At 41.4% G+C, this 251,885-nt stretch overlaps 22 protein-coding genes, 1 long non-coding RNA gene and 1 pseudogene across 46 annotated transcripts in view; 9 read left to right on the top strand and 15 right to left on the bottom strand.

Annotated features, from left to right (window-relative positions):
* rorc (RAR-related orphan receptor C) overlaps positions 1-13,288 on the top strand; it is a 20,673-nt gene extending 7,385 nt beyond the window's left edge. The window contains exons 1-11 of one of the 2 annotated variants that reach the window (XM_071470119.1): positions 1-47; positions 7,917-8,002; positions 8,731-8,872; positions 8,961-9,326; positions 9,418-9,519; positions 9,601-9,722; positions 10,199-10,331; positions 10,429-10,536; positions 10,661-10,771; positions 11,205-11,314; positions 11,454-11,764. The exon at positions 1-47 is cut by the window's left edge and continues 102 nt beyond it. In XM_071470119.1, the coding sequence (XP_071326220.1) occupies positions 35-47; positions 7,917-8,002; positions 8,731-8,872; positions 8,961-9,326; positions 9,418-9,519; positions 9,601-9,722; positions 10,199-10,331; positions 10,429-10,536; positions 10,661-10,771; positions 11,205-11,314; positions 11,454-11,618 (1,458 nt within the window). In that variant the 5' untranslated portion in view covers positions 1-34 and the 3' untranslated portion in view covers positions 11,619-11,764. Of the gene's footprint in view, positions 48-7,916; positions 8,003-8,730; positions 8,873-8,960; positions 9,327-9,417; positions 9,520-9,600; positions 9,723-10,198; positions 10,332-10,428; positions 10,537-10,660; positions 10,772-11,204; positions 11,315-11,453 lie in introns of both variants that reach the window. The other variant, XM_071470118.1, reaches the window with a different exon arrangement.
* A 2,438-nt stretch (positions 13,289-15,726) lies between these two features.
* ecm1b (extracellular matrix protein 1b) lies at positions 15,727-22,246 on the top strand. The gene is made up of 11 exons (XM_071469900.1): positions 15,727-15,958; positions 16,676-16,726; positions 17,559-17,627; positions 17,796-17,858; positions 18,027-18,062; positions 18,169-18,449; positions 19,352-19,569; positions 20,573-20,861; positions 20,973-21,172; positions 21,393-21,480; positions 21,612-22,246. Exons 1-11 carry the CDS (start codon positions 15,889-15,891, stop codon positions 21,792-21,794), a joined length of 1,548 nt encoding a protein of 515 aa, XP_071326001.1. The 5' UTR covers positions 15,727-15,888; the 3' UTR covers positions 21,795-22,246.
* Positions 22,247-23,105: 859 nt separating this feature from the next.
* On the top strand, positions 23,106-35,263 carry LOC139613654 (phosphatidylinositol 4-phosphate 5-kinase type-1 alpha-like). 2 transcript variants are annotated; one of them, XM_071470461.1, is made up of 16 exons: positions 23,106-23,231; positions 26,516-26,550; positions 27,097-27,189; positions 27,618-27,748; positions 27,857-27,974; positions 28,382-28,534; positions 28,692-28,991; positions 30,192-30,427; positions 30,557-30,640; positions 30,753-30,801; positions 30,934-31,018; positions 31,147-31,317; positions 31,430-31,562; positions 31,648-31,710; positions 31,814-31,913; positions 32,036-35,263. In XM_071470461.1, the coding sequence occupies exons 1-16, from the start codon at positions 23,186-23,188 to the stop codon at positions 32,036-32,038; spliced, it is 1,800 nt and encodes a 599-aa protein (XP_071326562.1). In that variant the 5' UTR covers positions 23,106-23,185; the 3' UTR covers positions 32,039-35,263. The 2 variants fall into 2 exon arrangements, with proteins under 2 accessions (XP_071326562.1, XP_071326561.1); XM_071470460.1 differs by having other exon boundaries at positions 31,814-35,263.
* A 132-nt stretch (positions 35,264-35,395) lies between these two features.
* LOC139612924 (serum amyloid P-component-like) lies at positions 35,396-36,353 on the bottom strand (annotated as a pseudogene).
* A 427-nt stretch (positions 36,354-36,780) lies between these two features.
* Positions 36,781-42,002, top strand: LOC139613656 (26S proteasome non-ATPase regulatory subunit 4-like). The gene is made up of 10 exons (XM_071470464.1): positions 36,781-36,874; positions 38,186-38,326; positions 38,407-38,521; positions 38,739-38,825; positions 39,329-39,397; positions 39,529-39,744; positions 40,128-40,236; positions 40,351-40,488; positions 41,375-41,430; positions 41,525-42,002. The coding sequence occupies exons 1-10, from the start codon at positions 36,849-36,851 to the stop codon at positions 41,693-41,695; spliced, it is 1,128 nt and encodes a 375-aa protein (XP_071326565.1). The 5' UTR covers positions 36,781-36,848; the 3' UTR covers positions 41,696-42,002.
* A 640-nt stretch (positions 42,003-42,642) lies between these two features.
* On the top strand, positions 42,643-52,379 carry znf687a (zinc finger protein 687a). 2 transcript variants are annotated; one of them, XM_071470458.1, is made up of 12 exons: positions 42,643-42,737; positions 43,213-45,186; positions 45,914-46,169; positions 46,273-46,457; positions 46,577-46,761; positions 46,877-47,053; positions 47,160-47,322; positions 47,433-47,672; positions 47,760-47,872; positions 48,266-48,368; positions 48,478-49,141; positions 49,630-52,379. In XM_071470458.1, exons 2-11 carry the CDS (start codon positions 43,234-43,236, stop codon positions 49,108-49,110), a joined length of 4,008 nt encoding a protein of 1,335 aa, XP_071326559.1. In that variant the 5' UTR covers positions 42,643-42,737; positions 43,213-43,233; the 3' UTR covers positions 49,111-49,141; positions 49,630-52,379. The 2 variants fall into 2 exon arrangements, with proteins under 2 accessions (XP_071326559.1, XP_071326558.1); XM_071470457.1 differs by having other exon boundaries at positions 48,478-52,379.
* Positions 52,380-52,408: 29 nt separating this feature from the next.
* otoa (otoancorin) lies at positions 52,409-66,075 on the bottom strand. The gene is made up of 29 exons (XM_071470459.1): positions 65,035-66,075; positions 63,981-64,057; positions 63,837-63,889; positions 62,957-62,978; positions 62,678-62,726; positions 62,230-62,371; positions 61,945-62,007; positions 61,647-61,840; positions 61,428-61,561; positions 60,885-61,003; positions 60,640-60,782; positions 60,229-60,337; positions 59,906-60,121; positions 59,654-59,824; positions 59,318-59,458; positions 59,046-59,095; positions 58,467-58,587; positions 58,263-58,381; positions 58,018-58,159; positions 57,509-57,702; positions 57,321-57,411; positions 56,988-57,117; positions 56,648-56,850; positions 55,787-55,936; positions 55,539-55,681; positions 54,869-55,005; positions 54,629-54,726; positions 53,792-53,945; positions 52,409-53,291 (listed from the first exon to the last, which is right to left on the bottom strand). Exons 2-29 carry the CDS (start codon positions 64,036-64,038, stop codon positions 53,209-53,211), a joined length of 3,429 nt encoding a protein of 1,142 aa, XP_071326560.1. The 5' UTR covers positions 64,039-64,057; positions 65,035-66,075; the 3' UTR covers positions 52,409-53,208.
* A 152-nt stretch (positions 66,076-66,227) lies between these two features.
* LOC139613658 (RIIa domain-containing protein 1) lies at positions 66,228-68,089 on the bottom strand. Its single transcript, XM_071470465.1, has 4 exons — positions 67,853-68,089; positions 67,654-67,730; positions 67,137-67,183; positions 66,228-66,788 (listed from the first exon to the last, which is right to left on the bottom strand). The coding sequence occupies exons 1-4, from the start codon at positions 67,934-67,936 to the stop codon at positions 66,718-66,720; spliced, it is 279 nt and encodes a 92-aa protein (XP_071326566.1). The 5' UTR covers positions 67,937-68,089; the 3' UTR covers positions 66,228-66,717.
* A 65-nt stretch (positions 68,090-68,154) lies between these two features.
* On the bottom strand, positions 68,155-77,853 carry il6r (interleukin 6 receptor). 2 transcript variants are annotated; one of them, XM_071470462.1, is made up of 10 exons: positions 77,405-77,853; positions 75,516-76,169; positions 72,857-72,980; positions 71,860-72,038; positions 71,601-71,770; positions 71,239-71,383; positions 69,967-70,001; positions 69,787-69,841; positions 69,331-69,442; positions 68,155-69,153 (listed from the first exon to the last, which is right to left on the bottom strand). In XM_071470462.1, exons 1-10 carry the CDS (start codon positions 77,484-77,486, stop codon positions 68,892-68,894), a joined length of 1,818 nt encoding a protein of 605 aa, XP_071326563.1. In that variant the 5' UTR covers positions 77,487-77,853; the 3' UTR covers positions 68,155-68,891. The 2 variants fall into 2 exon arrangements, with proteins under 2 accessions (XP_071326563.1, XP_071326564.1); XM_071470463.1 differs by having other exon boundaries at positions 75,516-76,142; positions 77,405-77,851.
* A 585-nt stretch (positions 77,854-78,438) lies between these two features.
* atp8b2 (ATPase phospholipid transporting 8B2) lies at positions 78,439-106,013 on the bottom strand. Of its 5 annotated transcripts, XM_071469886.1 has the most exons (31): positions 105,513-106,013; positions 102,927-102,994; positions 99,581-99,958; positions 96,107-96,165; positions 95,901-96,014; positions 94,589-94,687; positions 94,326-94,387; positions 94,082-94,154; positions 93,613-93,683; positions 93,436-93,515; positions 92,759-92,917; positions 92,586-92,674; positions 92,188-92,384; positions 91,479-91,599; positions 90,997-91,084; positions 90,589-90,623; positions 90,310-90,469; positions 89,999-90,187; positions 89,016-89,131; positions 88,590-88,754; positions 88,108-88,219; positions 86,797-86,902; positions 85,620-85,860; positions 85,169-85,352; positions 83,669-83,892; positions 83,489-83,572; positions 82,400-82,645; positions 82,130-82,268; positions 81,473-81,603; positions 80,096-80,707; positions 78,439-79,992 (listed from the first exon to the last, which is right to left on the bottom strand). In XM_071469886.1, exons 3-31 carry the CDS (start codon positions 99,687-99,689, stop codon positions 79,804-79,806), a joined length of 4,254 nt encoding a protein of 1,417 aa, XP_071325987.1. In that variant the 5' UTR covers positions 99,690-99,958; positions 102,927-102,994; positions 105,513-106,013; the 3' UTR covers positions 78,439-79,803. The 5 variants fall into 5 exon arrangements, with proteins under 5 accessions (XP_071325987.1, XP_071325988.1, XP_071325989.1 ...); XM_071469887.1 differs by lacking the exon at positions 99,581-99,958 and having other exon boundaries at positions 105,513-106,012; XM_071469888.1 differs by lacking the exon at positions 105,513-106,013 and having other exon boundaries at positions 78,439-79,996.
* Positions 106,014-107,323: 1,310 nt separating this feature from the next.
* Positions 107,324-111,556, bottom strand: aqp10a (aquaporin 10a). Its single transcript, XM_071470531.1, has 6 exons — positions 111,284-111,556; positions 109,919-110,045; positions 109,403-109,540; positions 109,173-109,291; positions 108,866-109,083; positions 107,324-107,949 (listed from the first exon to the last, which is right to left on the bottom strand). The coding sequence occupies exons 1-6, from the start codon at positions 111,365-111,367 to the stop codon at positions 107,739-107,741; spliced, it is 897 nt and encodes a 298-aa protein (XP_071326632.1). The 5' UTR covers positions 111,368-111,556; the 3' UTR covers positions 107,324-107,738.
* Positions 111,557-112,986: 1,430 nt separating this feature from the next.
* LOC139612814 (serine-rich adhesin for platelets) lies at positions 112,987-120,300 on the bottom strand. Its single transcript, XM_071468837.1, has 7 exons — positions 120,167-120,300; positions 116,039-119,176; positions 115,738-115,930; positions 114,801-114,899; positions 114,459-114,708; positions 114,244-114,360; positions 112,987-113,603 (listed from the first exon to the last, which is right to left on the bottom strand). The coding sequence occupies exons 2-7, from the start codon at positions 118,603-118,605 to the stop codon at positions 113,440-113,442; spliced, it is 3,390 nt and encodes a 1,129-aa protein (XP_071324938.1). The 5' UTR covers positions 118,606-119,176; positions 120,167-120,300; the 3' UTR covers positions 112,987-113,439.
* Positions 120,301-121,948: 1,648 nt separating this feature from the next.
* Positions 121,949-125,589, top strand: cunh1orf43 (chromosome unknown C1orf43 homolog). Its single transcript, XM_071468841.1, has 7 exons — positions 121,949-122,237; positions 123,184-123,285; positions 123,381-123,489; positions 123,587-123,640; positions 123,728-123,894; positions 124,304-124,362; positions 124,478-125,589. Exons 1-7 carry the CDS (start codon positions 122,175-122,177, stop codon positions 124,695-124,697), a joined length of 774 nt encoding a protein of 257 aa, XP_071324942.1. The 5' UTR covers positions 121,949-122,174; the 3' UTR covers positions 124,698-125,589.
* Positions 125,590-125,714: 125 nt separating this feature from the next.
* tuft1a (tuftelin 1a) lies at positions 125,715-136,651 on the bottom strand. Of its 2 annotated transcripts, none has more exons than XM_071468838.1 (12): positions 136,428-136,651; positions 130,931-131,008; positions 129,736-129,837; positions 129,545-129,631; positions 129,207-129,257; positions 128,981-129,067; positions 128,102-128,212; positions 127,758-127,981; positions 127,541-127,646; positions 127,352-127,435; positions 127,024-127,118; positions 125,715-126,851 (listed from the first exon to the last, which is right to left on the bottom strand). In XM_071468838.1, the coding sequence occupies exons 1-12, from the start codon at positions 136,485-136,487 to the stop codon at positions 126,779-126,781; spliced, it is 1,158 nt and encodes a 385-aa protein (XP_071324939.1). In that variant the 5' UTR covers positions 136,488-136,651; the 3' UTR covers positions 125,715-126,778. The 2 variants fall into 2 exon arrangements, with proteins under 2 accessions (XP_071324939.1, XP_071324940.1); XM_071468839.1 differs by lacking the exon at positions 136,428-136,651 and adding an exon at positions 131,143-131,166.
* Positions 136,652-143,529: 6,878 nt separating this feature from the next.
* On the bottom strand, positions 143,530-159,557 carry LOC139612827 (cingulin). 4 transcript variants are annotated; one of them, XM_071468873.1, is made up of 20 exons: positions 159,404-159,557; positions 152,983-153,904; positions 152,776-152,873; positions 152,577-152,646; positions 152,349-152,444; positions 151,353-151,474; positions 150,978-151,089; positions 150,522-150,734; positions 149,619-149,767; positions 148,700-148,820; positions 148,394-148,606; positions 148,051-148,272; positions 147,695-147,943; positions 147,380-147,550; positions 146,967-147,128; positions 145,751-145,924; positions 145,449-145,567; positions 144,943-145,051; positions 144,656-144,819; positions 143,530-144,085 (listed from the first exon to the last, which is right to left on the bottom strand). In XM_071468873.1, exons 2-20 carry the CDS (start codon positions 153,901-153,903, stop codon positions 143,950-143,952), a joined length of 3,621 nt encoding a protein of 1,206 aa, XP_071324974.1. In that variant the 5' UTR covers position 153,904; positions 159,404-159,557; the 3' UTR covers positions 143,530-143,949. The 4 variants fall into 4 exon arrangements, with proteins under 4 accessions (XP_071324974.1, XP_071324977.1, XP_071324976.1 ...); XM_071468876.1 differs by having other exon boundaries at positions 152,776-152,846; positions 159,404-159,555; XM_071468875.1 differs by lacking the exon at positions 159,404-159,557 and adding an exon at positions 154,560-154,681.
* Positions 159,558-160,488: 931 nt separating this feature from the next.
* she (Src homology 2 domain containing E) lies at positions 160,489-168,494 on the top strand. The gene is made up of 6 exons (XM_071468877.1): positions 160,489-161,399; positions 161,913-162,039; positions 163,623-163,877; positions 164,111-164,492; positions 166,342-166,461; positions 167,288-168,494. Exons 1-6 carry the CDS (start codon positions 160,959-160,961, stop codon positions 167,478-167,480), a joined length of 1,518 nt encoding a protein of 505 aa, XP_071324978.1. The 5' UTR covers positions 160,489-160,958; the 3' UTR covers positions 167,481-168,494.
* A 3,604-nt stretch (positions 168,495-172,098) lies between these two features.
* chrnb2 (cholinergic receptor, nicotinic, beta 2) lies at positions 172,099-190,783 on the top strand. Its single transcript, XM_071470340.1, has 6 exons — positions 172,099-172,423; positions 181,893-182,038; positions 184,007-184,051; positions 185,789-185,898; positions 187,921-189,049; positions 190,557-190,783. Exons 1-6 carry the CDS (start codon positions 172,366-172,368, stop codon positions 190,707-190,709), a joined length of 1,641 nt encoding a protein of 546 aa, XP_071326441.1. The 5' UTR covers positions 172,099-172,365; the 3' UTR covers positions 190,710-190,783.
* Positions 190,784-193,883: 3,100 nt separating this feature from the next.
* Positions 193,884-195,854, bottom strand: s100t (S100 calcium binding protein T). The gene is made up of 3 exons (XM_071470603.1): positions 195,724-195,854; positions 194,548-194,710; positions 193,884-194,441 (listed from the first exon to the last, which is right to left on the bottom strand). Exons 2-3 carry the CDS (start codon positions 194,707-194,709, stop codon positions 194,277-194,279), a joined length of 327 nt encoding a protein of 108 aa, XP_071326704.1. The 5' UTR covers position 194,710; positions 195,724-195,854; the 3' UTR covers positions 193,884-194,276.
* A 1,553-nt stretch (positions 195,855-197,407) lies between these two features.
* On the bottom strand, positions 197,408-203,177 carry LOC139613380 (protein S100-A13). The gene is made up of 3 exons (XM_071469984.1): positions 203,018-203,177; positions 198,068-198,189; positions 197,408-197,895 (listed from the first exon to the last, which is right to left on the bottom strand). Exons 2-3 carry the CDS (start codon positions 198,185-198,187, stop codon positions 197,740-197,742), a joined length of 276 nt encoding a protein of 91 aa, XP_071326085.1. The 5' UTR covers positions 198,188-198,189; positions 203,018-203,177; the 3' UTR covers positions 197,408-197,739.
* Positions 203,178-204,083: 906 nt separating this feature from the next.
* On the bottom strand, positions 204,084-205,805 carry LOC139613377 (protein S100-A11-like). Of its 3 annotated transcripts, none has more exons than XM_071469983.1 (3): positions 205,735-205,805; positions 205,478-205,612; positions 204,084-204,290 (listed from the first exon to the last, which is right to left on the bottom strand). In XM_071469983.1, exons 2-3 carry the CDS (start codon positions 205,604-205,606, stop codon positions 204,156-204,158), a joined length of 264 nt encoding a protein of 87 aa, XP_071326084.1. In that variant the 5' UTR covers positions 205,607-205,612; positions 205,735-205,805; the 3' UTR covers positions 204,084-204,155. The 3 variants fall into 3 exon arrangements, with proteins under 3 accessions (XP_071326084.1, XP_071326082.1, XP_071326083.1); XM_071469981.1 differs by having other exon boundaries at positions 205,478-205,657; positions 205,735-205,774; XM_071469982.1 differs by lacking the exon at positions 205,735-205,805 and having other exon boundaries at positions 205,478-205,703.
* A 1,870-nt stretch (positions 205,806-207,675) lies between these two features.
* pbxip1b (pre-B-cell leukemia homeobox interacting protein 1b) lies at positions 207,676-218,409 on the bottom strand. Of its 7 annotated transcripts, none has more exons than XM_071469969.1 (11): positions 218,275-218,409; positions 216,268-216,344; positions 215,831-215,906; positions 215,426-215,493; positions 214,183-214,594; positions 212,936-213,181; positions 212,746-212,769; positions 212,107-212,159; positions 211,669-211,782; positions 210,938-211,172; positions 207,676-210,766 (listed from the first exon to the last, which is right to left on the bottom strand). In XM_071469969.1, exons 2-11 carry the CDS (start codon positions 216,316-216,318, stop codon positions 209,004-209,006), a joined length of 3,042 nt encoding a protein of 1,013 aa, XP_071326070.1. In that variant the 5' UTR covers positions 216,319-216,344; positions 218,275-218,409; the 3' UTR covers positions 207,676-209,003. The 7 variants fall into 7 exon arrangements, with proteins under 7 accessions (XP_071326070.1, XP_071326071.1, XP_071326075.1 ...); XM_071469970.1 differs by having other exon boundaries at positions 207,676-210,763; XM_071469974.1 differs by having other exon boundaries at positions 211,082-211,172.
* A 482-nt stretch (positions 218,410-218,891) lies between these two features.
* Positions 218,892-219,426, bottom strand: LOC139613379 (uncharacterized). Of its 2 annotated transcripts, none has more exons than XR_011686737.1 (2): positions 219,285-219,426; positions 218,892-219,076 (listed from the first exon to the last, which is right to left on the bottom strand). It is a non-coding gene; the product is annotated as an uncharacterized lncRNA (long non-coding RNA). The 2 variants fall into 2 exon arrangements; XR_011686738.1 differs by having other exon boundaries at positions 219,281-219,422.
* Positions 219,427-220,220: 794 nt separating this feature from the next.
* Positions 220,221-241,304, bottom strand: shc1 (SHC (Src homology 2 domain containing) transforming protein 1). 3 transcript variants are annotated; one of them, XM_071469978.1, is made up of 14 exons: positions 241,091-241,304; positions 237,147-237,191; positions 229,783-229,947; positions 229,481-229,551; positions 228,894-228,957; positions 227,732-227,851; positions 226,662-226,715; positions 226,258-226,309; positions 225,446-225,572; positions 225,186-225,333; positions 224,812-224,869; positions 224,190-224,306; positions 223,332-223,588; positions 220,221-223,173 (listed from the first exon to the last, which is right to left on the bottom strand). In XM_071469978.1, exons 2-14 carry the CDS (start codon positions 237,156-237,158, stop codon positions 223,045-223,047), a joined length of 1,374 nt encoding a protein of 457 aa, XP_071326079.1. In that variant the 5' UTR covers positions 237,159-237,191; positions 241,091-241,304; the 3' UTR covers positions 220,221-223,044. The 3 variants fall into 3 exon arrangements, with proteins under 3 accessions (XP_071326079.1, XP_071326080.1, XP_071326078.1); XM_071469979.1 differs by lacking the exon at positions 237,147-237,191; XM_071469977.1 differs by lacking the exons at positions 237,147-237,191; positions 241,091-241,304 and having other exon boundaries at positions 222,857-223,173; positions 229,783-230,512.
* Positions 241,305-242,861: 1,557 nt separating this feature from the next.
* Positions 242,862-250,644, top strand: flad1 (flavin adenine dinucleotide synthetase 1). Its single transcript, XM_071469980.1, has 11 exons — positions 242,862-243,239; positions 244,421-244,516; positions 244,761-244,929; positions 245,421-245,798; positions 246,696-246,809; positions 246,904-247,171; positions 247,524-247,671; positions 248,049-248,147; positions 248,374-248,563; positions 250,025-250,098; positions 250,219-250,644. The coding sequence occupies exons 2-11, from the start codon at positions 244,509-244,511 to the stop codon at positions 250,352-250,354; spliced, it is 1,584 nt and encodes a 527-aa protein (XP_071326081.1). The 5' UTR covers positions 242,862-243,239; positions 244,421-244,508; the 3' UTR covers positions 250,355-250,644.
* Positions 250,645-251,885: the final 1,241 nt, after the last annotated feature.

Below are 251,885 nucleotides of genomic sequence, written 5' to 3'. Positions count from 1 at the left end.
AGTGGGACAAACGTCTGAGACAAGTGGAGGAGTGATGATGATGCGAGGTAGGGATGAAGTTCTTTAGTATGTCTGTGTGTGTGTGTGTGTGTGTGTGTGTGTGTGTGTGTGTGTGTGTGTGTGTGTGTTGTTTGTGTGTGGACAGCACGGTTAAGGATATTTTATCAATTTGATCAAGTACATGCTCTGTGGTCATAGTTTTTCTCCTTTACAGCCTGATTTTATATTTAACGATCATTGTAATAACATGTATTAATGACATGTTTAGGTTTTAAATAGCTCCTTTTCAAAATTTTCTTTTTCTCAAATTTCTAAAATAACTGAATTCATGCAGATGTAGGCATCACTGGCTTCAAACAACTTTTTTCAACTTTATCACATTATGTGGTTAAGCGCTTAAGGATCCCACTTTTCTTTTTTGGTGTATCATCAGGTTGAACAGTGACGGTTCAAAGTGGCTCTGAATTCACAAATTTTTGCTTATTTAAAAAAATATTTCATAATTTTATATGCTTTATTTAATGTTTACACTTAAATCTGTGACAGATCCCTTATAATACACACACATGCGTTCATGTACGTACTGTTAAAGTACACCGTATGAGCACCGATGATCTTTGTTTTGAAACGTACTTGTGTCTCTTCAAAGTTCTCGATTGGCTGACTGTGGGGTACATTCACATCGATATATGTGTTTCAGTTTTATGGTTTGGCAACATGACTCAATTCTGAGCTCCCTTTGAGGGATAAAGATTTGAATCATGTCTCAGATATTTCTACCCTCTCCCACTCCCACAGATACAGTGCACCTCAGGTAAGAAACTGAGCTGATTTTTAAAGGGCGAGAATCGTAGTGCATCAAGTTGTATAAAAAGTTACGCTCTTCCGAACAAATTTCACGTTTTGAGTTGATTTGCACATAAACTTGTTTAGTGTCATCATATTTCTATAGTAAGTAATCATAATTAACAAATGAAACCGCTGAATACCCAGGGAGAAGGTCATAATATGACATTTGATATGTTGCAAACCCTACTGCAAACACTTCTACCGAATTCTAACCAACTTAAAAACGAAAGAGACAGGAAAACAGGAGGCTTCACGACTGCAGTGCATCAGTTTGAATGGACTGACTCGACACACGTACAGTAGACGCTAATTATATTGCGAAAATACGATTCTAAAAATTTTAATGAATTTTCTCTTAAACACAAATATTCAAAATGAATAGAATAAAAGCAAGCAGATCGGGAGAAGAGGCAAATAACGACTGTCCTTTATGCAAGCTGCTTACACACTGTCTCTCCTGCAACATGCAAACACACACACACACACACACGAATATATGCACACCTAGATCCGCAGCTGCTTGTTTGACGATGGCGCCTAGATGTAACACATCTGCAGCTGTGTGTGGAAGCTGCAGAGAGAGAAGGAGCCTTCATTTGCCGAAAGTATAACGTAATATTTTGTTTCTTCACCTCAGCTGTTTAACAATTAATTGTCTCATTTTACAGTGTTACACACTCACAGTGAGATTAGTACAGTCACAGTCTACGCACATACACACACATTTCATAAGGCTTTGTTGTTGTGTTCGGGGGATTCCTGTGTAGATTCTTATAGAGTTTCTTTATCAGAAAGGATTTCCTTGTTCCTCTGGCTGCAGAAACCTGTACAGCACTTCCAAAACAGCTAAAACAGTTGGCTTCAGATCAAAGCGAACATCAAACTCGCAGGTGACACATTCCCTCCCAAAATATGGTAAATGAAATACAACAGTTGAGCTGATTCATACCCTTTGCTACTGTCAAAACATTACCTCTTTCAAACACCTCCAAATTCAGTCTGCTCTTCAAAGATGCTAATTGGTATTCAGGGCTGCTTTGATAATTTGTCTTTTTCTCAGATAATGTGCCGTGGGTAATTTTTTTCTCATTTCATATTTCTCAAGTTATTGTCACATATTGAATGAAAATCGGCAGAGTTCTCACACTCATGGAACAATCATCACAGTCTGATTCACAAACATAAAGACACGTCACACCGGCATGCCTTTAGTCAGCCTTCAAATACATCTAACCAGACATGTTTACTCACAAAATATTAAGTACAGAAAAATGGTGTGAAATACTTCTTATTAAAATACCTCAATGTGTTATTATTGGCAATGACGTTGTTTTGCTTGATTAGAAATCCTATTTGTTGTGTTTGCTTTGCTTCTTTGTTTCCTTTTTCTGGTTTTGTCAAAGATCTTTAAATACAGGTTACAGTTATTTGTAGGGATTTCAGTCCTCAACTGTGGCATCTCGTAAAGGAAATCTTTCTGACACAGAGATTTAAATATTATTTTAGTAAGTCATTTTTAGAGCTGTTATAGATTATGTTCAGTAATGTGCGACAAGACCACTGAATCTGAAGTTGGATTTGGTTTCATACATTGTATAATAGTTACCTTTTATTTACTCTATTTTCAAATGCAAATACATGAGAAAAAACATTTGATTTATTATTATTATGTGTATACTGTTGAATTTTGATACAATAGAAAATATAGCGTGGTTAACAACCAAGTGATTCATGATCATTTAAATAAAAAAACATTCAAAATATTTTAAACTTCTTGCCTCACCAACATAGTAAATTAAAATTAAAGTATAATTTTAACAAATTACAGCAGATTGCGACATGAATAAAAAAGCTTTTCTTGAATATTGATTATGATGAGAAACATTATTATTTGAATTTATAAAAATCACGTAACATAAGTTCTGAAAACCTTTCAAGCTAGTGGTGTTGTAGATAAATAAAATGATCATGAACTGTGTGTTTCTGCTATTGTGGGTTTAATAACGTGTTATACGTAAAACTTGTGATTGATTAACAGTCTATTTCTTGAGAGATGAGGTGTTTTTTTTGGTCTGTTTGTGTGTGCGTGTGTGTATACAAACTTTTTTTGTTTGCACTCTTGCTTGCGTAAGCTTCCGTCGGAGGAAAGTTGAGGTTTTTTGTCCGTTTACAGTGCAAAGAACAGACTGCTGACAAGGCAGAGACTGATGAGTTGAGAATGCCAGTCTTTTTAATCCGACCCCCCATATGCCCCACATAGACGCACACACGCACACACACACATACACACACTCAATAAGTTTTCTGCAAATGTGGTGAACGTACTGAAATAAACTCTATCTAGGTTGAAATCCTAGATAGAGTTAACCCTTTTTTTTTTCTTGTTTCTTATAATTTCCTTAGTGTTTGGTATTTTGCAGTTTGTTTTTTGTCTTCCCTCTCCAAATGTTTCAGTTTTTATCTGTATATTTAAGGCATTTTCAATTTGATTTATCATATTTGGAAGCTTAGAGGTCATCCGGACTGAGAATAACACAAAATTCGAGAACTCAAAGTCGTTTGACTTATGACAAACCTGTAAATGTTTCATGATTTCTATAATTCTACATTATTTCTACATACACAGAGGCTACTGTTGTTTGTTCGACGACACTGACAAATGTGCTTTTTAAGTGGGAATGTGTAAGTCATTCATAACTTTGAATACTGATTGAAAGACGTAAATCACACCATCTTTGAGTAGCAACATCTTGGTAGACTTTGTATGCGGAAGCGTGGGAGGTGCAACTCTTTTATTTTGACTGACACGCCAGAATATTTCCATCACTGCACATACTATACTCAAACCTGTTGCCTTTTTAACATCAAGCAGCACATAATATGTTCATTTTAGAATGAAAAATTTAAATTGAACGAATTGGTTGTTTTTCTTAGGTAATCTCATTTCAGTATAAGTAGGTTAGTACAGCATTGGGTGGTGCATTTATGGTTAGTTTCATACCATACGGTGTTCTTGGAGTGCAGTGGAAAATGTAGATGGTTTGTTAAGTGAACTCACTTTATTTGCATGGCACATTTCACACACAGGTAAACTCAATGTGCTTTACAGTAAACACTGAAACGTTTAACAAATGAAGTAGAAAACATATATATTAATACTCCAAGTACAACATACGTAGAATAACCTTTGAGCCACACAGTACACACGCACGCGCGCAAACACACACACACACACTACCAGAAACACAAGCAATGTTTTAAGACAGCTTTTAAAAGAAGATCTCGGGGCATCAGTTTGTTCCAGAGAACAGCAACATGACTAAATGCACCTTCATCTGTTTTTATTCTAAGTACATTCAGAAGGCACATACTTGATGATCAGATGGATCTGTTTGGAGCCATATCATTTAAGGCCCTGTAAACAAGCAGTAATAGTTAATACTACTTTCCTAACTTGGGAAGTCCTGCAAAATGTGCTTTTTGAAAGTCAGTCTTGTTCAGGAAGCTCTTAAATCTGGAAATGATTTTTAAATGGTAGACAGCTGTCTTCGTAATGGTGGTGATGTGATGCTGATTAATAATAACACTCGGGCTTCTCACAGTCACTGTTCACTGTGCTTTATAGAAAAAGACGATAACATGGACTCAATCTACATCCACCTAATCAGTCAAAATTTCAGTTTTTTCTTTGTTAAGTTGTAGAAAGTTTTAAGACATCCAGTGGTTGATGCCATCAATACATCTGACAAGCTCATTTTTAGGAGTGAGGTTATCTGAGGAAGGTGAGACATATAGCGGTGTATCATCGGCGTATGGTGAGAGGATACATTGTGATTCTGTATGATGGTACAAAGAGGGAGCATGTATAGATTGAATAACAGTGGACCAAGAACTGACCCTTGTGGAAGCCCTCAGAAAATATTGACCTCTTCAGATGTGAAGTTGCCAATAGATATGGAGAAAGTCCTTCATTTTGCCGAACCATTGAAGAACAGGTCCAGATAAGCCAATAAAGTTTTCAAGTCTATGTAGTAGAATGCCATGATCAATAGTGTTGAAATCGTTCAGGTCTAACGATACTACAATAATAAAGTTTGTTTGCGTGGTTGTTGATTGTAATGGATTAAGTTGACAAGAGCTGTTTCAGTGCTAGGATTCACTCTAAAATCTGACTGGTCCAAATCATACAGGTTGTGGAGGGCTAGGTAGCTGTGCAGTTGTTTGTAAATGACCTTTTCAAGGATTTTTACTTAATAGTAGCCAGGTTGTTGCTAGTAATGGATAGGTCCAGATTACTCTTTTTCAGTAATGGAGTGACAACAGCACACTTTAGAGAAGTGGGAAAAAATACCTGTAGGGAATCGTTAGTAATATGCAGAAGACATTTTAACAGTTTTGTGGAAATTGGGTTGAGAGACCAGGTGGAAGTGTTAAGAGAAATTGCAAATCATGGCATATTGCAACTGAAGTAAATAGTGTTGCTTGGAAAGCAAAATACATTTTTGTTTTGCTCTTTGTTACTGAGCATCATGCGCTTAAGCAGATGATAACAACAATATTAATAATAAAACATATTTATAAAGCGCCTTTCATATAAAAGATGTAGCTCAAAGTGCTTTACAATAAAACTAAAAATGAAATAGTGCATTGCAGATACAGATCTACAGTTAAAAAAAAAACAAAAAAACTTTGAACCACAAAAACCTCATTAATTCGGTCATGCTGAGCTGTGGAGCAAGTCTGCTGTATGAGACCAATACAAGCTTCAATATTTAGGCATTTACTGGTAGAAAATTGAAACTTTAAATTCAACGCGCGTGTTTGTTATGTAAAACAAGAGCCGGTTTTCAGTCAAATTGTGTACAAGATCCAATAACCCCTCTAAAGTTACTGAGGAACACACTATAGGCAGTTTAGTTATTTTCAAGTTTTTTCGTCCCTCAATATCTCTCACACACACATGCAAACACACAAGAAGATGCTGGGTTTGATTGGTCTAGGCCTGTGGCCGGAGATAAGACAGAGACAAAAAAGGTGAATTTAGATTCCTCAGTGTTTAACCAGTGTTCAGTTAATTTCTTTTTAAAGCTCCTGGTGTCTAGATACTCATTGATCATCAAAGGTAGATGGACTTGGTTTAGTTTGGCAACAAAACAAGAAGTCATGATTTAACTTGATTCTGCATCAGAAAACATGCTTTGTGGTTTGTGTATCACTTAAATTCAGTTGAGAATTACCAGACCTATGATTGCGTGGGAAGTTGATGGAGGAGCAGCGCTTGTGATTGCTGTGTGTTTTTGTGTGTGTGAGTGCGTGTGTGAACAGTGAAAGGTTGTGGGTCACAGTGGATTTCCTGTTGTTTGAGGTTGACAATCAGAACTGAAATAGCGAAAAAATAGAGACCACTGATGTTCTCTCTGCCTCTCCTCCAGTAGCACAACCATATTCACAGCTCAGTAGCGTTTAAAAATAAATGATATTTAGCTTGCAGAAAAATATTTTCAATGAGCATCTTATTTTAACCGTATCATCTGGTTGTCTTTTAAAATCTGTGAAATCCTCTTATCGTGGTCAGTCATGAGGTTAATCAGTCACCTCTATTAGCAGCAGCTACAATCATATCAGCTATGCTGTGATTATTCCTGCTTTATCATACGTGCTTATGCTTGTTTACCTCCGACCAGCCGACCTCCTCCGGCCTTCATGTGATCCCTGTGGCACTAGATAAAGAGGGCACACACTGACACACTAACACACACTCGTGAATAAATCTGACACAGTTATGCACGGAAACGCAAATACTACTGTATATAAGCATCAACACAAGCTTGTCTTGCAGACAGTCACACTGTCAGTGCATTTGTGGAAGGAAGAGAGAAGATGACAGGAATAGATAAAAGGAGATTATTTAGGGTTAGAAAAAAAGAAAGACAATACTGCATGCTGTGCTTCCTGGATGTGTGTCATCATTCAGTGTTACTATAACTATGTCGTGTAATATAAATTTTACAGCACAGTCCTCCCTTTTTTTGTTAGAAAAGATAAGACTTTGAGGATATAGTATGAAACTTTTCACACCTGTCACCAAGCCAGTGTTTTTCTATATTTGTGGTAGTTAAATGAATCAAATGACTTCTGATTCTGACAAAAATCGCCACCAGGCAAAAGCATGAGAGGTGTGAGAGTTTACAGAGATTAGGGGCATGGGGGGAGGTGAGAGGGGGATGGCCATTACTGGCAGTGATGAAAGAGAGAGTGCATTACTGGCAGCTCTGTCCTTTATGAGCGAGACAGAGAAGGATTCACAAAGAAAGAAATGACATGAAAGAGGGAGATTCAGAGTGAAAGAGAAGCCAGTCAACCACTTAAAAGGACTCTGAGGTTGACACCTTCATATTCTCCGCTCTTCTCCATTTGCAAATATTCCACGTCCTCTGAAGAGTCTGTCCTCGTCGTATTTGATGTTGTTTTGTTCATTTTTATTAAGACAGGAAGTGTTTGAGAGGAAAATACCTTTGGTTTACTCTGGTCACACAACAATTGATAGCTGTTTAAGGGGAAGTACAGCAGAAGACATTAGTTCTCACAGTGGGAATTGCTTTACAGTTTACCTCTTTGGGTAAAAATATGCAGTGTCATTGCTAGTTGGCATATTTTATGTCCACACTGACAACATGTATGCTATAGAGGTTCAGACTGATGTTTTATTTGGTGTTAAAAAGATTCACAATGATGTCAACGCATTTGATTTTTTATTATGTTTTTGTTTTTTTTTAAAAAACATTCATTACCCTGTCAGTTGACTTGCATTATGTGTTTTTGACATTTTGGCCTTGTTCAGCTGCTTTATGGTGAATAGTTGTGATACTAAGGATCGTTTGAATTGATTGACAACTTGTTTGCTTGCATGCTTTGCCCGTTTGCTTCCCGCTCTTGGCTCAGTTGTTCTTTGTCCCTTTTCATCTATAAGCTGAGTGACTGTAAATCAGCACCTGGGTGAAGAAAAACAGAAGACGGCTGAATTTGAAAATGTTAACATAACTGCTTTTGATTCTGTGTTTGTTCAGCCCAGATTGAAGTTATCCCATGCAAGATCTGTGGAGATAAGTCCTCTGGAGTGCATTATGGAGTCATCACTTGCGAGGGCTGCAAGGTGAAATGCAACAGCAGTAGATACTGCACACACACACATATGATTTTATAAGGTTGACACCACTCTCATGTCCGTCCGCCCAATATGAAGCTTCAGCCAATCAGCTTAGCTCAGCCTAAAGACGGGAAACCAGGGGAAACAGCTAGCCTGGCTTTGTCTAGATAAATAATATTCGGCCATCTAAAGCTAACACATTGTATCTAATTGGAGTCTAAACTGAGCGGTTTAATGGAGGGTAATGTGTTGGACTTCTTTGCTGGGTGCAAATATTTCTTGGAGCCTTCACTGGTTGCCAGAGCCAGGCTAGCTAGCTAAGATGGTAAGCCAGGCTATCTGCTGGCTCCAGCCTCATGTTGAACAGAGAGAGAATGGTATCTATCTTTCATCTAACTCTCAGCAAGAAAGCAAATTTCTTTAACCATTAGAGCTAGACCAATATCAACAGATTTTATCAGCAGACATTTCTGTTTTGGTATCTCATAAGTAACGAGACGTGACAGAAACAGAGTTGTCAAAGATATGTCTGCTGTAACTTATAAACAGTGTTGCAACAGTTTGTTCATTAGAGAGCGCTGGCAGGTTTCGACTGCAAAATGTCCTGCTCACTACATATCTTGATCACAAGAAACTGACATACCATTATAGACTTTTGTAACTCAAATATCCACATATCTGCCTCAAAACCCTGTTTCTGTTGTACTGTTAACCATGTGTTATCCACCCCTCAGGGATTTTTCCGGCGCAGCCAGCTGCCCACTGTGTCATACTCCTGCTCCAGGCAGAGTAACTGTCAGATTGACCGGGCCAGCCGCAACCGCTGCCAACACTGCCGTCTGAAGAAGTGCTTGGCACAGGGCATGAGCAGAGACGGTGAGGCACAAACACACCCACACTGATGCAAAGACAGACCCACTCTATTCCGGATTCACAACATGTTCTTATTTTTGATCTTCCTCAGCTGTGAAGTTTGGACGGATGTCCAAACGTCAACGGGATTCTCTGATTGCTGAAGTAGAGAGGCACAGACAGCAGCAGCAACAACAGCAGCAGCAGCAGCAGCTTCAGGGAGATGGTCAGTCTGTGTTGTCTTACCCCACCAAAGCCCGACAAGACCGCTCCCCCCAACTCCTTCAGCCCATGGCCCCAGCCTACTCCTTCACTAGTGAGGCTGAGCTGCTGTCCTACACCACTGATGTTCATCCTTACCTTGTGTGCTCCCCGAATGAGTCGCAGGTGTCGGGAATGATCTACCGAGGCTCTGGTGTCTCTCCCACATTGAGATCCCAGGGGAAGGGGGACAACAGCGGACACCCTGACATTAGAGGTTAGGCACTCATGAATGACACACTTCACTGTGTGTAGTTTCCTTTATCCTTCTCTCTCTGTTCCTAATTTGTCTCTATCCTTCATGCCAGGATTTGACTCCAGACAGCCATCTCATGACCTGATGGCAATTCACCCCTACAGCCCTCTGGAGGACCCTTACAGCATCTATCCTCACTCTTTGCGAAACATAGGTGGGCAAACAGCACAGTGGGCTAACATGTACATAAATGTGATGTGTTCTCAATATTCATGAGTGCTTCTACTTTTTTCAGATGAGCTGTGTGCCAGCATTGTGCGCTCCCACCGAGAGACCAGCCAGTACAGAGTGGAAGAGCTGCAGGCTCTCAGATGGAAACTGGTCAGCAGGGAGGAGGTCCAAGCCTACCAGAGCAAAGTATATCAACTATACTGTTTCCTCCTTTCATCTTGGGTTCTCAGACATTGCCTTGCATTTGTGTGACCTTATTCAGACAGTCTCAAAACAAAACATGCCATTTCAGAAGCTACTTTTCTGTTTGATGAATCAAACAGAAAACTGAGAGAATGTGTTTCATCATTTCCCCCTCCTCTGCTTTCTCTTTGATCACACAGAAAGTTTACGTTCAGTCTGAAGTTCATGATATTATAGCACATTATATTATAATATGTGCCATATATCTTATAATATTTGATTACAGTAAATGAAAAGAACAAAATTATAGACACAGAGCAGACTGAATGGTTGGGAGTGAGGGGGGAATTTGTGTAGGATCAAAGATAGACCATCTTTTTGGTTGATTGAAATGTTATGTTGTTAAAGTTTCTCTGAGAAATTAACTCATATTGCTACCATCCTTCTCCCTTCCATTTTTTTCTGTATCCCACTCTCAGTCAGTGGATGAGATGTGGCAGCACTGTGCCATTCGACTGACTGATGCCGTGCAGTACGTGGTGGAGTTCGCAAAACACATCCCAGGTTTCCGTATGCTCAGCCAGAACGACCAGATTGCGCTTCTCAAGACAGGTGAGACTACCTGTCACTTATAAGAACAAACCAACAGGTGTCATCACAATCTAAAATACTTACTCTCTCCTCTTCCCTATTTCCCTTTGTCACACAGGCTCCATGGAGGTAGTTCTGGTCAGGATGAGTCGCTTCTTCAACACAGAGAACAACACTGTCTTCTTTGATGGGAAATTTGCGGGAGCTGAAGTCTTCAAGTCTTTGGGTGAGGATTTCTCTACACATTGATCCTACCTGACGCACAAATGCAGACCTGAAACCACTCATGCAATGAGCACACTATATGAATGTGGTGGTTTATCATTGGTCTTTGGTGTCTTTTCCTGCAGTGTGTGGTGATTTGATCACAGCAGTGTTTGACTTTGCTCATGACATGTGTGCTCTAAAGCTCACTGAGCAGCAGGTCGCTCTCTTCAGTGCCCTGGTGCTGATCAATGCAGGTAAGCACCTGCCTCTCACTCATATTACATTTTATTCTGTACTTTTCAAGCATAAAAAGTTGGAAAACACTTTTATCTTTTGGTTTTTAAAAAAAAATATTGTCTAGTCTTAATTTGCCTATTTAGGGTGCATTTATTCATGCATGTGTTCCTACCTAGCACCCACACTTAACTGATGATATTATTTGCAGAAAGTCTTATTATTATATTGTTATTATTAACTAAAATAAGTTGTCTTTTCAACATTGTTTCAGTCACTTTGTTGATGGTTTCATTCCTTCCCACACAATCAGCCTCACTGCCCCCCCCCCAGTGGCTGTCAAAAGGCATGATAATATTTACAAATTGCACAGTGGACCATGACAAGTGCATCTTCGACAGTATGGCCTTGTTAAAAATCCTCATTTGCTTTTGTTTCTCTCTTCCTGTACAGACCGTCCATGTCTGGAGGATAGAGGCAGGGTTCAGCGGGTGCAAAGAAGCGTGGAGTTAGGACTCACACACATTCTACACCGAGACAACCAAGACAGTTTAATGCACAAGGTACATGTCTCAGTATAGAGCGCATACTTTCTGATTAAAAGGCAAGAATATTCATTCTTTCATCTACAGGAATGTGTACATGCTTAACTTTCCATGGTAGAAAGTGGACATCTAAAATGTGTCTGTGTCCTCCCTGAAGCTGTACCAGAGGATGGCAGTGTTGCGTTCGCTGTGCAGTCTTCACATGGAGAAGCTGCGCTGGTTCAGTCAGCGTTACCCGCTCACCGCACACTCTCTGTTCCCTCCACTCTACAAGGAGCTGTTCGCCTCTGAGGTGGACCTGCTGCCGGGGACCACTCACTGAAGATTTACTAGAATATGCAAAGACATATACGCTCACACACATAGACACACATTGTTTTATCACTTTCTGACAGAATCTATTTTTCTAATAATGAATATAAATGAGAAAAGCACAGTAATCGTAGTGGGTTAAGTATTATATGTCTTCCAGCAAAGCTCTTCATTGGTAGCTTAAGTTAAACATAAATTCCAATATTTTGATAGCTTCAAACTATTTTGATTATTCAGGGGAGACTTGCGTTTTGTTGTTCTTTGATGCTGCATTTTCAGTGGGGTACAGGATTCATTTTCTCTCAGGATGTGCAGGGATTCTGTCTAGGTACAGATGCTGTGTGTCACAGTGCTTTCAGACAGAGAGATTCAAAGAGGCAGGACAGTGGCAGCATTTTTAGTTGAAACTTAAAGTTGACCCGACCAAAATCTACCTTTAGAGAATAAAACACTTACCTTATTCCTGTTTGGACGTCATCAGTTGTAGTCAGCTTGGAGTCACAGCAGTTGCAATTTCAAGTTTAGAAACAAAAGATAAAATGGCAGGTAAAAACACAAAGAAGGAATAATACAGGAACAAGAAATGTGCTGGCTGAGCCAAAAAGCCAGGAAATGTACTATAGTTTTGCAATACAAATATGTATGTCGACCCAGTTTCACAACAGCTTTACACAATCCCCTCTGCTGTCAATTCATGTGCTCAATGTGTCATAAAAGTTCATATTCACGCCTAAATCTGGGTAAATTACGATACTGCATCTTTACTGCTCATGCACAGTCCTGTTACAGCTTGTTAGTAACCACCCTACGTTAGTTTGTGCAAAATAGATCCACCTGCCCATACTCAGTGTTTAAGCCTCAGGAGATTTAGGCTGCAGCATTGCTGTAATACAAACGTGGGAACCTTGTGGTAGAGTCTCAGGGAAGCGACAGTACAGGGGGGTAGGGGGTTAACTGAGAAAGTTTTCAAAATCATACTGTGAAACTACTTTCAGGAGCCTTGAGAGTTTGACTGGAATCAGTTCAGCATCATTGCTGCATTATAGTATTTCAGTAATGTCGGATATTTTAAGGTAAATATACCGTAAAACAAGTATTCCCCACAAAACGTGAAGAATTAGAAGAGATCAGATGTGCCACTTTTCTCTCCCTCACTCAGAAAACAACTGTCAAGTTATATCTGAATGTGTCAATGACATACTCATTGTTAAAATGCACCCAAAAAGCAATCAATAACTTGCCTCTTTGTATCTTTATGTCTTTAGAGAAGTGTTTCTCCTCAGGTTGATGTTGTCACAGTTTGACTAATAAGTCCTACAAAGCAGCAGTACCTCTATAACTTTTATCCTCTGTGTTTGAATAAATCCTTACAGCCTTTTATATATTTCAAGCTTTGAAAAGATGTTGCATTAAATGTAGAAAAAAATATTGAATTAAAAATGTGGAGATAATGTAGATGTCTCTTCCTCTGTGTGCAAACGTTTCCTTTTTTTTCAGATTAACTTGCATATATGTTTTGTTTTCTCTACATATCTTTGAATAAAGAAAAAGTAAAGAGAAGTTTCAGCATTAAGTACTGTATGTCCGGATGTAGTCCTGTCTGTTCCCAGAGCAGCTGAGATTATAATGAAGATAAGCCCATGTAAATCTTCTAATAAACTGCTGAGGCTGCGACACCAAGCAGAAGTGGTAACTTTATTTGTCTCTTTTTGAAAATGCAGCGTAATATAAACATTGTGTAAGATGGGAAGAAACAAAATGTATTTGGTTTTCGATGATTTGATAAGTTTATTCATAGTAGACTGAAGTGATAAGCATGATTTATCATTCTCAGTAGCATAAGGTCGTGCAGCCACACAAGTATAAGCACCATAATGTAGAGCTGCGACTGCAGAATTTACACAAAGGAAATATTAGTCATTGTGGATGACCATAGAGCAGACTCATTAGCTTGTGTTGTGATCATGTTGTCATAGACAAAAACTGTTGCTAACCAAGTTAAGAGGATTGAGAGGAAATTAAAAGACTATGAGTCAGTTTGATGAGGTAAATGTGACTTTCTCCTGCAGAAAGCCACAGAGCATGTAAGCTACCTCCACTCCCTCATGCTGCAAAGCTAGCTGTCTTTTTCTGTGTGTGGCTTTCTGGCTTGAGACAGAACTTTCTAAGCAACTTTCATGTACAGTGATGATTTACTTTCATATGTCAATTTAGTTTGGAAAGACATCAGGTAAACAATTCTTATAGTGATGTTCTTATTTATATTTATTTAACTGCCCATTATCCCACTGGTCAAAACTATTGTACCCACATTACTCCAATCTCCAATTCTCCTCCTTTTTGTTTCTTCTTTTCTTTCTTAAGCACTACAGTACTTTGGTTGCACAGAATCTCTAAAATCCACTTAAATGTGATTGTACAAATACACTAAATACACAATAAACTACTTTTTACTCCTAAAATTGGCAGTCTGCACAGTCAACCAGCCTTAAAGTAAGAAACAAGTGTTGCAGTCAATTGCCTCAATACTTTTATGACAAACTGCAAATGTCTTTTTCCTGTATGAGTATGACAGGGAGTCATTTCAGTCCTGTTTTGGTTTGTTTGTTAGTCTTTGCTGTCTGACCTCTCAGGGGAATTTTTACCCGAGAAAAATACTTCTGTACAGTTTCCAGACCCCCATCTCTCAACAACACTACAACCAAAGACAATAACTGAAAACTTTGATTAAAATGGGAAATAGCTGTGGGCAGAACACCAAAAGCAGGATTATCCTTCCACTTTAAGCAAACTACACAGTCTTGTGATGCACAGGGAGTGCGAGTGATTGTGTAAGCATCATAGCCAGTTTTCCAGATAACTCTGGACTCAAACTCAGTGTGAGATAACAAGGAATTTAAGGCTATTAATCTCATGTGAACAAACAACAAGTCACAAACATGGTGAGAGCAATGGACAAAATCAAAACTGAGGTAAAAAAATTTGATATAATACAGGTAAAAACACATTTCACTATTTTTTCAGTGTTTTATTAGAACAAAATCCCAGCAATCAAAAATATGTTCTCAGGTATTTAAAGGAGCACTCCACTGATTTTACCTATCACAGACAGCACTATGCAGCCTTTTTAAGGTGTGAAAAAAACCTAGTCTGGGTTAAAGACTACAATTTTTTAGCACAAAGCCTGCGCTACAAACACAGAGTTGGAAAGAAATGGGCATTGAGCAAGCAGGAAGTGCAGGAAGAAAATATGCAATGAAGTTAGCTTGTGGGAATTGTAGGACCCTGTCTTTTCTTGACCTCTATTGGGACAGGATATCTCTGGCTCTGCCACTTAAGTCTGTTTACAGTCCACCAGCCTCACAATAAAAAGACCTACACACTGTGACACAGTTTGGTAAGATCTACCTGTAACGATTATCTGTGTAGACAGGGAAATTGTGAAATCTGTTATGTTTTTCACGTATAAAAAACAATAATGAATTATATTGGTTTGAAGGCAAAGTAAATATCAAATTCTTGGTAAAGGGTGGACTTTTGATGGGTTTGACCCTGGAAAAAAGTTGCACAGAGTTCTCTACAACCTTGATAGGAAGGCAACATAAAATGACAGAAATTTTATTTTTTTAAGGGCAATTCCTCTGTTTGAATTATAAGGTTAAACAGTTTTACTGTTTTCAGATTTGAAAATGTAATGAATACTTGGCAGATGACAACTTTATAACAAATATTTTTCCTTACAAAATAATGACAGTAATTAGCCAATCATAATCTTGTGGCACCGACCCCGAAGCGTTTCAGCGAGAACAGCTGATTGGCTCAGCTCAGCCAACAGGTGATGATTAGCTGCTTGGTCTGATGGGATGGTGGAGAGATGAGTGACGAGTTCACTGTTTAGATGTAACATCCAGCATGAATTTAAAAAAAAAAAAAAAAAAAAAAGAGAATCATAAACAAGTTCAGGATTGTCGAGCTTTTACGGAAGAGATCAGGATTTGAACGGATCACATATGAGTCATGTTAAAAGACTTCCCTCCCTCCCTCTCTTTTTTCTCTCACTCCGCCCCCCCCCCCCACAACAACCATAAAATGTTGTGGGCTCCAGCTCACATAGACGGACAGCACCGCGGCCTCTGTTGGACCAATTAACGGGCCCGTCTGCGCGCTGCCCCGCTGAGCGTGTTTTCCTGGGCGGCCTCTGCTCTGCTCTGCTCCCTGTGCCCGGACAGACAGTCAGCAGGACCACGAACACCACGGGACAGACACGACTAAGTTTTGCAATGGGCTCGTCTTGGGCTTTAGTCTGCTCCACCGTGTTGGTGTTGGTTTTACTCAGCTCAGCATCTAGAGGTTGGTGCTTTACTTTTTCTCCCTGTCGTTGTTGATATCGTGCCAGGATTTGTTGTGTTTGCTGCTGGGCCATCAGGCCGGGCTCCATTTTTGTTCGTCTGAACTCCTCTTTATGCGTTCATCTCGCCTGTAAACACATTGTCATCAGTCCTGTAGCAAACAGACTCTGAAGTACTTTTAAGAACGAGTCTGTCCAGATGTCTGCAGTGGTGGAAAGTTACAAAGTGCAATTACACAAGTAGGATGCAGTATTCAGGTACTTGTACTTGACTTGAATACGACTACTTGAGCTTCATTACATTTCAGGGCTAAATATTTATTGCTACATTTATTTGATATCTAGGCTGTAACTACTTTGCAGATAAAGATTTTACTTATGAGGTCATAAAATATGATTGATAATTTTTAGAGTACACTAACAAATATGCAAGATTATAGGACTATAAATCCCTGTGTAGACATGGAAATTGTGAAATCTGTGATCTTTTTCATATATAAAACTTAAACCTGTACAACATTAAGATAAGTATATCTTATGTGTAATATTTGATAACGAAACACTGATAGGATCCTGGAGTATTTTGACTACTCCTTTAAGTAAGCAATCTGAATTCTTCTTCCATCACCGGCTGACGCTCAGTATATTTTGTACTTTATACTGAAAACACATTGGAGATTTACATAACTTTGTCTGGCTTTCTGTCTCTCTCTTTCCAGATGAGCACTTCATGGAGCAGCGTGAGGTCACTTTTGACCTTAACAATAAAGGTGTGTGTATTCACATACTAGTGCAGTATCTTTGCAAGGACCAGTTTGAATCTCAGACTTTCAGAGTGGCATTTGGTCAGCTCTCATTGCTTCAAGAGGCTATGTTAGGGTTAGGACTTGAGTTTGAGACTGAGGTTTAAGGACCACTCTGCTAATGACGTTCAATTTGCTTGTCCCAAGTAGAATTACTTAACCTCTAAAATCAGTTGTATAATGTCTTCTGTGGCTCTAAAGGGAGCTTTCCAGTTTGAAAAAATAACCCTGATGATACTGATTCAATAGAACCCCTTTGAGTTTGAAGTTGGGTAAAAGTTTTTTCTAGGTAATGCATAGAGTGTTTATTGGCAAACCTGTAGATGTACAATATATACATGGAGATGGGTGAGAAATTAAAGGAAAAACCAAGATAAAGTGTCTTAGTAAAGTGTTGGGCCACCATGTGCTGCCAACACAGCTTCAATGCTCTTTGGCACTGATTCTCCAAATCTCTGTACTCTGCTGGAGGCATGAGGACCATTCTTCCAAAAGATATTCCCTCATTTGGTGGCGCTATCTAACATGTCAGTCCAAATTCTCCCATAGGTGTTGAATTGGGTTGAGATCTGGTGACTGAAGGCCACAGCATATGATTCACATCATTTACATACTCACCAAACTGCTCAGTGGCCCCTTCTGCACTATAGATGGGGGCATTGTTATCCTGTTTGTCCACTCATTTTTTATACTTGTCACCCACCTGTATTTTTCTTTATGTCTGGTGCCTTAGGATATGCAGACAGTAGCATATCCTCCCTGTGAAGAATTGTTTTAAAAATCAACATGTATCTTTCAGAGATGGATGTGCCAGAGTCACTCATGTTGCAGAGAGAGGTGGACTGGACAGAGCTCTTCGATCCCCAGGGTACTGTTTGTCTTTGTAATCTTCTGTTATGACCTTGTTTTGACACATAACAACATAGCAGCGTGTTCCCTTGAAACATTTGACTCTTACTCATCTTGCTTGGCTCAGCTTTTTTTAGTAGCTTTTGTTGTTATATACATTTGTTTCTTGTTGTCTTTGTTTTCATAGAGTTCCCCATAGAACAGGTAATTGTGTCTCCACCGGAACAGTTTGATGCCCTGAGTGAGAGAGGTAAGCTGCTATCTATCTATCTATCTATCTATCTATCTATCTATCTATCTATCTATCTATCCATCCCTCCATCCCTTTCCTGTCTTATTCCACCAAACCTTGTCAATAAAGCCTCATTATATAAAGAAAACACTTGAGTGTTGAATAATACAACCTTTATTCCACCAGGGGGCTCCAGACCAGGAGTTTTGACACCAAGAGGACGTATGTATTTATTTTCCTGTCTTTCTTTGGAGTTTCCATTTACTCTGTACCACCTACTTCTTTAAAAGTATCAATTCATATTATGATTCCTGATCTTTCCTCTAAGATCCCCCAGGTATTGGGCCCCGTTCTTTTGGTGGCCTTCTCGTACCGAACTTCCCCGTTCAGTTTCCTCTCAGCCGTCCGACCGCTGACAATCTCCAGGCCATCTGCCTCTATGGAGACCTTCGTCCTCACTACCCACGCTCTTATTTTCCTGGCTCTGGCTTTGGTCAGCAGAAGCGTAGGGCCAATGCTGTCAATAACGCAGAGTCCTGGTTTAGCACATGCTGCAAAGGGAACCAAACATGGGGGAGAGAAGTGACACTGTGTTGCGCCACGCAGGCGGTAAGTTTTCACAACAGCCCTTGTGGCCAATTCAGCAATTTCTTACTCTGGGTAAACATAAAAATGACAATGTGGTGTCCTGTATCGTCTTGCTCTAATTCTGATTCTCTTGATTTATTTGACTTTGTTGATAATGTTTTTTACTTTCAGCATTTTATAGTCGTGTATTCTCATTAGTCTCTCCTTGCGCTCAAATAGCAATGTGACGTGATGAAAAACACAATATATGATGCTATGCACTGTGGATATAAAATTGGATTTCACACCAATATGATATCATATTAAAAACCAAGATATATTTAATGTAATCCACTATATCCCTTCTGTAGAAGAAGGCTGTTAATAGGTGTCATACTGTTGTCAACTTTTGTAACTTTGTATTCTTATTAACTTAATTCCTGAACCTGTATGTAATGGGCCTAGTGTTAGATATTCTTGCATACTGAACATAATGTCTTTTCTTTGCATGATTTTGTATTACCCCAGATATCTTTTTAAACAAGCATGAAACATTCTTCACATTGCAGAAATGATGGTGCTTACATTTTTTTTTAAACAAAGCTGAAGGCCTTGAGCGCTTCTAGTCGATAAGACTATTATATACAACCCTGCCAGACATAACAGACAGGCCTTGGCATGAGCACCAGTGGAGCTGTCTGAGGGCAAGCAACAAACCTCTCATTAAGCATTGCCTTAATCTTAACACCTTCCTCTTGCTTATTTTTTTTTTTTTTTTTTCATTTTTGGTTAGGTAGGCCTATGTCTTAGCGTACTCCATGTAATTGCGGGTGGTCCATTCATTCACTCAGCCTACGGCCTAAGGCACGCAGACTTTAAGTACGCATTAAAGGATTAATTCATACGCAATGAAAGTCTATGTTGTTTTGCGTTTTCTACTGCAGTGGGAGCTGTCGGTCAAATCCTTCTGTAAGGAGGACTCATCAGTGAAGGATCGTCTGTATGACTGCTGCAGACTAACAGGCACGGACATGCTGAACTGCTTCAACAGAGACGCTCCGAACCCAAACTACGAACCAACAGAGAAGAGCCCTGTGTCCCCGCTCCCCTCTACTGTCCCCTCTACTGCCAACTTCATCTTTGACTCCAGCACTTGCCAGGGGTATGCAAGGAAATAAATAAAATTAACACTCATATTTACGACCTAATTTAAGTAGCATCGCTACGTTGCTATAATATTTAGAATCAATGAAATACAAGAATAATAATGCTGGAGCAGCATTAAATATGCTGCACAGCTGCCAGCCACATCTTAAAGGATAAGCCTTGTGATATTCTATTATTTTTATTATTTTTTTCTTTCAAAACATCTCATAAAAAGACTAAAACCAACAATGAATTGCTTCAACACTACTCACACATGCTGCCTCTGTAGCCAGAGCCTTATATAGTTAAGAGTTAATTCCTCTGTGCTACTGATCTCCATTGTTGTCCAAAAACTGTGAGCCACATCATTACACCAGATTACATTACACCAATGTTCCTTCATTACAGCGAACACTCACAGCTTAGTTTATTTTGAGTTAACTCTACATAGAGTCCTTTTAACTGTTAATGCTCAGTAGAACCCCAAATGTGTAATAATCCACTGTTGAAAGTAATCCCCAACAAATGCGCTATTTACTTCTGTTTGAGTGACATTTGCTAAAATCTTCAGTGGCCTGCACACAAGGCAATCGCAATCCAGACTGTCCTCATCCGTGGATCCCTGATTGTGGAAAAAGCTAACAAATGCTATCGGAGCAGGGGATTCCCTCTCTTTTTTCAAGAATCTCTTGAAGACTCATCACTTCTGAGAGCACCTCCTCTCCTAACTCCTCTAACACCCCAACAGCTCAGCTTTTGTTTTTTTTGTTTTTTATTTTCCACTGCATTGAAACCCCCAATGCGTCAATGGAGTGGTTCCACTGCATTTTTCAAGCAGTGTTAGTCTGAAAGCAACACACATTGTTGGTGCTGGTCTTTTCATGTTATTTGATGACAATATAGCAAAAATACAGTATCACCAGCTTCCCTGAAAGGAAGTGATTTGTTTTAAATGCATCATAGAGGCTGAAGGAGGTCATATTTGGCACTGACCTTCCAGTATGCCTCATACTTTGCAGGACAGTGATGACTCCACATGGTGTCAGAGCAAACAGGGGAAAAAAGGAAAAGAAACCATCCACTTCCCAGCAAATTGAGATCAACTTTCCTCCTGGACGACCTACCGCAGATACCATTGAATCACTGTGTCGCAACCAAAACCAACGCCCCCTCTACAATGTCAAGTGCCTGCCAGATTTAGGCTATCAATGGCTGGCTCGTCAGGCAAAGACCATTAATCGTATTGAGAAGGGATTCAAGCAGTGCTGCAAAAAGAAGAAGAATGTGCTCAACTGTACTGATCGGAAGGTTAAACAAAGAAGAAACATAAATATTCATCCTTATATGTGTAAATTTAGCTTGAATTGAGTTATTTCTTATACCTGCTTATCTCCTTTTGTCATTTTTTTTTTATTTTAGTGGAGTGAGGAGCTTAACAGGTTCTGCTTAGTTAAGAATGCTGGACAGGAGGATTTCCTCTGTTGTTCGAGCGAGGGGGAAAATGAACGCTACAGCTGTTTCCAAAACATGTCTCCTGACCCTCACTATAATATGACTTCTGCCACTGAGGAGCTGTCACTTAACAATATCTGTGACACTCACAAGATCATCAAGAAGAAGTAAGACACTATTTTCTACATTTGTCCATAGATCTGGTTTTCTGTTTCCATCATCACAGATTCTGTTGTCATTTTTTCTATCACAAAGAATATGTGAATCTCAAGCTCCCTGATGTGCTGTAATCTCCAACACTGCTTTTTCTTTAGTAAATTCTGTGTTATGAATATTGTCATAAATCTAAACATATCTGCACATGTTAACGATGTGATTGCCTTTCAGGTTCCCTGTTGGTTTTCCTCTCAAAAGCTTTGTTGAGCAATGCTGCCCCCTGTCGGAACAAGACAAGACCGTTTGTTCTGTGCAGAAGGTGAGTTCAAAAAGCAAAAGTACAAAGTCTAACGTAATATTTTAAATGTAGTTGAAGAGCTTTTAACACACAATTCAGATTTTTGGATGCAATTTCTAATTTCCCTGGGCTTGCTATCTCCATGAAATCAGATTGAGGAAATGTCAGGGACCCTGTGTTCATCAGGGAAGCCTATTCCTCCAGCTGTCCGCCGCTGTTGCCGCCTGCCCTCACAAGAGACTCCGAGGTGTGTCACCAAAATTCTCATGGACGCCATCACCAAAGCGACCAATGTCTTACGTCAGAAGAAGAAGAAAAGGTGCCCTATCTCCTGAACCCCTATGACGTTTTGCTGCTGACCCTACTGGCATTCAGGGCCATCCAGGGAAATGGCAAACTAGCAGCAGATGCCGCCTCTCGTCACTCAACAGGAAAAATTATTGCAGCACTTATAGGTCTGTAAGATGAAAAGTATATACAATATGTGGACCAAATTCTAGCTTCATCTACCACATATTCTTGTCTGAGATCACATGGGAAGCATTGCTATCACAAGAGTACGTTTATGAATAAACAAATGTATTGTTAGATGCACAATTTATAAAACAGACTGGTGTTTTAGTCACTGTACCACTATTTTCGTAGCTGCTTTGTACACATTTGATAATGAATTACATGCATTTTCTTGATTCCTTTGGAGCTGCAAGATCAGCTCTCTTCTTTTTATATGGTTTTGTGGTTGAGATCATATCTACAACACTTCTAATAAAAACATTTTTTAAATGTGCCTTTTGTGTGGTTTACTGTATTCTTTCGTTTAACAGTGTAGTGTTATATTAAAAAAAATTTTCTTAACAACTTAACATAGGTTGATTTTCAAATTAGATTTTTAGGCAGACTTTTAACATTTGACCAGGGACACGATAAAAATTTGCTTTCTTTTGATGAATGAACATTGTCCCAAAAAAAAACCAAAAAAAAAAAAAAAAAAAACTAGCAATCTAAGGTACTTAATTTGATTAGATTTTATTCTGCCATTGACAACACACACAAATAACACAAATCCAACAAAGGACAAAGACATAAAATTAAATAAAAAATGAGCCAACAACAAACAAGTTGTTATGCTTAAACGGAACCATGACATTGAAAAAAAACAAACACTTTTTTGTCTTCACTGCAAAATATTCACATCAAAGAGACATTACAATATCATATCAAGAAATAAATGTAACATAAAACTATGTCTTCAATTCTGAATAAAACAAGACAAACAAAACAAACCCATATTCACATAAATGTCTTGTGCATTTTATAGCTCTTGTATTTTCTGAGGTCTTAACAGAGGTGAGGTACATGTCAGTATCTGTTAGAACACCTTCAGAGGAGGCTTTAGGCATCTCTTTTTATGTTATTTAAAAAAATATATACATTTCCAGAAATTACTCTGTATAATAGTCCACCAGGTAAAATTATTGATAAAGTGATTTTAAAATATCACTATCAATAATAATGTAAGTAATATATTAAAAGCCACTGGAAATAAAAAATGATTACCTATCCTAAGTTATATATTTTCAAACTTGTAAACCATTTTTAGTGTAACTGTAAAACTGAAACTGAAACTGTTCCCCTTCAGGCCGGTGGGGGCGCTGTGGTGCTGCTGCGACATGAGCATCAGAATTCAACTGTCGGCGCTGCCTGTGATGTGAACAGTCAAACCATAATGGCGACTGCTGGGACAGCAGACTCGGGATCAACAGCCCCGACAGGTACCTAGAGGCTAAACCTTCCTTCTTTGTTGTCTTCCAGCGATCAAACAAACAGACCTGTGTGACATTTTGTAGTGACGAAAATGGTGTGATACGTTGACTATGTCTTTATCATGTCCCGGTTAGCCTGTTAGCTAGCTAGCATCGAGGCTTTCAACCTAACAAATGAACCAAGCAGTGGCTAGCTTGTCTAGCTGCCTTGTTAATCACCCTTAGTAGCAGCAGCAGCAGCAGTAGTTGTTGTTGTTGTTGTTGTTAACAATCACACGGAGCTTTAGATGGCGGTCTAGTTGGCAGCACTGATACTGAGGTATCTACTTTAGTTCATAATACGAAATATTTTTGGGTCCACGTTGGCTAAATGGTGTGTTTTGTTATCAAGCCGGTTACATCGTTAACGGTGTTTTTCTGTGCTAATGAGTTTACTGGAAGCATGAGGTTTGGTAAATATCACTATTTTGTCGAGGAAATAAACGGGACATGTTCTGTGGTTGCTTTTTCAAACGGGTCTGTCCATCCAGGAGAAGTTAACGGTGGCCACACCGTTATCCCGTCGCCTTTCTCGCCCATTACACCCCTCCTTCTCCTCCTCCTCCTCCTCCTCCTCCTCCTCCTCTGTCTGTCTGTCTAGGTTTGCGGTAAAGTTAACTAGCAATCTCCATTTGGTATCTTCAACATTTACCCTCTTATCAGTTACTTCCCAAAGTTTCACAGTTGGGGTGATGTATTATCAAAAACAAATGTTAAGTTAATTGATTTCCTACATTCTTTAAACCATTGATACATGCCATTCGTTGTTATCTAGTTAACAACCAGGCTGCTTTCACTCTGCTGTCCTTGTACAGCTGATGAAAGGTTTGTCTAGGATCTCTGATTTCATATCTGGGCATGGTGAATTGCTTATGAACTGGACTTTTTCTGTTTTCAGAGGCTACACAGATAGACAAGGGTGGTGGGCAGCTCAAGTGCTTTCAGGAGTATTTTATTTTCTGAGGACAGAACAGATGATGGAGACGTTTCATCTTGGTAATCCATTTAGTTGTGCGTCACTTATTAGTTTCCCTGTGTATACAGGAGTTGCTCTTCCCTCAGTAGCCACCCAGTCTGAATCAGTGAATAAAAATAGTGACTTCAAAGCTCTCTTGTGGCCTCCAATTGGCTGACAGCCTGAGACTGTACAAATACAAGATACAGCATTCTGTCAAACACACACACACACTCACAGCCACTTGAGTGACAGTAACATAATGTTGTTTCCCGTATTAGTCCTTATCGGCCCTGTTTCCTAATCAGGCCAAGAACCAGTATATTTATGGAGTCTTCTCAGGCAGAAAATGATTTTAAGAGACTCTGCATGTCCCATATTATTTCCCCGTGCAAGCTGCAGGCTACATGGGAACAAGGTTGGCAGGGAGTTGTTTGGTATACAGGGAGGAACAGATGGTTTGCCTATTGTCGTAAGGCCTGTCACTAACAAGCTAAAGTCATTGTTAAGTAATTAGGTTAGTCTGGTTCTAACCCTGAATCTGCTGCACACTGTATGTTACTATCTAGTTCTACATTGACATTTTTCTGTAATGTGATGAAAACTAGGACTGCAACTAGTGATGATTTTCATTATTCATTAATTTTCCAATTATTATAGAAAAACATGGCCGTTATAATTTCCTAGAGTCCAAGGCATCGTCTTTTATTTATTTATTTTTTTAGACTTTCAGTCCAAAAGTCAAAGTCACTGTCTAATAACATGTATAGTAATAGAAAAGCAGCAAATTTAATTTAATCAAACTTATGAAGCCAGAACCAGAAAGTGTTTCAGTTTAGCTGGGGAAAATGACTGCAGCCATTCATCACTTATCAAAATAGTTGCTGATTGATTTTCCTTTTTAACTGCTCAATCGATCAATAGCTTCAGCACTACACTTCTCATACCTACACACAGTAACGTTGCTCGTTTACTAGGTTAAGCCATTTAGGCTGACCATGTCCTGCTCCACAGATATTAGGACTCAGTTCTGGAGGAGAGCATTGCAGCGAGGTACCCGCATGGGTGTGTGCGTGAGTGTTTCTGTGTGTGTGAGCAGAAACTGCATGAGTAGTGATGATGTATAGTGTGTTGTTTTACATAATGAGAGGAAATGTGGGAAGAATGATGCTCACTTTTTCCTGATGGATTGCAGTGTGTCCCTGTTAACTCAGAAGAGATGCATGGCATTTCAGTGATTCTCCTATATTATTAACGCTCCCATCTGTCTTGGGTTGAAATGTCCACTTACTGTGCATCGCCTGGATTGACACTGCTGGGCGTAAATTTTACACACAGCATTGTTACTACAGGTGTATAATCTTCCTAACATCTTTTTGTGTGTATATTGACCTGTGGCACTGCAGCATTGAAGTAGATGTTGCCATTGGTTACAGGCTAGAGGTGCTTGCAGAGTGGGCGAGATAGTAGGTTTAAACAGCAAGTTTATGTAAGGACAGAGGAAATCATGTGAAGTATTTGTTTTATTTCAGTTGTGTGCTTTTCCTACAGAACTGCTGTGTGCTGTTTTTTTGTGCTTATTAAAGAGCAAAGACCATTTGTCTGTGTCATATATTACAATTTTACTTCTTTGGTTATCAAGTCAGTAAATTTTGCACACATCCAGAGTTTGCGTCTGCCTACAAAATAGTACTCCTATGTTCATAAGATGAGCTTTTCAGATTTTCTAATTAAACAAATGTCATGTATTCATAACAATAGCATACTGGAGTTAATCAAGATGACAAAAAACAAAGTTACTATGAGACACAAAGTAGGCTGTGACACAAAAAAAAAAAAAACTAGAAATGTTTTTAAAGGAGTTGGTGACTGCAGACTCACATCCTCGGGGGCCAGATGAATCTGGAACAACCAGCTCAGGGGAGAAGTAGTTCCAGTTTGCAGAGAGCTGGTGGTATCAGGGGCAGAGTTAGTAACTGTGGCCACATTTAGGTCTGGGCTCATCATTGGCCTTATAGTCATCAGCCAGTGCTGGAAATATCCTGGCTAATTAACCAGCAGAGGGGTTCTCATACAGTCATTAACAGATTCTTCCATGCTAAAAGCTGCCAACTCAAAGTCTTAAAAATGATTTTAAGCATCGAGTTTACACTGACAGCATAGGTTGACATGTATATGGGTTTCATAAAGTCAAGTCTGTACCAGGGAAGTCTTCAGTGTTTTTTTTCATTCAGCTTCTTAAGAGTCATTGTCTCTCACATTGTAAAATCACAATTTTACTACGTTTTTCTGTCTTTAGGGACCAGCAGCATCCGAAAAATGGCCCCGTCAGAGGTAAGGATTTTATAAAATGCCTCACGTAATTGACAGAACAGCTCTGCATTATGCATAGCCCCAAGTAATATAAATGTTGATCCAGTCAACTCTGTGCAAGGAAGCAGAACAGGTTTAGAGAGTTCAAGTCTGCATTTAGACAGCCGTCATGAGTGACAACATATCATTATAAATGAAGCTTTGTGGTGTTACAGAGATACCCCGGCCTACAAATTATATCCTCCAGACGTAAGGGCACATTGCTGGTTCGATCCTAGCAAAAATCACATTGTCATCATTTTTATATTTTTTCAAAAATTACCAATCCCTCTAAAATAATGGCTCATTGCAATCAGAATATTTCTCAAAATAATGAAACCTGATTTTTCAGCAGTATCATTAAGCCCCAGTTGTGAGGTAGTTGATGTGTTACCACAGCATAAGATTTTCATGTGTGGTCTAAAGGTTACATACATGTAGCTCTTTGTTTTGTGTTCACAGGCATACACACACACACACACACACCAGGCCATGTTTAAATGTTTTTCTCTCTGTCCCTCTCATTAGATACCTGGCTCCTCAGGCACAACTCAGAGTATGAAGAAGACCATTGGACACCGGGGCGTGGAGACCACCACAGGGGAGACCACCTATAAAAAGGTTAGAACAGGGTGGGGGTCGGTGACACTGGTTTGTTGACACCCACTGCTCTGAGCAGCAGAGATGAAAAGTGGAAAAAAGACCAGTGTGTACACGCACATGTTTGGTGTTTATGTTCTAAAATTAGTCTGGGAATTCCTATTAGCAGACGCCTAAAATAGTGAGTGAAACAGCAGAAGTCAGATGGGGTAAAATGTCTAATGTCTAACTAGCACTTACTGTGCGCTTTTGGTGCACTTCCTTATACAATCTCCTTGCACTTATTAAATAGATGTTGTACTTATATTCTGAACACTTACACCAAGGTCTTCCACTGCACTGAAGCTTTACTGATGTCTTTCACTAAAAAGTGTCTGACAAATGAAAATTTAAGTGTAAAATGGTGTTGGTTCCGACGCTTACTCTCTCTGTTCCTCTCTGACCTCTAGACCACATCATCTGCCCTGAAAGGTGCAATCCAATTGGGCATTGCTCACACAGTTGGCAGCTTAAGCCAAAAGGCGGAGAGGGATGTTCTCATGCAGGACTTTGTGGTGGTCGAAAGCATCTTCTTCCCCAGGTTGGTAGTAGAAATTGCAGTTGAATGAACGTAGTGATTTGTTCTTTTTTTTTTTTTTTTAATTTTTTGTTTCATGGAGTTTAATGTTTCTGTCTCTCGTGTTTCCAGTGAAGGCAGTAACCTGACACCTGCTCATCACTACAGTGACTTTCGCTTTAAGACCTACGCTCCTATTGCCTTTCGTTACTTCAGAGAACTGTTTGGCATTCGACCAGATGACTATTTGGTCAGTACTCGCACTAAACACACACTACCATGTTTACAAAAAGTGTTCTTGTTTTGGCTTTTGTCACTGTCCTCATATTCATATGGGAGAGTGGTTTATTTCAGTGTTCATCTGTAGTTCCTCCCTCTTGAGCATGAAGAGAGTCACTTAAATTGAGGATTCCCTGTTTTGGCAGTCAGTGAGGTTTAATGAACAAGGCATGAGAGGCCTTCTCATTCACATGCTCCTTCCAATTAGAAATGACCCCACATCTATGTTATTGAGTTACTTCAATAAAGTAACTGTAGTCAGAAGTCAATGTCAGGAATCTATGTGTTTTTATCAAGTGGCCCAGAGGGTTCTGGATTTGCCAACATGTTTGCTCTGTTTTGACTGGATACTAATGCAGACTCCTCTTCCTCTTGAAGTATTCTCTGTGTAATGAGCCATTAATCGAGCTGTCTAATCCCGGAGCCAGCGGATCTCTCTTCTATGTCTCCAGTGATGATGAGTTCATCATCAAGACTGTGCAACACAAAGAGGCTGAGTTCCTCCAGAAACTCCTGCCTGGATACTTCATGGTGAGCCTGGATAGAGTGTGTTCAGTATGAGTAATTATTATTGCAAAAACTATACTTATCATGAGAGTAGGAGGCTTAAATGAGTGGGAGCAACAATTTCTTTCCAGTTTAACAGTGTAAAAATATCTAATTATTCCATGTTCCTCCTCCCATCTAGAACATAAACCAAAACAAGCGCACCCTGCTGCCCAAGTTCTATGGACTGTATTGTGTTCAGGCAGGGGGCAAGAATATCCGTATTGTAGTGATGAACAATCTTCTGCCTCGGATCATCCCCATGCACCTCAAATACGACTTGAAGGGCTCCACCTATAAGAGACGAGCCTCCCCTAAGGAGAGAGAAAAGGCTGTTCCCACTCACAAAGACCTGGACTTCATCCAGGACTTGCCTGACGGCCTGCTGCTAGAAGCGGACAACTACAACGCTCTGTGCAAGACTATACAGAGGGACTGCTTGGTGAGTCACAGAGAGATGTTTTTCATTGACTGATTGATTTTTATTCAAGTATCGTGCACTGTTGGTGTCCACATGGAATTACAGGATACATGTATATGCACTGTTACAATATGCAAGTGTATTTAAATCACACAACAAGCTCAGATAGTACACAAGCAGAATACATTATTGTTATAGCCTAACTAGAAAGACATATTTTTGCCAAATAGAGAATTCAACTTTCTGAACATCAAGTCTTTCACTATCATCTTGCAGAACAAATGTGCAGAAACATGAACACCAACACAGTTTTTCTGCTGTTAAACTTGCTGTTTTTACAGAGGTGTCTGTAATATGAGGCAGGTCACAGTTTGTTTGTTGCTTAAAGATGAGCTCCACCATTGCTGGTCGTGTCGTCAACAGGAGTCTAGTGTTAAAGAGATGACTCATGCTCACATGACGCTGCAAGTTAATACTCTGTTTACTTTTAGGGACGATCCCTTTTGAAATTAATGGAATAGACTTTCATTGTTAACACGGGATGTCAATATGTTTTGTTTAATTTTGGATCATTGGTCTTGGCAAAGACACGAAATTTACAGGACAGAGGCTGCATGTTATTTATTGACCAGAGTATCTCTTTCCATCAGAGGCCTTTGTCATCACTGTTGCTTTTCTTGATTATTCTGGTCCTAAATCCACGTATACATTATTGAGTTATCATCCTTTTATGTCTATATATTTTTATATTATCCTCTTTAGTAACTCAACCAGCATAGCCACTCAGTGAACTGATGTGGTGCTATCAATGGTTCCATCGTGCACGCTAATTGTTGTTGTCTGATTGTGTTTCTCATCACACTATCAACATTTTTGAATACATGCATGCACATGTTTTAGAGTTTTACTGTCCTCCACCATAAAATCTGAATTTACTTTAAATTTAAAAAAACATGATTTTGGAAAATATTTTTAAGTAATGGACGCTAGACAAAACACAAAGATTGCACACAAATGAAATGGATTCCAGCATCTCACAGAATATTGCGAATACTATTTTGAGTGCAAAGGTTTTTCTACAGCTGTACCTTTAAGGCAAATTCCTGCAAAAATATGTTGTCTGAGTCTGTGTGTCACGCCCATCAAACTGTATGAATGTTAAGACGAGGGGTTGTTCCTCACTGTGTCAACTGATTGATTGTATTTGTATGTTTTACGTAGCTTTTACAGAGTTTCAAGATCATGGATTACAGTCTGCTGATGGGCATCCACAACATGGACCAGGCCAGTCGAGAGCGGGAGCGTGCAGGGGGCAGTTCGGGGGACAGTGGTGGGTCAGAGGGAGCCGTGACTCCAGATCAGCGCCGGCCACAAGCCCAGAAAAGTCTGTATTGTACAGCCATGGAGTCCATCCAGGGGGAGGCTCGAGGGAAGGGAGCTTTAGATACAGAAGACCAGTGAGTCTTATTGCTTAGCTGACCACAAGCAGAGCTGAATTGGAGCTGGAGTGTTGATTTGTGGTGTGATCTGTGACGGCGACATGGCAATTAAATGATCTTTTCTTGCCTCTGGCCTTGTCCTTTCAGCATGGGTGGGATTCCAGGTCGTAATACTAAAGGAGAGAGGTTGCTGATCTACATTGGCATCATTGACATTCTCCAGTCCTACAGGTTGGTGTTTTACAGCAGCCAAATCAGTTTCTTAATTCATGAACAAGCGTCCATTACCCATTTAGAGAACTTGCAGTAATAGTAGTTTCAATTCTTTTGTCTTCATATTTAGGTTTATTAAGAAGTTGGAGCACTCCTGGAAGGCCTTGGTCCATGATGGGGTAAAAGCCTACACACTAAATGTTCTGTGAAAGATGAAGAAAAAAATGAATAAGCAGAGAAACTGAAGAGAAACTTGAATAAGTTTGTGTCTGTCAGGTTCTAATGGTTCTGTTTCTGTTTGAATACTTTAGGACACAGTTTCGGTTCACAGACCTGGCTTCTATGCAGAGCGTTTCCAGCAGTTCATGTGCAACACAGTGTTTAAGAAAATTCCACGTGAGTCTTCATATATGTTCTCACTGCTGTCAAGATCTTGACGCCTTGACAGCTTAGAGAATACACAATTGAAATGTCTTGGTGCCTGTATTGATCATTTCAACTTCAATGTCCTTTGTCTTCTTCAGTAAAGCCCTCACCATCTAAGAAGAGTCGTGGTGGAGGTCAGGGAGGGCTTAGAAGGGCCCCCACCCTAGGAGGTCCTACCCCGCTCTCCCATGCAACAGGACAGTCAGCTGTCGACTCCAGACTGGTGTACCACAGCCACTTTAAAAGCACAGAGTCAGAGGCTGACAGTGGTAAGAGCAGAGCCATCACAATGTTTATTTGTATCCACACCACAATTAATAGCTGTGCTGAAAGTATAGATATAGATGCTGATGTTGAAATTCGTAATAATGCTGTTCTCAGGCGTGCAGTCGGGCAGACCCGATCTTGTTCCAAGGACCCCTCCGCTGGTAGACAACCCTGCTGACTGTGAGGCCAACCTGTCCACCTCATCACTAGGCAGCACAGGAGTTGCGTCTACCTCTCCTCCCCTGCGGTAAAGATAATAACCTAAATACCTTTACTCTTCCATCTCACTTTCACACAGTTTTAATTTTCTTTGCTCTGACTTTTCTCTGCAGTTCTGTAGGAGTGGAAGTGCACAAATCAGCAAACACTGACCATGACCAGGGTGCTACACACAGGTACAGAAGACAGTGATAGGTCATAAAACAACATCCTCATCAAATTTGAATGAAGATATATTTTTCCCTCACATCTCATTAATTGTCTTTTTCTCTGTTCCAGTTTTGGGGCAGAAGGGGCTGCAGACAATTCAGGCAACCTGTCTGGAAGCGAAGATGTAGTTTCACTATCAGACATCGTCCCCGAGACCAACATCTGTTTTGTAAGTCTAAACAATGAATTTACACATCTCTGATTGAATATTATTTGCAGTTTTATTTGAGAAGCTGCCAGTAGTAGTTTCTTACACCCTTCATAATTCTTGAATTGTTTTGATCTTCACAGTAAAAAAAAAAAACAGACACAGTGCCATCAATGGTTGAGGCATTTCCGGATGATGTGAGGTGGGTGGAAGTAAGAATGAAGAGAGTGAAAGTCTGCACCACGGAATCCCCCCCCCCCCGTCGCACCTAGCTGTTTTCTCACCCTTACACATAGTATATACAGGGATAGCTGGAGGAAACAGCAAGATGCAATGGAGGTTGTGACAATGAGAAAAGCAATGATGGGAAGATCAAGAAGACAGTGTGCTTTAGGCCTTAGACCTTCTCAGCCATCAACAAAGTCACTGTGCACACACATTTTGTCCACACCTGTCCCAAATCCCCGATGTCTTTCATAAACACCTTGGGAAAAAAAGGTGTTGCATGACCCTGAATTGGCAACTCTTTAATAACCCCAGCCACATAACAACCAAATAATTAGTTGTATATTACAAAAAGTCACCAGTGCATGGTGAAGGCAGTCAAACACTTCATGAAGAGTCAGTCCTTGTGCCCACTTTTCACAGCATGAAGAGATGTGAGTGGGCACAGACAGCATCTCAGCAGGAACACACACACACACACACACACACACACACACACACACACACTTAAGAGCACATAAAGGGCATAGCCTGCATTTGTAGGAGTGAATACTTTCCTGTGTGCTCATGCACAGTCTAAGTGGGTTCACATTTGTGTGACTCACGCACTAGTGTTCCTGTTACAACACATCCATTTCCCCTCAGCACTCCTCACGATCAGTGGTCATTGTTCTAAATCAACACTCGCTGCTGACGACTCTGCAATCACGTCTGCATTGTGGATGTACAGTATTTGTTCGAAGTCAGATTTCTAAACGCTGAAGGGATGGGTTGAATCAGACATCTATGGTCGTTTTACTCCATGTTTGGTGACAAGTTATTCTGCTGGAAGCCACGGTGGTGCTGCAAAGGTCCAACTAGATCTTGCCACTGCAGAATGTACATTACAATGTTTTTCTTATGTGTCTTATTAACATGGCAGACCACATTTGTATAACCCGAAAATCTCCCCCTCTGATGTGACCATATGTGCTGAAATTTAAATGAATACAGAGAGAAGAGCTGTCAACAGCATTGCTGGCCAGTAGATGCTGTTCAGTGAAGTCATGGTATGAAGTTAATAGAACAGTAACATTCAAGCTACTGTCTGTCATGTCTGTGCCTTTACATGTTTCACCCACAACGTGACGTATAACTGACATTTTTTTTTTACAGGTTAGTCTTGTTGTCATACAGACAATCACTACCTGCCTTATCACTACAGCTGAAATCGTCAAACTGCCATTTCTATGTCTGGACCAACCAATCAGTTGTCAGGTTTAAAAGGATTTCAGATTTTAATACAAACACTAGTACAATCCCTTTTGGTTACATTCTTGTCAAGTGTGCAGTCACCTTAATTCATCAGCTCAGCTAAACCTTGTAACTCCTCTGACATCAGATGGAACGGTCATCTGTCCATCAGTATTCATTTCTGCTGGTTACAGAAATGATACCCACCCACATCCACTCTTGGACCAATATTACTAAACATGTAAAATAATTTTTTGTAAATTGTTGTTTTTTTTTTTGGTATGTATGTAGTCTTATTAATCTTTTTGCCCGGCGGTTCATGAAAATGAAGCTGTGTTTCCACAAAATATTGTATGTTTATCTTATTGTTTAGGGCACTAAACAAGTCACAGATGTTGCTTGGCTGAAAGTTTTTCCCCCACAAGATATTTCTGATATAGAAATTTAAATCACTACCAGGTTGAAGTGTAGCAGAACTCAATATCCAAGACGTCATCTCATTTATTGAATTACTGTTTATGTTTGTTGAGCACATGTGGTCTGTGCAGCAGAGAGGGAGAAGGGGAAATGTGAGTTATGGATGTAGAAAGAAGGAAGATTACTCATGTTCATCAATGCACAGTTGAGGATTCAGGACTGGGCCTTTTGTATTATATGCCAGTCGCAGCACCAAAGAAAAGAGATGGGAGTTCCTGTGAATGTTCAGGATCCAGTATAGTTGATATTAAAATGAAATGAAACACTCCTGGACACCTGCATGGACTGTTGTATATGGTAATAACACTGGGCTGACCTGTGTTTTAAGAATCTATTATTAAACTGGATGTTTTTTGCTAAATAATTTCATGTCTGATAGGCTGTATCTGACATAAACCTAGTCCCTGTAAAGATTTATTTTTCTTCATCAAACAATTATTTTACTTTGGTCTGGCCTGAGACATTTCAAGGGGTAACTCCACATTCCTGTGAAATCCTGTGAAAAAATTAATTTACTGCAATTGTGGTAGCTCATAGAACCCACTATTTACCACCTTTGTGTAGTTGGAAAAATGTACTTGAAATTGATCACTTCTGATATTATGCTGAAATGTAACATACTGATTATCTCAAACAGATCAGTTTAAAGTTGTATTTATTTTCTTGAGAGTCAAACAGCCACCAAAGAAAAAACACTCCAAGAAAATCAGATTTGAAAAAAATCTAGATTTTTTTTTTATGACCGTTTGATTTGGATGTTTTATGTTGTAACTTTTTTTTTTTTAATGGGTGGTACAAAGTGATTGCTGGATACAAACCAGTTGTGTTGCAGTTGTTATGTACTACACCCATGGCACAAGAAAAACATCATCCTACGGTGCTTAAATGGCGGTGCACTCAGTGTAGACACTACAATACATTTGAAGTAATGCAATATGAACCACAATCTGTCACCTTTCAGCTCTAAGAAGTATATTTATTAATATGATTGTTTGCTGTCGGCTGAAATGATAAAGTTGTATTATGTACCTTAGATGATTGTACGTATACTGTAAACTGACAGAAGGATGTCTGAAAACTTTATAGTGTGTATTGCCTATGAAGGGGGACTATTTGACAATTTCACTTTTTATATTTCATGTTTAGATTGTGATATGATAGATATATTCTCTCCATGATGATTCTGGGTTGTTAAGCTCCCATGCTTTTTCTACATGAATGTTTCACACGGCTTACGAGCCAATGTTGCTGGTTGTCCTATATGCTTCAATTACTATATTTTTACTGTGTATAAAATGTGTATATGTACATAGGAGTCACGGAAATGCCTTCTCATGCAATATGTGCTGCCTGTCCCTCCTGCCATGTTTTCAGTTATGTGGTGGTGATGTTTTCATGTCTGATTTTAAAGGATTAAACATATTTTCTAAATCTTGGTTTTGGTCCCTATCTGCTGTTACTAGTGTGAATTTAAAAAAGAAGTACAACCATCTTTTAAGTATCTGAAGAGCTTTTAATGATCTCGAGAGAACAATATCATTCACGATACAGTGAATGATAGTGAACAAATGTGACTAGTTATTAATTTACTGTTTTACACCCTGTTACACAACTTCTGGTTCCTCATTCACCAGAAATTGCCCTGTGATTTCATATTCCAGGGAATTTCAGATGAACATATTGGCTGGGGTGAAGTGTTTGTCATAGATACAGCGTTTGAGCTGAGTGGCAGAGACCATGTTGTCCCACATGTGGACTTTAGAAATCATAGCAATAAAAGACTGGTTTACACTTAAACCCCCACCATAGGTGCCAATCTCTTGGCCCAGGATTGTGATAGGCATTCTGCCAATGGGTGGCCCAGATTGGATGTATCTCTTGGTGGTTGGCTTGCCATCCACCCACACCATCCACCTGAGCGAACCCATTGTCAGAGCACCAGGTGGTACACATGGAGTGCCAGGTGTTTGAAGGAAATGACAGCGAGAGGAAGTGCGTCCTCTTGTCCTGGGTAAACATCCTAATGACATGCTGTGAATGGATCTTAAAGACTGCAAAGTCATTTCTGTGCTCTGCAGTGGATAAAGAGAAGGGCCCATAGTTTCTCATGAGATCTGTGAAGAATCTGAACAGATGTGGCAGCTGTGAAAAACCGGGGCAAACAGCTCTTCAAACATTACCAGGAAGCAGACGTTTTCTGATTACACTACCTGAGATAGATGATGACACTGTTGAAACTGGATCTGCATGTCTGTCCTTGGGGAAGACAAACACTTTGCCTGACAGATCTGTACAAGTGGAAAATTAAACCAACAGTCTTTCAGAGGAGGACAATGAGTAAGAATACTGACTACAATAACAAAATTGTTATGTTATTGAAATAAACTGAAGAATTCCAGTTACAGTAAATCATTCAAAACCTGCTGTTTGTACTCTGTAAACAAAGCTTGTTGCTTGTTAATAGAATAGAGGATGACATACCTTTGGGTTGGACTCTTTCCCAATTCTAAAATAAATAGGGGGCATACTAAATTCTAACTTGCAGGATTCATTTTTGCCCTAACGTCACAAGGAAGGCACTTTTTTTCTGTCACAGGGAATCTGTATCCTGAGGTGTATGAGGCAGGGCCCCTACAGAAGTACCTGATAAATCTCACTGAACAACATAAACTTCTTAAAATGTCAGCTATTGCCATGATACATGCACAACCCAGAGCCCTTAAAGATGCTCCCTTTTACAGTATTGCCTCTGGCCATTTGAAAGTCTTTGCACACCACTGATGTTCTAGCTGTGAACTTCACAGAGCAAGAAAAGTAGAAGTTAATATTATTGTAGTTGTTTACTTGAGCATAGATTTAACTGTACTTTTGAAACCCAATGTATACCACCATTATTAACAGATGTTAATCATCGTAACATTGTATGAAATTCACAGTGCTTTTCCACATTTTTTTCTCCTTTAATGGAAAACTTCATTACCCACAAACCACCACGATGACGTAGTAACCACAGACGTCAAGATGGTGCTTGAAAGTACTATGGTCTGGTAAGGAATTAGAAATACGCTTAGATTTAAAACTAAGAAGGCTAACTTTACTCAAAGTAAGCTGTTACTTGATAAACTAAGTTTGCATCTTTTGGTGTCGTTTGTCTGGAACATTCGTGGTGGTTTACTTGTTATATTTTGGATGTAAATGCTCGGACTATTCCCTGAGTCACCTAGCTAACGTTAGCCAGAAGCAGCCTCCAATACACAACTAACCACTAGCTTTTTAGTCAAGTAACGGTCATATAACAAGTTATGTCTCTACTAAAGCTACTCAGTGTAGCGTTGCTTCCTAACGTTTGTCGATTTCAACTGTGGGATCCAAACGGAACCTAAAGCTGAATAAAAATGCCGTTTTTTTAAAGCACGTTAGCATTAGCTAGCTAACAAAATCGATTGTCATTGTCAAAACATACAACTGCTTTCCTGTTTCTACTATTGTTGCCTTTAATAGAGCCGCCTAACAAAACAAGCTAATATGTTATCTCGTTGTATCGTTATACTTATCACTGACATGAGCCCTCTTTAAATTGTGGATGCATTCAGAGGCAGTACACAATATGGAGAACATGTTTTGTTAAAAAATATTACGGTTTTTATAAGGTAACACTGTCCTGCAGGGGTATCACATGAGTTTCTATTTTGTTTTTGTGTTCACTGGGGCTGCATCAATTATTTTCAGAATTATTTAAGCCATAGATTATTGCTTTCATTGACTGTGTTTTTCAGTTGAATGACAGGAAATAATTAGAAATGCATACATTTTTCTAAAGCCGAAAGTGATGCCTTACTATTGATTGATTTGTCCAGCCACCAGTCCCAGACTCTAAAATCTAAAATTCACAACAATATTAAACAACCAAAAACTGAAAATCTTTGCTTTTGAGAAACTGAAATCAGGAAATGTTTGGCATTACTGCTTGATAAATTAAGTAGGTGATTAATCATTTAACAAAACTGTTGCCAATTAAATCTCTGTTAACCCCCATTTACATGTTAGACACTATTCTCTTCAGAGGTGTACATGTATATTTAATGTCATGTTGATATTGGTATATCCCAGCATCCAAAGTTTATACAATCTCTGTAATTTACATTTTTTGATAGAACTAGTAATTTAGTGCCTTGAGCAAGGCACCTAAAACCTATCTGCTTCCTGCATGCCACACTGTGGGTGTGTGTGCCTACTGGTCCAAATGTGTGTGTTCACTACTTTTGGATGTGTTACATGTAGAGGTCCTGTGTGCGTGTAAATATATGCTTGGATAATAAAGAATTCTTGTTCTTAACACTGCTGCTGATTTTTCTTAGTGTGGACAACAGTGAGTACATGCGAAATGGAGACTTTCTGCCCACCAGGCTGCAGGCTCAGCAGGATGCAGTTAATATTGTTTGTCACTCTAAGACCCGCAGCAACCCTGAAAACAACGTGGGCCTCATCACCATGGCAAAGTAAGAGGCAAGGTGTTTGAAATCACTTAGTGACATTTAAAATATGATAATCTAACAACAAAAGTGTTATGTCTCTGCAGCAACTGTGAGGTGCTGACCACACTGACTCCAGACACGGGTAGAATACTGTCCAAGCTGCATGCTGTGCAGCCTCGTGGAAACATCAGCTTCTGCACTGGCATCAGGGTGGCACATGTGAGTTTGTGATTTTCACTAGTGGTAAAGTGCAGTGTGTGTTAAGTACAGTAAACCGTTCCAGTGAGCTGGAGTTTGCTCACCTAAATGTAATGCATTCTTCATTAATTTTCTTTTCTTTTTTGTTGCTGATCTTATTATTCTATTATGTTTGACATGTGAATGCATATTGTTAATTCATATGGACTTTTTTTAAAAGCTGTGTTTCTCTCTGTAGTTGGCGCTGAAGCACAGACAGGGCAAAAACCACAAGATGCGCATTATTGCATTTGTTGGTAGCCCAGTGGAGGACAACGAAAAAGAAGTGAGTTAAGTTCTAACATCAGTCAGTGTGTTTTGCATGTTGTTAGTTATCCTGTATTACTGGGGATGAGCCTTTCTACAACATCAGACTATAATGATCCTTTTTGATGTGATGGTAGACAATAATTATGATAGTTACATAATGCACTTTGAACAATGCTTTATGTATACACAAAAGCAGTAAGTCTACTCCCAGGGTTACATAAAGAAATGACAAACTCAGCAGTAAAGGTCAATATCTTTTAAGAAGTTAAACACAATTTACTACTAGTATAATGTTTTTTCTGCAAATTATACCATTGCATTATCAGTGCAGACAGCAGAGGCCTCCCTCACAAAAAAGGATTAAATTAACATAATCAAGGTAACTTTAGTTAATAACATGCTCCCTTAGTAATGCTTATTCATGAAATGAGCACCTGTTCTTCTGCATCTGTCAGATTCCTAATATAAAATGTTTTGTCATGAGTTGGTGCCAGCTTAAGTATTTCTCTTTTCCTGTAGCTGGTCAAAATGGCAAAGCGACTCAAGAAAGAAAAAGTCAATGTGGATGTCATTAACTTTGGAGAGGAGGTATTTTTTCATCAAAGTCCCACACACACGCAGCTTCTTGAATAACTACTGTGCTCTTGTGTATATTTTATCACCTCTCTACATTGTTTTCTGGTCCACGTGCCGACCCTCAGTCTGTTTCTCCTCTGCAGGAGATGAACACAGAGAAGCTGACGGCCTTCATCAACACACTGAATGGCAAAGAGGGTGCAGGCTCCCACCTGGTCACAGTGCCTCCAGGCCCCAGTCTGGCTGATGCCCTGCTGTCCTCACCCATCCTGGCTGGAGAGGGAGGTGCAGTGTTGGGCCTGGGTGCCAGTGACTTTGAGTTTGGAGTGGATCCCAGTGCAGACCCAGAGCTGGCCTTGGTAAGAGAGCAGGGGATATTACATTATGGTTCTTTATAGTAAGTACAGTTCACTAAAATCACAATTATTCTTGTCTTTTGACTCTAAAAATCTCCAGATTTTTCAACAACTACTCTTGAAACCACAGTTTCTTTCTGAATTTTACATCGTATTTATTGTAATATTTTTGTTACAGCATACTCTGTGGTGTCATGCTATGTGCTGTATTGCCAATATTTAGAGTAATGTCTGCCTGTCAGTTGGATTTGATTTGTTTTCTGGGCCATTTTACTGCACAGTTGAAATAAGATCAAATGTTTTTAAGGACAACTTGGAAAGAGCCCATGTTTAGACAATTTAATTCATTTTTGATTGTTTCCTTCCTCTCTCCCTCCTCTCTACAGGCTCTGCGGGTGTCTATGGAGGAGCAGAGACAACGACAGGAGGATGAAGCTCGCAGAGCTGCTGTTGCATCAGCGGCTGAAGCTGGCATTTCCTCCCCTGCCGCAGATGGTGGGAAAATGTCCACCAACTCGATTTGCCCATTTCCCTTCAGTATTGCAGACAGATGGGTTGTAGCTTTCAGCAGGAGTGTGTTCACACGGCATATTTTTCTTTCTGTTTCAGAGTCTGAGGATGCCCTGTTGAAGATGTCTGTTCCACATACGGACTCTGCCACACCTGCTTTACCAGACTTCAGTCGCATGACAGAGGATGAACAGATCGCCTATGCTCTGCAGATGTCCATGCAGGGACCAGGAGCAGGTTAAACATGGATTTTGAGTTTTCTGAATTTCTCTGACCAAGAGAATTAATAGCCTATAATACAAACTGGGATATAAATAGGAACTGCAATTTGTTTAAAGTAAAAGAAAAACGATGATTGAACAATTTATTCGAGTTATGTAATATTTCATTCTGTATTATTATTAAGGCGCTTCCTTATTTACTTTGCTGTTAGAGGAAGCAGACAAACCATTTTTTTTTGGCTTCAACTTAGAAGTGTTTTGTATGTGTTTTACTTGTATCATTGGTATCATGAAATGAAACAACCCTCCACTTAATTATATTGTTGTGTTGTTAAAATGTAAATGGATAAAACTGCCATTTGAGCCTGTCAGTCTACACTCAGTGACCCACAATGGTAAAGTGATATTTTTAGATTTTTGGGGAAATTTATTAAAATCAAAAACTGAAGTCTGAAAGGGTCTAAATACTCTCTTAACCCACTGTATGTACCTTTTATTAGGTGTGATTGATTATAGCAGTATGAATATGGTTTGGTTGAGAATGAAGGTGAAGGATATGGAGCCTGGAAAACTTTTCCACATATCCTATGTTTTAGTCTTTGGTCTATGTTCACTTGGTGTCCTATATCTAACCAATGCAACATGAGAGTGCACTTGTGGTATAAATCTTGTCACTACCTTCTTCTGCAATATTGTAAGTTTTTGGCAATAGCTATTCAGACATTAGATGCAGTCAAAAGGCTGTGTTTTAATCAAGCAGTGGATTTAACTGTTGATTGTGTGTGTTGTTTGCAGCACCACTCTATCTAGGAACATATAGGCCAGGTTCAAAAATTAGCATAATTGTCAGCCAACTCCATTTTTCCTGCTCAAACAACAAATCTGTTCCGTTTTTCCTGCAGATTTTGGTGCTGAGGACATGGACACTGGAGCTGACATGGACTCCAGTGAGGCAAAGGTAAGCACAAGTCTTTACAAGCTCTCATTTGTCATTTTGATAGGACTGAAAGGTGCTTGTTAAAGATGAGTTACAAAATATTATCTTTGTCTAGGATGAAGAGGACTACGATGTTATGCAGGATCCAGAGTTCCTTCAGAGTGTCCTGGAAAACCTTCCTGGAGTTGACCCCAACAATGAGGCCATCCGTAATGCCATGGGCTCTCTGTCTTCCCAGACAGGCTCTAAACCTGATGCCAAGAAGGATGAGGAGAAAAAGAAATAAACATTCAAAGAGGAACTGAATATATGATAAATAAAAAAAGACCTGAGAATTGCACTGCATGTGTTATTCACAGTAACTGTATTACTCTCTTTGATACAGGAAATGTTTTGTTCACCTATGTTTATGTAGCTGTGTAAACTGTAAACAACTTTTGGCTTTTTTTTTCAACTTTAGGTTAAAGGACTATTCTGATTTCAGTTATTTTGTGTTCAACACATATGCTTTCCTTGGACCTTTTTGTAATATAACTACTCAGCAACTTGGGCAGGTTTCAACCCTTAATAAATTTACAGAATACAAGGTGGTACTTCATCTGAGTCTTGAAATTTATTTACAGTCGTGATAACTGCAACTGTTTGATCTCTACCTTCCTACTTTTCCTATGATATTAATGAATGTTGCGTTGAAACTTAAGTACTTTTACTAGTACTACACAGCTAGTGTCATATTCATGACCCAGTTAAAAAGCTAAAATGGCAAGATATTTTGTTTGTATTTATTTATGATCTCTTCCAATGTTTTTTTTATTAAATACCACTAATATAAGAGACAATTAATATAAAAAAAATTAGGTAGATACATATGGACATAACTTTAAACTTTTTCTTATTATGCAAATAGGAGACAATATTAGTGTTTACAGTCATGTAACCTATAAAAGGCAATAGCAAACATGTTTTATGAGAACAGCAAGTTTAGCAGCAAGAATTTTTTTTAAATTACATAAATCTTTCCAGATTGAGTAGATGCCAAATGCCACATACAAAACACACGTCACATTACCAAGTCTCTGTAAATAGAAGATCATCGTAGAAGAAAAGATAGGAAGAAATTATTTTTTTTAATATATAAAAAAAATAAATTGTATTTCAGGGATATAGTTTCAAGTGTAACATCTAATTTAATTAATTCAGTTTTAACAATACTGTAAACTGGAAATGTGAATATATGGGAGGCTCTTGGGAAGTCACTGTCGCATTATTAGGTGACGGAAAAGTTCTGCGTCCGGGAGGCAGGTCAGGAACCAACTGTAAACTAGCAGGTAACTAAAATTAAATACAAGCGTGGGCTAATGTTGAACTTGTGCAAACATAACGCGTATTAAACATAATGTATTAGGGCCACATTAGCTGAGTGTTAGGCTGAGCTAATTATAGTTTTTAACCTGTTGAGGAAAGTTGGCCGGTTGACGTTAGCGAGGCCAGCTAGCAGGTGAATGCTAAATGTAGCTAGCTGTTAGCAGAAGCTCCCACTTGTTGCAGCATGATAGATGAGTTTGGCATGATAAACTGTTTTTTTACACATGCTTGTTTTTCGCCAGTAAAGTTTAGAGCAGAGTAGCATCAAACCACGTACTTTCTTTGCTTTGGCCAAACATGTCGGAGCCTCCTGTGAGAACAGCTGTTCTCGTTTCTCGTTCTAGTTTTAACTTTCGTAGCTCAGCTCTGTCAACGTGTCCTGATTAAATGAATGTTATACCACTTATTCTGATTACATATACTTTTTTACCTCCATAGGTTTTGAGCCTTGTGCTAGCAATGGGGGACATGAAGACCCCAGACTTTGATGATTTGCTGGCGGCTTTTGATATTCCTGACATTGATGCTAAAGAGGCCATTCAGTCAAGTCCAGAGGAGGAACGGGATGAAGTCAGGACTGTTGCAGAAGGGGGAGAGAGTGGGTCTCCTTCATGCTTTCCCTGCTCTCCTACCTCACACAGTGACCGACCTGTGGTCAGTGTAATTGTGAAAAACACAGTGCGGTCTGAATCTTTTGAAGAGGAGGAGAAGTCCATCAGCGATAAAACAGACAATCTGTCAAGTTGTGACCTAGCCCCTCAGGTTCAGGTCAAGTTGGGTGACCTCACCTCACAGCTCGATCCCAAACTGCCTGCTGATGTTGCTGTGGAACCCCAGATTGCTAATGGCTTTGAAGGATCTGTCCCCAGGGAGCAGGGAGCATGCAACACAGAGCCATGGTCCCTGCATTCACCACTGAGTTCCACGCTGAACGATGAAGAGGGTGAAAGTGCTGAGGCTGGATCAATCCAGCATACAACTGATGTCATGAACAGTTTGAAGCCCCTCCTTTTCCCCCATTCTCTGACCAGTGCTGGTCCCAACTCCTCAACTTCTCCCTCTCCCTCTCCACACTCTGTCAGCCCTCACCTTTCTCCACACTCCCCTAAGAAAGAAGAAGCTTTTCTTCTTGGTAACACATCCTCCTCCTCTTTACCACAAAATGGGAGTATTGAAGCTGGAATTAAGCATGTTATGCACTCAGAAGATGAAGACTCAGAACCAGACTTAGGAAGCCCACTGGTCATCCAAGAAAGCCCAGAATCTCTAATGTCCTCTCCTCCCAAATTTAAACTACGGTCTGTGCTGCTTGGGTCTCCTGAAACCACTTCTTTTGATAAGTCTCATCTTCCTCATCTATCCTTTTCTCTGGCATCTGCAAAACCAAAACCCCTTCTTGAGGACGAGGGGCATCCTACCACCCCCAGTTCTCCCTCTGGAGCTCCTCAGTCACAGAGCCCCAAGGGCTGCCTCCCCTCTGTCAGCACAGGCTCTGCATCAGTCCAAGAGGAGAAATACCCAGAGCATGTGATTGATGAGAGGGACTCACCTGAGAGTCCACCACCCAGTGAGACAGGTCTTTTGGTCTGTAACAGAAGCAGCAGCCCGGGTCTTGCAGTGAACCACAAGGAATTTTGTAACCAAGAGGAGCTCATGGAAAGTGAGCCCAGTAAAAAGGACAGGCAAGGTGACACCGAGGAGCTGAGTGAAAAGATGACAGGAGAAGGGGAAAACTTAAACGAGGAGAACAGTGGTTCTGGCACATCATCTGTGGTGCTGGCACACGAGTCTGCCAGTGCTGCAGAGACAGATTCATCTCCATTGCGTCCCCTCAAAGTTAAAATCAAAATGTCTACAGGGAGTATTACAAGAACTGTGACTGGGGTGGCACCTAAAAGAAGTGCAAGAGCAACTTCCAGAGCTGTTATTAGTTCAAAACCTTCACTAGTGCGTCACAACACAAAATCCAAGAAGGAGTTATCACAACAATCCCAGTTGCCTGCAGTAGTGATGCTCCAGGATGCTTGTGCTGCAACACTGGAAGGTGCCAGTACAGTTAAACAGAAAACTGCAGTGAACACCAAACCTAAAGTTTCCCCCACAGCTGTCAGCATCACAAAAACTGCAGCCCTGCCATCTGTCTCTTCCCCCAAAGTCAGCCCAGGAGGGATCAACCTGCGTAGCCTGGGCCAGAAGACTCTCAACAGTGGGACACTTCCCACACTTTCACCTCAAAGTGGCAGCAGACCAGCATCCATAGTCAACAGCACTGGGGCAATTATATCCAAGAGTCAGACCAATCTGGTAGAAGCTTTCAACAAAATCCTCAACAACAAGAACCTTCTGCCCAGTTATAAACCAGACCTGAGTGCACCTCTTCCCGCAGAGTGGGGCATTCCTCTGCCTGCACAGGTAAACTTTCCTTGTGTATAGCACTATATTGATAATCCATAATCATTTCAGTTCTTTTCCAAAAAGGCCAAGCATTAACCGATTCCAGCTGCTCATATGTGAGGATTTGCTGCTTGTGTTTGTCATATATGATACCTAACTGAATATTTTTGGTGTTTGAACTATGAACTGTGTGACAGACAAAACAAGCAATTTAAATACATCACCTTAGGCTCTGGGAAATTTTAGTCGTTTTCATTATTTTTTGACATTTCAAAGACAACAAAACAAATTGATTGTATATTAATTGTGAAGTAAATAACTGTTAGTTGCAGCACTAAATGTGTAAACTGCAACTAGGGACCTCTGCCACAAACCCACTACAGATTATCAGGTTGATCTAGCTGTTTGTTTGCTAGCCTGATAATCACAAGCACTTCAGCTTTATCAAAGATAGAAAATCAGCTTGGTTTTTATTTATGTAAGTAGAAATATGCAGGAAGAGGACGTGTGCTGTACAACTCATCTGATATCACACCCTAAGCACAGAAAGTCTGGGGTCAAAGTTTTCACATGACATGTAATGTTCCTGCTCTGCTGAGTTCCTTCAACAAGAGCATATAACCAGTCATGCATAATTAGTCCTGTTAATCATAATTTCATGACAAGCTCACAACATTGTTTTACATTTCTCTAGTTCATATTAATTCATCAGTGTCTAATAGCATGAATGTTTGATCCTCTGCAGGGTTACCGCTGTTTGGAGTGCGGTGATGCCTTTGCGCTGGAGCAGAGTTTGGCACGACACTATGATCGGCGCTCGCTGAGGATTGAAGTGACATGTAATCACTGTGCCAAACGCTTGGCCTTCTTCAACAAGTGTAGCCTGCTTTTACATGCCAGGGAGCACAAGGAGAGAGGCCTGATCATGCAGTGTTCACACCTGGTCATGAAACCTGTACCCATGGAGCAGATGATTGGCCAGCAGGAACCCAAGGCAATTGGTTAGTGGGAATTATTTTTGTCTCTGATTCATGTGTGTGATTATATTGCTTTTTGTATGGTCCTCATGTGTGCTCTTACTGTCTCTCCTGTCATCCTCTTCAGCACCGTCATTATCCTCTTCAGGGTCAGTCACGCCAAACCCAACAACCCAGTCACATCACGCAGTACCTAAGAAGAAAGTAGAAGTGCAGTACTTCAGTAACAAATGTCCTGAGTGTCTGGCTGAGTTTAGCAGCAAAGAAGAGGTGGCTGAGCACTTTCAAGAAATCAAACCAGCACACACAACTGTAAGTCTTGCGTGTGTGTTTGAGGAGAAAAAAAAGAGCAAGGATTTGAATTTGTTTTCTCATGATATTCAAAATGTGCTCTAACGTAATTCCTACCTTTTATCACTGTTGTCCTGCAGCCCTGCACAGACTGTTCTCCTCCCATGCTCCTGCCCAACAGCTGCAGTGCAGCAGCTCATCAACGCATTCACCAAAGCCTTCCACCACATGTGTGCCCTGAGTGTGGGGGCACGGCCAAGCAGCCACAATTTCAAACACACCTGGACGAGACCTGTTTGCACTTTGCCCGGCGTATTGGATACAGGTGCGACATCTGTCCACACTGTTGTTAAATTAAACTGAAGTATATAGTGCTATTTCTTATGCCCATCACGTTTCTCTTTATCTGTATTTTCACATTTCTCCCTCTCTCTCTGCAGATGTTCCAGTTGCATGGTGGTATTTGGAGGGCTGAACTCTGTGAAGTCTCACATCCAGCAGGCTCATTGTGATATGTTCCACAAATGTCCCAGTTGTCCCATGGCTTTCAAATCTGCCCCCAGCATACAGAGCCACATCACTGCCCAGCATCCAACAGTCACGGAAGGACAAACGATGTATTGATTACACACAAACACACACACAGATTTGAAGCTGTGTCTTTTTACACGAAAATATAACTCTCTCTTATAATTAAGTCACCAAGTTTTTATTCCTTTACAGGTTGATCTATAAATGTGTCATGTGTGACACTGTTTTTACCCACAAGCCCCTGTTGTACGTCCACTTTGACACTCATTTAACCAATCAAAAGGTGCAAGTGTTTAAATGCCCCGAGTGCACCAAGCTGTTTTCTCAAAGGAATTCCCTACTGGACCATTTCAAGGTATAGCTATTTTTATGTACTTGGTCTATATACCTAACTAAATGTTCAGGCAAAGTCAGCCTTACAATTTACTTACTATTTTCTTTTGCCCTGTTCCATCTGTTCCTCAGACCCACAAGACTCCTGCGTTAAAACAAGAGTTGCCTTCACCTCCAGCTGCTTCCTCTCGCTCACGGCCCTCAGTGAAGTTGGAGAACCCAGATGGGGAGGAGTGGATGGATAAAGACAAAGAAGAGAAAGTAAAGACAGAGCGGATAAAGACCCCCTCAGGCTGGAAGTGTGCACCTTGCCATGCACGCTACACAGACCGGGAAGACTACATTACCCATATGGCTGACCAGCATAGCAAGGTAATTTGAATGAATTCATTTTGTTTTCAGATGCATCTGTAAATTATTAGATATATTTATAGACATGTATATGCTTGTGTTGTGTAGATTCTTAAGAAGTTTCCTTGTAACAAGTGTGAGAGCTCCTTCACCACAACTTCCAGCCTGCGACGTCACATCAGAGACAAACACAAAGTCATGAATCGAAGCTTCCGCTGCCAGTGAGTATCCCACACACTGCATGAAACTCCTAGCAAGAGGGTTGTTGTTGTGAACATTCAAACTCTTCAGGAATTGCTCTCTATCTCTCTAAATCTACAGCTAACTCTATGAAGCTTACTGAAGTAAAACTCCTGCAACTAGTGATGTTAATATTCCCTTTATTTCTCCAGTAGAATATCAGAACCCAGTATATCTGTAAATTAGAGTGGTGTGTGCATTCTGTTGAAAGCAGAATGTGATCAAACGTAACAACAGTTCTTTCATTGAGAGTTTCAAGATAGTTTTAAATTTCAAAACAGATTACTTCTTTACCTCCCACATAATTCTACCAGGGGTGCGACACACTTAAATAAGAAATTTAATTGTATGTTTGTGTGTGTGTATTTGTGTAGGTTCTGTGCTGAGGGTAAGAAAACATTCAGTAGCAGAGCGATGTTGGAGAAGCATGTTCAGCTGAGACACAGCATGGAAACTGTGAGCCAGGACACACTGATGGTAACCCTGTCTTGTATTTATTTATTCATTTTGTCAAGAAAACTCAGACTTCAAGAGCTATTTGCTAAGATGTGATTACAGCAGTTGTTTTGATTTCCTCTGGTCACAGGGAGGCGGAGACGAGGCCGATTGTTCCTCAGAACAGGAAAGTGGTTTGGGGGCTCGTCGGAGACGGAGAGGAGCTGTAAAGATGGAGCATGATGATGAGTCCAACGATGGGATGAGTCCTGTGAAGAAGTTGAGGTCGTCCCCCTCTGCATCTGCTCCATACTCGCTCCCTGACTCTGGGTTTCGCTGTGCTCCCTGCGGCTTCACCACAGAGGACCAGACATCATTCCTGGAGCACATCAGCCAGCACAGACGAGGAGGGACAGAGGGTGGTGGTCTGCAGTGTTTACAGTGCGGCGCCTGCTTCACATCAATCTCCTCCCTATCACGCCATCGCTTCATCACACACAAAGTGAGAGATGCATTCACTGACAACCAGCAAGCCATCAGCATGCACGCAGCACCATCCCCTGGTAATGAAAGGAACCATGCTGATAAGATGAGTTCTCTGGATTGTTCTGCACCAGCATCACCCTCCTCTCAACCCTCCATAGCTCACGGGAAGGAAGAGGATGGCACACTGGCCTGTAAGGTATGCGGTAAACATTTTGAAAAGGCAACGGATCTGAACACACACTTCAGAACTCACGGTATGGCTTTTATCAGCGCAAGGAACGCAGGAAAAACTACCTAAGATGGCAGATGCAAGGACAAGATCAGGGTCGGTAGGTGATATAATTTGCAAGTGCCTTTTTTAAGTGTTGGTTAGTACATCTATGCACTAATGTAACCAAAGATTGCTAGAACAGAGTTTTTATGTGAATAGATTGTAAAACAATCAGTTGTGATTCTCACTGGTGGAGACCAGCCTTAACCTTCTGACGTTCAGGATCTAATGCCACATTTCTGTCTTCAGTAATGATACTAACGAGATTAGAGCTACTTCCTGGTCAGTGGGCAGTTAGTCTGACTTGTTCACTGCTGTGACCACATTCACATGATTATGTGCCAGTAGAGAGCTGTGAATGTTGTAACTAAATCCTACTGTGATTGTGACAGCTGTTCAAGTGAATGTTGACAGACAGCGACGGAATGTGTCTGTTTTTTATTTTTTTTAATAATTTCATCCTACTGAAGAGATTGTTGAATGCGAACCCAGGTGTTTTTCTGTAAAGTCATGTCTTTGTTTTTGTTTTTTTTTTCCATACTTTAGGCTGGACCACGACAGCAGGGTGTTTAATGCAGTGTTGCCAACTTAGTGCATTTGTTGCTTGATTTACCAGCTATTCAGACCCATTTAGTGACCTTTTTTTCATAAATGCATCTAGCCACAAATCCGGAAACAAACCATAGCTACTGTCTATAGTAGAGAACCGTCAGTAATGCCCCTCGAGCGAGAGGCAGACCTTGTGGGGCAGAGAGGTGGAGCAGCATTTTGTTACCCAGATAAAGGCTGTACATTGCATTAGAGACGAAATAAGAAATATATTTGGTGGCTTCTAACTTTCTCTCACTCTCTCTCTCTCAGTGATAATTCTACAAGTAAATATTGTCAAAATCACAGTACAGCCATTGTCTTTAACTTATGTGTTTGGTGATTTTGTCAGATCAATGTTGGGGTTAGAAAATCAGGATTCTAGCAGAAGGTGACAGCTGGTTAACATGTAGTCTTGATGGGCCCAGTTTCACTCTCTATTTCATTTTCAGCTATATTAAAATACTGTATATGTGAGAATGAGAAAGTAGAAGAGAGGCAAACAGATAAAGCGCTGAAACCAGCTGACACTGGCAGAATGTAAATTGTCTATGACGCGGTCCAGCCACACATTAGGTTTTGACAGAGTTTTGTTAGAGAATCATTGTGGTGGTTTAGAATATGTTAGCTCACTTACTGTTAAGTGTGAATACTTTTAACTCATTGACAGCCATTTTCTAGAGCACACAACAACATTACATATTGAGTCCCAATTTTAAAGGCAGCCACAGGCTTCCACATGTTTTGATGCGTTTATGAGATATGTGAGATAGGTAATCAAATTACCTCTATATACTAATACAAAGACGGTACTTTGTACTATAAAGACTGTAACTTTGGAAGATAACAACTTAGATAGTCCTACTCAGGCTTCTGAAACTTTTTATTAGCTTCAGCTGAACTTTGGGGAATATTTTTGCACAGAACCAGTAGACTGTAGATTTTGTCCCCATTAACTCTCAGTGAAACCATCTTGAAAAGGGATCTCTTCACTGTCTGTGTGGGCAGAAGGAGTAATTGCAGTGACCAATAACTCTTACAATGCACATTAGATGTACAGTATGTCTGTATTGTTTTTAAGACACATGAAAAAATGTGCAACTATTGCTATTAAATGATTACTGTTATTGATAACCTTTCTTAATGAGGTAAAAGTCCCTGTACGTTGTATATTCATATTGTTCCTCAATCAATGTGGACCAATAACTTTCTGGAAGACAGGAAGTGAATCTAAAAACTTTCACTATGATTTGGAAAATCCTCAGCAACAATCTCACATGTACACACTTTGTAGTTATTGGCCTGCAACTTTCAAAACCATCGGCATTAACATTTAAACCTTTGAAAATGGAATTTACTGTATTTACATGAGATGAACTGATTTATTTCTTCTCTGTGAACAAGAGTTGGAATTCTGTATTATGGCTTCTTGGTATGCAGCATTTATGAGATTACTGTAAACAAAAGATCAGTGTATATGTGATTATGTCTGTTCCTCATGCTTTCCTAAGAGCAGGAGGAGATGTTGAACTTTGCATTTGATGAGAATTTCTTCAGTCTTTGGCACTGCTAAAAAATAAATAAAATAAAAAAAAAAAAAAAAAAAGGACTTAAGCTGTGGTAAAGGAGCTGAATATAATTAGATTTTCCAGCTTTGCTTAGCAGGGATCAGGTTGTGTTATTGATGAACAGGTGTCAACTGAACTGTTTCATGATACAAATGGTCTGAGAGGAGAAAGTGGTGAATTCAGTAGAGATACTGCGTTATGTTGTAGGGCCTTAAAAGAATTTTGAGTGAGATTGTGTTTTCATCTAATTTCTTTTAAACTGTCTTGCTAGCTGCTGGTTCCCTGAAATGTCTCATACCACAGAATCCATTGACTGAGTTTATATCCATGCATCAATGTCACTGAGTTTAAAAACAAACAAAAAATTATTCCTTTAATGTGCTGTAGTCACCCATTATGGAATGCATTCTAGATCAATATTTCATAAATAAATACATAAATGAATAAATGCAGCTATCAAATAAATCCTGAAATAAATAAATTAGGTAATACATGTAGAAATATATAAATAAATGTTAATATAAATATATGAGGGAGTAAACGAACAAATAGCTATACAAATAAATAAATACATAAGTAACGTTTTATTTTAAATATGACCTTTTTATTTATTTCAGGGTACTTTTATTTTATAATGTCCGGTTTATTTATTTCTGGATAATTTTGTTATTTAGTTAGTTAAGAGAATAAAAACATGCCCTAATCACTGAATCATTGTAGTAGATTACTTCAACTAGTTCCATGTTGACAGTAACACAGAAATTTTCGGGGGGGGGTTGTTTCAGTATGTGATTCAGTGCTGTTCTGGTGCTGCTGCTTTGGTCTGAATCTGTGAGATAACCACGTGTATTTACATTTACATTTATCATACATATCTACATTTATTACCTAATTTATTTATTTCAGGATTTATTTTAAAGATGTATTTATTTGTTTATTTAATATTGATTTAGATGGCATTCCATAACCAGTGACCTGTGTGTTTTTGTGTTTATTTTCTCAGGAGATTATCCAATGCTTTAACACACATTGTCCTATTTAACTTTTTCTGTTTTTGCATTGACAAATTTTTAACCAAATGTTTCTTTAAAAAAAAAAAAAAAAAAGGAATTAAAAACTGGCATGTTGTCCTCCTTTTAAGCTGTTTTGTCTCCAACTACCACAGTAACTTAAGTATATTATTAATCTTTATTGATTTGAATTATTTTTCATCCTTCATTTTGTCACTACAGTGTCACCTAGGAGAGCACACTGAGAGCACAGACCTCTGCCTAGGCAAATGTCAAACAGCATACACCAGACCAGAAAAAAAATTCAAATTAATAGTAGATAATAAGCATCTGTCCCAAAATTTTACAGATTCTTCCCTGGCCCTTGGCCCTTGCCCCACGCCTCCACCAAGTTCAGTGCAAAACGGATCATTACTGATTATGTAATCCTGCAGACTAACAAACAAACCAACGAACGGACAAGGGTGAAAACAAAACCTCCTTGGCAGAGGTAAATATGCATATTGGGAGATTTCAAGACATAGGCCTATAGAGGACATCAGACACAAACATGAAATATTCCTCTTCATTCTATTAAAATATACTTTCTCATAAATATATATATCTAGAGAGAATATTTAAAATTGACCTTGATAAAAAAGTACTAGTAGAGAATTCTTACACATCTTACCAGGTCATTTGATTATGCTGTGTTTTGTACACTCCTAGGCTTACATTTAAATTCTCTCAGATGGTCAGTCTATTAGAAACCTGTCTTAATCACAGACAAGATTAATTTGAATAATAAATACATGATGTCACCAGTGCTCTATAATGAAAAATAACATGATGTAACATATATGTTAGTTAGTGTCATGTAACATATAATAGATATAATAAAAATAACAGAAATGAGGATGCACGTATGTGGTTAGCTAAAGCTCCTGTAGGTTTTGCAGTTGGATGTGGTGACTCTGGTCTCACAACAGCAGGAACCCCATGAGGAGAAACAGAAGGGGCTTCACGAAAGCTGAGATCCCCTCGACGCTCAGCGAAGGAGCTCCTGGACAAGAGAGTGACATCAAGACTGAATGCAAAGATTTCTTTTATGAGAACCCTTAAAAAAAATGATGACAATCTTTTTCCTTAATAACTACTGTGAATAATTAGGTCTTACAGTAGCCCAATTTTCTTCCAGGGTTAGAACAGTTTTACATGGAAGATTCATGTGTTTGTCTCTTCCTCTGGGCTCATCTGTGGGTTTATCACTTGGAGTGACCCCTTTTACACCATCATCTGATCCATTGTTAATATAGAAATATTAGTTATAGCTGTATTTTCTGTAACATTAGGTATTGTTTAACACGTTGAACCTCAGAATCCGCTTCATCAGGATTCAGGGTGTGGTTCTCATCAGATTTGATTTAACTATAACTTGAAACTTGATAGTTTTCATGGACTTTAACAAGCCAAGTTTCCACAGCAGCTGTTAAGAATAATAGAAATTAAATTTTAACACTGAAGAATTTGTGAATTTACAGGCGTGTACATGTGTCTTCGAACCTGATTTGTCAGTTTTTGGTGTTTGCTCACGAGACCCAGTCAGAGCCCTTTCAAGAGCGGCCCTTTGCTCGTCGCTGAGCGCAGCTCGCTGTGCATTGGTTACCATGGCAGCGTTGTCAGGACCAAGAACCTCAAGCTGAGCAACAGAGAGTGCCTGGAGGAAAAAACAGTAATTGACACAGAGGTGAGAGCACTGGAGGAAGTATTCAGAGCCTTCACATGAGTAATAAGACAATGTATAAATACTGTATTACAAGTAAATGCTCTGCATTTCAATTCTTTTTTGAGTAAAATTAACACAAGTGTTATCAGTAAAATGTCATTAAACCAACAAAAATAGGTGTACTCATGCCAAAAAATTCCTGTACATCATATGTAGATACATATATGATATAATGTTTATATATTTTCACTGATGCATAATTACTGAATGTGACCAGTATTTTTGTTGTATTATGTCAATGTGGAACTGGTTTGAGCTGTTTCACTTACTGCAGAAATCTGCAAAAACCTTATTTTTTATTGAAGTAACAATATTTCTACCTGTTTTAATTTCAAACCACCAAGGTTTTCTTGAGATGAATGAAACATGCTATTTGTATAGCACATTTTATACACAAGGTCAATACTCCAGTACATTTCAAAGAACAATGTTTCCCTTTTAAATATACTGGAATTTTAGTGTAAAGAAAGATACCTGGAATTGCTTTTGGAAAGTACGAGTACCATAGAGCTGAACTTTATGTAAATGAACTTAGCCATTTTAAACTGCTGGATTTGACTTTCTACTGAAAGATGATGGACAGAAAGATAAAAAGGTTAGAGAAAGGTACTTACAGCAAAGTTGCCTGGTGGTATAAACGGGATGCTGGTGCTGCTGAGAAATGAGAAGAGAGATGGGTCCAAAGAAGCCAGCTCAGTTGCATCCAACCCAGCTGAGGGAGACGGAACAGAAAGTCAGTATTTGGAAGATGCTGCTGAGCAAAGGCACAGCATGAGAAGTAAAGCTGCAGTACTTTTGAGAAATATAAAAGTGGAGTTTGGATTCCTGCAGAGACACACAGGAAGTGATCTCACCAATGATGTTGCCTAAGTCAGACGCTTGTGCTACAGTCCAGGTGCTGGGGTCTCCAAACGCTGACACAGCAAGATTTTTCAACTCCCGTGTAACGTTCAAGGAGCACTGAACACCATCCAGTGAGCCCACAGCATCGCTGTGACACACACACACACACACACATGCACATTATGTAGTTGTAACGCTGCTTCACTGCAGCTGATAACAAAACATTTGATTCTGCTCTGGAGAACTATTCTCTGTGAAAATCTCTCTTGATTGTGAAATTAGATTTGCTACAAAACTATTCAAGCAGAATGATTTATTACCCCTGTATATAAATCGGACTGTGAGACCAGAGATTAAACATAGGGGGGGAAAGGCCCTGGCAATCTTGCATAGAAAGTTGAGGTTAAAGAGACAGACAGAATTTTATTTTTTTTTAAATGCCTGCTGTAATATATGTTGAAACTTGTAGGCAATAAGTTTTTGGCAAACCACTGTTTTTTTTTCTTCCTATCTTGATAGATCAAAAATTACTGGTAGTGCCGGTGCTTTTGTGAGGCTACACCTCCTTTTTTATTAGTTGGCATGACAAGTTAATTGGATATAAAACTAATTTATGAATATACCAAGCAGAGGGAAAGTGATATAAGGAAAACCACAAGTGAGTCTGTATGTTGCACAAACTTGAAAGCTTCCTTGTTGAGCTGTTTGATCTCTCCTGTGTTGAGGCCGCAGATGAACCGATTCAGTGATACCATCTCTGCAGCTCCTAGCTGCTGCGCTGTCAGGTTGTTATATTTGGCAGCACCCTTCCACAGCGGCTCCATCTATTGAGACAGCATGATTGAGACTCATCATGATGAGGGAACATGAGATCATGAGTATAATCAGTATAACAGTCATCAACATGTGAAGCTGTTTCTGTACTTCACCTGTGAGTCATTCCAGCCACAGTGGGCAATTTTCTCCACAGTGTCCAGAGAGAAGGGGAGCCTCTCCAGGTCTGCGTCAGGGAAGCCCTGAGTTATACATCCCATCTGCATCACCACGCTCTCAGTCATCTGTGACACTGGGCCAAAGGCCTGCCAAATCACAAAAAAAAAAAAAAATCATTCAAACAAATCTGACTCCCTTAGAGGCGACTGCTCATAAATTGATTGTGATGAACATAAAATGTAGAATTTCGACATTGATCACCCAGTTACAACCTTAAAAAGATTTGACCTTGGATTTGGATACATGGTAGTCATCAGAATGGTGTATTTCACTTAGGGACTGTACAAAAACAACTCAGGGGAGAGAGGGGGTCTGAACAGGGGGTGGGTTAAACATTCTTTATTTCTGCTGAAGGGAGCGTAGTGGAAAATGTTTGGAAGAGCGTCTTTTAAACTTTTAACACCCCAGAGGTACATTGTCTTTCAGCCCTCTCTCAGTTTCATTCAGTTACTTTAGACAATGTCACTGACTGTTCAGTTTGTGGCTCCTGGTTCAAAATAAAGCAGCTAAAATGTTTGAGATGCATTTTTTTATGTTTGCCAAAATTTTGGATGAGAAATTTATTATGAAAATCATTGTTCTGTTTAAATATTAGCTTTTAAATGGAACTTCATTTTAAATCTTTTGTGCACTTAAATTATGATTAAATGAGTATAACCATTCAACAATGTCATGTTAGTTGTGGAGGGTGGTGCAGTTTTTTTCTCTGTTGATAGGAGGGTTCATTTAAAATTTTAACAAAACAGAAAGGTCTTTCTTTGTTAAACAGTGAAGCGTAAAGTTCAGCTGTGTTTTACCTCAGTTGCTTTTTTACTGAGCACAGCCAGTTGGTCTGCACTGTAGCCAGAGGTGGCACCAAGAATTTCTACAGTAGCGAGGAAGGTCTCATTTGACATCTTTCCCAGCTGGGCGGCTGACCAGTAGACGTTGTCCATTCCCAGCTGTTCAATCATCTCCACAGTGGGTGTTTGATCACTGTTAGTGGCAGTGTTACTGTTAGCTGAGAGAAACCGAAGCAAGGACACACAGAGCACGTGAGAAATAGAGACATACTAGAGAATCATGCATCACCAATTTTTTTTTTTAATGTGGTATCACTACAAAATTAACAGCACACACAAGATGTCTCTTCCTCACCCTCTCTCTTTCTACGTCCTTCATTTGATGTGGTGGTGGTGGTGGTGAGATCGAAGAATTTCTTTCTCAGGGCGCCTGAGACATGGGACAGACGTGGCCTGAGAAAGTAGAGAACGTCCCTCATCCAAGGCTAACAGAGACAGAGAGGGGAAATAAACATGAAGATACCATGAAAAATACATGCAGGAGTCACAGCAACTAAAAGAGTGCTACACTCCCTCTTAATTTCGAGTTACTTATTGATAAATATGTGGAAAGGCAAACAAAGAATATCATGAACCACATCACTGTCCTGGTGACTATTCACATGAAAGAGAAGACAAAGATACACACCTTATTGGGCAGAGCAGAAGTGACATTATCATCCAAAAGGAGAAGAGGACCCAGTGTTTCCATAGTCTCGGCGGACCAATCAGATGGATTCCTGCAAAAGATTAAAACAAAAAAATGCATCAGACTCCTTTCAGCTTTCTCTGCCTTTCTCTGTACTAACTCCAGCGTCCACAGGGAGAACATCCTACCCAAAAGTCCGGTTGACCAGCTGAATTAGATCTGCCCTGTGGCCTTGAGGAATGTGCAGGCAGGAAGCCATGGACTGGAGGGTGGAGTTGATGACATCAGGGGCCATGAGCCGCAGCTGGGAGGCCGACAGCTCGCACAAGAGCTGTCCGAGCGTGGACATGTTCTCAGAGGTCAGTTTGGATAAATCTGTCCCCTGCAAATGTGAAGTAAAAATCTCAGGCTGTTGTTGCATCTGTGCAGCCCAACACTAGCTAGGTATCTAAGTAACACTGGTAGGTATAGAGCTGGTGACAAATTACAGGGAAAACAGTCATAAATATGTAGAGAAACACAAGCAATGCTGATGACTCCATACTTTCCTGACTGGTTTGATGAGTATATTATATGGCTTCACAGTCATAAGATCTTAACCCAAATAAACACCTATAGTAGATTTTGGGCTGAAGTGCTACACCACACTCTCCACCACCATCATCAAAATACTAAGTGTATGTGTCCTTGTGTGTACATTGGCCAGGCAGTGCAGAGCCTTCTTGGTGAGTGCGGGGCGAGATGGAGCACGAAGAGGTAATGAGCTCAGGTTGGCCACTTCCATCTTGTCGAGGAAGACCGGACACACAGAGTCAGGCAAATCCTTCACCTCGGCAGGCCTGGGATGGTATGAATAGATAGATAGAAAGCTGTGACATTTTATTGTGGGAAAACATTAACAAGAACATGATTAAATAAGATATAGAGAGAGTGTTTGCTTACGGCAGGTGGAGAAGTAAGAAGGCAGGAATCTTTTCCAGCTCCTCCCATGTGATGGTTTTGAAATAGTCAGTTTTCTCTTTCCCCAAAGTCGCAAACAGCTTTCGGGCAGCACATCCTGCCTGAAAACATGTATTTGTTATCAATAGGTATACTCTACACGTTTTATTCACAGATAAGCTATTGTATGTGTGAGTAGATATATACCTGCACTTTGGAGAGCCACTGTTGAGTCTCTGTTATGGCCTGAGCCATGTCCTGTGTTTCACTGTCAGCAACTTTGTCGATCATCTTACAGGTAACGCCCTGGAGGACTGAACGCAGCCTCCTGTCTCAGCCAATCGTATTTCCAATGTAAGCAAAGCAACGACAGAAATCCACATACAGTAACAAGAACATGCAGATAATGGAAACAACTCAATTGTCATAATTCCTGTCTTGTTAAAGGCCCTAAAAATGATTTTCTCAAGCATCTTCTGACTGTGATGTGGTCATACATGAACACATTGTTTTCTGCCAAATTTAGAACATTTTCTTTGAGCTTTAACAGTAGTAATAATTTAATATATAATAATCAAAGATGTTTTAGAAGATGAAGGATGCTACTTGCTTACATAGTGACAATTACAGAGATATACATATAATTTGAAACGTTTTCAAGTGCTTTAATAAATCAAAATTAACACAAGAAAAACCGTTTTAGTCTTGTTTTTTTATTGCAAGGTATTTGTATTGTCGTGTTTTGAATAGGGTTTGTGTTATTTTGTTTACTGCTTGATATCTTACCTATACTGAAGCTGCTTTAGGTCTTCCATCTTTTCTGCCAGGTATGCTGCCTGAGGAAGACAACAGAGGGAGACATGATAAAGCTGCTTGTAAATACAGCTCATTATATTATTAAATGAACAGTACTGTAATCCTGATTAATTTATAGTGGGTCATCAAGATCAGCAATTGTTAGCATCAAAACAACAATCTCTGATAATTCAAAGTAGGTTCAAAATGTTTAACACATTAAAATGGGTTGTTGGTAGAGAGGAGGTATTCAGGGGTGTTACCTGTGGCCGACTCCATGTTTTATTCTCCACTTGGTCCAAGGAGGTGATGTTTGCTTTTTTCAGGTTGTTTAGAGAAATGCTGCGAAGCAGAGGGCCAGACAACTTCTGCGCCAGCTCTAAGGGATCTGCATCCCCACGCAGCTGCAGAGAAGCATTTCATTCTTTCTAAAATGATGTTTACAGTGTACAGAAATATAGCTAATTACTTTTTATTTGACATACGATCCATGTGTTGTTCTCTTTGGATTTATTGCATTCTCTCAGTTTTTCCCAAAAGGCAGCAGTCATCAGAGTCATACTTTATCCTCTATTCCCTGCCTCTCTCTCCTTACTCACCCCCTGCAGCATGGCCTTCAGCTGGCCCTTCCTCATCCTCTTGGAGATATTCCTCAGAGCCTCTCTATTGTCCAGGATCACCCGGGCTTTGACGTGCTTGAGCATGCAGCTTGGCAAACCTTCTGCAACGGACTGAAGGGCCACCAGCTCCTCACCTGACACCTCTTTACACTTAAGAAGAGAAGAGTGAGATCAGTAGCAATTCAGAGGGAAGATCATGTGGGAGACAAGCTGCCAACCTTACAGGCTTACCCTCTTATCACCCAGCTGTTTCTTGAGCAGAGCGCGCTGCTGGCCTTGTGTCCACTGAACTGTGGGTCCCAGATTTTTGAGAACCTCTTTGAGATCAGTGCCAGAGAGTGTGGACAGTTGTTTGGGAGACAACAAAGTAACACTACTGCCCAGCTCACGTAGTGCTTGAACAGAGCTTGAGTTTGAGATCAAAGACTGGACAAGGCGCTTCTTCAGCTGGAGTCAAGATAAGACATAACAATAAGAAAGAGATTGATGACGTTTGTTACCTCTGACCTGGCCAAAGGGGGACATGTGAAAAGTCTGGGTAAAGGCAGTGATACCTGTTTGATTCTGGGCTCGTCACAGTCGTCAAGCTGAGAGAGGAGTTTCTTGCTGAGGTCAGGAGTCAAATCTGGAGTGTTATAATAATAACAAGCCAGAGTGCCGAGCCTGAGGAGGTCCAAAAGCATGATTGTATTTTTTTTTTCTCAATGAGTAAGTGTCTGTAATGATGCGCTCTCGCTTTCTCTCTCTCTCATTGGTATATCTTGTTTTTCTCCCAGCAAAACCCAAAAACTGTTGTACTCAACAGCAGAGCAGCGTCAGGGTACACAGTGAGTAGAAACCACTGAGACAACAAGAGTATGTTCAACTGTTTTGTCAGGGCTTGTCCTGGGTGGAAATCAACGATGTTCTGTGATCCAAACAACTTAAATGCAGTGATGTACACACATTCATGCACAACTACATACTTGTCCACATGCGCTGCAAACTCCGTCTGCCCACTGAAGCACTCCTGAACTCTCTGGAGGAACTTCCTGCCCAAGCTGGGGTTCATCCTGGTCGCCCTGCTCAAGGTGGATCTGAACAGAGCTGAGCGGAAAAATTCACACAGCTGGAGGAGAAAGTGAAAAGGAAACAAAACAACAGATTAAAACCTTAGTATTTGCTGCTTCCAGTTTTATTATCCTTCTTTGCACATCCCCCCCTCCCTGACCTTTTCTTTGGGAGAAGAATCGACATCCTGTGGTGCTAAATCGGAGAGGTACGGCCCCATCATGGTCATGGCTTCCAAGTTCATCCACTTCAGTGAAGGTTTGCAGCGCTCCAGATTTCCTACAGGATACAAGATTGTTGTTCTGTGATTGTTGTTTAATGACATGATTTTTCACTTGAATTAGGGGGTTAGGCATTATCTTCATTAGAGAAGCTGCTTTTTACTCATATGGCTCACACTCTTCCTCCAAGTTAATTTCAACCGCTTCAATTATTTTCTTCTTTTGTCTTCTTTTCTGCATCCATGTTTAGTCACTTTTCCTTTAGAGGGAGTTTAGAAGAGTTTTCGTTTCTTCTTTCTCCTCCACCTTATCCTGTCTATCATTTCTAGCCTTTCTGCCCTCCTTTCTTTCCTTTCTTTCTTCTTTCCTATGAATTTATCAGATTTTCTTATAAACAGTTGAAGGTGAATATATCAGAAGGTGTGTCTAGATTTCATTGTTGAAACCGAATCCTGACTTGTTGGATTGAACTAATTTCTTACTTGATCTTGAGTCAGATGGCGGCATCATTGTGCAGTTGAAGTAATTCTGAGTGATCTGGTCTTTTGCCCATTGGACCACCTGAGTTCTTTGATTCTTAGACATGGGATCATACACCTCCTGCAGCATCTTCATCCTGCAACCAACAGCAATTTTACAATTCTGAGAAAAGTTGATGAGAGACAGTGGAGGAATTATGGTAAGTGCATCTAAACACACACATATTTTTCATGTTTTGGCCCTTTGCGTTGGTAGGAAGGTTTATTCTTGAAGAAGGTATGTCCTGCAGTGCAGGTTTGGATGCCCACAGCAGTGTGTCATAATCGTCTGAGTCCATGTTGTTTTCACTCTGCGTGGTCAAAGTTGTCCAGGACACAGGGGCGAAAAATGCTCGCATGTAACATGCGGATGACTCCTGTGGAGAGATGGCAGGTATGATTAGACTACCAGAGAGCAGCAGCAATTCATTCATGGATCATGTTTCTTTTGTTGTTAAGATCGTGGTATTAGTGCACTGACAGAAGAGTTCCTCATCAGCCTGATCATGCGGGTAAGATAGGTGCAGTTCCACATCTTGTTTGTCTAAAAAAAGAGAGAAGAGACAACTGATGTGTACAAGCTGGGCTCAGCACTTGAACAAATATAAATAAGAGAACTGACAATCATCGTTTGACTCCTCCAAATAATCAGCTACCCAGAGTAATACATAAACAAAATGGTTTACAAGTTTGATGTGAACACATCAATAGATATGGTTCAAGTGTATGACAGTGAATGTATATGTGTGTACGTGCATCTTCACACCATTTTGTCTGACTCATCCATGGGAACTCTGCTAATCACTGGATCTTTGTTTGGGCCCACAGTGGCTGAATTCAGGACATCAAGAAAAGTGGAAAGGAGGTTGTTGGATGAGTCAGCGTTTCTGTCCTCTATAGGTAAATTACTGAAATGTGGAGCAGAGACAAGAGCTGGTGAGTAGAGCTGGTTTGAAAAAACACTTGTGGTGTTTTATGTGATTCATGCTATCATTTGATTATCCAGACAAATTCAACCAAGATCATTTGTACTTTTTCAGCAGCACTTTGCTTCAAAGGCTGAGGAAAGCAGAGGAAGGCAAATTTATTTGTATAGCACATTATCATACACAGAGGTCATTTGATGTGCTAAACAGAAATAAAGAAAGGATATAAAAATAGAAGTAAAAAGAAGACAACAATTAACCAAACACACAACAGAGACAAAGAATTACCTATTATTGAAAACAGTGGTCAGCAGCTTCTGCTCAGGCACCTGGTATCCTGTAACAAAGCAACTCTCCAAATTAATAAAACGTGCAACTGCTGTTTATTAGTTGTGACATGTCGTGTTACAGAGGGCATTCATAATGCATGCAAACGTCTCTCTCCTTTTTCTTTCTTTCTTTCTTTCTTTCTTTCTTTCTTTCTTTCTTTCTTTCTTTCTTTCTTTCTTTCTTTCTTTCACACACACAAACTCATTTCACTGAAAAGAGTCTCAAGATTCTTCTCACCCTTATTCCTGCACTTCATCATCTGAAAAACAACAAAAAGCAACAACAAAAAAACAGACACATCATCATCAGAAATATACAAATCAGATATGTTGCTGCGGCATTAGGAGTGTTTTTATATACTATATATACAGCATATGTCCAAGAAAAAAATCTTGACGTGTTTCAGATTACTAAATCTATGGTAACAGTGTCAAACATGATATGGGGCCCAGTCATGACAGCATGGTGTACAGCAGGAAGTAGCTACTGGCATGAAGCTCTGATATTTTCTAAAAACAAAACAGTGCAAAGAACAGAGGATGGGTATGAGCTGAAGATACAAGGTACTATTTTATTCTCAGTGAAAAATGTAAATAAAAGCGTTTTAATCTTATGTTTTTTCTTGAACTTAATGAGTTTTAACATAAAAAGATGGTTTAAACATAAAAAAATCAAATACCATAATTTTCTTTAAGGATCTCATGACATTTTAATAACTTTTATGGCAAAAACCCAACTTAGAAAACCAGGTTGGAACAATGATCCCTCTCTCTCTCCCTGATGATTTTTCTCCAGATCCAAGACATAATTTTTGCACCATTTTCAGACCATCTACCCTCTCTGGACATAAAACAACAAGACGTGATTTCCAGTGCAATTACTGCTAATGAATACAATTTGATTTCTATGAGACTGCCACCACATACTCATCACTCTCCTACATAAAACTGTAATCTTTTCAAAATCTCAGTGTGATGATGGCAAAATATGGTGATTGAAAACTAAACTGTAATGAACTCAGATGTCTTTGAAAACTGTGAACTGTGACTGGGACTTGAAAATCAAAAAGTTGTTTTACATACTACCTCCAGGTGAAAATCTCCTGCTAGTGACATACCAGTTTTTTGGCCATGTCCTTGAAGTCACGTTCTCCAGGCTTGGGGTGCATAGCTGAGCAGGTAGACACAAAACACATAAACAACATGCATGCATATTGTCAATTATGAGCTGACATGATGCACATTATGGCGTTGCTGCTTACCCAAGACTCCACAGGCCACAATGAGCAGAAAGAAAAATGTTCCTCCTTTTGGATCCATGGTGAAAAGAGCTTCCTGCCTGTTTGATGAACATGATGACACAATATCAGAATCAGAATCAGAGGTTCCTCTTGGAGGTTCTTGTAAACTACAGGTTTACACAGTTTTAGTTTCTGCCTGTATGTGGGAATCAGGTGGACCATGACATGGTCAGAGTGGCCCAGTGCAGCCATATGTGCATTAATATCAACACATATTACAAGTAAGATCAACATACATTTTCAGATTTTGCCTTTTTAATTTAGATTTCTTCTTGGATTTTATGCTCCATGACCTGAAAAGTAATAGGATGCGAGGATTTTGTTATCAGGTCTCCAGTTGTCATGGAACCTGTCTCCATGCGAACCACCTCCACTTTTCTGACATACATCCTCCTCAGAGAATTTGTGATCATCCCTCCCTAGTTACCATCCCTGTTACCCATCCTGTGGGAGACTCTGTGGACCTGCAGCATAACATGCTGAGAAAAACAGGTTTGGTGATGTACATGATGTACTGCTGAACAACATTTTGTCTCTCTTTTTTTCCACCATCACTTCAGTACACAGTTTTAAATTCCATGTTTGCATTTGCATGCAGATTTACATGTTGCTAGTTTGCCTTCATTTAAATAGTTTGATTTCCATAAATTTGACTTCTCGTTGAAATATACCTGATGATTATCAGAAATTAAGTAAAAAAATAAGAAATAAAAAAAGGAATAATAATGTAAGAATAATAATGAGACCCTGTATGGTCTCTTATAAGTTTTTACTGCAAAATTATATATTTGCTTGTTATTTAAATCACAAACAATGATATCACAGGGAACCATCACTCATAGAATTATTATTATTATATAATTATTTACATAAAAAATATTCAATAATGTATACTAAATACACATATATCATATCAGTATGTGTTAACAATGTTAATTATGTTTCAACATAAATACATAAAACTGCAACAGAAAACAAAGAACTTGCTGATTTATATACTTTAGTTTTTACTTACAGAATCTTTGTCTGGTCCCTGGTAGAGATAAAAAAAAAAAAAACAATTAAGTTTAAAATTGGTGTACAGACAAACTGAAAATCTACGTGTTCTTCCTCCGCCTTTCTCTCACTTATGATGTGAGCTGGGTGGTTACCTGTCTGACCTAACTTAGTCAAAGCTCGTGGGTGGTATTATAACAATACTGTTTGTGTGCATGTGTGTGTGTGTGTGTGTGTGTGTGAGAGAGAGAGAGAGAGAGAGAGAGAGAGAAAGAAAGGGAGAAAGGGACAGATGTAAGTTGTGAATTATTTGAGATATTCATTTTAATTGATGAATTCTCATGTCAATCATGAAGTTAATTCATTGGTAGACAAAGGTGAGATGATCCTTCAAAAGGTTTTCAAAAGCTCATCATATACATTCAGTGATAAAGGATTATGTGAACCCTCTGGAATGTTTCTGCATTAACTGGTCATATATGTGACCTGATCTTCTTTTAAGTCACAAATGTAGACAAACACTGTTTCCCTACACTAACATTACACAAACAAATATGAGCTTTTTTGTCTTTATTGAACACACCCATTAAACATTCACACTGCTTTAATAACTGGTCAAACCACTAACCTCAAACAAGCTCCTCCACTAGCAGCTGGTCAGACCTGCTCAATGTTCTTTTTTTTAATTTTTTTTATTAAAAGATATTTTTTGGGGCATTTTTTTGCCAGGACAGTAGAGAATGACAGGAAAGCTGCAGAGAGAGGGGGAATGACATGCAGGAAAGAGTCAGGACAGTGGGAGTCGAACTGGCACTCGCCTGCAAATAGCATCTGCGTGGTAGGTGCCCTAACCACTCGGCTATCGGGTTGCCCCCAGAACCTGCACAATGTCTAGGAGGAACTGGACCATTATTCCTTATAGAACCGCTTCAGCTCAACCATATTCTTAGGATGTGTGGTATGAGTGGCTCTATTCAGGTCGGTCCATAGCATCTCGACTGGATTAAGGTCTGGGCTCTGACTGGGCCACTCCAACAGGTGGATTTTCTTAGTTTGGAGTCATTCTGTCATCTGAATTGGCTGATAAAACCCAAGCACAATAATCAAATACAGCACTGCATTGTCCATACAGAATTACATAATAACCAACACACCAACAATCAAAGCAGAATACTAAATGGTAATGACCATGATGAATAAAAAAAAGAGACCTTTTAAAATAGTTTTATCATTTAATAAATGAGTGATGTGAACATTTAATCTGGACTGGTGTGAACCTTTCTGACTCTTCATAAACTGTGTTTTAAATAATCCAAATAGTTGAGGGGACACAGCCCATCAGATGAATGCAGATTACAGTATGTGAACTCAGCTTCGGTACATGGGACACAATTAACTCTTCAATATGTCCCAACATAATCATGTGGGTGATGTGACAAACAGCGTGTAATGCCCACAGGACATCCTGTTCTCATCAACCCTTAATTACACTCATTAGAAACAACTGTTACCATCTTCCTAGTTAGCTGGCTTCCTGCATGTGTATGATAGCAATCTGACAATGAAGCGATCAACTGACCAGTTTTGTAGACAGTCACAAACTAGCATTACTCAGTTGTTACTGAATTTGGTTCCACATATGTGTTGCTCTGTACAGAGGAAGACACCAAGGAGAAGCTTGCAGAGCCATGACTGTTGTATTTCACTCAATGACACTGTTTCCCTCCATTTGTGAGCCAATAGTTGCATGAAGGTTGGGGTTTGTGAAGTGATCTGAAAAAGACCATAGACACTGGTTAATAGGATGCTTGTGTGTGTAAACAGTAATGTTTATATTTATCCCAATCACTTATTGATTCAGTAGCAACTACTCATCATGGGGTCTATTTAAGGGATAAAGCTGACGTTATTCTACATTTTTATAACTGTCAACAAATCACACATAAAAACAAAATCCAAATAAAAACAACAACTTTTACATTTAGACTATATAAAGTTAATAATACATTTAGCACAACAACCAATACAATGGAATAACATCAAAACCCAACATGTGACAGACAATATTAAAATGAAGTGGCCACATACAGTGTGTGTGTATGTGTGTGTGGCACAACTCACCTGCAGCAAATTCACGGATGTCAGCAGGCCTTTTAAGAAGCACATCTCTGTTAGAAGACAGGAAATGTGAAACAGTAACTATGCAACCAGAGGAATAACACAGTCAATTACACAGATTGAGTATTTTAATGTTATCTAAAAGTTCACATTAAAAGGTAATAAACTGCACATATTCCTCAAATGCATTCACTTTCTGAGGCTACAGAGGTTGTTTTTACAAAAAGCCACACATCAGCTTGAAAAGCATTAACAGCTCAGGCCACATAACACAATGTATAGTGAGATGTTTATTCAAAATGTTGTATATAATGAAATAGGTCACATACAGGGCAAAATATGTTTTTAAAAGTTCGGTTAGTAGCTACTAACAAACCATTTAACAGGTTTTCTCACAAATGCAGGCATCGTTTTTTCATCCTTAAAAATAAGTGGTTTGATTTTACTGTATATAAAGTTCACCTGCGGACACAGCGGACGAGATTAGCTTTTCAAAACCAAAGAAGACGAACTAGCTAACCTCAGAAAGTCGCCTATCATTAGCTCCACCTCTGGATGCGACTTCAAATATTTCTCGTTGTCGATTCTCGTCTTGATCTGAAATCGAAGGAAAACGCATTTCACTGACTAGACTTGCAAATAACCAACAAACAAATCAAACTTCAGATAAACGTAACACACTAGCTTCTTAGCGTTGTAAAACTCATTCATGAAGTAACCTTGAACTGTCGCAGTTTCTCCTGCTGCTCAGGGCTTAAAACACCGACGTCCAGTTTCACCAAGCCGCCTTTCCCCGCCATCATTTCTCTACAGATGTTGGTCTAATTCCTTTTTTTCTATAAACTACGACTGAGAAACCTTAGTTTAGTGTAGTTTATATTAAGCACGACACAACACCTGTTACTGACACAGTTGCTAGGTACGCTTGACAACACCTGTTGCTATAGGAACGGTCTCTACAATTAGTCCGCGAGGGGGCAGCATAGGCCAGAATAAAAAGAAACACCAGTACAACTACAACTCCCAGTGCTACTCCTCTCAACTCAGCTTTATTTATACAGGAGCTTTCATACAAACATGTAACCCAAAGTGCTTCACATAGCAGAAATTAAAACAACACACAGAAACAAAACAAAACAAAACAAAACTACAGCTTTTGGACCATTGTGTCATATACAAAAACAGTAAACCGCCTTAAGTAGTTTTATCACTGACTTAATTCATCAACTTTTATATTTAACACACACGTCATAGTCCATATATGAACACAATAATCCCAGTGGACATTTTTCCCCTTTGTGAAGCCACTATTGACAGCAACTTTTGTCACATCTTGCAGGCATTGCAGAAAATAAGTGGGGACTTAGCAGGATGTTAGTGATATATATCTAATAAATCTTAAGAAGAACATGAGGTAGATGCAGGCCTGTACAATGATTGGACCCACATCCAATCTGCAGTTTATCAACATATGTTAAACTGGCACAAACATAGGAGAGAGTAGTTCAATGCTGCTCTTTAGACAAATACAACAACAAAAAAGTATTTTCAGAGGTATCTTAGGCATGAGATAGAGTTAGAGAGATAGCAACTGTTCCTGAGTTTGCTTCCAAAATAAGTTCATAGAAGAACCATTAAGATTTTAGGTCCATTATCCTTTTGTCGTCTGTGACATTAGTCCTGAAGTGAAAACCCAGTTCAGTCGTAGTTAGTATGTTAAAATGTCCCAGCTAGTTTCAGCCCCCTCTTGAATGGCCATCACTCCCTCCGGATAAAGAAATAACTTGTGTTGTTGAAGTGCATGGCTTCTATCCTGTCCTTCACCCTCTGTTCTTCCTTATTTGCTCCTTCCTCTTCTACTCCTTCCTTCGCTGAGGGTTCTTTGAAATGAGGGGGGGTAAAGGTCACCAGGGCCTGTTCCTCTTGGGCTGTTGGGGTGGCGGGTGGAAGTTCAGATGAGTCAAGCGGCTGGATGATGACACTCATACAGTGGAGTTTAGACATTAATCTGTCCTTGTGTCTGAAAAAAGAAGAGAGGTTAAAATGAAGACATGGACTCTGCCGGAATCTGAAATATAAGATGGAAATGTTGTAATCGTAACCATTTTTATTGCATCAACGTACAGCATGTGCAACTGTCATATATTAGAGTAAATTCAAATTTTAGAGATGTACACACACATATACCTCACTATACCTGTATATGTAGGCAGCCACAATGACTGACAAGAGAACAAATGACCCAGCGATCCACAGGACGTGTGACAGCTCCACTGATCCAGGAGAATGACTGTTTCCTAGTTCAGGAACTAGTAGAAAGAGAGTGGGACACTGAGAAATCATCCTGGAGCAGGGATGATGGATCAGAATAAAATCCATGCAAGTATACGTTTGAGTGTGACGATGTGTGTGTGTCTGTTTGTGTGATAGGTGTGTTGAGCCATGTTTCCTGTAGCTTGTTTCGTTGTTAAGCCTCAGTTATTATGATGACATGGTTTCCTGCTAAAACCCAGTGGGGCAGAGGGGGTTTTCAGCATTAACTACATTTAAGAGTTCCTTCTTTCTTGCTCTTTTCCTCCCGTCTCTCACTCTCAAACACAAACCTGATTAACCATAATAACCATAATATTTAACTGTCTGACGGCTCTCATACCATCAGGCGTGTTGTCGTCTCTAGCAGATCCTTCATCCTCTTCGTATACTGGAAACTGTAGATTAAAGATAGTAACATTAGAGACGGTGTGAGTTCCTGCAGGAAAATGAAAGGGAGCTCAAGCATAAATGATTTTCTGATAAATGAATGACACATCTGATTGACACTTCAGACTCTTACCGACGTGGTAATCAGATCATCAATGAGCACAGGAGCTGGGGAGAGAAACGTCCACACAGAAAACATGTTACCAACAACCCTGACAAGAGGGAAGTTTCTAACAGTGTTCATCTAGACACTGACAAGTAAGCACATATTACAGATAGTGAACGATCTTGAGGAAGAAAAGGGGAAACAATCTATTTCTGCTTCACAAAACTATGTTTATGATTGAAGAGCAAGCAGATTTGTACAAAAAATAATCCAGAAACATTATTATACATTTAAAGCAACAATTCCTAATCCAAAATTAAACTAAGGGCCTTTAAATTGTAGGAATATGTTTAACATAAACCAGAGGAGCTAATATAAATTTTCAGAGGTTCGTTTCTGCCTTAATTTTAATAACAGAGAGGAGACTGAAAATCAGAACTTAAATTCTGAGGCCACCAGGAAACTACTTAAAGGAATGGTCTGACATTTTGGGAAACAGTCTTATTTGCCTTCTTGTTGAGTGAAAATCAATACCACTCTCATGTCACAATAATTCTATCAACAATACTTCAAATAATTCACAACCAATGTGAAACGACATGTTATATCTAGTTTATTTAACTATCTTACAAGTCAATTTACAAGTCAAACTATTCCTTTCACTGGAAAACAGTTTCAGTTTTATGTAGAGGCAGAGATATGAAGAATTTCAAGGGAATGTTAAAAAAATGTGCTGTCTTAAAGAGCGCAGAGGGATATTTTAATGTTTTCCTGAAAAAAGGTTTCACTTTCATGTCAAAATTTGCAACAGCTTGATGATGCATTCATTAACCTTTTCTAAATATTCTCCTAACCACTCTAGGAGCATGTATCCAGAATACTGCACGTACACTTAGCACAATAAGTAAACTGATTAAAAACTAATTTAAAAAAAAGTATGTGTAAGAGGATGTTTATATGGACATTGTCTTTGGAAAATCCAATGTCAGGGGAAGGAAACACGAGCCCTGCTTCCTCAGGTTGTTATGACAACTTTTTTCTGTGTCCAGGATGGATTGTGCATTACTTGATTGCTATTTGATTGAGTTCCAGGATTTACAGGTCCTCTTAATTTACGTCACTTCAGTGTCTCTAAAACCAGGTAGGTACATTTTCTGGCTGTTGTCCCGTGTGCAAGAAAAACTACTCATTTGAGTTTTGACATGGACACAACCACTTACTATTATAATTTGAACTTTGAAGCTTGATTTGAAACCTATTTTACTGAATATGTGTATGCATATTTGCATGTGTGTATACCTGTCCAGCTGCTGCCATTGATAGGTGTACTCCAGTCACTCCAAAGGCCGTCATATTCGTCCTTGGCTCTGAGCTGTATCAGGTACTGAACACCAGGTATGGCATCGGTGATAGTGTAGGAGCGTGCGTCCTTAATCATCATTACCTAAATAAACACAGACAGACAGACAAGCAGTTTATCACACTGTCATCAACTGATAACAGCAGCGTGTAATTGTTTCAGGCCTGAAAAGTCAACAGTGCACTGGAGTACTGTGGAGTCCTGGGAAGAGTAAACACACACATCAACAGTGTATGTATGGCACACATGTTCAAAAAACTGACACACCCAACTGTTTGTCTGTTGGTCTGCCAGAACACACCTGATCATTATAAAATGAGGACTTGAGAGGCCGGTATTTGACCTCGTACTTTAGTTCATAATATCTGTCTTGAAGCTTCCAGGACTTCGGGAAATACCAGGTGACCTTTATCCACGTCTCATGTCCCTCGAACTGTATGACTCTCACATCTGATGGAGGGTCTGGCTTTACTGTGGGGACAGGAAGGAATGTAGTGAGTGCTTTCATGAATTTTACATAAGGACAAAAACCACACGCTCACAGGGACACACCCACTTACAAATGTTTAGAGGTGTGAATTGCAGCAGGTTGCTGGTGGCATTGCCTGCGATGCTCGTAACGCACAGGAAGGCCGAATAAAGTGTTCTCTGCTCGTCCTCATCATGCTTCAGAGCACACCAACAGTGGGAGAGCCGAGATGAGTATGAGCACGGCAAATGAATGAATGTCTCCGACGGACTGCGAGAAGGCGGAAGAAAAGACAACAGAAAGAGGAAACTCACTCAATCAGAGATGGTAACAATGTAATGACAAGAGAAATAAACTTCAACTGATGTTTCAAATTCTTTCATCACTTTTATTTTAAGTAATATTTACACTTCAGGTTAAATGTGTCTCAAAATTGTTGTGCACTGTTAGCACCATAAGCATTGTGGTGCTACAGGGACGCCCCAGTCTACAAATCGTGTTCTCTCTATATGTATCTACTGTCACACATCACAAGGTTTCAGAGGAGATCAACCAAAACACAAGACACTTATGATAGTTTGGTTAATTGGCGACTTTATATTGCCCGTAGGTGTGACTGTGAGAGCGCATGTTTGTTTATCGCTATATGTCAGCCCTGTGTTAGACTGGTGGCCTGTGCAGGGTGTACCCCATCTCTCGCCCAATGTCAGCTGGGATTGGCTCCAGTCCCCCGTGACGCTCATCGGATAAGCGGTATAGCTAACGGATGGAATGACATTCACGAGTTTCTAAAAAGAGCAAAAAACTCTTTCAAAGGTAGTAATGTTGCCAAAGGTTTGTAGTATTTCTAAACATCTAAATTCTGATTTGGTGAGAAATATTTTCCATCTGTGACTTGAACTCATTAGTTATTCTGTATTATTTTTAATACACTTCACACAGTCACATGGCCAAAATATAAGTGATTGGGCCTTTCAAACACATCTGCATATGATACAGTGTTATTAAGTACGTTATTTCCTGACCTACTTTCACATCATGTATGAATTACTCATAGGGTGGTGTGTAGTGCCAGAATCTGTCCGTACCTTTTATTCAGTAGGAGGTAACAGTCTGGTGGTCTAGTCACAGGCTTCTGAGGTGCCCACTGACAGCGAATCTTACTGCTGGGTGACTTTTTGTAGCAGGACAGGCTGGGATCCTCAGGAGGATCTAACCGGCAAAGATGGCATGCAAGCATACTGTATATTAATTCAGTTAGTCTGTTATTTGTTGTCTTTCCTACATTAACTACCGACACTGCTGATCGTGTCACATTTACATTCATCACTTTATTCATCAAAAATGTTGTTTAGTATTTTTCTGTCACTAGGCCTTTTTCATTGCAGACATTTTAACATGTTGCTGCTGCTGCTGCTGCTGATTTTATGTAATATAAATAAAAATAAATAAATTTAAAAAAGAAAGAAACCAATTATAACAATGTTCAAAAAGGAGTGGGAAGAAGTATAGCCCACACTTACATATTCCTACCCCTATCTCACTACTAATTCATGTAGAATTTATGAACAACTATCCCAATCTTAAGTCTAACCCAAATATACATTTGACACATATTTTTGAACTGATTTATATTTGGACGTTATTTTAACTTCATCCAGACCGTTCCACAATTCGCCCCTCAGACCGAAATACACAAACAAAATGGTTTTTTTTTTAAACTCTCCTTTTTTTTAAACTCTCCTCTTAAATTACAATCCCCCTCTCTGTTGCACAACATTTTTTGCATATTGCCCTGAGGTAAACTATTTCTTGGTTTAAACATCAGTTGTGCAGTCTTAAATTCTACCAGGTCCATGAGCTTCAAAGTAAGTGATTTTAAAAACAGTGTGTTCCTGTTTCCTACATTATTTACTATGCTAATCCTAATTTAGTTGTAGTATGCATAATGGTTGTAAGTTGCTTTTGTAGGTATTACCCCATACTGCTACACAGTAATTCAGATACAGAGCATCTGGAAAGTATTCACAGCGCTTCACTTTTTCCACATTTGGTTATGTTACAGCCTTATTCCAAAATGGATTCAATTCAATTTTTACCTCAAAATTCTACACACAATACCCCATAATGACAAGGTGAAAAAAAACTGCTTGAAATTTTTGCAAATAGATTAAAAAAAAAAAAAAAAAAATCACATGTACATAAGTATTCACAGCCTTTGCTCAATACTTGGTTGAAGCGCCTTTGGCAGCAATTACAGCCTCAAGTCTTTTTGAGTATGATGCTACAAGCTTGACACACCTATTTTTGGGCAGTTTCTTCTTCTTTGCAGAACCTCTCGAGCTCCATCAGGTTGGATGGGGAGCGTCGGTGCACAGCCATTTCCACATCTCTCCAGAGATATTCAATCAGGTTCAAGTCTGGGCTCTGGCTGGGCCACTCAAGGACATTCACAGAGTTGTCCTGAAGCCACTTCTTTGTTATCTTGGCTGTGTGCTTAGGGTCGTTGTCCTGTTGGAAGATGAACCTTCGCCCCAGTCTGAGGTCCAGAGCACTCTGGAGCTGGTTATTATCAAGGATGTCTCTGTACATTGCTGCATTTCCCTCGACCCTGACTAGTCTCCCAGTTCCTGCTGCCGAAAAACATCCCCACAGCATGATGCTGCCACCACCGTGCTTCACTGTAGGGATGGTATTGGCCAGGTGATGATGGTTTCCTCCAGACATGACGCTTGGCATTCAGGCCAAAGAGTTCAATCTTTGTTTCATCAGACCAGAGTCCTTCAGGTGCCTTTTGGCAAACTCCAGGTGGGCTGTCATGTGCCTTTTACTGAGGAGTGGCTCCGTCTGGCCCCTCTACCATACAGGCCTGATTGGTGGAGTGCTGCAGGAATGGTTGTCCTTCTGGAAGGTTCTCCTCTCTCCACAGAGCAACGCTGGAGCACTGTCAGAGTGACCATGGGGTTCTTGATAACCTCCCTAAGGCCCTTCTGCCCCGATCGCTCAGATTGGCCGGGCGGCCAGCTCTAGGAAGAGTCCTGGTGGTTCCAAACTTCTTCCATTTACGGATGATGGAGGCCACTGTGCTCATTGGGCCTTTCAATGCTGCAGGAATTTTTCTGTACCCTTCCCCAGATCTGTGCCTCGATACAATCCTGTCTCGGAGATCTACAGACAATTCCTTGGACTTCATGGCTTGGTTTGTGCACTGACATGCACTGTCAACTATGGGACCTTATATAGACAGGTGTGTGCCTTTCCAAATCAAGTCCAATCAACTGAATTTACCACAGGTGGACTCCAATCAAGTTGTAGAAACATCTGAAGGATGATCAGTGGAAACAGGAAGCACCTGAGCTCAATTTTGAGTGTGATGGCAAAGGCTGTGAATACTTATGTACATGTGATTTTTTTGTTTTTTATTTTTTATATATTTGCAAAAATTTCAATCAGTTTTTTTTCACCTTGTCATTATGGGGTATTGTGTGTAGAATTTTGAGGTAAAAAATGAATTGAATCCATTTTGGAATAAGGCTGTAACATAACAAAATGTGGAAAAAGTAAAGCGCTGTGAATACTTTCTGGATTCACTGTATAGAGAATATGTAAGTATATAAAACATGTTTTCTAACTGACATGTATTTTTCAGTAAAAACAGGTTACACTGAGCAAGATCCTTTGGCTAAAATTGACTCATCATTTCTAACTTCACTCTTGCTTTATGAATTCATTGCTCTGGTGGCTCACCTGCAACAGTTACTTTTAAGGAGAACCTCTCTCTCCCTCTGTGATGACATGTGTACTTCCCAGAGTCTGTCACTCTCATTGGGGACAGAGACAGTGTGGCCCCTCCCCGCTCAAATGTGACTTCTCCCAAATCTCTCTTTCCACTTCCCACAGTCTTTCCATTCCACATCCATTGAGGCCTTGATTTTATGCCCCTTGTTACCCTGTTCCCTCCCTCCCCCTCCTCCTCATTTTCCTCATAATCATCTTCACTATCCACCTCCTCATCCTCCCAGTCTGATTCCCCTTCAAGAAGTCTGCCAGCACTGGTTGGTTGGACCATATGAGTAGTGGGAGAAGCTGTGTATGCTGTATCCGTATATCTGCGGCTTCTGTTTTCTTTCATCACAGCATTGACTTCTGCCTCAGGGTGAGAGTGGTGTCCCTCATTTTCAGTACTGTCCACAGTATGTTTGCCATTTGTAACGTTTCCAGCGTTTGTGGGCGCAAGTGAAGAACTCCCTCTTCTGTTGGTGTTTGAGCTGATTCTGGCAATGATGACCTTTACTCCGTCCACCGTCACATGACCTCTGCACGTCAGAACCAACTTACTGCCTGGAGATACAACCAACACACCAGGGGGAGGGTCTGCAAACAAACAGCAAACCATGGTTTCTAGAATCAATAAAAAAAACAGTGGCTGTGTTTGTTATCTTGTGTGTGTGTGTGTGTGTGTGTGTGTGTATTCATACAGTATTTTGTAAAAGTGACAAGATCTTTTGCCTTGAATATTGGTTACGTTTGACAAGGCACTGCACAGAAAAGATGCAGCGTTGCATAACCAAAATTACCAACTCCTTATGAACTTCCTCTTTTAATGTGTCTGTCCTCTTCACTGTTTCTTTTTCTGTCCTTTATGTCCATCATGTCCCCTTTATCATTTCCTCATTTATATACATCTCTAATAGTCCCTCTAATAGGTGTCCAGATTGCACTCACAACACACACAGCACATTATGGTTTGAGTCTTAGATTTGTACTTGTAAAGCCTCCTGCTTTGATTTGACATGAGAAGTCCATAGCCCTTGTGGGTTTTTCCCGGTTTCCACCTTGGAATCTATGGAAAATTAAGAGTCAACAGATAAGAGAGGCCAGAACAGCACAGCTTTACTTTTTTTGAATTGAACTCACTCACCTTATAAATAATATGAGTAATTTAAGTGCAGGGTTTTTGACATCAGAGTAGATGGAGGTGTCTCAAAGCCCCAGTTTTAGTCCAGTACAACAAACATGACCAAGGTTAAAATTACAATAGAAGCTGATTGGCAAGAAGAGAGCTGTGGGACCATGTACAAACAGAGTCGCTACTTATCCTGAGTAAGTTATAGAAAAAGTAATGCATGGTCCTGCTGAATTTAACTGAAAACATCAAAAAAAAAAACTTCATGCCAGAACAGAAGAGAAGTTGCAGACATGCTTTATCTGACTAAAACTGTAAATATAGGCTCTAGTTGTTTTTGGGAGTGTTTACAAAACAGCATTTACAGTGTGAAACTACACAAAATGACAATACCGATCATGTGAAATATAATCTGTGAGGAGCTCATTAATGAAATTGAGTTACATTGTGACTGTTAGCTGTGATTTATCTCATCTCAGGTCCAGTCAAAAAAAAAAGAATGTGAATCACTCCTCTGAGTGGGTATAGCCTATTGACCAATAAGCCAACAAAAACACCTTGTAACACACTGTTACTTTTTTTTTTTTAAGTCAAAACCAAAAGTTTAGTAAGACACTGAGTTAATTTACTATACTCAGAAAGATGCATATCTGTTGGCTATGTTTTTGACATAACGTCATATTGTCAATGACCTGGCAGAACAAATGACATTTCCTCTGGGAGCTTTTACCTTGTCTGGGACAGGCTCCGTCGAAAATACAGTGGACCCGAGCGGCGTACAGAACTGACAGCAAAGGGAGAAAAATCCGCATTTTTGCTCATGAATCTCCCTTTAACGAGTCTTCACACCATCGCTTCCACGCAAACAGCATCAAGTGGAGATTGCTGTGACTCCCATCAAACTTTTCCCACCGTCAGAGTTTGTCCAACAACTGACAGTCAACCAGCACAGGCAGGAGTCTCAGCTCTGGTTGTGGCAGTCTGCTGTCCATAAGACCCGTTATTGTGAAATCCCAGCTCTCTTCCCCTTGTTCAGCGCCGTTACACAGAGGAAATCCTCCTCAGCGTCAAAATAAAACCCCCAAAGCTGAATACAGGCCTGAATTATAATATTACTTATTCAAATCTGCCAGACTCAGCAAGTACAGGCTATATATAAACCCCCTCTCACCCCTCCTGAGGTGGTGGGTGTTCCTCAAGCTCGGGTCCTCTACCAGGGGCCTGAGAGAGTTTGAGAGAGAGAGAGAGGGAGAGAGATAATCAAACATGTCATAGACAGATCTATCTATCTATCTATCTATCTATCTATCTATCTATCTATCTATCTATCTATATATATATATATATATATATATTCTCTAGCCTACTCTTATTGTAGTATCCCGATCATTTCCACTTATATAGCCTTGTGTGTAAAGTTGCTTTTTAAATGTTTATATAGTAATAAAATGTTGCATTTTTATTTGTATTTTATTCCAAAGTAAGAAACAATCTCACTGCTTTTTGATATGCACACAACTCAAAATATCTCTTTCTGTTGTCTCTACATTTTTTCACCTCGGCCTATAGAAAGTGGTGGCCAAGATATGGTAGAGGACTAAAGGGTGCTTTTGCCACAAAAAGTTTTTGTGGTTTTAAAAAAAAAAAAAAAAATCTCATGTCAGTTCTCTTTCACTTTACACAATTTCACGCTCCATCAATTCTCGCAGCACAGTCATTTCTACCTTAAACTTTGAATGCTATATGAAATGACATTTGCATGGACACAGTATGTGCTCTCTCTCTCTCATGTGAAAGAGAGACTACATATTTATTGACCACCCTTCAACAGCTCCACATTTCACCCAAGAAATGACCCAAGCTTGAACAATTCATGTGGCCAGACACAGTGCAGTACATTCATTTCCATACATTTTTACCTTATTGTTGCAGAGCATGTCAGCATTGTGGTTTGTCAGCTGCTTTGTTGGTGACTGCAGTACAGGGAGAGATCCGATAGTAGATTTATATTATTCATCTGGTAATCCTACTTAATGATTATCTCATCCCAGTCTGGGTCAAATGGGACGCTATGCTTGACTGATGATCAGGAATCAGAACAGAAAGGCTAGAGGACCAAAAGTTTGGCATTGTTAAGGCATGATTATCCCCAAACACCTTCCCTTCATTCAAATAAAGATTAAAAACAAAAACTTGACACACTTTACTGAGGTGTATGTATACAGTATGAATCCACACTGTTCACACAAAAAATAACAACATGTATGATTCAGACCACTTCTAAATAAAGTAACTGTCTCTTGATTTTCACAGAGTTTCTTCGCACTGTGCCGAGGTCCAACCTAAAAGAAACCAGTGGCACTTTGTCTTTTCGTTCTGTTCTTCAGACTGTGGTGTATATTGGCGAGACATTACATCAGACATACATTCACACGATCTGGGCCTTTGTCAGACCAAAAAAGGCCTAACGTGCAAATAGGAGAAAAAAGCAGTGAGAGCTTGCTTTAAGGTGTAACTCAACTAGGCCATTATAAAACACATCAATATGATGCAAGAAAAGAAAAGAAAACATGTGGAGTCGATGTAAGATGAGTAGGAAAACAAAAAGGAACACCAGTCTTGCAAGAGTCTTGCAATGTTCTGTAACGTAAGGTACCGTTCTCACTGAGAACTATAGTGAACACAGAGACAAAAACACTTTTACAGATAATGTCTGCACCTCACTGGTTGAAAATCATACTGCTCATTCATTCAACTCGCTGTTGAGTTTGAGAAATACTGTGTTACTTGGCTGTGAATGAGGTTAATCTTTGTGAAAGTGGAAACAATCTTTTATATAATCAATTATAAGTTATCCCGAAATTCCCTATCTGGACCTGCTGCTGTCTCTTAGCTACATACTGTAAATCTCACAATGTTCTGTCAGCCATTCGTGAACAGTCACAGTCATTGTATTCTGTGAGAGGAAAGTGAGAAATTCCAATTTATAGTTGGCAAAGTCCACGTCTTCAGGAAGTGCTACTTCCTCCTGCGATTCAGATGTAAATGATTTATTTTGAGACATATCAGCAGGGAAGCAGAGAGGAGAGCACTACATGTTTCTATAACAGTCTATGTGCCCTTGCTATCTCAGTATCTCTCCAGAAAAGCACACCCTGAATTTGTGTGCAAACATCTGATGGACAGTAGCAAACAAGTGACTCCTCCATTTGTTATGAATGTATCACTCAATCTGCCGGGTTTCCTTGGCAACGGAGGGTGGGCCTGGACTGCTGGACGCACTGGTGCGAGCCGTGATACTCTTCCAACCAAACAGAGCTTCCTTTTGGAGAGAGTAAGAATTAATACAGGATGTATGATTTTATATGTGTTGTAACTGTTTTGTTAATAGATACATGGGTAGGAAATAACAGCAGCTTACCTGCACAGTGCCCAGAGTGAGTGTCCACCCTCCAGGTGATTCTCCCCCCTGGCACCTCACTGCCGATGAGCTGAGGGAGCCAGCATTGAGGGCCTGAGCTGGACCCTGAGGTGCAGCTGAATCTGAATCGGGCGCTGACTCTGGCGGGGGCTGTGTGGATGAAGCAGGAACAGCCTGTGTATTTTGGTGTTGGGGTGCTGAGCCAGTTTCCTCCTCGATGGGTGTATCTTGTGAGCCACCCAGAACAGATGAGGAGTTTGAGAGTGGTGGAACTGACCCAGAGACACAACTGGGTGCTGGACTACTCTCTCCCGAGGCGCTGGGGGGAGTGTGAGAGTGAGCGTGTTTCTTTCTGCGGAGCGTGTCGATCCAACTGGAGCTGTGTCTGGAGGCAAAGGTGGCCAGGGCCAGAGAGGAGAGCCTCATGTTCTTCCCTGAGGTGATCAGCTCTCCAAAGCCCTCCTGGTGGGCAAAGGCATAGCCTGACCTCCTAGAGCCACCCCGAGCCCCCAGACGACCCTCTGACATGCTGCCTACGCCACGCCATGCACCCCCCACACTGCGACCTACTGGCTTCCGCTTCTTCTGCCGCACTAACTGAGTGTAGCGCACCTGGAGCACAAACAGAAGAGAGGAAGGGGTACAAAATGTCTATATTTAGTGATATGCCATGGTTAGTTCATCGCAGTCTACTTGATCATTAAAAGCTACATGGAAACACAAAAAACATACAATTCATCTACAGGATGATTCAAATTATCTATAAGCACTTTACAGCCTCATATTTAATCCTAAATTTTTTGAAATACTGGGTCTAATAGTCAAGGTTTCTCAATTATCATATTTTTCATTGACGACTCTCTTGATTGCTCCTCTGCCACTTGTGTGCTGTGCATTTTTTCCATGCTGAACTGTGAACTCCAATAGTTGATCAAACTACCTTTTACACTGACGTTGACATCAAACTCAAAACTTTTTGGACTTTGCACACAAACAAATTAAAAAAGGAACACAACATGATGTCACTGGCTTTGGTTGGATACCCAGCTGGCTCAAGACACAGTGACTGAGAAGGCCACACACTCAGCTTATACACATGTACTAAAATCAGCTTGTATCATTACCACTGTGCACTGTTCAAGTCAATATTTGCAGGGTATTTGAAGTGCATGAGGCCAGTGACGGGAAGCATGAACTTATCAAGCAGCATCACACACGCACACACACTAAGATGAACTGTTTGTATGTGTGCAGTTAATCATTGGCTGAGCCCAGTATCCACCTGACATGATGGAAGACAAGATAGTGACATATGTGGCAATGAAGAAGATGGAGACATCTGTGTTAGAAACATTGTGTTTTTGTGTGTTTTCTCACCGTGTCTGAGAGCTGAGGTTTAAGGTCCAGCTTGAGGAAGCGAAATGCCAAAACTGGAACTATGCATATTGCTGTTGCCAGTGCAATAGTTAACCACACGACTGGTTGCAATAATGTGCTCTGGGCAGTACCTGTAGTTACAAATATACACATGGGCACACAAACATGAATAAATGTGTTTTAGAAATTTATAGAATTTCAAAAACACTGCATACATATGAATATTAGACATCTTTACTTAATGATCTGCCTGCAGGAGTGAAATGATTTCAAGAGGAGACTAGAGTGAACATCAATACCTGATTTAAGTGTGGGTAAATATTACGTATTTACAAATTTGTCCTTATGCTGAGCAGGTGATACAGCCTGAACAATATATTCATATCCTGATATTATCAGTAGACATAGGCTTATGACATGTATAAGATAGGCTTTTTTTTGTGTTATGCATCCGACCTGATTTTTCCTGATTCAGTTTTAATATATTTCCGCTAGATTTGCTTTTAATTTTGCATTATTGTTCATACTTATTATGTGTAATAAAATATATGCTAACGTGTCATTATTTCTGAAATATCTATGTTGACATCTGCCACAAAAATCCAGCACTGATGGATGTGTGTGTGACAGACAAGTAAACAGAACGAGAGGACTGACCTACGAAGTGGAACTGATTGGGAAAGATCCTGAAGAGGGTCTCACTGTGCAGAGCGAACATGATGGTGAAGTAGGAGCCCAGAGAGCCCCACACAAACACATGGTTGATGACTGTCCAGAAGCCTGTGTCAAGAGCGATCTACACACACAGAACCACATGCAAAAAAACAGCTGAGGTGCACAGTTAATACACAACGATGGAACAAACAGTAGTTAAATATAGAGGTTCCCAGATGTAAGGAAAGCTAACACCACTCTGGGCTCAATCACCTGTACGCTGACCACAATGACCAGGGCTGTTGCCGTGGTGACAGCAAAGGTCTGGTAGTCGGCGAGGGGCACTCCGTTGCTCTGAGTGGCATCAGACAGGATAGCGTAAGGGACAAAAAACAGCACCACTGATGTGTAGATGCCCTGGGTGATGCAGATGAAGAACTCTTTCTTGTTGAAGAGGAGGTTGAGCTGCCCAGGCTCGTACAGCTTAGGATACTCCAGACTCCTTTGGTCAGGAACATCCTACAATAGGACAGAAAGTGAGGGACTGATGAAAACAAGCCTAACCTGCTATGTTGCAGTATATAAAAGTAACCAGTATATAAAATAATTACCACTAGTTTACCTCTTAAATACATGACTAAGAGTCTATAGCCGTGCTAGCAACTATGTGAGGTTGAACTCACTGTGAGGTGCTTTGAGCTAAATGCTAATGCTAGCATCCTAACCTGCTTGCAATCACAATATTAATTAATATTATACAGATGTTTAACAGGTATAGTGTTTACCTTAAGCACATTAGCATGCTAACATTTTTGGATTCAATTAGGAGTACACACAGACTACAGCTGCAGCTGTCATTACTTGGTAAGAAACAAAGTACTGGGCAAACAAAAGCTTGATCTGATGATGGCACTGAATGAAAAGTTAAGGGATCATCAAAGTTATTGCAATTTATCTTGAGGGGAACACTAATATTTGCACATAAAGTCAGGGCAGACCAACTAATAGTTGTTGAACAGTCTCATACTAAAATACTAAAGACGTGAACCTCATGATGGCGCTAGAGGGACGGACCAAACTCTTTAGTGAGGTTTATAAGGACCATGAAAGTCTACACTTTCATTGCAATTTATCCAATAGTTGCTGCAGCCAATAGTTGGACCAAAGCTGGTTGATTGACCAACAGAGCTACACTGCTAATATGGCTAAAAATATCTTTACTCTTCCTGTTGTCATGGCTGATAAAGATTAAAACAGGGACAGAGAATACGTCAACATTCATGTGGTTCTTCTGTTTCATGGAAAGAGTACAGCATATGCAGCGTTCATGAAATCTCAATACATAGTAATAGTTTGACAGACCTGGTCAAATATCCCCATGGCCAGCACAGGGAGGGAGGTGTAGACAATGTTGTAGAGCGTGATGAAGTACTGATCATACACAGTCTACATGAGAGAGATTAAACAGACACATAAACACACTGTTAAAATCATGACTGTGATTTGTGATTGTTTTTGTCCCCATGACCTCTACTCCCTGACCTGAGCAGAGAAGCCACAAAAGAAGCCGAACCAGAAGTGCACCATGGTGAAGGCAAAATTCTTGTAGAAGAAGTAGCAGAGGAAACGGCACATGCGCAGGTATGACCAGCGGCCGTGGACCAACAGGAGGCGCTGAAGGAAGCGGAACTGGGAGAAGGAGTAGTCACTGGCCAGCACGGCCTGGATCCCCTCCTGACCTGAGATACCAACTCCTATATGAGCACCTGGAGGAGTGGAGAGACCGACAGAGACAGAGAGAGAAAGAAATGTAGGTCATGTAAAGTTGTCTCTCAGTCTGTAGGGTTTTTGATATGGAACTATCTTCATACATACATCAAAGATAATTGTGGTATGTATACATCATTTTTAAGGTTTTTTTTACAACCCTGCTTCAAGTCTAGAACTGTAAATGTTAATAAGTTGTTAATACATGAATTTCAGTTTATATACACAGCAGCCCTTTTCCACAAGGTAACTGGTTGAAGAGGGTGTTTTTCCTGAAAAATTAAAGAGCTAAAAATGTTTTCACAACCTGGCAGACCAAGGTTGTTCTTTTTAATGACTTGGAAATGATCTCTAAATCACTAGTTAAGCTATTAATCCCAACTATACCCTTTAGTAACTAAGAAAGCCCAATTAAACTGTAGTACAGACACAAATGTCTCAAAGGTTAAGATCACAGATCACAGGATGTGAACCAACCCCACCCAACACTGCTGCACTGACTGCATTTCTGCTTTGTACTTGCATAAATTCATTTGACGAAACATGCACCAATTCGTGTAGACATGATGTACATATACAGATAAACATGGAGGGTGATGCAACACTTACAAAACACAGACTATTACAAACACACTTAGAGAATCAAAACTTGGGGTTGTTGGGTTGACCTTGTCACTTTAACTTACCTCCTTTTAATCCCATTAATCAGCATAAGGTTAGAAAACTTCTTCAACACTGACTGACATTATCATTATCTGCCACACAAGTTAGAAGCTGTATACACTCAGTGAAATATTCAAACTCCATCCCATCAAATGCACTATGCATTACTCTAGATGTCTTCATCATTTTACCCACATTTCCTCAAAGTTCAGCTCAACATATTTGGAAACATTAGGATTTCACAGAGTTCTTTGGGTTTGCAGCCTTCGTCTGCACAGCATGAGTTTGTTATGACTGGCCAATCTGCACGTTAGTAGGGTTTAAAAGGACACGCAAGACACTGAAGATGCTGAGAAACCAGTTCTTGACTTGATGAGGACATTGCACCTACTGCAACACACATTTCCCCACAGCCTCTATCACTACTAGTAACACCATCTATATAAACATCTTGTACTACCAAACTTAGAATTACTGAGAATTTCCCTAGCCAATCACATGGCAAAACCCCACTTCTCTCTTTCCTCTCCCTCTCACCAATAATCCAGTTACACTTCCTCCTTTCCTCTCTGTCATCCTTCATGTATATACGATCCTCCCGCCATAACTCACTTTTTATCATGCTAACGTCATTAGCGCCATCTCCTATAGCCAGGGTGACAGCCTTCTTGTGTTTCTTGATGAGCTCCACCACCTGAGCTTTTTGCAGTGGGGTAACTCTGCAGCAGATCACTGCTTTGCACGCACACGCCGTCGACACAAACTCCGTCTCCATGTCTGCTTCTAGAGCATGGGCCTGTCAGAGAGCAGGAAAGAGAGAGTTGAGAAGTTTAAGGTTAAATGTACAGTAAGGGGTCAGAGTTGTAGCTTTGGAAAAAAATACTAATGGTTTGTCGATAACACATTTCTGGCAGCTAGCAGTTTCCTGACAATTGACAGTTTCTTCACAGCCCTTGCTGGTTTTTCATATATGTATGTAGCAGGAGAGTGTGTGTGTGTGTGCGTGTACGTGTGTGTGTGTGTGTGTGTGTGGGGGGGGGGGGGGGGGGGGTGTTATTCATACCAGACTGTGACCGTTGATTACAAGGGCAAACTCTCCAGAGATGTTCTCCATGAGGTTGGAGGGAGGTGGAGGAGGAGTTGAGCACTGCAGCTGTTTCCCTCCTCCTCCTCCTTCTCCTTCTGCTTCTGGTCCTTCTCTGAGCCCATTACCCATGAAACATGCCTCTCCCCATCCCTCCATCCCTGCCTCCTTCCCTCCATCTCTGGTTCGTGACAGCTCAATCATCCTTTCCCTCGCCCTCCTGCAAAAGAAGACAAGCAATCTCCTCATCAACAGGGCTTGTGCGTGCCACAAAGACAGCACCAAAACACAGCAGGCTATATGAAGGAGATAACAGAAGAGATGAACGAGGGATAGGATAGAAAGAAAACACAGCTGAGTAAGCAAATCAAAGTAGAGATAAAAATAGCAAGGGAGCAAAAAAAAGGGCAGGTGAATGTCAGGAAGGAGACTAACTGTGATGAGTTGTGCCCAGATCCTAATGTTATTGCTGATGTGTCAGTTCCTACTGACCTCCATGTATCAGGTGGTCAGGAGCACCTGAACCATTGCATTAAGATGCATTAAGATAATTATATATGTTCTTTCCTATGAGCTCACCAGGGCAACTTCATAACAACTTTCCTTGTGATGCCAGTAAAGTTAACTGAGCTAAACTCAGTTACAAGTTACAGGAACTGTTGTATGCAATCTTTAGATCATGCAAACTTTTGAGAACTGCACATTAGGGAAACACAGTGTGTGCTCATACGTGACATAAGTATATAGGCAGTCACAGGAGCATCAATTAACACTGTGAGAAATTTAAATATGCTATTGAGTCAATCATATTGTTTCAATGGTTTCTTAAAGAAGACAGGATTGTGGCAATCTATTTATTTTTTTCACTTAAAAAAGCAAAAAAAACAAAAACAAAACAACTTTAGCAGTGAGAAAATTTATAAATTTGTCGTACACTTGTAAGACTGGCTGTGCGTGCAGAAACACATGCAGATACTACTAAGTATCTGCATGTGGTTTTAAGCAGTGGATATTGTTCAGTGACTCATACAGTTGCTGGAACACTGCGCTACCACACCTACTTACTCCAATCATGCATACACTTCTTCATTTCTTTTTGACCATCACTGTACACTACAGTGCACATGCAGCCGTCCACCCAAATAAACAGACTGACCTGAGCTCCTGCCGTACGCTCTGGACAGTGTGCCCGCTGATGATGAACACCTCAGTCATATCATCTGTCAGCATCTTGCAGGAGTAACCTATGTTGACAGCCGTCTCTGTGTGTGTGAGAGAGTGAGAAAGCATTTCATGATTTAAAAAAAAAAAAAAAAAACAGGTGCCAGAAAAATATTTCAGATAGATTAAAAGCTGAGAATCTTTATACCAAATGGAGAAAAGTGATACTTTGTCTTGCAAAGTTACTGACACCACAAGTTTAAAGCAAATTAATATCTTATATATTAAGGTGTCATAGTAGAGTTGAACAAGATTGCGATTGCAATATGATTCATAATTATAGTGGAAAAGATCATGTTCGCATTTCACTTCCTCAAAAATATAAAAATTATGATAATGGGATTTCTGCTTTCAGATTTCTGTTGTACCAAACAAGCATGTTCTCTTACATCTGAGGAATATGATTTGAAGGCTGGAGCATCTCTGTAGCAACACAATGCTTCATTTATAGTATGTTGTGACACATTTTACCTTTATAAAAAAAATAGCAGCTCCTGCGACTTGGCCATAGTGCGATTGTGATAAAATTTTGATTAATTGTTCAGCCCTGTGTCATAAGCACACTGATCAAGACTAGCAAATACTGGCAATCCTTTTTATTTATCCTTGCAGTTTTGTTTCAATCTAGAGTTTTAGCCCATTCACTGCTCATCACATTAGGCTGCTTCATGCTCTTTGTGTCACTCTATATGCCACAAACTTCTATAATTACATTGTGGCTGCTGTAATGCTGACCCAGCACGTCTCTCCAGCGTTGAAACATTACAGCCGTGCTTAGTGCCTGCAGTTCTCTGTTGATGACTGACTCCTGGTCTGTGTGATCTGTGTTTCTCAATTGCTGACATTTTGGAGGTGATTTACGGGAAACCCCTCCAGATGTATGCGGCTGGATAGACTTTTGTAATTTGAATTTTTTTGTGTAGGGAACTGTCATGTTTACCTAGTTTTATGTTAAACCTCCGGATGACTTTCTGGTGCGCTTGCAGTAGATTTGTGTGGCAGAGTGTAATGGCAACAGGGGCGCTGCAGTATGTACACATTAATGGTTAAAGACAGCACACACACAGGCACATAGCAGATGGCCACAGTGATAATACTGACCTCACCAGTACAAAACTCACCACAAAGATGTGTGCAAACTGCTCATAAAAGTTGTTGCAAAAGCGTGTGTGTGTGTGTGTGTGTGTGTGTGTGTGTGTGTGTGTGTGTGTGTGTGTCTGTGTCTGTGTCTGTGTGTGTGTCTCACCCTGCTTGTCTCCAGTGAGAACCCAGATTTTAATGTTGGCCAGAGAGAGGACAGCGATGGTCTCTGGTACACCTTCCTGCAGCTTGTCCTCTATAGCTGTGGCCCCCAGGAGCTGGACATGCAGGCATCATACAAGCATAAAATTTCAGAGGGACAAAAAAGTGATTTTTAAATGAGTTGAATAATGCAGTGGAAAACAAGTTACCACTAATCTTACTTGTTCAATCAACTTTTAATTCAATAATGCCTTGCAACATGATGAGCTGACAATTTTGTCCAGCTACTGTAAAAAAAGGAAATTCCCCTCATTAATTAACTGAGTTCCCTTTTTTATTTAGTTTGCGGAAAGTACGGCATATGTTGTGTGAGACACAAATGGTTTAATGCTTCACATAAAAAAATGAAAGTCACACTGCTACTGACAGAACACCCCCTAAATATAAACCGCACACACATGCAAACTCTCAGTCCGAGTCACCAACCATCATATCTTGCTCAATCTGTTCGTAAGCGGCTGCCAGTCGGTCCTCTCTGTAGTCAGTGGCCTTGTCAGCGCAGCGGTGGCTCTCTGACCATGCCTCCCACTCATCCTCTGACAGGTCCCTGTAGGCCAGGGCCAGGGTCCGCAGCCCATCTGCTGCATACTCCTGACAGACATGTACAAACACAAACATAAACAACATACACACAGTCTGACACGAAGATACACACAGTTGAGTTGATGGTACTTTATTCCTCTAGTATTAGATTTTTAGGGCAAAGCAATGTCTGGGTCTGTCTCATGTCATGGTGATACACATCAGGAAAAAGTCAAAGCAAAGACAGTGCTACAGCTGCCTTGGAGAGAGCAGACACTAGATGGCAGTACACCGCCGTCATCGAGCTGAAGCACTTGTTTGTTCACTCACGTTGAGGTGGTCTGAGGTGATGTTCATCAGTTCCTGGTTACAGGGGTGGAGTCTCTCCAGCAGCACAGTATCAGCTCCTTTACAGTACAGACGGATCCTGCCCTCTGGGTTACGCACTGAAAATGAACAACAGTGTAATGAAGACAAAATACTCCAAGGGATCCATGCAAGTCTTCCATCACCTTCAAATAACCGTAACCAGCTGCTCCTCCTACATCACACAGGCTGTCTATCTTAATATTGTTTAGTGATGATGCACGTGTGTATGCTCAGACCCTTGTGGTCTCACTGCTCTGTTGCTAGACCAAAAGCTGTTGCTAAGGCAAGAGTGATTTATGACCAGTGACTTCTGGGCAGTTTTCCAGCGGCTTACAAGAGGACAAATTGCAGAAACACACGGTGACAATCCATTGAGGGTTAAAATGTAAAAAGCTCTAAAAGCTCAACTCCTGTCAGCTTATAGAAATAAATATTTGTGATTTAAACATGAAAAGCTCACTGGTGCTATACATCCAATCTCATCCAGTCTCTTGTGTATATAGTGTTGAAACTAGAAGAGTGTGAAGACACCAAGAGTCCAACGTGGGACAGACTTTTCCTCCTCCTGAATAAATCTAACTCACAATGGTGCAGGAGCATAAAGACCAAGGCTTATTGATTATGATTTTCACCATAGATAGCAAGTTTAAGCTTAAGCTTATTTTAACTTTTTAGGTTTTTTTGCATGCATGCATCCAAAGTTGGTGTGTTCATAGCTGAATGAAGGTGCTGATTGCTACAGTAAATAAGATAAAATGTGATGAAAACCCAGAGGAATTTTTTTAAACTGCAGGTTTTAAATGCTGCATATAGTATTTTAAAAATCTAATTTCATCCTTATTGTTCTCATAAGGTTTTTCATATGATTTTCACCAACCGTCATATTAAAAATCACTAGAGATACATTTCCAGTTTTTTTTCTTGAAATGATAAAACCTGCGCACCTATAACAGACATCCTTTTGCGTATGTTGTTAAAGTCCAGGATGGCAAGCAGAGTGTAGGTGACAGGTCGTCCCATCTCTGTTGTGGTGATCGTCCCAGGCGTTCGGGAGCGAAACAGAAAGCCGAAGTTTCGAGCAGCGGTCACTAAAGCGCCCTCATCTGGAGACTGAGCCTTATAAACCAGCTCTCCTGGGTGGACAGACAAGATAATAATAAATAATGGACAATAAATAATGGAAAGGTTGTGTGTTGGTGTCAATGTTTGCTGTCTTTAAACCTCCCACATTAACCTCTCCCCTTGTGCTTCTCACCCTCACTCTTCTCCTCACTCATGACAGTGTGACAGAGGGAGAGCAGGCGGAAAAACTCGTGAGTGTGTGAGTCTCCCACTTTCACTGATTCCAGCAGCGTGTCGTCATAGAAACAGAAGTCCGGGTCTGCCAGGGGATTGAAGGGAGTAAAGTCCAGTCTCTGAAGATAAATAGAGAGTCATGAACTCTGATAATATGCCATAGAGCAGTAGAAAAGATGTATACATGTTTATGTAAATGTGTCTTTTAGTAAAGAATAGATTATTCTAGGTTGCTTACCTTTGGCTGAGGTCCAAGTGGATCTGTAACTTCACCTGAAAACAACACAAACACCAGATGTGTAAGACTTTGTTGTGTATATCCAGCTAATTTCCTAAAAAATGACTCAAAATTTCCTAAAAATTAGCTGGGATCTAGCTGTTAATTACGAGGATATTCTAAGTACGTGGAGAATGTGTTTGTTGCTATGGTCATTAAATACCTGCTCATTCTATTTGCTAAGTAAAAAATAGGAAATTAAGCAGTAGATAAAGTAGAAAAGTAGTTCATTAACAGACATCAATATCCATCTCAGTTTCCTATGGGACCTATAAAACACCTGTATGTCTTGTATATGTGTGTGTGCACAGTGATTCAGCACAAGTATATATATGTGTGTTTACTTGCTTACCTAATGTGTGCACTTACCGTAAGTCTGTCCATTGATGGAGCACTTGTTGAAGCTCATGATGTTCTGAGTGAGAGTTCCAGTCTTGTCACTGAAGATGTACTCCACCTAAATATAAATTTAAATGGCAACAGTAAGTCAGAAGTTACAACAAAGTAACTGTCAAATTGATCTAAAACACAAGGTTAGAATAAGGTTTTAAAAACACTGTATTCAGAATTTTGAAAACATCCTTACAACGGGTTTATATTCTGGAATTTATGACAGCTTATACTGACCACTAATTATAGGCTGAGAAAATGAAACAGTTTAACTGTAGAACTCATAGTTTTTTTTTTATTAATAGAAATGGTAAATTAATCAACAAAGCATTAGAAGCATCACAAAAGCAAGAGAAACTAGGATGAATGGGCAGAACATGCATGAAATATCAATATCACACACACACACACACACACACACACACACACACTGTATTTTCTGTCCAAGTGTGGATGCCCACCTGGCCCAGCTCCTCGTTCAGAGTGGTGGTCCTGGCCTCAGCTGCTGTATTACATTGAGAGCAGAACATCTGCTGGTCCCAGTTGATGAAATAGCTATGACCCAGCCTGATCACCTCCACACTGGTACACAAACAGAAGAGAGAGAGACAGGCTAAACCTGGCAGTATTATCAATCATGTACATTTGTTTTTTTCTTATGTAACAAATGCGTAACTTGTATTTATTGTCTGCATGGTACGCGTTGTTTGCAGCTTGTTTATACATTTTGTATTGTGCAGAGGTGCAGGTGTGAGAAGCTGTGGTTTCAGCCTACAGCGTTTTGGTCACTGCTGAGATCTGTTTTGCCATGAATTCATTATTTTCATTTGTACAGATGATACAATCAGTGTGGTCACAAACCACCCCTGACTACCTGCAGCGGTGGTTTGGGCAATCTGTCTTCACTGTATATTTGGTCCATTTACATTTGCATTTTTATGTTGCCAGCCACTGTATAATCTGATCGCCTAATGCCCTGTGAACATGCAGTGATGTGTGAAGCTTTACACGCGACAAAATTGATGTCAACAACCGTCTACTAAGATATCAATATAACATAAGCATTATTAAACCCTCTCTTCGTGGTTTGTGTTTTATATTTGTTCTTCATCACTCTTACATACACCCTTTTTTTCACAATATGTCCCTTAGTCATAAACGTCTCCTCACCTGACATACAGAGAGATAGGCACCACGGTGTTGAGAATGATGACGTAGGACCAGAAGGAGAGGAAAGCGTTAAACAGAAAGTTGTCCACAGGAGGGTTCCAGGGCAGGTAGCTCTGAAACAAGGACCCCACCTCTCTCTCCCACACTGCATTACCAACAGCCAAGATCACACCCATACACACTAGGAAGCCAAAGATCTGACAGAGACACACAGATGGAAAAACAATGAGGGAGAGAGAGTATGAGAGCATGATGTCTAAATCTACAATTAGATATCTTACATTTGGATCTTTGAACTCAAATTGGTATAGAATATATTATTAGGGAGGATATATGAAACTAAATCTTTTCTTGAAACAGTTATGAGCTATGAAAGTGAGAGGTTTGGGGTTTCCTACCCACAGGACCAGGGTGTTCATCAGGCGATCGATGCTTGTACGCTTAAACTTAGTGCGACCGCTGTTCTGCATTAGCTTGGTATCAGGGCCTGTGATAAAAACAGGGAAAGTGAGACCTGATATATGCATCACACACATGCATGCCAAACGCAAATAAACGCAGACACACCAACCTGCGAAGATGACCAGGCCATAGCAGGCTTCAGTGTTACGGAGGACACAACCTCGTAGCAGCATATTCTGGTTGGTTAGGGTGTATTTCTTTTCTCTCCAGTACAGAGTCCCACAGAAACGATCCAGCTTGTTGTTTGGGGGCTCACACACCACCTCACCTTAACACACAGAAGAGTATGGGCATACAACCCAAATACAAACACACAAATGTAAATTAAAAGCTATATCACAGAGGTCCACAAAATCCAATTATGGCACTTTCCTAGCTGTATGATGTAGTGATGAATTAATTATCCTCATGACATCATGACATTGTCACACACACAGAGGTTGACACACACACCTTTTGTAAGCTGATATAAGGCAAAGTGTGGGTAGATTTGCTGCAGTAATGCATTTTTCTGAGCAGGAGAGGAGTGTGTGGGTGCGCTGTGCTGACACGAAACTCTTTCGTTTGGTGCGCTGGTGGGCGGGTGATGCTGGCAGGGGAGGCCAGTGTGTGTGTGTGTGTGTGTGTGTGTGTTGTTTTGTTCATGTGCAAGAGTGTGAGGGTGGATAGCACTTGTGTCAAACATATGAAACAGACTGAAAACCATTGACCTTTATATTACTGAGAAAGGAAGTTGAACCAAACAAGAAGCCAAGAAAAAAAGATGGTATTGTTTTCAAATCTCACCGTTGAATGAGGCTAAGTTGTTTGGGTCTCCAAGTTCAGATGTCACTGACACAGACTGACGTACCTTCATATTGGTCTCTCTGCAAGATGATACAACACACAGCGATTTAGATATAGTGTCCTGTTGCCCATGCAGATTATGAGGTACTATGAGTCAATAGTGAGGTGTTCTCTGACCCGTCCAACTCGGCTGTCTCGATGTAACAGAGCCCGTGAGGTTCACTGCTGGACAACAGGAGCAGGTCAGCCTGAAAATAGATATGTTAGCTGAGGTTAGCATCCACCGCACAGCACAGGAGCATGGATTAGAAAAGCACTGATGCAGTGATGATAGCTTCCATCTACTCCCAAAGCAAAAAATGAGTAATTGCATCTGCAAGCAAGTCAGTAATTAAGTACAGTAATAAGTGTCCTCTAATTAAGCACATCTACTGAAATTCATTGATCATTATGGTCCATAATACAATATAAATAGCCATCATGATCACATGCAGATTAGGGAATACTGAACAGTTCAGTGCTACTGTAGGTTGTAATAAAGCAGTCTTAATTAAAATGGGCCCTGCAGGACTACAGATCACTGTGTCTGTGTGTGTGTGTGTGTGTGTGTGTGTGTGGTGATGAACTCACTGTGTTGGACACTTACTGCCACAAACTGGTTGTTCTCCAGTTTAATGATATCACCCACTCTTACATTCATCCACTTTTCATTCTGAAGACTGCAGCAGCAAAACCAAGAGAAATAGTAAAGAGAAATAAAGTTACAGTAACTGTGGAAATGTTGTCATTCAACCCTGATAAACTGACTTGAATTATGGATTCTATAAATAAAAGATTCAATTTGAAAGTAAAGGGAATATTCTATTAAAAAGACAAAACAGCAAACTCACGAGCCACGGATGAGGACCTGAGACTGACGGTTATTTACTTGGTTGTCGCTCTTGTGACGAAACTGCAAGAAGCAAAGATCACCATGATCTTTTCAGGAGCTGAGTCAAGCTCACTATATTTACCAGAAGCCCCTTGTTTGCACGCTAATTCAAAGTACTGTCTGCTAGAAATCATCAGGAATCGTTGTACTATATTTCACTGTAATGTTATCCTGCCTCATGCAAGACTGCACAAGTGTGTGGTGCGTAAAATAGTTGCTCACATAGTCATCGGTGGCATCCTTTACTGCAGTGATGCTCAACACCAGAGCTAAAGGCACGATGGTAGTGAACCAGGAGAGCGAGGAGATCTGAGGTATCAACTAGACAGAGACAGAGAGGTTGATCTTCAGATTAGTTGGAACAGGGACACAAAGGCTGTGTGTGATACAGAGATAGCTCCATCTGACCATAGCCTCACAGCAGACCACTGAGTTCCCTATGAACCTGTTTGCATCTGTCTGTACCATATGTACTGCGTGCTCAGGTGCTTTTTTTTTTTTAAGTATTTGTTTGCTGATAGATTAATAATTTCCACGGGGTGCAAGAAAGAAAGTAAGTACTACCTTGTAATTTGATGTAGATGTGATGTTTGAAAATGGCTTGATAAGAACTAAGGACTGTACAATTTCCTGTTGTTTTGCAAGAATTTATTCCTAAACCAAAGTAGAGGACAAACTGTAATTTTTACCTGCTGGTGGTGCCACAGAAAAGATCCAGTAGTTGCTAAGTGGTGGACCGACACTGCCAACCCTTGAGTCATGCTGCTAGCCCGGTTAACTAGAATTACTGCCTCAAGCTTGTATGATTCTGCTAACCAGTCAAATTCGGTTTCTGCAGGTATTAAGCATATCAAATTTACTGAATTAAATTACATTGAGTTAAATTATCCTATATTTATATTAAAACAATTAAATATTTTAAATTAAATAAATTTACATTTTAAATTAATTAAATGTACACAATTAAATTAAATTGACTGGAAATTAGTTAAACTGTGTTACAACAAATCATTAAAACTATTTTAGTCAATTAAATTACTCTGAATTAAATAAATGAAATTAAATTTATTTGATTAAATTGAGGGAAATTACTTCAATCACATGAAATTGAACTTACTAAAATTGCATTTAATTAATCAGATCAATCATTCATGAGAATGGGAGGGAAGGACAGATGGACATACAACTTGAAAACATAATGACTATACTTTTTCTATCAGGTCCCTCAAGTGCAGGAAGCTATGGAGATTTTGAATATCTCCATCTCCCTATACGATCAACTATTCCTGTTCCAAGGTGAGGGGTTTTATAATTAATTTGTATTACCTATAAATATTTTTCAAATTTACATTTCTTAAACAATCACTTTCTGAGATATCTTTCTTTTTTCTGACAAGTAAACCAACAACTCTTTACTCTTGTAGACTCCATCTCCACACAAAAACACTTATGCACAGATCTTTCTCTCTCGTTCTGTCATGCTTACAACCCTCTTTTCCATCCCTCCTCCTCCTCCTCCTCCTCCGCTCCTCACCTGCAGTATAAGCAGGAAGAGGAAGTAGGTGTTTGCTACTTCCTGGAACTGCTCAAACAGGTTGACGGGCAGAAAGGTGATGATGTTGTACTTGGATGTCATGATGCAGTTACTCTGGATGATTGGAGAGAATAAAAGAAAATTATTTGAACCCGGATCATGTTTAGATTAATTGTTTCAAAGGAAACAACAGGAGACTCTCTTACCGCATACTGAAACTTTTCATTGTACTCTCTGTCATTGGCTCTGACCCTTCTCTCCTCCTCTGCAGAAACAGAAGACATGAAAAAGTCATAAAGGCTGATACAGTATGAAAACAAAAATATACAGAGAGCACCCAAACCGCTGCATGTGTGTCAAACTGCAAACTTGAAAAATGTCAACATCATTAATAATATCCTCTGGAGACCTGGAGAGAGACAGAGAGTGAAGGAGACAAACACAAAAAAGGATAATCCACGATATTTGTGATGTTTTGTGTAATTTGAAATCAATGAAGCTGGAGTGTTTGCTTGAATTTATTTGACGTTATCAAGGAAGACGGTGTTGGACACAATCATTCTGCCTCATGCGCACAAACAAGCACACTGGCACTTAAACCAACGAGTCACCTCTGATCTGTGATTAACTGCTGCCTCTGTCTCTTAATGACTGGATATGCAATCTGATGTGCACTGTATGAGTGTGTGTGTACATTTGCGTGAGTCAAAAGGAGTGCTGGGACTCATTACAGGTAGTCACAGATGAACACAGATGGAAACCTATTACACAACATTATACTAGACTCTTAAATCTACAGAGATTAAAAGTGAAGCAGTGAAATGTCTTCATCTTTGTCTCAAGCTCTTGTAACTCTCCCCTCCTGACCCTGCTCTTTATCTTATCACAGTTTTTAGGTCTCTGTTTATGCTGATGCAGAGTATATTTGGAGCTCCCCTCCTCCACCACCAGGCCTATCTCCTCTAATATTGATGAGACCGCTTTTTAAATGAAATGACTGGCCTGTTTTGCACGGGGCTGTACACAGCTCACATGCACGCACACATGCACACAGATACAAAATTCCGGGCCACAGCATACATTATGCACAGAAGCTCTGTAGCTCTGAAACCATAAAGTCCTCGACATACTTTTGACTGATGATTGAAAGGCAGTGAGGCGCCACAGGAAGGGACATCACATAACAGAAGCCATTACCCCAGAATCAATCGCGCACACACATAAACAAAGACACTGTGGTTTCCTGTGTTTCTGCACCACTGTGAAGCCCTGTCTCAACTTGTATAGTTCGCACCTTACTTGTTTGTCTCTGCTGTATTCAGCTCCATCAAACAAACACAGGTCACTTACAGAAATCCCATATGAGTTCCCCTTTGTTGTCAGGTTATCAGACAGATTTCATGCGGTAGATAAGCTCTGCTCCGCTATAGACCAGCTGGGCTGTTGTCAGAGTTAATTTAGTCAATTTAGAAAACAAATGATTCCCCATCTCTACCTTCATCATATATTTTAAGTTTGCAGCAGATGCTAAAATCTGGTGAGAGTTACAATTGTAACAAAAGGGGCAACATGGATCAAATCCTGTATCGTAGTGTTTATTACGCTGATATTACGCTGATAATAAATATTGTAATACAGTGCATTTTACTGGATAATCAAGGAATATTTAAGGGAGGCTACCAGGGAAGCTACCATATATACAGTATATATTAGATCTACTGTGTAAATAAAGTTACTTTGAGCTACAGCTCTCAGATTTTTGAGTGTATATAGAAATGCACCATAGAAGAACACAGCTCAGGTTTGATGATATTTGATATGCCCTCGCTTTTAACTCTGGTTGGTATAACAATATCACATTTGTCTGTTCACATAGGTGCAGATCCTCCAAAATCTATTCTGTTTAAACTCTTCCAGATGTCTCTCTGCTCTTCCCTTTTCACTCTGGCACTTCTCCACTCTATCTCAAGGTCGTTGTGTTGCTTTCTCGGGCAGTCGTTCAATGGCGAGATCTTTCTGACAGGCAGTGCCAAGGCTGCATTAACCCTCCATGGAGAGGTAAGCTGGATAAGCACAGAGTCACCAAGGCTGCCTGGCATCTGACGCCAGGGAGCAGGCGACATTTGTCCCAGTCACTCTTGTGCAAGCTGACCAACCCAACCTGAATGGATGAGCATCTTTAGCAAACTGCCCATTAAGTGTTTAATGTCTCTGACAGCTTCAAGGGCATTAGAAGCCCTGACGCAGACTAGCTGCTACACAGCAAGTCTGTATAAATCTATAAAGCTCCATTACTGAGAAACCTTGAGTTGCAGGCTTGCTCTGCTGTGAGCATAAGGTTTCCACAAACAACTGAGACATAAAGCTGTACATAAATATTGATTCAAACTAAAATACTTAATGTCACACTATCTTACACAGAATGACTAACTGTAGTCTAATCCAAAAACCCTCATTTTCTTTTATCCACCCCCTGTCTCTTTAACACTCCCCCCCCCCCCCCCCCCGTGGCTGGACATGTGAGGGCACGTGCCACAGCTCCGAACCTCCTTATGTCTCCCTGAGACACACACGGTCACAACATAGTGAACGCAGAATGAAGTCATAACAATAATGACCGAAGAGCATAGTCGGTCTGAGCTATGGGAAATGTTACTGTCCTTGGCGTGAGTGAACCTAAGTCAGGATCAGACTGTGTGGAGGAGTGATCATCACTCACCGTGGCTGATTTAATTAGATAAAAACAGGAAAGCAGAAGCGTCTGCAGTCATGCGCGTGCACACACATAAGTGCATGCACACACACAGTGATCTAATTTGCTGGAAAATGATGCGAGTGACACAGTCACAGACTGATGGACTGGAGGTCAAATGAAGGTGCACATCCAGTGTGATTTGTGATAGTTAAGCTAAGGAATAAGGATACAGACGAGGCAATGTGGCGACAGCGAAGGCTGGCGCCTGGAAGATTGATCAATGTCTCGGGCAGCTGCGACAAGGACATCCTCCACTTATTTACAAATTCTGATTCAGACAAAATCAGTTTTGTTTACACATGCACATCCCACTCATGTAAACAGAAATTCATAGTCAGCACCAAACGTCAGGGAAACTGTGAACACTGAGCAATGACTTCGAGGCACATTAGAAAGGTTATCAATTACCTGTTGGGACAAAGGACTTAAAACTAAACAAACTTGAAAATAAGGTGAGACACAACTCGTTGGCTGTGAAAAAGTGCAGGACTCACATTAAGCATGAAGTGCAAGTGCAAGTTCCCTTTTATTAGATCTTGAGTATTGATGTTTGAAGATGATGTCTAATGATGATCAGGTTCAGAAAATAATGATTACAGGAAAAGGCATGAAGTGGAACATTACAAAAAAAATATCTGCTATGCAGACATGAAGTTAATATGCTTAATATGTGGGCTGCACACATATGTACACATGCAAACACATAACTAGTTATAAAATGGGGTGAGTGAGATGAAGGAGCAGGAATGAAACTTGGACTCAGTTGGGATGAGAATGAGGAATGATTTATTTGAAAAACAGTGAAATGCAGTTTGTACAACCAACAACCCCTGATGATGCAGACACAGATCAAGAGAAAACTGTAAACACTGAGGACAACATACAAAGCTCGTTTGCAATTTCTCCTCCAAACACAAACGCATACCTGTCCTCTTCTTTTTCGATTTGCCTCCATCGAGTCCTTTCTGTTTCTTTCTTTTCAGGGGGAGAACGACTGGAAACCATTTCTCCGGGATTTCTTTCGGTACTGTCATCTTGGCTTTAACTTTAACAGTCACCGCGTTAATTTTCGGTAAACAGGCGCTGTTTCAAAGACAGGTGACCCCAACATCTGACCGCCACATCTCCGCAAGGACGCGGAGATGAAGCTCTGCTCCCAACTTCAGTGAAGTTGGACTAAACGCGCACTGTCGCATCCCCTGCCTCTCGGTTGCTCTGTCTCGTCTCCCAAAACACGCACACATGCTCTCCCTCCCTCACACACACACACTCGGTCCATCCCTTGCTCTATTTTCTCTCCCTCCTGCCGCAGAAACACTGAGGTCATTCTTCTGATAAGGTCAGTCAACAACCTCACGGTAACCCGTCGCCTGCAGCAGCCTACGACTGCGCAAGGTTTTTTTTTTTAAATAAATATTGCATACGTAGCTTCTAGGTGCATTTGAACAACCTGGTTGTGTGATTATTAATTAATTGACGCAGATCAATCGTTTTCCATCACTTCTGCAACCTCATCAATCGACTGACGCACCCACGTGTAAAGTCTCCTCCACAACATAAACACTGGCCACCGTGGGGCATTACGTCACCACACCGGCTCTGCCTCTGATGCACGTTACCATGGAAACCGCCTCTGCAGGGCTCCCACGGCGGAGCGAGCTGAGCGGGGTGAGGAAGCGGGGCGCCATCTTGGATCTAAACGCATGAGCCGACGGGAGCCCGGCCTGGCTCTTGGAGCCGGAATGGCCGGCGCGGCGGGCCAGTTTCCCGCGGGTTCAGAGGGAGGAAGGTGTGCTGCAGTGGGAGGAGCCTGGCACGTGCCTCTGCACGTGCAGCGCGGCCGGCCTCGTGCCAGCTCGGTACAGGTTTCCACGCTCGCATCGCTCGCGCGCCCTCCTGATGTGGAAGTGGGCAGAAGAAGCTGCTGTAGGGATACAACCTCCAGCCTCCACCACTGCAGCCTCCAGCCTCCACCACTGCAGCTTCCAGCCTCCAGCACTGCAACCTCCAGCCTCCAGCACTGCAGCTTCCAGCCTCCACCACTGCAACCTCCAGCCTCCACCACTGCAGCTTCCAGCCTCCAGCACTGCAGCTTCCAGCCTCCAGCACTGCAGCTTCCAGCCTCCAGCACTGCAGCCTCCAGCCTCCAGCACTGCAGCTTCCAGCCTCCAGCACTGCAGCCTCCAGCCTCCACCACTGCAGCCTCCAGCCTCCAGCACAACAACCTCCAGCCTCCACCACTGCAGCCTCCAGCCTCCAGCACAACAACCTCCAGCCTCCACCACTGCAGCCTCCAGCCTCCAGCACTGCAGCCTCCAGCCTCCACCACTGCAGTTTCCAGCCTCCACCACTGCAGCCTCCAGCCTCCAGCACAACAACCTCCAGCCTCCAGCACAACAACCTCCAGCGTCCACCACTGCAGTTTCCAGCCTCCAGCCTCCACCACTGCAGTTTCCAGCCTCCAGCCTCCACCACTGCAGCTGAACATGTGGCTGACGACATTCACTCAACTCAACTCATGTTCACCCACAGCCTACATTTAAGAATCAAAGTTACAATTGAGTATGTTATATTAAGACATTTTTATCTAATGGTGGAAAGTAACTAAGTACATTTACTCAAGTACTGTACTTAAGGGCAGCTTTGGGGTATTTGTATTTACTCAAGCACTGTATTTGTGTTTTATATGATAATTTCCGTTTAAGCTACTTTATACTTCCACTCCATGACATTTCAGAGGGGAAATATTGTACTTTCTATTCCACTACATTTGTTTGGCAGCATCAGTTAGGCCTACTCTCAAGATGAAGATTGTACGTGATGGATAATATAACAAGCATTTACAATACAACACGTTGTTAAAGATCAAACCAGCGGTTGCCTTGCTTTTTGGCTTCCATCTTCCAAAAAGTAGCATGATTTCAGGGTCACATTTGAGGTGTCTATGAGTAGGTAATATTGCAAACAAATAGTGGTTTTTTTTTGCCTCTAAAAGTCTCACATGGTTTCATTTCAATAAATGTTCAAATGACCCAGTATTTCACCAAAGATCAAAGAGTAGAGATAAAAAAAAAACATATTAATGTATCAGAACGTTGTTTTTTCTTCTTTCCTCTCCCATAATTCATCTCACTTCCCTCAGATTTATCATGTGTCCCTGTAAGTATTTTACACTAGCCCCACCTCCGGCAGCTACAACAGTAACATACTGCTGACACACTGATGCTTCAGTATTAATCATCTCATGATGTCATATATAATATGTCAGTCAGAGAGACCAAAGCAGTAGGCTTATTTTATGAAAATGACTGTGCTATGAAGAAACTTTAGACAGACTAGATCTGAGGCACGCGACAGATGGGTGAGAGTGGACGACGTGCATTATCATTGATAGGATTCTTCTACTGAATTCCATTCTCAGGGGCAAAAAACAAAAACCAGCAAACCTGCGCCATTGCACACTGTTCCTAAATATTATCTATCAGCCAACACACTCAGTCAAGTTTGCAAGTCCTCAACGTGCACGTATGGATGACAGCACAGAATTGAAAGAAAGCGTCTTTACCACCAGCTTAACATTTACTTACATGTCAAAATGCAATTGATGAGGGTGCTTGGATGGATCCCTTCTGCAATTAGCAATAACATGCACTTTGTATCCAGGCTGCATGCAGATACAAGTCAGAATAACTTCACATCTGGCATTAGCATAAGTCTGTCCGCTCTGACGTCTGATTTCACATTTTTATGTAAAGTTCACACAATAACACAAAGAATCACTTATTTACCTAGTGTTAACATTTCGAATGGCACATGAATGTGAGGAATTTGGAAGCTGGTGTGGGAGGTCATACTGCTAATATGTTTCAAACCTGAGCAAAAGGCTGCAGTTACGGTTACAGTAGGATACAGCAGAGAAGAAGGCCACCGGACAATCTACAATATGATACCAACATGTTGTTACTGTATAAAGTTTAAACACCTGACTGCGTTCATGTTTGTCTGCAGTGTGCTCTTAATGCATCTCTGAACACCTTAAGACTTGAATATGATAATCAGATTAGAATCTATACTACATACATCCTGTGTGCATTTATACCTGTGTGGTAATATGCTTAGGTGCTATCCGACTACAAACCAGTCACTGAAGACACTTGACGATGAGACTCTGAAGGTACTTGTGAGCTTTCTCGTTTCACCCTCATCAAGCCACCAGGAACACTGACACTAAGGCAACTAGCTGAACGGGTAGTTTAATGTCAGGTACTAACCTGGAGGAGGCCTCTTTCTGAACATCTCCACTCTGCCTGCTTCCTTTTGCTATGGCCCATGGGACTGTCTGGAAAGGGAGAGAACAGGAGGTGAACGAGACAGGGGAAAAGTAAGCACAGTAATGAAGAGAGGCACAGAGGAGTGAGGGATGGGGAGGACACAGTGGAGAGCTGAGGGGGTGGAGTGCTTGTAAAAGAAGAGGAGGTGAGGTGAGAAGCATACGAGACAACTATTTTCTTCTGATACAAAGCGTGAGAGAGAAATGGCTCATTTTGTTTTAAACCGAACAGTGACCATGCCTGTATTCAGGCGATGGACTCTATTTACTATCATGTCTTTTTTTCAGCTTCAGGTTGTTAAAAACATGTATCTTGTTCACTGAGATACAGTAAAAATCAGTCAGGCATGAAAACCACTCCATAACAGGACACACACACACAAACACACACACACCAGACCATCTCTGGTGTGTTAGAGCCATAATGAGGAAATGACATTCAGCAGAGAGCTGCATCTGTCTCTGTGGCACACTGTGTCTGGGGACTGGTGGCTCGGGCCAGATCCACTATCACTCTCTCCTCCTATAGTGGATGAGAAAGAGTAATGGAGAAGCATTTTCTCTTCTCTTCTCTTCTCTTCTCTTCTCTTCTCTCCATTTATGCTGACCTGTTAATAATACACACCTCACAGCTCTCACTTGCTGTGGTTTCTCTCAGCTAAGTAATGGTCAGGAGAGGCAGACAGATGACAGATGAGGCTGCAGGGTAAGGCATTATACATCTTTGTCTCGTCTTTTGTAGTGCATACTAGAAGGTACAAACAGTATGGCAGACGATGCCTCCAGTGACCAATCAATACTCCTGAGAAAGAGCCGCTCGGCCTCTCTCTATGTGAGTTCATCCGATCTGCTTTCAGATACAGTTTCCAGCATCATCTCTTGCTCTGTCATACACTCTTCTCTTTTATGGCATGCCTTTTACTCACTTTCTACACTATACCCTCCCTATTAATCAATCTAATCAGGCATGGGGAGGGAGAACGAGAGCTGTTTGCCATGTTCTCTCACCTCTTCGTCTCCTGTCTTTCAGTGATCACATCCCTCCCTCTCTCTCCCTCTCCATCTGTGGCTGCCGTCTTGGATAACCCTATGGACCCACAGTGCCCTTATGAAATAAAGCTGCCAGCCCGGGGAGTGAGAAACACCAGGGACACAATGAATATCTGAGCACCTTTCCTGGCCTCTGGGCAGAATTCCTTTCATCTCTCTCACTGGAGTTTGGCTGAAGGTTTTGAGGATTTGGAGCAGCAAAAATCCTTAATAAAAAGTGTGGCTTTGAACTGCAACATCAACATCAGTGCTTCTGTTGCTGACTTCAGTTTATTTTACAGTATTGGTAGTCTCCTCAGATAATGTAGAATAACTCTAAAACAGTTCATTTCTCTGCTCTGAAGGCAGGCTGTGCACGTCTTGAATAGAAAAAATACAGAGGAATATGTTTCTATAATATCTGCATGACATCCAGTTAAAATAAGTGTCGATCGCCGTAGTTACTTTCAGACAGAAGCATAGAACAACAAGCTGAAACAACAGAAGACTCTAACAAAGTTAAACCATTATTTACTTTGCCTGCTCTGAAGTCGGGCTGTGTGCTTCTTGAGGACCAATTCAATTACAGCTTTTAATCTCCTATACTACCATAATAAATTATAATCTATTTTTTGTGATATCTGCTGTTAAAATAAAGTACAAGATTATTGTAGGTCACTACAGGAGTTAATTTCACAAAGATGCAGGGACCAACAAGCTCAAACAACAAAAGTCGAGAATAATTCTTACAAAGATCAGCCATCATGTAAGTGGCTTGATGTGAAGGAAGATTGTGGGCCTATATTTCTTGAGCAGAAATTATATTTATAGATAGACTGTTGTGTGTGGTAATGACCTTAAGGCAGTCTTTTGTTTTGTTAATTAGTCTCGGTGTCCGCTATACATGCATTCAACATATGATCTGTCTGTAAATAATAATTGAGGGGTTTCTGGTATATTAATAAATACTTTTCTGATATCTGCATGAGATACTGTTGAAATAAACTACAAGACTATAGGTCAACTACTTTCGGGAGCACAGAACAACAAAGTGAAACAAGAATAAGGTAGCTGTCACAAAGTTAAGGTTGTGTATTTTTTAAGGAGAAATTAAATTAAGACCATTGCTCCTTTACACACCCATTAGAGTAAATGCAGTTTATGAACTAATGTCTGGGTTCACTGCACAGTGACATAACAAACTTTCACTCTGAGTTTGGGAACATAGGCTCTGACTAATGTCAGACTAACTTCTTTAAGGTGGGCGGCTCAAAATCTCCTGAAGCCAAGAACTGTATCTACTGTATGCACTGAGCAGCTTTAATGCAAGTTGCATTGCGTGGTGCAGTAATGAGAGCTGGACACTTCACAATGAAAACCGAGACACACGTCAATATTTTCCAGCTGACACGGTAAGACCGCATAACAAGCCGGCTGACCATACATGGCGAGAGCAGCAATAACCACCGACTACAACAGCTCAGGAAACACAGCCTACCTTTTCAAGTTGGCGTTATAGACAGGTTTCTGGTGGATGCATCCTCGTTGGTCATGATGAAGTCGGAGGCGCCGCCGGACCGTGATGCTCCGGGGCCACCAAGGTGGGGAGGTGAGGCAGGCACCGGGGGCTCGCCGGGGACACCACGCCGAGGTGAGGGAGGGCTTGGCTTCGGCCAGGGAAGAGGGGCAGGAGAGGAGGGGAGGGGAGGGGCTACACCTCTTTCACCTTCTCCACCTCCATCTGAACCCCTCCCCTCAAGACCCTGAAGTCGCTGAGGATCTGATGTTTCCCCTCAGCAACAGAGGCGTTTAGTTAGGATTAGGAAACACAACTTTACCTAAATCATTTCTATTGAAGCTGCGACGGCATGTTTTTTGCTCTAATCACTTTGTTTTTCTTTTAAATGTACACTTGCTGCTTTAACAGCCTGAAGATACACTTTGACATGTGCTTTATTTGTTTTCCTTTGGTGTCATACCGCCCTCTACCGTCTGGTCAGCATTATCTCATCCAACATCTGTTCACTGGTCAAGGTGGCAACATCTGCATTGTGTCCATCATGCAAAATTAATGTAACACACACAGCTGTGTAATCAACAATTACAGTGTAAGCATATGTAATGTGTCTGAGTGTGTGTAGATTAAAGTTATAAAAAACGAACCTAATATGTATGTGCATGGCCTGGATTCTAAAAAGCCCACATTGCTAAATGGAGTAAGTCATAATGGACCATTAAGGCCTGTCCAATTTCTTATTGCAGCTTTTCAGGGGCCACAGCCATTGTATCAATTGAACATTGCTGTATCCCATAATTATGCATCTGCTGTTCTACCCTGTGCATTGTTTAGCCTATGTATCATGTGAGGCCAATGTGTATCATTTATCATCATGTTAATACAGAGAATAAAATATTTATGGAAAAAGGAAAGAACCAAGAGGAGAACTGGGCATGAAACAAAACATAAGATTGCTTTGTGGCCATATAGGCACATTGAATGAGGAGTGGAATAACCTAATCTGTCTTGTTAGATTGTTGCCTCAGCACTGTAGCTGCCATATTGACATTTCCTGACAATGCACCTCTGTCTACTGTGGGGAATATACAATGGAACAGGGCTAATGTAAAAAAAAAAAAAAAAAAAAGAAAGAAAGAAAGAAAGAAATTCTAGAGAACAATATTTTGAGAAGGAAATAGGCTACCAAAGAACAATGAGATTGTTGTCTCGTTGCATTTGCCCTCTTGCTCAGTGATTGCATGTGAATTGATGTCACATACAGTTTGTGACAATGTCATTGTCACGACACACAATTTAATACGGTCTTGACCTTCGTGAACATGCCTCAAAGGTTCAAACACATCATTGCTCTGTGATCGCCCTATTTCACAAGCTTCTCTTGAGTGCATTCCAGATGAACTCAAGGGACCAAAGCAATCTAAAACAGTGATGAGGGGACAATCACTGTCTAGACCTCCAGACATCACAAAAGACTCGTAACAAAGACATACACTTACTGGCAGGTTGAAACAATGAACTACAATACATATTATTAATCAGTTACTACTGATCCATTGTTTCTAAATTCCCATGCAATGAGTTTTATGATTTTGTGTACTGTAAAATTATGCAAATAATGTTCAAAGCCAAAGCTAATTTGATCTGAGAGGTATTTGGAAGTTTGCTTAATTTTATATTTAGTGTATTATGTGTGATGACTGAATAAGATACTACTACTGCTATTTTTGTGCAAAAATCAACATACTAATACCAGCTGTTGAAATTGAATAAAATAAAGAGTGACAGTGATGTATTGTTTTTCAGAGTAAAGCTTTATTAAACCAATTTCATGCTCAATATTCATTTAAGCATTTCATAAAATGTAAATACAACTCTAACATAATTTACTAGGAATAAATCAGTAGCGTAAAGAATACAGCCATCAGTGTAAACAGTATTATCTCACAATCAGTATCTCGTTCAGCTGCCTCTGCCTCTCCTGGCTGTGTGAAAGAAGCTCTCTAGCTAGATCAAACAAAAAAGATAACCCTGCTATTTCCCCTGACAGAAGATCACAAGATGTGCATATGTCTTAACAGTGGCTAAGCTCTGCTTTCTCGAGGATAATTTACAACCAGATTACTGCCTTTGTCTGTCTGTATTGGTCACAAGTGCTGAAAACCACCTTTGTCACGTGGGACACATTTTTTTTTATTACAGTAACATTTACAGATGTGCAGCTTTAAGCTCTACTCCATTTTCCCATGTGGTGGCTGGCTGCTTGATTTTGTCACTGATGGTGGAGAGAGTGGAGAGGTTCTCAGGAGGGTCTGGGTCAGGTAGGTGCCAGTGGATGAAGATCAAATACATGAAACTACCTAAAACACCTCCAATAAGTGGGGCCACCAGAGGTACCCAGAACCAGTAGTTGTAACACCTGAAGAGCAGACACCCAAATTAATAACAGAGAAGAATTCACAAATATAACAAGACTTAAACTTACTATGGTTCTTTGACTAAGTCTTCTCATTTAGACATGCCTATGTTAACATGCCAATGTTAACACCAAACTTTTTAGCTTCTTAGCAATTTTGTTTTGGTTTTTCAACCTGCACGTCCACTGAATGCTTCAGTACCACTGCTCCTACAACTGCAAAAACAGGACTAGCTGCTGAAGAAAGCTGAACACCTTCCTCAGTTGGCTCAGCGCAAAACTAGAGCTAAAAAGGTCTTGTGAATATTAAACTTAGTGTGTATTTATCAGGTGACCAGAAACACAATTTCAATTGGATGATAACATTACTCTCAGAGTAACATTACTCTTATTATCATGTCAGTTATAACAGCTTTACAAGGTGATATTATGTCAGGGTGGTGTGTCTGTCAACTTGATTTGATGTTTTTCTGCCCCCTGGTGGGCAAGAATCAATGAATGCAGTTTTACAAAGATTAAGTAAACATTTATCATAGAGATTATTATATAGATAGATTAAGTAAGTTTTACCAGCTGTGGAACCACGGCAAAGTCATTTGATCGCAATATCATACAGAGCAACAAGTTGCAGTGGAACCAACAACAGGTCATAATCAGATCAGTTTTATAACAAGCTGACACTTCATGTTCAGCTCTAACACCTGATAACCTCTGACATGCATGATTTTCCGACAACCATAAGGTCAAAGACCTGTAACAGTGGCAAACCATGTCCCTTTTCTAATGTTACTAATTGTTTGAATGCACTGTGTGGCTTCATTAAGCAGGCCCCAGTATTCTTTCTTAAGTTACCTGCCTGGAAAGTTTTAAGTGTTGAGTGCAGTGCACGTACACTGTATATATAAGATAAGATACTCACATGAAGACCTCAGTGCCCCAGCCTGCAGTCAGTGTAAAGAGGCGAGGCCCCAGGTCCCGAGCAGGATTTATTGCAGCGCCACAGTTAGCTGACATTGACATGGAGATCCCCAGGACAATCACTGCCACTATAGCAGGAATCAGCTCTGAGGGAGCAGGGGTGTTCCTCTTTTCATCCAAACACAGGATGCACAGCATCAGCATCCCAGTGCCCACTACCTAATGACATTTATGAACAAATACAACAATAATGAGTACAACAGCTGTTGAAGTACACCATAAAGTTTACACCCAAAGTACCAACTGACCTGGTCAAGAAAACTTCTACCCAAAGTCATGTACTCTGAGGGATATGTGGCAAATATAGATGCTGTCTCATTTGGGCCATATACAGTCAGCACTCCCCCACTAAACGCCATTATAGCATCTGAAATAGAAACAGAGGTAATGAAATGTGATAAACATCAAACAAAGTGTATGCAAATGAGTATGTATATATAATGCCAATATAAGCATTTGAGATGCCAGAGAGACAAACCATAGTACACCAGGTAGACAAGCCCTGATGCCACGTAAGCCCCTAGCAACTGGGAGAGGCAATAGGGCACCAGCCTTCCCCAGGGCACCTGGCCCAACACACAGAAACTCAGAGTTACAGCTGGGTTCAGATGAGCACCTGCGGAGACAGCGAAAGAGAGGGACAGAGGAAGGTGGATGTTAAAAATGAATTACAGTGAGGAAGATTAGAAGGTCATGAAATCTGAGATTATTTGAGGACCTTAGGTACAAATCAGTCAGGGTGAAAACCTTGAAAAGATGAACAAGGTTTCTTTGCCCAGAGTGCCAGTCATTAATGTGATAAATCTACAGTGCACAGATCAGTGAATGTCTGCAGTAATGGAAAAGTCATAACTCAGAGTGGGAGGCAGCAAACAAAATATTGCTCATGTCTTTTGCTGTGTGTTAATCTTTCAGGGATACCAGCTAAGAGTGTGATATTAAATTAAAAGATCATACTATGGGGAATGTTAGTGGCCATTTGAACAGTTTTTACCTGTGATGCCCTTGGTGAGGTACATGGCTGACATGACGCCCACAGAAAAGGCCATGTTGACTGACAGAAACTGGCCTTTGGTCTCCCTGCTGGTCTTCACCTGGGCTGCAGCAGAGCAGCCAAAGAGCTAAGATAAAGGGGATAAAGAGAGAGAAAGTGGAAAGTGGTATGACATTAAAGGTCAACAGATACAGGTAAATACATGTGCACATTAGTTTCTCTCTGTGTCATTGTTTAATTACTCATAGGTCAAACAAAGAACATTCCTGGTTGTTAAAATGCAATTAATTTCATCCCCTTATGAACTTAGACTTTGTGATGAACCTGACTATTTCTTATCTAAATAGCCTTACAACAAACAATATGTCCCCACAGAGGAGAGGATGTTACAAGTACATACACGCAAACACACACACACACACACACACACACACACACACACACACACACACACACACACACACACCAAGTTACACCTCATAAAGACCACACCTTCAGTAAGACTTTTACTGATGAAACATTATGGGCTATGAATCAGTAATCGACATTGTTGTATTAGGCCGACATCTTTATCACGGGCAGATTAAACCGAGTTATGGTGCCATAACCATGGCAATGCCATGAGAGATTTTGGTAACAGTAGCTGGATGAAAGTAGTATCGGTGAAATGATGACACACAGAAGGCCTTCATGCATAATCATGTGAACCAACATGGCTCAGTGACATCATTTTACATATCTTGTGATGCCAACATTTTGTTTTGGTGTTTGTTTTGTTGTTAGCTCATTAATGTTTTAAAATACTGTTAACTGACTATATAGATAAATATCCTCAGCACTCTTCATCATAAGTGAATAATTCTCAGAAAATGGTGTAGTCCCTGTATCACCATGATACTAGGAAGAGGTTTATTGATTTATGTTGTTATGCATTGTTTTGAATTTATCTGCACATGATGAGTCTAAAACTTCACTAGTCTTTATATAGAATCTACATTTCAAACTTTGGAGTGACTTTGCTAATACACTGACAAGTGGAGTTTTCATATGGTGCTGTAATGTTGCCATTGGTGAGTTTCCCAGGATTTTTCTTATTAATAAAATGATCTAAACTTTCTCTAAAGAAAGAATATACAGCATGTGTTACTTGCACGTACTCTGCACGCCAAACAAAGTAAAAACCTAAATTAAAATAATAAATTTTCAAATGAAATGAAAAATGAAAATAAAAGAAAATGCAAAAGAATCATTCTGATTAATTATTAATTATTATGAAAGAAATGTGTTTTATATAAGGCCAGGACTAGAAAAGCAATGGAAAGGTGTGTGGATCTTGTTCAGTTCTGAGGTCTGAGTGTCACTTACCAGCAAGATGAAAGTTCCCAAGAATTCAGCCATACACTCTCGGACCAGGGCATTTCTCACTCTGAGCAAACGTAACTTCAACATGGCTGGAGTGAAATCAAATCCTTCTTCTCATCTCACGCTGAGCTCTGTCTCTATTGTCAGACAGACCAGCTGTCTGTGTGTGTGTGTGTGTGTCTGTCTGTCTGTCCAGGAGATGATGATTTTAGATGCGGAGACGACAGTGCTGAACTTCTACCTGAGACCCTCTGCATGGTAACCCACCTCTCCACTTCTCTTCCTCTACAGCTGGCTAAACACTATTACTCATTTATTGGTTTGTGACACCTCCGGATTGGCTGTAATGTGTCTCAGCTGTTAGAGGTTGCTTATATGAACAGAGGCCATAAACAGTCAGATTATGTGTTGACAGCACTGATAGAGGGCAATAAGCCGCAGAGTATATATACAGCAGAAATCTGCAGACCTCTCTCATGAAACAGTAATAGGTGTTTATGATACATAAACATTTATGCTCATTTTTTTTGGGCAGTCATCCTATCAAGCAGAGCCAGAGACACACTGACTCCCCTCATCACATTATATGCAAAGCAAATTATTGGTGCATTTTTGGCTATGTGCATACAATCTTTTGTTACATGTTTATGTTTATTCTGAAAGAACCAGTATAGGCCTGCATCAATAAAACTTCATGTGTTTCAACAAGAACTGCATTTGGTTTTAACAATATTAAAATTAAATTGTAAAATTAAAATATGGCATTGTGCAAGAATACACCTTATTCAGAAATATTGTGGAAACATGTCCCCTTGTTTGTATCCAGCTTGAGCTCATATCAGTTTGTGTTTACAACTCAGAAAACTATGCAGAGAAATACCTAAAAGTTATCCATGGAGAAATTCCTGTTAATATCAGAATTTAGTCTTAAATTGATTATCACTGTGTGTTTATCTGTATTGGATTGCTGTAAATCTAAATACACGTTTCTTTAAGTCAATCAGTCTCAGTCTCATGATATTCTCCGGCAGGCTGTTGCACGAATGGAGAGTGGAAATTGAGTTCGTCAAAACCAGTCAACAATCTCTCTGGAATTCAAGTTGAAAAGGCTTCAGATAGTAAATGAATGTAGTATAATAAATGATATTATAACTGGTGTGGTGAAACATTTCTTGGTGAATGTTAGGTAAGGTGGTTGATAGGGAAGCCCCTCTTATCCTTGAGAAGCTCGATGTCACCATAACCCCTCTCTCTGAACTCTGGACTTTAATGGGTTATGCAAGACAAATAATTGCTGTGTAGGAGTAAAGAGCCATGTTATCGCTGATAATTTTTAGAGAGGCACAAAACAAGTTGACATCAAGTTCCTGTAGTCCTGAATCTGCACTGCTATGCTTTGTTTAGTTTTTTACTGCTGTTTCATCTGAAACTGCTCAGCTACATTACGAGTTTGGGGAAATAAGTCAAAGCAAGGTGATGATTACCTCTTCACAACATAAACCTTGACATGCTATGTGGAGACTGTAAAGCTTCATGGTTATCTTATCACATCTGCTTTTTAAAGGTATAACTGTTTGGTGATGTGTAAAAACAACAGATACCTTTACCCTGCAGTTTTGTCCCCAGTTTTTTTTTTCTGGGAACTGATAGAAAAGATAAAATGCTGACACTCTACCTCCCTCTGCTGGACATAAGAATAACAAGCATTAATTTGTTAGGCTTTATTAAAAAGAAAAATAAACTCTAAAAGCAGTTGACATGTATTCACAATATATTACAACATGTGCTTTCATTTACCATCTGCCACATTATTAGTTTTAACTGAGCAAACCATTTGCTAAAGTTGGTTTATTTGATAAATGTATGAGCCATCAGTGCATTTTTATTATTTTCCAGAAATATCTCAGGTCATGAGGTAGATGTAATCCTGTAAAAGAGAGGAGTGAGACAAATACACGCTTTTGGGAGATTATGTTTCCTTTAGGGTTTTGTTATAATGACTTTGTGTAAACTTTTGTGTAACTGTTGCAAAATATCACAGTTAATTCATGTCATGTTCTTTGTCACTGCAGGCAATGCTGTCTCTCACAAATGGCTTTTAATTCCTCGTTCATCATCATTCCCTGAACTTTACTGTCTGCAAAGCACTTCGATAATCTTCATGTTTCCAGATGTTTTAGAGGGCGACGTAGCACCACATCCACAGGCCCGGGGGGGAGTTTTCTGATCAAAGTCCAGGCTTCCAGGCGCCTCATCCCCACCATGCTCACACCTTCAATCTCTAGGACCTCATCACCAGGGCACACCTTGTCAACTGGACCTCCTGAAAGGACAACACAGAAAGGGAGCATTCAATAAATAGCTGCAATGTAAAAAAGCTGTATACAAAGATAGTTTATGTCGAAACTGTTAAAATTAAAAGGCAATGCTTGCGTATAATTTCAGTCTTAATTCTAACAAATGTAAATTCTTATATTAACAAAACTGGTGTACTCTTCTCCTCTGTTCATCTATAGAGAATCTTTCACCACAGCCAAGTTCAAAAATTTCTTAGTGCCATTGTTTTTCTGAAATTTACAACAGACATTTTTCTTTCTAAAATATTTCATAAATATTGTTTATGATGTAAAAAATTAGGCAACATTTGCATCAACCATCAGAGATCATGGTAGATTTATTTCAGGTATTTCATTTGTTGGATTAGCCAAAAACCAACAGTCTCGTCTAGCAATTTTTCTCTGAAGTGATGTAAATGTACAAGGAATTGTCCTATATCACCATATAAATTATTATTGTGATTTTAAAAAACCTAAATTGTACTGTAGATTGAGAATTTCATCTATACTGCACATTGATATGAGCTATTCCTCGTCCATCTCTTTGAAGGGAGGGAGCAGCCATAATGATGCTCAAATTTTTCCATTTCTCTGTGGAGATCTGAAATACTGAGTTTCAGTTCTCACCTTGGAAGATCTTCTGTACAGTGAGTGGTCTGTTCCCCAGACTGGAGCCTACACCTCCCTCCAGACTGAAGCCTAGATCCCTGCTATTCTTCTCCAGACTCACGCATACATGCTGACCTGAGGAGTGGAAAAACACAGATACAGTATCTCAAACTGAGCTGCTCAGATGTAGCACTAATGTATTTTCAGAGCTCTGGAAAAGTTAGACTTCTCACCTGTCTCAGTGAACTCAGTCTGTGTTGGTTCCTGGTTATTTGCCTGCACTCTACTCTGAGAGGCGCTATTAACATCTCCTCTCCTCAGGACCACCACTCCCATCTCACGAGTCTTCGCCCTTCTTAGCACCCTCAGAGCTTCCCAGTGGGCATAGCCATGCAATGCTGTGCCATTGATTGACAAGACCTGGTCCCCTTCCCTTATGGAGCCTTGCTGAGCTGCCACACCTGAGTGAAAAACCTTATGGACCTGAGGAAAAGACACCAGGAGACTAATGAAGAGACTGAGGACAAAGTTTTTAAATATTTTCAGGAGAGGGAAGAAAGGGGGTTCTTTCTTACAGTGACTGGTTTGTTCTGGTCTACGCCTCCTGCCAAACTGAAGCCCAGTCCCACTCCCAAATCTTTGTGGAGAACCACCACCTGCACCTCATCATAGTCCTGCAAGAGAGATGGTGGGCAAAATAAGAAAATACACAACAGAGAGCAGCAAAGAGGAAAAGAGAGGCAAGATGGAGATGACATGCAACAAAGGTTAGGTCAGTTTGAACCTTGGACCTTGGCCACCAGGATGGCCTCAGTATATTTTTTTAGATATTGAAGGACCCATTTTCAATTCTATGCATTTGTATTTATTTGTATTTACATCTCCGACCATCAGGCAGGTTATCGCTGCTTTGAGATCAGTTAATGTAGCTGAGGAGGTGAGTAATCGGATTCACGTGTAGCTGCTTTTAGTTTGAGAAGCATACAATTTTTTCATGATGCTCATGACATGCTATGCCCCAGACTTTGTGGTGTGTATGCCTGATTTTGCAGTTTGTACTTCTCATGGAACATATTGGTTTATATTTGATTTATCTCAATCATATGAAAAGGGAACTATGGACAATACTGGAAAAGCAGCCAATGATCTATGAAGAGTTGTATTATAAAACATGCATTATTGGTAAATCTAAAGCAGTAGCAATGTCACTGTAAAAATGTTTAATTTTTAAAGGTAGCAAATAATCACTATGGGCCCAAAACCTAATCAGTAGCCATATCAATACCAGATGCAATGTATTCCTGTGAATTCATATCTAATAACAGGTTAATACCAGACAAAGAAGGCCACTAAAATGACAACAGCAAGAAAGAGAGAGAGAGATAATATAACATGGGAAAAGTGACCTAAATCATGGTAATGATACATGTAACTTGGGTCCATATCACATTTTACATGCTTTTCAACAGCAGAAAAGCATGTAAAATGTTATTAATGTCCAGCTGTTTGTACCTGCGGGGTGTCCCCCAGGCTCCTGACATCGTCCAGCAGCCTGTCAAGCTCCTCAGTGGGCATCACAGACACGTAGGAAAGGGCAGACACGTCTGAGCTCAGAGAGGCAGACCGCCCACCTGTTGATTGCCACTCATCACTGTCATTCTCTGACTCGTAGTCAACCCCAGCAAAATTACACAGGTCTGAAAAACTATAGGGAATAAGAGGAAGAGTATTGAGAGAAAACTGATCAATTAAATTAATTATTAAATGATTACCTCAGTAAAACCAGATATCTGATCATTTCTGGAGAACCCACCTGATAGAGAAGCTCCTACGATCTGAATGGCTCATGTTACTGGTGATGGTCACCGAGGACTCTCCAGAGTCTGAATCATAGTTTGAATCCTCATCCTTCTGCGTACTTTCATCATCATCCTCATCATCATCTTCATCATCATTCCAGACTTTAATCTCTGGGTTCAAGCCAGCTACCCAAGCATCCAGGTCCAACACCTGTTTCTTCCCTTTCTGGTAGGCTGTCTTGACATCTGAAGAGATGAGACCAGGGAGATTGCTGTGGGAGGAGGTGGCAAGGGGACGAGGGAGAAGTGGAGAGTCTAGATCGGGAGTTTTGCCTGCTTGTGTGGAGACAGAACCGCTGTCATATCTGTCTGCAATAGGAGGGGCATTTTCCATTTGTGCGGTAGGTGAATGAAAGGGCGAGTTGTCAGGGGTGTTTGTTGGAGTCTTGTCATCATCGCTAACAGGTGATGTAATCCCAGAAGGTGTCATTTTCTGCACACTAGCGGAGGGGCCACTAGAATTAGGGACTAGCATGGATGGTGTATTGTTGGCTGTCATATCTTTCTCACTTGCTTCCTCAGGGCTTGAGAGTTTGGAGAAATCTGTCTCATCTATGTAAAAGTCTCCATGGCGTCTTTGAGCTCCTCCAGTTAGAGGGATTTCTAGTGTACCCTTGAGTCGGGAATATTTACCAAAATCTTCAGCACAGTTGTTACCGCTATCCATTTCCTTCTTTTCATTCTCAGCCAAATCATTCCCTTCTATCTCTTTCCTCCTTGATCTCAGTCCAACCTCATCCACTGATAAAGACCTTTCTGACACAACCTTCTTTCCTGCTGCTGTCAGTTTGTCTTCTGATTTATCACCTACCTCCCCTCCTTCTTTCATTCCCTCCCACTTGTCCCTCAATCCACTTATTGTTTTTGCTGACCCACTCTTCTTCACTCCATCATGACCCCTGCTGAGTTGTGTTGGCACAGAAAAGGTTCTTCTGGGCATCAGGACCTCCCCTGTTGCCAAACCCTGAGCTCTCTGTGACAGAGCCTCAAACTGACTGATCTTATTTCTCACACTGGCTGCAGAGGGGACCAACAACATTTCTGAGAACTTCTTCCTCTCTGTCGTTTTCAGTGTAATTTTCTTTGGATTCGACTCAAACACATCTTCATCAGTGCTACCACTCCTCAGTTCATCTTTTTCTTTTGCACCATCATCTGTTTCTTTTGTCCTATTTATTCCATTGGTCTCAGCCTTTTCCTCTTGATGGTTCGCCCTGCCCTGATCCTTACTTTCATTTGTTCTTCTCTCTCTGAATTCAGATGAATCTTTGAGAGAAACTGATGTCTCATATGCTTGGAAAGCTTTTGCCTCTGAAGGTGCAGTAATCCCTCCTGCAGCCCTGGCAGATCTAATCTGAGCTGCTACAGTGTTCCTACTTCTTGCTCTATCCAGAGACCTTGTGCCTACTTCTGTGAACCCTTTCCCCCAGTTAACTCCACCTTCCTCTAAATACCTGCCCTGGATCTTTCCCTGCCAGTCTTCTCCTGACAGTCTCCTGATTCTTCCTGGAGAAGGTGAACTGTCAGAACCTGAGGTAACTTTCTGAGGTGTCCAGATGATTGATTTCCCGCTCTGCACTGGACCGAGGCTATTTTTCTCTCCTGGTGAGAAATGCCGGGGGAAGGTTGGCCCTGCTGACCTCTTAAAGGAGTCTGTGGTTGTTACAGGGGTAGAGAAGTCCCTAATTTTGTTGTAGTTCTCATCTTTACCAAAACCAGCAGACCCATAGAGTTTCTCTATCCTCTCCAGTATGGTCTGACCTCCTATGGGCTCAGACGTACCTGTCTCTGCGCTTGGACCAGACTTTGACCTCAACCTGAAGGGGAGAGATTGACCCCTGCTGGCCTTGTCAAAAGTCTGGCTAAGGTGACTCGCCGGACTCCTCTCTCTGACAACATTACTTGTACCCGCAGCGTTATAGGCATGTATCGAAGACCTCACCCTGCCCCTCACAACTTCACTTCCTGTTTTTCTTTCATCCAAGCCTCCAGCCTGGTTATTGAAGTCCCCTCCTCTTTTGTCAGCCCTGGTGCCCCAATAAGGACTTCTTGCCCCGGTTCTCCAATCTAAACTCTTACTTCTACTTTGCCAGTTGTATCTCCTCCCCTCTGCCCTGTCCTGGCTTTCAAATGCAGGGTTTTCACTTCTGTCAGTGCCTGTGATCATTTTATCTCCTGTGCCATTCTGGTTCAGCTTGGGGGACATGTCATGTCCTGGTGTTTCCTTCTCCCCACACTGATCTTTGACATTGCTTTGATGCCCTGTCCTGGCTTGATGTCCTGCAACTCTGTCCTCCTCCTTATTCGTACCATTTGTGCCAGTGCTTGTCCCATATCTCTCTCTTTCCCCAACTTCTTCAGTAACCTCCCTCTCCTCCTTAGAAACACTTCTGGATCCCCTAACACCTGGCCTGCGAGTGAGACTGTATGAGGGAGAGTTAGCCGAGCGGACAGTGAAGCGTGCTCCTGTCCTCTCCTTGTTGCACTCACTTACTGGAGTAGGAAGCAAGGACAAGTCCATTGTCTGAGAGTAAACAAAGTTAATGACCTCCTGTCAAGTGCCAAATCCCAAAAAGAGAGTGGAAGAGTGAACTTGATATTTAAGCGATTCCAAGCAACTGTCTTTTAGAGAGCACTCTGGAAGCAGTTCATCCCAAAGCTGCAGTTTTGAGAGTGTAAAAGACAGTAAAACAGTGGCACAATTGCAGTCCTCTAATTAGTTTCTTACACAGAAACTAAAAATGCATTAAAAAGTTTGATATTTCAGTGATGCTCTTGATAATTCTCTGTCTTGTGGTCTCCGAGTCATAACTGCTCTTGGCTCCTCTTTTTGGTTTCTTGTTGTGTTTGTCCTTAGGAATCTTCAGTTCCCCAGCACGACCTCAGTGAACAGCTCCCATCGCCTGCCAAGCATAAAAATGTACAAATTTCCATCCTGAGAACAGATCACTCTGGAATGTTGTGATATGTGGATTGTGGTCGCTCTGGCTGCTCAAAGTGGTCAAGCAGAATCACAGAGTGGTGGAGGACAATAAACAAAATATGCTACAGTGAAGCATGAAGTTGACAGTGAATGGAGTAGACATGAAAATCTAAAGGGGATAAAGGGGATAAGAAAAAAAAAATAGAGCAAAAGATTAGGCATGGGACCAAAATAATCAAAAACACAACAGTATGCTCACTCCAAAACCTGTCAGTTATGTCACTCTGCCTTCCCAACACTCCCCTCACACCGACTCAATAAGTCCATTCACAGAACAGCTGGACTCAGATAGTTGTCTCTGTTGTACACGCATATATCATAACGGCTGTTTACACAAGCAACATACTCATGACTCCCTGTCAGCGTCAGCTCAGCCTGAACCAAAAACTGGAAAAACTCACCTAACAGCAATCCACTTAACAAAAACAATGCATTAAAGTGACACAATCAGTCTCTGTGCAGTGTGTGTCAGTCACATAGGGTCAAAGAAAGGCAGCAATTGACTGAAACCTTGTAACAGTGAATTCATGTGTAATGATCAGATAAGATGGACAAAGATGAGGACCACGTTACTTTCATTTACATACAGCCTAGTGAGAGAAAGGAAATCTTACTGATGGACAATGGCTCATCAGGGTTATCTGACTACACAGCCACACACAGTGAAACTGTCTTTGATCATTCATCAAGTCAGAATTAGGATCCAATCATCTCTATTGACAGTAAACATGAATACTGTAAGATGCTGACTTACTATACAAATACAATAGGACAAGGGATTTACATAAGAACTGACCACATAACGCCATGAAGCTACATTTTTTATGAAATCTAGGTTACAATTTGTAACTTTGGGAGACCAGTGCTGCGGTGCTTTCCAATACAGGTGAGTCTGAGTGTCAGTTTACAGAAACACCTGTTCTGCTAGGTCACAGAGCTTCCCATCTGGGTAACCTGGGCAACATGGTCCCGTTTACGTTAAACTCCCACTGAACAGCAAGAAAGACACAAATGCACCCAGGCTTCAGGGAACATTACACACATTCATTACAAATTAGCTCCTCAATCCATCCACACATTCACAACACATGCAGCTTACCTTCTCTATGAGTGATCTCTGTCCTAGACCACTGTGCTGTCACGGGTTCATAATGAAGGCAGCACTCTGTAATGACATCAGCTCCTAACTCCTCTCTCTCCGTCTTTTTCTCTCTCCATCAGCTTTGCATGATGGACTGTGTACAGTGACGCAAACCTGCCACACTGGTTTATCCTCTTGTCCTCTCTCTCTCTCTCCCTCTCTCTCCCTCTCTCTCTCTGTGTGTCTCTCTCCTCCCCCTCCCATTGTTGTTTTCTCCCTCTTTTCGTCTTCTCACAGGGTAGCATTCCTGACTACAGTTCAATGTGTCACCAACTAAACGTCTCAACAGGGAGTGCGCACACACGCACGCGCACAAGCACACACACACACACACACACACACACACACACACACAAACACACACACACACACACACACACACACACACACAAACACACACACATGCTTATATACACGCTCCACAGACATTTCAAACTCCATCTCTAAGCATTTAATATGTGACATCAGCATTTCATAGCTCAGGGGAGAAGAGACACAGTTTAGATAAGTGTGTGACATTTCCTAACACAGACTTGTAATACCGCCCCACCTCAGGCAAACCTTAGTCTAATCATCTGGGCTGAGCAGGTATCAAAATACATAATAACAGAGCACCTTTAATTGGGACCAGAGACCACAAAGAGCTCATGTACATTCAGAAATACCAGCAGGGATAAATGTTGTTAAAAGTACACCTCTCGTATGACATATGTTCAACAAAACAGAGCTCCAGCGCAGACGCATTTGTTGAGAGTCTGAGGGAGTGTTATGACAACTGAGGGGGAAAGGTATCAGAGATTGCTGATAGGTTTCATCCCCACAATTAAAGAAGAAAAGTATTATTTGTGGGGAAACTGAATTCTGCAGGGCGGGAAGGTGAACAAACAGCCATTGAATCACATGCGTTCAAGGAGAAAGCAGACTAGAAAGCAGACATAGATATATGAAACAAATATTAAAAAAAAAACAACAACAGCACTTACAGTTTTTTAGTCGTCATGTAGAGGCTCATCTTCATACTGCTGCTATTTCACATGCACCTGCTGCTGTCTTCTGTTGAGACAGAGGAAATTGTGGTTACCACATCAGCAGTCTGCAGTGCTAAATACTTTCTCTGTGCTTGTCGAAAGTCAGAAAAGACTGAGACAGAAACACTGATCCTAGACCAAGTCTGAGAGTCCTAAGAGTCCAATCAATGTTTAGCCGTACAGACAGAGGACTAGTAGGTTGCAGGGTCTTGTCAGAACAGAGATAAGTGTGTGAGTAGGGGTAAATAGCTCCAGCACGGCTCCGCAGACACCCACCCTTGTTCCTGACAGAAGAATGGCACTCAGTGTCTCTGCAGGATGTATGCAAATCACTGTCTTGCTCACACAGACACACTGGTGATAAATTTATTCTTTAGGGTGTAGGATTTAGAACAAACCAAGTCATATGGTTTTTAATCAGTAGGTCACAGTGGATATAAATAGTGTACAGGCAATTCACTGTCAAGCTAAACAAAAATGGACCGCAAGACTAGAAAAATTAGATGACTGGACAATTTGTTGGTTTGTATCTTTTTTGTTAGAGTGGAAATTACAGGATTCATTGGCTTTGTTTTCTGTTAGTGAACCGTTTCCTTATCATTAGTGTTTGGTGTTTTGTTTGTTAGTCTTGTGAGGGCACTTCCAGCAGCAGAGGGCAGAACAGGCCAGAGAAACGTCAGACCTAACGTCACCCTGCCCGTACCGGTCATGTGACTACCGCGGAAGTCAACAAACCAGGGAGTGACATGTAACAACAGAAATCACTTTACTCAACTTCCCTTTCTTCTGTCTTTCCCTCAACGTTGGCTTCATGTGTTTTGAAACCGACTACTTCAATGTGACCGTGTGTTTTAGGAAAGTCAGCTGTCGGACGGACTCTGAGCTGTCGTGTAGCAGGCGTCTTCGTTAGTTAGCTGGTGGAAAGGCTCAGGTTCAAAATGCGGAATGACTCTCTGCTGTCGAGCATCAATGTGGTGCTTGTTATGGCCTACGGTAGTTTGGTGAGTCTGTTTCACTTTGTCATCAATGATTTTTGTTCCAACTGTGTAATGGCTAAATCCAGCTGAAGTTCAAACTCAAAATAACAAGAAATCCAAATGTGAGTCACCTTACACACAAAGTGCGAAACACACAAACACCTCACGATCAGCACAAATTTAAACACTGACACATCGCCACATCAGTGCAACATGTGTTCACATGCACTTCTCCTAAAATTGCTGATTATTTCACCACCATTGCAACACATTTCTTTCCTTTTGTTTACCACCAAACCTTGCAATGTGTAGAGTTTTTTTCTCTTTAGGGTACATCATAGTTTACTGTTCTATTTCTTATTGCTTATTATTGATTATTGCTGTTAACTTATAAGTGATTGAAATATTTAACGTTTGTTGTGACAGAAACAGTTAAATGTGAAGTACAGACACCATCATCATTTTGCCTCATGAGTGCAGGAATTTCTGTAGAGTTCAGTCATTCTCCACACTACACATATACAGTATTTTCTGCAAATAAAATGCAAGTTTCCAAAGGAACCTCTTAAAATACAGTGTTTCAAACACTGTAATTTGCTAATTTTTGTCACACAATACTCCACCATCCTTAATAAAGATGTTTAAAAGTGATTTTGATGTTACTTAATGTGTTGTCTTGGGGTTTCATATCTATGCCAGGAGCAAATCTAAGCTCAACTGTCACTAACCTGATCATTATTTTGGCATAATTTAATGTTATAATAGCAAATATGTCGATCCAGTTAGTTAATGTTTTTAAAAAGAAAATAAATTTTTGCCTGCAGTAATACTAGGGCAATTCAACATTGATTATCCTACCTATTTATTTATCTATTTAGTTTGTTTGTGTATTTTACATCCTGTCTTCTATACCAAAATAAAGTTAATAAAGTATATAAAGAGTGTTATCTAACTTTTGACTCTCCTCTAGGTGTTCGTTTTACTGTTCCTTTTTGTCAAAAGACAAATCATGCGGTTTGCCATGAAGTCTCGGAGAGGACCACATGTTCCCCTCGGTCACAATGCACCTAAAGTAAGACACACAGCATAATGTCATAACTATTTTCATTGACTTTGATAGCTTGGTTTTTCTTTTGTGTTTACTGAGGTATGGTGTCTGTGCTGTAGGAGTTGAAACATGAAATTGAAGCCAAACTGTGCCAGGTCCAGAAAATCCACTTTGAGCCTCGTCTGCTGTCCCCAGATGATGACCGGCTAAAGCGGAGAGAACAGACTGGTTAGAAGAGCACAGAAACACATACACTCGTCCTGAAACTATCCACATGAGTTGTTTTAAGCTAGTGTACAGAGTTGTTTGTGTGTGTGTGTTGCAGATTCCTATGACTACCTGTACAGGATGAGAGCACTGGATGCCATCAGAGACACTGGTAAACTTTGCTGACACTGTTTGCTTTTTTTTTGCCACTTGAATCCCTTTCCACTGTTACAGCCCCACCTGTACTTTCTGTCAAAAGATCTCCCTTTCCGTGAACTGGGTGGGACATCCACTGCTGTGACGGGGAAAAGATTTCGGACCTGGCTTCTGCAGCTACGAAATTCCCACTGCATGTTCCGAGAAAGCCAAAGCTCCCTTGTTGACACAGTGTTGGATGGGTACAATAAAGCACGCCATGGGGCAGAGGTCAGTAGTTCTGTGTGTGTTTGTGAACCACAGACACTCAGTAATTCAATATTTCCATTTATCATCTCGCGCATTAGGACAGTATTGTGATATTGTGCTATTAATTTGTGTTATTGCATAGTTCCATGGAGTACAATGCCATTAACATCCATGACTTTAAGTATGTGTGCTGCATTGAGGCCTACTCCTAATGTTAATGTTTATATAGTATCCTCGTGATTAGAATGACTGTGCTTTTTACTATACAGTCCAACCTGGTGTGTGTAATATATTTTGGTTGACAGATGGGAGGATGCATAGAAATGTACATTGTCATCCTCCCTTTTGAAGGGTAGATGTGGTATTATGTTCAGGAGTTGGTAAAACAAATCATAACTGATCTTTCTTTCATACTGGTCTTTCTCTGTAGGCTTTTGGTGAAGCAGAGTTTATAAAATACCAGGAAGCTCTAACTCAACTGGCCTCTGTGTGAGTAAACGCAAAGCAAACACAAGCTGCCAGTGCTCTTTCCTTTAAAGCTAATCCCAAAGTGGAATGTTAATTATACACTGGGGACAATCTGTTTCTCCCTCCAATGTTTCAGTGTGAAGTCTCACAGCAGTAGCAGCAGCACTCCGAGCCAGCACCACCAGTCTGCAGCCAAAGACCTGACCAGTACCACAGATCCTGCAAGCTCCTGCTCCTCCCCCACCCAAACCACCTACCTCATATCCACAATGCAGCAGCGCAGCAAGAGGCCCAGAAACTTCCTGGAGCTGAAGAACTTCAAAGACAACTACAACACTCTGGACAGCACGCTCTGAAAAATCTTATGACGTCCGTCCAAAGAAAAGGTCAAGAACAAGGTAGCGCTGCCAGTGATTAAAGTGCCTGTGGACAGCGACAGGGTTTCTGTCGCCAGACAGTCTTAGAGTGAAGTGACAAAAACACTGCCTTTATACACTAACACACGTTGCCTGTTTACAGTATATTGCATATCAGACTACTGGCACAGTGCTCTTTACCTAAGTGTAGCTTAAGCATATATCCTGTATTACTGCATGTATGAGTGCTATATGTTGGTAGAAAAATGACTATGGTAAATAACTATAGTAAGAATGGTTGATTTGACCAAAACAAAACCAGAGCTATGAGGCTATGCAATAGCATCAGACAATCAGTATTTATTAAACTATGTAAAGGCCTATGCACACTCGTTGAAATTATCCCACTATATGTAAACATCCTGATAGTTAGTGATAGTGTTAATGGTTACTTCACACTGAGAAAAACACTGTTTATTTTACTTCTGTTTACATCTATGTGTGTCTCTACTGTTCATGTTACTGTGAATCCAACTGCCTTTTTTTAAGCCTTAAATGCCTCTTTTACAGAAGCCATTGATGAATCATTTTGATTTGAAGCCATACTTGATTTGATTAATTTTAATAATTAAGTTCTCTTTTAACTTAATAATTTCTCTCAGTGCAATGCAATTTAACAGTATAAAAGTATTACGTTAATGTATTCTGAATGAGAGGGATTGCATCTGGGGTAGACTCTTGCTTTTCCCCATGTTAGAGGTGGACTGCCGCAGGCTGGGTCTGTTTCATTTGGTATTCAGGGTTCCAAGGAAGGCATTCTAATGCCTGAGTAATTTTATTTTCTGTGGTGCTTACTGTACAATTTGCCATCCAAATAAAACGGTGACATACAGTCAAATTGCTGTGCAGTGTTTTTTACATGTGGTCCCCACATTATAGTAATTTGTTGTGTGTCCAGCAGAGGGTGCCACTAATCCACTAGTTTGATTCCAATAAGAAGTTCAATGAAACACTCTATTTATTTCAGTAATTTATTCTGAAAACCACAAGCACAGATAACAATTAGAACATACTTTATACAAAATCTCCTCTATCAAACTATCTTGTCTAGAGGCTTTTATTTAATATAAATAAATACAAAGAAGAAGGTCGTTAGGCAGAAATTAGAACATCAAATCACATTCACTAATATTATGTACAAAACAAGGTGACTGTATACACAATGGAAGGGAACTGAAATGCTTAGTAAGAAATATTGATGAAACTTCCACGAAGCAGCAATGCTGCCGAACATCTTCATTTTTCCTTCTGCTTCCTCAGTTTCATTAAGTGCCATATTGTTATTTAAACAGCTATTTGATGACCTTATACAGGCTACAATCAATATTTACACATTAAAAGCATCATACCATTCACGCAGTAAAGTGAACAGAGTCATGTATGAGTACAAAGACACAGGATTCAGATCATCAGGTTAATGATTTTTACAAGAAACTGATCTGTCATGACAGCTTAGTTAGCTACAGTATATTGGTGCTACATTACTGTATATGGACTTTATAATATCATTATCCACTTCAGAAAAATGGCTGCCATCCTGCCCTTTGCACAACAGTTGTGTTTTGATACAAAAATGTAGATGCCATAAACTCAAAGGTCAAACGTGATCAAAACAGGGCAGGACTGGGTAACACTTGCATACAGTAAGCTGTATTATATGTAAAACTTCATGTGACATCACATCAGGTGCATCAGTACACTTTATCTTACACTTTCATCTACATTAAAGCTGATATACACACACTCATCCATAACACATACACAGACATACAACTGACCCCAGTGTATGTGTGTGTGTGTGTGTGTGGGCGTGCTGCCAAACACCACACAGTTTCCTTCAGGAGTTTTAGTGGTTAGTGGAAGTGTTGATGTAGTTGCAGTCCAGAAAGCTCAGCTCTCACATCCCAAACATTCACACTATCAGATGTGTTAGTAGAGCTGCTGTTTGGTTTCAGTCTGAAAAGGTTTGGTGGTTCTGAGCCCTTCACTCGAGAACTGTGTCTTTCCTCAGCACAGTCGCTTCATGACTTGATCTCGATGACTTTGATGAAAGGGAGTGGTTTGTTTGATGAGGTGGACGGCTTGATTGGTTTACTGTAGCGACAAGAGAGAAAAATCAGTTGCATGCAAGCTAAGCTTTGCAACGTGAAATAATTTTCTCTTGTGTTAAGTTTGCCTCACTAATCAAAACAAATGTTATACTTGCATCCATGAGCACTAGAACATTTTGCAACATTTGCTGGGGATAATAAGCAAAATAAGTTACCTATAGACAATCTGGGGGTTACGCTCTGATGAAAGGTAAGAATTTGACCTTTGTCCTCCCAGGAAGTAGTCCATCTGGTCTTGCATCTCTCGGTTCTACAAACACAGGAGTGGTCAGGGGTCAGTTCACATAACACCAGTGAGAGTAAAATTAATTTGGAAACTAAACAGACAGTGGTTGCATTTCCTTCCTTTTAAGATCTCTCTTCCTCTGCAGAGATCAAACAGAGAAGGATCTATTTCCTTTCTCCTGTCCTGTTAACCCTGACACTTCATTCCAAAATCCACTGGAATGGAATAAAAAAATCAAGATAATAAGCCGTCCTCACCTCAGCCTCCAAGAATGCTACTTTCTCCTCCAGCTCTTTGATCACGCGGTCTCTCTCCTGGATCACCATGCGAGAGTTCTGGAGCTAAAGACGAGCAAACACACAGTCAAACAGTGAGTAAATCCTGCACAAATATCAACACGGAGAGAAAGTGTTTGCTTTACTGAGCCTCACACATGTGCGTCTCACCTGTTCAATCATGTGTCTGACTTTCCTCTGTTGGCTTTTCAGCATGTCATCCAGATGGTGGATCTTTTCTTTGAGAATAGCCACCTCCTTCTCCAGCTGTTCAGCCCTAAAACAAATCCACACGGACATTCACTATATAGCACACTAGTGGCAGCTTGATTGCCAATCATTTTATAAAGGTAATTGTTTTTAAGTGTGTGTGTGTGTGTCAGCTGACCTCTGGTCCCCTTTCTGGCCCTCCTCTCTGATCTTGCGCAGCTCGCGGAGCTCCTCCTCGCGGCTGCGGATTGCCTCCCGCAGGGTGGCGCTCTCCTGCTCCATCCCTCCCAGAAACCTCTGGAGCTCTTCGATGCGCTTGTCTTTCCTCTCGCTGGCTTCTTCTGTGGCCTTCAACTTCTCCTCCTGGTCGCGCAGACACTCCCTCAGCCTGCTGCCTTCAGCCTAGAGGAGACAGGGAGTTTAGTTTGTTTTAAAATACGGCTTCGGCACAACCGAAATGCAGTGTATATTAAATGTAATGATGCATAATGAATGTAAATATATGCTGAGTGTGTATCTTACCTGCAGCCTCTCCCTCTCCTCCTGGTGTTTCTTCTCAGTTTCCTGCAGCTGTGCATATAAGCGCTTACTGACTTCCCTCAGCTTGGTTCTCTCTGCTTCATCATCTGCTTCCTAATAGAGAAAGAATGACGTGTTAAGCAAAAATGATATATAAATAGCTAGAGAGAAACTCTTATGATGATGTAAATATACATTTAATTTGTTCAAGCTCAGTGCGTTTGGCCGTCATAAGAAAAACAGGTGTGTCAGTGTGCGTCACTGGAGCAGTTGGATTATGACTCGTGTTTTCCCTCCTATTTCTGCAACACTTCTGTCAGTAAGCCATGGCATGAGTCACAGATAAGTGTTATAAATGGCGCAAAAACAATTCAACCAATTATAGTACTGTCGGCATTGTTGTGCTCGTACAAATCATTGCTGACATGCAAACAGTTGTGGTCTCTAAAAGTGCGCGCCTTGAAGACAGCAACAAAACTATTAAAGGATGAAACATCTGTGGAATGCTGGGAACAATGAGGAGGGCCTGAGCACAATAACACACGCAGGCAAAGGAACAGTGTGTGCTGGAACAGCTCTCTCGCACATTTTTTATACACCCCAGAGGTGCTATAAGCACATCAATCTCTTGCTGTCATTTTACCCTATATCATATCACTGCTCGTCTTTCAGTTTAACTTTACACCTCCTTCTACCTCTGTGTGCCTCTGGGAGGTGATTGAGTTACAGGAAACACACAAAACACAAAGAAAAAAAACACACGCACTGGACTGCGGCTACGATACATGAGATTTGATACATGCATCGCTCTGATATACTGACTCACACATATATATATATATTTACACAGAATAGAGGTGGTTCACGTGAGAGACAGCTCACCTGTCCGTCAGCTTTAGCTCCTCCCTTGGGGGCAGATGAGACGTTCTTTCTGAAGGGAACACCGACTTTCCACCCGTTTGTGTGAGGCTGGAGACAGAAAAGAAGGAAGTGAGCGAGGAAGGAGTGAAAGACGGAGATGGGAGAGGTGGAGGAAATGCCATCAAGCACACAGGATGTAAGGTTAACAATGGTTAAGCCACCACAAAACAGCTCTAAATAGACGTACCTTGTTTTTGGCCGCCATCTGCTCCCTCAGTGTCTTCAGGCAATACCTCACCTGAGTGAAATGCACACATAATAGTGAGTTACTGAGATATTATCATATGTTTTTTTTTTTAGAAAGTCAGGCTCCTACAAATAATCAACAGACTGAAATCGTCAACAGAGAGAAAATAAGAACAGAAGACACACAGACAGGTCCATGAGAGCGAGGAAGAATTTGCATGATACTGTAAAATTTGCGTAAACACGCAAATTCTTACATAATCCAGGAGACAGAGTTGACAGACTGTGTGTCTGTGCGTTAGTGAGACAGTCAGAGTTAGACGCTGTCCAGAGACTGACCTCCTGTATCTGTGAAACTTCGTCTGACAGCATCTTCAGGCTCTGCTGGTGTTTCTCCTGCTCTTGTCTGCGGGCCTCGAGATACACCTGGAACAAGGAGAGACACGGATGTTTAACTCCAACATATCCATGAAAAGCAAACCTGGTAATTCACCATTTATATAACATAACAGCCAGTCTGTCCAACTCACCTTGATAACTTCGACCTGCTCCCCTGTAGATTTGACCGGTTCTGAGGTCAGAACTGTTCTGTCGTAGGACGGCTGCACCAGTGCAAACGCTCGTCCGACCGGCTGGAGATCGGAGAACAGAGAGTTAACAACATGGCGTGGGCTGTGTTGTGTGAGCATGGGTAGATGGGTGTGATACATTTCCAAACATCCTATGCAAATCTGAACATGAGCGATGTCAGTGTGCTTTGCCAACACTAGGACCGGATCATGTTTTTTGTCAATATTGCAACATGGGGTTTGCCAGGAGTACATCCGTTTCACAAGCATTATGAAATTCCTGTTGGGAACAAGTGATGCAATTAAACTAATAACTTGGAAAATTTCATTATTTCCGAATGAACTGCTTCTTTCAGTCATGTCCTCAGTAAATTATTCCTGCGTATGACTGACTGTGAGTCTCTATAATCAGGGGGCAGAAACATTCAGCCATAATCACCGTGGAGACTAACCCATAAACATCTGGTGCTGCTTTGGGAGTCGTAAACAGACTTGGTCAAAACCAGAAGCAGAGAGAGTGAGGGCGGGACACTCAGAAGAAGGTGGGGAGATGTTATGTAACTCCGCTGCTCTGGTGGTCGCTTTTTTTTAATGTTCCTTTGGTGCTGGTTTTGGTAGCACAATGGTTGTCTTGAGACGTTTTGAGTTTGTGGGAACGACTAAATGAAAAGCTGATGGCAGCTATGGCCTGTTTACAATCAGTTGGCGTCTGCACAGTTTGCATGTAGGAATGCGGCGTGAATGATGTGTGAATGTATGGTAGCTCTGCGCTAATTTGTCAGGGTAACTGACAAGATTAATTGCCTGAACTTTCAGATTCAGAGCCTGAACGACAGCACCTTTACCTCTCAAGAAAATAGTGCTACATTTTTTTTCCCCATCAAATAAAGAGAAGCTTGTTTCCCCGCATGTCTTTAAACATACAACACAGCATATCCATTCAAGATGAAAAATCAATTTAAATATAACAGCACATTATCTAAACCACATACTTTGCCCAAAAGTATCCAAGTCATGTATTTAAACTACACTGATAAATCTTATTCCATAGAACCTTCCAGTACTTCTCTCCTCTATGTCCTCATGTCCAGGTCTATTCTTTACTCTGCTGTTCCAGTCCTGAGCGCAAACAAAGTTATCAGGTGCAAGTTCTTACCTTGTCTCTGTGCTGCTCTGTGCTCTGAGCTGCCTGGCTCTGGTCGTGCAGTGTGAGCCGCAGTCGCCTGCACCCCTCCTGAAAAAGGCAACCAAGAGAGGAGAAGATGAAGAGAATCCACAAAGAGACCGTTATGTGATGGAGAGACTGATTGAGGACTATTTTGAGGAGGAGAGTGGAAAAAAGAGGAGGAGAGACTGAGTCATACTCACTGACTGAAACGGAGAAGGAGGGAGAGAGGGGGCAGCAGCCAGTAAGAGAGAGGGGTACAAGCGTCAGAGAGAAAGCAAAAGTTTTTCACAGCTGCACAGAGACAGATTGTTTGATTTAAATTGTGTGCTATGGACGTCACTGGGACTTAGGCGGAAACCCTCCAGACGCTCTTAGCCAATTGGAGGCAGAGGCTGGATTTCTGGGAAAGTGGGCAGAAAATGTAATGTCAAGAAAGACAGAACATTTCCATGGCAACAAAACCTCACAGCAGCCATAAACTATCTGGCGTGTTCACAATATAATAGGGAGGGGTAAGTCTGAGACAGAACAATGCGCAGATGCAACACTTGGCGAAGAGTTTTGCTCTTGCTCAAAGCACAGAAACCTTCAAACTTTTTCTTGTAGCCACTTTAACAGGAAAAGTCTTGAGTGGGATGTGACTGGGTGTGTGTCTTCCAGCACAGGGAAGCCCCTCTTGAGTGATACCCAGTGAGTGTGTGTGCAAGGACAAGCATGCGGATATGAGGGAGGAGGTCAAAAGCATTATATAATTCATTCCAGCCAACTCAAATTGCTCTGTTTATTTTCCTGTGTATTCACTTAGTCAATGTCATCTCTCAAACATGAATCAGCCAAAGAAGAAATGGTCGCAATGTTCTCCTGTGGTTAAATACTGTAAACACAAACAAATGCACACATGCAACCAATTACAGAAGAGTGCACACACACACACACACACACACACATGCACACGCGCACGCACACACACACACACACACACACACACACACACACACACACACACACACACACACTTGTACTTCTATCTTTGTGAGGACACTCATTGACATAATGCATTCCCTAGCCCCTTACTCTAACCTTAACCATCACAACTGAGTGCCTAACCCTAACCCTGACCCAAACCTTAACCTAAACCTAATTCTAACCATAACTCTAAAACCAAGTCTTAACCCTCAAAATGTGATTTGAAGGTGTCTCAAAAAGTGAGGACCAGCCAAAATGTCCTCACTCTGTTAGTAAAATACTTTTTTTGGTCCTTACTGTGTAGCAAGTACAAGTACATACACACAAACCCACACACACACATGCACGCGCGCGCACACACACACACACACAGACACACACACACACACCAGATTAATTGGTGATAAATTATACTGGCCTATCTTGTTAATATGTAATCAGTCTGGTAGAGGATAACAGAGTAATGTGTGGAATTTCACTTATTTTGCTGGTGATCTTGATCACAGTATGTGCGTGCTTGCATTTCTCTAAAAGACTATGATGAGTGTTTGAGTGAGTGAGTGAGTGAGTAAGTGTCATCATTTGTTTGCCCTCCGTTAAGCCTTTTGTACAGTTACAGTTTTATTTCTTTTGGTAAATAACCTGCAGCACAAAGGCCCCAGGTACTTTATGTTATCTTGCATCTTATGTTTAGATTGACAAAAAGATTGTTTTAGCGTCTCACCTCAATGTCTCTGTTCTGGAATTATCATGGACTTATAGATGTTAAATTTATGAATTTTCTTCCTGAATATTTTGAGCAATAAAGACAACTTTTAAGCCAACATGGGTAAGAAGTCCTTAAACAAAAAAAAAGAAACATCCATGAACAAGTGAAAATGTTTTATCAAGTGCTAATTCCATAAATCAAGAATGTACTTTTAAACTCCATTGTTTGTTCCATTCAAAGTGAATAAAGGCAGTTCTACTGGAGAAAGAAACAAAAGCTGGTATCTGACTGCTCTGGCCTTCATGTGAGCCAGACAGAGGAAATGAATGGGTTGTGTTGTGTAATGCCATGATAAAGAGGTTATAAAGGAAGAACCATGTACTCTATAGAGGACAGAAAGCTTATATGATTGGCTGGTTATCTATTCAGGAAGTACAGTAATGGAAGAGAAAGCAGTGAGGGACAGATGGGACTGAAACACACAGCAGAGATAAGGGACAGAAAGTGACCAGGCAGTACGGACAATGTTAAATACACAGGAAATTGCCTAATATTTGGGGTGGGCGTCCAACTAGGACAAAGAGAAGTCAGAGAAATGAAAGTAAAAAAATTCCCCTCTTGTTCAACTTGCTTTCCTCTCAGATTACAGACACCTGAAAGCTCTAACAGGGCACAGCCATTAGGGGAGGAAAAGAGAGGAGGGGGAGAGAGAAGGGGAACAGTGGGGGGTTTGTTAAGAAGGAATCCGTCATTATACAACTTCTCTGGCCCTTCATAGTCAAACAAAGACTCTGCTAATCCTCGCTCAGCCACCGACTATTTACATGCTAGTCTCCCTGTCTGTTTTCTCTTTTATATCCACACACACAAAAATGCCGTCTGTACCACCTTCAAAGCCAACCTGTAATACTAGACCTGCTGGGAACAAGCACAAAGGGAGCACACGTACACAGCCTCTCACACGCGGGAAAACAACACACACATGCACACAGTAACTCAAAGTACACACTACCTTTATAACTGGGCAGAAACCTGAAACTAAGCACACACACACACACACACACACACACACACACACACACTGCGTCCACACTGCTAGGTGCACCGACAATGGGCACAAAAGATCACGGGGTCCGGCCCGGCTGAGAGGCTTAAAGGGTATGAAGACGCTTTTGTTTTGGACTTTGGCATCAGGAGGCCTGTAAATCATCTGCATTAAATTAGCTGAGGGGTGAGAATGCTACTGATAAACAACCAGAGCTGCTGAATCTGGGACAAAAAAAAGTCCCTCAGAGCTATGCAACCTGATATAAAATCTCTCAGACTTCAGGAAGCAGCAGGTAGCACGGCCATAAATAGTAGAACATCCTGCTGTGCCTCCAAGTGTAGTCCCTGCTTGAATTCCACCAAAAAATTCCTCAGAAGAGGGAGTGTGTGCACTTCACTATCCATTAAATCACTCCGTCACTCTCATACACTGCTTTCCCATACCTGCCGCACAGATGTCGCTTTTGTATTTGGTTCACCTGCATTATGAACCTCGGCCTGTGAGGCCCTGAGCCGAAAGGGTGTGAGCCGACGACACAGGTGTTAGGTCTGAAGGTATCGTTTCAAATGTTTCGATAACAACAATAATTAGATGCAGCCCTAGTTTTAATAATGCTCTCTTTTGGGTTCAAATCCTCTAGCATGTAGTGATTCCTTTATTTCCCAGGTTAGTGAATAGTATTATCGAAGGACTGACTGCGGCCCCAGACCTCCAGTCAGTCAACAGTCTGTACAAACTAAAGGGTTAAGTTAAAGGTTATGTAAACTTTAAAGGGACGAAATGAGCGGAGGTGTGAAGGGATGGGTGGTTTGCGTGCATATTACCATCATGTGAGAACATGAATAGGTGAACCATGGAACATTGTTGTGAGTCATAATGTGAGAGCTGCCTCCAGTTATAATTCCTGCAATCATCTTACTATCGATAATAATGTCTTTGGTTTTTTTCCCCGCTCTCTGCGGAGTGTTAACCAGGTACGCTCAAGCCTGCTCCTGCCGTTCCTCAGTGATGCATATGTCATGTCTGGCCAATTCCCAGCCACTGATGTCAGACACGCCTGACTGAGATGGTGATGAGGAAAGACAGAGGGAATGTGCTGAGTCCCTAAATGCATGGAAACTAAACGTCTGGAGGGATAACTGTGGCATTATTTAAAAAGTGCCTGAACAGAAAAAACTGGGAGGAGAGACTGTGTCACAAGTTTCAAAAAATATTTTAACTAATAGCTACAACACTAGCTATGGCAATAATGAAACATTTTGTGTCAGAGCTGGAGCTGGTTGTTCTTCCTGTTAATTTCAGAACATCACAGATCCAGTAAATGCATTTATCAACACAACACAACTACAAAATAACCACTGAAGGCCCCTCTGCTACATCCGGCTCAGTCCCTCTCCACATTTATCCTTAAAGACCTGATAAACAGTAAGGGTGTTGTTTTTATGAATAACCCTAAGTCCTGCACAACCATTATGGTATGTTACATACTGTATAAAGGTGAAGTACCTGCTTTATTTAGACTTACCTGAATAACCTTATCAGATATGTAAATACTGTAGGTGGGTGACTATTTGACTACAGGATTTGACTTTGATACAGATGAATATGTGTTCTGTTTGAAGTTGATGCAAATGTACTATCAGTCGCATGTTAAAATGTCGTGTATGATAGATTAAATAGAAGCTGAACAAATATGAAATTTCATATATTGCTTCACAACACATTCCTCAACACAATCAGTTTATTAGGGGTGTGCCCTTTGTACCCTCTGACCTTTATGTCAGTTGTACAGTTACACAGCAGAAAGTGATATTTAAGTCTAGACCACTGACACAACTGAATAATCTGCTCTACTCACTCAGATAGTATTTAACATAATGGTGGCTGAAAGTGTCCCCTGCAGAACCCTTCATTAAAAGGACATCATCTGATATGAGTTCAGTGGACTGGTTTGCTGCTGGCAGCTACTGAGCTCAGCAGGAGGCTGCTGATAAGGTGAAAGTGTCATGTTGCTCTGCAACCTCATAAACCACAGTGCAGGTTAACAGTTTGCCTTTTCAGGTTAGGTCAATGATTAAACCATCACTGCCACAGATAGAGGATGAAGCCCCTGTTATACGTGACATTGGCAGCTGAGCTGCTGGGCACTCATTTCTAAGTATCCAACAGGGAGGCACACACTGTAAACCAGGCAAGTGTGCAGTTTAATCCTGTTTAACAAAACTTTACATGCACAGGTGGTGCACATACTGCACAGGCAAAGCTTTTACTGTAACTGTCTGTCAATACTGCAACTGTAAGCCTGTAAATGATGTGGGCAGAAGGCGCCTGTGACAGGCACAGATGTTATTAGGACTAATTCTGAGCTGCTGTCTTTATGTGTGTGTTGGGACTTTGGGTGGTGGGGTGTTAATACTTTAATTACTACAAGGACAGAGACTTAACAGTAAATACACCACTTAAAGAGCAGATGAGGAATCTCAGCTTTAGAATCAGTGACAGAATCACAATATCACACAGGGCCTTTAAGTCCAGTCAACAATCCTGAGCAGGCATGGAATGAAATACATTTAAAAAGAAAGAAAGAAAGAAAGAAAGAAAGAAAGAAAGAAAGAAAGAAAGAACAAAAAAAACCCAAAAACTTGCCCATCCTGACTGAATAACGTCTTTACCTCTTCTGGTTGAGAGCATGATTCATGTTGTCACACAAATAAACATAAAACCAGCTTTACAGACAAAAGTAAGAAGTTTGAGTAACTTACTCCACCGTCATGATTTCTGATGTCCTCAAATGTGCACAGACTTCTCGTCAACCCGTTCATCTTTGATGGGAATATATTAAACACCTCACGCACAAACGAATAAATAGAAATAAATACAAAGCGATCTGTGGCGAGCGTCCCCCCCCCGGTTGAACCTCCCCGCGTCGGTCTGCTCCGCGTCCTGTTGTCGGTCTCCGGCTCGGCGGACGCAGCCGGTGTATGTATTCCTGATAACTCGTCTCATCACGTCACTGTGGGAGTGCACAACAAAACCCAGCGACCCGCCCACAGCGACCGAAACAGCCAAATAGGGAACTAGGGGAATAGCTGTGAGGGGAGGGTCAGGTCAGGAGGCTGCCGGAGACACCTGATGCGCACGACGGGGACAAAAAGCTGCAGAAAGTTTACATCGGGATTATCACATCACAGTGGTATGCGGTACGTGAGGAAGGAAAATGAGGTCATCCTGAGTTGGATTATGGAGGGTCAACTGCAGCTAAATGTTGCCCAGTGAGCGCAGTGCTCAGTTTACCAATAAATTATGAATTGAAAAAGGTTAAACTCCTGACTCAGCACGTTTCAGAGGTGTCTCCATTACAGGACAATGGAAAGCCAGGTATTAAATTCAGTGATTTAAGGCTCTCTTTCTGCTGTCAGAAAGACTAGTTAGTTTTCTCATGATATGTATTATTGAATCATTCATATGTTTATTTACATGTTTTGCATCCTATTGACAGATCACACATAAGCTACATTACTGCTCATCATTTCCTAAAGCACGCTGTGTTGTTTCTGAATATGTTTTTTTCTGAAAGTTGCAAGTTTGTGTCGGTCTTTGTTCATTTCAAACAGTGTTTAAATTCCCTTGCAGGAGATAAGTAATCCACCACAGTGAACAGACATCATGCTAGTCTTGGTTTTTGTCAAAGCTGCCATATTTGTGTTGTGGTTAATACAGCACAGTTCAGTCTGTACTTAACAGATATGTTACCACAAAAGGACAGTGTGACTTTGACAAAAATAAATAAATAAATAAATAAATGCAGAATTCCAGAGTCAAGGGTCAAGTCAAATTTATTTACATAATTGAAAAATCACAAATTTGTATACCATATGAAAATGAAGGCAGCCGGTAGTATATTGAGGGAAACACATTCAGGAAAATAAAACTTTGTTGTGTGCTTGGTAAATTGTTAACTGCCACGAAAAAGTATGTTGTAAACATACAAAATCAACCACTGATAGGGATATTTCTTCTGAATTTTCCTCACATCAATGCTACACAAAATGAACAAGGTCAGGTCACAGAGTTCAGACAAAAGGAAAGAAAATGACAAGTAACAGAGTCAGTGTTCCTCTGCTGGCATTTGGCAGCAGCGGCTGATCCAGAGCGGCACAGACCTCTAACTGGATAAAGGCTTTAATGGCATTAATGGCTGTTGAGGAGCAAACAACAGCTCACAGTGGCACACAAGGGATGACACTAAGTGAATTTGAAAAATACAAGCCGCAAAGAAACAAACACCGACACAGGAGGAAAAACTGTTGCCTTCTTATGATCATCAGGCCTGCATAAAGGTCGTGAATGTCAGTGTTAAATGTTTCCAGGCAACTCTACACTGTAATGAATTCCTCACTACGATTGTTTGTACCTTCTATATCAGTGGGTGTTATGTTTTTTTAATGGTTGACTTATCATTGGGAATTAAGCTCTCCCACATGCACCAAACACTAACAAACACACCTAAACCTTATCACAGTGTGTCATCATATGTACTAATCCATAATATGAGCCATAATTATGTGTTTACATCATGCACACTCAGACATACTGATCCAGAGATCAGACTGTTATGAGAGGTCTGCGCGTTTACATACATCCACGTCTGAGACTATGGAGTGAGTCACTCACACTCTGCCTCCTTTTTATCTGTCTGGTAGAGCTCATTTTGAGCTGTGATATCTTGTCGACACTTTACCCTCACTGGGCCATCTCTAGGACCCCATCAAAGTGTACTAGGGCCAAAGACATCCACAGGGTGCCCGTCACTGGACCACAAGAATCTGAAAAGTGTCCCTATCATAAGTGAATAGGAAATACTTAATTTTCTAGTGTTGTTTGTAGAATACCACTGTAAATGGAAATTTCAATCAGTTGCCAGAAGATCATGATCAACACTGTGTGGGCAGTTAAAAGCCCAAAGGGAAGTAAGAAAAAAAAAAAAAAAGAAAAATCTAAAACTTCAGTTTCTTTTTTGACTGAGGAGGGCCATCGATTGCTGCTCCAATCAGATAATGTGAAGCTCATCAAACTGACCCAGAAACAGGAAAAGGCAGACAAAGGTCACATATTGGTTGCGTGGGAACAAATGGTCAAGGGTTAAAAGTGCACTTGTGTGACACAGAGTCAGTGTGTGGTGACATAATGACTATGCTTTCAGGAAAACAATGATGACACTATAACTGTAGTCACATACACGAGTTTAGCTAAGTGAATGGTCATTTTTCCCATCCTCTCCTCTCCTTTATCGTGGTCACAGCCCTACCTACCACTGAGGCCGTGTCCTTGGATTTCTTTTTTTAGAGGTTGCAGCAGCTTGAAGGGAGTTTTCACATTCTGTAGTGTGTAAGTCAAATGTGATTTAATGTGTCTCCACCAGAACATCATAGAACAGACAGAAAACTGTAACGGTTGATTTTACAGGTTTGTCATCATCTCATAATTTCCCTGTGAGTTTCCAGGAAAGAACAATGTAATATGGTACTAATTTTATCAAAACATAAAGAGACTTTTCTGAGACGCTTTTTTCACAGTTAGTTGAGTTTAGGTGCAGTTGCTGATAGTTGTGTAAGAATTGCTTAATTTAAGTAAGATTTGCACAAAATATAACTGAACACTAAACAGCTAAATAAATAGTGCATGAAACGTCCAAAGCATTTAACAATTTCTTCGTGGTATCCTGACTTCAGTATTTCTAAAATCATGTGCTGTTGAACACAAGTATTTAACACTGACGTATTAAAACTATGACAGTGTGTGCTCCACTCCTCATATTTCCATTTGTTGAATCTAAATTGCAAAACTAAAATAAAACACATTCTTTCATCACATCTAGCCTATTGTCTTCCATCCTAGGAGGCTTGTATTTCCACATGTGAAACACCTGGAGGCACACGGAAATATTTTTACGCCTGCAGTGGAGCCACATACTTTCTGAACCACAGAAACTTTATGTAATAGCAAACACATCATGATTTAAAAACACAACACACCCAGCGACTGGCAAATCAGCATTCAGGTTTAAGCTGTGCCTGAAAAACTGGAGTTATAGGGAAACCCAATCCCACCCATGGAAAATATGTTGCCTAACAATTTATAGTCTAGCAAAACAGGTACTGTATGTGTTGGTACTACACAGGTTTGGGTACACTGGATGGGAGGCGTAGTATCATGGACACTACATGGGGTTCTACCGAAAACATTGAAGGTGTGACATCATGCCAACAAAATATGTTCCAAGGTAAGAGTTTAAAGTTTAAAGGAAAATAGTTTTTTTTCGGGTCTTTTGTAGATCAATCACACAATAGCACTGTGGGAGATAAAGTGAGTTCGTCAAAATCAGCAAGAGACCTGTTCACTTCTGAGGCATAGACGCAACTGTGGAGTCTCAAAATAGTCAAACACAGTGTTACTGTGAGTGCCAAACTGCCAAAAAGGATGTAAACACATAAATAACTGAAAGAGTTGGGGAAGTGTCCCTACGGGGGGTGCTGAATCTTCTAGGTGCGGGAATAACAAATGCCTGAAGTCATAAAAATGTTTTGGTATGACACATAAAGGCATGGATTCATTCCCATTACTGTAAAGAGATTAAGAGATGAGTTGGATCAACAGTTGTCAGTGTTGTAAGTGGGATTATCTTCAAATATCAGATTTTGTTTCATAAACATCTTGCAGTTCTGTAGAAGTTCCCCCGAACCTGTTTTTTTTTTAAACACAGATGTCAGCGAACATTCTTGACGTGCCTCACTCTGTGGTGCTCCTGGCAGCAACACACCATCTATCACTGCCCACAGCACCAACTACGAGGCCTCTCCTGCCTGCATCTCACGGCATAATCCTGATCACACAGTTGCAGCTTCAACAAACAGGTGTGGCTTTGTGTATTCCTGCCTCCCTTACAACGCTAAACTGTTTCTGACCTCAATGTTGTATTTAGAAAGTAGCCTGAGTTATTCATCTAGGTGTGTGTGTGTGAAGATCTTGTGAATATGTGCACAAACAGGTTACTGACCTTGCAGAAGCTCAACTCGTTTCTGCAGATTTAATATTAATAATAATATGAGTGAATTGAGACAATAAAGAAGATGATAAAATACATAAGTGGCAATAAAAAAAGGAACCAGAGAGAATAATAAAATATGAGAGGATTAATTAAAAGCCACAGAGTTTGAAGTTCACAGAGCCCACATCTCATCTTTCTCTTTCAAACACTTGTGGTCATTAACACATATATCCAGGTTTATGTGAACACAGCAATCATACCATTGTGCCCATAAACAGGACTGTTGTCCTCTTGTATCAACACATCAGCCGAGGTGATTCCTGCTCTGCGTGATGCTTATCGCATCAAAAACAATTCTGCAACAAGAGATAAGAGAGCAAAACAGAAACACTGGCGCAGAGCCACGGCTGCTGCAGGTTCAGCAAATGATATGTTAACGTGTGCTGCTTCTGTAATGGAACAGCTGATGCAAACATCAGCGGTCCAATTCCCTATGGTAGCTATTGTGTCTCCGATCTACGCACTAAGGATGATGTGCAGTTACGAAGATTTTATACTTGTATGCAGTAGAGCAAATAAAGTATAAACTAGCAATATATAGACCCTTTTCACTCGTCTATAATTTTGACATAGCAGAAAGAATAGTTGTAATTAATAATATTTAAGTACCCTAAGAAGACATGCCACTGAGTCAGTATGAACACTTTCAAGAGTTTGGTAAACCCAAAAGGGAGGAAGCTATTATTGATGTTATCAGTTAATCCTGGGTTTCTTTTCTGCTATGACAAGTCAAGCTGTAATCAGACTGGTAATGTGGATTAAACTTGGCCGCTGGACACACACAGGCCTTGTGATCAGTTCTGACTGCACAGTGATAATAACCATCATGTGCTTAACCAGCTCCTAACTCATTCAGGTTCACACCTGCATAAACCTAAGGCTTATATAACAAACATTAACTCTAATTCCAGAGAAGCACAGCCCTGCAGCCAAAACAATGAGTTGACCCATCTGTGGCGTCTTGTTCTTTTGTTCTTCTTTAAGCAGCACAGCAGTCACATGTGCCACTCAAACACATGGTGCTATATGCAGTATTTAAATATGAATGTGTTTCTGGATTACACAAGTTGTTCATATAAGTTAAATTTTTTCTGTTTTACTGTGTTTCTACTCAGTGTTGGGGGATAATGTATCCATGCATTTCCCCATGACTACAGACAAATTACTATTACATGTTTTCTGCTTAATTGATGTTATCAAGGTAAAACTTTAAAACAAAAATAGGTTTATTATACTTAAAAGATCAGGACACTAGTCTTGTGTCAATTGTGAATACTTCAAATACGTTTTACTAGTGTAGAACTGGGATGTGCATTATTGCAAACTATTATATGCATAAAAGATTTCTTCACTTCCTCCACCTGTTTTCCTCTGAAGCACCAACCTTCCAAGGAAAGTGTTGGCAGGTAACCTTTATTCTTAACTAATGGGAAAAAAGCCAATTGTGTTTGACTCCATCGGTTAAAGGCTAGTGTATGATAACAATGAGGAAATTGTGTATCCTGAAATGTGCCAAAAACAAACAAAAATATGTGGTAAAATGGATGATAAACATCCTGTAATTATGACTAAAACAATACATGAAGATCTGTTATAACTTGAGTTTTATTGTTTCTAAATTGAAATGCAATAGAAAAAAAAAGATACATTTTGTGAGGTACAGTCACAGTGTGAAAATTTTCCCGTCAGCAATTACAGTATACAAAAGCATCTTTAATTCAACAATTTCAACAATTATACTCAACTGTCTAACAAATCACATGTAGCATTTTCCAGTTTTGCTGGAACGAAAAGGAGAAACATAACATTAAAGCAAAATGTAATATAATTATAACTTCAACTGATTGTTCTGAGTGTTTACAAAGTCAACTTAAGACCGGAAAAAAAATCTACAAATGTTAAATACAAACACTTTACAAAAGATAATTCTGATAAGAATAAGAAGTCAAATACAAATTATTTTTTAGAAATTTTAAGGCATCGTAATGAAATGACAAGACGTACATACGTTTCATTGACTTAAGATAAGGGAATGCATAGAAATTGTGCAGCTTAGTGAATAAACTTGTTAAGTTTCTACCACACAGGGACGATATTTGGCAACTGTTTTGCTTTAAAACCACTTTTAGACTTCTTCATCTGACAAAGGAAAGTTCAGAGACCTCTCTGCCCTCAAAGTTATTAAGAACAAAAGCAAAAGTCCAAGGTCTGTTGTACCAGGAAACTGCTACAGAAAAATGTTTTACCAGGTGGAGCAACAATTAAATTAATCTCAACCATTTGAGACACTATCAGTGTCACGTCTTATAATTCAGAATCCCTACACTGTGGACCGTGTGACATTTAAAACTGGAAAGTGGTGTAAACTCTTGTCCCAAAACATCTTCAGGCACAGGACAAACATATTCCATAGATAAAAAATATACACAAAAATATATATTTTGTTTTCAGTAAACTAAATCCAGATTTCATTCAGAAAGAATCATTTTTAGAACTTAAACCATTAGATCTGGTTACTCATTAATTTTCAGAAAAAACAATATAAGCATTGTGTTGTTGTATTGCTTGCAGTTTTCAATCACTTGTGGCTATAATAATGTACTCAGTGTCAGCATTCAGTCCATGTTTGTCAGTAGCTCTAGCTAAGTTTTGTGCATGGCCCAGAATTTGTGTGTTCAGTCAATTGACGGCTGTGCTACAGAGAAAACTCCAACAAGTCCAACATGTAAACTGTGGACACCAGGAAATGATGAAAGTTTTGTTTTTTTTTTTGTTTTTTTTTTTATTCAGTCAAACCCTGACATAGTACCATAAGTGCTTGACCCAAGAATCTCGACCTTAAATTGGTTTGAGATGTATTGGTTGTGTGCTATGTGCATGAAATGGAGTCATTTCAACTGTAGACTGAACTGAATTCCCTGAAATGAAGAGGATGTTTTGTTTCCTTCCATTCACTAGTGTGGAAAACCATTCCCCTACTAACTTCTACTATATGCAAATTTACCTCAGAGGCCCTTGTATCCCTCTTTCATTGTCTGTAGTGCATACCGTTCTGCCTTTTGGCCTCACTCCCATTCTACAAAGCAGATAACCTACACCTTCTCCTTTTTTTTTTTTTTTTTTAAACTCTGCAGTGCGCCGTTTCCCCACCCTCGTCCTGCCCCCAAAGTTCTGCTTCAACAGGAGCTGGTCTGGAGGTTGCTCTCAGTGAGGATGGAGGTGATAGTGGATGGGTCATATAGGTTGTCGTCATCATCTGAACTGAGGGCTGATGAATCCAAAGCTGGCCGCATTGCTGCCTGAGTCTTCCTCCTGTGACACATCATTATCAGATCATCATCATTATAATGATCAGTTTCTTTAGCTGTAAGTACTTGTGCTGGCAGGTGATCATAGCGCTCCCTCTGCTGGTAGTATAAAGGAACAACATGCATCTCCTTGCTACTAGCGGGAGCATGTCTAGAATTTAAGCTCCCCTGAGGTGCATGAGTAATGTGCCGTTTTAGGTTAATGAAATACCTTTCCACGTTTGCCTGTTTGCTCATATGTTTTACACACATCACATTGTGAAATACTGCACCTCAGGGAGGCTGGGTCTATCTGCACCTGGTGTCTGTAATTGTGTGTAACAGCTGAAGAATCTGAGTTCACAAGTAATTGAGTCATTCGCATTTCAGATTGATTCTTTTCAGTGACAAAAGGAGGAGGAGATGGTGTCTTTTACACACACACACACACACACACACACGCGCACGCACACACACACACTGCTGTGATAATCAGGCTGCCAGGAAGTGTCTTGCACAATCATTACCAAAAGCTCACAGTAAGTAACAAATTGGATGAGAAGCAAAAACGTCAGAGACAAAGAAAAATGCTTACTTGAGCTCAGCTTCCAGAGCGGTGACTCTGGTCTGCAAGGCCTCTTTGAGCTCCATCTGGTCCTCCATGTCTCTCTGAGCTTTTCTCCTGAGTCCATCTATTCTTTCCAGCTCAGTCTCTCCTTCATCCACCTGCCTCTTCAGAGACTTCACTCTCAGAGCAAGCTGCGGCATAGGATAGGGTTAAAGTGTAGTTTTACTGATTGTGCGTTTTTTGTTCAAAGCAGACTTTGTTTCATTTGACTAAATTCAACATACTGACATACAGTAGACGGTGAACGTGTATACCTGGTCTCTCTGTTCAGTGTGTGTCTGTCTCTCCTCATCCAGTGTCATATTGAGCTCTTTCAGTTTCCTCTCCAGACGACGTTGAGACGCCAACACAGAGTTCTTCTCCCTTTTCATATACAAGAGCGTTAACATGTTTATGAGTAACACTCCCCAACTCAACGGCTACCATGATGCCCTGAAGGAAAACATTTGCCATCTCATTGCTCCCATTAAGCTGCTTGTTAGCAACATGTGGAAGTCTGGTTTTGTATATACATAATTGTATTAAAATGAAGCAGAATATCTTAGGCAAGCCCTCTCTTGTTTGATAAGCACAAAACCTAAAAGGTTTTGGGCAGACAGGCTTTAGATTTTGAAAATAACCTTTTTCAAAATCGAATGTAAATAATGATGTTAACAAAATATAATCAAATATTCCTGAGTCCGTCCAGCAAACTTTATGGGAGTCTGTTCAAAAACATTTATAAAGATCATTTAATCTGTTTCTGTCTGTTGCACTGTACCTTTCTTCAGCTCGTAGATTTTCTTCAAGCTCTTGGATCTTGTTCTCCAGCTGGGAGACTCCTGCCGAGGAGCGAGACTGGCCCTCCATGTCAGCCACACGACTCCTCAGCTCCTTCAGCTGCCGGGACAGACACAGTGAAGAGTCAGGGGAGGGTGAGTTCTGCCTTTCACCTTAATGTTTTATTTATACCGAGGTGAAGATATACGAGTTCAGGGAGTGAAAAGTATATTTTGACTGACTAATTCAGTTACTGCTGTTCACAAATGTCAGCAAACGCAGATGTGATGTATGTGCACATACATGTCTCTCCATGGCGTTCTTGTCCAGCTCCAGGTCCTGTTTGGAGGACCTCTCCTGCATGAGCTCAGAGCGGAGCTGATCGATCTGGTCTCTGCTCCTGGCCACGCGGTCTGTCAGCATCTCCACACTGCTTTTCTCCTCCTCCAGCTCCAGCTCCATGCGCTTTAGCTTGTCCTGACAGATGAGACAAGATCAACTTCACTAGGTGCTTAGAAGACATGCACTACATGAATATAATATTAATCATCACAATTTTCATTATTATATATTATCACCTTTTTGTATTATTAGTATTGTCATCATACATTATTATCTATCTGTATATATGTGCGTAGACCTAAATTTGTGACTATACTACCATATTATAATTATTATCAACAGCATTGTTATCATCATTATCAATAAAATTGTTATTATTATTACTATTATTATGATATACAATTAACTCCTGCCATGCACACACATGCACACACAGAGAGAGACACACACACACACACACAAATATCACTTTATATACACTTTGTCTATGTTTTATGGTCTCAATTTCTTCCGTGTCACTTTCTGTTGTGCTAAGAAGAAAGGCTAGATGGTGCTGAGTTTGGACTTTTGAGCTACTGCATTTTGCACATAAGCAAATGCAAGTCCATATACATTGATTACATAAACAGGTCACACAACTCATCTTTAACACAGTTTACTTGGATGTTTTTCCTCCAAACATACTGCCTTTATAAAAGTTGTGTGACCTGTTTATCATCTTGACCATGACGCTTTGTGCTACTTCCACATGCCTCTGAGGCACAAACACAACTGCTGATCCAAATGGAGACAACAAATATTGTTTAAATATGCACATATTTGAAATTAATTATCATCATAGGAATATAAATTGGAGAGTATTATCTAAATCTTGACTCTCCAACAAATTATGATTTCCAGACTTTTGATACAGACTTTTATCAAACTGATGGAACATATGTGCAGGACACAAGTCTACATGCTAATCTATCAACCTTATATTTTTGATTTACAGATGGACGTAAGAAAATAGCGTAAATGTGTCCACAAACATGTACAGAACGTCATACTAACATGCAGAGCATGTTGCAGTATGCAGAGCAGAACTATTAGCAGCTGGGATGTCTGTAGTCATGGGTAATTTTCCCAAATGGTTTGTTCTCCCAAACCAGGAGGCGAGCAGATGCACGTATCTTACCTCCAGGATGCGAATCTCCCGGGCTTTCTCACTGTGGTTGTTTTTGCTGGCCTCTATCTCTGTCTCAAGGTGGCGCAGTCTGTTGGTGAGAAGCTCTTTATCCAGCTGGTGGTTGTCTCTCTCCTCACATACAAGCAGGAGCTCCTTCTTCTGCCGTGACATCTAGTTAGATTTATCATAATATTAGAAACAGTCATGCCAGACTTAATGTTCATCATGTGAAAAATATGTGGGCAGCTTTGCATGAATCAGTTTTGCATGAATACAATCAGTCAAGCATGAATACCATGAATATTAAGTGTCAAAACTATTCGACACATTCAGACCAGACATGATTTTCATAATAAAAACAAAAAACCAGGCCAAACCGGAGAGTAAACATGCACACAAACACTTAAAACACAAACACACACTTCTTCCTCCAGTCTTCTTAGATTTATGTGGCTTCTCTCCAGCTCGGTCTGAGCGTCGTTTCCGTGACGTTGCACCTCCTGCATTTCCTTGCGTGCTCTCTCTCTCTGCTCCTCCAGCTGAACCCTGAGAGCCTGTGCCTCCTCTCTTGAGGACATGGTCAGAGACTCATGCTGACAGGGAGGGCGAGGGGACAAAACACAAAACAAAAAGGATGAATAGTTTGTGCTGTGTCCTCTAATGAGCATTCGGATGCTCCAGGCTGCACAGGCTTTTCATCATTTGGAAAGGTGTAAGGGGGATCTCTCTTTTTTTACCTCTTTGTTGAGTTTCTCTAGAGCTCTCTCCTGCTGTCGTTTGGTCTCTTCCAGCTGGTTGACGGTCTGTTTGAGTGCCTCCTTGTCTTTCTCTGTATCCTCCAGGCGCAGGCTGAGTTCACGGTGCTCTTGACTCAGTCTGGAGGCTTTTCTCTTGGCCTCATCTAGCTCAGATCTCAGGCCTCTCACCTCAGCGTGCAGGGCGAGCTCTGCCTCTGAGCTCTCTGTGGCGTTAGTCTGCAGCTGAGTCTGAGGAAACCACAGAGGATGTCCAATTATGCTTAAATATGTCTACTGCTTTCAGGGTACCTAACACACTGAGCTGAAGAGTGTCGTTTGTGAGGATGCAACGTTACCTCCAACCGTGAGAGTTTCTCTTTGAGACGTGTGTTGGCCCCTTGCTGCTCCTGCTGGGAATCTTGGAGCGATTTCATGTCCATCTGAGCTTTACTGAGATGTGTTTTACTGGCCTCCAGTTCCTCTTCAGCCAATGAGAGTTTCTCTTTGAGCTGACTAGCTTCACTACGTGCCTCGCCAAGCTTCTGCTCCAGCTCTGAGATGGTGGCTGGATCTGGGAGCTATAGGCAGAAAGACAAAGAAAGGATTTAAAAATACAAGAATGATGACTCTTTGCAACTAGTCATGCAAATCTGTCTAGTACATTCACATCACCACTCTGAGAGATTGAGATGAACTAACCTGTTTGTTTTTCTCCTGAGCCTTGGCAAAGTCTTCTTTGGCCCTCTGTAACTGGTCCTTCAGCCTGTCAATCTCATACTTCATTTCTGCCTCTTGGTTCTGGTGAGATTTTTTTATGGAGATGACCTCCATGACCTTCCTGTCCAAGTCTGTCCTGTGCTTCTCCACCTCTGACTTTGCCTTTTGCAGATCAGCATTGCATCGCTGGAGCTCCTGAAACAGAAACATGAACAATTTCAGGGTGAGATTTTTGTTCTTCACCTGTGCATCAGTGATCATGTAACACAGTGAGTGTGTTTACTGCACCTGGTTGAGAGTCTGCGTGTGGCTGGGATCTGGTATCTGTTGTTTCATGGTGCTCACTTTCTCCTGGAGCTCCTTCAGCTCCTCCTCAAACTCCTCTTTTTCCAGACGAGCTTGCAGGAGTCTGAAATATGTGAACATACGATTGATGTAAACCAACTTGTACCAATCAAGTATCACTGCTTCATTAGCTGATCAGTAGCAGTTGCGTTGTGTAGGTGAATCATCCCGAGTAAGCTAGTTCATTTCGATGTAGTCAATTAACAAAGTAAGTCATTATTTAATCTTCAGACAACAGGAAATAAATCACACACACTCACAAGAAACAAGTCTACAATACACTTTTTGCTAAACACACACAAATATATAAGACCATCCACACCTCTCCCTGTAGCTTTATTGTTCCTGCTTATACACAGCATTCACAGTAACTGAATCCTCTGTAGGGACAAATATGGTCCATATTCCCATTGGGACTCATGTATTGGGGAGTACATGGTCTATATTTGAACTTAGATCACATAAACACTGTAAACAGTCCTGAATTAGGGCTGCAAGTGTGGATGGCCTTGACACTACAGTGGGACAAGTGTTAGCACAGACAGCCACATCTACAGCTCTGCATATCTAAACATAAAGAAATGCTGTTCCATTAGTGACTCTCACAGTGTTTCAGGGCTGCTGGGTGGCTCTCTGACAGAGAGAGGGAGAAACATTGACCAGGTAGAATGGAAGAGAAGAGATGGACACACATTAGTAGCACAGCAGGTGCAAAATGAAATGATGTAAAGAGGTTGACAAAATCCATGTCCCATGTCCCATATCCCATGTCCATGTAAACACTGGAAATCCCAAACGCCGGTAAATTATGATGAATACTCTTTTTGATCAGTATGTTGTATTTAAATGTCTGTAGACTCACTCTTGTTTAGTTGTTCGAAGTTCATCTCTGGTGGCATGAAACTGCTCCATCCAGTGGCTGCTCTCGTCTCTACAGTCCTCCAGCTGCTGCTGCAGCGAGCGCACTGATGCATTGACCCGCAACCGCTCTGCTTCAATCCCTGCATGAGACTAAAACAGGAGACAGAAGGATTGGGAGCATGATGCATTACATCCCTACCATTTTATAAACAGCACTCTCATGGTAGACAGACCATTCTATTGAGAAGTAATTTGCATTATCTAAATTGAGGAGGTCAAGTTTAAAATTATGTTTCTTTCCAATATTCAAGAAAAATTTTGTGGTGGGAAGTACAGCGTGATAGTCCTCCTAAACTGAGCATGCAGCTTCTCCTTTGCAGACACTCCTGTGTTCCTGTCCTTAGGCTTTCACCACAGTACTCAGAAAGCAGAGAGGTTATCCACATGGAATCATGAATTCACTTTATATCTCTAGGTACACAACAGGTTACTAACAGTGGGGGTGTTACAAAAATAACTGGAATGGAAACTACTTGACTATTAAAACAATAAAGTACAAGCACATCCAGATTCCAAAGCACAGAGCGGCATGGAATTATATTATAATGGTAAAAAACATTTTAGAAACTAAAATGGAGTAATTTCAGTGGAGAATCAAAAATATCGATAGGTAAGACTCTGATCTCAACAGGACCCATGTATCTTGTTGAAAAAGCCTCAAGCGAGACATGGATGGTCTACAAGCTGACTCTTGTAAATCTCTGTCAATAAGAAAATCTATTGAAAGCACATAGAATAGTTTTTTTCTGTTGAAGTACAGAGGATCTGTTGTCGAAGGTCTGGTTTGCCCAATTTGTCTCAGACTTAAAAACACTTTCCTTTCAAATGAAAGTGATGTACACACCTGGGACACCTGCTCCATGCTGCTGCGGAGCTTCTCCATGTCAGCTCTGTACTGCTCTCTGAGTGCTTCTATCTCTTTGTCATGCGTGGCCACCTCTTCCTTCAGTGCTCCTTTCAGAGCTGTTAGCTCCCTCTCTCTCTGTCTCAACGTCTCCTCCAGCTTGTGTTTCAGCTGGCCGACCTCCATCAGCTGTGCCTGACAAGACATCAGGTCCTGCAGACACAGGGAATATATAGTATTAACTTGACACCTTTGAGCTCTCAGCATAGCGCTGTTTAGTAAAAGTTAATCTTTTTTTCAACTATTCAACCTGTAAATATGGTGCTACACGGTGAAAATGCAGTATTGAGAAGCATATTTGGTCTCAAGTCATTTTTTTTTATCCAGCAGTGAGATGAGATAGTTTCTCTCTGTATGTCTGTGTGGGTGTTTTGTGAGATCATATTTCCGTGGTACCGTCTTGTTGCCGTTTTCTCTTCTCAGTTCATCCTGAAGCTCAGCCAGCTGGTCCTCCATCTCTCTGACCCGTGCCTCAGCGTTCTCCCTATCCATACGCAGCTGAGTCAGCCTGTGAGGGAAAGAGGGCATACACATTACTCAATGATTCTTTGAATTCAAATTACTATGACTTATTTGTTTAGCCTCGTGAATAAGATACAGTAACTGCTTGTTCATGAAACTGTGAGGAATGTGTGCTTGAAAACAAAGTGGGGCTGTCATTCCCCCTCTTACTCCTGACCACAAAGACTCAAATAAACAATGGTGCTGTGCCCCTTCCCGCTATCCTCTTTGTGTGTGTTTGAGTGTGTGTGTGCGCTGCTGTGCTCTCACTCTGATTGTGTTTCATTTAATTCTGTCTTCTTCCGGTCCAGCATCTCCCGGAGTTGCAGATTTTCATCCAGACAGGACTCCAGCTCAGCTTTCAGGGCAGGATCAGAATTGCTAACAGAGTCCTACATATGAGCAGACATGATGAATAAATGAGAGCGGTGAAACTTAAGACATCAGGTAGCTCTGCTGGCATAAACAATGGGCTTTTAGGAAATGCTAAGGCGGTCTTGCATTTGCCCACTGATCAATATGCATAAGGGATTAAGTACTTAGGAGCTATTAGAGATTAAGACCTGCCCAACTTCCTTAAGCCAACATACGATGAGTCATTATTGAAGTTAGATTATTGTGCGAGTGCACCTCTGACCAGGCCGGAGAGCTTTAGGGATTAATCAGAGGATTAATCTCGAGCACACTCCAAGGACCCCCCAGCCCTCCAGGTTAGTTAAGACGACATAAAAACTCAGAGAACACTCTGAGGAACTATTTCCTTTTACTTGATAGATGGTGCTCTCATTTTGAGGAGACTTGGATGAGTGTTTATGTGTGGCGTCCCATGTAATCAGAGCTGAGTGGCAAGTCCCTCTCTGAGTGTTAACATCCTCTGGTGGCAGCCAGTCCCAATCGGCCAGCTGAATTTAGGGAGGCTTGGTGGGTCATTCAAGCCACCAAAACACTACATTAACAACCCAAAACATAAGCACACATTCTCTACATGTCTTTCCCACACCTACTTTAAACTTGCCTTTGTAAAATGACATAAGCCTAATAACTAATATGGATTTTGAAGCTTCAACAGGAGGAAGAAAGGAGGAAAAAGTTTTTTCTATGTTCTGGGCACACATTGAACATTCATTGCATTTAAAGCAAAGTGCAGTGCACATGATTCATTCTATTTAAAAATAAAACTGCACCATATCTACTAAAGAAAAGTATAGAGAAGGAAACATTAGAAGTTAGTTCGTAGTGGAACTGTTTTATTCCTGCTTTTGTTACCCTTCTTTGCTCCTGCAGGGCAATTTGTAGTTCAGCCATCTTTCTCTCAAGCTCCTTCTTTTCCCTCATCCACTCCTCCCTTGGGCCTTCTCTGGACTGAAAAATAGTTGTAAGGGGTCACATATACTGTATGTAAGTAATTTGTCCATACCATTAGTTTATTAGACACATGAACCAGTGCAAAAACAAGCCCTCCACAGAACTAGACATGTTTAAAAAGGGACAAACCTTTATATTCTGAATCTTCTGGAAGATGATCTTGACTTTGTGCTTAGTGACAACATCACTCTCGTTAGTTCTGAGGGGAGGTGAAAAAGATAACTGTGTAACATTAATGTAGTAATTTATTAGTATTTCATTGTGATACCTAATTTTAAAAAGTGCTAATCCAGTAACAGGAGCATAACGATAACAAGGAAATCCATACCCTTGTCTCAGGATGTTGTATATAGTCTGCATGGCCTGCTCCTCCTCACTGCTCATCTCTGCACTCTGACCCTGGTCCAGCAAAAGGTCAGGGGTCACCTTAAGACATAGATCAGAAAACTACTCTTGCAATTTTGCATGCTGTGTGGTGTTTGGAGGGCTCTGAAATTCAGCTTTAATGCCCTAACAGAAAAGACTGCATTCTTACTTGTGCCTCGGTCAGACCGGCCTGCGGTGTCGCCACAGCAGTATATCTCCCTGGTGAAGACCACTGATTAACGGAGTGCCTGGGAAATGGGTCGACAGCATCCTGGCTGCGTCCCAAGCTGCTGTGAGTTGAGGATGGAGGTGAGGTGTAGGGGTTGGAGGTGAGAGGGGATGTAGCTCTGGGATCTTGTTGTGGTGGAGGGAAGCCTCTCTGCTGGCTCCCAGTGTTCCCACCATCAAACCTGTTTACTAGTCTGTTGACAGAAGTCTGTCTCTGATTAGAGTGAAACTCATTTGTTTGTTGAGGAGGGACAGGGTAGGACTGAGTGCCCTGCACTGATCCAAGTGACCCATTGAGCCCTGCCTGATAAGAACCATCCCACATATTCCTTTCCATGTCTCCCTCTCTTCTACTGACACGCTGAGGCAGCTCTCTCTCCCCTCTGACTCCTAATCCTCCATCCAGGTTCCCATAACTGCCAGACTTCCCATCCCCTGGTGGTCGAGACAGTTGAAAATCCTCATTGCCTGCATCCCTGTCCAGTAGTGACCCATGGGACTGAGCCCGGCGTAGTGCCCCACCCTGCCCTCCTCCGTTTCCTCCTCCTACATCTGCCTCCTGTGGTCCCGGCTCTGCCCTCTCTCTCCTCCGGGGAAGGCTACTGTAGCCGGAGGGGTATTGGGACCTGAGCTGGACTCCATACGAGTCTCCTTTCTCTCCGTCCTTGAGGACCACATACGGCTGGCCAGCAATACCCTGCACTCTGACCGCCACACCGTATTTGGAGGTGGTCTGAGTCTTGGTCTTGGTCTTGGGCTGGGGCCCAGGCTGCCCACCACTGGTGTCACAGAGGTCATTGATGAAGCGGATCTGGACACCGTAGTCCACGGGGGTCTTCCGACCTGAGGATGGTGTGCCCATGCTGGTAACACAGAAGAGATCAGAGTAAAGAGTAGAGAAAGAAGGCAAGCACAGGCTGAGAGCATACTGCACCGGACTACCAGGATACATGTCAGCTTGAGTCTAGTATTATCATATCAAAAATGTAAACCTCATGTGCTTTGTCTTGTTACTTTGTATTTTATCCATTTGACAGATGCTTCTGTTCACAGCAACTTATGTTTTTTTTTCCCCTCACAAGTGTCTTACACAGTGATGAAATATGGACCACCAACCCCACAATAATGGACATCCTGCTCCACCACCTTAAATGGGTCATTTTAAACCACAAACAAACAATATGAGATATTGAGTATTTGTGTATATGTCAGCTCATAACTAACAAGAAACTGCAGTATAGAAATGTCAATTGGTTTGAAGTAATTCAATTTTGTTAAGCACTGTCAGTATCTTGGTCACAATTCTTGAATTTAAAACAAGTCTAAGAGGTCTGTATCGAGATAAATTGTTCATCTTATGTGTTTATGTTTAAAAATTGCTGTTGGCCATCATATTGTAAATGAATTCTTTGCACTCACAGATATCAATATCGGTACCGGCCTCAAAAATCCAGATTCAGGGATGCCAAGTTAACAAAGAAAAAGGCTCTTCCCTCAAGGAAATCAAACAGAGAATACCTTGACACTCATGACCACGAAACTCTGAAACGTCAGAACCTTGATAGACAAAGACACAGCCTTGCTTTGAACAAATACAGCGACACAGATTTATAAGCAGTGACACTTAGTGTCTGGCTTTTGGCTGCTCATGTGGACTTTGTACTCAGTGCACTTCATTAGTCATTAACCTGAGAGCACACACCCACATATCACTCTCCCCTTGTAAGGACCAACTAAGCTTTTCCCAACTTTTGGAATCTTTCCAGTCAGATACCAACCCTAATTCCCTCAACGAAACTTTGACAGCTTGAATACAAACACGTACTACAGGAACTAGTCGAGACCTTTTTATTCTTTCACTCTGTAATTTCTCTACTTTTTTGTTTTTCTTAACTCCCTAATCCTCCCTTTTTCTATACTCTATCCTCTGATAGCACTAGATGACTAATTCTTAAACTATTCCTCCTTCACTGCAACTGATCACACCTACGTCAAGGTTTAACCATATGTCACTGCCAGCCTATATGAACACTAGCAGTTCCATAAAGTACTGAACTTTCCTGGTATTTCCTGGTATCACTGACTGACTGATCATGCCTTATGTTAGCTGACACTGTAAGATCCCATCCCCTATGTCATTACAACTTTATGGTTCATTAAGCCCATTTTAAACCTATTACAACACTCCCTCCTGACCTCTCTGCTCTGCACCTTTCACTTCCTCTCAACAGCTTTCCAAGGTGAGAGACAGAAAGTGGGTTGGGAGACAGAAAGGGAGGGTGAGGTGAGAGAGAGAGGAAAAAAACAGCCAGCTTTTCTTCTCTTATCAGTGCCTTATGTGATAAAAGCCAAAGTCAAGCTGTTCCTGTGAACGAGCCTCCCCCTCATATACAGAAAGGACTGACTACAAAAGTAACCATCAAACAGATAACTCCGTTTCGCATCCATACATTATTGAACGCCTACACACACGTTTATATTTCCATACAGATTTTGGAGGCTGTATGGCATGGTCAACAACAGCAAGCCACTCTGAGAAAGAGCAAAATAAGATACAGTCAGCAAAGTGAGCCAAGAAGTACGGCACTGTACAACTTCCTCTCTGGGAAAGTGGATTCTAATATAAAAAAACAACTTCAGGGCAAGAACAGGTGAAGGAAAATGTCTGGGCTGGCAGTGAATGGAGCAACGTCATTTTAGATGTCACAAATGACCTTTTCGAGGCATCTGTGTGCTTGTGGTGCGTAAGCATCGTCCAAAGACAGACCTGCACATCAGACACGCACAGTTAGTTGCTTTTTTTTTTTCACCCTTTGGGAACCACAGAGGAAGCACCATGTCACAAAAGGTTTGTGAAGTTGAGCATGAAGTATGCAGCCCACTGCCTTTACACCAAGGTCAAGCAAACATGTCCTGCACTGATGATTGTGGGACAGACACATGACCATATGAGGGACCTAGAAAACAATGTCCACTGATTTCATGTGAAATGGTCACATGATCTAGGGTGAGCTGTGGAGTGTGAGCTTTAAGTGGATCAAATTAACTTACAGGAAGACAACTGTAAAGTAGGAAAAAAAGCTCTCTCTTCATATCTATTGATCTGTATTTCTTAATCAGTTTAATATCTTATAGGGGAAGAACGCGTTTCCAGCTCCGCAAGGGGCAGGGTTGAGGGGGAACCCATCCTTTTGTCCAGCTGATGTGGGGCGGAAAACGAGGGCAACAATTCTGAGAATGCCAAAACTACTCCCGCCCTCTTTCATTCACTGCCGTGCATTGTCTTTGATTACAACAAGTTTGTTTCGACGCTGACATTTTTGTCTCCACAAACCCCCCTTTTGGGTTTCTAAACAAAGCTTATTTCTTCCCATACCTCTCATAACTGAATGTCTTTGTCTATAGTGAAAGTAGAATATCAAACAGGTCTGTCACTTTTTTAAAAGATGAGAGTGTCTTCATTTAAAACAAACACTGTATGACTCCTACTCTTTAGAGCTAAAATATGGTTGATTACTCAATTTGTCATTCAACAGAAGATTATTTAGCATCTATTTTAAAGACTGATTAATCATTTTAATCACATTTCAAGCACAAAATGCTGAACACTCTTCAAGGTTCAAGTATTTGCTCTCTTCATCTTAGATGATAGTAAACTGATTCTCTTTGGGATGTGGACTGTTGGTCAAACCAAAAAGGTGATATGAAGACATCACCATAGGCTTTATTTTTTTCTATGTCCTCACATTTTATACACCAAACAACTAATCAAGTGAATAACGCAAAGAGAAAAACTTAGTTGGTAGGTTGCAGCTCTGGTACTCTTTGAGCAGGCTCTCATTTGCCCAGCTTAGAGTACATGTGGCGTTACTGGATTCTCTTGCCAGTCATGTTACCCTGCAGTTACGCTGATGGGCCTCCGCCTCTGGCCTCAAATTGAATTCTCGCACAGTAAATTGAATTGGAGCTACTTCCCTGTTAAGATCCAAGATGGAATGGAAAATATAATTAGGAGATTAGCGGGTGTGGAGAGAAATGAAACAACAGCAATGTGTGGAGTCATGAAAGTGCCTCTGCTGACTCACTGAGACATCAAGGTTCATGTGATCCGACCATCTGTGGCCTTACTTAAAACTGATACAGACAGAGACGGCAGCAAAGGCTGAAGTTTATCTGAGCCATAATTTATTCTAAAAGAGCAAAACACCCTGGATGACAACTAAACTAGGCCTCAAAGTGTTGCATGTGCTGTGTTTAATACAATATAACAAATGTGTCCATCCTAGATGCTGACGTGTGCTAAGAGTATATTCAATGTGTACTGTCTTTTTACAATCTACTGACAAGGTGGATGTTGCTAATGTCAAATTGTTTTATTCTGTTATTAACCTGCTAATTGTTTTTTTGTCTATATAATGTCAGAAAATAGTGAAAATTTTCCACTACAATTTCCCATGAGTGCTCGTTTTGTGTCAACCTGCGGTTTTCAAGGTCAATAACGAACTTTCATGTTCATATTCAATTTACAACAGAGCGAAAAACAGCAAATCCTCACATTTGAGAATAATTAGATTTTTGATAGATAAAGTTATTACTAATCGTTTAATAAAACTGCTGTTAATTCATTTTTGTTAACTGTAACGATGCAACAATTAGTCAATTCATTAGTCGATTAATGGAGTTTAAATAGCGATAGTCATTTTTTAAGGGATAAAATGACAAAGATTTAATGTTCCTAGCTCCTCAAATCTGATGATTCTCTGTTAGTGAGACAAAACAAGACACCTAAAGATGTTACCTTGGTCTCTTGGAAATCATTATAGGCATTTTTACTGGCATTTAAAAAACAGTTGGCAGAGTAATTGAGTAATTGATTAATTTAATCCTTAGTTGCAGCCCTAGATGACTGACAAGTCGATAAATCGATTATTTCAGCCATAGTTTACAGTATCCTATAAAGCCAACCTGACCTTTAACCTGTTAGACAGCAGTTTGCCCCCTTTCCTCCAGGTGAATCATTAAGTTTTACGGGCACAGAAAAAAGAAATGTGAGGATGTAGGTAACAGCGATGGACAAAACAGTTGCTCACTACCCCTCTGTCTTTAAAGGACAGGCAGCCACTCACTCAGTCCTCAGGGTATTCTCCCTCTCCATTACATTCTTGACATAAAACCAGGCCCTCATCCTCTCTACAGTCAATCTCACTTTCCAAACTTGCCACTGCTCCTCTTTCACACTCAAACAAACAGCCATTTCATTCCTCTTTTCAGACCCAAAGAAGTTCATTGGCATGACAAAAGAGAGACTTCAGTGTTACCAAATAGTACACAATTGACACCATATTAGGAGCACATAAATACGCCCCTCCCCTCTCTCACATTCCAGACACTTGTTTCTCTCTGTCCTCACTCACTCAGGCCAAGAGTGTGTGAGTGTGTGAGAGAGAGGAAGAGAGGGAGAGAGACTGAATTATGGGATTTTATCTGCACACTTGAGTGTTTGTGCTTGCAAGATCGGACTAACCTTTATCACTGTGAATAGCTACCACCAGACTAGATTTTCCTCTATGTTTACTCTGTCTGAAACCGAAACCATGTCACTGGTGTTGCAGGTTCAACGCTATAATTATTGAAATTCATGACACAATCCAGGAACCTTCAATTATCCACTTCCAGACTATAACCTGCAGTAATTGTCGCCTGTGGCATCAGTTTCATCTGACCTCATCTGACAGAGCAGCTCTTCAAAGTGTCCTTCTAGTGAATGCACACCAAGCTGTTTCATTGTTGTGTTGCAGATTCAAGGCCAAGGATTTGAAACATGGTTACATTCAGAGTCACAGTGTCAGAGGTCTTCAAATTGTTTTTTAGTGCACTGTTTTTTTCCCCAGTGACAAATCCCCTGATAGCACAGGGCAGAGACGCAGCTAAGGCACAGAAATCATACCCGTCTTGTGGACAAACAGCTTTTCAATATGAATTCATGTGGCATTCAAGTGCGTCTTTTGCTAGCATGCATAATGTATAGCCAGCCCGTGAGCACTGATAACTGGAAAGGAAACATTTGCAGACACCTCCTTCACATATTTCACATCACAGAACAAGTGAAGTATCCTGAAGTAAGGTTAGCTGGGAGCACCGGTCCCTGTCTTTCTCTCGACCCATCAAACTAACTAACCAAGCTAAACCGGCAAACAGAGAAACCTCACAGTGACACAATAGTGTGAGAAATTACTACATAACTAACTCAAATAAATAAATAAGCGCCACGGAGCACCAGAAAAGCGAATAACTGAGCGTCTGACAGGTCGTGTCTGTCTGGTTTGCCTGTCTGGCTGTGTGAAGACCAAACGTAAAGTTACCTCTTTCTCTCAAGTTTTCCCTCCTCTGCTCCTCTTTGACACTATTTCGATGGTAACTCAAACGTTTTCACAGACATCCATCAAAGTCCACACAGAAAAGCGGGAGGGGAAAACAAATCCGCCGCAAATTAGCACAGCAACAAGTTCATTATGCGGCGACTGCAACCTGTTACCTTTTGTCGACGACGTAAACGTCCCGCCCAGTCCCGCCGGAGAGAGCTCTGTGATTGGACCGGAGCGCTGACGTGAGCGGAACTACAGATATCGCCTACGTTTGCTATTGGTGAGATCTCTACGTCAGTCAGTCATTGTGCTGGACCAATTTAAAGCGTTTTCTCAGGAAAAAAAGGGGGAGTATCCGTGTTTTTACTGCAGGTGAACAAAAACTACCGGTGTGACACAGACAAACAAAACGTCTTCAGGACTGGTGATGGGCCAAGGTGAATACAGACTGATGCCCCCGTGCATTTGTTTCTCAAATTTACCGGTAGATGGCGCACCTTTCTACTTGCAGGTGGGCCAGCAGCATCAGGACCTTTGTGAAAAAGCCCCAAACCTGCGCCACAGGTGCACGACCTTCATGCAACTTAACATGTAACTCAACTAACTAACTTATTCAGGTAAGTTGGCTTGTTTTTCACGATTTTATAATGAAACCTGATTTAATTCTGATTTTATTTAGTGTTGTCTGTAATCCATTGTTATTGTTGCCTATCCTGACATACAAATCATAAAATTAACTGTATAAACAAATTTGTAAATTTAGCCCGTTGTGATCAGTCACTGCAAATGTCTCCAAGTTGTTACCATGGAGAGGTAGATACAGATATGACTTCAACTGTAGGGGAAAAGCACTGTGTAATAACTTGTCATAGGTATCAGGTTTTGAATCCTACATGTTTTGAATCCTGTCTGTTGGCAATAGGCCAGCTGCTGATAAAGTTTGGAGTTCTTCAGTTGTAGTGTGAGCTATTCATTGAAATTACTACAGTAAAGCTTCTACCCCGCCCCGTCCACACAGCCCCTCCCCAAACCCCAGCGACATCCCACTGTCCGCGCACACTAACTTTCCTCTCCATCTCATCACTTCGCCTGGTCGACAGACTCGACGCACCATATCACGCTCCGGGAATGGGATCTTTACTGGGTTCAAAGAAAAACTTCCAGTTCTTTCGAGTTTACGCTCTGCAGAAGCTACTTTTCAAACTACAGGGATAGTTGTTACTGCAGGTGCAGGGTGACAGCAACAAAGCCACGCTGGCCAATGATCTCCAAGACGCACCAGAAGTTGTCTGATTGTCAAGGAGTTCCAGACGCTAGGAATCAGTGCAGCGCCATAAAGTGGTCTCTCCTCAGTTTGATTACTCAGATATCCCCGCAGATTTATTCCAAAGTTGGTTCAACCCAGGCGTGCGTAAAATATTAGTGCGTAAAGCTGGAGCTGTTACGCACGGTTCAGAGTTAGTTCTAGTGGGGCGGCATATGCAAGAAGGTGTAAAAAACCACTGATTTGTTTAATATTAAATCTGCGAGAAGCGTTAATACCTCGGCAGCCATGGCAAAATGGTTCAGAGATTTCCCCATCAACCTAAAGAACGGAAATGAAAGGGTCCGCTCGGCCTCTGAGTCTGGTCCACAAACTCGACCCAAACCTTCGCGAGATAGTTTGAAAGGAAATCAGCGTAAGGATGGAGGAGTTGGGGGTTTGTTAGCAGGGAGAAATAGGAAAAATTCTGCTACAGAACTGGGTCGTAACAACGCTGGTTCTGGTGGGACAGTCTGGGATAGTCTCACAAATGGAAAAGGTCGCAAGAACTCCAAGATCGAGACTGGGACATCAGATGAGAACCGCCAGGTCAGGACCTCTAGTCTGGCACAAGCGTACATCAGCAGGATGATCAAGGTGGACAAACAGGACAAGACTCCCAAACTCAACGGGATAAGTGAACAGAAGCTGCCCGAGAACGAGAAGGGAAGGTCTGACATTAAGACAGCGGTGAGTAACTTCTAGAGATTGAACCATCCAATATATCACTTTTTGATCTTCCTATTTCATCTGCTGTTTATTTAGAATCAAACCAAGTTAGGCACTGACAGCTACAGGAACATGCAGTTTAAAAGTCATTATACTGTACAGTGAAAAAAATTTTTTATGATGGGCCTGAGGTCAGTGATTTCCTTTGTGTTTTCCCTCCCCACCTCTCTGTTCATAACCCTGTATTCAGTTTCCATCACTCTCAAAAGAATACAATGCAGTTTCACTACATTGTGTCAGATCAAACAGGCAAACACAATGCACTGACCTCTTTGCACAAGTATTTCCGCTTGTCCCTCCATCATTGTCACTCAGTCATGGACACCACACACACACACACACACACACACACACACACATTGTAGTGTATCAGATCCCTCTCCCCCTGCCTGCTCTCTTGTCTACCGGTGAATGTATCATCTCAATAGTTCGCAGCCCAGCCCTGCTTTCTGACTGGTCTTTTCCTTCTCACAGCTAATCATCCTGGAGGACTACGCAGATCCTTTTGATGCAGAGAAAACCAAGGAGCAGAGAGAGGCTGAGAGAGCAGGAATGAATGATGGGTACATGGAGCCCTATGATGCCCAGGTCATCATCACAGGTAAGGTCAGGGTCATCATCTGCCTCAGCGACTACAGTTACAACAGTGTTTTCTCAGACACTGACGACAAACTATATTCAAAGCAAATCTAAACTGCATATTCTAATGATCGTGCCACAAAAGTAAATATGTGCTTTTGCAAAACCAGCTAGACTGGAGTTTGTTTTCTGTGTATCACCTTTGATGGGTGAAGTTAATTACATGCAAGCTAGGGACACTTTACACATCTTAGCTTGGTTTCTCTGCACTCACACCATCTCACATTCCTGTTAAAAGGCTGTTTAAAAGGGACTCCGAGCCAAGTTAGACCCTCAGTCTCTCTGCTGACTTCCCTCCCTGCTGGCGGTTGCTATAGTAACAGTGTTGTGCAGGGACAATGGGTGCAGCTTCCTCTTCCAACTTCCTGTCTCCTGCCTCTGTTTCCTTTGCCCCATTCTCTTGATAGGAAGTTGGCCCCAGTGCCCCCCTCTTCACACACACATACACACACACACACACACACACACACACACACATAGACACACATATACACATAATACTTTACGGTCCCTTACGTGTGAAAAAGAATTGAAAGACCCCCCTCAGCCCTTCCCAAAACCTACAGCCACCCCCCCTCATGCACTGCCCCTCACCCAATCACTTCCCAGCAGTCAGGAAGTGGCCTGGTCAGTCAGCCAATCAGCAGCTGTGTTGACCTTTTCTTCCTGTAACTCCATTGTTTGGTCACACAATAGCGCAGATATACAGGCCACCTTTTGGACAGCAAAGAAACACAACAAGTGAAATTCCTAAAAATGCAGTGACTTCTCATAACAAACACAATGTCCAAAAGAATATACATGTGAACAACTGTTCAGGGTACCATGCTGTATTCATTTATAAAACATACAAATCTCAAATAAGCATGCCACTTAGTTTGAAATGACGGACAACCTCACCAGTCCAAACCATAAAGTAAATAAAATGGGCAATATTAAAACATGTTCTTTAACTTTATTTTACATGAGCCTCAGTTAAGACATTTTTCTTTTTCTGTTTCCAACAGTGATGATTAAGACACATTGAATATCACACATCCCTTTGGATGTGTGACAGACACGTTGTGCAAATTAATGCTCACATTTTACATGTAAAAACAAAAAACAAAAGCAAGTCATCACAGGCCTCACTAGAGTGGAGCTCGGTGATACACTATAAGAGAACGCAGTGATTTTGCAATATATGTATTTTAATTAGTCTGAGGTAGGTTGGTTTTCTGGTAAGTCAAACAGAGGGGGAAATTTGTGTGATACAGAAACAGGCTGATGATTGCTTAGCCCATTATCAGTGTTAAAACACACACACACACACACACACACACACACACAGACTTTGTCAAGTACATGGTTGTTGATAAATAAAAACAGAGGAGCTACTCTGGGCTCAAATCACTATACTTTTCTAGACAAAAGATGAAAAATACCTTAGCAAGTGAAAGTGACAGTGTTGCAAGTTCTTTGGGAGATACAAATCTTTGTCTACTGTTGCATACATTAAGTGAAAATCCAATATTACTAACGAATCACATGACCTTTCTGCTGTAGAGGTTCGTAGACGGGGCTCCAAAGACCTCCTGAAAGTGTGTGTTCTGCTGGACCGAGGCCATAGAGAGGGGAAAGGAGAAGAGGGCAAGCCCACGCCTCCAAATATCTACGACACACCATATGAGGCAGGACCGGAGAGTGATAGTGAGGGGGTGTGGATACCTGTCACCCGGCCAGAGTCTGACGTCCGTCCTGCCGGAGAGTACGAGTTGCCCTGGGAGTGGAGAAAAGAGGACATTGTTAGAGCGCTGTCAGGTAGAGAAAGGGAGAGAGGGATGATGGGAGGGGTGGGGGTTTAGGGTGTGGAGGAAGGATGCAATGAGTTTTATTTGTACAGTAATGCCACAACAATTTTGTGTTTGCTTTAGAGAGGAAACAAAACAATTCTGCTGAATCAATTTCCAGACATGTGTTTACTTTGGTAGCTCTGGTGTCTTTGATATAATTTTATTATGAAAGGTTGACATTGTCTCTCCTGCTTCCTCCAGCTCAGTTTGAGGCACTGGATTGTTATCCCAGTAAAGAGAACGGTTCAACCTCCAGCCGCCAGCAGCAGCAGCAACAGCAGCAGCAGCAGCAGCAACAGCAGCAACAGCAGCAACACACCTTGAGACAGAAGAACTGGAACCATAAGACACTTGTCTCCTCTTCTCCGACCTCTTCCTCTTCTTCCTCCTTTCCCTCTTCTCCTATTCTCAAACTTTCCCCTCTCACACCTCCATCTCCCTCTTTCCCCACCCTCAAACTCTCACCCCTCTCACCCTCCTCCAGCCCTAACAAACTTTCCCCTCCGTCCCCTACCTCTCCTGGTGCCCCACTGGATGGGGATGCAGCCAAAGTGGAGCCCAGTCTGCCCCTGGAGAAGCAGAGGTAAGGAGGGAGCAGACATATTTGTCCTAGAGGAAAGAGGAGTGAAATGTTGCATATGATGTTCTAAAATTTCACTAAGGCAAAAATAAGAAAAAATAAATACTGGATCATAGTTTCGGAATTTTCGTCAGACTGAAGCAGGTAACATTTTGACCCTATGTGGTCTTCATCAGGCAAAATGTGCAACATGACAAAACAAGGTATGCACAGAATTTATTACATCATGCTGACATCATGTTAAAAAAAATAAAACAATACAACTAGATGCAGAAATCACAAATAATGTCATAAAAATATTGGAAATATTGACAATATGACATCATAGTAAAGACTGAATAGACCTCACTGACTTGAAAATAATATGATGATAAAAGAAGGAAATATGGAGTGTTTAAACTTAGAGTAATCATTTCAAATATGAACATATTAATGACCATTTTGCATCAACCTCGACATAAATAACACATCTTTTTGTAGCTTTATGGTAAACAGCCAACAAGTCCTGGCTTCAAACCCAAGGTTGGTTTGCACAGGTGACAGGATCCACTGCTCTTGCTCCAACTGTCCAAAGACATTCAGGTTTGGCAAATTGGAAACTCTAAAGTAAACACAGCAAAGACTTTGCAGTTTTTTTTTTTCTGTTTACCTATTAGTCTGTCAATAGACGTTTGATCTGCTGCTCACCCACTGTTGCATGCTGGGATGAGCTTTAGCACCCACCACAGCCTTGAACAGGATTAGTGGATTGAGGGAATTAAACAAATGAGATGAGGGTCGAGACATTTGGTCGCCTTTATCTCATGTCTGCGTATTATTTGTGCTTATCAACTGTAACAGCACATTTCTCCTAAACTCTGCAGTGCGCTTCTTCTCCTGCTGCTGCTATATGTGTTGCTCTGCTTGTATTTGTTATTACAGTTAAGACTAGGCCTGAGATTTTTTTTTGTTTTGTTTTCAAAAAGTTTTTTTCTTCCCTTGTTCTCTGACTTGAGTATCTGTGTTTGTGAGAAACACTGAGAGAACAGCGCCCTCCTCAGTTTTGGCTACACATCAGTTTCCCTGTGTAAAAGCTATAAACCAATCAAGCAGAATTACCTCAATATCTCATCTGGTGAGTCACAATGTGAAACACAGCACAGAGGCTTCCAGTCCTCTTGGCCAAAATCTCACATATATTTTGCACTTGGCACTTAAGAAATTTTTAAGTGAAATTGGGTATTTATTACTGCGAGCACAAGCCAGCGGCAACCCTTAAGGTGCTGAACACAAGCGCTGAAGGAAGGTGCACCCTTGAGGTGAGGCTTGATTGAATAGACAGGGGAGACTCGTTTTAACTGTAAACCATATTTCCTGATCTTGTGGCCTTTCTCTCCAGATGGAACGTGTGGGGCACACGCTCAGACCATGTTAGCATTTGTTCCTCTCATGTTGAAGCTGAATGCCAGTGTGTTTTGCCTCCAAGCATCAAGGCCACATACAGCTTGTTTATATCTGGCTCTTGCCTGTAGCCACTGTCAGCACTACCTTGTGTCCCAGTGGGCCTCCCCTGACACTCTGCACAGGCACGAACACTTTGTATGACCACTTTATTTATCTCTTTGTCCTCTCAAGTTCACCTTTGACATTGTTAACTCATTCAGTCCACAACATATATCCATGTGTCTGTCTGATTTACGACGACTGTAAATCTTCGTCGCACTGCCTCCTGCCACTCTCTTTCTCTTTTTTCCTCTCTCTCACCATCATCACCTATTATTTACTTGACATCTGACTTATCTCCATATGTCACTGGGCTATATGTCAATGATCTTCTGTCTCTCTCTGCACCCCCCCCCCTTGCCTCTCCAAGCTGGTACCATGGCAGTGTGAGTCGGCAGCAGGCTGAGGCTCAGCTGCAGCGCTGCAGGGAAGCCAGCTTCCTGGTGAGAGACAGCGAATCAGGAACCAGCAAGTACTCCATTGCTCTGAAGTGAGTGTGGGGATGTGTGTACATGTATTTAATTTATGTGTGTGTGTGTTTGTTGAGCACAGTAGACATAATGCAACATGCATGTACATGTCTTTATTTATGGTGCTGTTTAGATGCTCCTTTGTTTTGCTGCATCACAATCAATGTTTTTCTTCGACTACAGTTAAAATATTGACAGTAGGAAACATTTTGCCTGAAAATCAAAATATTTCTTGATTTTTCCTTTTTTATTTCAGCATGTAACACATCTTTCTGTAGGTTATACATTAAAACAGCCTTGTTTAAAAATGGGCAGTTTGTCATACATTGTATTTTAGAGAATGAATATGAATGCAGTTGTTTTCTGTCTGTTATGTTATTCCACACCGATTAAGCCTTTAAGATTTTGTTCAGGCCATTTTGAAGGCGTTACTAAGGAGATACAGTAGCCTGCATTGTAGCAGTAACAGCCTCTGTTACATGATAGTGTGTCATTTGTAGAGTAAACACAATACAGGTTCTCAGGATAAAGGCTGAAATCCTGTGTGCCAATTGTGTGTGTGCGTGTCTGTGTGTCTGTGTGTGTGTGTGTGTGTGTGCGCGCGCATGCGCCTGAGAGCACATTTGTTGTACATTGCTCATTCATTTAAGAGTCCACATCATTAACCCCATTTACATGTCCACTGAACCCGGTAAATGCAAAGCCTCATTTGGGGAGAGACAGATAAGAGAGCACATCTTTTAGTATATTATGTTTCATTCTCCAGCATCCTGTGCAAGTCTGTCTTTACTGGCAATTCTTCTCCTCTTTGAATTTTGTGTCTTTCTCTCTGTCTTGTTCCATCAGGACCAGTCAGAGTTGTGTGCACATCATTGTAGCCCAGACGAAGAGCAGTAAGGGCTTGGGCTACACACTGGATCAGAGTAGTTGTGTCTTCTCCAGTATCCCTGAGCTGGTCCACCACTACTGCACGCACAGACTGCCTTTCACTGGAGCTGAGCACATGACCCTGCAGCATCCTGTGCCCAGGCCACACTGAACATGCGTAAGGGACAAACAAACACACTAGGAAACAAGCACAGGTGCACAGATCAAGTGACATGTATGACACACTTGTGAACGATTGCACACAAACACACACATAAACGTGTTGATTCATGTGTATACATAGATACATACACAAAGATATGCTGCTTTGGATTGCCCAGTGTGCCACATTGACAAGTAAATCTTCCAAGCGCTACCTAGTGGTCAAAATCAGATACTACAGTAACCACTGATCACGTCATAGTGTTGACTGCTTCCAATCTAAAACAAACACACACATACAAGCCACCCTGAATGTATTTATAGTTGCAGGAAAACCATCTCTACCGTAGCCTGCACCATAGTTTTGTCCATTACCTCTACAGACCCTCTCTCCCTCATGCAAACCTCATTGATCTGTGTAATACCTCCAACGATGCACATGAAGCACTGCACTTACTATAGCCAATATGATATTTGAAGTAAGTGGAGAGGCCTATAATCTCCTCCCTTTACACAGAGGTGCTGACATCATCAATTAGTACCCTTCCATCCAGTTAGGTCTTGGTCGGTGGGATCAATACACCTGATTGGAGTATATTTGTTCATCCATCTGACATGTCAATCAGCGTATTGATCTGTCCTGAAAATCAGGCTGATTTTCCAACTACTGTGTCTGTCAAAAGAAAGAGATGTATTGATTAGATGGTTAGAACTAGTGTTGAGGGAGGGGTCTTCCTATCCAGTCAGCCAAATTGTTAAAGTGTGTGTAAGTGTGCAAATGAATACATGAATATCTGGCCCATTTATGTGCCTTCACTGTAATCTAAATATGGAATTTTATAAAAAAAAGATATCTTATTGAGAAAGAAGCCAAACATGTACCTACTGTATGCATAAATGTTGTGTGTATGAAGTAATTGTTTGATATTGCCAGATTTTTTTCCATCAACCACCCAATTATGTGGGCTGTATATTATTGTTGTAAAACATTTATTCAGTAAATAAAATAAAATTCATATTAAGGCGAACAGTATTATTAATAGACGTGCCTGCAGCAGGGTTCAAGGAAAAAGAGATGAGAAGCAAACCAGAGTGAATCTGTGTGTTTTTCTCCTGTAGCTGTAAAATCATTGACCTGAGTGTGAAATCAATTACAGTTACACTCACACATGCACATGCACTCACACATTTGTAGTCAACAAATCCTGACAAACCTGAGCACACATAAGCACACGTGCAAAATGCATACATAAACGGTGTACACACAAACAGCATTTCTTCACAAAACCCAAAAGTGTCTAAATCCTCACTGACACACACATGAAGCGTCTCACAAAATACAGAGAAGCTTTATCCTCCCAATGATGCATGGAAGCGTGTGTTTGTGGTAAGATATGTCTTACCAGTAAACACCAGTGTATTGGTTTGCATGAGTATCTCTCAGAGAGTCTGTGTGCGTGCACGTGTGTGTGTGTGTGTGTGTGTGTGTGTGCAAGCGTGAACATCCCCATGTGTGCATCCATGTGTGCATTTATGTGTGTGTGTGCGTGCAGTCCTGTGGTGTGTGTGTGTGAGAGAGAGATAGAGAGACAGAGACAGAGAGAGAGAGAAAGGGAGTCAGAATTTTTCTGTTCAGGGATTACCAGGTTGCCATGGTGATTAGTTAGAGTGAGGTAGGGCCATCTCTACAGGGAATGAGGAGAGGGAGGAGAGACAGGCTGCAATATAAAAAGAGCTATGAATAACTGTGGCCATAGTAGCAATGTGCTCCCCCACAGAATAACCTGCTTGGTTTGTGAATGGAGAGCAGCAACATGTAACGTTAAATCAAACGCAATTAATTCCTCTTATTGTCGGTTCACAAATCAGTTTCTTGTGGTACTTTATTGGTCGTACGACACCTCAGAGGGTCAAAGTGCAAGGTCAGCTCCAGCAAAAATTAGTTTCTTTGGAAAAGACACTTCAGCAAAGCGGGGGTTTACTTTTGCTCAGGTTTGAATCCAGACTTGGTGGTGGAGGAGACATCTCTAATCTTGGCCTCCCTGCTATCCAGAGTGTCACAAATGGCAATGTTACACAACAATAGACACCACTAACTATCATCCCTCCTTCCATCCGTGTGATCTGTTATGGTTTGTCCTCTGTGTTCTCTTAATTAAATCACAAAGTAGGTCAAAACAAACAACACGCCTGGGGTGTTAGACGCATGATTCTCGATTCTTTCTGTTTTTGGGGGAATGTTGCGTTCAATATCCATCCAGCCCACAATTAGGCCAAACAAACACGATTTTAAATAAATATAAACCAAAAGATTAAGTTTTCCTTCATAGGCTGAGAAAATGACCTTACTTCCAAAGCTGAACGAACCATTTAAAGACCCAGCGGAGCATCTGAAAACTGCACTGCTACACAGCTGAAAACAGGGCTGTTTTTAATAGCTCATGAAAAGTTGACAATTGGTGGGTACAAGGTTTTCACAGAACAGCGATGATATGCATAATTTCTATCACTTGCATTCTGGGTATGAGCTTATAAGGTGTCAGTGGTGGAGGAAATATTCATATAGAATACCAATAAAAATGCTGCCTTCGAAACGTTACATGAGATGAATTACAGAGGTATTAACACCCAAATATATTTATTGATTATGCCGCAAGATGACAGCATCAGTGTTATATTGCTTAATATGATATTAACTGATTATGATAACCAGTCCATTAATGTGAGCAGCATTTTAGTGTAGCCGATAGGCAAGGTGGAGTGATTTTGAACTACTTTTCATGTTTTTCAATTGTTTAATCTGTAACAGTACATTTTCTGAGATAATGTTGGTTTTCTATGTAGAAACCTTAATCTGCAAAGTAACTACAGCTGTCAAATAAATATAGTGGAGTATGAAGTATAATATCTGTCTCTGAAAAATAGTGAGACAAGTGAAAAGTAGCATAAAGTGCAAGTATCTCAAAAATGTCAAAATGTACTTTGTTACATTCCACTAGACTCTTTACCAGTCTGTGATTCATAGGTCAGATTTGTATGTTGTTCATCAAAGTGTTGCCCGGATCTGACAGAGCCACAGGAAGTAGTTGCAGCCACCAGAAGACAGAATGACAGGGAGAGAGGAAGGGACAGAGGAAAGAAGAGAGAGAGAGAGGGAGCGTGAGGGGGTGTTAGGGGAAGACAAGCACTCGTGGGGGTCCCAGCTTTTAAATAATTCAGAGAGAGACTCACAGCACTCAGTGCAGAGGAGGAGCACTGTCAGGTCAGCTCATTCACTGCAGAGGAGAGGTAGAGAGGCAAAAAGGAGAGGACTGTACAGAGAGAGGGAGAGTATAAAGATAGCAGGAGAGAGGAAGACATTACTGTGGAAGAGTTTGCCTGTGTGTGCATGCATACAGACATTTGTGTGCAGCTACAGTTTGTGCATTGTGTGCATTAATGCACATGTGTATGTTTGTGTGTGTGTGTGTGTGTGTGTGTGTGTGTGTGTGTGCGCCAGCTGCGTATGTGTGTTCTTCTTTGTGTGTGTCAGTGATGAAAATAGACAAAATGAAGGAGAAACAGGTCGTTTTCTCATGGAGCTTTCTGGTTTCTCTTAGTCACCACGGCAACCGCCTCCTCCCTCCATCCTGCACTCCTGTTCACTTTGTTTACTCTTCCCCGATCCATCCCTCCCTGCCTCCCACGCTCTCTTGACTCCCCTCCTCTCCCTCCCTCCTGCTTTTTGAGTCCTGTACCCCTCTTTATTTGCTTAATTCCCTCCGCCCCTCCGCATCCAAATCAGTTGGTTTTTATCTCTTATCGTCTGGCATCCGACTCTCAGCATGACCTGCTCAGTAAACATGTTACAGTATCCAGAACGAACTGCAACCTTCTTTGTGTTCATCTTAACTTGTGTCTACCTGGCTTCTCTTCCTTCTTAACTCCCTCCTCCTACCTGTTCTCTCCTCCCTCCCTATCTTCCATCATCTCCCATCTTGCATGTTTGACTTTGTGAATGTGGATTAGAGGTCACTTCGGTGGTCCAGAGGGAGGAGAAACAACATTGAACCTTTAATGAAATATTTTTTATCTAATAGATATAATAGTGACAGGAAGGGAAAAATAAAAAAAGGAGAGAAGAAGAAAGCACAGAAGAAAATATATATATAAACGTCCAAATCCTTGTTGTTTTATACTAAATTATCATGTTTCTTTCTTTATTTTTTTTCAGTAAATTATTTTGCATGTTGGCCAAAAAAAAAAAAAAAAAAAAAAAGCATTGATGCAGATGTCATCACATGTGTCGGTGGCTGGCGATAAAGAACACTGCCACAGGGTACGTTTTATATATAAAATACCACTGCTGCCACAACTGTTTGGCTTTACTAAATAAAGCAGATAGAGATGAAAGATGCCATTAAGTCTGACAAGGCCACTAATAAAGTCACTGCTGGGCACAATAAACACCGTGGAAGTACCTCGGAGAGCTGACTATTATATGGAGATGTGTGACTGTGCGGGGAAGACGCTGGCATCGTTAGCTAAGCTGTGGATCCTCTGAGGTATGCCACCCCCCCCCCCCCCCCCCCCCCGCTCTTTGCGCGCCCCGCCCCCGCCTCTCCCGCGCACCGCATCACTGAGCGGTGTTCAGCACGGACAGCCAGCACCGCACGACCCGGCGCAGAGCTTACCTGGCCCCGTCGAGATCCCGTTTCTATTTTCCACTTAATCGGGCGAAGAAGTGTGGACCGACGGAGAGCCCTGACGTCACCATGCCAGGTAGAGAGTGAAAGGGGGGAGGGGGGGGAGGGGGGGGTCTGGGTCGTGAGGAGGAGGTTGGAGTAACACTGCGGGTGTGCTTGAGGAGGTGGCCTCTCCATCCCGGTGAACACCTTTCGGGCTCGGACGCACGTATGATGATGGACGGCTGGCCGCCGCTGCTGCTGCTGGCGCTCCTCGCCATTGCGGGAGGTGAGTAACTTGTCCGTATAATGGCTCCATCGATGCGCTTTTGTGTGTGTGTGTGTGTGTGCGTGCGTGTGCGCGCATCGGCACCTTGACAGGGGCAGAAACACGGTGCGTTAGTGCATCCAGGTATTCTGAATAGGTTTCTGTGAAGTAATGAGGGAGTGGGTGAGAAACAAAAGGAGTGGTTTGATGCTGAGGAGAAGCAGAGGAGGAGAAAATGACTCTTTCATTGCTGTGTCACCATCTCTCTCACAACAGCAGCGAGCGACGGAATGATGTAGTGGAGAAAAACTGCCCACTCTGTGTATAACATGTGCCCGAAGTAGAAACACCAGCCAGCACGACTCGCATTGTCCGTTTAAACCCTTTAAATGAAGGTATCTTATTTAACATTTACTTCGTATAGCGCGTTTATACACCTTGCTATAAAGTAACACCAGGTGGTATTATGTCACAGGTATGGACTATATTACAGTTAGCCTTCTTCTGGGGATTTGTTGGGGGAAAGCACATTTTGTAAACAAATTAGAAAAAAAATATGGCACATTATAAACACATTGAAAAAAAAAATCATTTTAAAGGCATCAAATGTAGCTCAGACATCGGTTACATGAAACTGCACTAACAGCAGGTATAGGAGTCAATGCACAATCCAGCACCTACCTCGAAAACAGACTCAGGGCCATTGCAGGTGCAGTTAACCCCCTCTCTCTACATAGAGCCATGAAGAGACATACGGAGATAGAAAGGTTATCACCCATTTACTCCCCCTAACACCCCCCCCCACCCCCCCCCCACCCCCACCCCCCACCCTCTCCTCTCTCATTAACACTGAGGTCCTGTATTGAGTGGGCAGGTTAATGAGAGGCACTTTGAGCTAAAACAACTTCTACATCCTGTCATCAAAGGACAAATGATGTGTCATCCAGCAGCACAGGAAAAGCCTCCTGCCTCTGTTATACCAGCTTATACAGATAAATGCTCTTCTTGTCTTTATAGAGGAAGTGCATTAAGTAGATGAGTCTTATTTACCGCACTGTTGTTGCATTAGGAGCAAATGAGGTACGCGTTAAGTGTAAAGCTATTAGGGTGTTTGGACATTTTTTACCTCCGTAAGTTGGCTCTAATTTGGTGTTAATTTGTGCTTGGCAGAGGGTTCGCTCCAAGCAGAACAGGAAGCACGTCAGCTGATTGGTTGAATTACAGCTCCCTTAATATTTTCAGCCAGTCCATAGCAGTGACAGGGCAGAGGCCAGCTCAGTGCCTCCAAGCAAAAGGACTGTTTGTCACTTCCTGCGTCGCAGCACACATAACCACACACACTAACACACCTCCATCCACTCTCTCTCTCACACACACACACACACACACACACACATGCTTGGCCATCTGCCTCGCATTGACTAACTGTTCATCATCACCCATGGCGACAACATGCTCCTGCTTTCCCTCTGTCTAACACATACACAAACACACACACACACACACATAGAGAAAGAGAGCTTTACACCACACGGTCCATCACAATACATCCACGAGCAATCATAAAGACATACAGTAAAAGATCAAATGCTTTGACCTGCATTCACCTGCCATTTATCATTTCAAGCACCTAGTCCAAACACACACACACACACACACACAGACTCAAAAGCAAACATGTGGTTTTTTTAATACCATCACTTATATTTTATTTCAGAAGCAAGAGCAACTTTTAATGGTATTATCAAAAACACATGGATATATATACTGATATAAGGAGTAGCATTTCCACCACCAGCTCCAGATTACGATCAAGAAACAAGCACAACACCAAGTGTTTCATAAGAGAGCGGACAAAAAAGAGAGTAAACAGAATCCAAAATACATCAAAAATATAAAGTGAACAGGAATAAAATTTATGTATAGTTTACGAGGCTGGTTGAGGCCTATTTGTATTTGTTTATGTTCATACAAATTCAATAAAAAAAAATTATGTCAGCAACAATAAAACAAATGTTAATTGAAAGCTACAAATAGAACTAATATAATATCAATTATGTGCCCAATGGTGCATAATATTTGGCACCCAGAGCAGTAAGTTCTGTTGGTCGATCATCCCTGAGTTCAAACAGAGGTATGTGCACTAAAACATAAAATGCTACCAACATGAAATATCACTTTAAGGAGCTTCATAAGCAGTGGAGTACTAATGAGTCATCTTCCCTTAAGGGAGAAAATCTGATTAGCATCATCCTTGGAGACTATAAACTCAATCCACACACAAACACACGCAGACACATGTTTGAAGAAATGCTCACAATGAGCACATGGTCGCACACACACACCTGGAGCGCAAGCTTATAATAGCGCAATTTATAGATTCCCTACGAGGGAGCAAGCAAAATACATAACTGAAAAACATGTACTTAGAAAACACAACAAAAACACGCACAGACTCAGACTAAGATGTGATCTTTTATGTTCTCATTTCTTCACATTTGGCCATGATGGCCCCCGGGCTTGTAACCGTCATATCACATTCACATATAAGTGAATTAGAAGAGAGGAGATGTGTGTTTGTGGGTTGATGCATCTTTCTCTCTCAGTCTCTCTCACACACACACACACAAATAATCAGTGTCGGAGCAAGTATTAGTAAAGATCGAATGGGATGGAGAAAAGTCATAACTTAACGCCTCCAAATCCATAACAACACTTTGTTACGTAAGACTTGAACATGCACAAATACACAAAAGGAGTCGGGAGCATTTACTGGCTGTGCAAGGACGCTGAAGGACATTTCACCACCTGTCGTAGACGCTGCCGTGAGGATGTGGCCATCCTGCTGTGTGAGGAGGATGTCTCTTGTCATTTCCCCAGCAGGCCATGCATAATAAACAGGTCTGGGGTGCTGAGCTGACCTGATGCAGGGGTTACAGGATATGGAGCACGGTGTGTGACTGTCCCATCCACCAAGGACATGAAGTGTACTTGGATTAGTTTTGCTACAACACTTTTATTATCTGCATCTTAAAACGGATCTCATGTAGGGGTATGCGTGAATGGTATGTATGCACCGTAATCCTAGTCCTCTGCTCTATGAGTGACTTAGGTGAGTATCAACTAATCATTTCCCTTGGCAGAGCTACAGTCTAGAAAGTTCTGCTCAGTCAGTGTGGCCTGTCATCACTTTCCTGCTGCACCGTTCCAGCTCTCTCTGCAGCATCCCAACCTGCACATTACAACAGCCCTCTTATTGCCTCTCCCTCTCTCTCTCTCTCTCTCTCCCTCTCTCTCCTTTTCTGTCACTTTCTGTCTTTATTTCCTCTGTCGCCATCTCTTTGGACTGACTCCCAATACACAGCAGCAACAGGATCAGATCAGCGGACAGGGGCTGCATCTGCGATTAGAAATGCACAGCAGACCCGAAACAGAAGCCTGCGTTTGTATGTGAGAACGTGTGTGATTCCGTGTGTAAAACTGTGTGCTCTCATGTGTGATTTGTGTGAGATTATGTGTGTGTGTGAGGGAGAGTCAGTGTGTGTGTGTGTGTGTGTGAATGAATGTGCAGCAGTAGTAGCAGCACACAGCAGTATGTGGCCCTGGAGATTAGAGGGAAGCAGAGGGAGAGCACAGAGGTTTAATAGAAACTTAAGAAGTGGAGAGGAAGAGGCAGATAAGAGACATTTGGAAAGTTAAGAGTTTTAATTTTGACTGTGTCTGAGAATATTTTAAGAAAAAAGAGAAAGAAGAAGAAAAAGGTGGACTTAACTTAAGGCAGCACGGTGCTTATGTTGGTCGAATGCAGGTGTTTGTAGAGGTGTGTGGAAGATAACACACATCTTCCTCTGATGAAATCACATATGGCAGGTAAAACAGCTTTATCTTGTCATCACTGTAAAAATGATCTGACATCCAAAAGTACACCGGCCTGGAAAAGAACAATAAAAAAAGAGAAAAATATGCTTATCAACAGAGATCAAGAGAGAGAAATACATGTATGCCCTGATTTTGATCGAGACATCAACAAGATGCAGCCTATGTCTGAATTGTTATCTAGATCCATGTATTGCTGTCAGACAGGCGACTGTTTCTTCGTGTGCACATATTACTTTCAGGCGGCAGACTTCGGGCTGGTGATAACGGGCTTTAGGATTTATGAGTAGCCAAATAATAGCTGTTATGAGAGGCATAATGTAGTTCAAGTGATGTGTTTTATTGCAATCCCTGAAATAGGCACCGCAGTTAGAAAGCCATACCGTCTTTCATGCAACAGCTGCTGCCTTGGCCGTAAATAATACAATGAACCACACGACTGTATATTCCCAATATGAGGACTTCTGGACAGTGAAGCTTTTCAATGACAGACTCTTTAGTGATCTAAACCAATTTAATGTGCTCACTTCAGATTTCCCCTGATGTGACTGCAAAATATTTTCCACAGTGTTTGACAGTGTGTCCTGTATCATCTTGTGCCAGCGCTTCACTGAGGAAATACCAGTCATACACTTATATGTTAAAAAATATTCAAACCTGGGATGCAGACATAGACTATGGTTAGAAAAAGAGTTTTGTAATTTGAAACAATAGATAAATAAACAGAAAAAAAAAAAACAAAAATAAATGAATGGACTAGTACTTTTTTATTTCTATGGCTGGAAAAATGCATTGTCCTCCCATATGCATCTTTGATAATGGGCCTCCCAAAGTTTAAAAGATTAGGGCCTGTTTGTATGAAGAACAATAACTATGAAGCTAAATATAAAACTATTATTATATATTATTCCTTAACATCAACAGTACAGTAGATATTTCTGGTAAGTTACTCAGCAAATTAATCTTTATCTCAAAAATTTTAAGAGCTGCAACTAACAATTATTTTCCATCATTGATTAGTCAGTTAATTGAGTAATTGGTTGGTCTATAGTCATATAATGCAAAGTAGAAAAATGCTCATTGCAACTTCCCAAAACTAAAGGTGCTGTCCACACAGTCCAAACCCCAAAGATGTTCTGTTTACAGCGTCATAAAACACACTGAAGCAGCAAATCTTCAAGTTTTCAAAGCTGGAACCAGTGAATATTCTCCATTGTTTTTTGGAAAAATAACTTAAGACAAGAATTGATTATATAAATAGTGTTCGGTTGATCAAACAATCGAATATTCCTCTTATAATTTCAGTTCTAATATTAACCTTCAGGCTACAAAACAGTGTTTTGATGTTGCAAACTTTTAGTCTTGTGTTGTTTCTTATATAATTTCATTGTGTATTTATCACAGTTACATTATGTTTTTGATGCATGTTTTTCTTTTTGTTTCTATCTAATATTTTCTTCTATAAAAGGGTTAATAAATTAATATTAGAAGACGATGCATAAAACATGACATTGTCATAAACTGTAAAATGTATCTTCTCATCATTAATAGTTAATACAATGGCACAGACTCAAATGACCAGACTTTTCTCGACATGGACGTTTGTTGAATTTGGCAACAATAATGCTTCCTCCCTCAGATAGTCCACAGTGGGATGGCTTTGATTTTTTTTTTTTTTTGGAGTAATGTGATATTGCGGATGGATGGAGGATCAATATTTATATTTCAGTTCTATGGGCACTACAGAGCCAATTGGGTGTTGCCAGTAGATCAATGGATCTCTCCATTATTGATTTAAGAATATTTCAGCATAAAAGCTCCCAGCTGCAGCCAAAAAGCCTCTTTAGTAGAGCACTGAGAAGAGAGCAGAGAGCCATCCTACTTTCCCTCCAACCTCTTCTCATTTGAGTGAACAGTATAAATAGAGATCATCACTGTAATAGTCTTTGCGGGATAATTCAATTTAGCTCTCGCTTCACCCTCATTTTCTCGACATTTGTCTCTACAGTGTGTGTGGACTCCGGCATTTAAGTCACGTCTTAAACTACCGTCAACAGATGCCGTAAAATGTAACAACTGATCATTCAATATGATTAAAGAAGCAAACACAGATTTCACCAAAATCAGGACAAAGATCTACAGCACATACTCTCTGAGGACCTACTAAGATCAATGGCTATTTGAAGGAAGGAAAGAAAAATGGTAAACATGGCTACCATCTCTGCCTGTGCTGTGTTTGTGTGTTTGCATGTGCATGGTGGTGTGTAACTTCCCTAGCTCCAGGGTCTAATGGGGAGCCCTGCTGAAATATTCATAGTGTCACATTAAGTTTGCAATATTTGCACTGGAAAACAACCAGGATACAACCTGAGCTACCAGCAACATTACAACCACTCAGCCACTCGGCCTTTAGCGTGACAGAGCGTCGTATGTGGAGACAGAGAAAGAGAGAGATCAGTCTTTGTTTAGAAGCGTTAATAAGTGCTGCAGATGAGAGGCCAAGTTAACATGTTTGTGCAGCGATCAGAGCGGAGAGTGGGGATATTTTTGCAGCCTTGTTCTAGAGATAAGAAAAGCCAGAATAGGCTGCAGTTTTCTGTCTGGATCTCTAATTTGTCTCAGTGCTGTAATATATTAGTCTAGACTTTCATTCTGAGCCTGTGCAAATATTTTAGTAGAACTAAAAATAAAGAGAAAATAAAATTCAGTGATTCAGTGAGTGAATGCAAGCCAAGACTGCGTAATCCCCTAAATTTGATTTTTAAATGTTTCAGACTTTGTGTATATAGACAGATACATTAGCCAGACTTTTATTATAGGAGTAAGAGCAGTAGTTCACGAGAAAATACTTGCTATATTTCACCATGTTCAGATATTCAGTAAAAAAAAAATAGAATAAAATGCAACTGTTGCCAGAGCTACACTAAATCCACATCCTTTTTGACAACCTGCTAAGGTCAACAAAAAAAAAAAAAACAGGCAAAGTGCGGTCGAGATAATTATCCTGAATCGCAACTTTGAAATAATTGTACACAGGAGTTCCTCTGCATTTATTCCGCTTCATCAGTTTGGCCCCAAACTTTTTGCTGGCTCCTTGTAAAAATGGGCTTAGTCATCTCCAGTGAGAAACCAAACTGAATTACTCCTCTTGCTCAACAGATATGATATCAACATGAATCAGCCTTCACCTGTTAGAGAGTTTGGTTGAGGTGCTGGGGTCAGTGTGACGAGCTCTGGAGCAGAGACCCCACGTTAAATCTTCTTTTTCATACGTTCAGGTGCACAGATGCATCAAGATGCTTGATACAAATATAATATAAGATACTGCGAGAACACTCCCCTCACAAACTGTGTTTACAAAGAAGACTGAGTATCATAACTGAATATCACTTTGTAGAGATTGTCGTCTAGTTAGTTTTGGCATGAAACTACCATTTAGATAATGAGCATGGCTGACAAAAGTATGGATTATTTTCTGCTTCATCATTGTTGAAGTGAAGTGTATTAGCTTCCTGTCTCAGCCGGCAGTGTTATTGCCTTGTGCTTCTGGGATTAATATACATTACTCATATGGCTCAGACACAGACAGTGATGCTTATTTCCCTCATGAATATTTGTACACAAAAAGACACATGAACATGTAGACGTAAAAACGCTAGCCAGTGCTTGTGCATGATAAACAACCAGAGCGCTACACACATGCGCTGACAGGCCGAGTATTGATGATGTTGGATAAGCGAGGGAAAGGGGCAATAAATGGACAGTGGCTGTCAGCAACAGGGAGATGGAGATAACAGGAAGGAGAGAGGGAGGTAGGCAGTTGGAAGTGGAAAGATGTAGCAAGTGTAAAAGAAAATGAGACGGAGGAGACAGGATGCAGAAAAGAGCAGGAGATTTAAAAAAAAAAAAAAGGAAGATGGGGAGCGAGGAATTACGTGTTGAGTTTACAGGAATGAAGAGAGTCCTCATTGATCCAGAGACAGAGGCTATCATTCCTGTTCAGTGAACACAGCAGTGCTCCAGGGCAAGAGGGAGGAGGGGGAGGGGGGGGGGGGGGCAGTTAGCATGTCAGAGAGGAACTCAGAAACACATTCAGCTTCAGTGAAAATGATGAAAGAAACCCAACATTAGTGGTTTGTCTAGTGTGTTTGCAGTTTTTTAAATTCCACTTTAATCACCATTTCAATGTTTATATCACTAGGTCGACAAATCCCAACATTTTTGCCTCTCTCAAATATACCTGCTCTGCTTTTGGTAGCTAATACATTAAGTTCCTCTGTACTGTACTATTAACTAGGTCTGATTAATTTATCACTGATTAATCTGACAGTTATTTTCTCAATTATTTGGATAATTATTTGTCTCTAAAATGAGAAAAATGCAGATCATTTTTTTCTAAAGCCTCGGACGATGTCTTGAGAAATATATTCAGTTTACAGAGACATAAAACAGAAAAAAACACAAGGTCTTAGATATGAGAAGCTGGAACCATCTATCTACTATCGACTCCATTTTATTGAGTCTAGCTATTGTGAATTCATTTTTTTCTAATTTTGTGCAGATGGAGGTGAAAAGGGTTTTGTCTTTGTATTTTATTCTGTATTTTTTGTTTTTTATTGTTACTGTTAGATCTATATTTTGTGTATATGGACTGTCTTGAAAATAAAAAGTTTTCATCTCAAAGGGTTTATCCTTTAATTTAGGAAGAAATAAAAATGAAACAATTTCACCCTCATCGGCTTTGACATGTTTGATTTCCCTCGCTGCTGATAGCCTCTAAAATAGCAGGTTAGAGGATGACAACACTGGTACCAAGTTAACAGTAAGCAGCCCGTGTTCATCATCAGCGGGAAAGTGTGAGGGAGTTGTGAGAGGGAAAAGATGCAGCACAGGAGCGAACAGATGCCAGAGAGACAGGGGGTGAAGCACAGGAGTGAGAGGAAGGAAGGAGGAGGTGGAGAACAGTTGTTTTTCTCTATGCATCGTGTCTCTCAGTCAAACGCCTCCCCTCCTGCGTGTGGTGTTGTGACAGCTCTGCCCAAACTCGACCGCTCCCACAGATACGACTACAGTTGGCTACAGATGGAGCGACGGCAGACAGGAGGGGGGGGGAAGAGACAGGGGAAGGGAAGTGAGAGATGGAGTGAAAATAACCCAAAGCTACTAAAGACTGGCAGTTGGGGGGAAGTGCAACATGGCAGAGAAGAATAGATAGAGACAGAGCAGAGGCACGAAGAGAGCGGTAGAGACAGAGAGGATAGCGATAGAGATGTTCAGACTGGTTGACTCATTCTTATGATGTCAGATCTTGTAAGAAGTGTGTATCGAGCTGTGTTGACGTGCTCCAGCCGGCAGTGATGAGTAATGCCATGGTTCAAAGGCTTTGCGCTCTCAATACACATGGATAGCCATGCAGCTCTCAAATCTGGGAGTGAGGGCAGTGGCCAAACAGAGAAAGTCAGCAGCATCGCTGATTTCCTGCTCCTGCATGCTTGTACAGTATAGGCCAAACCAACATGAGAAAATTCTTTTTAACTGATGCCAAGAGAGACACAGATGGCTGCAACTCCAGATAGAAGCAGATGATGATGATGATAATGTGTTCTCATTACAGGCAGCCTCGGGGCAGACACAGAGGAGCGGCTGGTGGAGCATCTCCTAAACCCAGCCCACTACAACAAACTGATCCGTCCTGCGACTAATGGCTCAGAGCTGGTTACTGTGCAGCTGATGGTGTCGTTGGCCCAACTCATCAGTGTGGTGAGTGTGCACATGTTTGGGAGGCTGTGTTTGAATCTGTGTGGACCTTTCATATTCAGCATGATATCCATCCTTTCATTTTAGTTACAAATAAACAATAATTAAGTTTCATGGAAACCAACTCAGAACGTTTGGAAAAGTTTGCAGAAAGAAAACAGAAAAAAACAAGATTTAATAATACTTTATACACTAATTCTTGGCAACTACAATATTCCACAGCTAGAATGAGAACAAAATCAATGTAAAGCCACCTCAGCTGCAGAGCTTCCCTTCCTACCAACCAATCAATCAAGAAACTGAATTAGTGTAAGAACAACACAACCTCCTGAGCTCCAACATGCTGGTGGCAGACCAATAAAATCACTAAATCATCACCAGCAGTGTGAAAGTACACACCAATTTGGCACAACGACCCTGTCTACTTTCCATCATGGAAACAAAAGAGAATCACTCATATCCATCACCATCATTCAATATGGGCCACTGATCCAGGGAGAGACCAGTTCCTCCACCACCAACTATTCAAATCCATAATTAAATCCAAAATTACTGTAACATAACCAAAAACAAACTATGACCTTCTAAGTTACATGATGAGATCATGAAAATCACAAACCTATAAAGACATTTTCTTATGTTCGCAGTGCACTCTGGGTAGCACAGACGATTATTTTCATCCCACTTAGTGCCAACAATCCACCACTGTCTTCAGTGATTGCCCCCATCTACTCTGCCTGCTGGGAGGCATCACACAAGTTGCCCATGCAGAAACCCAGCTCTCCTTTCTCTAACTATCACTAAGAACATAATTGACTAGGAATCTGGACAATGTTCATCTCAATCTCCTTACAGAACACAGTTCAATGGAGAAAATAGAACAAAATCAGCCTTTAATGAAACCTGGAATTCATTCTTAACTCTTCCAGACCAAAGTGTGTGTGTGTGTGTGTGTGTGTGTGTGTGTGTGTGTGTGTGTGTGTGTGTGTGTGTTGTGTGTGTGTGTTTTGCTCGTGTGAATGCATGTGCAGTGTTATTGTAACATTTAAAGTGCTCACTATGCATCCATAATAGGCTCCAGTGTTACATCATTACATATTGTACTGGGATTATCATTATTTATGCAGTAACATGTAAGCAGCATTTTAATGTTGTAGCTAGCTGAGGTACAGCTAATTCTATTCACTTCATATTCTGTTGGGTGGTTTTAATGAAGCAGTTCATTGTTTATAAGCTCATTGCTGATTACTGAAATCTGTAAAATAACCAATGGCTACCATTATCAGATAAATGTAGGGGAGTAAAAAGTACATTATTTCCCTCTGTAATGCTGTGAGCTAAAAGAGGAAAAGCTGCATAAAATTAAAATACTCAAGCAAAGAAGTAACTCAGATCTGTATGTGAATATAGCACTTGAGTAAATGTTTCCGCTTTTCTACAAGCTCAAGAATAAGAGTAAAATCACTGCTGTCCTCAAGTTTGTCTTTGGGTAAATTAAAGGGCCACTGCAGTGAATTTACACATGAAGTTCAGTTCACTCATTATGTTGAGTACGACTCAGCTGTTGAAAACAGTTGTATAATGTCTTCTCTGGCTCTGGAGGAGCTTTCCACAGTCTGAGAAATTAATCCCGATGACATAATCAGGGTTATCTTGACTCGAGCTTGAAGACTTAAATTTTTTTGTCTGTGTTACAAACTGGGACATGGAGTTTGAAGGACATTTGCATTAACCAAGCAGGAAGGGTTTAATGGAAGATGCTATCAGGTTGCGTATAACAAAGTGTTGAACTCATTGTTTTTGAAGCCCGACTCAGCCTATCGGGACTCAAAGTCAGGATATCCCGGCCTCGCTGCCTCCATGTTATGCCATTTTGTTTTAAAAAATCTGTCACTCACACGTTGGAAGTGCTGTAATGAATCACTGAGGTACCCCTTCAGTCATAGTTTGTAATGTCTTCTTCCTCCGCAGCATGAAAGAGAGCAGGTGATGACCACAAACGTCTGGCTAACACAGGTGAGACTCCTCACTCTTTTCCTCATCACGTCATCTCAACATATTGTAGTAAACATTCTGCCACACACAGAAGGAGAGAACAAGTCAGAGAGATTATTCAAATATAGACCCAGCAGTGACTAAAAGATTTAAATTTAGATGGTTTTGCCTTAGATTTCACAGTGTGACAGCCAGGTCAGTGGATGTGAATCACAAACCACTGGGGACTTGAATTGTAGTCACAGTACTAAGAAAAAAAAAACAGACACTGAATGATGCCATAGTGTTATCATACCAGTAGACCATAGCATATGAGCAGTGGTCCAGTTAGTGGAGGGGAAAGATGCATCTCTGTGTTCCACGTTTCACTGGTTCTGTGGCTGGTAGAGTCTAATCCTGCCGCGACTCCGAGATCTGACAAGACTGGTGAAGTGTCAGACAGTGAGAGAGACATCAAACCACGCACGGCCTCCAAAGCCCAAAATCTGACAGGAGAAATATGAGAAGTGAGTTGAAATTTATGAGCAAGAATCACAGCTCGTTCTTTTTTACATCCAAAACCCAGATAACTGATGATAACACAAGCACGTTGCAAACAAATGCTGGAGCCCTGTTTCTCTGCCGATTTTGTGATTTACTATAACCTCACCCTGTGAAACCTGGGAATAATGTCACTCTGACTGAACTGTGACCCTCTTCTACATGGCTGGCTCTTTGTAATGCCTACAGCTGAGGCCTTTAACGTGTAGGTGTACTCATTTACACACACAAGGTATACAAATGCATCCACCCACACACATCAGCATCATATGTGCTTGCTTTTGGAGGCAGGTGTTAGGGCAGATTACACAGGCATATGTTCAAATTTAGATCTGTAAATGAAACAGTTAGAGCTCCCTAAACACCCTTCTGTGTCACCATTATGGACGCTGCATTTTTGATTAGATTGTTTATAGCTTCATGCTTTTTTCTATCTCAGTGTTCACACACAGACACACACATGCACATACGCTTGTACCTGAGCAAGTTAGGATTTATGACATGTAACGGAGCGTAGAATGGCCATCAGTGCTGTATGGATTCCTGGCCGTCTGTAAGCAGGGGAGCCAAGGACAACTGTCCTGAGCCAAGACAAACTGTAATGACCATAATGCATCACAGTTACTGCAGACGACCTCGCGTGGACTTTACAGCTCCAACGTGACTGTAACGTAGAAGAGCCAGACAGGGCTGCTATGACAGGTCGCAGAGGCCTTGGTGTGGCAATGTCTACGACTGACCCACAACATACAGAACAAGATAATGCTGGCCTATTACACAAGGTTACACAGGGGACAGAGAGAGATCTTCGCTAAAGCACACACACACACACACACACACACACACACACGTGCACACACACACGTACAGGAACAGCCTTACTGTAGATGCCATTTTAATCATGCTGATTGGTTTGTGGCTGGGTGTGTTTAAAAGACTATTCAGGGTGAGGGTTGATGTGAGCTCTTCTCTCTCTCTCTCTCACTCACTCTCTGGCTTAAAGTTAAAAGTATGATGTAAGCGGAGGGAGGACAGACAGCACAGGATGTTCTCCAGGCTTACGTGGCCTCTGATGTGTTGTATTGACTACCGACTGACTGTCAGACAGACGAAAAGTTGAACAGAGAGACTTTCTCCTCTCTGCTTCTTACAAGATGTCTTGCTGCTGTGTGATTGGCCAATGAGTGACTAAGCACTGTGTTTTTTATTGTCCCTCAGGAGTGGCAGGACTATCGTCTGACTTGGGTCCCTGAGGAGTTTGATGGAATGATGAAGGTCAGGCTGCCCTCAAAACACATCTGGCTGCCTGACGTGGTGCTCTACAACAAGTGAGTCAATCACTCACCCTCCTGTCCTGACTTCAGAGGGCTCCCAGGAGACAGACACAGGCTCATGGCAGCGTGCATACTCATACACATGCACAGCATAAGAACGTAATGTACAATTCTCATATCAAACTGATAACAGTCTAAAACTAATTCCCTGTTGCTATGATGCAGCTGCCATCACTCTAAGTCACTTTGGATAAGAACATGAATGAAATGCCACAAGTTGAACTGTGCGATACATGCAGACCTGCCGCACATGACTGAATATGTCCAATGTAATCTGCTCATATCACTCATGTTTCATTATTATACAGTATCTCCAACTCTCAGGAGACACCTCAAAGATGTAGTCTGCACTACACACTAGATAAGCACATGTTCATGCACAGTACATTTGTGCAAATACAGTAGTAGATACAGACAGATTCACACATATAAAACACAAACTGTTCCTTTTCTCTAATAATTTGCATAACTCCAAACTAAAATATATAGCTGTAAGGGCCTTGCCTACAGCGAAGACACCCTTTGTACATTGTGTATGCACCCTGTTACCATCAAGTTCCCAATAGGTACAGTGCACACAGAAACTCAGAAACCAACTCCCATACTTTGTGGTAATTTAATTAAACACCAATTTCCTCAGGAATATGCAGCATGGGAGCACAGTATAAACTATAAATTTAGTTTTTAATTAAGTCTTTAAACTATATTTTGACATGGGGACCAGCCTCTACAAGGCAGCACCAAAAGATGAGGTCATAATGCAGGACCCAGCTGAGTTGAAGTTGTGTTGAAGTGGTGCAAATTCCTGGTCAAAATGTGCAATTAATCAAATCAAATAATAAAATAAACTGATGATGAACCTGGGCCTTTAAGGGCTTGAGTATTAGTCTGGATGATATGGTCGAAATCAATCGTATAGTAAATGTTTGCAAAATCACATACATGTAAAATAATGCAATCCGAGGAATTGTGTTCAACTGTAATGGGTTATATAGCACAAAACTCTTCACATGTAAAACAGACACCTGATCTGTCAGTTTGTAATTGTATGTCTGAGGGGGTTAAGTGTGTTGCAGACCACTTGACTTAATGTAATGGAAACTGAGTGTCAGCCTACTGTATGTAAACCAGCTCATCAGAGTACAGTGATCTGTCTGGCCTTCTCCTCTTTCCCTGCCTCAGTCCTTACTTTACTAAAGATTAAAAGATCCCTGACCCACCCAACTCTGGATGAAATGATCCTGTTAATCCCACATACCCCAGGTCGACAAGCGATCCTCCAAGTCTTCTCCATTGCTTCCAGCTCCTGTCAGTCACTTCAACAGGAGGATTATCTCTGCATATGGTGGCACTAGAGTCTCAATTTGATTTTGTAACTAAATTTGCGAGGAAGTACTTGAGGATGGGGCAGTTCTGTAAATACAGTCAGAAAAGATGAATTATCCTCATGTGTATGTCATATCCTACACCATTAGCCATAATTAATTAGTTCTCTTGCAAAAATCTTGAGTCAAATAGAAATTCAATCCACAGCTTTAATGTTGTCAGTGGACTTCTGATCAAAGTGGCTAATTTGAGCTGTTTAACTTGACCCAGTCCAACCTGGGAGCTGTTTCCTGTCTAGACTGTGTGTTCATTTGATCCTGCTTCCTTGTTCTTTGTGTTTGTATAAGCAAGTGTGTGTGTGACCCTGCTGCCCCGCGACACCTTAGAGTCTCAACATCGTAACCTCTGTATGTGTTTGTGTGTGTGTGTGTGTGTGTGTGTGTGTGTGTGTGTGTGTCTGTGTCTGTGTCTGTGTCTGTGTCTGTGTGTGTGTGTGTCCGTCCTAGAGCTCTGTAATGAGTGCATATTGCATAATGTCCCACGGTTCATAAGACTCGGCCTCTCATTATAATTTATGTTTACAAAATTGTTAAATAATAAAGTCGTCATATAAAGGTTTCTGTTCATGTCTGACTCTTCTATTTTTGTCTGTCTCCTCTCCGTCTCTGTCTCTCTCACCTTGTCTCTCAGTGCCGATGGCGTGTACGAGGTGTCGTTCTACTCTAACGCGGTGGTCTCCTACGATGGCAGCATCTTCTGGTTGCCACCGGCCATCTATAAGTCAGCCTGTAAGATCGAGGTCAAGCACTTCCCCTTTGACCAGCAGAACTGCACGCTGCGCTTCCGCTCCTGGACCTACGACCGCACCGAGATCGATCTGGTGCTCCGTGCTGACGTGGCCAGCATGGATGACTTCACGCCCAGCGGGGAGTGGGACATCATCGCCCTGCCAGGCAGGCGAAACGAGAACCCAGCTGACCCCGCCTACGTGGACATAACGTACGACTTCATCATCCGCAGGAAGCCTCTTTTCTACACCATCAATCTTATCATCCCGTGTGTCCTCATCACCTCGCTGGCCATCCTGGTCTTCTACCTGCCCTCAGACTGCGGAGAGAAGATGACGCTCTGCATCTCGGTGCTGCTGGCCCTCACTGTGTTCCTGCTGCTGATCTCCAAGATTGTACCACCCACCTCACTGGACGTCCCTCTGGTGGGGAAGTACCTGATGTTCACTATGGTCCTGGTCACCTTCTCTATCGTCACCAGTGTGTGTGTGCTGAACGTGCACCACCGCTCGCCCACCACACACACTATGCCCCCTTGGGTTAAACTGGTGTTCCTCAACAAGCTTCCTGCCCTGCTCTTTATGCGCCAGCCCAGGAACAGCTGCGAGCGCCAGCGGCTGCGCCAAAGAAGAAGGGCCCAGGAGCAGAAAGAGGGCGGGCGGAGTGGGGAGGCAGGGGCCTTGATGGTGGGTCTCGGGTTGAGTAGTGCTGGCGGGAATGGAGGGGGAACCTCCACAGGGGTATTCGGCAAAGAGGACAGTGACCCTTGTACCTGCTATGTGAACCGAGCATCTGTTAAACAGTTTGGAGGGGATCTGGGAGGCGCAGGAGGTGGATCCATGGATGGTCTGAACAGGGTGAGGGAGGGCAGGGAAGGGGGCTCAGAAAACCTGCCAAGGGGGCAGCAAGCAGCAGGAGGTCCTGCTCTGACTCAGGCTCTGTTGGCTCAAGCCTGTCCGGGCTTTGAGGAGGCTGTGGAAGGGGTGCGCTTCATTGCCAACCACATGAAGAGTGAGGACGATGATCAAAGTGTGAGTGTCACTGTATATTTACTGTCTAATACTAGACTTTTTGGGATGACAGTGATATTAATACTTGGAAAGAGATAACAATATATCAGCCAAAATTCTTTTTTTTTTTTTTTTTGACTAAATAAATAACACAAAAATATTTTGCGGCAAAAATGAGGGTAAAAATATTTTATAGTTGGATAATAAACAATTTTCTGTAATAATTTTATTATTTTATTTTAATTTCTTAAAGTAGCTATAACATTTTTCTCCTAACAGTGGTAACAGTCATAAACCGACAGAGAATGCTCACCTGACTTCCCTCAGCTCTATAGCCTAAGCTAAAAAGCTCTGTTTTAGCTGATTGTTTTGGTTTTATGGCTTCACAGCTCCCACCAACATATTTCCAGCTGCAGTAGGCAGCTGTTTCCAACGAAAAGACATAATTTACTGTAGATTTAAATAACTAAAAACATAAAACACATGAATAGATGAAATTTTTATGTTTTTAAGTTAAAAACAAAGCACAAAGATAAAGTGAAATATACATGCTGATAAGGCCGCCAGTAAATCCTGCAATTTCTTACCATCATACACTTCAGTACCAATATATCTGAGATAAACAGATTAGGTGGTAAAACCAGCCTGCCAACATGTCGCTCAGGCTCTTCTCCATATTAAAATAAAATATCATCTTGTCTATGTGTGGATAACATCATACCATAAATCAGCTTCTTTTATGGGAATATGTTCGTAATCATAAAAAGCATCCTGAGCAGCACAGCTCCGTCCTCTCAGTACCATATCATGTTATAGTCATGACAGAGCCGTATCGCTCAGCCATCTGAAACGCATGGAGGACTACACCAGAGCATAGGAGACGGGTCTGTGATGCAATCATAGCCGTCTGAATATTCAACACAGACATGTAATTATAGCAGCAGCGTGACGTGTGCATAGAGAAGGCGTACAAGAGGAAAGGCGCTGGCATGGAGGAGCCAAGACAGCGGTGTGAGGGTGGCATTATTTATCGCTTTTCTTCAAGGCATCTGAGGAGACCAGGCTTCTCTTCTGGAGTGAAAGAAACCGACCTGGGAATTAACAATCCTCTGTAATTCTGTCCATCATCACCATAGTTACCACCCCGTCACCATGCCGACTGCTCTAAAATCCTCCCTCTCCTGCCTCAACCCTTCCCCTCCCCCTCTTCCCCCCTCCTCCCCAAGTCATCATCACTGGGGTTACAGTGTCAGCACACCCTCTGTCTCTGTGCCCTCCATCACTCTCTCTTGTCTCCCATGTCCTTCTCCTCCTCCTTGACTGGTGCTAGACCTCATCAGCGCTTTGTGGCAGAACAAGTCTCTACTCACATTAACCCTTCACCTCCATTAACCCTCTGCATAGTTAGAGGCAGAGAGATAGATAGAGAGGATGAGAACGAGAGGATGTGGGAGAGTGTGATTCTGCTCACCTTAATCTTTCTCTTCACCCCAATCCCACACCCCTTTTGTCCCATCCCCATCCACAGGTGAGCGAGGACTGGAAGTATGTTGCCATGGTGATCGACCGCCTCTTCCTGTGGATCTTTGTGTTTGTGTGCGTGTTTGGCACGATGGGCATGTTCCTGCAGCCGCTCTTCCAGAATTACACAGCCAAGACCATCACCAGCTCGCCAGGCTGACCTCCCACCTCAGCCACAAACACGCTGACGGACAGCTCCCCCCCGACCAATCAGCACAGCAGGACAAGGGCCAGAGGTGGGGAGGGGGGGAGGGGGGGTGGGGTGGGGGGGGCGGGTCTGGGTTTTATTATATCTATGGAACTGGAACCAGAACTGGAACTGATCAGCAATCACACCCATTACCTTTCTAGTAACGTTTTTTGCAATGAACAACTGTTTTTCTTGTATGAAGAAAAAGGAAAAACGCCATCATACTCCTACCTGCAGTTTTTTGTCCAGATGTTTAATGGACTGACCTCCCCTTTCTGGTGGAAACGTCCCTCCCTGCTCTCCTCTTCAGCCAGTCAGGGAACGAGGATGCTATGAATTACTCCTTGTCGAACCTTGCGCCAGCCAATCGACACTTCCCGCCTGCTGCTGACTGCTTAATTGACACATGACATGCCCGCCTTCAACATGACATTACTCATTCACAATATTGACTGATGTCAGTCGGAGCTCATCAGAAAGGGAAGGGAGGTTCATATCAAGGGTCTTCTACATTGATTTTATTTTTTTCAGAAATCCACTCCATCAGTGAACTGACTAGGTATATTTTATCATAGCATAGCAGCTTACCACAGTATAGTATTGAGTATATATTATTAAGATTTCTCTATGTGTTAGCTCATGCAAGGGCCTGTTGCTGATAGAGAGGCTACGGTGTGTTGTATGATTGTCTAGCTATAACAAGAATGTGATATAAACTGTATTACACAGCCTGTGACGCACACACTAACACTATATGTGTACAAGCGACAGATTGTGGAGGAAAATACATAGAGAGTACTTATAATAAAGAAAGAGCCAGGATGCATTATTAGATGGAAGTCAAAGGGGTACAGTAATAGATTTTGCATGGACAGTTTTTTTGCTTAGAGAGTTGTGCACAGTAGGTAGAGAGCAGCAGCAGCAGCCTGCCGTGCCAGAGTGCACAGCTGCAGTGAGATGAGTTGAGCTCCTAAGAAATTGAGGAATCTGAGCCAAGATGGTGGATAGGACATCCTGTTTGACAGAATATGATTTCTCCAAAGCAGAGTATTTAGAGCTCTGAGGCAAAGAGCAGTATTGAAAAAAAGGTACATGTACATCAAAATGTATTGGTTGACGGACAGGGATTTTATCATGGAAGTAAAGCTATTATGTGTATTAATATGTAATTTCACAACTGCTTATTTTCTGTCATTGCTGTGATTTTCAGATCAGAGTAAGACAGTGTCTCACCTGTTCCTCCTCTCCTTTCCTTTCCTTTCCTTTCCTATCCTCTCCTCTCCTCTCCTCTCCTCTCCTCTCCTTTCCTTTCCAGTGGATTCTGTTCATGTATGTAATGTTAAGAGCATATGTATACATGTGAGCGTGCCCCATACCCTAATCCATTATCACATCTGTCAGATACAATGTTCAGGAGAGCATACTGTGTGTGTGCCCCCTCCCAACCCCCCACCCTTTCTATTAATCTCTGCTATCCTCTCTCTGGTCCTCTCCCCCTTATCTGGTCTTCCACGGACAAACACATTTCTGACATTTAGTCCAATAAGAATAGTGCTAACCTACATTATCTAAACACCTACTCATGAGGTCAGTTTTCCTTTTTACCATGGAATGGCTGATTTGTCTTATTTCCCAGGTTCCCTGACAACCGAGTGAGATGCAAAAGGTCCTTTTCAAGTGCATAGAGAATTAAAATTTCAACAAACAAGAGAAATGAGAAGTAGAAATGACAATATGGCCAAAACTGAAGCAGTCATATCAGGCAATAATGAGTTACAGATGCAAACTCTAATAAGCAGAAATCATGAAGAAAAGGGCAATACATGATGCTAAACAGTATAAATGCGTCTGACATTATAATGATGCTGTAGTTGAGGTTTAACAGACTGAAAATAACTGGATAATCAGACCACCACAAGAGCAAGCACAATCCAGGTAGTGAGGAGGAATAAAGCAGGATAGGCAGAGACAAAGGACTGTTAGTGTTGTTGCTGCAAAGGAAAGCCACTAGAAATCTCTGAAAACTGTTGTCTAATCCTCGGTCACTGTCACTCGCTGTGAGTTTCCCTGGCTTTTTACGATCAAGTGGCCAAGTCTGCCGCTCAGCTCAGTACTGGACTGGGAGCTGTGTCTCTTTCTGTCTTTCTGTCTTTCTGTCTCTGGAGGACGGGATTACCCTGGGGGATCCCTGGCAGATCCCCAACAAGTGTGAAAAGCTTATCAGAGACCTGTGAAAACTGTAGGCTGCACGGCTCCGCATGGACAAAGTGCTGCTTTTCACCCTCTTCTTTCTTGCTTTCTCTCTCTCTCTCTCTCTCTCTCTCTCTCTCTCCCCCTCTCTCTGACCTTTCCACTCTCCTTCCTTCCTTCTCACTTCCTCTCTCATTATCCTCCTCTATCTCTCACCTTCTCCTTCCTGACTCTCAAATCTGCTCCTGTGCACACCTTAACCAGTCCAATAAAGGTTGTAGGTTCAGATTAATCAAAGAAAGCGTCTGTGGTCCATGTTTTTACTCTCTCCCTCTCTTGCTCTCTCTCTCTCTCTCTCTCTCTCTCTCTCTCTCTCACACACACACACACACACACACAGGTAACCTATTGTCTATAAACTACTGTCTTACACAATCTTCCAATTGATCTTACACCACAGGATAGCATGAAAGAAAGAAACGTTTCCTGGCTTTCTAATATTGAGGCTGGTAACTTCCTTTTCATATACTGACAAGCACACACATACACATGCCTACAGACTCACATAGTGCATTCTTTTCTTTTAGGAAGCAGGGCTTTTAAACAATCAAGGGTGTAGGGCCCAGCCAAGGTCACGTCGAGCTCTCGTTACTCTGCTGTAAAAACAGGAAAACTACCTGTTCATATAAACTTTTCGACTTTCTCTGATGCAGAGGGAGAGTATGATGTTAAGGCACCTCTTCTATGTTCGATGAATATTATAACATTGATATATTGCCAGTGATTGACCAAACAGTAATCAATTTCAAATCCTCATCCATCCCCCTTAAAGCAAATTAAAGCTAATGGAACAATCCTCTGTCAGGACAAATAGACAAATAGATTCGACTGAGGGCCACTTGCTGCCACCTGGTGTCCATCGTGTGTTCTTACTCGTCCCTGCTGTAATAAAGTACAACCAACATTGTATTGTTTGAGTAAATGTCACATTTATTTTTTCCAGGAGGGAATTCCTTTGTTTGAGTGTGTTACAAAATACATGAGAAGAAAAAGAATGAGAGATATATTCACATATTCAACAATAACAGGTGTTGAAGCTGACTTAAACTCTCCAGATTTTCACATTGCAATAAACACAGTTTGTAATGGAGTGATGGGACATTGCAGACAAATACACAATACATATACATCTCGAGTGACTACTAGATGTGTGTGTGTGTGTATTTGTGCACATGAACTCAATGATAGGATGTTCTTCTCTCCTGTCTAAAACAGTTTAGACAGGAGAGAAGGACATCCTGTCCTGCAAACCCACAAGGTCCTCCCTGCACCTTGTGCCGAGGGCGTTCACTTCTTCTTCTCCTGTTTTTCGTTGTACTCCAGGAAGAAGTCGTTGCAGGCAACAGTAAGAGCTCCGACCAGTATGATGAACTCAGTGAAATCCACCTCCCCATCGTTGTTGGAATCCAGGTCTCCCATAACCTTATCCACTGCCTCCTTATCCTGGGCGTTCTGCATGTGTGAGGATACAAAAGAGAAATTAGGTCAGATCTATTTTATACGCATGAAACTTCTGTGTGCATCTTGTATCCCTAAGTGTGTACATGCGCATCCTTACCCCCAGGTAGTTGCCAAGCTCTGAGGTAAGCATCTCTTTGAGCTCAGCCCTGCTCAGTGTGTATTTGTCCCCCTCGTTTCCAGAGTACTTATGGAAGGTCTGGATCATGAGCTGCATGGCGTTCTCCAGGGTGGAGGCGTTCTCTGAGTTGGGCAAAGACATTCTGGAGAAGGATGGAGAAGAAAAGGAGGGAGGAGGAGACAGCAAGAGCACTCCATGTCAGTATTTCTGCCTCTAAAATCTGCTCTCTCAAGCATGGAGAACAAGTCTGCTGCAAATCAATACAGGTTAAGAGTCTCTCTTGTTGCTCTTTCTCATACACAAATGCAATGCACGCACATTTTTTCTCTGGTTGACACACCTGCCAGACTAGCTGACAGACACATATAGATAAGGCATGAAGACAAACACATAGTGCATAGCTACAAACTGATGGCATCTAAGCATATCTGTCTAGTGACAGCAGGGTCAGAAACCCTGCACAGCCCTGGAGTCAAGTCTGCCCTCACTCATCAGGAGTGTTTCCTCCCTGCCAGTGGTCCTGATAAGATTTTGCTACAGATAAAACCTATCATCACTCTATTTGTTGCCTTGCCCCAGTGAAGAGGACCTCTGGGAGTCAGGACATAGTCAGCAGCCGGACATGTGAGCCAGCTGATAAGAGTGAAACTCTAAGCTGGTAAAACAGCTGAACCAGTGGAGGAGATGTAACCAGGGCACACAGAAGCAACCTGATCTGGCTTTTACTTTAGCCCTGCCGGATGGTAGAAAACACAGGAGACAGGTGTAAGTCCTTGCCTTTCCTGAACCTACATCACCTCTGAACTGTGAAGACTTTTCTGAACTATCAATCACTTCTTGCATCAGTCTCTCCTCATGGTCAATATGCTCCAAATTTTCATGAATCAGCAGCATTAAAAACCATCGGAAAGACTTCCTTTGTCAAGCTTTATCATGCTGTTGTCCAGATAACAAGATCAATTGAGGTTCTCAGTGATTAAACTGAAAGCTCTTCCTTTCTTTGTTGTTGATATGCACAAGGACTACAGACAACATCATGCATTAGCTGCACATGTAAAAATCTACTTTTGGAAGTAAAAATGGTCAGAGAGATGCAGAGAGACAGTTTTCAGTGTTGAAATCTGTTCCCTACATCCTTCCGTCTTTGCCTCTTACCTGAGCGGAGGACGAGTGCTGGCCTGCTGGTCAGGTGCAGAGAGAGAAGGCGGTAGCGATGGATGGATGTGGAGGATGAGGAGGACAGCGTCTTAAATACATCCCTCACTCCACCCATCCCACTTCTCCCTTCCTCCCATCTCCCTCCTTCCACCTGTTGCTCCTCTCCCCCTTCCCATCCCCACCCCCCTCTTCTCTCCTCCTTCTCTGTTTACTCATCAGACACCTGCTATGTGCTGAATGGACACAGGTAAGATCCACCTGACCCCCACCCCACCCCCACCCCACATCGCTATCTGTCAGAGATGACATATTGACAGAAAGCACTAATGGTACTGTAACTACAGGAAGACATTAAGCAAATTGAGGTGCCCTTAATATGACCACAAGACACACCACAAGTGCCCTTGTATACATTAAATGCTGTTAATGTGGCTACTTAGCTTAAAGTTAAGTATCTCTGCAGCTCAGTAACTCTGTGTGAATAGTGAGTTTGAGAGACACAATTATTGTGTAACATTCATATTTTAATGAGCTCATCTCACTAGGCCAACAGCATTTCCTGAGCACAATGAGGTGTTGTGGAGCGACACCAACACATCAATCACTATGCTACAGCTTGCTATTGTGACCGTGGATTATCCTGCTACCTTGTTGTGCAACCATTTTGTACTTAATGTCATAACAAAGGTTAGGCTAGGAGGGAGTGCTAAAATAAACATAAAAGATGGGCGACTCTTCGAATGTGATTTTAAGCAGCAAAAAGGGTATTCGGGTAAGCTTGGGGGTAAGGTGTTTACTGGAGGAGACGGGGGTCATGCCTGATATTGTATCCGAAGGATTAGTGTAGCACAGATGAATGGAGCCTTCACACCTGGCAGCCATGCAGAGAAATCCCCAGAACAAAGACTTTGCAAAACACACACAAAGGCAAACATGCTCATGCAAGGACGCGCGCAGGTGCACACTTTCACAAATGCATTCAAAACACACCATATGCATGCACGAAATATGCATGAAAAAGGTTCAGTACACAGATGCATTTGGAAAGGAAGACATACTTGAAACAGTTCAGGTAAATGAATGACAAAAAATAAACGACAGAAACACATAATCATGTGCACATGAACGAATAATCTAGAAGATCACACTTACGAAAGAATACACCATCAAAATGAATGCAAAAGCACTGTCATTGCAAGATGCCATGATATGCATGTTTGAATGTACTGTAAGTGCATCTTCTTGTTTATGTGTTGTTGCTGCAGTGTATTGTGTCTATGAGAGGGGCACCGCAGTGTGTGTGCACACTTGTATGCACCATATGTGTGTATGTATAGTGTTGCAGAGTGGAGCATGGTACACAATAGGAAGCGTATACTGTATGTCAAGATCTGGTTGCAGTAGTTGATGCATCTAAAGGCTGCTGCATTTGACTAGTCAGGGATGTCACAGCTAAATATAGCAAGTGTTGGTGGTAGCTGTGGAAGGAAGGGGCATCGCTGCAGAGGTGCCTGTGGGTCAATGTCAAACCACATGAAGGAAACCAATGTGCCCATAGAGTATTTGTATGTATATATTTGTTGTTTACCACCAGAATTATAATGGAAGTCAGTGGTTAACACCAGCAAGGAGACAAGTTGCTCATTGATGAATTGCTAACGAAAAACTGCACACAGCACGATTTTAATATAAAGTTTTTATTTTTGAAAATATAGTAAGTATCCTTTGTCTAATTTGTATAAAAAAAACGATGTCCAGTTCAGAGTCCTTCAATGAGATCAGTATGATGTGACTGAAAAAAAAGATAGATCTGGACAAACATCAACATGTAGTTCAGAGCATTACATAACTGTCAGATTAAGTGAAGGAAAATTATTACGGACTGTCGTGAAAAAAATGTATACACGATCTCTGGAACATTTGGAAACGAGAAAAGATACTTAAAAGGTGCAAAAAGTAAAAACAAAGGCTGTTAATTTGCTGATGGATCAAACACTGCAGCTTCATAAGCATCTATGATGTGTCTGCACTGCAGCCAGACTTGCTCTGACTGAGGGCGTTGGCCACGTAGCCAACCAGAGTGAGGTATTCCTGGAAGCTGACCTTTCCATCGCTGTTCTCATCCAGTCCCCGCTGCATCTCCTTAATGGCAGAGGAGCTGTTTGTATCCTGAGCAAAACACACAAGGACAGACAGTAGCAAACAGGCATTACTGTCAGTAGTAACATGTTGTGATAGGAATGAATGATAGGGGGAAAAAAAAATTTCCGTTTATACTGATGGATCAATTGTTTACAGGAAAGGGTGCCAAAGAACAGCAAAAAGTTATGTAGGTCCTCACCTCCATGATGTTGCCGAGCTGTTTCTGTACCAGTTTCTGGAACGATTTCCCATCTAGGTTCTCCTTCCCCCTGGCAGAACCGAGAAATGTGGTTACCACCGTCTGAATGGCTGACTCCATATCTAAAGAGAGGAAGGCAAGGACAAAAAGTAGAGAGGAGAATTTAGGGCATGACAAGAAGAGATATGGCCATATCTCAGACACTCAGACATCATGCCGTTAGGTTACTAATTCCACTCCCGTGAATTTTATTAATATGAAAATACATTTACTTTCGGCTTTGGGTGGATAAAAGGCTTATTTCAGTTATTTAGTGCATCATTTGTTTGCATTGCAGAAAGGAGAAATGTGCATAATAACCTTGGAAGGCTTGTGCACATCTGACAGATTAAGATTAGGGATTCTTCACAATTTATTATGTGCAATCATATCATATATTATAATGTGATAATAAAACATCTCACCTAATTTAGAATGTTTTGAATGATGGAAATAGTCAAAATATTGGTATATTGGTACAGAATTATTATATAATGATTATATTATAATAGAGATTAAGAACCTGAGTTGTCATTTAAGACATAAATCTGTAGCAATGACAAAAGGGCAAATGTAATTCTTTGTTGTTAGACAGATCACATCTTGAAATTGTATTTGAACTGAATATGTGTGGCTGTGCCCTGTGAACATAAACATGTGAGAAAGGTGAGACACACAAGTGATGTCAGCATAGAAGAGGAGGAGGAGGAGAGGAAACCAGGGGGAGATGGAGGGGCCGAGCCCGGAGGCTCTGTGAGGTAAACAGAGCAAGAGAGCGGGAGTGATGGAAGGTTGAAGAGGAGGGGAGTCTCTGAGGTAAGCACAATGGGAGCTGTGATCTCTGACGGTGGACACCTGATCCCCACAAGCCAGCGGGAGGCCACAGGTTCAGATTACTGCCTGCTGCCCGTCTGCTGCAGCAAACCTCCCCTCACACTGTAGGAATACACTGCATACTGTCCTCAAGTATCATCATCATCAACAACTAGCCTGAACGCAAACATCTAATACTGCTTTTATTGAGAGACTCCAAGGGCATTTGAAGCTAAGAACCGGAGACATGCAGACTGAAGTTTTGATTTGTGTCGCACATTTCTTACTGCCAGTTGAACATCGTGGGATGCTAATGGGGACAACTTTTATGCTTTCATTGGATGTCAGATCTAGAAAACAATAGCTACATCCCACTTCCATACTACGTGTTGTTGATTAACACCAATAGGCCTTCACATAGAACATTTGGGCATGTCAGAGCAGAAAAAGCACAGATGTAAATAATGAAATTAACGGTGGCTGGATTCCATTTAGCTGCTTCAATTTCATGGTCCTGGTGTTGTGCACACTGGCTCACTGTCACACTGTCAACTTGAATAGAACAGAGCCATTGTTAATGTTACTAGTAACAACCGAGCTTTTCCTACAAAGACAAATGTCTGCTGTGAAAGGGGCCTATTGTCTCACAAAGCAATGCACAAATGAAATAGAGAAGCTACTCATGGCTGCAGTAAACTGAAAATGAATTGAGGGTGGTGATGAGAGAAGGGTCAGAAAACTAAAATGATAAATTAACTCTTTTGCTTTCTTCATGTGACATTTAATTGACAGTGACATTCATCTGCAATATATTAAAACTAAGTGCCGATAAAACAGATCTGGGAACACTTACATACAACCATCATTGCACCATACCAAAATGTATATGTAAAACAGTGCACTATGACAAATTGTCTACAGTATACAATTATTATGGTGTATGGTGTATCTTGTATAAAATTAGTGAAATTAGTTAAATTAATGTTATATGGACCTGGGACACACCAACAGTTTGATTGCCATCTATCAGCACACAAATGACATCATTTCCTGCTGGTAAAAAAGCATATTGATTTCTTTTATAGTGACTGCAAAAACAGTACGTACACTATGATACTTAATATTTAGTACATACTCCTACTGTGTATTATTGGTGTTTAGAATGACATTAGGAAACATATATATATATATATATATATATATATATATATATAAAACTGCAAAAAAGTAAAGTGAAACTGCTGTATCGTACATACAGTTTATTTGGTCATATGGAACTGGGACACAGAGAAAGTTATGCCTTCAGTCAGTGTTAAAAAAGTACAGTCAGTGTGTGTGCAACCTCAAGTATCCAGACATAATTCAGCCAAGAGAGGGGTCTCTTTAGGTCTCTGCTCCCATTTAGCTCTGTGTTGTCTCAACAAACAAGATTTCCAAGGCAACGGCTCACAGAAAATAAAAGGCCTGAATAAATGCTGCAGACACTTGAGTAGAGTTGATAAGTATCACAGCAGTGTGGGGTGAGACCTCGCTGCAGGATTTCCAGTGAGTACTGGAAACTACCACGAGGCAGCGGTGGCCACGGGACGGGTAATGATGATGGGTGCCTGGGGTGATGTTGTTGGAGTAACTGTAGAAGCTGGTAAGTCTCCCATCTGACACAGATGTCACACCTCAATGCTCACACTATGCCCCTATGTACACTGACGCACACACAAAGACATACAGATAGACAGACAGAAAGACACACACACATACACACACACACACACACATATCTAGAGAAGGATGACACCAATTAGGACTTCTGTTGCATTAACCTAATTACTGGGTGAGTGAGAGCAGCCACCCAAACCCTGGATTCTGTTTCATGTCTCCCTGTAATGCCAGCACACACATGCACGCGCACACACACACACACACAGCTCTTTCCGACATACAAGTGAGCATCTGTCATCAGCATGCTGTTCATCATTATTTCATAGGTTACTATAATTGTCCCAACACCTTCCTAACACCCTCTACAAGACAAACAGCAGCCCAGGAGCAGGTCGGCCAGTGTCTGTGTGTGTTTGTATCTGTACGGGCCATATATCAAAATGTCTGACAGCCCACCATCCATTAGGGTCTCCTCCGAATGTAATGAGATGAACATGAAACCAGGAAGCCCTCGGTCAGAACTGGAGACATCAGGGCCACGGAATTACAAATGGGTAGAAAAGGAACATGTATTAGGTTTTGCCTGATAAGAGCAAGAAGTGGCCTTGCTGGAAGTGTGCTCTGAATACACATGAAGCTCTCCTATAGGCTCTCAGCACTTGCACTGCACTCAGATTCATAGTGTGGAGTTGGGATCATAATGACTCAAGTGCAATGAATGCTTGTGGGAAGCCCCGAACATTGTTTTATTTGCATGTCTGCTCCTTTTTTGTGGCATTTTACTAGAATTTTGTACCATCTTCCGTGGTTTCTGGTCTTTTGGTCTTAAGACATAACCCAGTTTCATATGATGTTATGACCAGATTAACAACACAGTGATAGTTTTATTTCTCTTTTGAATATTTTTAGAGGCCAAAACTTACAAAACTATACAGCAATATCTGAAAAAATAAAAAGAATTTCTTTTTCTACTTTCCCATAATCCACCAGCTATATCTTGTCACCCTGAACAGGATCCTGATCAACAGGAAATTGCTGATTGGAAACTGCTGGTTTGGAATTTGGTTAATCACATTTTTTATGTTAATGTGGTAAAAAAAAAAAAAAGTTACATAATATCAAATTAAGGGAATTGGATTTGGAATCTGGTCCTCTGGGAGTTTGAGACAATTTGAAATTAAGAGGTAAATGACTTCCTGTTGTCTCTGTAGCTCATTCCAGCATACTTTGTACTGTTATTTGTTTTATCTATTTTTTTTTCTCAGGCCTTGTATTCCTTCCAATCACAATAGGACTTCTGGTTCAACAAATGATAAATAATTATTAATAAATATCTATCTAATACCATACCGTCTGTCCTTAGTGTTTTTATGTTTGGATTGTGATCTACAGGTACTGCAGAGGAAAATCAAGCTCCCATACCATTTATGAATCATATAGTGTTTGCATAGTACCTCTCCACTAAATCAGTTTAATCCTACATATTGTGCAGACGCTGGTGAGTAAGTCAGATATAGTGAGAGCCGAAACTAGTTTGAAGGCTTGACATGTACAAACCAGTCCAAAGGTAAGTCAGGTAAGGCCACCCAGCCCTCCTGATCCAACCCCCCGCTCCCCGGTTCTCCAGCTGACACAGGCTAACAGAAAATGTAGGTATAGGCTCACACTGATAGTTGTTGAAGTTTTTTAAGACAAGCACGGGTCATCAACATGCGCTGGCACCCGACAGTTCGTTCATGAGCGCTGATTAGTGACCGATCAGCTCCACCCTGCTCCTGCTGTTTGAACTAGGTGTGTCTGACTCGCTTCCTCCAGGAGCAAGTTACCTGTCATCGCCCGGGTCGCTGTTTTCCCCCCGCGTCGTTAAACTGCACCAGGTCGAAACCATCCGAGTGTCGCCGCTAGAGTCTTATCATATAACGTTAATTATTCAGACTGACAGGAGCCCAATCTGACCCCCCCCCCCACCCCCCCGGTAAAGTCATCACAGCGTGACTGTTTAACGGGGCGAAAACGGCCTCGACGCATATGCGCCAAAACTTGTCAGCGCCGTGCGTAACAGAGATGTTAGGGGCTTGCCCGCGTCCCACATTTACATTTAGACGCAACTAATCCCGACAATTTGTACAGCGGCCAGAGGCAGGACTGACACACAACAAATAAATAAGTAAACGTGACTCGGGACTCCGGTTTCTCTTTAAGTGTAAAAGGATTGGGGTTGGATTACCAAGAAGGAGAACCCGATCCCTGTGACCGCCAAGCTGGGTGATGACAATAGAGACAAATGATACAAAATTGATGACACACCGCAGGAAAAAAAAAAAAAAAGCTAAACTGATCATTTTTCTAGTTTGCCTAGAAAACAGTTTGGATTGAAATGTCCTGCCGTCAGAGAGAAAGCTCAGCACAACATTCATAATCAGAATAAGGCAGACTCACCGTTAGGTCGGGGAACAAAAGGCGAGAATCTACTTCAGCTGCTGCTCCTTCTCTCTCAGAGATCCTCCTCTTCAAGCTTGGGCTGGATTAAGCTGCAACACATATCTTTTCCGTGATTTAACTCCTCACTCCAGCCAACTTTTTTTTTTTTTTTTTTTTTTTTTTTTTTCATTGTCATAGGGCGTGTGCCTGAGAGCGAAGGAATGTGGAGAGAGGCGCAGCTTGAGCAACACAGCAGTTTTCAGCAACATTTTCTTGCAAACATTCCCGCTGCTCAGGAAAACACAGCGAGTCCTTATAATGTGTTTTAATAGGAAAAAAAAAAAAAAAGTCCAGTCTTACTTTTGTCTGTCAGATCATTTCTCTCAACGTGTAAGAACACGCACGAACAAAGCTTTCCTAACACACAGATGTGCTCGGGGGCCACACCCTGAGCCTTTACTCTCTTGTGGAAAGATTTTTAAAAGATAGTGCACTCAAGAAAAAAATAATAGTAAAAAAAAAAGTAACGAACAAATTAACAAGTGAAGGCCTGGGAAGCAACACACACACACACACACACACACACACACACACACACACACACGTGTTTACATTTCATCTCGATTTTATTTCCAGCGTCGAACAACTAAACCTCGCTCTGCCGACGCCACACCTTTGTTTGCGCGGTGAGGAGAGATGACAGACACCAAGAGGCGCGTTTCCAGGAATTAGACAAGCCATGAACACATAATGCTTTCACACACATTCTCAGCTTTCATTCTCCAACACCCTCACAGACCTGTAAGCACAAGCTGCTGTGAGTGTAAGTGTGGGTTTGTGTGTGTGTGTGTGTGTGTGTGTGTGTGTTAGGAAACAGACTGGGCTGGTTTAGAAAACTGCTGAAATTGTTCAATAGTATTCTGTGACTAGTGTGTGTGCCAGTTTGGCAGCAGCTGGTGAAAGAACCAGAGTGAAAAGAAAAGCAGACCACTGATAAAAACATATTGCGCAGTTGAAACAAACACTAGGGTGTTTTCCATTTGGCTGCTTTCCTATTCCCCCCCCCCCCCCCCCCCCCCCCCCCCCCCACCCCCTAACTGTATGACTGTAAATCAGTTAACACACGTGGAACTGTAACAGAGTATCTGAGGACACTCTATTGGCTGAACCCCCCATGCTTGCTAGCAAGATGCCCAATCAGCTGCCAGAACTCCAGGAAGCTGAGCTCTCCATCATTGTCCTTGTCCAATGAGCTCATAAGTTGGTCAAGAGCTGCAGGGTCACCAGCATTCTGCAAGAAAACAGGAAGATACATCAAATGCTGGAAACAACCCTGACAGGCACAGCGGAAGATGCAGGGCTTGTGTGGTGAGATGAGACAGATGAGACTGGCGCCATTGGCACAGGACACCAGTTCACAAATTCATGCAACATCAGCAGAGGTGGTTTGGCAAGAGGATCTTTGACTGTGTCACCATCTAGTGGCCACTAACGTTTATTTCAACTCTTCATGCAACGAGAAACACATGGAATTTTCCACACTTGGAAGAGGCAGCCCTGTATTCTTTGTCAGACCACAGGAACTGCTACTTTCTACCATTGTGTTCTAGTTAAACATGCAGAGTGAAACAACACAACCACAACAAGGCCAAATTTCCAAGTCTCTCAAGGTCAGAAATCTGTTTTCATGACAAACTCATTGTTTACTTGGAACATTCAACATGAAACACTAGATGCAGTAATATCCTGCTATATAACTACTCATTCCTGCTTAAGGTCACAGGCAGGAAAGAGTACAGTCTTCTAAAATGTTCCTTTTTAGTACTGTAATTTGACTCACATGCATTAAAGACTGCCCACATACAAGAGCAAGCAATGACTAACACTTAATTACATGGTCAGAGCAATAAGAACCAATATGGCATCCAGATGATAAGCATTTCAATATGTATCCACCCTCACGAGAAAGCTGTTCTGCCTGGTAAACAAAAAGGAGCAGAGCAAACTTAGAATATCTCCCTGACTTTTGTCTTTCAAACATGCAGCTGATGCAAAATCTATGGATAAGGTAATAAGGTGATGCATTTTAGTTACTGTCAACAAATACGATCAAAAAGATGAAAAAAAAAAAGCAACAATGCAAAACTACTAAAGATGTAAAACTTTAAAAACAGGTCACAGATACCTGCGTCACAAAACAGTGATTTTGTCTGGGACTACTTTTAGCTGTAGATTTACTCACATTTAGTAGACAAGTGAGTGTTTATGGCAGCAGGTGGGTGTATGTGTGATCGACTCAAAATAAACTACAGTGACCATGGTTATGAACTAACAATGGTGTGGCTTGCTAATGTGTTTTTAATAGTTTCTGGTCAACAATGGTCAGGCTTTGGCTGCACAGGCAACACTTGGTGGTCAGATCATGTCATTGTTGGTTATAGCTATATTGTTGTTTGTGTGTAAACCTACAGCCCTTACCTTGACAAAGTTGGGGAGCTCTGATGTGACCAGTCTGTGGAACTCGTCTCTGCTCAGTGTGTCAGAGGAACCATCACTGCCAGCATACGCCTTGAACTGGGACACCAGCACGCCAACAGCAGACTCCATCACGAGCTGAAAGACAGACAGGAGGGAAGTTGGGCCGGTGAACAGCAAATGCTGTTCAGTCTGGGTCAGAAGAGAAACAACACTTAAACTAGAATTTGATCTGGCAGCAAAAAATCATTGAGACTCACAGACTCAGGCACGTGTGCGGGTAAACTGTGCCGACACAAGTCTTCCTGGTCTTTTCTAGCCTACTTCTCCTGGTAAAGAAGATAAAACATTCACTAATTTGTCTGTATATATTTACAGCTTTCTTTTTGGTACACTATTAATTGCGACGAGCAAAAATGTAAACCCAAACACCGCTGACCTTTTTCCATGACGTGATGGCATTTCCAGATGCCACTACAGCCTGTAGCTAGTCTCTGTCAGAAGTTACAGATTACTGGATGAATCACCTCATTCAAGAAAACCCCAGAACAACTCAGACTGGCAACAGAAGTTAGGACAGTTTATACATATCACAACATCTGCACACTAACAGTTTAATGTTTTGCTAAGTTCATGCTGATGCGTGGACAGTAGTCTGACATTTTTCCATTCCTGTGTATGAGTGTGCAACTGTGGGTGGGACTGCAGCAGAGAGCAAAAAGAAAGCAGTATATCAGGTGTAATTATACCTCCTGTGTTGCAAAAACTTTTGAGAATGAGGCACTTGGGTTTCAGCTCAGAAGAGTCACATTATTCAAGCCAAACGTCTGACAGGACGTGCACAATTATGTGGCATATTAGGTAGGCAGTTAGTGCTAACAAGCACAATAGCTTTATCAGCCAAATATACCCACACATTGTTTTCTTGTCTCAGCTGTATGAGACAGACACAAAACACACACACACACACACACCCAAATCCCCATACACCTGAAACTGCAGTCTACACTTCTCCTCCATTCCCTTGGCCGTCACTGCAGAAGGAGAGTGCAGCTACTAAAAAAATAAATGTATTACAGAGATGACTGAGAACTCATAGTACTATACAGAGCAGTGTAAAAGCATCAGGGTTTTCCATGGGGCAATGCTGCTAGTTGGTCTTATGATTGTTGCTTTGCTGTAGGTGTACTTGTGTCCAGGGGCTTGTTTGCCTATGTTTCAAAACATCATTTATACATCTGAATTTTCTTGATTGCCTGCTGTGCCCACTGATCCAGTTTGTGGCCTGGAGAGTAGATGCATTTTATGCTTTAAAAAAGTTTTGTTCAAAACTCTTAAGTGTGGGTGAAACTCAGAGGTCCTTTGAGTCATATGCTCTTATAGCTGTGCCCAAGGACTGATTTACAGACTTTATTAGGCAGTTAGTCATTACAGAGAAGTGTACGTTAGGGAACACAACTCTGTATGAAACTTTGCACTACACAGAGAGGATATGGATGAGCAGATAGGTATGTGTGTTTTTATTTGTCTGCGTGACATCACCACTGAAGCCACAGTACAGCAGTTTTACAGTAATATGAGGAGGAATGGATATCTGTACTGGTATACAGTATTTATGTGAAAAAAAATAAATCTATATTTAACCAGGTCAGAACTATAACTTCTGGTGTCGAATAGACACAATTATTGACTGAGAAAACAGACTCACAGTGACTGAATGATGTCACAGTCAACTTCACCCTCTCTGTCTTTTGCTTTCTTCTTTTCTTCTAACATCAGGGCTGTTGTATCTCCACACATCCAGATGCAGTGTCTAAAATGAGGGGACAACAAAAAAGTATCCCTGAGGACACAAAGACTTAAGTCTGCCAAAGACAATCCATGGACCATGGACAGGATACACTCGTGTTGTATTGATCTGTCAGTAACAAGTAACACAAGTAAGAGCCTTTTACAGACTCCACTCCCCTTCACCAGAAACCGATGAGACAATTGTTCAAACAACCATGAAACTATAATTAAGATTAAATAAAATAAAAAAATATCATTTTCTTTCCAACGCATAAATCCAATACCATCAGGTTCAGGTGAAGCATGAACAAATACCTAAAGTCACTGTCTATCTCTATAAAATCAAATGTTTGTGGGCAAATGTTTAAATTGTTACACAAGTTAGCAAAAAAAAAAAAAAAAAGACAAAATGCAGTTTTTTCATCTCATGGATGCATACATTTATTATTCTGTTCTTATAACAATAAAATGGGCAAAATATGAGCATCCCAACATACAACGGTCTCTATGCTGCATTGTTACCCTCTGAAAGACAACCGTTAGTGGTTAAAGAAATAACAACAAAAAAAAAAAAAGGAATTCCTTACTGCTGTTTTTGAAAACTATTTCCCATGACCTTAGCGCTAAGTGACCAACCTAATCAATAAAAACCAATGTTACATTCATAATAAAATAATAATTAAGGACATTTTAGTGCACAATAAAAGTTCTGTACCTGAAAAGAAACACATGTTCAACATGTCAATATTTTATGTGCCCGCCAATTGTTTTCTACTTATATTATGCCAACTTCTATAAAATAAGTTAACTATATATTTCAGCATTTCAGCATAGTTCTTAAAAACGTTTAATGCAATATGTACAAACATTTGAAACACGATCAATGCAGATTTCTCTAATTTCACATAGAATATTCACTAAACCATTTCAGCAGTTTCACATTCACTCCACCCTTTATCAAAAAAACTGTTAATGTTTTGAAGGTAATCTGTCATTAACAGTCAGGCTATAGCAATTACTACATAAAGATGGCATACTGTAGGTACAGGCCTGATGAGTGCATAGGTAGACGTCCAACAGTGCACAGTGCAGTGGAAGAGGTGTAATGTGTGACTAAGACTGTACAGTAGTTATTCTAGAGATGAGAGTCAAAGCAGAGTAACATCTAACTCAGTCTAACAGCTTTGATCTCCCCGATGCAAAGGGAGAAAGTAACAGTATCTACAGACGTGACTGTCACACTCGTGGAGGTTCAACATGAGCTGCAGGTGCTCAGTCAGAGATGTACAGCTAGACATGGGGTTTTAGAGAGTTTTCTGTGGACACAAATAGTAGCTATTGTATGCATTATGCTTAACAAGTGTCATTGCATTAAAGGAACAACACTAAAGCTTAACTGTAGTCCTGTTTTCTTCTTCTCTTGTAAATCCATCCACATAAACCTTATAGTCTGTTTCAGATGCAAGCATTTTCTCTACCACTGTGAACAAAGATGTGTGTGCATGTGTGCAGGTGAAATACAAAACTTCCCAAAAACTGTGAAATTAAATTATAAGTTGAATCACTGGGACAGCAGCCGGTAGTGGTAAAATAAGATCCCGTAAAAAAAAGGATGACAGGATGATTAATGTATACTTGTAAGCATTTGTGGTCCAATAACAAGTGTTCCCTTTGAATAACCCCTCATCTGTCATGACTCCTCTCAGCTACTTTTGACAGATCCATCAATTTCTTCACTTCAGCCCCGTGCTCGTCCGCTCTCCTTCCTCCACTCCCCTTTGACTCTCTCTTCTTTCTCTCCCACTCCTGGCACTGAAAACTTTTTCATGACTTCTCTTTCAAACTCCTCCATTTCTTGCTCTATGGCGCTATCCTCCTCCTCTTCCTCGTCCTCCTCCTCCCCGTTCTCATCCCCTTCAACCATATCTTCCAGAATATCTCCCACATCCTCCACAAAATCTTGAAAGCTTATCTGGTCATGAACAAAGACCCCATCCTTGAAGAACTCAGCAGCTAGCTTTTTGAGCTCCTCTCTTATGGAAGCATCTACTCCCACCTTCTCTGCCTTGGCTAGGTACGTTTGGAGGATGGCGTCAAACTCAGGGAAGGGGACAGGAAGCAGCCCCTCAGCCTGAGCGCAGGTCTCCAATGAGTTACAGTGCTGTGGTGGTTTGGGGTTGTGCTGGAGCCGGTCTCTCTGCTGGACCCAGTACTCTGGCTGTTCCAGGGAGGGTCTGCGATGTGTGTGAGGAGCCTTCCTGTCTCCCCACTCATGCTTTTCATGGTGGCCATGATGGTGATTACCAGAAAATTTGAGCTCATCTTTGTTTTTTTCAGCACTTGACCTGTCCTTTTTCCAATCTCCGTCTTGCTTTTTCTCTTTCTGTCTTTTCTCTTCTCTCTTCCACTCCTCATCTTTCTTTTCCCGCTGTTTCGTCTCATCCTTCCTCTTCCTTTCCTTATCATCTTTACCATTTTTACTCTTCCACTCATTTTCGTTCCACTGTTTCCTGTCATCCTTCCTCTTCCTTTCCTTATCATCTTTACCATTTTTACTCTTCCACTCATTCTCGTTCCACTGTTTCCTCTCGTCCTTCCTCTTCCATTCCTTATCATCTTTACCGTTCTTACTCTTCCACTCGTTCTCGTTCCACTGTTTCCTCTCGTCCTTCCCTTTCCTTTCTTTACCATGATTCTTGCTGCGATTCTCACTCTCGTCCCACTGTTTCCTTTCACCCTTTCCTTTCCGTTCATTACCCTCATCTTTGCCATTTTTACCCCACCCCTCACCACCTTTCTTCCACTCTTTCCTTTCTCCTTTCTCTTTCCAATCTTTCTTCTCCCATTTCTCATTGCCACCTCCCTTGAAGCCATCTTTCACTTTCTTCCACTCCTTCTCTCCCTTCCACTCGTCCTTGCCCTTGTGCTTCTCTCCGTGGTCCTTTCCTCCCTTCCAATCCGTCTTCTCCTCCTTACCTCTCCATTGTTTTCCCTCTTTCACTTTCTCTTGTTTTGCCTTTTTCCAGTCTTTCTCTTCCTTCCAATCTTTTCTCTCACTCTTTTCTATCCATTCCCTCTTCCCTTCCCTAGCCTTCCATGGCTTCCCTTCATCACCTCTGCTCCCTTTGTCTTTCTTCCACTCTTTCTCCTTCCTTTGTTTTGTCTCATCACTGTGCCCCTTCTGCTTCCCTTCCTTATCTTTCTCCTTGTCAAACTTTCCTTGCTCATGTTTTCCCTTATTCCATTCTGTTTTACCTCCATCTTTGCGTTCTTTTTTCTCTCCTTCCTTCCGTTCAGTTTTTTCCCTCTCTTTCAACCCCTTCTTTTCACCAATGTCATATTTTTCCTTCTTCCAATCTGTCTTCTTCTCCTTTTGGTCACTCCATGGTTTCCTGGCCTGTTTCTCCACAGCTGCAGCTGTGTCCTGCCTGCTGTCCTCTGGCTGGCCACTGGGGGGCGATGGAGTGGGCTTCACAGGTTCTTGAGCTGCTTCACTGGCTGCTGACGGAAACACAAGCAGTTGTTAGAACTACAAAGATGAACAGTGAGCAGTCAAGTGAGAAAACGGAAGGTGAATAAAGTTAGAAATATCCAACACTTTCCCTTGCTTTCTAAAAACTATCATCTTTCTACATCTTCTACCCTCCATCACATCCCTCTGTCCCTTTGTACCTGAGGAACGTTTTAATTCAGTCACAGTCGATCTCAGTGTTTCTAGTTCTTTCTGTAGGGCCGGGACAGACTCCAGCTCTCTCTTCATCCTCTCATTCTCTGTCTGAAGAACAGGGAGAGATGCCATCTCTGTCTTCAACCTACTGTTTTCCTTCTCCACCTCCTCCCACCGCAGCCGCTCCTTTGCTCCCTCTGCTGCCTGTCCCATGGCTACATTTAGCTCTTCTCTCTGTGCCTGTTTAAAGAAAACGAACAGGAAAAGAGGGCCCAGTGAGAATATTACACACTCAGTGACACCTTTATATGCACAGACACACACTCATATACCATACTGTATGTATACTGCGCGCGCGCACACACACACACACACACACGCACACGCGCACACGCGCACACGCGCACACGCGCACACGCACACACGCACACACGCACACACACACACACACACACACACACACACACACTTGTACTTCTATCTTTGTGAGATAGAACCCTAACCCTGACCCTAACCTTAACCTAAACCTGATTCTAACCATAACTCTAAAACCAAGTCTTAACCCTCAAAATGTGATTTTAAGGTGTCTCAAAAAGTGAGGACTGGCCAAAATGTCCTCACTCTGTTAGTAAAATACTTTTTTTGATCCTTACTATGTAGCAAGTACAAGTACACACACACACACACACACACACACAGAGGAGGAAATAATGTGAGAGACAGAATGGAGTCGCACCTGAAGTTGGGCTTGTAGCACAGAAATCTGCTGGTTCCCTTTGTCTAACTTATTTAAAAGCTCTGTACTGTCAGCATCTAGTGGTGATGGAGGAACCTCTGGATTAAGCCACTCCTGTCAACAAAGTGCACACGCAGTACAACACAATGGCAAGGCTTTAGAGGACTTCTCAGAATCATTATTGCCAGAAAAAAGTAGCCAGGAAATGAGAGAACAGTATGTGTTGATGAAATGGGGAAAGAACAAAAGTCCAGCCAGTTGCACAGTTGGTAGACAATAGCAGTAATGCTGCCAGCATTGTGGGTTGTCTCCTACTGAGCATATCACACCAAACCTTCATGCTGTGGTACTCATTGTCCTTATACACAAAATGGCATAATGAGTAAAAGTTCAACAGAATAGAGGGAGGAAAAAGAAGTGAATTGATGCAAGACTGACCTGTTTTCCTGGTACATCTGACTCTTTCAGTTCCCTGGTGCCATAGTCACTCTCTGCAAATCATTATGCAAAGCTTTATTTCGACATTCATAATACACTGTCAAAAAAGACAAGCAGAGGCTACACTCTGTTACTTATTACTGAAAAAAGTGACACCCACCCAAACAAAAATCAAGGCAATAAAATGTGTGTTGCTCAGCTGAGTAAGGGCATACATACTGCATCATTTCAAAAGGAAAGATAAGGGGCAATGTATTCCTTTCTGGCTGAAAACCTTGTATTTCAAAGTTTGCTAACTTCCAGTTTCAATTTTTGCCTGATCCTCAATGTTCTTTCAAAATCTGCTGTAAGAAAACCTAAAAATTGACTAGCAAAGGCACAGTGGTCAAGCTAAAGCTATTGGTTCACATTGTGGTGATGCGGTACAAGGTTTTCATTTACCAACAGAAAAAGTATATAAATCACTCTCTTCCTCTAGTTCACACACATTTAAAAGCATGAAGTGCTTTAAAACGTGTCAGAAGCAAAACTGATTTTTTTTTCTGCATGCACATTCGCACATACAAACTCATGCTGATGACAAGAAAGCACTCATTCATTCACTCATGCACATACAAACAAACCCACAAATAAACCTACCCTCATCCAGGTCCATGAAGACACCTGCAGGTATAATACACCTCAGTCGCAAAGTGCCCTTTATCTATTCCACTGCTAGCACCATGTTCCTCTATCTAACCTTGCTATAACATCCTAAAATCCATCTAAAATAACATGGGAATTGGGATGGGATGTTTTCCCTCTCAACGGGTCAAATGGTGATGCCTACCTGAGAAAAAGATGGTGCCGAGGCCTAGCAGAATGACAGCACCAAGGATGCACTTGTTCACAGAGAACCCGCTGTCTTCCTCACGCTGTGGCAGCTGAAACTCTTCCTCTCCTTCCTCTTCCTCCTCTGCCCTCCCGATCCGTTCCAGAGCTGCTAAGAGAGACCTCCTCCTCCTCACCTCTGGCTCTCCTTCACCCTCCGTCCTCTCAGTCCTCTCCTCACCCACCTCTGAATCCACAGGGGAATCTGGAGCAGTATAGGAAAAGTATGAAAGCTTTTTTTTAAAGTATATTTGGACAATTACCGTGCAATTTACGGGTTTAATCTATTTCATAACTACCCCCAAGGCACAACCAGTGAAAACAGCAGATCATTTACTTTGTAGGTATTCATTAGACAGTTTTATTTTCTGACATTTATCATTTTAAAGCAAAGCCGTTGCACATTGTTGGGCACAAATTTGCTCTTGCACTCAGGGAGCTGATACTAGATTGCACAGCAGGTATGGTGCTGTAACTGGTCTGATCCTGCAGCATGAGACAAAACTCCTGATGGGAGGTAAGATTTGCTTCTTTATTGGCTCTGCTGTGCATGGCACGCTGGTGAATTTGCTCAATTGCCATTCCTTATTTTCCATTAAACTGCACAAAGTGATTCAAACACTTCATTTCGGAACTTCTGGCACCTTGAAACAACAGTGTTTAAACTTTCCAAACTATGTGCATCCCATTTTATTGCTAAAGAGCAATCATGCTATAAACAGGTGCTTCAAAGATTCACTCATTGACACTTAACTCTAGTCGTCAAACAAAGGATGTATGAAAGAATGCACAACAGAGCTAAAGAAGGCTCACTTTTTTAATGCTTTAGTGAGACAAAGAGCTGCAGACAAAACACCAAACTGCAAAAACCTTTTGAGGTCCCAGTCCCTCTGAAGCCAATTTACTTCTGCTGTCATGCAAATAAGAGTTTCTCTGTCACAACATGCTCCCTTCCTCATACCAACCACAGCCTCTCCAGACAACTTCCTGGCCCAGATACAGAACAAGTCCATAACCAGCTGGTCCACCAAGTACACTTCAGACACAAATAGTACATATGGCTTAGTCTCCAAAAATAGAGAGGAGAGGATACAGGCATACCATGTGATGATCTTTGCCGTGTATATAACAACATACACATAATAAAAACTGGTGCTGAGGTTATAATATTAATATAAATAATAACCTAAACGTTGCTGTTCATACCTGCCTGATTCCCTAAATCAGTTGTCCTTGGAAACAGGTCTGACTCCTGCCCCTCCTGCTGCAGCTCTTCCCCATTTAGTGGATGCAGTGCTCCTTCCCGTGCGAGCCGCTCTTCTTCTTGCATAAACTCCATCCCTCCCAGAGTCTCTGTGCTCAGCAACGAGGATGGGGGCTCATCAGAGGAGGGGGTTATGTGGGAGTAGGAGTCAGAGAATGAATCAGGGTCAGGGCTGGACTTTGCCAGCCCCTCGGGTAGGCCCTCTGACTGGCTGGGTGCATCACTGCCAGGAACAAAGCTGCTGGAGACTTCCAAAGAAGTGGGAACAGGGGCATCAGTGATGGCGGTGGGTGCAGAGGTGTGCTGCTCAGTGCTTGTGTCTCCACTTAGCTCTGCTGTTTTTTCTTCTGACACCTGGAATCAGGTCATTAAAATCCCCTTAGAGTACAACTCTGTCACTCAAAGGTTTTAGGGCAACCTATATTCTAGCATTTTGGTTTAAACTCAAGCAAAGGACATAATTCAAAAACAAAAGTTCAACAGGCTGGGAAATGTGGTTATACACTCTCTGGCAGAAAGTTAGATGATATAGATGAATACTACTGTGGTGTAAATATAAAGCGGAGCCAGGCTAGCTGTTTCCAGTCTTCATGTTAAGATAATTTAGTTGTTTCAAGAGAATGGTCTTGATATTCTCATCTAACTCTCTGCCAGAATTCCAATAAGCACATTCCACAATATGTTGAACTATTCCTTTAACTTTAAAAAACATATATGAACCAGGTCATTGTGAAATGCCTTTGACTCTCTGAGTTTTCTGCACCAGTCTTTCATAAAGCCCTTGCTAAAAAATTAAATAAGAGCCCTCTCTTATTTTCTAAATTTCTATAAATAGAAACTTTGTGTTGGCACTGCAAAATTAACAGAGATTAACATTATTTTATAACTCCATCAAGAACCCGTATCCTGGTAACAGCTGAAGTGAGTCATCCTCCAGGTATAAATATTTAGTTGGAGGGGCAATAATGTTGCTACACAAGCTCTGGCCAATCACTATTAAGTACTCCTGGGGGATACGCAGTTTTAATGCTCTGAGTAAATGGGTGAATGTACTCACCAAAAGTGTGGTATAATCACAAAATGAAAGACATCAGAATGCTTTTGTTGGCCAATCACAACTACATCTTCAGCTAAGCTGTGTAACAAATAATACATAATAGAAAATGCTGTGTTTTGCTGTCTTACCAGGTGTTCCTCCACAGGGGACCCGCCTGCAGATGCTTCACCCTCTGCAGGCTGGTTTGCTCCAGAGCCTGGCTCATCAAACACAGACACAGGAGACAAGAGAGAAACTTATTATAGCAACAGTTTAACATTATTTGAAATGGAGCATTTTGACACCATATGCACACCAAATGTGCATAATACAGAATGATGAGCAGTGGTGATGTGGTAAATTGTTTTTCACTTCACTTTTACTTCTCTGCATCATTTGACACACTGAAGTAAAAATCAGAGAATGCAAAGGGCTAAAGTAAGTACAAAAATGAAGAAACAAAAGACAGAAATAATAGCTTTGTATGACAGATATATATTCTTTTCCTGTGCCATAAATAATCCCACAGTGCTCAAATTTATTCTGAAAAATACCTGCTGCAGATGTAAGGCTTTCCCCATGGTGCTCTGTTCCCTCTGCCAAAGGCCTCAGGGTTTCAGCGACAGTCTCCTGGTACAAACAGAAAAACAACAGTCAAATGATGCATACACACAGAACATTCAGTCTATCCTTTGATTGTTTCTGTGCAGCAGAAATGATGAGCATAACTCTCTTAAACAAAAGCTACTGCCAAAGTGCCACTGTGCCAGGCAGTATGTGTGTACATGTGTGTGCTTCCAAAAGCCAGTTTGCCTTTCTGAGTAAGTTAAATCTGGAAAAAGGCAAGAAACACAGACAGTCTTATTAAAGAAACCTACTTCATATTCAGGTGACCTAAAAGAAAATCAATTGGGACAAGGAGTTTTCTTTTTTAAAAATAATGCAATTTCATTGAGGTCGTATTCCTATGCTCTTTACAGTGTGGTGATACCTCAGGAGTGAGGATGGTCCAGCTGTTGTTAGCACTGCTGCCGCCAGACATGGCCCCCTAGAGGCTTTGCCTGTCTCCTGCAACACGGTAGGAACATACAGAACAGATTACATTATTAATAGTTCACGGAGAAAAAAGCTAATCAAGGCCCCATACTCCTCTGTGCCTTCATATCATCTGAATCAAACTTAGTGAAGCGACAGTTAACATCCCCAAGAGAGCAGGTGTCTTGTTCAGAGGCCTGCCACTGTTGTACAATTAGGACGACAGTGTGAGTACTGCAGCTTTAAGTAATTTACATCCTTTGTGCACACAAACACAGGATTTGGATATGTGACTTTGCCATTCAGCCTCACCCATTCTGCCAATAAAGGACCTACTGTAAGGTGGTGTAAACACATTGCTGTGTGTGTGTGTGCATGTGTGTGTATGTGTGCAGGAAGTCCCATTTCCTGGGAGCATTCAGTTCTTCATTAGTAGTTTGTGTGTGTTGTGGGCCTTTTGATCACCCTGGCTTTAGGGTTAGTGGGGAAATGTTTTGGCAGAGACACGGGTAACTAAGGCCGGCACTATTTGAGATACAGGCTGTCTACATCAAAGCTATTGGTCTGTTGAATAGATGTCTACAAACTACCAAATTTCAACTCCATACTGTATATTGCATATTTGTTCACTGCATAGGAATTACAAGTTTTACAGTAACTTGGTGGAACCATTTTCCTCTCTTGTAGTTATGAATGTGAACAACAAAATGTGTTAAACACAGGCAGACATTTCTATTTTACCACCTGGTATAAATCTTTGAAACCTTCCTTTCAAACAGCCGATGATGACGTAATAGAGATGCATATTTATTAAGTCTAGTCTGGCTTTCATCAGTGAATGCAGAAAGAATGAACCACATTGTCTGGGTAATGACACACTTCACTCCCCAAATTCAATTCTCTCCCAACTCCGCAATTTAGGTCTCCTAATCGAGTGCCTCCCAAGAGAAGTCTACTGAATCTAGCCTAGGGCCCAAGGAGCATTGTGGAGCATATAGTGGAATGGCTTAAATAGACACCAGCTAAATATAGCTACCAAGAGATTGAGCAGAGACAGGAACAGGGAGCATGCAGAAGATGGCCATGGGGAACACAACAGAGGCAGCAATGTATTCTAAGGAGAGTTTTAAAAGGATTATTTTAAATGCCCCACAAAGCTAGTGGCTTTTAAGAGTCAAAAATAATTTTCACTGCCTTTTCCTACTTTAATACCATTTGATCTTCATGGGCACCATCTAATCTAACCTACACAACTGTAGCTTTGGAAGGCTGGGTTACATCCCTTAACTTTGTATGTTTACAGATACTTGACACCCTGGCTGATCTCTTTTTACTAATACACCTTCAAACAAAAAGTAATCCTTGGAAATGTATATTGCCATGCTTTTTTTTTTTTTTTCTCGAGCAAAACACAACAAAATATATTGTTACAGCTGCAGACCTAATCTGCTCATCTTCTCTCAGCAGGGAAAAAATACCAAAAAAGGTCAAGAGAATAAACCACAGGACAGGCCATTAGGACAGCAAAGCTAAACTGTCAGCAGAGGCGACATATCCAGTTTGTTCACAGCAGTTCACACACAGCATCACCAACAACGCAGTTTATCAAAGTATTTTGTTTACAGGCTGAAATATTGAAGCCTGTGACAGGAAATGTCCCATAGCGACAGACTCAAATAAAAATAAAACTTAACGCCCCTTTCAACAAAGAAAGGTCACGTCTTAAAGGTGCTGAAGGCCGGCGTTAGCAAGAAAAACTACTGATGGTTTCAAGTTATATTGTTAGCATTAGCCATTAAAAGACAAACTTTCCATGTCACAACTGTCAATCGAGCAACCAGGAAAAAGTGACTGAAGCGACGTTGGCGACGCAATGGAGGAAAAAAACAACACAAAACAGACACAGTTGTTACTGTGTAATTACAAGTACTTGTAAGTAACATTCAAATTAAGTGGTTCTTACCGTGGTCGGTCGCTTTGCTTCAGACCCCACAGTCTGTCACACTCACAGCAACACACTTCTGAGTCTTCCCATCCAACTTGGGAACTTAGAACATGCCTCCTGAACTTGCATGAGCCACACGCGTCTCGTCCAATCAAGAGCAGCGTTTTCTCTGATCCCGCCCCCTTCCGTCCAGTTCGACCAATAGCAATGCGGCATTACTATACTTCACTGGGAAAGCTTCCAAGTTGATTGACACATGCAGGTGATAACATATGCTTTTTTCAAACACCCCCAAGTCCTCTGCTTTTATCACTGGTGGTCCACAAGCTCAGGTTGATTCCAGGTTGATACTTTAGGTCCCAGTATCCTCATTTCCAATATGAAACAGCTTGTAAAATGTATCCCATATTTTTGTTAAATACATACATCATGAATTGGATGGAATTTTACAAACTGTCAAATTAGATAAATACAAGCCATGAAATCTCAGTGAAGGCACATGAAATCTACAAGAGTACATGTGTGACACTCAAACCAAATGATTTTTCTTTGTTTTTCTTTTTTTAGCTGCACAGTATATGTCAATTATCAAATTAATCAAAACAAAGTGAACAAAAATTCAGACATAAGGGTAATATTTTTCTATTCATTAGTTCCTTTATTCATTGCCACACCAGTTTGTCTTGTACAGTGAACATCACAGGTGCCATTCCTTAAGATCTCAGATCAACAGAGTTGAATTCAGGAAACTCAGTATTTGTAGAATCTGGATATGTGCCAGTATGTTTCCTGAAAACCCAAGAGGAGCATCCTATAGACCCTGAAAAACAGAAATGTTGATGTGTGTAAGTGCATTTAACAGTTCTATGATTTTGTAAACCTATTCCTCAATGAAATTGCCATTTTCTAAAATCGAGAGCCTCTTCTTTAACAGGTAATTGCATTTAATACATTAGAGAGATTTTGATTCACTGTGTAGGCTACTGAAGTGGTAAATTGTTGTCATATGAGACAAGACTCATACTTGCCAATGCTTTGCCAGCACCGCTGATCAAACACTCCATTTCTGATGAAATAAAAGCTGGTTGAAATTACACTATAGGAGCCAACGGAGAAACAGGGAAAATCAATGACCACTTGATCTACTCTTCCTCAGTCTGTCAGTCCAGGATCTCTTTGATGCACCAGCAGCAGAGAAGGAAATAGAGGCACTCCTTAACTGACTGGATGAAACTGTAGGCAAAGTTTCCTCCCAACAAGTTCTTGCCTCGTCCCAGACCCATGGCCATGTCCCGCAGGTGCTGTCCCAGAGAGGAGGAGGGCATGGCTTGGGGAAGAGGACGCTGGGGATGCATTGCTCCGGAGAGGAAAGGGAGTGATCAGGCAGAGGCAAAAAGGAGGGCAGTCGATGAGAACAGGAGGAGAGCTCTGACAAATGGGATTGGACCGGGCTCGTGCAGCAGCTGAGGTCTGCTCCGTATTCCAGGCACAGATAGCTCCTCTACTTATAACCTCCTATATGAACTGCAGGCTGCCTCCTTCCACGTCCTGCTTTTTCTAGACTATTCCCTGCTTTCATAAATTCACTCATTGATCAAAGGCCTTGTTTACTGTACCTTTGCACTGCACTGTTGTCCTCTTTTGAATGCTACCCCCCCACACAGACTCTCTCTCTCTGAGCTCTAACAATCCCTGAATCAGCCCCCTTCTGTTACAGCCTCATCTGTTCACAAACAGGAGAGTTCCAGTAGCTCCAACACACCCCTGCACTACATCCCACTCTTTGTTCAGGACAGTCTGTGACAGATGATCATACCTTCTAGCAGTGTGTGCTGTGCTGTTTAACTTTCCATCAAAGTTTTTTCTGTGTAAAAATAAAGGGATCTAAAAAGAATACCCAACTAGATGATAAATATTTAGGTGTAATGCACAATTATATCAAAAGGAAAACTCACAAGGAGAGGTGAATGATATATGTATTTATATATGCAATCTATATTTTCAGATACAGGTGTAAACAGACATGTTTCCCTACAAACAAAAAAGTATTAAAACAGAAATATATAAAGTAAAAATCAATATCTGTGCACACTATCTGAAAGTAACCTTTGGCTTTCAAAGAAACACAAATTAAAAAGTACAACAGCATCATCAACACGATCACCATCACCAACAACAAACAAGAAATAATTTTTGAAAGGATTTTCATGCAACAAAGGCAACCGTGATGAACAAAGTTAACATGGGACCAGGTCACTAATGATGCAGAGGGTCAGGTGGGTCAGTTCCAGTACACACACACACACACACACACACACACACTCGCACACAACAGGCGCACACAGTAATGGCAGAACTTAAAGCTCTGGTTTTCCTATCTCTGACCTGCAAACACCCAAACAGGCAGAGTGTGAGTGTCTGACTGACCCAGCTGTCACTCTGGCATGTGTGTGCATGTTAGATTACATGTGAGCCCACTTCAGGGTATGAGGATGAGTTGACAGTTAAGGTTTACGTTGAAAGATCCCCGCTCATGTTTCAGGAATTTGGCCACAATCTCTTTGACAAGTTCAGTTGGCTTTAAGAGCTACCTCAGTGCTGCGGTGTCTGGCTCGGTGTAACTTCTTAAATAAGTCTTTAAATATACAACCATGGAAACAATAATCTGATACTAAGCTGAACAGTCAAACATTGATGTTATTTACAGATGCTCCGGAAATATCCCCCCCTATGGTGACATCAAGTATCTGTGACTATAAGCTGAATGCAAGAATGTGCATCAGAGGAGATTGCCATCACTGGATCTGTTTGTGTGTGTTTACTGGAGTGTCATTTTTGCAGAGTCTTTGTTGTTTAACTGAGAGGCTTGTGTAAGATTCTCCTGTAGTTGACTACATTTGAATTAAGTACATAAGGTGACTGCATTGAAGTGACGTGACTGCATTGAAGAAACAAGGCACGATTAAAAAGATATAAAAAACAACACCATGGATTGAGGGAGGAGGAAGAGGAAAAGAGAAAACTATGGTGTGAACTTCTCCCTCCAGATCCTCGACAGTATGTGGAACCAGCACACTGAGGAGCAGCATTTGGCTTAACTTTTCATTGTTAGCAATGCTCCAAAAGCATGTATGTCCTTATGCTCGGTTACCCCTGGCCCACTTCATTTGATATACAAGGTTTTAAAAATGATTCCCTCACGTGATAATAAAGTAAAGGCAACATCACAATACACAAAAATTACCAAAACCAGTTACCATGACACACTGTGCATCATTTTTTGCAGAGGGAAATTCATTGCTTAGGCTGCTCAACATTTCTCATTGGCCACTGTTTAAAGGGGTCTCCTTAAACAACTCTCCTTTGCTTTCAGTTTGCATCAGAGAATACTCTGTAAAGATATAACCCATAGATTGTCAATGCAAACACATACTAAGGTATCAGTGAAAAGCAATAGGTCAAAATGATCTGGTCTATGCTTCTCAAAATGTAGTAGTTATTGTGTTTGTGGGTGACATCAATGCACGTTAAAAAAAAAAAAAACCTTCTTGATGATGTATTCAGGCACAATCACCCAGATTTTTCTTCCATCTAAAACAGGCTCATTTTTATGTGCATCTCTTTCTAAATTAGCTCCCAATGCTGTAAGCTCACAAGATAAATAACTGTTGATAATTATCATGGCTTCCTCTGCTGTTAGCGACCAAGTTCATGTTCTTTGGCATGACAGGTGGTGCAGACCGTGTGTGATGTAAAGGTGTATGGGTATCTCTGTTTACAGAGGGATGAGGGCAATACAGCCTTCTACATCCTCCTAAACTCCTAATGTCCAATTAGTAATGAGTTCCGAGATAGAAGACGGTAAAAAAAACAAAAAACATATATGATGGTCATTGGCATAGCAGTCCCAGATTTGCATACAGGCTTTCCTCATCACCAGGTATCACTCCAAGGGTCAAAGTTCAAAAGTCTTTCATAGGGGAGTGGTTGGGGGTAAGGTGGCCCTCCTGATTAGATTGGAAGCAAACTCGTTTATGCATATTCACCAGGCAGAATCATGTCAAAGTCAGGTTTGCTGCTCAAGTGCTCAAGTGACACCTGAAGGGTGTGTTTGTGTTCGAGCCTGATTCAGTCTCTACAACAAAGAACCATTGCCATCCAGTTTATGTTTTGTCTAATATGCTCCAGCGACAGTCTGGGGAGGAAAATCATTTCCCCTGAATCAAAGAACGAATGAAAGAAGATCCTGTGTCCCACTTATGTTCCTTTCTTCACTCTGAAGTTCCATTATTTCTCTGTACACAATTCCTTGTATTAGTAAAGTGTTTTTTTTTGTTTGTTTTTCATAATCGAATGTTAAGATTTTTTTTCTTTAAAAAATTGCATTTGTTTTCCGCCCCCTTCTGAAATTAGGAAAGGGCTCCTCCCTGGTTCACAGTAGGCCGTTGAGAAATTGCAGCAGTACTTCTCCGTTGTGGAGGGATGCCTGATAGTCGTTGGTGTCGAGGAGGGACTGCATATCACAGTTTGGCTTTCAGAAAGGACAGGAACATGTGGCAACAGCAGCAATTAAGTGATTCTGCAGAGAAACTGGTGATTCTTTTTCTTTTTTGGCTTTCTTTGCTATGTGTGTGTGTGTGTGTGCAAATGTATTGGAGTGTATGTTTGAGTGTGATTAGTGTAGTGTTGCTGTGTGTGTTATCGCATATGAAGGTGTGTTTGTCTTGTGTTGAATTGCAGTAGGAGTGTGTGTATATTTGGTGGAGTATTTCATTGGTCTGTGTAATGTCAGGCCCTACGCTCAACTGGCTGTTGCAGACACACTTCGCTACCAGCTGATACGATGGGGAGCCTGTTATCCATGTGGTAACTGATCAAGTGACTTACGCTTTCAAACCGATGGTCTTTTGTACGGACCTGAAAGACAAAGAAATATATGTATTAAAGGCAAGTTTAACTACATACACACTGATACAATCATGTGTTAGTAAAATTCTACTTAAAAATGTCCCTTGAACGTTCACTCCTCTCCCTCCCCTTTGCCCTTGTGATCTCTTCCTCCCACCATGACTCACCACTCCTTCTGGGTCGACTAGTAGCAGGTGTTTGGGCTGACCCCCTTGCTGTCCTGTGAGGACATACTGTCCGGGTGTGGTCCCAGACTCTCGCACCAGGAAGTCACCATCTCGGGTCAGCAGCCTCTCCGCTTCCCTGCGGCTTAAGCTACCATGAAACCAGGCCTCACACTGCAACTGTTGCACCAGAGGAGGCACTGCTGTCACTGAGCTTGGGCCCCCGTGCCCAGAGACCCCCAGGGCATCATCAAAGGGCTCTTAAAAAATACAGATAAACATGTTTGATATTGTATTTCTCTAATATACCTCAAATGCATTTTCTTTTGTCCTTTACAATTGTCTGTATTTCTATTTAGAATAAAATTGATTGGACCATGTCCAAGTAAATCACATGGTCTCTGTCAGAGTGTGCTATACACTGATAGTGTACTGTGTCTTTAATGTGAAAGAGCTTTACCCAGTCAACCAATCATGTTACATAAAATGCCCCTGTAATGGACAAAGGCACTCTAATTCCCTTATCTCCCTCCAAGGCTGCCTTCTGTGGGCAGCTCCTCTCCTCAATTAGCCAGTCATACGGAATGTAAAGTACACACTACTCTGCTCATCTCCTTAGTCAATGATTAACCCTTATGCTTGCCACATGGTAAAGTAATTGCACATTTCAGTTACCAGCAATTTTGGTCACTTTGATTACAACAGACACATTTTGTCATTTACAGGAAACTGTGTTTCAGTATTGAGATTCCCAGCAAGCTCCTTAGTCATTTGCATTGTTGCATTTGTTTTTTTTAGATAGCAGTCCCCACAACAACAACATTAACATAAAAGCAGAGATAGGCAAGGTAAGACACTTACTCATGTCAAAAGCGTCTCTGTGAGCGTTTCCATTCGCTGCAACTGGGGGGCGGGGTTTATCCACATTAACGTATGAAGGGTCATCGAACAGTTCTCGTCCCCCCTCTTTGGCACCCACTTAAAAACAGAAAAAAACTGACATCAATAATCCTGGTACTTCCCATTTCCCAGATTAGCTATTCATATTGAACTGCACTGTAACAGGCCAAGACAAGACAAAAACAAAACAACAAAGATTACTGTGTGCAGAAAAAGTGTGACTGATTTCTCAATTGGGGGTAATCTGTGGGTTTATACAAAACCAGGCTGAAACACACCCACGATTTTAGAATTGTGGCACTGACCTCACGCCATCTTATGTACAATTTCGACTCAAAACTGCTATGAATGTGCAGTGTTCCATGCTGAGGGAAATGACTAGTTATCCAAGAAAGAGGCGAGGTAAAATAGTTGTTTAATCTCTCTGTTCTGTGCCTGAATGATACCCTGAGTCATTCCCTTTCAGCCTCAGCTTGAATGACAGAGAGAGAGAGAGAGAGAGAGAGAGAGAGAGAGAGAGAGAGCGAGAGAGAGAGAGAGAGAGAGAAAGAGATGCAGACAGACTGGCAGAGACAGATCTCACCTGGTAGAGGCGGCAGAGGCTGCTTGTGAATGTCATTCTGACCTGGCTGTCCATAAGGCTGCAAACACAGACGCACAAAAACAAATTATGAGTCACTGCACCATTTGGACCGACTAAAATAAATTCAGTCTCTGGTCAACTGAAAAAGTAACTGAGGTCAATAATGATTTGTGTATATAGAACAGAACAGGGGTACAGTTGCCTTTTCATTTACTTGGCCCAAAACTGAGCATTTCTGACACATTCTGTATAGTCAGAAGATTCCTTAAAAGTGTATCATCTCTTAATTGCAGTGCTGCTAGTGTTTGGATGTGTTGAAGCATGTGTATGAGTAAGTTTCATCCTGCTGTTGTAATTATGTGTACTTGTCTCACCAGCGTGGCCCCTGGGCGGGTCCTCATGTCAATCAGTCCACCAGGGGGAGGCTGTTTTCCAGGGAAATTATTGTAGTAAGGGACATCAGGAGGCGGAGCAGTCTCATCATCTTCTTCCTCCCATGCAGAGCCGTCAAACGGAGCCATTCTGGGAGAGAAAGGGGTGATACAAAAGCAGATACAGAAACACATGATGGGTGGAAAAATACAAACACAAGCTCTTGTTTTGGGCTCACATGAGCAAAGATGTCCACATTTACCTGTCATGAGGGGTGACCAGTTTGGGTGGGTTCTTTAGGTACTGTTTAAAACGCAGTTCGAAGGCCTGGCCGATGGTGCTGATCACTTCCTGGGCTAAACCCTCTGAACACTCCAGGATATGACATGCTGAAAGAGAGGACACACAAATGACTGAGAAGATACAAGATGAAGATGAACATGTACTTGAGTGAAATATGCAGTCAGCTAGACAAATAAACTTCAAACATTGACAAAGAAAGAGTGCATGCCATCCAAATTACAGAATTACATGAATAATATTAATAAAAATTAAAGTGTGTTTACTGTTCTAGGAACATTAATATACAAGAATTTCTATATATATTTTTTCAGTTGCAACTCAGTTCTGTTTTTTTTTCCCCCTTCCTTCACCACTATTGCTTGGAAAATCAAGCCACATGTTAATATATTTTTAGCCCATAAGCATTAATAAAGCTGCCAAAAAAACAGTCCTGTTGCTTGTGATGCCTATTAAGCGGTAAATGTACTGAGTCTTCCTTTGCACTCTGGGTCTGTCATGTCTTCAGTAGGCAGTGTGAGGGAAATGAATAGAGCCATTTCACTGATTTAATAGAATTCATTTATATTTTAATAAAATGACTTGTTTATCTTTATATTTACAGTATTTGCTGAAAGTGCAAACTCACGACCTCTTCCACTGTGCAGTGAGAGTGAATGTAGAGAGATTTGCAACTCATGCATCAGAGGATTACGGTCAAACCACGAGCCTCAAAGTGCAGTCTAATGGCCAATGCTACTTGAGTGCAGGTGTCATTTTGCTGTTTCTGCTCACCTCTCTGGTTGACTGGGTCTTTGGCCACATATGCTACGTACTCAGCCGTATCCTGAGGAAGACAGGGGAAGACAGTTAGGGGAAGAGGGCAAAGGGAAAAAAAACTTGATAGGGGGACAAAGGGCAGGTTTAGGATAGAAAGGTTGATAAGAAGAAGGCAGCGATGGAGAGGAAAGAGATAAAGCAAAGCTGCAGAAGTTAAAAACATACACTGAGCTGAAAGAGAGATAACAGGAAGTAATGAGATCAGGCTTGGAAGAGGACTGCAAACAAGCGAGGCAGCAATGGAGTGAGTGGTAGTCATAAGAATAGACAATGACAGAAGACAGGAAGGAAGGATATGCAGGCGGAAGAAAGATGGAAAATGTCCAGAGTGAGATTTGAGCTGACTTTGGGTGACTCACTGGGTCTCCTCCAGAGGCGAAGGAGATGGACTGCATGTGATGATTGGCGATTATCTGTGGAGAAAAAGAAAGAGAGTGAGAGAGAAAGAGAGAGAGAAGAGAAGGGGAGCATGTGGGTGACATGAAGTATGTGGGAAGGGAGATGAAAGCATGTGGATGGAGAGACAAATGTGGAATAATTACTGAGAAAAGTGCTTTTTCCTCCGTTGAGCACCATCAACTGCAGCAGAGATAAAAAACTAAGCAGGAACAATGGATGGACCACCGTTTTAACAGTCTGCAACAACCACCCATGTTGGATCAATAACAGCATCAACACTTGCTAATGCTCTCTGCACAATGTGTGGGCTGTATTTGTGAATGGGAGTATGTGCACGGCATGTTGCTTTGTGCTACGTGTTAATGTGTACACACTGCACTACTGTATACCATTTCCCCAAAGAAATGAACATCGTTCAGTAGCTATTAACTCATAAGAGGTCTAGGAGGAGGATCACATCCTGCCCTGCGGTGATGCAGAAATGAAGATGATGGTTAAGAGGGATTTGTGCATCATCCAGAGCAAATGAGGCAACAAAGTGGTGAAGCTCTAAAATTATCCGGGCATCCCTTGAATGTCACAAAAGGTCATAAAACACACTGCTCTGAAGACCAAATCACAAAAATAACACAGAGTTAGGTTTTGAGTTAGAAAAATATTTTCTTGATGTCAAAAAAGACCAATATTTACAATAAAATCAGGGTGAGGAAAATAAAAACATTTACATTTTTATCAAAATTGCCACTCTAAAGTTGATCTTTAAAAACTAAGTCTTTAAAATCCTTAAAACCCACAAGAAATCCCTCAAGAAGAGAGATCCTCAGCTTTACTCTACTTCAGTAAAATGCATGGGCTGAGTGCACTCAGGATACCAAACATGCAGTGCCTCTGGCTAAAACAGAGCTCTCACAATCAGATGTATCACTGATTCACAGTGAAGTCTCTGGGACAAATCTACCAAACATCAACAGAGTTTTTGAGAAAAATACAAGCAACAGCAGCTTCAGAAGGAAGCTGGTTTCAGTCTAACCTGTTTGCAGTCAGAGGCCAGCAGATTGAGGCTGCTAGTCGAGATGGTGAGGCTGATTGTCATGCCAGCAAACTGCAGGTTACTTTTCCCCAGGATGGACGTCAGACAGCGAGAGGAAGGCTGCAAAGAAGAGGGATATGGTCCATGAGTAATAAACAAACAACGTGCACAAATAGAAGCCCACAGGGTGTTTTTTTTTTTTTTTTACTTCAACAAGGCACGATACTCCATTGAGTGCTCCCTGCCTGTGCATTAGCCTGTGGGTGTATGTGTGGAAATGCCTCTGTGTGTGGGAGTGGGAGAACAGCTGCAATTTTGAAAATGATCCTGTCTCAAAGGCCAACTGTGACCGATGGGGAGTAGACGGGACAGTTCACATACTGTAGGCTGTGCCAAGAGCATCACGCAGACCATGCCAGCACTATTGTGCCAGCTCGTTTATCCCAATCCTCCTTCTTCTCATGGCTTTCATCCATATCTACTCCAGAATATTTGGAGTGTAGTGTGAGAACAGTAGCATCACAACAGGATGCACATGCTCGGCCACATTAACCTCAGTCCAGCCAAATCAGAGGGACTAGACTAGTTTAATCTATTCTAGCCTACATTCTATAACTGTATTTTGTCTGGTGTCCTGCACTGCCAGACGTTCCTTGGTCAAACCCTGCTATGGCAGCAGGGAGCTGGATTTAGCCACCTGTTTTATGAACTGTTTGGGTGGGTGTTTTTAGTTTTACAGGAATACTGGGCACAGACACACACAGTCTTTAAACAGCACACTCGCAGCTGTGTCTGCTAGTCTCTAGTGCTTCTTTGGCTTGACACTGGCTCAGCAGGAGCTAAAACTCTACCTCTCCAGCGTCCCTTGTGACAAGAGGGAGGGAGGGAGGAAAAAGAGAGACCAGAAAGTGATTGGTCAGTGAGAGCGAGTAGCCCACTAACCGCAAAAGTGTACAAGCAGCCTAAATCAAGATCTGTGTGTGTGTGTGTGTGTGTGTGTCTGAGAGAGGGAGAGTGTGTGACTGAATAGCCAACTGACCACAGAGTGGACAATCAAGCTAAATCTAGCTCTCATCCAGAAAACCATTCCCACTGCTGCCCACTTAAAGCATATAAATAAATAATGCCCTGTAAGGATGTGTGTTAGTGTGCATGGATGTACCTTTCTCCTGCGCTGGGCTCCTTTGGCTCCGGGTACTGCCTCACACACCACAGAGATTGCCTCCCTGAAACATTAAAAACATGCGAGAGTTGCAATAGCATGTCATTAACTCTAGCACCTTCCCGGACTTACAATTATGTGGATTAAATGAGATCTGGCATGGGTGATTGAATTTATCGTCCCTGGCAACAATACTCGTCTTTGCCACAGAGACAAACATCACTACGGAAACCAGAAGGAGACCACCAGGATTCCAGAACATTGTAATTTAGGGTCTGAGAGAGCTGCAGGCGTGAACACACACATACACACATACACACACACACGCACACACAGATATGAGTAGATGCAATCAGACACTAACACAGAGAGAAACACACAAGCAAGCAAAAGAGAGAGTGGAAGTAGGACAGAAGGCAAGCAATCAGACAAAGACACGTATGAGCAGTGAGTGGTGTGTGTGAGTGTATCCGTCTGATGCATCTAAGTCTAACCACACTTTTATCTTCTCGCCCCCACATGCACAAACAAGAGCTGAAATGAGAGAAGTAGCAGGCCAGCAACTGATGAGCAGTGTGTGGTCTCACCTGGTGACCTGAGTTCTGGTGTTGAAGTCCAGCGCTCGCATTGACTGTAGCACCTCCACGCAACCCATGTACTGCCCAGGAAACAGGAAGGCAACACATTAGCATCAGACATTTCCTACATCACGGTCCCACTGGACAGATGGAACACAATGCGGACAACAGAGGAGGAAAGTAGTGGTGTCACTTTCTAAAAATGTGAAAGAAGGCTGTGCTGTATATGTGCTGTATATTCGAGACTGGAAAGAGAGAAATGTAATTATATATTTCAGTTCGGCGTTGTTGAGACTGTTCCAGTTACTTACCCGTACAGTGTAGGAAACACCGGTGGTGCTGACCACATTGTCGGAGTGCAGCCAGCCACGGGTGGGCTTGTTGACAAAGGAGCCATGGCGCGTCCACTCATCTCCTCCCAGCTGCCCTCCTTCCACCCGTGCCCTCCTGGACGCCCCTCCCAGCCGGTTCATGTCCTGCAGAGGAGGTCGAGGAGGGGGAGAAGGAGCAGTTAGAGGAGGAACAGGGTGATGGAGCGGAGGGGAGGAGCTAGAGCTGCTCCTGTCGTCCCCAGAGGACTCAACAGGCGCCTGAGGTTGCTGCGGCCTGCTTGAGGCCTTGAGTCCTGGGAGAAGACTGGCAGAGACACCCAGACGAAGGGATCCCATCCTAGGGAAGAAGGAGCAGAGGGTGGTGGGGCTGTTCTCAGCCGGGCGGGGAGAAGAGGGGGGCAAGATGGGAGTGAGAGATGAGGAGGAGAGAGAGGAAGGTAAACCAGGGGAGGGAGTGAGCGGGGTAGCAGGACTGGAAGGAGGGAACGATGATGGATTGGAGTTTGTTTCATCAGTCGAGCTCAGCGATTCACTCCGAAAGTGGGTGTATTTGGTTTTTGGGACAAGCTCCATAATGAATCTGCAGTGTCAGTTTTTATATCCGTGCAAGTCCACAGAGGCTCTAGTGATTCAATCAGTGTCTCTTTGTCTCAGTATTCAAAGTTTCTCCCTAAAAGGACACACAGCCATCTGTCTGTCTTGCTCAATATAAGAGCTGCATCCATCTGTCTGGCTGTCTGTCCTCCACTCATTACCATGCAGCCAAAACCAAACTGCTTTAGAAACAGCTTTGTCCACAGTGAAAGCAGAATGAGAAAAGGTGCGGAGGAGAAGTGGGGTGTCCCAGTTAATGGTGGAATGCAGATGAAAAAAGTTTGTTTTTAGTGCACCAGTGCAGATCATGTTGTCATCAGTTCACTTTAAATCTGCTTCAATGTTCATTCTGTTCCCAGAGACTGATGATGACATGGTCTTAGCTGTCCATAAAGTGTTCATCTCGGTGTTTTTGCCATAATGTAAAACAATATCTGTGAGTATCTTGTCCCAACTTAACAGCCTCTCAGTGAAGGCCAGTTATCCAGCTGTTGGCAGCACCATGAAGAATCAACACAAGTGATTTCTCTCAACACCCCCTCGCATGTGTGTCTCACAGCATTGAGGGGTGCGCACTTGTATGTGATGTGTTTACATGTGTGTGAGGCAGTATAAACCTTCCCTGCCCACAGTACCTCTTAGATTATCTGTGTATGTGAGTGTGTTAGTGTGCACACATGGGTGCATGTGTGAAGCAGCTCCCCTTGGCAGCTCTATCCTGCTTGACACGGGCCCATAAAAATCCTATTAGCAGCCAACGAGGGGATCGCAAGGGGGCTGCGTGCACTAACACAGCAGCAACACGCACACACACACAATGCACAGCTCCAATTGGTCGATACTACAGAGAGCACCTGCAGAGCTCAATGAAGCGCAGAACTGCTAAAGAAGAGAGAGGAGGCTTACTGATATATGGCTAGTCTCCAACTCCTGGTAGCAGCACACTTTCCTTAACACCTACTTTTCAAGTGCACTGTTTTCTCAAATCTTTCATCCAGTTCCTTTTTTACTCTCTCTCTCTCTTCCTCCAAATGGTTTCGTGTCCTCTCTGAATGGCCCTCGCTCTCTCCCTCCCTGCGTCTCCGTCTTCCTCTTCTCTCTTCTTCCAGATTACTTCTGGCGCAGCCTCTTTCCCTTTCTCTGCACTCCTTCCTCCCTTCTCTCTCTCTCCTCTCTTCTCCTGGAAGTCCTCTCTCTTCCTCCACACAATATACTCCGCCAGCCTCTGTCTCTCCAACGCCTCTGCCCTCTCCCGCGCCACCACTTCCTCTCTCCTCTTCCAGATGATCTCTCGCTCCCCCTTACCCCCTCCCTCGTCTGCTCGCCCGTTCTCCAGGCTGTCTTGTTTAACAGTCCCTCTGACTAATATATTAATTGTGATCCCTGTCTTTCTGCCTCTCTAACTTTAAAGAATAGGGATGGCTAGAGGCTAGGCATGGTCACCTATTTAGACACAAGTAGAAAACAAAGAAAAAAAGTTAGTACTTAAGACTGGGCCAGCAGAGTTTGGCCCGTTCCTGACTGTAGATCCTGATATGGCTAAAACAAGTGAGGCTGCCTTGGTTCAAGTGTGTTCCCTAAAACTGGCCACCTCAGTTAGGATGTTTTTTTGTTTTTTCTCAGGAGCACCATTAGATAGTGGTAGTTTGAGTCTGAGATGTTGTCTGTGTCTGGTACAGTGACACACACTGCAGTAGCACGGTGGTGATGTAACACTGGAGAATGTGGGTCATTGGCTGATGACGACTACCGGTGGGTTTGCTGTGATGGTAATGAGACCTGATTGGTCTGGTTTGAACTCCCAACCCAGGGTTCCCTGAATGGTGCTGGAGGCTCATCAGAGTGGAACATGAACCCTCTCACCCAGCTGGAGATGCTCAATTAAAACTGCACTATGATGGTGTGCTGATCTCTGTATGTACAACTGCTATTACCCTGTCACTTTATTACTGCCTAGTACAAATAACAAGCCCAGATTACAGTCGGTTACCTGAGAGAAGAGCATTGGCACAGCCTGATATGATATAAACAAGCAAAGTGTAATACTCTGGAATCATTTCCTTCCTTATCTAAGGCAGGGCTTATCAAGTGGTAGGTCAGCTCTCAGTTCTACTACTAACAGTACAGACACCACAAGACTCATATTCTGCATAGTCCAACCTAGAAGGCAAACAACAGTCTGTTCACATTAACAGTCTCTCGCAACCCAAAGTCCCAAAAAACAAAACAGTCTGCAGCAGTTTGACCTCAGTAGGAGGCAAGGCTACACCTACAGTGCTGCAGCAAGCTGGCTGTCCTACACCTCAGTGCTGCTGAGGCACTAGTCATGTTTACAATCTGTTGACCTTTACTCCCTCAGAGGAGAGCAAGGTGTACACAAACCTTGCCTAAACCACTTACAAGAGGTTGTAAATTTGGCACCAAAGTTTCAGTGATGCCAGGCGAAAACGAACATTTTTCCACTCATTAACATTTCATAACTTAACTGTGTCTGAAGTACAGCGCACCAGCTTGCAGTGGGCGCTGGATGCATGGCAAAGGAACAGTCGCCTACACCAGTCTAGCACCACAATTCTAGCTAGTCATCCATCTGGTCTTGGCCAAAAAGCACCATGGAGAATCCAGTCACACACAAACACTGCCAGACAGCCTGGGATGATCTCCAGAAAGCTGTAAAGAAGTATGGCTGGAAAATTCACAAAAGACACCCAGTATTTGGACAATCAAAGAGCATGCAGAACAAACAAAACAGTCCGTAACACCCCTAATAAAACCAGAAATTACTCCAGAGAGGGGATTAGCACTTAAAAAAGGCAAAAGATCCCACATAAATGGAGTTGTTAACGCTAGAGAGGAAATTCCAGGTGTGTTCTCATACACAGAGGAGCTGAAACGCTCTATGAGCAGAGTCAACCCTCACCCTGCCCGAGGATGTCTTGGTGCACAGAACACAGTGTAGGTCAGGTGACTGCAGAGGAGATGACCCTCTACATGAGGAAAAATCCTGAGTCACCTACATACAGACAGTAACAGGAACAGACTGTCACAGACATAACATACTAATGATCAGTGATTAGTGGCCTCGAGGCCAAGCAGCTGCACACAGTGATAACAGAGTGATATCTACAAGTGAAACCAGTAAGATAATGTAATTTATCCAGCCAGTCCTTATAATGGCACATCAGCTTGACTGATGAAGATGGTAGTTGCCATTGATAAAGGTGAGATCAGGACAAACAGGGCTGAGCTGGTTCACAAAAGACGAACACACAGGATGGGGAGGGGGGAGACAGGTGACCTGAAACAACCCTGATTTTCAGAGACTGCCAAGCTCCGCATAGACAAAGACCAAAAAAAAAAAAAAAAAAAAAAAAAAAACCCTGCCCAAGAAAGAAACTCTAAAAACTGCAAACAACCATGGACTAATCAGGTCTACTGTTTTCTTATCTACTAAATATATACAACTGCTTAATGGAACAGCACCAGTTTTAAAAGCTAAGACAAGAAAAAAGAACTTTACATCATGTTCTGTCTGCAGCTGCCGCCCGTTGCTATGGCAACAGACATTAAAAGAGATGCCTGCGGAGGATATATACAGTGAAGTCCCGACAACAGCAGAAATATTCAGACAAAGAGATAACTGCTTTGTCAAATCACATGACAGCAATTTGTTGCTGTATCAAAGGTTCTATGTTCGACCTTTTTTTTTTTTTTCATCCAACAGGAGGAAAAACAGCAGACTCCTAGGAAGATCAATAGGTTTCAGGAAATGATCAAAGTTTTCTCCAGCATCGCACCAGCCATAAAACCCAATCAATGTTGACATCCCATGTCGGCTGCACGCACTGACTCCAACTAGAGAAGGTAAAACTGTGTATCTGACATTCTGATAACAGTACAAACAACAACTACATTAACAATTTACATCTAAAAGACAACACTTATGTTTAGAAAACTTGCATAAAAACAACCTGAATATTCTGTGCAGCACCTAACAAAGACAACAATTGTATAACATCCTGCAGAATAGATCCTATGCTCATAGAGAATAGAAAACAAGAAGTCACAAAGAGAGTCTATATTTACACAAAAGAAAAGTAATTCAGATTGTTTCGTATAAAGTGAGTCTAATCAATTTCCCTAAAAGTTCTTTCTTTTTTTCATGAATGGCAAAACATAAATAGTTCCTTTTTTGGTTTAAAGATCATACAGTTGATAATCCATGGTGATTCATCTAAAGCTGGGCTCCATATTCACATTAGAACCACATTAATGTTTAAACAGCCACAGACTGTCCGGTCATTCGTCCTCTCCTTCCTCTTTCTGGCTCTCCGTCCGTCCACTCCCTGAAAAACGTGCTTCTCTACTGATCCGCTCTTCCGCTCGATTAATTCACAAAGTCACTGCCGGCAGCTCCTCTCCATCTATCCTCTCCTCCGTTTGGCTTCTTTCTCTTCCCTTCTCTCCTCTGTCTCTCTCTCTCTCTCTCTTTCAGCAGATGGTGAAATGGCAGTGCTGCCAGGATGGACAATGGCACTCCTTCATTGTGCTCCTCTTCTCCCCTTACGTCTGTCTCTCATTCCCACTCTCCTTCCACCTCTGTCTGTTAGAGGGACGAGCACGCTGTCTGTCCTCCCCTCCTCCCAGTCTGGGTGGGTGATGCTGCCTCCCATTTTCTCTCTTACCATCTCTCTCTCTCTCTCTCTGTCTCACACACACACACACACACACACACACACACACACACTCGCGGCTGCTGCCTCGGCCCTCCCCACCTCTTTTTTCTCCCATCCAACCTCCTTCCTGTTTCCTCCCCTTCCCCCCACCTCCTCTCTGCAGCCTCAGTCATTTAGGAGTGTACATGTGTATGCACAGCAAGATGCTGGGCTCCTGCACGTTAATGCACACACTCCAAGGGGAGATGGAGATGTGGAAGACGGAAGGAAGGGAGAGGGGAGAGGGGGGTAGATATGTGTGTATGTGTCTGCATGTGTAGGGAGGAAGGGTTTTCCATGTTGGCAATGCAAGGCTCCTCCCTTATTCATGTTTGGTAACCTGAGAAACAGATTGAAAGGGGGAAGGAAAGAGAGAGGGAGGATGGAGACAGACAGGGGAAGAGAGTTCACCCTCCCCCTGCACAGAGTGTGACATGAGGTCACTCTATACAACCTTGATGATAGCGGAAAAATGAGAGAAAAAAAAGACTCACACTGGCATAATAAATATTCTCTTTGTTACTATAAGAGTGGATAAGGGCAGGTTATTGCCAGGCAAACAGAGTGATGACTGAGTGATTCTGTAGGAGCAGACAGAAAGTAGAGTTCCCAGAGATTGGTCAAGACATTCAAGCGCATCTGATGAGAAGGCAGTGTTGCGGAAAGCAGAGGAAACCACCCATAGAATGACACAGGAACCCAGCAGAGTGCACAGCAAGCAGTCCTCAGATGACACCCCAAACAGAAGAGTCCCTGCAGTACTGTGTTTGACCACTACGCCGGCATCATGTGGTCGAGCACTGCACTCAGGGATGTGAAGGATCAAAAATTAGACAACTGCAGAGAACTAGAGTGTCATTCAAGATAATATCTGTCACCGTACACCACACAGTGAGGTGATTGGTATTAAAGTGATTGGTGAAGACAGCCCCCTCCACCCGTAGCCTGCACCACATCTGCAACCAGTGAAACACATGACACACTTGTGGCTTAGAGTTGACTTAAAGATTTTTGTGCTCTCTTCAAGAAATTTGTATTTTAGTAAGTGAGTAATTTATATTATTAAAATTAGGGATCACACTCAGTTGCCAGTTTATTAGGTACACCTTACTAAAACTAATGCACTCTAATATTAGAGCCCTGCCAATAATTCTACCCTCTACCTTCATGACCATCACCACAAACTACACCCTCCAAAAAGTTTCAACAAAACCTAATGAAGATAGGTTTTAATGCAGGGCTGTTGTATTAGACAGTATTAGCTTTGGCTAGGTGGACCTAATAAACTAAGATCTCACTCAATCCACAACAAATTTACATAGACCGGGCTGCACAATTACTAAAGCATGATTACATACACTGTGACTTTCATATGACTGTAGATATTGAAATATTTATTTTAGACTGCTGCAGGGGAAAACCTTTAAGTCATTTAGACTACCAAATGTGCAGTAAAAATCCTTTGTTTTCTCAGATCACTTGTAGGGGTGCATCAGTAGAATGTATCACTGTTATTGTTCCTTATAAAACTGTGTTTGGTTAAAAATCTGTTGACTAATTCTCATGTTTTCTGCTGTGAATGCTGAAACCAGTTTAGATTAGTCAGGAAAGATCCCATTCTTTCATTTCAAAGTTTCAAACATTATATTTGAATAATTCTACAGAAAATTATAGAATTATAATGAATAAAAAATGTAAATGTTAGCCACATTTGAAAATGAATCAAAACTGTGAATTTTGTGAATTATTACAAGCCAACTAAAAAGGCAGTTGTGTTTACATTATCTAGATAACTCATTTTGAGCATTTTCTTCTGCAATCATGCAGCCCTGAATTTACAGTTTTTAACCCTCCTGGAGAGAAATGGCCCAGATGATTATTTCCAGGAGGTTTCACCTACTTTAATCCACTCCTTAAACCTCTTTTATACCATTATAATAATTGATGTTACATTGTGGTGAGAAGAAGCAACTCCTGAGCCACTGTGTCACAATGTGTTTTTGATTAGCTGGTTTTATCATTTGAATGTCTTACCATATATTCCATTGGCCAACACACGCTGGCTGTGATTCTGTGTCCCTAAAAACACCAGAGTGCACATCAGCACACGATACATACACATAAGACACACAAAACTCAAGGAGCCAATCACAGCTTGCTCCAGTGCCGCCCTTGCAGCTACTTGACTCCCAGCATGCTTTGCTCCCAGGATCAGCTGTGGAGAGGGTCATGGGACCTTATTGATATAAACGGCCCAGTTGATCAAGCACACAGAGACACAACATGGACATAAAACAGAGATAGAGCGAGCCTGAGTGAAATAAAGAAACAGAAAGTGACAGAAAGAAAGAACAAGAGTGATAAGAGAAAGGCAATAATCCAGTGTGCATGTTGAAACACACACTGTGGAATGAAAGGAATTAACTGAACGGGCCGCATGTGTAGGATGTTTGTGTCTCGGCTTGCCCAGCGCAAGTTAGCGAGTGTGTGTTTTGTTTCTGTGTATGCAGTAGATGGAATAACTCTCTGTGGAAGCTTCAGCTAGTCATTATTTATTAGATGAAGCAGTCAGAGACTGGTCGAGACAGAGCTCTGGATCTAATGCACACGCTGCAGGGCCACATGTGCTGTCTGCCTTTACACTGGATGTCTGTGAGAGTGTGTGTGTTTGTGTATGTGTGTGTAATCTGATTTGACCCGCCTCACTCACCCCCTTACATACACAAAAAAAAAAAAAAATGAGTGTAGATGTGTAAACAAGCCTAGTGTCTGACCTTTTCCCTACTGGAGACGCTGTCTAACATCAGTTCACATTATGGAGACAAGAAAGACAAATGATGAAGATGATGAGTGCAGAGGAAACCGTGGGATGGAGTGTAACATACAAGGGCAACCCTCTCCGATTTGAAGAGACGTGCAAACACACACGTACAGTATGCAGACAGCGAAATGACAATCAAATTTTCAAAAATTAGGGGTGGGAGTGAACATTAGATTAGCCAGGCATTCAGCAGGAGGCCTTTCAGCTTGTTTCATAGCTCACCACGCACACAGCAAACATGTGAGCTGGCTATTTTGGGTTGTGCCAACCCCCCCTCTACCACCCCCTCTAACCACACTCCCACATCTCTATCTCCTTCCATCATTCCCTTCCTGCTGCCACCCACTGCCTCGCTCCACATACTACTTCCCCCTTGCTATAACTGTTTAGTTGCCATAGACAGAGTTACTTCTTCTTTACTTTTTGAGTAACATATGTTCTGAGTAACATCTCAAATGTGTCGGTCACAGCGAGTGTGAAAACTGTCAAAAGTAAAAAGTTGGAATGCTTTGTCAGGCCTTGCTCATATATTCTCTGATCAGATATTTCTTAATTTATGTCATAACTTTTCCAATTTTATGCTAAGTTCCTGGCTATTTGTGTTAAAATATCACTAGCTGCTTGTTTTAGATAGTTTACCTTATTCTATTAGTGGGTTAGTGTTTACATTAAGTTTTCTTATTATTATTATTTATTATCAAGTTATTATTCGCTCCATTCAGTATAAGGAATAATCTAGAGGTTAAAGCAGCAATAACAGCTCCAACTGAAGGACAATGTAGCTTGTTCCAGACCTGATATTAACCCTAAAGTGACCTTGTATGGCAGATGAAAGAGTTCAGTCTTCCGTCCAACACATTATCTAGGCTTTAGAAAGGTGGAAGGGCCCTAATCTGCAAAAAGAAGTGAGCTCTGAAAATGCAATCTCAGCTTTCTGCATGAAAAGAGATTTACCATGATAAAGATGTAAAGGTATTTCTCAGCTTAAAGTACATGACACAGCAGACTCATACAGATATACTGTGCCAAAGCCAAAGTAACAAGCAGGGCCAGCTAATACAAAATCAAAATATACTACTGACAGTCGTTATAACACACCCATGCAACACTTACTTTTCATTTTTGACATCACATGGGACAAATTGTGGTTTACATAGAGCTGAGCACTGAGCATGTTGCACTCAATCCGAGCAGCACAGGAGGAAACACAGCTGAGCCTCAGTCCCATTGTGTTGAGGTAAAGACGGACAACCACATGCTACGACCTCGAAAACAAACTCCTACAGTTTGTTTCCAGAAAACACACACACACACCTATACAAACCAGACACAAACAAACATACCCCAACACTGACATATATAACACATTAAAAACAAAAGACCCGGACAAACACGTCCTCACACGGACAGACACCCACACAAAAATTGCATTATATCCTGTCAAAGGTCTCGACATTTTTACAGCAGCTTAATGTCTCACCGCTGTGTTTTCTCAATACAAAAGTTTCAAGTATAACAGGACTTATTCAAGGCTAATATCACTGCTAACATTCACTGCTTACAAAAGTCAAAGCTTATTTCTGGAGAGCTGTGTGTACATCTATGGGTGAGTGTATGGCTATGTGCACAAGCGCACACACCTGTCAAAGTGAAGCTGCAAGTGTCACGTTATGATGTCAATCAGGACTAAGGCTTTTACTGTTGACTGATATGGTTTGAGCAGAACCGGACAGATCCAATTTTGATCAAGTGGATGTTGGATTGTGCCAGTTCTGTGATAGAGTGGCCGAGATGCTCCACTTTGACTGACAGATCGTGTCTCGGACTGTCCTTCCGTTTGTGTTGTTTTTGTGCTTATGTATGTGTGTATATGGGTGTCGGTGCACATGTGTCCTGTTTGTCTGGCTCCTGACGTGTCTGAATCTACTATTTTTTGGATCAGTTGTTGATCGGAGCCTCTCTTCCCCTCCATTTCATTAGCCAAGATAACTTCCACCACATACTCTCATGTCAGGGGCTGCTGGTCTGAGCGGCGTGGCTGACCCTGATAAGAAGCACTGAGCCCACTGCTTTCAGTCGCCTCAATCATCCCACATACCCTTGAGTCTGTTTCCATAATAGTCTGTCTGTCCTTGACTCGTTCATGGTGAACCTTAACTTTGTCACAGTGACCCTCTTTCATCACATCTGAGGTGTGTTTTGCTGATCAGTCTCCAGGGATACAGAGTAAATAATGGTGCATAACTGTATGTTTACTGTGTGATTGTGTACAAATTTATGTGTGTGCTCTTAGGCTCTATAGCTTATCTGACCTGATTTACTTTACCCCAACACTACCATTGTCCCCCTTTTTCTTTATAAACTCAGTTTAGGTACTGTAACATCATCATTGCCAATTATTTCCTTATTTTATACATTTTATCACCTATTTGAAAATGTGTCTTGACTAAACAGTCCAGGATGTACACATATTCTGCTAAACAGCAGAAAATCTTCACACTGGAGAAGATGTGATCAGTCATGTCATTTTTCTAAGAAAATTTCTCAAACAGTACAGTGATTTCCACGACAGTTTTATATCAATAGACTAATCATTTCAGCTCTGACTCACTTTGAGAATATTCCTGGGAAGAACAGCTAACCAAAAGGCATTTTTAGTGACCTATTCTCTATTCATTTGCTGAAAGAGCCATAAGCTTGGGGCCACTCAGTTGACTCTTCATCACTGGCTACTTTAAACTAACTATAGTACTTGAACAGACTCCAATTCTACCCTGTTGCTCAATTGGCAGCAACTGAGACTTCAGGCTGAGACACCAAAAAGCTAAAAATAAATAAATAAATAAATAAATAAAGCACCTCTGACAGCGCAATGAAGAAGTTAAACGTTGGTCTGATGTGTGCAAACAGCTCAGTCTGGTCATGAGCAACTATTTTACAGTAACCCGTCAGGCTACATTACACCGTGTCGTCTTAGTGTAACACAAACACACGACTATACACAGGCAGAACAAGGCTGGGGGCACCGCAAAAATAGTAAATGAACCGTTTCCTCAAACTTTTTAATATGTACAAATACTTTGGTACATTGACGCGCAGCACGCACAGTCTCAACCATGCCCCAGAAAAGTGTGGTCAACTTTAACGAGCAACTTACCAGCTCACTTCCTCCCTTTCCCTCGAGTTGTCCCTCCTGCCCGCCAAGCAGCTGCTGCTCAAACTGCAGCTTAATTTCATCAAACGGGACAAAGGCTCGGTGGTTTTTTTTTTTAAATCCGTTTCACACTTTTGACAAACTTCATACGATTTGTGTCTAAACTTCTTCTTTCCTCTCCCTTTCCTTCCCTTCCTCCTCCCCCAGCACCCCCCCCGCCTGCTCTCCACGGTCACGACAGAAGCCACTTCCGCGAACAAATGGCAACGTCATCTGGCCGCGGATCCTGTGTGTGTGTGTGTGTGTGTGTGTGCGTGTGTGTGCGTGGTGTGTGCGTGTGTGTGGTTTGGCCCTGTTTTGCACCTGGCCCATTCAGTACAGATTGCGCAAAAGTAGATGTCCCACATCGCAAGCCAAAGGCAAAACACAACTTACCTTAAATAAGTGAAGTGAAATTTCGTTTTTGTCCTTTGTGACCACAAGATTACAAATGCCTGAAAGTACCATAGAATGTCACAATTTTGAACATCTGGCTGATTTTGCAAAGCAAGCAGCAGGATATTCGTGGTCCTTCGATGTTTTGTGTTTTAGATCATATTGCTTGCTTGTGACAGTCACTAGGCCCCTTAGTCCTCATTGCCCTCAGCACAGTTTCGATGGGCATCATTGTCTGAAACACTAATTTTCTCATAAGCTCCATACATTTTTAAAATGAATGGTGAAAAGAGACAACCCTCTCTTTGCGGGACATGGTCAAAAAATATATAAACAAAACATGCCCTTTAGTAAGACACTTGACTTAACCCCAGCATCCGCTGATATACATATGCATAATAATCGTTTTTCACACAAGACATGTCACAGTAGGAAAATCACAGATGTAAATAAAGGGATAGATGATGGTGAACTACCTATACCTGCTCTGGTTTCAGGGCCCTGGTATTGTTAATGCTGGCTCACTGCACACTCACATGCGTGGCTGGGACACTTGAATGGAACAAAGCTATTGTTGATGTAGGCTAATTAGTGATACCTGTGCTTTAGTGTTTCAAAATACAGCAGGCTGTTCATGAAATAGACTTACCTCTACATCAAAGAAGGTGAAAACATTTAGGAAGGAAAAAAATAAGAAATATGCTGTAAGTCAAAATTATGAGATACTTTGTTAAAATTAAAAATTAGAACTTTTAAAGTCAAAATTATTTCATATAAAACACATATATTGACGTTATGTCATTTTTTCTCATAATTTCATTTTTTCTTACTTAACTTTTCATGTTTTTTTTTTTCCTTTTCCTAAGAGGGCTTATATAAACTTTATCTGAAAACGATCAGCAATACTTCTTAACTTATAATAATGTTACACATCATGAAACTGTTATAGTAACATTTACATGTTCTGACAACCGTGCTGAATGACATGATTGCTTGAAGGAACTGTTAGGTAATCTATGGGTGAGTGGGAAATGATGCTCAAGGAGTTTCTTGGCATGGTAACACCACCCTCATAACTTCAAGCAAATTACTTATTTAATTCTATAAATATTGTATCCTAAACCACAAATGTATTCACAAAGTAATAAAGGACTGTGGATAACACCTTTCACCCAGGTGTCAGTTTCACCTATTTTCAGAGCAGCGCCTGACTCACGGTTGTAGAGAGGCCAAAATGCGCCACCCGCAGGCCAGGGGGGTAAATCGATAAAGTCTAAAGTCGGAGACGTACATGTGTATCTTGGACTTGGCTCCTCCAGCCAGCAGAGGCAGACAAGTTACACTTAACTGCGTATTTTCAGGCTGAGGAAGCGGCTGCTCGGCGTCTATTAGCATCATGCTATCCGAGTGTAGATGCTCCAGAGCGACTCTTCGTAGATTTACGAGTTGTCGGCACAATCCGCGTAGCTAATACTTTTCATCAAACGACATATATTACTCCACATCCTTTTTTTTTCATTCTAGCACAACACGGACCATTTTTTTCGGTCACTTCCGTATCACCAAAAGAGGCGTTTCCGTAAAGACCCTCCTCCGAGGTTCTAATTGGCTGTTGAACATCTCGGAGGACGCTTCCTTGTTTTGATTGGACAGCTAGCGACTTGTCTTTTGAGTGACGTGTAGCCTGATACATAACGAGGACATATGCGGCTCAAGAGTAAGTTGCCTTGCTTTTGATGAGTTTGGTAATGAAATTAAAAAAAAAAAACCCAATATATTACTGTAGTTCCACACAGCATAAGGCAGTCGAGAGAACTCGGCATGATAGATAAATATAAAGTATTATGAAAGTGTACTTGAATGCTAATGTGCTGCTTGTTTGTTGCCAATGTCGCCCACAATGGCTTAAGTAACCTAGCAAGGAGACTTGTCACAGCTAGCGAAGATTTGTCATAGAAGTAGTCGACGGTGCGATTTATATTCCGTCTTCATTTGTTTCAGTTTGTTTTATGAAGGCAGACGAATTTGCACATGGTTCATTTCGTGTCATAGTTTAAGATTTCGGTGTTATGCAATTTGAAATGTGCAAGTCAAGTAGCATGCACCTGAGCTGTCACTTTATTATTCTGAAGGTTAATGTTAACACACCAACACTACAGTTATAACTACCCACACTGGGTGTAGATTAACAAATGTAGATGAACCCGAACACGCCTTAACACTGTCTATACCTGACCTTACTTGACTGAAGCACTCAGCTGGCAGTTGTCCATTAAACCTTTGCTCCCATCTTGTCTACCACTTTTCACTTCATCATTTCTTAACAAATTTTATTCAGTCTTGTGTATTTGTATTCACACCTGTCACCTTGCTTTAGCATTATTTGTCAGCACTGCACATTTGTATCTCTGCTGCCACTTTAAATTTCCACTTTGAGTACAAATCATGTGGGCAAATTTGTCAATAATTTACTTGTACTTCAAATACTGGAGCAAACATAGGGTAATTCACATCTGCTTTACAAAGCTAATTGACAGACCCTTGCACAGGTCACCAGCTTAGGGTTTAGCTAGCTATCAAGATGCCATATCTGTGTAATTGATGCATATGTAGCCACTGTGGTCCTACACTGATAGCCTCATTAATCAGAATAAAAATATTTTCACCAGAGACTAATTCATAACCATTCAAATGCAGTATCTTAAATACAACCCATCATTTATTATTTCGCCTTCAACTGTTCAAAGTCAGCTCCAAGACATGTCAGCAGATATATTTCTCGAAAAAAAAACATTGTTTGTTGATGCACTCTGTGCTGCTGAAATGGACAAACTGCTCACAGTGTCTCCATCTTTCCCCCTTCTCGTCTGTCTTTTTCTGTTCTTCAACTTCGTGTAGAGGTATTTCCTGACACAAGACAAGTCATGACAGAGAAGAGGGCCTGAGCTGAAATGAAACATTTTGGGATAGTTCATATGGATTCTTCATGTTGATGTAAGATTTAAAAAGATCTTTTCTTACCCTTATAGAGACATTGTGTCATAATTACAATATATTACCATTGCATTTATGTGCTAATGAGTTGTTACTGACTAGAGAGATTTTTGACTTTGTTGACTGTTGATTCTTTTATAAACTTTTGCATTTCGCAGACACCCAAATTTACATTTGGCAACAAAATCTATAAGCGTAAAAGTTTAATTAACAGTGTCTTATACATGTTTTGTTCTGTTCTCAGCTTTTCTCTTCCCAAGCTGAGTAGAGCAGTGGTGCGAACAAGGAGACTTGCAGCTCAACTCAGCAGAGCAGCAATGTCCACAAACCACCAGGACTCCAGTCCGTCCTCTGCAGTCAATGGGGATGCTCCCACTGCAGCCATTCTCATCATTGGAGATGAGATACTCAAGGTGATTTAGTGTGTGCTTTTTTTTGTGGTTTGTATGACTTTTAAGCTATATTTGTGGGATTGATAGTAACCCATTGAGAATCCTTGAAAGTTTGTGGATTTGAGAAAATCCAAATAAATTTGTGCACTTGAAACTGATGAAAGTTAGGATATATCTATCAATACGATAGATATATCCTAACATTCATCAGTATGCCTCAGTTCTCTAGACCACTATGCAGTCCAGGGTTAGGGTTACACTTTACATACTGAGGAAAACCCTGTGATGGTTATTTGATGTGGCAGCAGTGCTCAGTTTTAAAATGACAAGTTCACCATTATTTCTTGACTTGACATGATCATGATTTAAACATGAAGCCTTTGATTTTACCCAATGTCATGTCAAGCAAGACTTTGAAGTCATGGTTAAGTTGCTGAATGTGATGCTCAAGTGAGGGGGGCAACACTGGATTGAAACTAACTGAGTGTCTTTTCTCGCCCTTCATCTCCCAGGGTCACACAGTGGACACCAACAGTGCCTTCCTGACACGAGCACTAAGGAAGCTTGGGGTGTCTGTGCAGCGCATAACAGTCATACCGGACATACAGGAGGTCATTGCCAAAGAGGTGGCCCTCCTTTCGCCTCAGTATACACACCTCATCACCTCGGGAGGCATAGGCCCCACCCATGATGACGTCACATTTGAGAGCATCGGCATGGCGTTCCAAGAGGAGTTATATCCCCACCCTGAGCTCTCCCAGCTGGTTAAAGAATTCTTTGGGGTGGTGGACACAAACAGTGCTGCTATGAAGCTGGCCATGGTGCCTCGCTCAGCCAAACTCAACTACGGAACTGACCCTCAGACTGGACAACTGCTCCGCTACCCACTGGTGAGTGAGTGCAGGACACGGCGGGATTAGCTTGTTTCATCAAACTCCATTTGTTAAATGTTATGATTCATGTTAATATAAAAAACTACATTAGATTAAATTGTACCCAAGTCATGATGGATGTGTGTATGTGCCCATAATGTTCTGTCTGGTCTCTCCTGTTTTGGATTATTTAAGATGACGATTACCTTAACTACTAACCAGACACAGCATGAGTGAAAAACAGCTTCCCATACTGAGGAAGTAATTCCATTGAACCTTTACTGAAAACAAGAGTTAAAGGCACACAAGAATTTGTGTCAAATGTAACATGGCGATAGTTTTCCTTAATAAAGTCACGCACACACAAGTCATTATTTAGGCCACACATATGTGTGCATTAACAGTAGGTTATACTAAACTAAGATCTAAGATCAGACAAAAACAACAATTGTTCACTCTGGGGAAATTTAAGGAAACATTTTTCAAATAGGATTTAGATAAAAACTAACAGCATCTCATTAAAAGTAATACATCTTCACCATATCAAAATAAAATCACTATGAGATTACAGACATTAAATGAAAAGTTAGGGTTATTTGACATGGGGTTGTATGTGCAATATGTGCATATTACCTGCATTGGACTTGAGTCAGCATGTTCTTTGTTTGGAGAAGCAGACCTGCACAGAAGCTGAGCATAGCAGAGCTGTGGATGTGGACAGCAGAAAATAACGTATTTTAGCCACTTAAATAAAAATGCCCACCTAAGAGTCCAATGTCAGTTTAAGTGTAGGCTATATTTTGTATATTTTCACCACTTTATCTTAGTGTTTCTTTCTGCTGTCCACATCCACAGCACTACTATGCTCAGCTTCTGTGCAGGTACTCATGTCCTGACTAACTGCCCTGTTCCCAGGTCAGTGTGCGTAACGTGTATATCTTTCCTGGGATTCCGTCTCTGATGGAGAGGGCCTTCAATGGGCTGGAGCACCTCTTTGCTGGTTCAGGGACCACTTTTCACACCCGTGAGGTAACACCTAGACCAACTGAATTATTTACAAAATATCCATCAGAATACTGTGTTTTCATAGTACAAGCAAGCTCAACAAACCTCATTGTCCTAGGTGTTTTTGGATGCAGATGAAACAGAGATCGCCCCTGTGCTGACCAAACTTCAGGCTGGTTGGGGTAGGAAAGTGGCTCTGGGCTCCTACCCCGACTGGCTGAGTAACTATCATCGAGTCAGGCTGGTTCTGGACTCAGACAGCCCGGAGGAGGTGGACAAAGCACGGGCACAGCTGTTAGATGAGCTGCCCAGGGGCAGCGTGGTGCCCTTAGTCACTGACCCAGTGTCCATTGCCACTGCTGAGGTGTACACACTGGCCAATAATGGTGAGAGGGAGACAGGGTGCAGAGGGTGGTGGGAGAGGATAGTTAAAGTGTGTCAGCTTAATATGAAGTGAATATTGAAGCAAACTCCTCCACTTTACACAGACATTGGGACCTATAAAAGTGGCAAAGAGATTAAAGTGATTATAGTGGATTATAAAAAAAAGAATGTAACTGGTATGAGACTGAACAGAGATTAGAGTCATGCATCAGTAACTAAGATAAGACAAAGGACAATCAGATATTTTAACTCTAAATTTGACGGAGAAATGAAGGATCCTTGATATTACTCCTAACAAAATTTGACTACTTTCCCTGTAAAACGGCGTCTCGCTGTGGATTTTATTTCCCACAGGCACGGCATTAGGTGAGAAAGTTATGTCTGCTCTGAAAACGATAGAGGCTGCACTGGATCAGTATTCAACAGAGGAAGTCTGCGTCGGCTTCAACGGAGGCAAAGACTGCACAGCGCTGCTCCATCTCTACTATGCTGCACTGAAACGGTAACAGGAGGGGAGCAGACCAGATGAGACAATTAGAACATTTAGGAGCAGGGGTGATTTAATCAGGACAAAGCAAATGGCCTGAGAGAGAGTAGATGAAAGGGAGATTCAAATTAAAAACATAATGATAGCACTTTTGCACAGTGGGATGTAACAGTAAGAAGTAAGTGAAGAAGAAAACGAGAGAGTAGAGAGAGCAGCAACTAGACTGAGAAAAATGTTGGACAAGACAGACAACTTATTTGACTTTTCTTGACCTTTGCTGGACAGATAGTTGGAGATAATGATAAGAAGAATGGACACTTATCTAATCTTTTTCTGTCCTGCTGTTATTTATCTTTTTTTAATGTCCCATTTCCTCTTCCTGCCACTCTCAGACGGTATCCAGACGGTAAAGACAAGGTGAAAGCTCTGTATATTCGTATCGTCTCTCCATTCCCAGAAATGGAGAGATTCCTCCAGGACACAATTAAAAGGTGAGTATAATAATAAACAGTGGACTTTCAGTGTTTTTTTTTTTTTTTTTTTTTTCAATTATTTTATGTGTTTTTATATTTTTTAAAAATATTTTCACTAGCTGCCCCCAGTCCAAGTGGAGGTGTATTAAAGTTTTCTGGTCAAAAAAGGGTTTAAGAAAAAAAAAGGGTTTAATCTCTATGTTGCAACACAGCAGCTCACTTTTTGGCGATGTGTCTCCCACAGATACGACCTGGATCTCTTCTCTGTGGAGGGCAGTATTCGGCAGGCGCTGAACGAGGTGCAGGAGAGGAAGCCAGAGCTGAAAGCCGTCCTGATGGGGACCAGGAGGAGTGACCCCTACTCACACACACTCACACCAATGTGTCCCACCGACCCCGGCTGGCCAGACTACATGAGAGTCAACCCGTTGCTAGTGAGACTCACACAAACACACTCAAATAACATGGAGTCACTGTTACACTGACCACAAAATCAACATAACTAAGTCTTCTAAGTGAAACATTCATGAAGCCAAAACACTAGATATAGTTAAAATAAAGTAACAGTTTGAAATTTAGGTTTACTTTACCTGATTTTTTTTTTTTATCTTAAGAGCACCTGCAAACATTCATCATAACATATAACTTAAAAACCAAGCAATCCTTCACTTACCCCACTTTATTTAAAGCTACAGTATATATGTTGCTGCGGCTTTTTGACAGGTAATACAAATGTGTTTTCACTGCTCTAACCAGGCAATTTCCCCTTGTTACACAAAATGCATCATCGCTACGTTTTCACCTGGCGTCCACACTACTGGTTTTCCAGTGAGACTTTTGGAAACGCTGCTGACCCGGTTTCAGTTTTTCAAACTCTTGGGTTGCATTGTTGTCTGGATGGACAAAAATGGCGACCTTAGGAAACAATGACATAGACACCCATGGTTGCTCCCTGATTGGGTCCTATCAGCCTTGACTACTAGTGGTGAAAGCAATGTGGATAACTAAATACTGTGTTGTGTTAAATTCTGCATTTTAATGGTACAACTGCCTTTGCTGTTCTCGCTCGTACTGTACTCTGCAGAGAGAAGAATCTGCTTCCTGTGTACACTGGTTTGCACATGCCAAGTGTATGTGAATGGTCAAGTATGTATGCTTTTTCAGGTGTGTTAGTATGGATGGATATCGAGCTAAAACAGTCGTCTGGACGGAGATCGTTTTTGTTATAAAACGCTGTCTTAAAAATGAAAAGGTGTTAGTGTGGATGTAGCCTTAATGTTAATGTTTAATGCACTTCAGCAGCCTTACAGTAGTTTTACATATGTACACACATTGCCGGTCATTGCCCCAACACAAACTAGTCTCAAACATCACCTCTATGACACATTCTCAATGAATATGAAAGGTGAAAAAGCTTCACATATTAGAAGTTACTGCACGTCTGTTGTGTTGGATTGCACTTTTGTAGGTTCTGACCTTCAATGTTGTTGCTCTTCCACCTGCTTAGTCTGAACTGAATGGGATGTTACTTGATTCATTTGAATTTTTTAAATGTATTCAGAAAAGACAAATCATTATAGAATGGCAGTTTGTGGATAAACTTTGAAAGCCAGAATGGTAGAATGTGTGTGTATATATATATATATATATATATATATAGAGAGAGAGAGAGAGAGAGAGAGAGAGAGAGAGAGAGAGAGAGAGAGAGAGAGAGAGAGAGAGAGAGAGAGAGAGAGAGAGAGAGAGAGAGAGAGAGAGAGAGAGAAAAAACACTGGTATGTTTAGCAGTTGACTCCAGCTCAAGATAATATATGTGACACTTCATCTCACAGGACTCAACAGAGGATGTGTCAGTCACAAACCAATTATATTTGCTGTCTTCCAACACTATACAGGACTGGACATATCATGACATCTGGTCGTTCTTGAGGACGTTATATGTGCCCTACTGTATTCTCTACGATAAAGGGTAAGAACAAATCCACTCCCTCCTTGAGCATTTTCTGTGTCCTCCTTTCATTTTGGGGTTGAACAACAGTACATCCGCTATGCACACTTCTTGGTCTTAAACTCCTGTGTTGACCTGCAGGTACACTTCACTGGGCAGCATGGACAACACCTGTCGAAACACGTCCCTCCAGACGGTGGACGAGAGAGGGGTGAAACGGTACAAGCCAGCCTACCTCCTGGAGAATGAAGAAGAGGAGCGAAACTCCCGTGCCTGATGTAGCCTCACTTCTCACTGTCACCTGTAGCTGATGGAGCCAGACTTTCAGATCACCAGTCACACACATTTATCTCTGTGTTAAACTTTCTCTGGACTTTTTTTTTTCTAGTCTTCTTGTGACTATTTGCAAAAGACTAAACATGACTGCAGAATGAGATTGAGAAGGAAGTCTGGTTGTGTGTGTGTGTGTGTGTGTGTGTGTGTGTGTGTCTTTGTTACTTGTGTATTCTTGTGAGTCCATAAAGTAATGGCTCGCTGTGCTGTTGAATAAAACATCAGTCTGTGTCATCTTTTTTCTATTGTCATGTTTCTATTTTAAGAGGAGTCTCGCATACAAATGGCAGCCTGCGGGGCTTTCAATATAGCTCTTGATTTATCTCATTCATGAATCCATTTGTCTTATTTCTAAATCCAATAAGACCGATCTGCCCAGAAAGACAGCCTCTATCAAAATGTATTAGTAAATAATGTGAAAAGGTTTTCTGTCAAGGTGAGAAAATCAGGTTTTAGAAACTTGGCGTGCAGCAGCATGGACAGACTACTGAAGGTCAACCAGCAGGCTCTTATTGATTCATCTGTGGCTCTCACTGAATATCCATAATTGCAGACCGCGGTGTGTTTAACTGAGCATCTCTGCAGCCTTTGCTTTGATGTTGTAGTTCTCTTTGCGCACCTCACGGGCGCGTTGTTCTCACGTTTTCCATTTAGCACCGGTGATTACAATAAATTACCTTCTCTGTTTCCAGACATGATTGAATCCATCGACCCCCCACCCCCCCCCCACCCCTCTCCCTCTCCCTCTCCCTCTCCCTTCCTCCTCGCCTGGAGATTAGTCAACGCCGCTCGGCGAGGATCGATACCGGCCGATCTAATAAAGCGGGTCGCTTACGAGGCCACCGCGGGGCTGCACACACTGTTACACCAGCAATTACCACCCCCAGCCCGCCCCCCCTCCCCTCCCTCACACCCCTTAACTTATCTGTCCGGGCTTCACGGCTTGCTTGATTTATTAATAATAACAATAATAAAAGAGGCAATGAACAGTGGCTTTATAATCACGGCAGAAATGTAATGGTGTGTGTGCTTTGCTGGTGGGATAAACACGCCGGGACATTGTGTGGAATGATGATATTTGTGTGGAAGAAAATGATTTTCCCATGATCTTACACTGTGTCTGAGGTTGGCTTCGTTATGTGGCTCAGACTTCTACTTGCAGGCTACATAAGGTGACTATTGAGTGAGTCAAGTCACCTCCACTAACTCAGTGGTGAAAAGTACATTTACTCAAGCACTGCACATCCTTCACTGGAGCATCTCTATTTACTTCTATTTCAGAGAGAGACACTGGACTTTTCAGTCCACTATTTATCTGACAGCTATATTTACAAGTTGCTTTTCAGTTTAAGATTTTATCTTAAAATCATACAATAAAATAAAATAAAATATTTTATGAAATGAAATGAAAGATTAAACCAGTTGTCTCCAACCATTTTGGCTTGTGAGCCCTTGGCCCCTTTCAGGTGTCGATA

Source organism: Trachinotus anak, unplaced genomic scaffold (genome assembly GCF_046630095.1).
Source record: "Trachinotus anak isolate AG129_WGS33_773 ecotype Australia unplaced genomic scaffold, CSIRO_AGI_Tana_v1 ptg000032l, whole genome shotgun sequence".
Taxonomy (NCBI): Eukaryota; Metazoa; Chordata; class Actinopteri; order Carangiformes; family Carangidae; genus Trachinotus; species Trachinotus anak.
The sequence above is the reverse complement of the archived record's forward strand: the minus strand, read 5'-3'. Positions and strand labels throughout refer to the sequence as shown.

What these genes read in the sequence shown, in the direction of transcription:
- ecm1b (XM_071469900.1), top strand. Translation starts at nt 15,889, where the DNA reads ATGGGCTCGTCTTGGGCTTTAGTCTGCTCCACCGTGTTGGTGTTGGTT. An exon ending in ACTCAGCTCAGCATCTAGAG is followed by an intron (nt 15,959 to 16,675) that starts GTTGGTGCTTTA and finishes CTCTCTTTCCAG; the next exon opens with ATGAGCACTTCATGGAGCAG. An exon ending in AGAGCTCTTCGATCCCCAGG is followed by an intron (nt 17,628 to 17,795) that starts GTACTGTTTGTC and finishes TTGTTTTCATAG; the next exon opens with AGTTCCCCATAGAACAGGTA.
- LOC139613654 (XM_071470460.1), top strand. Translation starts at nt 23,186, where the DNA reads ATGGCGACTGCTGGGACAGCAGACTCGGGATCAACAGCCCCGACAG. An exon ending in AGGCCTTGGTCCATGATGGG is followed by an intron (nt 30,802 to 30,933) that starts GTAAAAGCCTAC and finishes TGAATACTTTAG; the next exon opens with GACACAGTTTCGGTTCACAG. An exon ending in AGTGTTTAAGAAAATTCCAC is followed by an intron (nt 31,019 to 31,146) that starts GTGAGTCTTCAT and finishes TGTCTTCTTCAG; the next exon opens with TAAAGCCCTCACCATCTAAG.
- LOC139613656 (XM_071470464.1), top strand. Translation starts at nt 36,849, where the DNA reads ATGGTGCTTGAAAGTACTATGGTCTG. An exon ending in CTTGAAAGTACTATGGTCTG is followed by an intron (nt 36,875 to 38,185) that starts GTAAGGAATTAG and finishes GATTTTTCTTAG; the next exon opens with TGTGGACAACAGTGAGTACA. An exon ending in TGGACTCCAGTGAGGCAAAG is followed by an intron (nt 41,431 to 41,524) that starts GTAAGCACAAGT and finishes ATCTTTGTCTAG; the next exon opens with GATGAAGAGGACTACGATGT.
- znf687a (XM_071470458.1), top strand. Translation starts at nt 43,234, where the DNA reads ATGGGGGACATGAAGACCCCAGACTTTGATGATTTGCTGGCGGCTTTT. An exon ending in TCAAACCAGCACACACAACT is followed by an intron (nt 46,458 to 46,576) that starts GTAAGTCTTGCG and finishes GTTGTCCTGCAG; the next exon opens with CCCTGCACAGACTGTTCTCC. An exon ending in TGGCTGACCAGCATAGCAAG is followed by an intron (nt 47,673 to 47,759) that starts GTAATTTGAATG and finishes TGTGTTGTGTAG; the next exon opens with ATTCTTAAGAAGTTTCCTTG.
- otoa (XM_071470459.1), bottom strand. Translation starts at nt 64,038, where the DNA reads ATGGATCCAAAAGGAGGAACATTTTTCTTTCTGCTCATTGTGGCCTGT. An exon ending in AAACATGGAGTCGGCCACAG is followed by an intron (nt 59,096 to 59,317) that starts GTAACACCCCTG and finishes TGTCTTCCTCAG; the next exon opens with GCAGCATACCTGGCAGAAAA. An exon ending in TACCACCAGGCAACTTTGCT is followed by an intron (nt 53,946 to 54,628) that starts GTAAGTACCTTT and finishes TTTTTCCTCCAG; the next exon opens with GCACTCTCTGTTGCTCAGCT.
- LOC139613658 (XM_071470465.1), bottom strand. Translation starts at nt 67,936, where the DNA reads ATGATGGCGGGGAAAGGCGGCTTGGTGAAACTGGACGTCGGTGTTTTA. An exon ending in ATGATAGGCGACTTTCTGAG is followed by an intron (nt 67,184 to 67,653) that starts GTTAGCTAGTTC and finishes GTCTTCTAACAG; the next exon opens with AGATGTGCTTCTTAAAAGGC. An exon ending in CATCCGTGAATTTGCTGCAG is followed by an intron (nt 66,789 to 67,136) that starts GTGAGTTGTGCC and finishes GGTCTTTTTCAG; the next exon opens with ATCACTTCACAAACCCCAAC.
- il6r (XM_071470462.1), bottom strand. Translation starts at nt 77,486, where the DNA reads ATGCGGATTTTTCTCCCTTTGCTGTCAGTTCTGTACGCCGCTCGGGTC. An exon ending in CCTCATTTTATAATGATCAG is followed by an intron (nt 71,384 to 71,600) that starts GTGTGTTCTGGC and finishes GTGTTTATTTAG; the next exon opens with GTAATGATGATTAAGGACGC. An exon ending in GTGGCTGCCTACATATACAG is followed by an intron (nt 69,154 to 69,330) that starts GTATAGTGAGGT and finishes TTCTTTTTTCAG; the next exon opens with ACACAAGGACAGATTAATGT.
- atp8b2 (XM_071469886.1), bottom strand. Translation starts at nt 99,689, where the DNA reads ATGACAGTACCGAAAGAAATCCCGGAGAAATGGTTTCCAGTCGTTCTC. An exon ending in TCTCACTGGAGACAAGCAGG is followed by an intron (nt 86,903 to 88,107) that starts GTGAGACACACA and finishes TCACACACACAG; the next exon opens with AGACGGCTGTCAACATAGGT. An exon ending in CCATGGGGATATTTGACCAG is followed by an intron (nt 82,646 to 83,488) that starts GTCTGTCAAACT and finishes GTCCTATTGTAG; the next exon opens with GATGTTCCTGACCAAAGGAG.
- aqp10a (XM_071470531.1), bottom strand. Translation starts at nt 111,367, where the DNA reads ATGTTGAAGTTACGTTTGCTCAGAGTGAGAAATGCCCTGGTCCGAGAG. An exon ending in TGGGAACTTTCATCTTGCTG is followed by an intron (nt 110,046 to 111,283) that starts GTAAGTGACACT and finishes CCTTTATCTTAG; the next exon opens with CTCTTTGGCTGCTCTGCTGC. An exon ending in TGGGGCACTGAGGTCTTCAT is followed by an intron (nt 107,950 to 108,865) that starts GTGAGTATCTTA and finishes TCTGCTCTTCAG; the next exon opens with GTGTTACAACTACTGGTTCT.
- LOC139612814 (XM_071468837.1), bottom strand. Translation starts at nt 118,605, where the DNA reads ATGGACTTGTCCTTGCTTCCTACTCCAGTAAGTGAGTGCAACAAGGAG. An exon ending in CGTAGGAGCTTCTCTATCAG is followed by an intron (nt 115,931 to 116,038) that starts GTGGGTTCTCCA and finishes TATTCCCTATAG; the next exon opens with TTTTTCAGACCTGTGTAATT. An exon ending in GCCTGGGGGACACCCCGCAG is followed by an intron (nt 114,900 to 115,737) that starts GTACAAACAGCT and finishes TCTCTCTTGCAG; the next exon opens with GACTATGATGAGGTGCAGGT.
- cunh1orf43 (XM_071468841.1), top strand. Translation starts at nt 122,175, where the DNA reads ATGCGGAATGACTCTCTGCTGTCGAGCATCAATGTGGTGCTTGTTATG. An exon ending in TTATGGCCTACGGTAGTTTG is followed by an intron (nt 122,238 to 123,183) that starts GTGAGTCTGTTT and finishes ACTCTCCTCTAG; the next exon opens with GTGTTCGTTTTACTGTTCCT. An exon ending in GGATGCCATCAGAGACACTG is followed by an intron (nt 123,641 to 123,727) that starts GTAAACTTTGCT and finishes TTCTGTCAAAAG; the next exon opens with ATCTCCCTTTCCGTGAACTG.
- tuft1a (XM_071468838.1), bottom strand. Translation starts at nt 136,487, where the DNA reads ATGAACGGGTTGACGAGAAGTCTGTGCACATTTGAGGACATCAGAAAT. An exon ending in GGCCAGAAAGGGGACCAGAG is followed by an intron (nt 127,647 to 127,757) that starts GTCAGCTGACAC and finishes GATTTGTTTTAG; the next exon opens with GGCTGAACAGCTGGAGAAGG. An exon ending in TAGCATTCTTGGAGGCTGAG is followed by an intron (nt 127,119 to 127,351) that starts GTGAGGACGGCT and finishes CTGTGTTTGTAG; the next exon opens with AACCGAGAGATGCAAGACCA.
- LOC139612827 (XM_071468873.1), bottom strand. Translation starts at nt 153,903, where the DNA reads ATGGGCACACCATCCTCAGGTCGGAAGACCCCCGTGGACTACGGTGTC. An exon ending in GCATGGAGCAGGTGTCCCAG is followed by an intron (nt 149,768 to 150,521) that starts GTGTGTACATCA and finishes CTCCTGTTTTAG; the next exon opens with TCTCATGCAGGGATTGAAGC. An exon ending in AATCTACGAGCTGAAGAAAG is followed by an intron (nt 145,052 to 145,448) that starts GTACAGTGCAAC and finishes GTATATGAAAAG; the next exon opens with GGAGAAGAACTCTGTGTTGG.
- she (XM_071468877.1), top strand. Translation starts at nt 160,959, where the DNA reads ATGGCAAAATGGTTCAGAGATTTCCCCATCAACCTAAAGAACGGAAAT. An exon ending in CATTGTTAGAGCGCTGTCAG is followed by an intron (nt 163,878 to 164,110) that starts GTAGAGAAAGGG and finishes TGCTTCCTCCAG; the next exon opens with CTCAGTTTGAGGCACTGGAT. An exon ending in AAGTACTCCATTGCTCTGAA is followed by an intron (nt 166,462 to 167,287) that starts GTGAGTGTGGGG and finishes TTGTTCCATCAG; the next exon opens with GACCAGTCAGAGTTGTGTGC.
- chrnb2 (XM_071470340.1), top strand. Translation starts at nt 172,366, where the DNA reads ATGATGATGGACGGCTGGCCGCCGCTGCTGCTGCTGGCGCTCCTCGCC. An exon ending in CAAACGTCTGGCTAACACAG is followed by an intron (nt 184,052 to 185,788) that starts GTGAGACTCCTC and finishes ATTGTCCCTCAG; the next exon opens with GAGTGGCAGGACTATCGTCT. An exon ending in GTGAGGACGATGATCAAAGT is followed by an intron (nt 189,050 to 190,556) that starts GTGAGTGTCACT and finishes CCCCATCCACAG; the next exon opens with GTGAGCGAGGACTGGAAGTA.
- s100t (XM_071470603.1), bottom strand. Translation starts at nt 194,709, where the DNA reads ATGTCTTTGCCCAACTCAGAGAACGCCTCCACCCTGGAGAACGCCATG. An exon ending in AGCTTGGCAACTACCTGGGG is followed by an intron (nt 194,442 to 194,547) that starts GTAAGGATGCGC and finishes TCACACATGCAG; the next exon opens with AACGCCCAGGATAAGGAGGC.
- LOC139613380 (XM_071469984.1), bottom strand. Translation starts at nt 198,187, where the DNA reads ATGGAGTCAGCCATTCAGACGGTGGTAACCACATTTCTCGGTTCTGCC. An exon ending in AGCTCGGCAACATCATGGAG is followed by an intron (nt 197,896 to 198,067) that starts GTGAGGACCTAC and finishes TGTTTTGCTCAG; the next exon opens with GATACAAACAGCTCCTCTGC.
- LOC139613377 (XM_071469983.1), bottom strand. Translation starts at nt 205,606, where the DNA reads ATGGAGTCTGCTGTTGGCGTGCTGGTGTCCCAGTTCAAGGCGTATGCT. An exon ending in AGCTCCCCAACTTTGTCAAG is followed by an intron (nt 204,291 to 205,477) that starts GTAAGGGCTGTA and finishes GTTTTCTTGCAG; the next exon opens with AATGCTGGTGACCCTGCAGC.
- pbxip1b (XM_071469969.1), bottom strand. Translation starts at nt 216,318, where the DNA reads ATGTCTGGCGGCAGCAGTGCTAACAACAGCTGGACCATCCTCACTCCT. An exon ending in CCCCTGTGGAGGAACACCTG is followed by an intron (nt 214,595 to 215,425) that starts GTAAGACAGCAA and finishes ACCTGATTCCAG; the next exon opens with GTGTCAGAAGAAAAAACAGC. An exon ending in CTTCATGGACCTGGATGAGG is followed by an intron (nt 212,160 to 212,745) that starts GTAGGTTTATTT and finishes AATGATTTGCAG; the next exon opens with AGAGTGACTATGGCACCAGG.
- shc1 (XM_071469977.1), bottom strand. Translation starts at nt 230,376, where the DNA reads ATGGAGCTTGTCCCAAAAACCAAATACACCCACTTTCGGAGTGAATCG. An exon ending in ACCAGAACTCAGGTCACCAG is followed by an intron (nt 228,958 to 229,480) that starts GTGAGACCACAC and finishes TTAATGTTTCAG; the next exon opens with GGAGGCAATCTCTGTGGTGT. An exon ending in TAGTCGACCCAGAAGGAGTG is followed by an intron (nt 223,174 to 223,331) that starts GTGAGTCATGGT and finishes TTTGTCTTTCAG; the next exon opens with GTCCGTACAAAAGACCATCG.
- flad1 (XM_071469980.1), top strand. An exon ending in CCACTTTTCACACCCGTGAG is followed by an intron (nt 246,810 to 246,903) that starts GTAACACCTAGA and finishes TCATTGTCCTAG; the next exon opens with GTGTTTTTGGATGCAGATGA. An exon ending in TGTATTCTCTACGATAAAGG is followed by an intron (nt 250,099 to 250,218) that starts GTAAGAACAAAT and finishes GTTGACCTGCAG; the next exon opens with GTACACTTCACTGGGCAGCA.